At 39.9% G+C, this 246,970-nt stretch overlaps 2 protein-coding genes and 1 non-coding gene across 5 annotated transcripts; 1 reads left to right on the top strand and 2 right to left on the bottom strand.

The window, feature by feature from the left end:
* Positions 1-4,634: 4,634 nt before the first annotated feature.
* Positions 4,635-40,677, bottom strand: LOC126338664 (protein arginine N-methyltransferase 1). 3 transcript variants are annotated; one of them, XM_050001572.1, is made up of 5 exons: positions 40,406-40,677; positions 30,254-30,481; positions 26,383-26,553; positions 13,022-13,324; positions 4,635-5,518 (listed from the first exon to the last, which is right to left on the bottom strand). In XM_050001572.1, exons 1-5 carry the CDS (start codon positions 40,472-40,474, stop codon positions 5,135-5,137), a joined length of 1,155 nt encoding a protein of 384 aa, XP_049857529.1. In that variant the 5' UTR covers positions 40,475-40,677; the 3' UTR covers positions 4,635-5,134. The 3 variants fall into 3 exon arrangements, with proteins under 3 accessions (XP_049857529.1, XP_049857531.1, XP_049857530.1); XM_050001574.1 differs by lacking the exon at positions 40,406-40,677 and adding an exon at positions 40,053-40,354; XM_050001573.1 differs by lacking the exon at positions 40,406-40,677 and adding an exon at positions 40,057-40,354.
* Positions 40,678-40,716: 39 nt separating this feature from the next.
* LOC126338648 (AT-rich interactive domain-containing protein 4B-like) lies at positions 40,717-170,207 on the top strand. The gene is made up of 20 exons (XM_050001571.1): positions 40,717-40,850; positions 49,581-49,688; positions 60,717-60,782; positions 84,088-84,181; positions 89,840-90,008; positions 97,489-97,710; positions 98,828-98,907; positions 99,106-99,221; positions 99,336-99,473; positions 100,191-100,315; positions 100,406-100,805; positions 104,297-104,470; positions 107,758-108,207; positions 123,607-123,842; positions 128,501-128,606; positions 134,860-135,012; positions 138,816-139,053; positions 144,033-146,266; positions 158,603-159,649; positions 169,827-170,207. Exons 1-20 carry the CDS (start codon positions 40,845-40,847, stop codon positions 170,082-170,084), a joined length of 6,420 nt encoding a protein of 2,139 aa, XP_049857528.1. The 5' UTR covers positions 40,717-40,844; the 3' UTR covers positions 170,085-170,207.
* Positions 170,208-236,533: 66,326 nt separating this feature from the next.
* Trnas-cga (transfer RNA serine (anticodon CGA)) lies at positions 236,534-236,610 on the bottom strand. Its single transcript has one exon. It is a non-coding gene; the product is annotated as a tRNA-Ser (tRNA).
* Between the last annotated feature and the right edge of the window lie 10,360 nt (positions 236,611-246,970).

The raw sequence follows: 246,970 nt of genomic DNA, 5'->3' as shown, positions 1-246,970 counted from the left end.
AGATTTCCAAGAGACGAGGAAGGAAACTGGCCATAACAAACCAGTTGCAAGGCAAATAAGAAATCTTTTAATAACAGGGAATACGAGAACTGTTCATCTTAATTTTATAATTAAGCACTTGCAGGAGTGTAAATGTGTGTTAACATAGAAATGTTAGTTCAGTTTACGTCTTTAGTGAACATATTTCTGTTGTTTCAAGCCTTTGGTGACAACTGACAATTTCTAATGGTAAGAGAGGGTATGACAAAGAACCTGGTGCTGAAATTTTCAGTGACTTTCTTCATACTAGAAATCATAGAAAACACTGCCTTAAATGTATTACTTGAACAATGGAAAGTCCAGATTGGAATATCAACAATATTACCAATACATTAAAACCCTGCTGCCATCTAGTACTCGCACACTCTGCCAGACAGTATTATTCTATCCTCGCCCTTCCCAGCCCCTCTCTGGACTGCTGCTATCATTCAAGAGTTGCATTCTGGCTTCAGCACCCAGAGACAGCAGTCATGTGCACGAGATGTGCCTAATTGTGTGAATATATGTATTTTCTTTACTGGATAAGGCTCTGGCAGAAAGCTTACAGTGTAATGGTCTTTTTGCTTTGCCTATCTGTAACTGTAAGAAACTATTCTTTTTATAATACTAATAACTGCATTTGCCTACAATTAATTTATGAAAGCTGGCAGAATTTTTGAAAACATATTCAGCGATCTTAAAATTTGTTAAAATTAAAATTTAAAAACAGTCTTAATTGCAATTTTTACTTTATTTATTGGAGTGAGTGACCAGTTTCGACTCTTTCATAGAGTCATCTACAGACTCCAGAATGGTGGACGGACACTGGCCAGACGAGTTTCGTCGACCCTCGACGCTTGTGTAGAGTTGAAACCGGTCACTCACTCCAATAAAAAATAAATAAATAAAAAAAACAAAAAAGCGATCAAGACTGTTCTAAATTTTAATTTTAGCTGGCAGAATGTTCTGTGGTCCACATAAGATCAACAGAACAGAACACAGACCGAATCACGTGAAATTTGACTCTTAGCTGCTGTGATCCACGTTACATCTGATGCAAAACAGTGATATCGTTAAGTCCAAACATGTAGAAAAGTGTCCCAAGTATACTGGATAAACTTTTCAATTATTGTTCCAATAGTTAACTGGAGAATACTTTCTGTGTAAGACAGAGACTTAGGTTAACATCTTCACCCAGTACATTGTTTTCATTTAAATGATACATGTATGTTTTTTCTTCAGAAATGGAAACTAGAGGAGTGTTGCACAGATTGTAGTGTTTGCACAGATATTGCTGCACATGCAGTTTGACACCCCATTGACGATGAGCAATCGCGCAAAGCCAGCGGGGATTTTGTACAGGTCACTAGTGCATGTTCCACAGATTAACATGAACATGACTTGTGAACCAAGCTTCACCCGTACACAATGTATCGTGCAGAAAGTCAGGGTGGCCTAGCAATCGCTGAAATAGAAAGCAACAGAATTCCATGTGTGATCAAAGTCATTCCCACATAGTTCCTGGTGGAGGGAAATAATATATGAATGAAACGTTTGCCTGTGTAAATTTCTCCACACACTGCTACGGCTTAGTCAAGAACCACATATAATCTGTCTTACACCCACATCAGGATTGTGACACTATAGCAGCCTGAACAGCAATTTTGTCGTCACTGTTAGTTGCTGCGTTTGCACACTGACGTTTTCTGGGTGCCGAGCCACCTGCTTCTATGAACAATGTGCATATGCTGGAAATTGTACAATATGAAGTGTCCATCAATATGCACATCGTTCATTGTACACTGCTACAGCTGTGGTTGTGTTTCTGTGGCATTCACCGTAAATGATCATCACTCTTTTTTCTTCGTTACTGAAGGTGGGCTTAGCGATGAGAGGACTGCAAATGTCACAAGCTACAGTATATCTCCACTTTTACATTTTCGGTTAATGCTTTCTCGCAGTTTATGACATTTCTTTATTGCTCCTGTCCGATTACCTACGTTCAAAAATGTTAATTCGTACCCGATTTACGATTTATTGAAAAAATATTGTGGAGACAAAAACTGACAAAAGGATACTGGCACGACATTGGTCATCACGTAATGTTTACTAACATTAAGTGGTTCAGTTTCTCGATACCAGGGCACTCTACTCAGCAGATTTGAAATGGTAAATGTGAAGAAGTTGGAAAAATTTATGCAGTATCTCTTCCTGCCGCCATTTTCTGCTCAGCGTGGTGGCTGATGGGAGTAACTAGGTTTGTTCAAATAAAGATCAACCATTTAAAAACTGTCTCTATTGCACATGCACAATTTTGTGATTGTTGTGACCATCACGACACCTTTGTCGAACCACCAGGTTTAGCATGTTTCATTGTGTGGTCACTTGGCTAGCGCTAGTTGACACCTTCACTCACTTTGCACGCTCAAATGTTTTTTGCTTAACAACAGGGCCAATTATGTATTTTTTCATGCTGAACGAAACATGTATGAAAATCATCACATAGGAAAACACCACACAAAAATCCTTATGTAAATATTTGTACTTGATCGAGAAAAAATTCTCGTAACATGTCATGTTAAGCATGAAACAATATGTACCTGGTGCAGTCTTTCATTATTTAAATAATGAATGACAGCTGCAGGCTTTTCAAAAACAACGGTTATGATGTATGAAATTGAGCCAGACATTTCTATTTCCCAGACAGTTATCAATTCCAGTTATATCAGCAGTTTTTGTTACATGATAAACAAGTCCCTGAAAAGTATTTTTATGCCTCTTATGTACATCATACATAAAATGCAAAAATGCAAGGGGGACACTATAGTAACTTTTACAGCTTACAACATTACTTCCCACATATGTCACAGGATAGTTTCCTGTTTGACACTGACAGCAGGCCCAAGCAGGAGACACTAACAGACTGAACAGGGTAGGTAAAGCATACGTACTGATAGCGGTCTGTTTGTAGCAGGCTGCAGGACAGTGCAGGCAACCCTTGCACTGCACATTACAGTAGCAACTGCAGCACCTGCTATTTCACAATGTATGAGGTTTAGAACAGTGAAGCCACATCTGCCATCACCTATTACACCTGTAGCTATCATTTCTGTAGAAAAAACATACATGGTTTATGCATTCCTGCCAATTGTGTGATCAGACACACAGGTGCTTCCCTGACCTATTTCATTTTTTAGTTTTATTTTTGGAAATATGAGGCAGCAGTTAGGTCACACACACACACACACACACACACACACACACACACACACACACACACACACACACACACAAAAGCAGAATTAAAACAATCTAGAAGTGATAAGGTTAAAATAAAACAAAGCAGTCACACTAAAAGCTTGCAGGTATCTACTGCGATAATATGAATAAAACTAGCTAATTTACTGTTACCTATGCAAAAATGTCACTGTAATTTGATTTCTCCCTAGGTAACCAGGATTTAAAATCCTAAGGGTTTGGGGATTCAATCACAATGACTTATTGACATGAAAAATGCCACATTACACACATTAGTTCAGTGTTCATGTGAAATTGTAACCCCCTCACCCCATAAGGGACTGGGCAGGAAATGACATACCACCTCCTACAAGACCATGCTGTGCCTAGCATAACACTGACAGTAAATCTAAACTTACAATTGAGGAAAGATTTTTTTGTCACAATATTATAAGGATTCAGCTGCTTTCAAAAGTAGAAAAGTTCTGCAATACATTGAAGCCCAGAGGATGAAGAGAATTATAAATTCTGATTTCTATACCTCCATTTCAGCATAGCTACCAACCACCTTTAAACAAATATGCAAGGCATTGTCAGTTATCTTCCTATTAACAGCAATCAAGTGTTAACTTACTTTCACTACATTACCTCAACTGACAAAATTCATGTTCAAACAACACAAACCTAATTTTAAACACCTAAACAGCAATTGTTTGCACTGTTGCTGGGTGTAGTAACATGACATTTTGACAGCATACTTTGCAGCCATCTTCAGGCAATACCTGTAGAATATGTGTCTTTGCTACATCCCGTAGGAAATGGGATTAGCAAGGTGTCACATGAAGGTGATAGCATGGTACACTGTCAAAAAAACCTGTTATGTAAACAACAACCTGGTTCGACACCTGACAACAGTACAAACAGTTGATTCGCTGGGAAAGCCAATGATCTCACATAAAATAACAATTACTCCATAAATAAAACAAATATCAGATACTTAAAAAATGATTCTTCTCTGTGTGCCCTTTGATTGAGCCTACATGCTGCATTGCAATATAAAGCACCACAAGAACTGCAGGAGAAAGCGGGGTGGGGGTATAGGGGCCACAATGTATGTTGCTTACCAAATCCGTGATGCGGATTAAATATCGTGACTTTCAGAAGGCTGGTGTAGTTAATTTCAAAAGTCATTGTGGACTTCGACAACACAGTTAAACATAAAATTTTCTTTCATCACATTTACTTGCGAAGTTTGAAGCTTGCTTGTTATCAATCTTTGCATCCATGTATAAATACATACTACTGATAATATCTAGCATCATCATGTACTAAATTTCTTTGTGGAAAGAGAACACATTATTAATTCAATATGACAAAAATAAGTTTTTTACTTTATATTTCAAATTCAATTTAAAGTCTTTACACAGATCATGTAATCAATATGACATTCATCAGCCTTTATTGTAAGTTATTTGACATAATTTCAGTAAGATGTCTCTCAGCCTTTCTTTTCACATCAGCTTATAAAAACTGGAGTTTGTATTTTCTAAATTTAAGACAACTTGTAAAAAGTGTTTCTTCTGAATACTGTTAATAAGTCCATGATATTTATTTGTTGTATGGAAGATCAAACTTACATGTGCACAAAATCTGATCAAGAGTATTTGGCAGCATTTCACTTTTTGTCTCTCATAAATATTTACTTTTCAAAAAAGGGATACGTATCACGCTAGCTTCTATACTCTGATGAAGACCCCGTGGCACATGGATGTTTGTGTTTCAAAACACATACTGAAAGTTATTAACAACTTTCAATACTAAAATTGACAAGTCGGGCCACTGAGTCACTTAAATAACAATTCCAGTTAAATAGGACAACCTAGCGCATGCGATACACATTACTTTCATGCACTTCACCGAGCTCGCCTTTGAAGTCCAGCTCTATGGTAAAATCCAGATCCCTATTATTTCTAGCATTTGGCTTCATTGAGAACACACCATATATTTCCTCATTTTTCTTCACAGTAAGATAATCATCAAAGTAAAATACTGTCTGCTTCCAATGAGTGTACGGAGCCTCTGGAGCAGTGCTGAAACCAATACGTTTATGGCACTTTGTGAACTCTATGTTAAAAAATGTCACTAATGCTTGAATGTAGTCGTTCCGCCGCACCTGAAGATGAAATGGTGCCGTAAAATGTAAGTCCTCTTTCTGAACAGTGTACAAATCAACTTCTTTCAGAAGACATGCATTTGTAACCACCTGAAACAGAAACACATTTAATTAAACAACATTCCATACACTTGTGTCTCGTGCAAATTTTCTACTGCTTCTAAAAAATGTATGCAAAAAATAACAATAGTAATACTAAAAAATAAAAAATGGAGCATTACATTTAAATGTCTGAAATTATAATCATTCAAGACCAAATTAACATATCTAAAAAATAGTTACTTTTTTGTCAAGCAGTCTTGCTTCAATAAGGGTATAAGCCTTTCCAATCATGTTTAGATTGCTCCAAAAAACTCCCTCAGAAACAATACAATCCATAATAATGCTTCACTGTCCGATATTACAAAAACTAGCCAACCAACCTATGACCACGACTTTGCAACTGCGTAATATTGCTGGATACTTTGCTGCTACACCCTGAGATTCAGTTTTTTTCCTGGAGAGTTTCCTTCCACAAAAATATTGCAATAACTCATGAGAGATACTTTAATTTTGAGTATCAATGACCTGGCCTACTGACAAAAGTAATTTGTAAGCAGAAGCCTCTCGTCTGGTATCTTACATGCGACTGCAACGTAACACTGATTCCATTTTTAAAGTATGTTAACAGTAAAACAGCACATTAACAAACGGACTTTTGAGGCACATCTGTTCAACAAATATTTCTGTCAGGCCCACAGAAATTGTCGTCAGAACAATGATACCAAAATTTGGTTTTAATGCACCTCGTTTGACGAAACAGACTGCTTTTAAGGATTAAATGTTAAACAATTTGCAAACTGAAACCCAGTTATCACTAAAATCCTAACATTTTTGGATGAGATGCATTAAATATCTGATAGAGGAAGGATTCTTACTGTCAATAGGTAGATCATAAAATTTGGTTAGCAATTTGAAACTATTGCAGACTTCCGTAACCAAGTTAAGTGTATAACATTACAGAAAACATTTGTGTTATGTGTCCCACAGTGTTGATTGGCTGACTATATTGTCTTTAATTCTACACTGTAAGTCAAAGACAATTTGAACATTCAGCTCTTTGCCAAGGCAAAGAAATACGATTTGGTGTAATTTTCTTTGTATGGTATACCCCGAAAAACAAATGTATGCTGAAACTCAAGCCCCACCTGCATTAAAATGGGAGAACATATGTGCATCATTTAAAGGGCTCTTAAGGATACAGGATACTTTTTGGCTCAATAAAATGAAAAAAAATCAACACCTATTTCTTTCAGGCACCGCTTATAATGTATATGTTTTATAAATTTTTTGTTGATGTCAGGTAATGCAGCACACTTTCTAAACAAATTAGAAGTATTTGGAATATTTTTGAACCTGCTTAGGATTATTAAAAAATTATACAGCAATTGACGCATTTTTTTCCCAAAATGCTTCCTCAAATTGAGGAAGCATTAAATCCAATGTCATATTTGGAAGAGACCAAATTTTTACCAGGTATGCATGAAATGATGGCTGAGGTACTAGAACTATTTAATTCCACCTATTATGTTTATTAAAAGGATAAAAAAGCATATCTTACATTTTAATTTTTATTTTTTTCCTAATAAAAATGTTATTTTTTCTATAACTAATTGATTCTGCAATAAAGCTTAGGTCTACTATATGAGTGTGGACTATTGCAAGTCACAGGAAAAAAAATTGAGTAATGCTTTATAAACTTTAGAGAATATTTGTACTTGAATTCTGAAAAATACAACTTGCGGGAAGTTGCGAATGAAGATATGAGTCCAATTAAACTGTGCCTCAGAACATTCCTGAAGCATAGTCTTCATCCTTCAGCATTTCTTCATCTTCAAGCTTCCTCTTTGAATTCCTTTTAGCACTTCTTGATTCTTTGCTAACTTAATGGCCAAATCTTTCAGCTTCATGCACCCGTTGTGTGTTACTTACAAGCAATTGATCTTCCATATCAGAGCCACATTTTATCCCTAAATTTCTCAGAACTTCCAACCTTCCTATCACTCCATCATTGAAACATATCACTAGATCGAGTACACAAACTTTTAATGTATTTAGTTCTAAAAAAACATTCTTGGGGAATAATCTCGATATGCAACGGTTGAAACTTTCATTTGTATTCTGAGTGCCCCAATGAAGACATTTACTAAGCAAAACAGGGTCACTTAGATCTCTTAAAAATTGGTTTTATTTCATTCATAATAGGTTCAGGAAGAGAATGCTTATGATGGTTGCTTTTTGGTAACTGCACCGAACAGGGTGGTCACCTGTGGACAACTTATGAAAATAGGATGCCCATACAGCTTTTCTCATTGCTGTAACATCATTCAGAGGTGCAGTTTGCCTAATGGCCAGTCCTTAATAACTCTGAAGAAGGTCTATTTCGGTTTCTGTCAATCTGCCTAGGCCAGACAGAGATTTTCCATTAGATGGCAACTTTCCTTTCATTTCTCTTCAAGCTTCCTCAATCTAGCACCCACCCTCATTTGCACATGTCCACAACACTCCAGTTTTATTAACAAGGTATCACCATAAAAGTTGCCATGTCCCATCTAGTGGAACAACCATTTCCCTGGTCCCACTAATATTTACACTTTTTTCTACCATACATTTCGTAGATGCTTTAGACACAACCATCAAGGCACCTGAAAGTATTTTTATGTACTTGCTGAACCTACTGGGAGGAGGAGGAACGTCCATCAAACCACGAAACGTTTGGGCAGCCTTTTTTCCTTTTCCAATTGCACACATTACATACAGTAACTTCAAATTCACATCATATGAATTATGCACAATGTTCAAAGTCATTTTTGAGGTAGGTTTATTGCAGGATCTACACTGAACAACTAATTTTGACACTAAACCCTCTCTGCTACTTTGTTGTTCAGTTATTTCCAGACAGCCAACACCATCACACTGTTTACATTTTGCCACTTCCTTTATCAAAGAATATAAGATGCTCATATCAACAACAACAAATCCACAACAAACAGCGCCATTGTTAACACAAAAATTTGAATCACCAGGAGGTGTGCCATGTAGGAGTTTCTTCCCTGAAGAACTGACACATAAGTTGCTTTCAACAGTGTGGCTTGTTGTGTTTGTGAACTGGTTACCACAGAATTTCCTTTTGTCGAGTTTCTTGATGTGTGGGATAGTTCATATTTATTGCACACTAAAGGATATGTACTTCCACAAATATATGTAGCATTTGGGCAATGAACATTTAGTAACATGTGAACAAACCGCTTCATCGAAGCAAAAGCAAATACTAGCAAAGATAATCATTTACAGACATTACAAACCTGCACTGTTACCAACATATACAATGTATCACATGTATAATTGCTGGAAACAGAAAAGTTCACAGTTCTTTTCAACATAATACTGGTTTTTGTAACAGAAATAAAGTGGGAATGGTGGCACACATGACCAAAACTTTAAAATCTGGTATATATAGGTTATTTTTAATTTGAAACTCTATAATGTATATATATCAATGTAATCAGGAAATACCGCAGAATTTCCTCACAAGGCTGCAGTTGTCTATGGAATTCCACGCAGTTCTATAATTCTTAAAATGAAAGTGTTCTATAATTCTTAAAATGAAAGCTGTACGGGAAAACAAAGTGGCACCAACTGGATGAAGCTGTGTGTTTACTTCACAAGAGGAGGAATCATTTGTAAAGCACGCTATCAAACTGAGCGAGTTCAGATTTCCTATTTCCACAATTGACCTTCGCTGCATTGTAAAATGTATCTAGATTCACGTGGCCGTAAAGAAATAAGGTTCACCAACAATTTTCCTGGTAAACGTTGGGCTGAATCATTTGTTTAGAGACACTGTGATCAATTATCACAAAGATTTGCAGGTAATATTAAGAAGAGCAGAGCTGCTGTGACCAGAGACATCATAAATGTCTACTTCGATAACACTATAAGGAACAGGGAGGTATTGCCCCTGAAAATATTAACAATTGCGATGAGACAAACCTGGTTGATGACCCATGAAAGAAAAGGGCCTTAACTAAACGGGGTTGTCAATATCCCGAAGTCATAATTAATTCAAGCAAAGCGTTGGTCTCAATCATGATGTGCGGCAATGCGGCTGGCGAGATCTTACCACCATATATCAATTATAAGGCTGAGAAAATGTGGGATACTTTGACAGAGGGTGGACCTCTAGAAGCCAGATATAACCGCACAAAAAGTGGTTGGTTCGACAGAACCAGTTTTGAGGACTGGTTCATGACTTTACTCTTACCTGAGCTGAAGAAGAAAGAAGGAAAGGAGGTCATTATAGAGGGCAACCTAAGCAGCCACATTAGCACGAAGGTTATTAAGATGTGTGAAGACAATGATATTTCATTCATTGCCTTACCACCACACAACACACCCGGCCCAACCACTGGACTTGTCGTATTTTCGCTCTATGAAAATCTATTGGCGTCAGATACTAGATGAATACAAATGTACATCTTGCGGAAGAAAATACTCAACAATCCCGAAAGACAATTTTCCTTTGCTGTTAAAGAAGTTGGTGGATAGGTTGGAGGCCAATGGACCTTCTAATCTGAAATCTGGATTCAGAAAATCAGGCCTGTACCCTATCAACAGAAATTAAGTTTTAAATAGGTTACCAAATAATGAACTCGATTCCTCACTACCATTAGTGAGTGCTTCATTCATAGATCATCTTGAATCAGTGAGGGCACAAGAAGCTTGTATAAGCTCTGGTACCCGGAGAAGGAGAAGAAACTTCTATGTCGAACCAGGGAAGATTGTATGTGCTTCAGATCTTGCTGATAATTCAGCCAACTGTGGCCAAGAAGATATACCTGAACCTTCAGTAATTTCAACGAAGCAAAAGACATTTACAGTACGTGTATGTCACCTACCGGTACCTACATTATTCTCCTTTATTTTTATTATTTGCATCAAGGCTATGAGATTCATATTACAGTATGTTTTAATTTTCAGATTCCCGATAAGGCTGAGCACAAGTAGTGATGAGGATACATCATCATTTGTATCAGATGATGATAACTTTGACTTGAGCACATCAGAAGAAAGGGATGATGGTCTAATGAAGTCTGCTGATGGAACAGTAGCATATGTGCCTGAAGTGGGTGATAATGTCAGAGTTCAGTATGAGGGGGAACACTGGCCTGGTGTTGTACTGAATGTGCATAAATCAGACATCAGTCAGCTGTATGGCAAGAAGTGGGAATTTTTGGAAATGGACAACTGTAAAAGACATTTTAAAATACAAAATGTTAGATATTTTAAGTAAATGTTTGTGAGCCAGTGAAGGTCTCTTCAAAAAGGGATTCGTACAGTGTCCCAGAGCTAAAAGACAAGTTGGGTATAAAGGATTAGATTGTTGATTTCTTATAGCTGGGCTTACAAACATTTGAGAAGGTCTTTCCTTTGTATTGTGATCTGTATTAAAATATTTCTACATCCTCAGACGTGTAAAAAGGAGTAAAATAAATTGTTTAAAATAACGGCATCATTGATCCAGTGTATAAAATACACGGTGGTCTATAGTTGTGCACTTGATGTACACCAATGTACCACATTTTGGTATAATGTTTCACCAACACGTTGACAGTGTTGAGCCCAACTCTCACAGTAACTTAATGTCTTACAAACCTAGTATCTGTATAAAAAGTTTTGTGAATTTCAGGGATTATATAATAAAGTTACACATTAAAATATGTCAAAAGTGGTATATAGTTGTAGGAAATTAAGGTACCTCGTACCATTAACAATTTCAGTTTAATTGTGCAGTTATCCATTCGTGTCAAAATCATTACAGTAATCTGAACTAAAGATGTGTCCTTAATTAAGATTTTCCTATCAGTCTTCTCAATTCTGACGTTCCATGTAACATTTGTGACAACGAAGTGACAATGGAGAAGAAGAAAAGGTGGTGCAGATTGTTGTGAGGGTACAGATGTTTTACTTTCTTAGTTCTTTCCACAAAGATTGAAAGTATTTTCTTCACTACATCATCAAGAGTTCTGTCATGCAACAAAGTCTTAGTGTTTACGTTACAATATCATTCGTGGATACTTTTTCCTCAAAATTAAAATATAGAACACATTTTATATCCCAATGTTCAGATAGATTCCAGAAACCTTCAATCCAAAAGTGCATGTTTTTCATGGATACAATGAGAGCAGGTGGTTGAGTTCCAGGGACAGGTAATGATAAGAGTGTGAAACTGTCCAATTACCTGAGAGAACTGTTGCTGATGATTGTGCTATCCGGATGGCTTGCCTGAAATATGTAGTTACCCCAGGAAATTGTGTAATAACTTTACTATTGACAGATCACATTCAAAATTAGTGACATTCCTGAAGTCGTTTTTAGATATTTCTACTTATTAACTGCAAAAGTCCCTTGTAGCCTCTACACCAGGGCACAATTCATGCTACAAAAACTAAATAAAGAATGGCTGTTCTGCAGAGATCAAGTCCATTCCTCAAAGGAAAGGATGTTATAAGAATGAATATTTTACAATGTTTTAGCCCTAGAGATATTGTTTAACTCCTGTCGGTTATGGGTCAGTATCGGTTTCTTTTGATTTCATTGAATTCTGTCACAGATATGGCAGCAAATGTGGCATTTCAGGAATTCGTTGTGATCATGACATCCCGACTTGCATGTCAGATTCAAGTGACTGGATGATGCTTTAATAAAACTAAGGTAGAGGGTTATGTGGAGGGAGGGAAGGGGGTAGGGGAGAGAAGATTCTGATGAGGAGGATTTCACTGCACTAAGTTTTGTTGCAGCTGCTAGAAACTATTTTTTTTTTTTTCACTCTGTGTAGATGAATTTGTTCTACTCAATATCACTAGCTACATGAACAACTCTTTTCAAAATCTATAGAAAGGAAAAAGCAAACCATTCTTTATTTTTATTTAGAGAAATAAAGGTTAATATCCGTAGAACTTTTTCCTTTGGGAATTTTACAGGAAACTTCAAAATAATGCCCTACAGAGTTAGTGGAAGCTCTGCAGTGTTAATACAAATTTTAGGATTTGCTAGGGCCAAGTTGTGCATTTGTGGCTGTGGCCAAAAAACATCCAAATTATGATAATGGATTCATTAACAAGGATAAACACCACATACAAAAAAATATCACTATATTTGTTATTGTGTGTGACACCTAAACAATAAACAGCATTATTCTATGATCAGTATAGTGTGTCTTACACAACTGGCCAGATATGTTTTCTTGTTTTAAACTTATAGTACTATTTTATGTAACCTGACCCCTGCATTCATTTATTTACCATCATGTTACAAGTACATTCTAACAAGGAGGAGAGCCTTCAGGAATACGGAGTAAGATTTATGATAAAGCAACACATAATGCCAGATTTTTAGTAGCGCTAACATGGGGGATTTTTAAATAAGTCCCTGAAGTCTCCTTTCCTTTATCTGATGGTATGTACGTAACATGATGCATGAATGATTGCATGCAGTCAATAACCCCCCCCCCCCCCCACATACACACACATATGCAAACAAAGAAATAATTACCTGTTTGGGGTCAACAACATCCACTAGTGGTTCACTGATTGCAACTTTACGGATTGAGCTCATGTCAAAACCATAAACATCATCCCACCAATTGATTTTTTCATCCTTGTACTGGCGATCTTCAATTCCACAAATAAATAACGTTGCACGATCTGGAAACAGTAAACCATCAGGACGAAGCCACTTGTCTCGAGCAAAGAGAACTGTATCCAACATCGATTCATAAAAGAGACAGTATCCCATCCACTCTGAGATTATGATGTCCACATTTTCAATGCCATGGGGAAGTTCTACTTCTTCCACCTGAAAAATTAAACAGAGATTTTATTATTGGCAAATACAGTCGTATTACTAAATTTAATGCTAAAGTCAAAAAGTGGTGTCAAGTATGTAAGTGTTGTGAGAACATAATTATTAAGTTACAGACATCTTTGACATTGAAGGACTTCAAAGGGAAGTAGGACTATAGGAATATGTCATAGAAAAACTAGGAATTCATCCATATGTTACCAGGATCACAATATCTATATCACTTTTCTCTTTTCTTCTTGCCCCCCCCCCCCTCCACACACGCACACTCGCGCACGCACACGGAAAAAGAAATAAGACCTTAGCAGTGAATTATTGCTGTCTGCTGAGCAACAACAGCTAATAAAATAGAACGCGTGACTAAGGCGATTCTCTTGTTGGTTATTTCTATGGTAACTTTTGTAAACAGCTGTCAGTTATTTGGATATTCTTGATTCAGACTTTCCAGGTGCCCCAGGAGGAATGGTCAATATTCAGGGACATGGTAGGACTGATTATTTGAAGCAAAAAGCTTGTTATGGATATATGCACTATTTCAAATGGTTTACATTTAACATGCATTATTATTTATTTTCTGTATTATTCCACTATATGTCAAGCTTACACATGTAGAATAGTTAATAAACATTACGATAATTTACAAGAATGATTGCCTATCAAGTCGCGAGGTCCAAATGATACATATCTAACGTGTGATCGCAAATCTATCATGCGACTCTGGTGACGGGCGGTGAGATCAATTATTTGCAATCGTCATTTTTATCTGTTTTCCATCATTCCCTTAGTTGCTCTAAATTACATGCTGCCGCGAATTATTTGCGAATTGCTAGGGAATCCCAGACAATTTATGTCGTCATTGAGTGGGATATCGGGTGTTCTCGACGTTCCTTCGGCAGATTCTCTCTCTTGGAAAAAATCTAATCCTATGTTTATCTAGCGTAGAAGATTGTTCGACTTTTTGGCGCAAATATGCAGTACTACCGGATGAGGAAAGAAGGGACTGTGTAGAATGTGCAGTGTGTAAAACTTCGTACGAACAGTTTCAATGCTGAAATACCATTACAATTTCATTGCAGACAGTGCGGAAAATGAACGCATATCAGGAAGAATACATGGTTCAACTCTTCCGAATTATCCATCCAGACCGCTGTAATGGAGTTTCACATGATACCACCGACGACGAGCAAGGTTAAGTCATCTCCTTTTCAATCTTAAGTAATTTTGTTACTCTTCCTTTGTCGTTGCTGTAGCGAACATCGAAAATATACTCATAATGTCCACCACCAGTCGCATGATCGATTTACCATCGCATGTTCGATATGTACAGTTTGGACCCCGTGACTTCGATAGGCAATCATTCTTGGAATTTACCAACATTACAATATGCATTTTACATCATCTATCGAAAATATGTATTTTTAACACATTCATCTCTAATCATTATAGTCATATTACAGCTGTTGCATAGTTCTTAATAAATGTTCAAATATCCCCTCAGTCAACTTGAATGAGTTTGTGCAATATTGGAAGAACAGGTTGTGATGCCACAAAGTAGTTTACCACCTTTATCCACGTTTTGTTTGCACACCTTAGACTTCATGCAACCTCAAAAACAAATAACTAATGGCGTAGGGTCTGTCCATCTTTCTAGACAATTAATTGTATTGTAAAGGGGTTACAGCAAGTACAGTTCATCCCTCATACATCTCGTAAAATGTGAATGGGCTCCATTATGCTGGAAAAAAATGCAGACCGTGTGGCCCCCAAGGTGTGCAACACAAGAATATTCCTAATAGGTCATATAATCCAAACACTGATTAAAATCCACTGAGGCACGAGGATTTTCTTGTGACCATTGATGATTATTACATGTCACTGATTCCATTCAGTGAAGTGTTCAGTGAATAGTAATAATGGATGCAAATGACAATCATCATTTAACCAGTAACAAATCTCAAGTCATGTGGCACTGTTACCAATGTGAAGATTGTGGACATGCTGCATATGAAATAGGTGCAAGTTTTCTGCAAATACGTTTTCCCTATTTACCTGTTCGTTGGGCACTACCACTGAAAGGAGTCGCCATGTGTTGGTTGAAGGACTATGCTGCACCATTTTAACAATGTGTTGATCGTGCACAGGTTGTTGAACTACACACCCAGAAGAAATATAGGAACTTTCAAAAATATCTGTTTCACACAATATGCTGTAAAGTGTGGTAAAAGCTCTATTATCGAAAATTTAATGTGTTGGTTAATCCTGAGGGTATTCTTCGACATAAGATTAAGCACAACTATCACAGAAGGCCTAAACACACACCGTATCTGCATATTATTCAGTTGTTTGGATGTGTGAAATTTTAGCCAGCCTGAGTACGAAGAAAGTTAACCGATGCTTCTCTCTGGTACACTCTCGATCTCTCATACTACTTGACTCACAATACATCAGGGTCAACTGTGCTTTAATGGGCTAGTTTAAAGGCAGGAAGATAACCCGAGCAAAGAGGTTGGGCTTGAATAACATCAATCAGTCTTGACACAGTATGTATGTTGGAGAGCAATGGGGATAGCCTAATCTAAACTAGTAAAAGATCAAGAACTTTACAACTCTTCTTTGAACTTTTCTTAAATTAATCTGATCAAACATGAATCCTATGATTATCACCAGAATGCCTTCTCTTAATAGAATATACATCATTCCAGAATACTAATGAATTGAGATCAGACTTAAGTCTTTGCTACAATAAGATTCTCATGGCCATTCAGTCACTTGCAACAGTGGACAAAACATGTGGTTTACAATAAATGTAAGAATGCTGGCATATATCTGCAAACTTTTTGTTGAAGATGGAAATGGCTGTGGAAGCCTACAATTGCATAATCATGAGCTATGTAAACAATAGCTTAATCTTGAGTGACTTACAAGCCTTCCTTGCTTCACTCCTTTCAGAAACAATTTTCATATTGATCCCCCCCCCCCCCCCCCAACAATCTTAGGCACAATAACTCTTGATTATTCTGTAAAATTTAGCAAGTTTCTTTTATATCACGCTGGCAAATCTATGTGTACTCTGATAAGAAAATGTTTAACACAAGGCTGAAAGGCTGAGACATACTAGCCAATAAGCGGTAGCTTAAAGCCCATCTCACATGAAGCAAGCTTTGCCATAAGTTTGCTACATGGCACACTTAACTGCTGGCTAGTAGGTAGTGGTGATGGCTACTTCATGTGTTTAATCTCTCACACAGTGTATGATTCGGTGCGGAAGCTGGCTAGTTAAACTGATCAGTGGCAAGATTCACAAGCTGGCTGAATTGCAATCTTTCTCAAACAACTGTAAAAAACATATTCGAAGGGGGGGGGGGGGGTGAGATTCGTACACATCTCTTCACGTTTAAGTGCCGATCATTTTGTTAACGGTCAAATATTGTGAGATTTCAGGATTAAGTTAACTGCTGCAAGAATTTCTGATAGCTTGGGGGGGGGGGGGGTTGCTATCAATGTATGTAAAGCACTTCGTCCTGAACTTGCATGCCCGTGAAACTGCCAAAATCAAATATTCACCATATTCATTATATCCCAAACAGTTTCAGATATCTGAACAAGGTATCAGCAAATGATAATACGCAAAGAGGAGAGTATTTCACCATATGCTTAATATGCAAAACTTACTGTGGGTTTGGCATAAGATATGTGAAGAAGTAACAGTTGATTTTTACACCGAGAATGGGCATTCTCATAAACTATAGATTTGTCTTTCTATCAGTGGCTGTTTTGTGCTTCCATCGCAATTTCAGCAGCATTAGAATATTAGTGAGATGAATATTTATAAACCTCTTTGTGTTAACATGGCAACAAGGGAACTTGCATATTACTCAAAACTCATCATTAATAACGTCTCTCTGGATAAGAATTACGGGAAAAAGAAGTCTGGCAAAAATAAATCTCTATTTCTGTTGAAATTTCAATGGACTCGTACAATTCAATGTTTTTTAATAATGAATGATGTGGATTGAAACTGGTCAAATAATTTCATTTTTTTACCTCAATAATCAGAAAAATATGAAAATGTTTAAATTTGCAAAATCCTGTCAACAGCCCATCAAGGTGTAAACAGATTACCAATGTCTGAAGAACTAGAAGATGTTTGCGATGAAGAAGAATTCTTCATTCTGTATAAGTGTTGAAAACCCAAAACAGTGTACTACGTGCTGTTATTTGTTCTCAGAGTTACAGAAATGCAATTCATTGGCTAGTTTCAATTCATGTCATTTGTTATTAAAAACACTGCAAGGTACGCTCTGACATCAGACAGAACTCCCGATTGGCCAGCACTGTTAGCATTTAGGGAACCAACAAGGCCTCACAAGGAAAACTGCACTGGAGCTATCAGGGAAATCAAGCACAGCGCCCTGCTGGGCAGCCACTTAGCAGACAACACAACCTGCAAGGGAGCCAATGCACGAGCTGGCGCGTAAGGTCGCAGCAAATCTTATGCCACAAGAGATAATTTGTATAGAATAGGTCTAATATTCATGTAATTAACACACTTTAAATATTAAGTACCGTCAAACGGGGTGATTCCGGATGGTTTTGTCTTTATTTTGATTGTATCTTTCATTTATATTGTTAGATTAAATTGATTGCTATAGAAGTGGTAGGGTATACGTGTAACGAATAAAATATCCCAGAACCAGAAAGTGTATGTGTAGGCATATTTATCTGAGGCAGTTAAATAAAGTGACTGAAGTCACTTCAAGGATTGGGCGTTTTTTAAATCTGTGTCTGAAGTTACAGTATGTAGAGGGTGAATTCGGACAGTTGCTGCCTTTTAAAAAAAAAATTCTACATGATTTTTATGACATTTTACAAATTTTAAGGTAGTCCTTTGTTACGAATAAGTGATACGGAATGATGGTTTCATCATAGTTGATCATGTTGCTAGGTGTGAGGTTTTCCAGTTTTGCCTTGATACTGGAGAAAAACATCTTAACAGTCTCTTTGTTCACTTCTGCACACGCTCGTTTAATATTTTCACTTAAGCAGACGGAAAGGTCTTCTGAATAAATGCACCCATTCTTCTCCTGGCAAATTATTATGATATTTCTTCTGTTTTTGGCCAAATTTATCAAGGTAGCTAAATATCTAATACCCAACTTAGTGCAGGGAAATCCCCAATGTGCAGCCCTCAAGATACCTTGCTTCAACATTTTTTCCTTCTTTATTTAGCACTGTCTGTCCTATTTTTTTCGGATGTGCTTCCTGCACTTTCTTTTGTGGGGTTGATCTAGGTATACCACACAAATCATACGCTTTTCTGTACGATAATTTACCACTTTGAATATCACGAATAGCTTTATCTAAAAGTTCCGGGGCATAATTACATCATACTGTAGCACCTCTCCTGCTCTTATACGTTCTTGGCATTGTCCGAAATCACCCCGCATAGTACACAGTTTTACTAAAACTGCCGTTATTTTATAACCATGCACGAGAAACTTGACAAACTTGTACAGATACTGTCTCAATGCTATTAGCTACGGAGTGCGTCGACAATTACAGTTAAAATAACTTCCTGCTCAACGCAACAATGGAAAGTTTCCACTTTATGATAATGCATTGATTTTTAACACCGAGACTGTTCATCAATTATTCATCTAGGAAAACAAATGACGCAAAATAAGAAGTTGTGGAAAGCAATAAATGCAATCTTGTGCCTAATATTACTGGCACACAGATGATAAAATAAGTAACTCTTTCTTTCTATGCATTGGCAAAGAGCAAACACGCCACACTGTCCGAATTCGCCCAGGTGTCAGAAATCACCCCGTTTGACGGTATTTTAAAATTTGCAATTTATACGGCTCAATAAAATTAAACAACAATGCTAGGTTAAAAACACAAAATTCCTCAAGCTTTAGTAAATTCCAGAGATTTCCTCTATTTTTCTGTGTAAAATGTAATTCACTGAGAATTCCAGGTTTTCCACAGAAAGTACCACTTTGCGTTCAATGTTTAAAACCAACTACACTCTATTTACATTACAGCAAATAACTGCTAAGTAATGCAAGCAGCCTTTCTTTCGGTCATGGTAGGTTCTCGATATTCCGAATCTCCAAATCTACATGATGGTTTAACAAAACAATTTTAGTACAAATTCTCTCAGCAAGTTCGGTCTTCGTCTTACTGGCACCCACTCACTTCTACCTTTTTCAAGATGTTCTTTCAAGAAACATAATCACAAAGTACTTAAGAAATCAAGTTCCAGCACTGCTTCACCATGCACTTAGAGGGACAGAGAGCGAGTGACAGATGATGATGTTATAAGTAGTCTTCCAGATAGAGTGAACGTTGCAAGATTGACAGGTGCAATTCTGGTATTTTGAACTTATTAGGATATGTAAGGTTATCATTTTTTTCACATTTCAATTGTCAAATTCATGAACACAAAATCTGAAAACACTCAGCGACTCCTGTTAAGTACTCAAAAACTGCATCGTGTATAAATTAACATGATCTGTAACCAGGAATTAATTATACAAGATGGAATATTGCTGATCACACCTTTTTAAAGGAGGGAAAAATTTTGCAAAGTAGCTTACATGCACACTGCTGTCCTGAATTCTGGGTATTGGAGTTCAATCTACAAGTCATTTCTGTGCGAAAGTGAATAAGCACAGTACATGAAATCTTGGTACAGACTAAACCATATAATACACACATTTATAGGAGAAAGAAAACAATCCTGTTCATAACAACATACTTCAGGTGTACAGTAAAACTTCATTTATACGTTTTTCTCTCACTTATATGTCTTTCTTTTTTTCGTGTGCACGAGTTATGATGCAGCGTTTCAGCGTGGGTTGGTGGGAAGTGGATTGGTAAGGCTGATATTACACTAATAAAATTTGATAGTGTAATAAGGAACTTTGTCAAAGTTAGGCATTGGTCAAATTTTCTGTGGTCAAATCTAGTGTCTCAGCTTAGATTTGATCAAAGGAAGCATTCGTTTTATGTTTAGTATATGGAGAAATCAACAGCATGGAGCGCTATTCACTCCAGCTGTCCGACACACAATGTTTATCAATATGACTCAAATTTATAAGGTGCGTCGCATATATAATGAAATGATAGAAATATTTGAGCCGGATGAAGCACTGTGCAGCTTATGACATCCCAAATACAAAAACAGAATAAAAAGTGAGAGCTATAAAAAAAAAATGTGGATGCTATTAGCCATGAGGTACGGCCAGGATATACCCCTAAGAACAAAAAGGGGAAAATCTACAACTTCTGTGGAAATAATAAATTTTCATGACTGCAGTACACATTAAATTTATTTGCCTTCACATATTCCTCCACCAGTGCATTATAAGTAGCTTCAAATGTTTCTGGTATTATTTTCGTCAATGTGTACTGCAGCATTAGAGCGCTATACTGGTACTGTAAACTAGATTAGCTAGAAATCGCAGTATTATGGTAAGTCTGTCTTGTGGATGTAGCATTTCTGAGGAGTGTGTTCAGCTTCTGAGGAGTGTTCAGCTTCATAATATGAGGAGCCACTTTCTTGAGCACATTCCCAAAGGGATTTTCATGCGACTTTACGTCCTCTACTAGTAGCTCCCGTAGTACATTTTGTTGTATATCTTTAGCATCTCGCCGTGAAGTCCATGGTTCACCCAAGTATGTTTCCTTTTCTTCTGCTTCTCTTGAAAATGCAATGACATTGCAATTGCAGTGCTCGCAACTGCAGACCAGGTATAATTTTACTTACGGCACTGGTGCTGTAGTGTGTTGATGTTGCCAACTACCATTCATTGCTGGGAATTCATTTCATCACGAAGTAAATAATTAAATCCATTCTTGCTCTGTGGTTGACAGGTTCTTGTATGTACCGTAGCCTGCTCAGTATATTAGTTATACTCATAAAATGAACATTTCATAACAAAACATTTGCGTTATATGAAGGTGGTGTGTTGCCAACATCAGGACACTACACCGTCGATGCCGTTAAGTAAAACTGAACTGCAGAGATTACTATTAAGTCATCGTCTGCCATTATGAAGGAACTTTGACGAAATATTTGATTAGTGTCATACCTCCTTTTGCACCCCATCAAAGATCATTGTCAAAGAAAGTTGATAGTATAATACCGGCCTAAGCTCCCATCTATTAACACAGCACCATGGTTGCCAACTAGAAAATAACTTTGTTGTGGACATCCAAATCCAACTAACACTTAATTTTTAAATGTGACAGTCTGGAGATTGTTTTATAGGTTGACAGATACGCAATGACAGTATAAACTGCAATAACAGAGCCGTCACAGAAACCAGATGTTATACAGAGACTGTACAGTATTGGAAAGTACAGTATAACGTGTGAAGCTTACTATTATGGCATTGGTGATAGCCATAGGGAAGGTTGGTGGTGACATTCATTCGTTTTTCCGAAATTACATGACTTCTGCCGAACTAGTGCACAATTGGACAAGAATTGTTTCACGTCACTCAGGAATCCCAAAACACATAACACCTAATACTGTATAGGCTATAGTACTGTATTACTGTATTTCTAATTATTTTGAGAACTGGTAACATGAGTGGAAGAAAAATGAAAAGCATTACCATTGCTGAAAAGCTATGAATTTTGAGAGTTTGAAGATAAACAGTAATTGAAAGTGAGTGGATATTACCAAGGAATTAGGAATTTCCGCATCTACTTTAAATTCTATAGCAGCAAAGGCAAAGGAAGCTGCAGATGGTGCATGTGTGTGTTCAGAATTTCTACTACTAAGCAGACAAGCATTCAGGGTGGGAAAAATGAAGACATGGAAGATTGTTGCAGTGGTTCAGGCAACACAGAGACGAAGGCATTCCTATTAGTGGCCCAATGCTTTCCAGCAAATTCCACGAGTGAGCTCTACCCACTTGACCTTTGAGTAATACATAATTTCAATTTGCATTATCACAAAATGCTTGTGCAGCATACCATTAGGACTGTAAACACCGCAAAAAGGAAGAAATGAAAACAAAACCTTTTACAGGTAAGATTTTTAGTTGCCATTTATTTCATGTTGTGCTACCAGAGCCAAAGAACTCTGAGAAATTATTAATGAAATTGTTTCTTCTGATAGGTAACACATTACATTGCAGCTTCATGGCACAGAGTTTCAGATGATACCATCCAGAACTGTTTCCGAAAAGTTGGATTTCAAAATGAAGTCCACGATCAGGGGGGAAATGATAATACTGACGATATTTCACCTAATGATGAAGAATGGAACCGACTTGAAGAGCAGGCATCATTTGATGATTATGTGAACGTTGACGAAAACCTCGTCACTACAGAACCTGTGACTATAGCCGAGATATTTGTGGGACGAAACTGACGATTCCTCAGTGACATTTAACAATGCAGTAAATACATTGGAAATAATTGAACAATTTGTGATGCACCACAATCTTTCTGATGAAATAATGACAGAGTTATCTCATTTTGAAGGGTAAAGTGTGCGCTATTGCTGCATCAAAGAAAAAAAAGAAGCAAAAAATTACACTTTTTTTTTTACATTATGACATCTTCTGTTCAAAGGTTTACATTTTTCTTTGCATCTTTGTTAAGTATGGTATCTAGTAAGTCCATATAACTTTTTATTTACTGGATTTTCCCATTTGTGTGTACCAATTAATTTGGTAGTATGGTGTTATATTTCATGTACATGTTTTTCACACATATGCTTTTTTTCTGTAGTACGTTGAAAAACATATAAATCAAGTTTTACTGTATTATTTATAATGGTCCCCCGCACTTGTATATCGAAACATGTCAAAATGAGGTGAGCATCTTCAATATTGCTTCTCACACACTGCGATATGTAGCACTCGTAAGATCGTAGCCGTGGATCCTACTTCTTTTACGCAGGTCTTAAATAGTTTGAGCATGTGTTTCCTGTAGTAGATAGGTACTTGCTTTTAGCTCTGCTAATGCGTTCTATGTTTAAATGGCATACTCGTATTGAAGGGTCAAGTCTTTTAATCAGTTGGTCCTGAGAAGGTCCATTTTTTTAAGGGTTTTTATTTTGATTTGTCTGTATTTTTCTCACCAGGAAATCCAATACCTAGCCTGGATGCCGATTTATTCTACTTAGAAGCCACCAAATGTGCAGTGTCCACTGGATGTTCTGCCATTTACTGGCCAGCCATTGATTTATGCTGAAAATTTTAATAGTCTCCATGGTCATTGGAAGATTGACGTAACAACGAGAGAGATATTATGCTCAATGACTGGGCTGAAAATGAAAATCTACCTGGTTTATAATGCCAAGGATTAGGGAACTTTCAGAATGGCCAGTTGGCAAAGAGATTACAATCCAGGTCTCTGCTCTGTGTCCCGTGACTGCAGAAGGCACCCAGTGCATATACCCAGAGAAGTCACACGTAATTTCCCACACAGCCAGCACAGGTCAGTAACCCTTGATATGGGGCACTCTGTCCCAATAGCGAGGTCTGAACCACAACTCAGATGGAATTTTCGCAGGGCTGATTGGTAAGAGTTTTTCTCACAACCTAGGTAAATATATCAGTTTTATTCCACCAGAACCTAGAAACTATCCTCGATTTGTCGGGGCTGTTGTTTCTTCTGCTAAGAAGTTTATACCTTGTGGATACAGGAAGGATTATATACCAGGGTGGAATGAACATTGTAAACAACTTTATATGAACAATATAGTGAAACTGGCGACAGCAATATTGTAGATGACCTCCTCCCATTTCTTTGGACTGCTAGAGGAGTATGATGATGTGAGGGGGTAGAAAATGTAAACTTCAGACATTTCAAAAGCATGGAGTCTTCTGTGTACAATTGGCAGAGCCTCCAATAAACCCAGGCAGCAGTCTGGTATTTTAAGTAACCAAACTGATAACCAATTGAAACATCTAGATAATCCCGTGACAAACAACACACTTCCAAAATAAAATGAGAACTCTCCTATCTGAAATCTCAGTGCTCAAACAAATCAAATTTCTCTTCATCATTTACACAAATTGAATTGGATGAGGCCTTTAAACAAACTAAACATGGTAAATCACCGTGCATGGATAATATTTACAGAGAATTTCTGATAAACATGGGTAATGATGGAGAAAAGTCTGCTTCCTCTCTAACATCATACACAGTCAATCACTGCCCAACAAGCTAAAGAGGACAAAATTAGTGGCCATTTTGAAACCATGCAAACCAACTGACCACACTAAGTTCCGATACATTTTTCCTTTTGAGGTGTATTTATGAACTCTGAGTGGCTCATTTGTAATACAATTAGTGGATTCGTTCTGGAACATATTCTAGCTGAGCAAGTGGGTTTCAGGCCACACAGAAGTTGCTGTGGCAACGCACAGGCCATAAAAAACTTTCCTAGATGGCTCTAACATCTTTCATAGAGGCTGGTTTCCAAGTAAACGTGAAGACATCTGTCACATTCATAGACCTAACCTGGAGAGAAGGGATGACATCCAGATTACTAAAAACAATCGGATGCGAAAGAACTGCAACTCCCGTCAACACCATGATAAACAATAGATATTTCCATGTTTATTTGAAAGGAAATGTGAGCAAGGAGAGGAATGATACACCACAGCACTCCGTATTAGCCCCTATTATTCAACCTATTTATTTTCAATCTCCCCAATATCAGGTCATCAAATTTTGCTAAGAGAACCATCTTACTCTTGTTTGTAGAACCAAGGATCTCGGACAAGCAGAAAGAATTCTTGCAGAAGATCTAGACGTTCATGCTCCTATTTTAGAAAGTGGCGACTTAATCCAGTACAAGTAAAACTGAAGTATATACATTCCATCTGAACAACAAACAAGCTAACGCAGAGCTGAAAGTGAAAGTTAATGGAAACACACTTTGCGATAACAAGTACCCGAAGTACCTTGTGTCACCTTTGACCACACCATTTCATATAGAAAACGTTTTGTAAATTTTGCTGCTAAGATAAAAACTCTTAGCATTATTATTCAAAAATTGTGTGGAATGGCATGGGGGGCTTCAGCAGATATCTTGTGCATATCAACCATTACACTGGTCTTCTCAGCAGCCGAATATTGTGTCCCAGTGTGGCTAAACAGCTGCCACACCTACTTTATCGACTTCTAGTTGAACCACTCTATGTGATTAATAATTGGCACAATCTGACTAACACTGATTTATTGGCTTCCTCTGCTGAGCAGCACCTGTCCACCCGCAATCCGTAGAAATGGGGCCGTGCTTACGGAATACTGCTAGCTACACGAGTACCTGGAATTACCCGTACAGGAAGACATCCAAGTCTGCAGTGAAACAGACTCCGTTTAGGAAACCCACCATTATGGCAAGCAGAATAGCTAAATGCCAGTAATAATAGGGCGAGAGACCTGTGGGATCAGAACTGTCAACTTATTGAAAATCCTGAAGGGTGTGAGTGGTTTTGAGAGTATAACTGTGATACTGCTGAGGCAGAATTAGACAGAGAACTATGGGCCAAACTGAACAGAGCTCACACTGGACATGGACTATGCGCAGACACTTTACAAATGGGATGGTACAGAGTCTCCGGTTTGTGACTGTGGGGCTTCGAACCAGACAATCAAGCACATTAGCGAGAAATGCCTCTTGCATTCCTATCTGGGTATTTGGAGCAACCTCATGAAAGCTGATGATACAGTTCTGTTATGGATTAGGAACTTAGATATTGACATTTAGTGAGTTTTTTTAAGTAGTTCTGTATTTTTGTTACACACAAATACTAATATTATATACCTGTATTTTTAAACTGCATTTCAGCCACACAAACAAACTTCATGAATAAAACTTTGTATTTCAACAGCACTGTTACTGCAACTATAATACTATCATAAGCTATTAAACAGAAATTGTGTAGCCAAGGTTATGAAATAAAGCTACATTTCACAATAATAGGGTGAGCACTGTTAAAAATTTTGACAATGGCAACATGTCATCAGAGTTTATCAACTTAAATTCTAATAAAATTTACATTATCCCATACCTTTCCTTTCACTATTGTGATGATATCACTCAGCTGATTTGCTTCAACAATCTGTTTTGCATATTCAACAATATTAGAACAGTCAATACCAATAACACGCGCAGCACCTGCTTTTGCTGCAAACATTGACAGAATACCAGTCCCGCAGCCGATGTCCAGAACAGTCTTCCCCTGAAGCATAATCACAAAATTAGGATTGTGTGTGTACAGAAAGAATCAACTTGAATTTGGATATTAAACTGAACTAGTACTACAAAAAATGTTACAACTATATTTCATATCTTCTCTCTTTGAAACATTCAAGATGTGATATTTATTAATTACATTGTGAATTCTTTTATTCAAATCTTGATGTTTATATGAAAATTATTTAAATAATTATCATTTATACTGAGCTCTCAAGTGACCAACACTGATTTATTTGACAATGCAAAACACTCCAGATAGTTTTTAACTGGAATGACAGAGGCACGGAAACAGATAAGCACAATGTGTTGAATTTTAAATATTCCTTAAAAATAAAATAAAGAAGTGTTTGATAGTGTGACATCATCTAAAAGGCAGGAGCTAACAGCTAACACATTTTTACCACAAGAATCAGATATTTATTTATTTTTTTACTGTCACACTGAGAACTTCACAACCTGCCTTAACACTAATTGACTGCATTCCTATTCTATGAATGAAGAGGAGCTGAAACAGCCACTTTTGATTTAGAGCGCCACTGGTAGGTGAATGTGGGTACTTAATAAAAAAGCAGGCGACATGCTACATTATATAACTGTACAAACTTACAATTGGTTAGATCTCTGTTTGAAGAAGACAATTTACAGTTTTATTTTACTTTGATGTTTCTCTTGTGTACATACAATCAATTTCAGGACAATATTGTCTCATCTTCAGGTACCCGTTGGACATGTTTTTCTAATCTATTGCCTTAAGTACCATGATTGTTCTTCCATCAACAGGGATGCCTTTATCGTGTCCACCAAACCGTTTGATAATTTACGTCAAACATCCTCTACTATATGTGTCAAATTAACAGATATGGCATGTAATAATGAAACACATCTAACATGCAGTTGAAGATGAGGCAATATTTTACAAATATTACCTAAGCATCAAAATAAACTGAAAGCTGTAACAAAACAGACTTTCATTAGACTAAATAAATAATACATACATATTCTGTATGAAGCCACCGACTCCAGGAGGGGGAGGGGGGGTACGGGAGTTATGCAACTGGCTTTATGACTTAGCATATATGACCCTCCAATTCTGAAACGAGACTAAATTGCCAGATGTAAAAATAACTTTGGGAGTTCCTGCACAGAATGTTGTAGGATAGTTTCGGTGAGGCAGTTCTTGGATGGTGATTATATAGGGCAATCGCAAAGCAATGGCAGAAAATAGTGAAATACTGGAAGACTTAATAATGAACAATTGGTACAGGGACTGGCTACTGATACTTAATGTAAATTAAGTATACCGCATTGCACATAAATAGGCAGAAGGCGCAACCACTTTTCAACTGCGCTAGTGTCTACAAGTGGCAGAAGTACAGCTATTAAACTTATGGTGGAATCATGCATTTGTAGCTCGATGGCTTAATCGACAGTCTTTTAGGCAACTTCCCGATGACAAGGTTTGGTTCATATTTGGCTCTTAGGGCAATTCTTTTTGTGTTACTACTCCATTAATTTAACAGTAATATAATGAACAGTTCGCTCTCATTATTAAGGTATTTTCGACCTCTGAAAGTGCACAGTATGTGGCTTCTTTACCACTTACCACATCCAAAGGCCTTCAACACCAAAGACTGTCTGCAATCTGCAAGGAAAGGAATCTGCAAGGTGGAAAATGGCTTTCTCATTTTCTCCCCAACTACTAGGGTCACATTCAAACGGTAATCATGAGTTCTTGGCATGATGTGAGGTTTTTATTTCAGGGTAATCTCTGCCCATGCATTTTCAATAAGATTTAGGTCTGCTACAGGAGAAGGACAGTTGAGAAGAGAACTCTCATTCTGTTCTGCAAAGCAGTCTTGCAATATCACTGACATGTATAGAATACTGGTTCTGTTAGAAACAGATTACTCCCTCAGAATATGGTTGAGCACTGATGGGATCAAAATACGTGTCTACTGGACAACTTCAAGAGAACTATCTACCCCCCCCCCCCCCCACACACACACACACAGCCACTGTTTATGTCTTTGATGCAAAATGGGCACCTTGCTGTCTCTACTCGCACTGGACCATCATTTCTCGAAGACAATATCTTTTCGACAGAAAATATCCCACTCTACCAGTCACAACTAACACTGTCCTCGGCATATGCTAATGAAATAAGTAGCATTGAGGATCATCACGGAGAGACTCCTTGATAGCCACACGTTCAGTACGTGGTGTGGCACCAAACAATATCCACCAGCCCATGAATTGCAGTAGTGCTTCCAACTGCATCACATTTACAAAAGGATTCCAACGTGACATGTTGACAAGTTTACTATTCTGGACACACTTTGTTACATGCCAAAGTCTATTTCCCATCACTGCACTGAAGGCTCTGAAACACCATACCACACCACCATCTCCAATACTGTCAAATTAACTTCCTCCATGAGGGTAATGACATGGCCATGAATAGCCCACTGATGATGAGGAATGGTCTAACAAAAGTGCAAATTGACTAAAAGGGATACAATGCAACTATTTGACCTTGCTCCTGTAATGTCTGTCCCACAAGGAATGGTGCACTTGCGCACCCAACTCGCTGCAATGGACTGTTAGTCTGTTACCATGTAATATAAATGAAATTGTGTGAATAATTTTTCAGGTACTATGTCAAATATAAGCATTAAACTTAATTTCTCAATTGAAGGAAGATCATTCCCCACCAGAAGTGACTGTCATTGACTTATAGCCAAAATTCTGTTCCATCTTCTGTGAGACATTAGCTGCACTTAATCACAATGTGTTTCATTAACTATGACGAAGGGGTTCATACACGACAACTTCTTGAACCAGAAGAATTTGTCTTATGGTGGGCAGGTCAACAGAAGACGAAAGATTGCATGTGTATAAAAGCAGCACTTAAAAAGGTAGTTATGTGTCTGCTGGTGTGTAGTCACATTTCATTATAAATTAAGTAAACATGCTCTCATTTCCAAACATACTCTCTTCTTTGAGATTTGACAACCCTTTACACTTTAAAAAAAAGATTGAAAGTACCTATCATGGAAATTGAAGCCATCAGCCATTGGATAAGCAGTACAGCCTTAGACACTGCAAGGGCCATTGAGTATTGTGTGCACCTCATATTTATACCTCCCAAAATATTGCTAAACAAACCACCCATCCTACACTCCTTTTACATCAGATACATAAGATACCAGAAATTGAAAGAGCTACAAGATTTCTAAATCAACAGATTATAAAATCATGGGAATTATAAAACGCTTAAAGTAAAAATATATTAACATTAAAAATGACTAGAATATATAATATACTACCTGGATTGTCGTTTAGCTCAATTTCTTCATATCATAGGCATCTCTGTTTTTCAATACCACACTCTCCTTAATTTTTACATTTTAATATATTTTGGCAGATAAAATTTAACATTTCATAGAAGTAATCTCATTTATTTCTGATTTTTTTAAAGCTACATTTATTCTCGTGTTCAGCCTCAGTTTAATTGCAGCCTCAGAGAAAACAAAAACATATTACTTTTTGGCACAGCATTTTTGAAAAAGTAGTTACTACTAGAACTTATTAACACTGGCGTCAGTAGACTTATTGTATTGATGTCTCCAGAAATACTTGCAACATTATATGGAACTTTAAACTACATACTTAGAAATGATTACCTTGAACAAATGTTTGTTGTGAAACATTGAATTTCTGTAGGTCAGTGTTCTGACTTCATCCTTTAACATTTCTTCGTGTATTCCAAAATGTGCATAAGAGTCAAAATAATAATCTCTAGATGTCATGTCATCAACATGAACTTCCTTGGCACTCTTCTCATCATTTGCCATTTGTTTTAGGCTTTCTACTTTCTCAGCATTAACTTCCATGTTTTCCATGCTTGTACCCTAATTGTTGCAAAGAAAGAAAACAGTTCTAAGGAATATTTCAGTTCAACAGATCCCTCGCCAACAACATTTCTCTAAAATAGATAGAAAACTTTAAATAGTGTTAATTTGGAAAAACTATAAACTACAATAAACAAAACAGGACAGAGGAGTGGGGGAGGAGGTGAGAGAGAGACTACTACTACTACTACTACTACTACTACTACTACTATTATTATTATTATTATTATTATTATTATTATTATTATTATTATTATTATTATTAGTAGTAGTAGTAGTAGTAGTAGTAGTAGTAGTACACAAGCAGGCCAACAGACAGCACACGATGATAAATGTGGAAAAGCTAGGCCAACTTCCAAATGGGTGCAAAATGTGATAACTGTAATAGCATAGCAACAATCTGAAGGCAGGTAATTTAATGGTATCGATGAACACTGTCAATTACTTTTTAGAAGACACACAATACAGACAAAAGTATTTTAACAAGAAACATTAACGGTTTAAGGAAAGAAAATTAATTATTAAAATTGTATTTGCAATGAGCTCACCCAATACAAAACTACTTAAAAAAGATGGCATAGAGAACCTATCCCCATATTTTCTATTAAAATGAATAAATCTTGTTTTGCTTGACCTGATAGAAGGAAATCACAAAAAACTAAGTACGATGGTCAGATTTAAAACCCACTATCTTCACGATATCTCAGTTTTAGCCATGCCATCACTAAACCATTCTGAAGAATAAATAGCATCACAAACTACAGATCAACCAAAGTCTGCAGTATCACCTTCTTGCTTTCTTTGACCAGTGATGTAACTGTATCGCAGTGAGTGACATCACAGAGCAGTTTACTTGAAACAGGATCATGTTTGAGTATATGCAACGACACTGTGCAGTGTGGGATGTTTATGTTTTTAAATGGTTTGAGAGCACTGTTAATAATTCCATTGGACTTCTTAAGTGCTGCCTGCAAGAATAATGTTACAACAGTTTGTGGATATTTGTCAGTGAATTAGTTGATGTTGACTGTTATGGGCAACAGTTTTATTTACGAGTTTGGAATTGTTTGCCAGAGTTTTTTTTTATGGATGGACATTTAAATATGGCAGAATATTGTCAAGTGATCCTTCACAGAACCCAAAGAAATACTGGTCGTATGTAAGCGCTGTTAGTAGCACCGAAATGCTTAACTCTGTTTTCAAATGGTCCTTCACAAAGGGAAACCCAGGAAAATTGCCCCAGTTTAGTCCTTGTACCACTATAGAGTGGAACTAAATATGAATAAATGTCAGCTGTGTTGAGAAACAGCTAAAATCTTTAAAACTGAACAAAGCTCCAGACTCCGATGGAATCTCTTCAGGTCGTATATTGAATTTGTGGCTGAGTTAGCTCCTCTTCTAACTAATGTGCTGTAGATCCCTCGGGAAGGGGGCGAGGGGAATCTGTGCCCAGTTCTTCAAGAGGCACAGGTCACAACCTGCTACAAGGAGGTTAGTAGAAGTAATCCACAAAACTACCATCAATTATCCTTGACGTTGATTTGTTGTAGAATCTTACAACATATTCTGAGTTCAAATATAATGATGTATCTTGAAAAGAATGACCTCAGTGCCAACTAGCATGGATTCCGAAACACTGATCACGTGAAACACAACTCGCACTTTTCTCACAGGAGATACTGATAGCTTTGGTTCAAGGCTACCAGGTATATGTAGTATTTCTCGATTTCCTAAAAACCTTTGACTCGGTACTGCACCTATGCATATTGTCAAAAGTAAGATCATATGAGGTATCAAGAGAAATTTGTGACTGGATTGAGGACTTTTTGAGGGAGGACACAGCATGTTACCTTAGATGGGGAATCATCGTCAGATGTAAAAATAACTTCAGGTGTGTCCCAGGGAAGTATGTTGTGACCCCTGCTGTTCATATTGTACGTTAATGGGCTTGCAGACAATATTAACAGGAAGCTTTGTAGGGATATGAAGCGGAATGATCACATAGGTTCAATCATGACTGAAGCAGGTGGTAGACATCAGTTCATTGGTGTAGAATACTGCAATCAGTCTACAAAGGAGATTGCTTTACAAATCACTCCTGCAACTGGTTCTAGGATATTGCTCAAAGTGTCTGGGACCCATACCAAATAGGACTAACGGGGGATATTGAACAGAGAAGAGCAGCACGAATGGTCAGAGGTTTATTTAACTCGTGAGAGAGTGGCAGAGAGATATTGAAGGAAATCAAATGGAAGACTCTAGAAGATAGACGTAAGCTATCCCGAGAAAGTCTGTTTCAAGCACCAGATTTAAATGATTACTCTAGGAGTATACTACAACCCCGTATATATCACTCACATAGGGATTTTGAAGATAACCGAATAATTACTACACGCACAGATGCATTAAAATATTCCATAAAATATTCCATATGTCAATGGAACCGGAAGGAACCTTAATAACCTGTACAATGGGACGTACCCTCCGTCATACACGTTATAGTGATTTGCAGAGTATATATGTAGATGTAAGTTTCCTGTATCATTATCAAGGATATCTTCTTCCTCCTCTTTAGTCCAGAGGCTGGGTTAATGCAGCTCTCTATGCTATTCTACTCGGATCAAGCTTCATCTCCAAGTAACTACGGCAATCTTCATCCTTCTGAATCTGCTTAGTGTATTCATCTCTCTACAATTTTTACCCACAACACTCCCCTCCAATACTAAATTGGTGATATCTTGATGCCTGAGAACATGTCCTACCAACCAATCCCTTCCTCTAGTCAAGTTGTGGCACAAATTCCTCTTCTCCCCAATTCTATTCAATACCTCCTCATTAATTATGGATGTACCCATCTGATCTTCAACATTCTTCTGTAGCACCACATTTCGAAAGCTCCTACTCTCCTTTTCTAAACTATTTATTGTCCATGTTTCACTTCTATACATGGCTAAACTCCATACTAATACTTTCCGAAAAGACTTCCTGACACTTAAATCAATGCTCAATCTTAACAAATTTCTCTTCTTCAGAAACGCTTTCCTTGCTATTGTCAGTCTACTTTTTATACCCTCTCTACTCCGACCATCATAAGTTATTTTGCTCCCTAAATAGCAAAACTTGTCTACTACTTTAAGTGCTTCATTTCCTAATCGAATTCCCTCAGTATAACATGATTTAATTCAACTACATTCCATTACCCTAGTTTCGCTTTTGTTGATGTTCATCTTATATTTTCCTTTCAAGACACTGTCCATTCTGTTCACCTTCTCTTCCAGGTCCTTTGCTGTTTCCAACAGAATTACAATGTCATCGGTGAACCTCAAAGTTTTTATTTCTTCTACATTGATTTTAATTCCTACTCCGAATTTTCTATTTCTTTTACTGCTTGCTCAACATACAAATTGAATAACGTCTGGGATAGGCTACAAACCTATATCACTCCCTTCTCAACCACTGCTTCCCTTTCATGCCCCTCAACTCTTGCAATCTGGTTTCTGTACAAATTGTAAGTAGCCTTTTGCTCCCTGTGCTTCACCCCTGCCACCTTCAGAATTCGTATTCTAGTCAACATTGTCAAAAGCTTTCTCTAAGTCTACAAATGCTAGAAACATAGGTTTGCTGTAGCTCTAATGTAATGTTGTCTACTCCCGGGGCCTTGTCTTGACTTATGTCTTTCAGTGCTCCGTCAAATTCTTCATGCAGTATCATATCTTCTATCTATATCCTCTTCCATTTCCATAATACTGCCCTCAAGTACAGCGCCCTTGTACAGACCCTCTATATATTCCTTCCACCTTTCTACTTTTCCTGCTTTGCTTGGAACTGTTTTTCCACCTGAGCTCTTGCTATTCATACACATGATTCTTTTTTCTCCAAAGGTGTCTAATTTTCCTGTAGGCAGTATCTATATTACTCATAGTGACATATGCCTCTATATCCTTCTATCTGTCCTCTAGCCGTCCCTGCTTAGTCATTTTAAATTTCCTGTCGATCTCATTTTTGAGACATTTGTGTTCCTTCCCGCTTACTTCATTTTTATATTTTCTACTTTCATCAATTAAATACAATATATATTCTGTTACCTAAGAACTTCTACTAGTCCTCGCCTTTTTACTTACTTGATCCTCTTCTGCCTCCACTGTTTTACCTCTCAAAGCTACCCATCCTTTTTCTACTGTATTTCTTTCCCCTTTTCTTGTCAATCAGTCCCTAATGCTCTCTCTGAAACTCTGGTTCTTTCAGTTTATCCAGATTCTATCTCCTTAAATTTCCTCCTTTTTGCAGTTTCTTCAGTTTTAATCTACAGTTCATAACCAATAGATTGTGATCAGAGTCCACATCTGCTCCTGGAAATGTCTTACAATTTAAAACCTGGTTCATAAATCTCTGTCTTAGCATCACATAATCTATCTGAAACCTTCCAGTGTCTCCACACCTCTGTCACATAGACAAGCTTCTTTCACGATTTTTAAGCCAAGTGTTAGCTATGATTAAGTTATGTTCTGTGCAACATTCTACCAGGCAGCTTCCATTGTATTACCTTACCCTCATTCCATGTTACTCCCCTTCGTTTTCTTATTATCCAATTCCAGTCACCCATGACTATTAAATTTTCGTCTCCCTTCACTAGCTGAATAATTTCTTTTATCTTATTATACATTTTTCAATCTCTTCGTCATCTGCCAAGCTAGTTGGCATACAAACTTGTGCTACTGTGGTAGGTCGCAGCTTCATGTCCATCTCGGCTACAAAAGTGTGTTCACTATGCTGTTCACATAGTAGTAATTATTATTATTATTATTAAACCTACTGCTGCATTATCCCTATTTGATTTTGTATTTAGAACCCTGTATTCACCTGAGTGGAAGTCTTCTTTCCTCTTCACTAATTCCCACTAAATCTAATGTTAACCTATCCATTTGCATTCTAAAATTTTATAACCTACCAACCCGATTAAGAGATCAGACACTCTACACTCCAATCCGTAGAATTCCAGTTTTCTTTCTCCTGATAACAACATCCTCCTGAGTAGTGCCCACCTGGAGATCCAAATGGGGGACTGTTTTACCCCCGGAATATTTTACCCAAGAGGATGCCATCATCATTTAACCATACAGTACAGAAGCATGCTCTTGGGAAAAATTAAAGCTGCAAGTACCCGATTCCTTTCAGCTGTTCACTGTACCAGCAGATCAAAGCTGTTGTAACTGATCTTACAAGGCCAGATCAGTCAATCATCCAGACTGTTGCCCCTGCAACTACCGAAAAGGCTGCTGCCCCTCTTCAGGAACCACACGTTTGTCTGGCCTCTCAACACATACCCCTCCGTTGTGGTTGTACCTACGGTACGGACATCTGTATCGCTGAGGCACGCAAGCCTCCCCACCAACGGCAAGGTCTATGGTTCATGGGGGGGGGTTTAAGTATACAACAACAAATTTCACAAGTAGGTCTCTCAATAGCACAATGGAGGATGACATGTTGACCCCAACTAACTTCATACAGTTATTCAGTTTGACTGCCCAGTGAGTAAAACATAACATTTGTAGAAAAGGTATGACAAAGACCAATGGCGCTACATTTCAGACCGCATGTGTGATGTCACCAGAGCAATGTATGACATTTTATCCAGAGGGGTTTCTGGTTTGAGATGTCTATTTTGGACAAAGGAGAAATTGTGCTGAAGACTTTGCAACTGCTAGATTACTGGATTTGTGTACCAGTTGACTTTAGATGTTAAGTATCGTTTTATTGTTTCTTTCTGTACTATACTATGTATGTGTTTATGTGTATAGCGGAGTGTTCTGTACATCAATACTGGTTTCAACACAATATTTCTTAGGTCACCTTGGATCCAGAATTGTGTGTGTGTGTGTGTGTGTGTGTGTTTTTTAAGTGAGATGAGTGAGGGCAAGGTCACAACAGCGCAAGTTTGAAATACGGGTGTCAGGTATTTCAATGTGACATAATGGATCAAAGCGAATCTACGGTATTACAAAACTATAAATGCACTACTTTTCACCTAGATTCTATAAATTAATTGGACTCTTTTTTTGCTGAATATGCCAAAGCCAACTAGCTAACATGGCAGCTGGTGAGTTATTGCCGATACTATATACAAAGAGGACATTCCACTGTAATCACATCAGATTGGCGTGTTTCTTTTTACTGTATATTAAGGCTTCATCTCATTCAATTTACAGATTGTTTGTACACCTTTAAGAAAGTTGCTATTAGTCTAACTGAAACTCAGTTTCTAGAATACCTGAGGTGGTTTCTGAGACAGAGTTATCTTTCTTCCAGTGCCTGCCATTTACAACTTTTCAGCAATTTTTTTTTTTTTTTTTTTTTTTTTTTTTTTTTTTTTTTTTAGGGTTTTGATTCCTCTGCGCAAGCCTCTGATTATTTGCATTTATGCCCTTTACACACCCAATACCTCGTTTGAACTACCTTAATATGGACCTTGTAAACTTGAGAAATATTTCAGTTCAGCTCATCCAAGTACTTTCTAAATGACTCCTTTTATAAGGAAACTGCAGCTTTTCCATTAACTGAGTCCTGTTGTTTGGTTGTTTTTCCTACAACTGAAAACATTACTTTACCCTACATCATATTTCAACTTGACATCTAGGTATTTGTACGACATCTAGTTATGGGTCAGTTACCTTTTAGTCAGAGGCGCATTTATATTTTGCAAGGCGCATAACTTAACATTATTCTACATGAAAAGCAGGATGTGAACGTCTAAGTTGATTGACTCATTACATCATGACTCTACGCTGTGAAGGATGTAAGCGGCCTGTTAATAAATGTTATCTGTGGTTGTAACTGGTGTAAACTTTGCTAATTATTCTGAATACATCAATTTCTGAATGTGGTGTTAGGAAAGGCCCTACACACACAGCTTCAATTGCTGCAAGTGCACCTATGTGTCGTCTTGGATCTGATAGGACGTCACAGGTCACGGCTGATGGGTGGAATCTTATGATAGATTATTACACCATATATCACAATACAAATGTGTCAACAGATACACAACAACCTTCTTTTACTGTTACAAGTTTCCCAACCAATAAGTTCATGTCTCCTACCACACTCTTTCATATACAAGCACTGTTCTAAAAATGCTTGAAGAAAACACTGCATTTAGGAGATAAACACTTCCCCTCTCAACATGTTACACAGTTTCCGTACATTACATATACAAAGCATACCATCTCATTTTTGAAGTTCCTCAACTATGTTAGATGATGATTCTGAATTTACCATTTGATTTTATACAATTTAAGGGCTAAAGGTAACAAATAGTACACATAGCCTACAGTCACTGAAAGGCACACAAGTTCCCAGTCTTGTTTAACAGCATTTGAAAAACCCCGAGTCTCTAATATTCAATGAATTGTTACATTTACTTCTTTGATTACCCACCAGGACTTTGCATTAACTTCCACTTCAGTTAGCAATGAGATTCTGTTGAAAACCAGAATTGCCATTAGCCATCATCTTAAGTTACACCTCAGTCCACACTACAGATCAGAGCAAGATTTAAGTTGAGACGATCAGGGAGGGCACTGGATAAAGAGGTCTATTCAATACTGGCTGTCTGCTTTGACCAATATCACTGGCGATTTTTTTTGAACAAGCTACACTACAGATTAATCTTGCACCTCAAGGAGATTTTTTCCTTCTGTTTTTTCCCCACACACTTTGAGTTTGCCATTTACAAACCTAGACCTTGGGCTAAACTACCAACTGGTATCTCCAAAAAGCATGTATTTTTGCTTTCACATTTATTAGCTTCATAAACTCAGCCGTACTTTTTCAGTATCCACCAAAACGTGACATCAAAACATCCATTAACATTATTTAACTGGTCAAAGACGACAAACGTTATCCAATATTCCTCTTGTCTGGGTATTTCTATTAACAAATCAAGAGGGTAATCTTGTGAGTTTATCAGTTTCCTGAAATAACAAATGGTCTTAGAGGAGTGTCACACTATGGAAATTCATATCATGTCAAGACATAAACAGCCAATGATTTTTCACATTCATATGTGAACTCCATCACAGCATATAGCAGCAATGGAAGAGCTGCTAAAATGAGCTCTTCAATGACCAGCATTGAAACACAATGTTACTGCACTACTTGGCCTTCTGTGGCCGTCAAAGGAAACATGCGCTGACCTTACTGTAGACTAGTTCTATGGCAACGAAGGAACATGCATTGCACTGTGAATGCTTCCAGTGTGTTATTGTGAAACATCATGATAAAAAAACTCATGATAATATTGTGATCAACTAATACTTACTGGAGCAGTTGCATTAATACAAAATAATTATGCAAACAGAGAACTAAATTATTCAATTCCATTATAGATTACATAGGAGATGTGATATAGAGCAGTAAAACAGACAGTAAGACTACACAGCACCCCCTAAAGCAACTGCCTAAATGACTGACTATTATTTGACACTCTGCTGAAGTCAGAAAAGCACTACATAGCAAATCATGCCTATGGTAAATATATTGTATCACACAGTGGTCATTTGCTCGACTCCTGATGTGGCCCAGCCTACTTGCTGATAAAAGCAATGTTCTTCATTCCTGCCATTCACACTGTTGTCTTGTGCACTTATACCTGGGACTGAATGTATTGGAAACTTAATTCATCAAATCTCAAATAAAATCTTTTGCTAACTTTGCCTTGAGTGAATAGCATAAACTTAGGTTTCAGAAACAAATGTCACTCTTTGCAATAACCACCTACTGATCTGCAATTTTCAGCACAAAACAAAAAAACAATTACTGCAAAATTATGGACTATGACTGAACGTTAGATAGTATATTCTCTTCAGAGAAGCTTAAATACAAACAATCTTCACAGGTTCTAGGCAAATCTATACTACAAAGACTCCAAATTTCCACTCTATAGATACAAGCTGAAAGTTTCAGTTCAGAAACTATCCAAAACAGTTAATAAAATGTTACAGAAGGTGATGGTTAGAATCAACTGTTTTTTTTTTTTTTTTTTTTTTTTAAGAATTCCAAGTATTAATATGTAAGTTACATAGGCATGGCCTCCACGAGTGCGTGAACTTCGAAATGCAAGTCTACTACCTCCCTCCCCCGTTCCCCTCACCTCAAAAAACATTTGTTTCCTATAAAATTGTGGTAAGAAGGCCTTTTATTTTTGTTGCTGCCTACCGACGACAATGTTTCCTGAACACACAAAATTGATTTCACTGTTTGGAATTATTGTCCACCGCATGGGCTAAGCCAAACGACGGTACACTCTTAATAGAACATCGGAATTCATTAATCGTTTTATCATCACTGTTAAAACCGTGCTTATTTTAATGTCCACAACACATGTGCTAAGTGAACTAGAATAAGTAAGTCCCTTTCTTATTATACGCTTGTTAGCGAATACATTGCTGGATTACCTCTAATGATATATTTATTAAAAATTACGTAATTATCCTTTTAACCTTGTTAGTATAAATGTTCTAATAGTACTTCTTATTAACTTATTCTTCCACAAATTTCATCTCACCTAGTTACTTACTTACTGAACTTCCAGTTTCCCGCGCACCCACGTGCACCGCTATTCGAACGCCGGACAAATCAATAATCTGCACTAGGTAATTAATGTATAAACAGATGCAAAGCAAAATATTTCTAAACCCTCCCTATTACGGTGTCGAATCACTGCACAAATAACAGAAACACGATGAAAGTAATAGCAATTCCTCCAGCGTCGTTCTCAGTCATTACGCGTAAATGCAACCAAAGGTTTCTATCCCAATATAACATTAAACTTAAGACACTCTCCATACATTTGAACAACAAGAAGCTGGCAGTTCAAAAATTCGACTTTGTATGAGCTTCTGTTCCAAAATGCTTATCATTTGTACTCACCAGCAATTCAACTTTATTCGCATCCAATTCGTTATTTACTATGGGCGAACTTACTAGACTAGACGCCATATTCCCTTATACAGTAACTGCATATACTGAGTTTCATGCACCAATGTATTTTTTACGCACGTTTGTTGTTGTAAGCAACTAATATGATCCTGCCGGTATTAGCACCCAAGACATGTACAGCTTTTACAAGAAGTAAATTACATTCCTGCAAAAATGTACAGAACGATGGAAAACGCTTTCTTACATATCACGTGACTTTCGGCCAATCAGGATCGATTTTCAAGTGACAAGTTGTTTTTCAGTTTTCAGCTTGCAGATGGCTGGGAAGGAGGTCAAGATGTGTTGTTTATATGATTGACAATTTGTGTTTCGATGGATATAAAGTTTCAAGAGCGTTGTGAGGGTCGGTGAAGTACACAGGTGCCAAAAAATGCAGGTAATTTCAGTTTTATGATCTTAAAAACGTAGGGAAAATCGACAAGCTATTTTAAGGTAACATCAGTAGTTTCTGCAGACAGCCACTGCACCACTAGAAAACTACTGATACTAGAAAGCCAATAACTTAAGTATACTGATTATTTAATTTGAATATGCCATTCGTGATTATAATCCTGCCATTTAACACAAATTTTTTCCAATACTGTTGTTTCAAGAATGGTACGTCTGAACAAGTGTTATGGTTCGTAGAAAATTCAGTTTCGTAGCTTTCGTCGGGAGATTGTGCTCATTTTTATTGCGAGAGTATTCTATCCGAGAATTTACAGTAACATTTAATTTGAATATTTGGTGTTCGCTGCAGCTGCGGAATTTAAAGCTTATGGTCTTGGCCCTCGGTTGGCCACTGCCGACGCAAAACATAACCGAAAACATTTTGTCAAGAGAATGACATTCGATGGCCCGTCTGAAGAATATTGAATAAGAAAAAATTGTATGGAATGGAGGAAGATATTATCTTTCCCATTTGTATGGTGTGTTGCGAAAAATAAACGTTAGCTTATTTTTTATCCGCTTAAATGAGCGTTTATGTAGCAGTATTCGGCAAAAAAATATTGTAACATTAGAAGACAGCATATACTTATTTTTTTTTAACTCTGTTATGGAGTTGTGCAGTGTAATGCTTACACATACATTACGGCTCATAGATAAACTGATATTTGCATTTTGTTTACATACCTTTCTTAAGAAATTGTCTACCTACCACTGCATGAAAAAGTTGAAGGTTCTCCATTAGTTTATTTTCTCATCGGTGGCTTAATATAAGGCCTCTTCTGTTCTAACAACCCATTTGATTATTTCTACATTTCTGTAGCACCATGTTTATGACTTTTCTCATTCTTTATTTACTTCTCACTTTAACCACGTTTGGTTGTGAATAGATCACTGCCCACATTGAAAGGTTCAGTCAACTTCCTTGGCAGTAAATTGGCACTTGATGTCTTTATTGTAGTAGGAAGCTTATCTTAATTTTTGTCTTAAATTGTAGAATTAGCTGTTTTCATCCATTGTATAATATTCAGTGTGTTAAAGAGACTGTACCATCATCACATCTTTGCCAACATCCATTTTTTTAAAGTGAACATAAATGTCAGGTAGGTGAGTAATACAGCTTGTTTTTACTGAACTACACATGTTTTTGTTTCCTGCTGTTGGATTCTTCCATTTTCAAGCACTGTTTCAGTATAATTTGGTACCACTACACCATGCGGACAAAGGAGCCCTGTACCAGAAGAAACAGTGCTTATCCAATTGCACAATGATTTATTAAAAAATTAACAATATAGCTTTAACTATTGATGAGGGATAGGTTGTAAAGGTGGAAAAGAACCATTTGACTGCTCTTCTTGGTATTACATAAGTATATTGAACAATTTGTTTTTGTTTGTCCAGCCTATAATTTTTCTACAGTGTTTTTACACAAAGTGCACTGTCACTGGGTATGCATTAGATTTATAGTCAGTTGTTTTCCAAGTATGGCAGAGTATACCATTCTTGATTTTTCTGTCCTCCCCTTCATTGCTCTTCTTTCGGGAGCCGTGGCTCCAACTCCAAATTTAAGTAGCACTTACAGGTCTTAGTTTTCCTAGTGGATTATTGTAACATGGTAATTGAAAATATTTTACCTGGTTTCTTAAAGTTGCACATTGCATAAGATTTTGTATATATCATATCACCATACCACTTATGTGCTGGTAGAATTATATTGTTCAGCTCAGTACATCATCTCCAGTAGTAAGCTTTGTATTTAATCATCTTAGTTTCCTTTGATGTTTATGTTTAGGTAAAGTTACTAGCAGTATTTATTCGCCATGCTTTATTATTAAATCTCTGCTCTGAATGCTTTCCAGGATACCATTATCTTTGCATCACCATCACGTGGAACTGAAGAAGTTATTCAGTAGTTGACCTTTGGGAAAAATCAAAACTAATCTTAATTGATTACAGGACACTATTTCTGTATGTTATGTAATTTCCTAAAAAAGTTCTTTGCTCATTTTGCTTAGTCTACTGTTCATTTTATAAAATTAAATAATTGCAGTGTGTCCAGTCAATATGCCAATTAATTGAAATGTTATGCCATTTCTAAAAAACTTTTTATTGAGGAAACAATGCAATTAATATCATTTATATGCGTAGTTTCCACTAACTTCTGTGTACTTCTCAATATCTTCATAAGCTTCCTATTTTCTGTCTGGAAGCAGCTCCATACATTGGGCACATCCTGTTGTTAGATTAAAATTTGGATTCATGTAGGTGCTCTTGTGTTGGGCAAAAAGGTGAAAATTACATGGGCCTAGGGCAAAAGTTACATACACTATTGAACTGACCCCCCCCCCCCCCCCCCCCTTTTCTACACACACACACACACACACACACACACACAATTATTTTTCAGTATGGCGTGGATGTAAACATTAGACTTTATTATTGATCCATTTGTTACCACAACCGTATATTCTGCTTTCATGTTCATTGTCTTTGCCAACTGTCAAGTAAATTGTCACCATCCAACGTAACCTAGATATCAGGCTGCTCTATAGATCAGTCTGGCACCAGAGTCAAGGTTTCAGTGGGGAAGGATGGCGGCGCCAATACATATCTTAAGCCGGACTTAGGTTAAGACTATAAGGTGGATGCTCTAGCAGCTCAAAATCAAGATTTTAAATGCACTGGATTGATTTCCCAGCTGTATGGACATTATCCTGAAGTGAAATATCACCTCTTGAAAGATTCCTCTCCTCTGCTTTTTGATTTTGAGTTTCAAATCTTGTAGTAACTCACAATAACTGTTCAATTCACTATTAGATCTTTAGGATTGTAAAGAATCAGTAGGAGACCTTTCATGTCCAGAAACACCAACTTCACTTCCGAAATAGGTTTTTGAAATTTTTTGTTACAGGTACTGCTTGTTTTCATCTCCTGCACTACTGCATACTCTGTTGTTTGTAATGATGGACCCATATTTCAGCAGTGGTTACTGTGTGACAGAAAGTATTCCATTCCCCATTCAGAATACCATAAATGGGGCGTCAACATTTCGAAATATACCTGTTTGTCAGTTGATATCTTTTGACAATTTAGAGACTCGAGGGCAATTGCAAAATCTGAACCATAACTTTTTTCGACTTGTGTGAAACTGCACCAATTTTGTCCCTATGATCACTACAAGTGATTGTCTCAGCAGTAGTGTTCCTGACTGTTTTTGAAGGTGGCCTAATACCAGGACACTCTTTGCCACAGAGAGGCATTCACTTTTAAAGTGTTTTGTGCACTTATAAATGTACATTGTTCATTAAGAAAATTATCGCCATAACGCAGCTGCATCGTGCGAATAATTTCTGCATCTTTAGTCCCTTCAGAATACAGAGAATGGGTAGCTTCCCTCATTTCTTCCTTTGTACATAAGGGCAGCAGACTGTAGTAATAAAATTCAGCTATCGTCCATACCAAAACAGCAACAACAGTGATGTTAAGGCATGTAAGGCATGTCATTGTTGAGTCAGTGCTGTTAACTTATAAAGCAAAAACAATTTATGTTTACTTATTAACTTGCCTTGTACTTTATGGATGTGGCTTGACAATGCTAAGCTCAATTCAGTGCATTTTGCTCTTCAGTGTATCATATTCTGTTTAAAAAGATAAGTGTGTTGACCTTTTGGATATTTAAATTTGTTGTCTTTCAGCATTATCTTCTGAGGCAGTGCACTTATACTATAAAAGTATGTAATAAACAGAAGTGAACACTGTAAATACATAAAGTAGATTCATCCATTGATAGGTCCCTCATGTTATATAGATCCTCCTAAGAAGGATAACCTTCAGGAATGTGGAATGAATCAAGCTTCATAACACAAACAAACACCATAGAAACTTGATGTATATAGCTTACTATATTAACAGTAATCTGTCATTATACTGCTAATGTTATTCATTGTTATTCCATTTAAACTCAGTTGAGTGGATTTGTTGAAATATATGACTGTTCCCTCCTCAGTTTTAGTATATAACCCTTGCTCATCTACTATTACTATCTTAATATTTACTTGATTAACTCCTCATGGTTGGGGTTTACAGCTATGTACAATTTTGTAAATGTCATCATAGTCACTTTTGACTGGAAAAGGTTTAAAATTTCTGTCGTAAGGCTGTTACGAGGTGCTTCAGCACTTGTTAAAAAGTAAAAATCATCTGACATTTATACACATTGTCATTGTCATATCTGTTTGTTGGGCCTTTTAATATTTTTAACATATTTAACATGAATCACATCATTTAGTGTGATTCCTGTTAAATATGTTACCTATGGTGACAACAGCTGAGGTTGTCATGCAGACAGTGTAGACATGAAGTGCCTTAGTGTGATACATATTAACATAGGGATAGGGATACAACAATGCCATTTCTACAAGTCAGAAGATTCTTAGCTTTTGAAATGAGCTAAAGCTCAGTTGTACCGCTTGAAAAATGCCTCACCGCCATTGCTGTAGTGCAAATAAATCATTTTTACATTTTTAATATCATTTACAATATAATGTTTACTTGATTATAGTGTTTTTCCCTAGAAGTTTTGTACACGTATAAATACTAATATTTATACTGTAATATTACTAACAGTAACAAAATATATCTGTTTGCCATGTAACTAACAGGTCTTCCCAATTCCTAGATGTAGACATTCAGATAATTTGTAGAAAGAAGGCTACATTAGCCATGTATGTATGTTAGGAATGTTTTTTATTTCCAATTGAATTGCTAAGGATTCCCAATTCCTTACTTGATGTTAGACATGGGTTTATTAAATATCTTGTCATCGGAGTACATAACTCCATTCTGAGCCATGGTGAAAGAGGCAAAGTCTGCATGAAAGTTGGAATAACACATCTCTCAAAGAACAATGAAGATAATAGATTTTTGTCAATATAATGTAATTGGATAGACATAACAACAAAAATCCAATTACGTCTTTCATACACACACTTAAGGCTATCAGAATTACTACACTCACTTCCAGAAACAATTCAGAAGTTGGATCATGTAGCTTGGTGCAAGGACTCATGTCTAACATAAAGCAATTAATTGACACCTACCAATTTGAAAGAAAATTAAGAGTATACCGTATTAACCACTGTTACAAATTGTCTTATTGTCCACAGTCAAGAAGTGGAAGGGGGGGAGTGTTAACTTCATGTTGCTACATTAATTAGAAAGCTGTGTGACAAGTAGAAGTTGGTTACATGTTCTGTAGATCATATTCATTATAAGCATCATGAGACAGAATGTGTCAACTGGGTAAAGATAGAACACACTTTTTAAAGAAATATTTATATTGCTACTTGCTAGTCATGTAAAAGTTGTTTTTCCTCTGAATAAACAACTAACCTCTATCAAGAAAGTTTTTTTTCCTCAGAATAAACAACTAACCTCTATCCAAGAATTCCTCTGCATTACAGAGGAGTTTTTAAAAATACACACCTTTAATCTACATTTGAAAACACTTTTGATACCTGTCATACATTTTACGCCATGGCTTGGCTGTCAAAGTATTATTCATCATCTCTTTTTCTATGCCAAAATTAATTTCATTAAAAGGTAGTGTAGATCATATTTCTTTATAGTGTTGTGCTTGTAATTATCTCCATTACTCTCACTCACGTGAATTGTTGGTAGAAAATTTTAGAAGCGGATAAATGTACTGTCACACTTCGGTTAATACTCCTAACAATATAAAGAGGTACCTACTAGACATACGTGAACCCTCCACATAGACATAATTACAATTAGGCCCACTTTCTTTTGTGCAGTCAATATTTTCTGCTTAAGTAGTTATTGCCCTCTAAAATAACAACAAATGAAAATGTGCAAAATATGTTAAACTTCTGAGCTGTGTGTCCACTAAAAACTTAAACTCTTTGTGAATAGGCCTCTGAACACCAAACATTATCAGCACAGTAGAAGCAAAACATAACTTTCCCCAAGTCTGCTATATGGTTCTTCCACTTTTAAGATTTCAACAATGTCCACACCTAAGAACTTAGAATTTTCCATCCTGTTTATTATTTTTGTTGGTTTTCTAGAGTAATAGGATGTACATTTTTGACAGTACAAAACTGGATAATCCAAGCTTTTTTATGTTTAAAGCTCGCCCGTTACTTCAAAAAAAGTCAGTAGCTTTGACAAGAAAGTCAGTGGCTTTTTTGTTGATGCTTCTTTACTTGGCCTCACAACAGTGTTTGTGTCGTCTGTAAACAGGTGGTTGGGAATGGGGCATCTCCCATTGTATTGATAGGTCTGGGGATCCCAAAGCCTACCTCCTTGACCGGGCTCCTTTCATCCCGCTTTTATTTTGTTTTAATCACTTTTAAATTTGGTTTGCCTCCTTTCTGCTGCACCGAATTTTCTGTTTTGGGTATTGCACTTCGTTGGATAGTGAGCACTCTTGACTGTTACAGATCAGGTATGGGACAGCTGCAGGACCCTGGGGACACCTACCTAGTGCTATCTCCCTCATGTTGCTATTATTATTGTTGGTTCAAAGGATGTCCATTACTTTTTTAGCCTTCTTACCTTTGCTATTATGGATCTCTTGATTAGATTAGAAAATGTTGTCGGTAAACATATTTTCTTCCAGGTGCATCACTCTTGGATTGAAGGACTGTTGACCTCTTGTAAACTGTCATCTGCAAACAGGGCTAATTCTGCCTCCTGATTCAAGTGAAATGGTAGATCTTGAATGTAAAGCAAGAACATTTGTGGGCCAGTGATGAAAATATTTAGGGCCAACATTTTAATATCTGCCCATGTAGCCTACAATAACTTTTCACATCCTGTTTCTTAAATAAGAATTAAACCAAGCATGTGCTGAACCATGTGTTTGATAAAAACTTAACTTCTCTAATTCAAAATTATGATTAACAAAATCAAATGCTTTTAGTAAGCCACATAAAACTTCATCATCTCCCCGTACCTAGTGCAACCTACGTCCTTCTGAATCTGTTCAGTGTATTCATCTCTTGATCTCCCTCTATGATTTTTACCCTCCGCACCGCCCTCCACTAAATTAGTGATCCCTTGGTACCTCAGAATATGTCCTACCAACCAATCCCTTCTTCTAGTCAAGTTGTGCCACAAATTTCTCTTCTCCCCAATTCTATTCAGTACCTCCTCATTAGTTATGTGATCTACCCATCTAATCTTCAGCATTCTTCTGTAGCACCACATTTCGAAAACTTCCATTCTCTTTTTGTCTGAACTATTTATTGTCCACGCTTTGCTTTCATACATGCCTACACTCCATACAAACACTTCCAGAAAAAATCTTCCTGATGCTTAAATCTATACGCGATGTTAACAAAATTCTCTTCTTCAGAAATGCTTTCCTTGCCATTGGCAGTCTAAATTTTATATCCTCTCTACTCCGACCATCATCAGTTATTTTGCTCCCCAAATAGAAAAACGCCTTTACTACTTTAAACGTCTAATTTCCTAATCTAATTCCCTCAGCATCATCTGATTTAATTGACTACATTCCATTATCCTAGTTTTGCTTGTGTTGATGTCCATCTTATATCCTCCTTTCAAGACACTGTCCATTCCGTTCAACTGGTCTTCCATGTCCTTTGCTGTCTCTGGCAGAATTACAATGTCATCAGCAAACCTCAGAGTTTTTATTTTTTCTCCATGTCTTTTAATTTCTACTCTGAATTTTTCTTTTGTTTTCTTTACTGCTTGCTCAATATACAGATTAGATAGCATCGGGGATAGGCTACAACCCTGTCTCACTCCCTTCCCAACCACTGCTGCCCCTTCATGCCCCTCAACTCTTATAACTACCATCTGGTTTACAAATTGTAAATAGCCTTTTGCTCCCTGCCACCTTCAGAATTTGAAAGAGAGTGTTCCAGTCAACATTGTCAAAAGCTTTCCTTACATTATATATTATAAATTTAAGGCGGCCTAGTAATAATCATTTATACAGTCATTAAATGTTGCACATTGTGTTGTGTTCTTATCAGCCATGTAAAAAAAATTTGATAGCTGTGTAGGTAATGCCCAAAAGCTAGTTTCATCTTGAAGATGTTCAATTGTGAGACCTTATGCCTTTTCTGTGAGATCCATTCTTGTATGGTCTTCCTTGATGCTGCTCTTGTGGGTCTGGCATATGAATAAGTATAAATCTAGAAACAGCAGACAAAGAAAGGCTTGTTTTCTTTGTAATTACTAAGATAATAAGGTATATAAAGTGCAGCGAATTGGGGGTGCTACGTGCTTTGATAAAAGTCTGAACTATAATAAATATGGGGAAAATATTCTAACAGTACAAGTGTAGATGTTTTATTTTTGAATTCAGTTATGGTATTAATTTTCTGATAGAAATGAAGTTAACTGTTTCATAATACATTTCTTAGGTTTTTTAAGACTGGGAGTGAAGTGTTACTGATAAGTGAAATTAAATCAATGATTCTAAAGCTGCACCTTGTATCTACAGTTCTGTTTGCTGTGTACACCTGGCCATATCAGGCAAGATAAATTTTCTCTCATATCATAAATGTATAATTTCACAATCATTTAATGTAGAAAATTAATTTTTACACTTTTTGCTGTGCATATGCTTGCATATGTGTGTAAATGAAACATTTCAACTTTAATCTGTTGTAATCTGTTTGAACAGGGAGACGATCCTCCATATTTGGCTGTTGGCACGGAAGTCAGTGCCAAATACAAGGGTGCTTTCTGTGAAGCCAAAGTTCGCAAGGTTGTTCGCAGTGTTAAATGCAAGGTCAGTCATTGCTTTTTACAATATAAATCAGTTCACAGTTCCTGAAAATGTCAAATCTTTGTGAAATTCAAAATTTATACAAACATGCTTTGATGGTTTACATTGTGACACTTTTAGTTCTGGTCAGCAGTTGGATTCTTTATTTACTGATTTCACCTAATCATATATTTAGGTAGATATGCTTTTGAAGGGAATTAAGTATTCCATTTCACTTGGGTAACCATCTTTGACCGTAAGGTGTCCTGAGTGGTTTTAGACCCACGAAGTTGCAGGTTTTCCTTAAAAAAAAAACCACAGCTTTATCTCCTGTTTGCTTTGGTTGTAAAGTAGTTGTACTCCCTCTTCTTTTTGTACTGTGTGAGGCTAGAAGGGTTACAGGTACGAAGGATTTGTTGAAAGGATGACTTCCATCTATGTAATTACAAAAAAGTCGTGCCAGATGGGAGGATCCAGAGAAAACAGATTGTGAAGCTGCCATTGTACTCAAACATGTTGTTCTCAGCGGTGTGTTGGGCCACTAGGTGGTATACTTGCAATCCCAGCATTGTCTCTTCAGCTGTGTGTGTGTGTGTGTGTGTGTGTGTGTGTGTGTGTGTGTGTGTGTGTGTGTGTGTGTGTGTGTGTGTGTGTGTGTGTGTGTGTGTTGCGTGGGGTCAATGGAAGGGTCCAATTCCATGATTCCACATGTCTGCTTTGACATATGATGTAGCTGTGTTCTTTGTATGTCACTGAGACATGCTGTGTTAGAAATAGATAATGTTTGCATAGTACTTGTTGGAGTAAACAGTAGTAAACCCTAGTGATAGCTGTTTGTTTCTAAATTGTTAATGTGCTATTGATATTGTGCTGCATGTTACTCGATGTTGTGAGAGTTTGTTTTTTTCTGCCTTGGCAGTATGTAACTTTAGAGTTGTTAGGTATTGGCTTCCAATTTATTTTTGGTTTTGTAACTGTTGGTTTATTGTGTTGTTAATGGTTTGATAGTTCTTTTTATTATGTATTTGTTTGGTACTATCGGTGGATGTTACAATGAAGTTTACAAGTCATTGGTTGCTTGCTGCTCTGGTGACAATATGGTGAATACAATTAAAGTTCCCGACTTGGCGGAATGTGTGAACTGTCAGAGCAGTGTGTGGAAATTATGAAATTGAGCCAAGTATCTGATTTTCAGATGTGTATGCAACAATGTTTCCTGTATGTTTGAGTAATTGTTATTTTGGTTTTTTGGTGTGTGTGTGGGGGGGGGGGGGAAGCAGGGGGAGGTGGGGGGTGTCATTGTTTGCCTTTGAGCTAAACTGGCATACGGCTGGGAGAGCGATGTCTGACCACGTGCCCCTCCATATCCGCATCCAGTGACGCCTGTGGACTGAGGATGACACGGTGGCCGGTTGGTACTGTTGGGCCTTCATGGCCTGTTCAGAGTTTAATTTTTTATATGGATCAAATGAGCTATTTGATTTCAGATTTTTTAGAGTTATTTGTTTGGTTTATTCTTGAGGATTTCGTGTTTGTTTTAGAATGGTGCCATTCTTACTGTATATGTAGCTTGCCCCCACCCAAGACCCTGTAGATTCTGCCTCATTAGTTTCATTATATTTCTGAAATGAAATATTTCACATGGTTTATATCTTTGTTTGTGGTTTTATTAAATGACTCTAGGATTGCCGTATTGTATATACTGGGAAAGGTGTGCCCGCCATCTTGATGATGGCATGGGGCAAAGCAGATGGGCAGAATCGGACACTTCAATATTGCCCTAACTTGTTAAGAGATTCCTCTTGAAAGGTATCACAGTGTTAATTCTTTTTTGTGTGCCTTTTGGCAGCTCAGTGTTTCCACTATGAGGCGAGTAGTTCCTTTACTCCTAAGTTATTTACATTCTGCCAGAACTTTTTCACTGTACATGGTGGATTGAGTCCACTTACACGTTCAGAGATGGAAGTATGGAGCAAAACAAGAGAAATATGTAGTAAACATGACTAAAATACGCACATTAAGAACTATGAGCACTTTCAGCTTCAGTACTGTGAAACAACTCTGTTATGCTGCCAGCTCTATGCTTTCCACATTTTGAAACCAAAATAATAAAGAAATGTTCGCAGATATGGACTCTGAGGTGCATACCTTAAGAGCAATGAGCACTTGTTCATCTTCGCTACTGTGAAACAAGTTGCTTCTCCTAAGCAAACCTCACAGCTCTTGATGTATACATTTTGGAGCTCATGTTGACTAGACATTTTTTTCTTGGTCATACTATCACCTTTGAAGGTTTGGATGCTGGTTCACTCTCTATTTGTACCTTTGTACTGCAAGACATTCTTTATGTTTTGACAGCTGTGTTTCTGTGGTTACTATGTTAGTGGCAGTAATTTTTTTTTCTACCAGGAACATTTTTCATTACAGGCAGAGTAGGCTCCTTTACACAGCTGAATTACATTTTTTTCCAAATGCAGTCCTTTTACCATTGATCTCAATGACGAAAGAAATGAGGAAAGTATGGAAATGAAAACTGCAGTGAGAGGAAACTTTTGAATTTTGAGACATTATCTTATCTAGGAGGAGATAGCGTCACTAAATTCAAAGACAACGCCTGTAGCGAGGTATCTTGTGATGAATAGTGAAATACATCCAGGATCTGATCTGAGGAAGAGGCAAGAGGTGGAAGAAAGCACAATTTCTTTCAACATAAAATTCAAAACTAGTGAAAAACTGTGCATATTAATTACCAAACATATCAATGCTACTACTTTTCAGTTGGTAGGTATCAACTGACAAGTGACCACAAAGATACTGCATGCAAGAAACCAAAGTATGAAAAGTAAAGATATTAACAACTGCACAGAATCTTTGGTTACAATATTAGACAGGACAGTATTTGACATCATTTACGTTGTGTGTGAAGCATGTTAGAGTAGTTGGTAACTCTTAGATTAGTTAAATAGAAGTGTATTGATAAAAGAGTTGAGAGTAGATAAATTATAATGTAAATAGTCACCATAATAGGTGGGACACATTTCAGTACAAACATCACACGGATTCTTATTTTACAATACATCTTGACACAGGGAGACACAGTTGGTATACATTGTGATGCAGGATGGTGGTAACACAATGACATTGAATATATACAAGGGCATAAAATTAAAGTTTGCGAAATAAATAGTACACACACACACACACACACACACACACACACACACGTATACATATTGTATGAATACAATACAAAGTAAGCATAGGCACTGTAACACAGGAAAAGAACTCGGAAACCATAAACTATATTAAAAAGAATAAATAAATCTGAATGCAGAAATAAATGACTACAAACTAGTCGGCCTTGATAGAATATATGAACACTATATTGTAAAGGAAGTTAGACTATTCCGGTAGGAAGAAGTACATAGTAGAGGGAAAAAAAACTATTTGGCAGAGAACTACATGCAAAACAGAACAAGGCATAAATGGCATATTGCAGTCCAGGTTTATGATATGTGGAGTGGGTATTTACCAAAAGAGGTAAGGGGCAGGTTTCGTGAGCTGTAGACTAATGAATGCCACCAGTCCTCCGTCACCATACAATTTGGGCATGGTTTAGCAATCACTGTGCGATGCGGCAGTTGAACGTTGTGTTACGGGAACTGGCGATACAGACATAGCCGCGTGGTACGTGAGGATGGTACAACACTCTCTAAAAAGTCCCTGTCATAAGATGTGCTGCACACATGTTGTTTAGAAGAAATAGTCATCAGGGGGGACCTGCTGCACCTCAGTTGTATAAGGCTTGTTCAGGCAAGTGGGACTCTGTATAAGAGGACCTTTATTTCCCTAGCTGCTCTTGGTATCAAGATGGAAACCCCGAAATTAAGTTCTCCAACTTTCAGTGTGATTAAAGTACTGTCTGGGAGTACTTACACACACACACACTCACTCACTCAAAATGAGTGAGGAATGCTAGTCTTCCTGTTATTCTAATTGTATTTAGTTTCAGGGCTTAAGGAGTTGCAAAGCAGAATGTGTTTGTAGTGATGAAGAGGAAGGGGGGAAATTGGAAAAAAGTTTTCCTTCCATATTCATAAAGGTTTCTCATTGCTTCCTGGTACCTTAAAGTGTATGAAACAGTTACAAAATGGTTCGTTAATAGGGCAAAGCAGGTATAACTTCTTATGTTGTCAGAAAAATTGGGTGGCTGTGACATAATTGCTGAGTTGCGTAACTTCCTCAACTCAAGTAAGGGTGTGATCACATGCCATTATATGGGCGTAGACACCGGAGAACTTAAACGACGTCAGGCCACACACCCCCACTTTTTACCTTCTTCTTAAGATCCACAAACCCAATCGTCCTAGCCATCCTTTAGTTGCTGGCTTCAGAGCACCCATCAAACATATCTGCCTTAGTTGATAAACACCTCAAACCCTTAGTACAAAAACTCCCATCAGACATACCAACCGCTTCCTAGATCGTCTGAAATTTGTGCTTGTCCCACTCCCACCACAACCTTTGCTTGTCACCATTGATGCCACCTCCCTCTATACCAACATCCCCCATGTAATGGTCTGTCTGCTGCTGAACATTTCTTCAGTCAGAGCCCACCTGATTCCAAACCTACAACATCCTTCCTACTCACCTTAATCAGCTTTATACTTACCATCTACCATTTCATCTTTGAGGGGCAGACATACAAACAGATCAGGGGTACAGCTATGGGAATCAGGATGGCTCCTTCCTACGCCAACCTTTTCATGGCTCACTTGGGAGGGGCTTTCCTGGGATCCATATGTCTTCAGGGGTCTGGAATGTGTTATCAGCTACTTCGTCTGGGCCGTGACTGCCTAAAATCGTGCCCTGAAAGGAGATCCATTTTGTCTAAAATTTTGCCCATCACACCTACAATAGCTTTCTGTCGCCCTCCCAATCTCCACAGTATTCTTGTCAGGTCCTATGCTCCTTCAACATCCCATCTCCATACCATATGACTCCTACCCCTGTGACTGTACCTGCTGCAAGACTTTCCCTATACACTCCAAGACTTTCCCTATACACTCTCCTACACCACCCATAACAGCCTTGTAACTGGCAAAACATACATTACTAAAGGCACCTGTGAAATTACACATTGTATACCATTTGTTCTGCAAACACTGTTCAGCCTTCTACATCAGCATGACTACTGCCAAATTATCAGTGGATGAATGGACATAGGCAAAGGGTATATAATGGCAACTTGCAATATCCTGTTGCAGAGCATGCTCTACAACATGACATTCATGACCTCGGCACCTGTTTCACCATACGCACCATCGGGATTCTTCCCCCAGAAACCAGTTTCGTAGAACTCGGCATGTGGAAACTAGCTCTTCACAGTAACTACTCTTTGTTTCACTCTGTTTAAGTTTTCTACGTATGTCATTGTCTTTCCTGTCTGTTTTTTACCAACACTTCCCACCTTTGTACATACAATGCAGTTAGCTTCCCACTCTTATTAACTCATGCACGTTGTCTTAGTAGTAATCTCTGTCTTGCATATTACCCTGTTTTCTACCTTTAAGCTCTCAGGTTTTAAATCTTATCCGATGCAGTACCCAACAATCAGTCTTCCCTTCTCATCTCATGGTAAGTCTCCCCTGACACACGGTTCTGGGTGATGTTCCAAAAATCTACCCTTTCCTACATCTCTCCAGTCATTTTCCTTCACCCTTCTTCCTTCCCCTTCAACCATTCTGCCTGAAGAAGGAGCCACTGGCTCTGAAAGCTTGCCACTCACAACAGTCGTGTGTGTGTGTGTGTGTGTGTGTGTGTGTGTGTGTGTGTGTGTGTGTGTGTGTGTGTGTGTGTGTGCTGCTGGCACTTGGTGAGTAGATTTTTAAAATCTATCCAATTAAATAGTTTTATCAATAAATAATAGTTTTCATTGATATAAACAACAATGAGAATCACAGGTGATAGTGGATGTGGAGCAGAGAACAAAAGGAATAATGGAGAAATTGAGAACACAACCAGTTTCATTGTGACCTTCAGTTAACTGATGTGCTGCCTGAACACTGAGTTGCACTGGTGAAGTGACCTGTGGGAAGTGTGGAAAGGCAGCAGATGAAACAGGGACACACTGTTTGTTGCCAGAAATATGCATTAATTGCTCTGGGAACCAATCAGTCTGGAGCTGAGATTGCCCTGCTTTTGCTGAGGAACACGAAATTGAGGAAATAAGTGATGAACTGAATCCCCTACGCAGAAGCTGAAAAGGATGTAAGGTGACAAGACAGTTGTGTTTGCCACTTCATATGCTTGTTTGGTGCAGAAAGCTGTTCCCAGTATAGATGCTTTGATGCAGACAACATCCAGAGCACCATTATTTACCACCATCACCTGTACTTGCACCTATACATGCCAAAGTGACCTTAGTGATGCAGGCAGCTACCATAGTAGAGACCAGCAACATTTTGCAGTAGGTATCGAGAAGAAACCCCTAAAGCAGAGTACCTCTCAATGCCTCCTTTTCCATAATCCTTGATGTAAAAGCATCACTGTATTCTGTAAAAGCTGTCTCAGGTGCCATTGTACGCCATACTGACACTTCTGACTGATTAGGAAGACATCATTGATTTCGATGCCTCATCAGGGGATCCTGGCAGCCCCTCCACTCCCCCTAGCTCGACAAGTGCCTCACTATCCCTTCACAAGGACAGAGGTGAATCAAAACCACTCTGCTGAAATGGGTCCATTACTCAAGTGGAATATGAATGGCTACATGCCTCATCTGGAGGAATTGAGACTTCTCAGTACTATGCAGACCTTTTTGCCTCTGTCTCTAAGATACTCACTTTAAACAGACTAGAGGCTATCACAAGTACAGAAAAGATGACGTTACTGGTGACAGGGCAAAAGGTAGGCACATTTCACTCCTCACCTGTGTACTTCACCACAGCACTACATTCACTCTTCTGATAGTGGCTCATGTTGCTGTCACGGTGTGATCTGTGTAAGTGCCACCACATGAGCGCATTGACAGCGAGGTCCTCATACATCTTCTTGATGAACAACCCTGTCCCTTCCCACTTTTAGAGGAATTTAGTGCAAACATTGCTCTGAGTTTCTAACACCACTTTCCCAAGGGGTCAGATACTGTGGGATGTCTCATGAACTACAGACATCATATTAATCAACGTGGGTCAAGCTATGCAGTTTAGCACTGCTACGGGTTCGTCTACAGCCACAGACCTCTCCTCCTGCATGTGTACCCTCACAGACACTGCTCAATGGGGAGTGGATGACCAATACCCTGTTGAGACTCATCTGCCTGATAGACCAGATCCTGAAGTAAAGCTGAAATGGCTATTCAGAAAGGCCAAGTGAGTGCTTTACAGCACTAATAGCAGCTGTACGAGAGCAGAAGTGTCTCATAACATTGCCAAGAGACATGGCTCAGACAATGGCTCAATCCTATAAGACCATTATGGTCAGTTCTAGCCAAGATACAGCTTTGTGTTGTTATCTGGAGACACAGAAGATAAGTTTTGATTTATGTTCCATGAACACTGAGGAATACAGCCAGCCTTTCTCTCTGGAGTCTGCATAGTCAGTAGCTTGTGATACTATGCCCAGTCACAACTGGAGAATGTACAGCATGTTAAACAGATAGGCATGTGGTTAAAGGAAGTCCTCTTCCAGCTCTTTAATAAAATCTGGTTGACATAAGACTTTCCCAATCTGCGGAAATAATAATTTTTATTCCAATTTTAAAACCCGGGAAGAAACAGACTAATCCTGGTAGTTTTTATAGCATTAATCCAAGAGACTGTATAGGAAAAACACTAATGCATATGGTCTATCGCTGCCTAGTGTGGGGTCTTGAAGCCAGGCCCCTAATAAGTCACACCTGATGTGGGTTCAGGAATTATCACTCCACACTTGATAACCTGACCCTGCTTGAAGCAGCAATTGAACAAGCTTTCCTCTGTAAGCAACACCTTATTGGTATCTTCTCCGAATTAGAAAAAGACTATGACACTACCTGGAGGCATGGTATTTCATTGCAGCTCTATCAGTGAGGGTTCTGCAGGCATACTAAAGTCTTTTCTCTTCAACAGGTATTTTTGATACAAGGTTATGAATGTTCTGTCTGACCATTTTAAACTAAAACTGAAATGTGCCAAGCGGTTTAACATCCTTTAATGCATCAGTCATAGGTCTTGTGTATTCCAACTTTATTAAATATTTGTGTGACCCCAGCTTGAATGTGGATGGCTGGTTTAGGGATCGTCAAGGCATTTGTACCTCAAAATGCTGGTTGTAGTTCATCATGAGGGTATTAGGCTATCAATAGGGGCTTATTGTACAAGTTCTTTTGCTAACCTGTGTGCAGAGGCTGGTGAACCTCCTCTGTCTATTCAGCGTCTTCTCCTTTACGCGAGCCAAGCATACAGGGCTTTATCTGTTCCAAAATTGCTAGCATCCTCTTGTTATCCCCCTGCGGTTCCGAGGGTTAGAAGAGGCCCAAGGTATTCTTGCCTGTCGTAAGAGGCGACTAAAAGGAGTCTCTCACGTTTTGGCCTTTGTGTAATGGCCCCTGCCAGGTTTGACCTCAGTCTTTCTAAATTTTTCTGAAGAGCGAGCCAATTGGGGAAGGGCGCCTTACATGGTGCATCGTATCCATTGTGCATTGAGATCTTTAGCCCTCTTCCTCGTCGTCGCAGCACAGTCCCACTCATTCTCCATACCTTGGGCGAGGACACCTTCCTGGGAGCATTTTCTGATAACAATGGACTTGTTAGCGCCTCATATCCAGCACGGTAGCGTCCGTTGTGGTGGGGCCGCCATGTACCCTGTTGGTTGTAGCCCCCCGACAACACACCGAGCACTCTGCTGATGACTGCTGAGTTAACTCCCCACATATGCCATGGATTAGATGCCCATCTCTCTGAGGCATCGGGATTCCTGGCAATGGCCATCGTGCCAGGTGGCCCTTGCTGAGGCTGGGTGGTGCCCATGAGGAGGGCCCCTGGTCGGAGTGGGTAACATCAAGGCGGATTACACACCATGAAGTGTAGTGCGCCAACTCTTGGTGGTGGTCCGCCACCAGCAGTCTCTAAGTAGGCAAAGTCTATCTTCAGTGCTAAGAAATATGACCCCAAATCATTCCCCTCCCTGGCCACACCATGGGAGGACTGCCAGGCTCAGGATGGCAATGAAGCTTATTTGCCCCGGTACCTCGTATTATGTTCGAGAGTTGATGGGGTATCTTTCATGTCCATGAAGCCCGAGTTTATTGTGGAGCATTTGGAGGCCAAGTTTGGGGAGGTGGAGGGCTTGTCCAAAATGCGCTTTGGGTCAGTCTTGATAAAAAAAAAAAAAAATCCTCTGCCCAGTCACAGGCATTGCTCACTTGTGACAAGTTGGGGGATGTTTCTGTTACCATCATGCCCCATAAGAGCTTAAATATTGTCCAGGGTATTATATTCCACAGGGACCTTATTTTGCAGTCTGAGGACGAGCTACTCGCCAATTCAGAGCAGTGAGGTGTTCATTTCGTCTGGCCAGTCCCTTGGAGTCCAAGGAACAATCAGGTTGCCACCAGTGCCTTCATCTTGGCCTTCAAGGGTGACACATTGCCTAAGAGTGTCAAGGTGATGGTTGTCTACTGCTGTGATGTCAAGCCATATATTCCTCCCCCAGTGTGGTGCCTTAAGTGCTGGAACTTCGGCCATATGTCTTCCCGCTGTACTGCCAGCGTCACATGTCGAGATTGTGGACGTCCATCACATCCCAGTACTCCATCTGCCCCACCTCCCATCTGTTTCAACTGCAGAGAGCATCATTCACCTTGCTTGCCAGACTGCAGGATTTTACAGAAAGAGAGGAAAATCATGGAATATAAGACCCTGGCCCGACTGCCCTACACTGAGGCCAAGGTGAAATTTGAGCGTCTGCATCTTGTGGCCATGACCACCTCTTAGACTGCTGCTACGAGAACAGTTGTTGTCCCATCAGTTCCTTGCATTCCTGTCGCCTCTCAGAACCAGGAGACTACACCTGCCTCCTTGATGGAGGTTGGATGTACCCAGCACATGGGATGGTATGAGATGCACAAGATGCTGTCATTCTTTTGCAAAGGCAGGAGAAGGAAATAATTTTCTACTGGATTCCAGGGCATTTAGAGCTATGGGGAAATGAACTTGCCGCTGTGGTTGCCATGGGAGCGTACTCTCTTCCAGCTCCTGCTCACTGTTCAGTATCCTGCAGACTGTTCCTCATTTGTGACCAAGAAGACCATGGGTCGACAGGAGGGTCAGTGGCATGAAGTTAAGAATTGTAAACTCTGTTCTGTTAAGCCTTCAGTGTGACCTTGGCTTACCTTCTTGCAACTGCAACAAGCTCAAGTAGTAGTCCGTACAGGGTGTAGAGTACGACATTGCCCATTGATGCATGACTTTCTCTTACATCGTAAGGAGCCATCAATGTGTAACAAAAATGGGACACAGCTGTTGATACAACATACTTAGATTTGATTTATGCAACCTTAGGGCTGATCTGGGTCTCCCACAGGAACTATCCTCTCTGTTAGTCCTCTATTAGTTCTAGTAGTGAGGTGAGTGTGGTTCGTGTTTTAAGATTTTGTGTGATGTCTGGAATTCTTACCAAAATACTAGGTGTGAGATTTTAATGTGTCGTAGGCTGGCACGATCATCCATTATTTCTAAGTAGTCATCCAGACACAGTCACCTGTCCCATTTTTAACTGTCTGTACTGGTACTTGAGTTTTATCTAGTACTGGTATTTGATTTTTACTTAGTTATTCTGCTGTGTTTTATCTGGTCATCATTGTTGAGATTAGGGTGCATCTGACTGGTTGAGTGGATTATGTGAAGCTTAAGAATGTTGTATCCATTATTAAGTATATTAGAATATTATTAAGAACAGTTAAGAGTATTTTGTCCATTTCATATTCTAAGATTTTACAAAAAATGTATTGTAGACTATCTTGTAAATAAGGTATTACTCTACTGACAGCCAGTAATTTTCATGATACAGGTTACTTTCAAGCAAGGTTTGGGAACTGCGACAGTGACAGATGACCATATACGTGGGACACTTAGGGTAAGTATTTCACATGTACCGTTTTTTTCATTTGCCAAGATTCTAAATGATGTTTCTAGTTTCCTTTATACATGTACAAAAAAAAGTCAAACATTAATCACAAAATAAGCAATCAAGAACAGTAGCAGCATAAAGTAATTTTACTTTCAAGAAATCCATTGGTGAAATTTGATGTGATTGTACAAGATCTGACAAGGGCAAGTGCAAATGTTTAGTTTGGTATGCAGGTAGGAAAAAGAAAATGAGTGTGAAATGTAATGAGACTAAAGTTTCAAAAATTACTCTAGCTCCTTACTGACACCAATGGAGGAGCTGATTAGACTTGATAATACTCTTATTAAAACACAAAATTTGATCAAAAAATACGTAACATAGTGAAATTAGAGCTAAGATTTAAAATTTTACACGGTGTTTCTACTGTTTCTTTTGGGAAATGGAAAGACTTTCTCTCTGCCAATTACATGAGATGCACATATTCCAACTGTAATACACTAAAGAGCTAAAGAAACTGGTACACCTGTCTAATATCGTGTAGGGCCCCCACGAGGACACAGAAGTGCTGCAATACAACGTGGCATGGATTCAACTACTGTCTGAAGTACTGTTGGAGGGAATCGACACCATGAATCATGCGGGGCTGTCCATAAATCTGAAAGAGTACGAGGGGGTGGAAATCACTTCTGAACAGCACGTTGCAAAGCATCCCAGATAATGTTCATGTTTGGGGAGTTTGGTGTCCAGCAGAAGTGTTTAAACTCAGAAGTGTGTTCCTGGAGCCACTCTGCAGTAATCCCGCATGTTTGGAGTATCACATTGTCTCGCTGGAATTGCACAAAGTCATCAGAATGCACCATAGACATGAGTGGATGCAGGTAATCAAACAGGATGTTTAGGTATGTGTCACTTGTTACAGTTGTATCTAGACATATCAGGGGTCCCATATCACTCCAACTGCACACACCCCACACAGTTACAGAGCCTCCACCAGCGTGAACAGTTCACTGTTGACATACAGGGTACATGGATTCCTAAGGTTGTCTCCATATCCTTACACATCTATCTGCTTGATACAATTTGAAATGAGACTCGTCTGACCAGGCAACATGTTTCCAGTCATCAACAGTCCAACGTCAGTGTTGATGGGTCCAGAATAAGCATAAAGCTTTGTGTCATGCAGTCATCATGAGTGAGCCTTTGGCTCCAAAAGCCCATATTGATGATGATTCGTTGAATGGTTTGCATACTGACACTTGTTGATGGCCCAGCATTGAAATCTGCAGCAGTTCGCGAAAGGGTTGTACTTCTGTCACGTTGAATGATTCTTTTCAGTTGTTGGTCCTGTTCTTGCAGGATCTTTTTCCATCTGCAGCAATGTCAGATTTGATGTTTTACAGCATTCCTGATATTCATGGTACACTCATGAAGTGGTCATACGAGAAAATCCCCACTTCATCGCTACCCCGGAGATGGTGTGTCTCATCGCTTGTGCACCAACTAAAGCACCATGTTCAAATTCACTTAAATCTTGACAACATGCCACTATGGCAACAGTAACTGATCTAACAACTGTGGTGCAAGAGATTCATATAGTCTTGCATAGGCATTGCCGACCGCAGTGCTATGTTCTGCCTGTGTATTATCTCTGTATCTGAATATGCACAACTATACCAATTTCTTTCGAACTTCAGTGTATATCTATGTGGATACATAATGTGTGTAAGCCTTAAGAGACAGGAAATCATGGTCTGCACTTACAATAAAACTTTTGTCTTGACTAAAAATATTTATTATATTGATTCCTTACACATTTTGGCATTGCTCAAGGAACTGAATGTGAAAATGAAAAGCACACACTGAGAAACATATACATCACAAACAAAATACAGTAATACAGTCAGCAGAACTTGGACATACCAGAACACTGTTGATACAAAATATTGTGTCCAGCTTATTCTTTCTAAGTGTTAGTGCTGATTGCACATGTGTGTCCATAAAACAATAAAGAAAACATCTCTGCCTGATGGTTCTAATTTACAATAGATGGCATTATGATGAAAAGAAATAAATTTTTCCACATTTACAAAAAACGGTAAGTAAATGACATTGTAAAATTTACACTTGTCATGTTTGTTTTTATAGTGGAAAAACAAGCATTCCTTTCACCACAGTGCCTTCTGCTGATTTACTGTACATTAGAGCCATCTTGTTGTGATGTTTTCTTTGTTTCATTGGTGCATGTGAGCCACTTTGAACTAATTCTTAGACAGAATAAGCTGTATCCAATACTCTGTATCAACATTATTCAGTAGGTGCAAGTTCTGACATTTGTATTATTGCATTCAGTTTATAGTGTGGATGAGTTTCTCATTATGTGATTCTCCTTTTTCGTTCATTTATTTTGGCAGTAGTGAAATGCTAAAAAGTGTAGGAATAAATAAAGTAATTTCTCACTGTTGCATGCCAACCTGTCACTGTTGCGGACAAGTTACTTCCATATCTCGATGAATAAAAATGTTTCTAGTATTTATCCTACAATATATGTGTGTCTTTGCATGCTATAAAAAACTTGCTTTTATATCTTGGAACTGTTTATGAAATAGTAAGATTATTCTGCTTGTTGTGACCACAAAATTTCCAGTGAGAAGGTTCAGAAATCGGCACATCGCTTGTGTGTGATGGTCCTTCAAATGTAAAAATCAATAATTGAAGAATGAAATGAGATATGGCTCTGCTGAGAATTTTAAATCAAATTTCGGTGTCTTATCTACGTTTCATACCCTGCAATGTATGAGCTAAACTCAACCATATGCAAAGTTTACACAATATATATACACACTGCATATACTCACTAATGCCATCTGCAGCATATTGCAACACTTAAGGACTTAGCAAAAAAGTACTCATTGATGAAATGCCAGATGTTAGTAACTTGCTGCCATGATAATTTCACAGCAGCCTTTTGGCCATCTTCATGTGTATATAGTGTACACCTCAAGGTGGTGAGGAGGTTGCACACAGAAGTTAGTATAGGGAGGAAAAGGAGGTCTGGGAAGGAAAGGGGAGATAAAGAGGGAGATATGGAGGCAAAAAATGGAGATGGGTGGAAAAATAGGGGAGGGAATGGGGGGGGGGGGAGTGTGTGTGTGTGTGTGTGTGTGTGTGTGTGTGTGTGTGTGTGTGTGTGTGTGTGCGTGTGTGTGTGTGTGTGTGCGTGTGCGCGCACTAGTTTTGCTTGAGAAAGAGAGATACCTCCAAAGCTAGGGTAAATGCTGTTTTCTTTTGTGTGTTTCTATGCACCACACATCAGTTAGCTATAAGTGAGTGGTTGCTTTGCTTTTATTTTATGTATTATTCCATCTAGGAATTTCCATTGTAGATAAGAGTTTTAAGTATCACAATGTTTGCATTGTTGGTCACTGTCTTAAAACAGAAAAGAATCTCACAGGTGTGTACTGCAGCATTTCTATCTAAGGTATGGAGAACAAAATCCTTGGAAAGATTGTCAGCTGTTAAACCACACGTCAAAGTATTAGTCTTAAGTCACTTACAATGTAGATCCCACTCTAATGTAGTGTGACAGACAGCTGTACAACAGTTATTCTAGCATTAGTGACATGTGAATGTGATGTATGAGGGTAGGAACCTAAATATTGGCAACTATTTATTCGCAACTGATACAAAAGTTACATATTTGCACCTGTTACTGTTCTTCAAAGTAGTCACCAGCATTGTGTAGAGCCCGTTGCCAGTGATGTGGAAGGCATAGCCTGTTGTGTTGATTTTGTGAATGGAGCGGTCTACTACCAGTTGGATCTGTGGAACAATTCGGAAGCAAATGCCATGAAGTGGTTCCTTAATCTTCGGAATCAAATCAAAGTCGCAAGGGCGTAAGTCCGGGGAGTATGGTGGATGGTACCGTACTTCCCAGTCCCGTCAACCGAACAGAGCAGCCGCAGCTTGCACTGTATGTGCCCATACATTGTCATACAAAATGATGGGTGGGTTGCGTAGAAAGCATTGCTGCTTCATTCGAAAAGCTGGTTGCAGGTGATGCTCCGAAAACGAACAGTAATATGATTTAAGTTCTTGTGACTTTGATTTGATTCCGAATATGAAGGAAACAGTTCACCAGTTCATGGCATTCGCTTCAGAACTGTTACAGAGATTCGAGAGGCAGTAGACTGCTCCATATGCATCATCAACAGAACAGACTCTGCTAACGGTATAGCACGCCTTCCACATTGCTGGCAATGGTTCTACACAACACTGGTGACTAATATGAAGGACAGTAACAGGTGCAACATGTAACTCTTTTGTATTGATTGTGAATAAATAGTTGCCACTATTGAAGTTACAACCCTCATATTTTGTTCTGGTAAATGCAGTGTATTGTTTCGTCTCTGAGTGTATGAATATGACTTTGTTAATTGCCTGGTGTCAGCTTAACATGTAGAGTGTGAAATTATTGTAGCATAGACCATACAGTTCCAAACTATGATATTGTTAAGTATGCTCTGCAGAATTTCCTTTCATCATCCCTAAGAATCAGATAACTTCACTGTATATGTCATGGAGCCTACAAGTCAGCAAGAGAGTTATATAACATTTGGATTTGTTAGTCTACTCAAATTTTCTTAGTGCTCTGAAATTGGGCAGCAAATTTGTTCCTGCAGAATGAACCACACACAACATCCAGCAATTTTAGACTCAAGGAAATGCACTTCCATTCTGCTGGATGGTAGTACTTGCAGAAACACAGGAAAACAACCTACCAAATTTCAAAGGAGAAAGTTCATTTCAGAATGAGTGGCCAAAAAGAGAGAATAATATATCCTGTTCACCGAAATTGGAATCCTTTTGAAACACTATTTATTTGAGTCTTAAAACAAGCAACACCTGGTTGTATGTTCCTTCTTTAGTTACGATCATTTATAAAAATCATACAAAGATAGGTACATTATGCACTACTGACTTCAACAGTAATATACAAAACTGTACATAATAATACAATGCACAAAATAACACTTAGTGATACCATTTTAAATTGATAAAATTATTTCCATTTAATGGGAGGTATGAAGTTTTTTTTTTAATTTTGCTTTTATTTTTTACCAACTAATTGCCAGACTTGATAGGAGAGTGTTGAAGACACAGGTCAGGTTCAGCATCCAATGTATTGAAGTATTTTGTCTTTGTTGCTGCATGTGCTGTGATCCCATTTCACACAAGTATGTTGTTGGGAAACAGAGATGAACATACAGCCTGTGGTGTAGTAAGATGTGGATATTCATCATGAAGTCTGCACCAAAAATCAAGTAATATAGTTTTGAAAAGTAATTCCATGCTTGTATCTGATGTCATTTCTAAAGAGAATTCACATGCTTCATTTGACTTGCTTTCTGCCGCCTGAAAATTTGGCACAAAATGATTCGGAAACCATGAATTCATTTCCAGTTTTGTGTTCTGCTCTTCACAAACACATATCTTGAAACATGCACACATGTCATTGAGTCATTGGACCAGTTCTTCAAATATTTCATTTTATAATTCTGCTTTCTAACTAACAAACACGCCCAGTGTTCAGTTCTCTCTTGCCAATGCAAACAGTCAAGAAATATAATTTTTCTCTCTTTTTCCTTGTGAAGTTAGATTGAGTGCATTATTTGTCTGAATATATCTACCAAAAGAGCTATTATGAATAACTGAGTCACATCACTCAGACTTTTAATTTAAGAAATGTCTGCCATAAAAATTTACAATTCAGTTCTTAGTTCGAATATCTTGTCAAGGTATTACCCCGAGATAACCATGTAACCTCACTGTGGAGTGGTAGTGGTTTGTGTCTGCTCCCATAGTCTTCACACAACATTTAAAACAATCAGCAGTGAAAAGAGTGTGATTTGACTTAATAGATTATTTTTACTGCTTCATAAAGAAAGAATTTTAGATTTTTGTGAGTGCTTGTTTATGTGGGATACAATGGCTGGAACTATAGTTGAAACTTTACTTATTTTAAAGTGATACCGCTCCTAAGATTTACCAGTCAGGCAGCAATGCACACATAAGCAAGGCTTTTTTGAGTGAATTTTTATTTCGATGTTGTACAGTTATCAGCAAGCTGGCCAGTCTAGCAATATTAGTCAATTTATCAGTTTGCAAGACGAATTTGTGTTGGGTTGAAATGGCACGGTAGAAAGATGCTTTGCAGATTGTTCCTCGAGAATACATTGTGTTATGTCGGCCACATATGGTTTTATTAAATTTTCAGTGATAGCTTGTGCTTCGCCCGCTTGTGCAAAGCAGTAATTTATCAAATAACGATGCGGCTCTTCGGTCTTTTCACTCACAGTTTGGGTCACAGACTTCATAGTTTTTGTTTTACTTCTTAATCATTGCTCTTTGTTACATATGCAAGTTCTTCATTTTTCTCTTTGCAGTCAGTGTGTAAAATTTCTAAATGTTGGAGCACCTTAGCAGGTGCCATGAAACTAAATAATTGGTAGTGAGATGAGCTGGTAGAATCAACAAATCTGAGATTGATGTAAGATTCATTCAACAAATCTGAGACTGATGTAAGCTTCATCATACTTTCTTTTTTCACATTTAGTGAGTCATTAGATATCTTACTTCTTGAAACCATGGAGCTTGATCTCCTTACATCACCTTCTTGAATCTCATAGTCTCTATCGGAAATCTTTGAGTTTGATGTTGCATGTTTTGGGTGAATCACCTGTGAATGTTCAGGTCCCACCTTTAAACCAATGCTCTCCTCCATCTCTTAAAATTGACAGTTTAATGTTACAATATGACAAACGTAGAATAATATAGCCACAAGATAATGAATTTTAAGCTGTAGTCAATAAACGAATTAAGTATACTGTGATTTGTAAGTGGTGTGCAGGTTTTCTTTGCCAAATTGAACTGTGCCTTGCAGTCACAAACTCGAGTAGGAACTGTACTCTGTTTTGTGCAGTGTCACTCTACTCTGTTCTGTGCAGTGTTGGTTTGTACATCCTTGAGTCATGAAGCATAGATAGCAAAGTTACAAAATCCTTGAAGGCAATTTGAGTTGTTTGTGGATGAGACAGAGACAGAGATGGAGAGAATTTAGCGGAATGACAGTGCATGGGACACACACACACACACACACACACACACACACACACACACACACACACACACACACACACAGAGAGAGAGAGAGAGAGAGAGAGAGAGAGAGAGAGAGAGAGAGAGAGAGAGAGAATACAAGCTGTGAAATCTTTTGTTTGTTGTTTTTATCATAGCATTATTGTAGATTTGTTATGCTATTGTCTCATTTTCTGCTGTTATGTACTGAGAGGAAAAATAACTTATAAAACCAACATTGATATGATATTTATAAGAGTTGTGTGCCTCAAGTGTGGCAAGACCTCATGTCATTTGTTCTTTAGGCTGATATTTTAGTGGAGCATCAGGGCTCTGTGCAGCACACTTAAGAGTATTGCTGATCTAAAGATACAAGACCATGTCTCCCAGTGAGAAGATTACTTACTATTTCACCATTCTCTTCCCTAATGCACACTCTACAGGCCCTTATGAACTATTTTGCACCACAAAATTATTATTGTTATTCTATTTATGTCATTAGTCAGCCATCTAAAAACCCCATTTAACTTACAACCATTGTTCTAGTCTGTTTATAAGCCAGACGTTTTTTCAGCAATGGACTGCTTGGCACCAGTTACTAATTTCTCATTGTGGAAAGTCTCAAACATCACTTCCACTGTTCTGAAGATGCATGAGTGTTGTGCATTTTCCTGTTGCAGGCCCATTTCAAGTCCTTCTTTGATGTTAATGTATTTGGTTTTGACAGATTCATTCATTTTTATACGGCCATGATTCCAAATCCTGTAATTTTTTATTTCAGACTGTTTTTCTTGTTTCAATTTTTAAATAAATTACAGTTTAGTTGTTTGGTCGCAGTATATTGTGTAAAATGTTCCTTCTTTCTCATTCCACTAGTAAATATCAGTCAGTCATCCGGTTGAAATACATACATTGGTTATTTGACATAGCTGTGATGGTGAATTTTGGTATTTATAGAAAAGTTTCATTTTATATGTTTGAAGCAATTTGGAAAGCTATTTACATTTTTCTAGCACTTATTTACACTGCTTCTATCAGATACTGTTCATATGTCATATTTGTTCTATGTATAGTGTTTCAGTGTGTTATATTGCCCCTGATATTTGACATTATTTCTTGTTTTCCTGAGGATATTTGCAAGTCATTTTGTTTTGCTACCTCTTTGAGTACATTTATTTGTTCTGTTGCAATTTCAAAATCTTCTGGGGTCATAGCTATATCATCTGCAAAAGCTAACCATTCTGTTTCTACACAATTCTTCTTAGTCACAATCCTTAAAGAATAAAATGTCCATGAAGTTTCAGTTTCTGGTGGGGTTCTTATGTATAGCTGAAAAAGAGTGCCAGGGGCCCATCTCCCTGTCAAACTCTTTTTGTGATTTCAAATGGTTTAGAAAAACATAGTGCTTTGTCTGGGCTTAGGACCAGCAATATTACTACCGAGGTACTCAACTGAGCCAAGGATACTGCAGGCACAGTTCAAAGTAACACTTGCCTCACATTCTGCATACCAGACAGTTTGATCACTGTAAACATAGAGACCTCAGTTTAACTTTGTTGCTTATTTATAACACTCCCTCATTTTCATGCAGTTAATTGTACTGATTCAAATAACTTTATTATTTAAATTGCAAACATTTGTGCTGAATATATTACATTATTTGAAATTTGGTTCAAGCAACCTGTACTGGAAGCAAATTTTGAAATTTGTCTTGTTAATGGGTTTATGGTCAGTGTAGGCTTGCCCCTACATTTGTCATAAATATTGTAACTTATCTGCTATAAAATTTACAGCTACTATGTTTAACTACAAATTACAATCCACTTTCGCCCCCCCCCCCCCCCCCCACACACACACACACAATATGAAAATATTAACTTCCTTTGAATAACATCTTCACAACTTCCAGATGACACAAGTATTGAAACATCTGGTGTGATGAACAGTACCAAAAATGTCGCACCAATATTACAAACTGTGGTTGGCTGAATTTAATGTCAAGGTTGTAGTGACATACGAGCACCTGCAAAAAAATATAAGATTTTCGTGCCATTCGTTGAAGACATTTCTGACTGCATAGGAAAGATCTTGATGAAACAGAATGTCACTTTCGTCTACAAAACTGTTTTGTAGGAGGAGAAAAACAAATTTTGTTGTGGCAAGTGTTTTGCACCCAGGATACCACCAGATTCAGTTTGATAAGACTCAAGTACTCACAGCTATGAGCAGATACTGTGAAAGGCTGTACAGAGGCCATAGAGATTGCCAAACACCCCAATAATTTAATTGGAAGGCAGAGGCTGTGAAATTACGTGGTATTTGGATGACAATGGCAACAGACAATGACAAATGCACTCTAGTTTTCAAAAAGTGATGTCATGTCTCACTGTGGGAGCACATGGAAATGGAATTTTATTTAAGTCTGTAGCAAGCCAGACCTTTAAAAAAGCCCACAACCCCCCTTGAAGATGTCCTCCACATATGGGGACAAAACATTGGGTTTTAACAAGAAAAACTTCGAACCACGGCATAATAGTCTTGCATCCATACAAATTCTAAAACTATATGTATGTTCCATATCTCCTCCTAAACTGCTGGACCAATTTCAGTCATACTTGGCACACATGTAATTTACAGTCTAGAAAGAATCACTGAAGGGTTAAGAACATCACACCTGTCAAATGTGTGGGGGTGGGCATGGAGGTGAAGAAGCAGTGTAGCTCACGACATGAGAATGTAAAATCTTTAGTCATCCAGTAGTTGAAGGGGAGCACTTAGAGACTTGCAGCAACTTAATGCATAATTTCAAACCCTTACAAAACTTTCTCACTGTTGACCCCATGAAGTGGTGAAAGAAAAAAGTTCATTGCTCACTATTCATGCTGTAAAACTGCCACATAAAGCAACGCTTCTAATTTATTACTCCTTTATCACTAACTGTATTTGTGACACGTGTTGCAGAGAGTATTCACGTACACTACTCAATGTACCAGAAAAATTACATCTTGTACAACATTTATTTGAAGAGATATGACGTCATAAACACTGTGATTCGCAAAAACTACTGCGCCATGCAAGACTTTTAAATTTATTCTTTGTTGTTGCTAACCATATTTGCAACAGTTTCCTGTAACAATATTGACATCTGCCGCTGAATGGACATAAAAAAGTATATTATTGTACGACACGTAGTTCAGGAGATATACTGTCACAAACACTGGGATGCCTGTCACAAACACTGAGATGCGGGAGAAACGGCTGCATCATGCATGACATTTTGAATTTATTACTACTTTATTACTAACTCTATTCACTATACATTTCAAGGCCACTAAATATGTCTGAAAAATTATATCAGGGTAAGCCAATTATTATCTGCAATTTAGTTATGTTTTTGTTTATTTTGTGAGTACTGTTGTTTTATGTTGATGACACATGCTTTGTTTATTTCTTGTTGTATATTTAAAATTTTCAACCTGCTAGGTTGGTTTTGTTATCAGTGCTGTGCTGTTAATCAAGGCTGCTCCGCTAACTATTTGCACCAAAGAAGAGTAATGTTCAGTGACACATTTTTTGTGATCTGAAGGTGTATCAGGGACCGAATTTCATCGGAGACTTTCAGTACACTACGGGAACTATGTTTTGCCACAACAGAGTGTCTGTAAATGGATTTGAAAAATTCCAAAATGGTCACACAAGTGTTACACATGATGAAGGGGCTGGACGACTGTTTAGCGCCACAAATGAAGAAACCATTGAGCGTTCACGTGAAATGATTCTTTTAGACAGACGATTAACTGTTGACGAAGTGGCACGTCGTCTGCAATTTAGTCACGATTCTGCCTACATAATCATCCACAACAGACTTGAGTCTCATAAAGTTTGTGCAAGATGGGTCCCAAAACAACTCGCACAATTGCATAAACAAATGCGCTTGGACATCTGCAAAAAACATTTGGATCGCTGTGGTAACAAAGGGGACAACTTCTTAGACAGGATCATTAGTGGTGACAAAACATGATCCATCATTACAAGCCGGAGAGTAAATGGCCAAGTGTGGAATCGAAACATTCAAATTCGTCGTGCAAGAAAAAGTTCAAGACCCAACTGTCTGCAGGAATTCTTATCGGTTTTTTGGGATGCACAAGGCCCAGTACTGGAACAATATGGGGAAAGGGGCACAAGAATAAACAGTGTACATTACAGTGAGATGCTTTCTGCCAGGCTTCCCGGGCTAAAGCCTGCAATTCAAAGCAAACACAGAGGATTTCTGTCAAAAGGTGTTGCATTGTTGCACGACGGTGCCCAATGGTCCGTCTGCATACTGCTGCCCACACTGTTGAAACTCCAGGAACTGGAATTTGAAGTATTGAAGTACTGGATCATCCTCCATATAGTCCCGATCTTGCCCTTCTGACTATCACTTGTTTGGTCCACTCAGACAGAAATTAAGGGGCCATCAATTTGCCTTGACGAAGCAGTGCATTCCTGGCTCACATCTCAAAACCGAGAACCTTCTTTTATGAGGGCATCAGGAAGCTTGTACAACGATGGACCAAGTGCATTGAAACACAAGGAGACTGTCGAAAAATGATGTTTTTGTATGTTTCCTATTTTATTACAATAAAATTTTATAGTTATTTTGCAGATAATAATTGACTTACCCTCGTATCATTGTACCGCTCCTAACAGCTCAGAAGATATGATGTCATAAACACTGAGCTACATGAAAACTGCTGGAAAAATTCACTAGAAATACAGGTGAAATGTGTGTACACTGTACACATATGTGTGAATGTTGTTAAATACGTGTATGTTTGAAATGCATTTGACATGTGGTGAAGTTGTGAGTAAAAAGTCCACCCTAAATCCCTGGAACAGTTTCAGTCAAATTTGGAAACACGCACATTAGTTACAAATTGGAAAGAAATACTGTTGTAGGGGTAAGAACTAAAAGCCTCAGACTGGTGTGTGTGGTAACGTTATGAGGAGGAGGAGGAGGAGGGGGGGGGGGAGAGAGAGAGGGGGGGGGGGAGGGGTGCAGATGGACAGAGATATGGGGAAGGAGGAGATGGACTTACAGAATATTAGAATAAATACATGCCCAGGCAATGCTGAGATCAGAATAAATACATGCCCAGGCAGTGCTGGGCACTCAGCAAGTATTTTAATAAATTTTTGAATCACTGTTAGGCAGTGATAATACACATGAGGAAGGTTGCACAGTAGTTGTGGTAAAACTGGTAGATAAAGTGGCTCCTCTCCTTTGAAGTCCTTCTTTTAATCAGTCAGTAAAGACCTATGAATGGTCTTAAATAGGTGGTATTGTGTGGTCTTAATCATAGGTTATCCTCACAGTAATTCATGCGTGGGGTACAGAACTGGGAGCAATAGTGGTGTATCGGTAAACTCGGTTGGGTGGGCAACGAGTACCACTTAAGATGGTATTCTTCATTTCAAGGTAGAAGAGGAGGCCTTCATTAAGGATTTGGATTAATTTCATTGTCTAGATTGTTGTAGTTGTTGATTGTTACACATTTTGTTTAGTTATGTGTGCTTCTACAGACAAGAAAAAATTTAACACTAATCCCCACCATCGAGTTTGGACGTTACTGGAAAGAGAGCAGACCCCCTCCTTTTCCTCCAATTATTGGACACAAAAGTGGATGCATCATAGAAATCATTTTTGGGCATCAAACTTGCTAAATTTTTGAATGAAGGAAACAAATGTGCATTCGGGAGGACGACGGTTCAATCCCGCATCCGGCCATCCTGATTTAGGTTTTCCGTGATTTCCTTAAATCACTCCATGCAAATGCCGGGATGGTTCCTCTGAAAGTGCACGGCCGACTTCCTTCCCCATCCTTCCCTAATCCAATGAGACCGATGACCTCACTGTCTGGTCTCCTTCCCCAAAAACCAACACAACCAACCTCTTCCTCTGTACAAAAGATGGATAAGCATATGCGAGACTTCGTGCCAGCTCCCATTAATTTACAAATGCTACCTGGCAACTGGAGACACTGTTACTACCAGTTCAGTACCGATGTGTGTGATGTGTTTCTAAAAGTTACAGTTTCTAAAATTTCAAGTGAAACAGTGACTACTATTTACAATATACTGAAAGTAACCCTTATCTCAATAGTTCTACTTTGTTCTCATTCCTAGACAAAATTCTAAGAGGTCAGTGGTGCTGTAAATGCACTACGTGGCAAAAAAAAGTGAAGTACTCAAAAAGGGACAAGGAAACAAACTTAAACTTCATGGATTGAGAAATATTTGAGGTAATTTCAGTGATTACAAGATGATGACAAATTTACAAAGAACTTGGCAGTTTGAGCTCATGTATCAGTATGACATTTCTGCCCCTCTAGCATCGATGGGTGCCCTTATTCGGTTGAGAAGGATATCTCAAAGCTGCTTATGAGGCAAGCTGGCTGACAACACTAGAACTTTTATAGAGATACAGCTTTTCTAAAAAAAATTCCAAGATCCACAACTTCATTGCTTTTCTCTAGGGGCAGGAATTTGTTTGGAGAAAACAAAAAATACGTTTCTTACTTCTAAATTTTAACATATGCTAAATTCAATAACATCACAGACTGTGAAGGTAACCCCCTTGCCTGTAGTGATATGGATATGCCATTTTTGCATTTCATCTGTCGTGCTTTCTGGATGCCATCATTCCCTGTGGAATTTTTTTGTTTCTTTCTCGCTTCAGTTATATTGGATATAAAAAGTGCTGTACAAGGATATATACTAGGGCTTGTCATATTGCCTATTTGATGTTGTTCTGCCTTCACTTTTTTCAGTATGGTTAACACACTGCCTGATGCTTTCTCTTGAAATTTCCAGAAGTCTCTGATTCTTTCAATTTAAGCAGGTCCCACACCTGTAATTTCTTACTTTTCTTCAGTTTTGGTCTGCAGTTCATTGTTAATTAATTATGGTCAGAGATCATACCTGCACATGAAAATGTTTTGCAGTTTCATTTTGATATCTGATTGTATATAATCTATCAGAAACCTTTTGGTGCCGTCTCCACATATGCAATCTTTTCATGATGACAATGATTAAATTGCCGCTCCCTCGCCGTTGACTTCCTCCCACCGTGTTTCCTTCTTTTCCTCTTAAAGAATTGTATTCTTCCAACACAATTAAATCTTCATCCTCCTCAACTACCTGAATAAAAAGTTCTCAATGGTATTGAGCCACAGTCATACAAAATATGTTGAAAGAGTAAACTGCCATTTGACTGTGTACCACCACTATATTCTGTACTATCTAGATTTCGGATTTTATGTCATTATCAAGTACAATGAATAATACTGGTATAATAACTTTTAGCATTGCACTTGATAACGGTATAAAAGCCGAAAACAGGATACCGACAGTGCAGAAGATCAACTAATACAGTACACAATCAAATGGCAGTTAACTCTTTCAAAAACTTGAATAAATTTTCTGCTTCTTCTTTCTTCCCCGAATTCGTCTCTTCAACTGCGGAGTTGTTCGGTATAGGAACTTGTCATATTGTGGTTGGCTCTCGAAGCTATTAGAATGCGTTCACTGTACTAGCTCCCCGCATTCCGTGTTCTCATTCATTATTAGGGTTGCTACTGCATTCCCCCACCTGATTTGTGTACTCACCTGCGTAATAGTAACAACAGAAAAAAGTTCATTAGAAGTGCTTCTTTTCTCGTATGTATTAGCCAGCAACAGTTAAATGGAAATAACGTTTTGTTACTAGCTTGTTCGCAGCAACATTGAAGTGATTACATTGGCTGCATGACTTCTGCAAAGAACAAGTAACCACCTTCACATGACTAATCCTAAATTAGTTTATCACAACAGCTGTCGGAGAACCGTATCGATTGCAGTGAAACATGCCGTAATGTGTTTGGAAGCGCCATCTTGAGTCCGCACGTAATGACACTACGCATTATACGCTCCGTTTGTTGGCTACTGTTCGGCAATTCGTTGCCATTTCAATAATGTCGTAAACACCCTCTGTAGCACACGTACATATCAGAATGCTTTTTTAAACATTCCTTTTCGCTGTCCACATGCTTCAACAATGATGGATATTTTTGCACACGTCATTTTCGAAGTATTTTAGGACTATATAAGACAGTCTATCTAATGTTGTTGCAGCTGTTTCGTCTTGAGTTAAAAACCAAAACTTTTTCTTTGCATTCTTACGCCACGTGCTATTTGCTTTAATTGATTGTAGTTTTGAAGGTATGTCTCATTGTATTGTTGACGTAGTGCCCAATCGATGATTGCTAATTTCCCGTATTAATAACTATTTTCTCTTCGTGACATTGCGGCTGAATACGAGAAATTACCGTAACTACTTCTCTATATTTTAGACACTTAACGGTACCACCCCCCCCCCCCCCCCTCCTTACCCCGTTGACGTTCGTGTCCGTTTTTTTACATCTTTTTCGAATTCGTGTCGCGGATGCGGCAAATAAGCCGCCACTTTTCGATGAAATAGTATACATAAGTTATATTTTTTAACTGGCACAATTACTATGGAGTCGCTCATTTTGAAGAAGATTTTTTTGGTCAACGCATTTTCATTTTGCGTTGTTTAATTCGTACAACATAAATCTGCGAACTTCATTTATTTTTACGGTCCGATTCCGTTCTTATTTTGTTGGAAGAACATCTAGAGAAACCTTTAATCTCTAGTTCATATATCAGACGTCTATTTTCTATTCTCCACACGATCACATGTAAAGACGTGACGGCAACTGAGTTGTGTTTTTATGTTTGATTGCTATCCCCAGCCTTCAATTGAGCGCCGCTGTTTGGTTGTGGCTTCAGCGTAAACATTATTTAAATTTCTCAAAAATTCGCATAAGCACAACATTTTGGTTGTCATACGTATAGGCCTAATACGAAATTACGGATTTCGTTACTTGAGAGCAAGTTACTGTGCACCGTTTTGTGTCGATTGTTTCTAGAAAATACAAATTATGTAGAGACAAAGTGAAGCTTTACCTGTGAGCTAATGATAGCTTAAATTTATGTCATAGAAGTATTACTTATCGGTTAAAAATATGAACACACACAAGCACTTAATTTTAATCACATTGATAGAGATTTCACCCTTGAAATCAATTCACTTATGCTTTTTGCAACACATTAATTTCCCGTATTCTTCTCTGTAGTTGCAGTGAGGCTGCTTTTTAATTTCATCTATCAGAAATCAGTATTGTGTGCAGTGGTGTAGTACAAGTATTTCAAAAAAATAAATCGATGCTGAATTGTTTTCTCCAGAGCCTGTGGCTATAGAATTCATCATCTTTGAAAAATACTAATTTTCTCCATATCCAATCAAAATTGTACAAGTAGCAACTTTGATGGGACATGAGGAGATGCTGTTTTGCACATGCCGGTTGTTAGGGAGTACAGTCTATTCTTTAGTGTGGATATTCAGAAGGCTGTTAAAATGCATGTTATCTTTACTCTGGGGTAAAATATTCAGAAAATTCAAAAATGTTGATGCAAAATATAATAGGTTGCCAAAAATTTCTATTTGGTGGTAGGAGTTCTACGTTATGTCTGTTTTGAAGTACTGTTGAGTGTCTCGTGACAGTAAGTTTATCATTTATGGGGTACTTTGATCTGTGGCATTTATACTGTTGACCCTTAAAATTAAAACAATACCATGAAGCAGGCAGCTAACAAATATTAATTAGGTGTATGCCTAATGTGTACTACATGCTTGGCTATGCAAATGTTAAGTATTTCAGCAGAGCCACACAAAGCAGGTAGGAGTAACACCACTTACGTTGTGTGTACAAGGAATTAAATGACAGAATTCTCATTTAGAAATCACATTTGAACGGAGGTTATTTATGAGAAGATGCTATTATGACAGCTAGAGGAGGAGGAGAGTGTTGGTATTTGAGAGCAGCAGAGCTGTGACATATTGAGGCTGTGGCTTATCAGTGTATGATATTGCTGTCCTCTTTGGTTGGGATTCCATGTCAGTCATATGAATATGGAGTGAATGCCCTCAGGAAAGCAAACTCAATGACATGCACAATCTTGGCAGCCCTTTGCCCAACTGTGCAGATTGTACAGTCGTGTCACATACTTAGGGTCAGGTGATGGGCTTGTATACAGCAAGAGAACCTACCACACAGAATTAGAGATGACGCCTGGAATACCAATTAATGTTCAGCACAGTGACTATAGTTACAGTGAATAAGCCATAAGAGATGTGTCCAATGTGAGTACTGGACACAAGAATGACACTACATTGTCTGTTTAGATGGTTCTGACTTCTCCATTCGTCACAATGGATGTAATCCACAAGAAGGAATTAATGTTGCCAGATTCATCCAACCCCCCCCCCCCCCAAACCACCACCACCACCACCACCACCACCACCACCTCCTCCTCCTCCTCCTCCTCCTCCTCCTCCTCCTCCTCCTCCTCCTCCTCCTCCCAGACCCAGCACCTTTCATGTGACTGTATTTAATGGCATTGATTGCACATCACCACCGCTTCTGGTTCCCAAACCTAGTAATGTGGACAGCAGGCATTACCTTCTGACATTTTAAGGCCAGTGGCTGTGCCTTATCTTCAACATATCTTTTAACGAGATAATACAAGACTACATGTTGCCCCTGCTGTCGTATCCTACCTTGATGCAGAGGGTGTTCAGTTGTGCTGCTGGCCAAAACACTGCTAAGATATCTCACCCATTAGACAGATGTGATTATGGGTCCAGCACATTGTTCAGGTCTCACCCATTAGAGAGATTGAAACGTGGATTGCCAAGAGGCTGCAGCTTGCCAGGCACAGCAATTGATGAACTCTTGTCATATAGCTGAAGCAGCATGGAGTGAGGTATCTGTACCTGTCATCCATACTCAGTTCGACTCATGCCTAGCTGGGTTAGAGCCTTTGTTGTGAAGGTGATGGCAGCTCTGTCTACTAAATTTCATACTCTGTAAATACCCAAACCATCCATAAATTTACTGTATACACACAATAAGTAAAGTTTTTAAAAGGAAAGTTACTAATTGCCATATAAAGGAGATGCTGACTTGCAGATAGGCACCACAAAAAGACACAATTGAAGCTTTCAACCATTGGCCTTTGTCAACAGTAGACGGATTTTTCATTGTTTAATAAGTAAAATTTACTTATTTGCTATCCATTCTGGTGTTGCAGTTTTAATGGGCAGCAGTGTACCTTTTCTTTGTTCAACTTGTATTCCACTTAATTTTTTTGCACTGATTATTTATCTGTTTTTCTGTCATAAGGCAGTTCTTAGAAATATTTAATTACATCATGAAGTGAAAAGAATTCTGAGTTGTGGACATGGCATATTTACCATAGCAAAGGTTAATCATTGTACATCTACATCAATACTACGAAATCCACTATACAGCTTGTGTTGGATGGTACCCTGTACCGGTATTATCATTTCCTTTCGTTTTCCTCTCGTAAATGGAGAGAGGGGGGAAAACAACTTTCTATATGCCTCTGTATGAGCCCTAATTTCTCATATGTTATCTTTGTGGTCCTTAAGTGCAGTGTATGTCGGAGGCAGTAGAATTGTTCTGAAGTCAGCATCAAATGTTGGTTCTATAAATTTTCTCACTAGTGTTCCTCGAAAAGAATGTCACTTCTCCTCCAGGACTCCTCATTCAAATTCCTGAAGCATGTCCGTAACACTTGCATGTTGTCGAACCTACCAGTAACAAACCTAGCAGCCTCTTCTGAATTGCTTTGATGGCTTCTTTTAATTTAATATGGTACGGTTCCCAAACACTTGAACAGTACTCAGGAATAGGTAGCACTAGCATACTAGATGCAGTCTCCTGCACAGATGTACCACCCTTTCAGAGAATTCGCCTACTAAACCAAAGTAGACAATTTGTCTTGCCTGCCACAACCTTACATGTTTGTTTGACTTCATATCGCCCAGATATTTAAATGATGTGACTGTGTCAAGCAGGACACTAGTAATGCTGTGTCCTAACATTACGGGTTTATTTTTCCTACTCATCCACATAGAAATTTTGTCTAAGTCATCTTGTATCCTCCTACAGTCACTCAACTTCGACACCATACCATACACCACATCATCATTAGTAAACAACCGCAGATTGCTGCCCGCCCACTTCCCCAAATCATTTACGTATAGAGAACAGCAGTGGTCCTATCACACTTCCCTGGGGCACTTCTTGTCTTGAATGAACACTCGTCGAGGTCAACATCCTGGGCTCTGTGTCAGACTTTCCCGAAATCTAGAAATACAGTATTTGTCTGTTGCCTTTCTTCCATAGTTCGCTGGTCATAATGAAAAAATGGAAAACTGAGTTTTGGGCAAGCAGTGCTTTCTGAGACCATGATTATATGTGTACATAAGATTCTCTGCCTCAAAAAAATTTATTACATTCAAACTGAGAATGTGTTCAAGGATTCTCCAGCAAACCGATGGTAAGGATATTCGTCTGTAATTTTATGAGTCTGTTAGTGTGCACTTCTTATACACGGGAGTCACCTGCGCTTTTTTCCAGTCACTTGGGACTTTGCGCCAGGCGAGAGATTTGCAATAAATGTAAGCTAGGTAAGGTGGCAGTGCTGTATACTACTCTGTAGATACCTGAATTTGGATTCCATCTGGACCTGGTGACTTATTTGTTTTCAACTCTTTCAGTTGTTTCTCCACACCAGGGATGCTGATTATGATGTTGTCTGTACCAGAGTCTGTTTGATGGTCAAATGACAGTATATTCGTACAATTCTCTTACATGAATGATTCCTTAAATGTGAAATTTAAAACTTCGGCTTTTGTTTTGCTATTGTCAGTTGCCACACCAGACTGGTCGACAAGTGACTGGATGGAACTGTGAGACATTCTTAATAAACCGTGAGACATGCTTAATAATTTTATTTTGACTGTCATCACAGGCAAAAGCATGGAATTATATGTACATCCTTTCTGTACACTGAGAGATCGTTTCCACACCACCTGCTTCCTGTGAACTGCAGACCTTTCCGAGGTGGGGTGGCTCATGTGCCTTAATGATGAAGGTAATCGTATCATAGATGCAATCACAATGGAGAGGTATCTCTGGAAAGGCCAGATTAACACACAGCTCCTCAAAAGGGGCAGTGTTTTCAGTAGTTGTGGGGGCAACAGTCAAGATGATTAACTGATCCGGCCTTGTCACATTAACTAACATAGCTTTGCTATGCTGCTATAGCGAACAGCTGAAAGCAAATATGGAAATGGCAGCTATAACTCCCCCCCCCCCCCCCCTCCCCCGTCTCTCACCGCCCCCAAGGGAGGGCATGTAGTGTTTCCTGATGTTGGTGGCATCCTGGAGTAAAGTAGTCCCCTATTCAGATCTTGGTGCAGGGACTACTTAGGAGAATGTCATGAGGAAAGCCAAAACTGGCAATTTATGGGTCAGCGTGTGGAATGTTAGATCCTTCAGTTAGGTAGTAAAAAAAAAAAAAAAAAAAAAAAATTGAAGTTGTGGTTGGAATTTGTGAATTGTAGTGGGAGAAGGAACAGGACTTGGGTTCAGGTCAGTAAAGGGTTATAAACACACAATCAAATGGGGATAATACGTGAGTAGTCCTAATAATGAGTAAGAAAGTAGGCGTATTGGTAGCTACGATGAATAGCATAGTGAATTCATTATCGTAGCAAGTAGCAAAGATATACACGAAACCAACACCCACAACAATAGTCCAAGCTTGTATGCTAACTCTGCACATGGTCAAGTGATTGAAAGAATGTATGATGGGATAAAGTGAATTATTCGGATAGTTAAAGGCAATGAAAATTTGTTATAGATGACTGGAATTCAGTATTAGAAAAAGAAAGAAAAGGGGAAAAACTGTAGAAAACGTGGACTGGGAAGAGGAATAAACAAGGAAACTGACTGGTGGGATTTTGCACAGCCTGATTTAGTCTTTGCTAACACTTGGTTTAAGAATCATGAAAATAGATTATATACATGGAAGAGTCCTGGATACACTGGCACATTTCAGATTGATTAAATAGTAAATCAGTATTTCAAAACCCAATTTTAAACAGTACGACATATCCACGGACGAATGTGGACTCTGACCATAATTTATTAGTTATGAACTACGGACTGAAACAAATGAAATGGCAGGAAAGTTGGAAATTAAGGAAATGGGATATGGGCAAATTCAAGGAATTTGTTGAGAGTTTGAGGGAGAATGTGGAGATATTGGAATGAAACAGGATTAAGGAACACAATAGATTATGGAACGGTGGCCGTGAGATACAAAATGATGAATGCAGCAAAGAATCAAATATGGAAAAATTTAAAGTTCAGTAGAAATCCTGGGATAATGATAGAGATATTGAATTAACGTATGAAAGCAGAAATCATAAAATTGCAGCTAATGATGCACATGAAAGGGAATACAGACATCTAAAAAAGATGATGGACAAGAAGTGCAAAAATGGCTAAACAGTAATGGCTAGAGGAAACAATTCAAGACTGTAGAGTAATGCATATATATAAGGGAAAGATAGATGCTGTCTGTAGGAAAACAGAGACCTGTTGAGAAAAAGAGAAGAAGCTGTACGAATACCAAGCCAGCACTAAGTAAAGAAGGTAAAGCTGAATGGTGGAACGAATATAAAGAGTGACCTAAGGCAAACAAACCGGAGGACAAGGTTATAGAGATAGAAGAGGAAGTAGGTGAAGACAAGATGGGGAATGTTGCTGCAAGAATAATTTGACAGAGCACTGAAAGACTTAAGTAGGAAAAGGCTCATGTAATAGACGACATTCCCTCAGAATTATTAAGATTCTTGGTAGAGCCAGCTATGATAAAACTATTCCACGTTGCTGTGCAAGATGTATGAGACAGAAAAATACTCCCAGACTTACGAATGGGTAGATTAGTTTGGGTTCCAGAGAAATGTAGGAACATGTGAGCTAATACTGACCTTAAGACTTAGCCTAAAAGATAGGCTGAAAAAAGCCAAACCTAGGTTTCTAGCGTTTGTAGATTTAGGGTAATCTTTTGACAAAGTGGCCTGTATTACATTTTTGAAGTTCTGCCTGTAGTATTGTAGATTTAGGGAAAGCTTTCGACAACGTTGACCGGATTACACACTTTGAAATTCTAAGGATAGCAGGGATGCGTGAAAGGTAAGCGGTTATTGAGAAGGGAGTGAAACATTATTGTTAAGTCTCCCTGATGATGATCAATGTATACCTTGAGGTAGATAAGCAAAGGAGAATTGTGGGAATTCAGTTGAAGTTCATGGAGAAGAAATAAAAACCTGGCAGTTTGCTGATGACGTTGTAATTCTGTCAGATGTGGCAAAGGATTTGGAAAAACAATTTAACGGGGTAGCTAGTGTTTTGAAAGGAGATTATGTGATGAATATCAACAAAAGTAAAACAAGTGTAATGGAATGTTATCAATTTAAATCAAGTGACACTGATGGAATTAGGTTAGAAAAAGAGAAACTAAAAGCAGTTGTTGAGTTTTGTTATTTGGATAGTAAAATAATTGATTAGTGATAAAGTGGAGAGGATATAACATACAGATTCACAATAGCAACAAAAGCTTTTATGAAAAAGAGGATCTAATATCAATTTATGTGTTAGGAAGTCTTTTTCTGAAAGTGTGTGTGTTGGGTGTAGCACTGTTTGGAAGCAAAACATGAATGATAAGCAATTCAGACAGGAATAGAACAGAAGGTTTTTGAAATAATTTTCTGTGGAAAAATGCTGAAGATTAGACGGGTAGAATGAATAACAAATGAAGTTATACTGAATCGGATTGGGAAAAATGAATTTGTGGCACAACATCCCTAAAAAAGGGGATTTGTTGATAGGACACATCCTGAGGCAGCAAGTATTGTTGGTAGGGTGTTGGATGGTAAGTGCATGAGGTAAAATTGCCAGAGGGAGATAAAGGGGTGAATACAGTAAGCAGGTTCAAATGGATGCAGGCTGCTATAGTCATGCAGAGATAAAGAGCCTTGCAGAGGACAGCTACATTGGACCTGTCGTTGGAAATTGTTGAGATATTGAACCCAAGTGAATTGTTAATTCTTAGTTAACTTTACATAGCAGTTAATCATTGTATTTCTTTTGATTCTAAATAATATATTTTATTTTGTCCAATATTGCTGCAGGTGGGAGCTGTATGTGAAGTAAAGCATCCTGAAAGAAAAGAACAACTAGAAGCTACAATTACTAAGATTCAGGATTGCAGTCAGTACACAGTCGGTAAGTTCTGTACTCCTAATTATGATGCCATAGGATATAATATTTAATGTAAAGTTACCCTGCAACGAGTGAGATCACTTTTGAATTTTTTTATTATGGCTTTATCTTTACCATTGTATACTATACAGTGAAGCAGCAGCATGCTCTGATATCAGTTAAATCAAAAGTTACGATTTACTAGTTTCGTATGTAGTTAACAAAAAAACAAGAATTCTAGACACTACTGCTGGTTGCTGCTTCGTGAAATTTGTTGTTGTATTGTTTTTGTGGTTTAGTGTATGTTTGTTACTTCCCACTGCCGTTTTTGTGTTGATATTTTATGATCACATGAATCATTTTTGGCAATATTTTGGAAAAGACACATTGCTACTACTGTCAAATGACATGTTGAGCTGCAGAAAGGCACAACAGAAAGACTATTCCACATGTAGCTTTCGACCAAAATGTTCTTCACACTAGAAAAGAAATCACACAAACATTCACACAAGAAAGCACACATGACCGTTGTCTCTGGCCACTCTATTCAGAAGCAATCTGGGGAGGGGGGTTTGCAAAGAGCACTGTCAGACACTGTGCAGGAACTAGATGGTAGCAGGGCAAGGCTGCCAGGTGCAGCATCAAGAGGCTGTGGACCGGGGGGGGGGGGGGGGGGGCATGGCAGGAATGGGATGTGGAAGAGGGAAAGAAGGGGAAAAGATTGATGGGTGTGTTGGCAGAGCGGTGCATAGTGAGGGTGAGGGAACATGAGTTGGGTAGACGGAAGATATGGGAACAGTAGGTTACCAAATGTTGAGTCTGGGATAATTTCACAAGGATAACTCTCATATGCACAGTTCAGAAACGCTAGTGGTGGATGGGAGGATTCAGATGGCCCGGGTTGTGAACCAGCCATTGAAATCAAGCGTGTTATGTTCAGCTGCATGTTGTGCCACAGGGATGGGTCCATTTTACATTCTTTGCCATAGTATGGCCGTGGTCATTCACCCATGTGGACAGCTTGCTGCTAGTCGTACTAATAGAGAAAACTGTGCAATGATTGTAGCAAAGCTGGTATATGACATGGCTACTTTCACAGGTGACCCTCTAATAGGGTAGGGTAAGCCTGTGATAGGACTGGAAGTGGTGGGTGGATTAGGGATGGGGGTCTGTGGTGATGTGGCATGGGAAATCTGTCTGTGGACTGGGTCTGGGGGATATTGCCTGCCTGTAACAGCCTTTGTGAGAGGTTCAGCATACTGGGCAAGGGAGTTGACGCCCATCCCACGGTGGCCAGGCTGCATAGAAGGATTTGCTATATGTTGGCCACCTCCTCCATGATCACACCTCTATCCACATTGGGCAAGGGAGTTGTTGTCCATCTCTGGGCCACCAAGCTACATGGGAGAGATGTGCTGTATGGCTCCGTCCACACCTGACCGTTCCTTCCACAATGAAAAATGCCTCTCATACAGCCTGGCTCCAGAGGAAGGCATATCTACAGTGACAAGAACTTTCTTTCCCAGTATGCTGAAAGTTTCACCAGTGTCTTCAATGGCAGCACTACCCTCCAGACCTTGTTGCAAACGATTTCCTGTGATTTTTCACCATGCATCATCAATACAGACCACCGCAAGGACAGCTACAAAGATGTGTGTCCTTCGTCATCCAATACCAACCCAGACTGGAACTGGACCCCCTCTTTCACCAGGGCTTTGGTTACATATCATCATGCTCTGAAATGAGAGACATCCTACGTGAGTTCCTTCCCAATCCTCCTAAAGTGGTTTCCTTTTGCCCACCCAATCTCCACAACTTCGTATTCCATCCTTATGCCCCCAATCCCAGCCCTCTTGCCAGAATGGATGGACTCAGATGCAAAATCTATCCAATCCACTCATCTATCAGTTCTTACTCCAGTCTTGTTACATGCTTATCTTACCCCATCAGAGACCAGGCCACCTGTGAAAGCAGCCATGTCATATACCAGCTCTATTGCAATCATTACACAGCTTTTTATATTGGTGTGACAACCAACCAGTTGTCCACCAGGATGAAAGGCCACTGCCAAACTTTTGGCCAAGAGCAAAGTGGACCCACAACATGCACCTGAACATAAAATATTGATTTCATTCGCTGCTTCACAGTCCGAGCCATTTGGATCCTCCCTTCCCCCTTCTGCTTTTCTGAGCTGCACCCAAAATTATCCTGGCCATAACCTATGGTAATCTACTGTTCCCACACCCTCTAATCGACAGTGTCCACACCCTCTGTCCTATTACTCTTCCCTCAGTCCACATTCGCTCACACTCATTGTGTGCAGTTCTCTGCCAACTCGCACACAAGTCTTTCTCCCCTTCTCTCCTTTTCCACTTCCAGTTCCATAGCTGCCAACAACACCCCTCCAAAGTTTCCTGATGCTACATCTGACAGCCTTGTCCTGCTGCCATTTTAGTGCTGCACACTCCGCCAGACAGTGCATCTTTGCACCCTCTCCCATATTCTGATATCCCTCCCCCTTCCCTTGTCCCCCTCCCAGATTGCTGCTTTTGTTCAAAGTGACAGTTGTATCCTGGCCAGAGCAGCTGAAGATAGTGATTGTTTGTGCATGAGGTGTGTTTTCTTGTGTGAACATGTGCTTGTTTTCTTTTCTGAAGTAGACTTTGACTGAAAGCTAAATGTCTTTACATTGATCCAGTCTGCTACTCAATATGTCATCCTCATGAAGGGTAGCAATTTATCTACTTTTTAACAGTGTTGATATTCCAATTTGGACTTTCCATTGTTACACTATTATTGTCTTCTTTCATTTCATGAAGCCACTGTTTCCTGTAAGGGGACCCAGAAAATATAAAGTTACTTGAAACTTTCAGCATCCTCATTTTCCTGGAAATGCATACCTTCAGCATAAATATGATGGATAGGAAAGTTGCTACTCACCGTACAGCAGAGATGCAGATTCACAGATAGGCACAACAAAATGACTGTCAAAAATAAATGTGACAGTCTCTTTTGTTGTGCCTAACTGTGACTCAGCATCTCTGCTAGATGGTGAGTAGCAACTTTCCTTTTCATAATACTGTTACATTCCATCCTGGATTTTTCATTGTTTGATACTTCCATCATCCTTATTTTGCTGGAAATTCATAATTTTAGTCAGCTGTAGTTTGTCATTGCTTTCTGCTTTTATTGCATGCCTTGTAAATGTGTGCTATAGTGTACTCTCCGATAGGCATGGCTTTTCTGTTTTACATCTGACAGTTTCACCGTGTTTCCTTCCTTCTTGGTTTAGATTTTGCTCTTGTTAGGACAACCTGTAGTTTCCAGGGCTCAGACATTTACTATAACATTTTTGGGTGTACTGTATGATTGTGGTGATTAGTAAGTTATGGAAACTACAGTTTATGAGAAAGAGTGAGAGCTGGTGAACCATATGCCTTTCAAAATGGTTTTCTCAGCATGGCATATACAATTTGTATAAAATCCAAAAGGTATTATGACAGGGTATATATGCCCCAGGACAACCGGGAAATCAGGAAAAACCTGGAAAATTTTTCATCCAAGAGAAAATCGGGAAATGTTTCGTTGTTTTACTTTTCAGTTAATTTTTTGTAACTTTGGCTGGTAAGAACTGATACTCTAACAAAGAATTTTACTCCAGCCCGCAACTGCAGAATAATACTGCAGCAATCAAACATAAGAGGGAAAACACTAAAATAAAACTTAGAGACAACAAAAATGTGCCATTTACAACAACAAAACAAAGTGCGCACACACTCTCATGCTGGCAGCAAAATATTTCAGATACATTAGGATGAAGACAGTACAATACTTTGTAACAACAAACTGCTTTGTGTGAGGCTGATGTTGCAACTGTTTACATTTCTAACAAGTTGTGGAAAAATATTATGCATGGTGGTTTGAGAAGCGTTACCTCAAAGTAAATTTACTTTTATGCAAGATGAATTAGGATATATGTGAGAATGTGCAATGAATTTCTTAAGTCGTGGAGCATAGACTCTGTTTCAAAACTTAACACTTTGATGATCAACTACTAGGAAAAATTTTGGGTCCAGAAGAGTGGGTATCTATGTTATTGTTTAAAATTTTAGTGGCACATTACTGTTTGATATATCTTAAAGAAAAACGCGCAAAAAAGGACCAGTACTATATGTGCAGGCTTAGTTTTTCTGGTACCTATCTTCTTATGTGTATTAATTTAAACCATTAACTTTTCCTATTTTTGAGTTCGTACTACTTGATCGTGATGTTGCTATTGGCTGTCATCACGTGTCCTATGCTCTGAATATCTGCCATCATTGACTGGCGATATCATGTGATGTGAGCTGTGATTGGCTGACAAGGGTGCATTGCAGTCTCAGTTTCAAAGCTTCAGGAAATGATGTACTGTGTTTGCTGGAATTCACATTTATACTTTAGACCATATAAATGTAATTTTATAGATAAAAAAATCTACTCACCTAGTGGTGGCAGAAGAACACGGGTATAAAAAAGGTTTTGCTGATTCAAGTTTTTGGAGATAGTGGCTCGTTCTTCCAGCAGAAGAATTGAAGCGGAAGGAAGAAGGGTGCAGAAAAAGGGATAGAGAGGTGTAGGGAAAGGGGCAGAGTTTGGAAAAGTCACCTAGAAATCCCTTTCGGGAGAGACTTACTGGATGAGATGAGAAGGAAAAATTGATTGTTGGGGACTGCACTTAATGAGATTTGAAAACCCGATAGTTTAAAGATGGAAGGCAGGATAATATGCAAGAGAGAGATTGCTGCAAAAACATCTTGAATGAGTTAATAAGAGTGAAAAAAGTTAATGTATGTAACAGAGGTAGGATGGGGGTGGTGAAAAATTGACAGGTCAAAAAAGAAAGATGTAGAAAACTGAATGAAGAAAGGAATAGTTAATGTGAAGAAATGCTGAGATGGAAGAAATGCACTGCTACTGTTGCTCGTAATGTGACTTCAGCTGCCAGAGGATGCAGTTTGTGTGTGTGTGTGTGTGTGTGTGTGTGTGTGTGTGTGTGTGTGTGTAGTCTAATCTGTTTTCGACGTAGGCTGTGATAGCTGAAAGCTTATATTGTGACAGCCTTTTTATTGTGCCTATCTGTGACTCAGCATCTCCCGCTATATTGTGAGTAGCAACTATCCTTTTCATAATTTTTTTGGTTTTGTTTATTTATTAACACACACGCGCACACACACACACACGCACACACACACACACACACTTTAAAGTGCCAGGAAGTTCTTTGCTAGTACATAAAACCTTTACCGTTCAAAGGATGGGCAAGTTTTACAGTTACGATGGAAAGTACACTTTACACTTAATGCGGAGAAAGTGTATTTTCACCTCGGAAATTTTTATTTTCACCCAGGGAAAATTGTATTTTTAACTGGGAAATCAGGAATTTTTTTCTTTGTCTGTGTATACACCCTGTGTAATAAAGGCTATACAGTTTCCTCTGCTCCAGTTACTAATGTTCATATAGTTACTCAGGTAACAAGTTTGTTTGTTTGAGTTAATGTGAGTATAAGCTGTTTGATGCAGTTGAATAGTGTTCATATTATTGAGACAGTCTGTACGTCATAATCTTTTTTCCCATTACTTTTTATGTTTAGAGATCTTACATAAGTACACCCCACTTGACTAAGAAATGTACTTGTTTTACAGTATTTGATGATGGGGATATCACCACATTGAGGCGAAGTGCATTATGTTTAAAGAGTGGTAGACACTTTGCGGAAAGTGAAACTCTGGATCAGTTGCCTCTTACGCATCCTGAGCATTTTGGTAATCCTGTCATTGGAGGCCGCAAGGGTCGAAGAAGTCGCCAGGCACAGTGAGTTTACAGTTACTTGTTTAATTACATTTAGTAGGCTTCTGCTGCCATTGAGCTATTATCATAGTATTCAGTTCTGTGACAAATAAGTATGTTCTGCAGTAAATTACCATAATAAATTTTGGTTACTGTGTGGGTAAAAGATTTCAGCAACAGCCCATATTGTGTTGGATATTTATGTTACTTAGAGGGAGCTAACAAATAAAATAATGACTCACCTATCACACTTTTATGGAATGAAACGAAATCGGACAGCACCATTTCCTTATGTGTTCACATTAGAAAGAATTTTAACATACTGTTATAACACTCAGCATAGTATGGAATAATTAAAGGCAGGTCATGAGGGATCATGTGTCTTACAAAAAGTCACAGTATATTTACAGCATTAAGGGACTATCATGATAGTAAAATTTAATAATGGCTGCAGCAAAATCATTGACAAAGGAAAATCTTTCAACATTTATTTGTTCAACATTTTGTGTGTGTGTGTGTGTGTGTGTGTGTGTGTGTGTGTGTGTGTGTGTGTGTGTGTGTGTGTACGTAGCACCTTTTTGTTTTATCTTTTGTGGCTTCTGTTCTTTCTGATTGCCAGATGTTGGGAAAGAAACAGTTTTTCTCCCATTTTCACTGTTCAAAAAAGTGTGTATGTTCATATAACGTAGGCATTTTCACTTTAAGATAATGAATCTCTCTTATGAGGCAAAACTCATAGGAAAAAATCAACTCTTTTTCAAATCCTTTCAGTGTAATGAAAATAAAATAATACAATATAGACTGAGGACACACTCATGCACAAATTACATTACAATAATATGAATGAATGTCTCAAGAATAGCTTCCCTTCCAGTGCTAGCAAATGTTGTCACCATACTGTCAGTGATAAAACTTTCTTCTTGAGATTTGTTGACGATATTGAACTGTGTCCATTGCTGTTAACAGACTTGTGAATATGAATGTTTAAAAGCCACTGTGTAATGTTTTGATATTCCGTTCCATAATGTCCATTGTGAATTGACCTGAAAACCTGTCATTTTGAGATGATGAGCATTACTTTATTTGAATGGATGTCTGAACTGTCAGTATTGCTGTTAAGTATGTTACAGACATTACCAAACAAGGAAGAAAGTAGAAGGGGCAGTAACTCGTGCAGCTAGAAATAACATATTGTACCATTTCTCCTGTTATTGTTTGGAATGTACAATCACATCTTGAGTACTGGTCCTCTTCAGAAAGTTGACAGTTCTGAGATTCATTGTTTCTTGTTTTAGGGACTGGTTAGTTGCACTCTTCTGTCTCAAATTTTGTTAATTATTTTATCTCTCTTCTATACCTAAGCAAAAATCGTAATTCTTGACTGATTTATTCAAATTTTTACACAGCACACTAATAAACATGCAGTCAAACATAGGCTGTATAATTTTTAATGGGAGTGTAGCCGAAAATGTAAACATTTTAAAAATTGTTAGTCATTTTAATTAATGTACAAATCTAAAATTTGCACGTGTAAAGCAAAAGAGCTGTGTTGCAATGGAAAAATATTATAAAATATGCAGGATTAATATTTTGTGAGAAATTGGAATTTTTAATTTTTTAGTCTTTTTTATAGAAAGCAAAATTCAAATTCTAATCGTGCAATTCATCTAAAAATTTTATTGTAATGTCTTGAGAGGGTTATAAGACCACTGAAGTACAGTTATTAATTTCTGGTACAAATTGTATCATTAACAGAATGTTTGAATTTGCACATCCAAAATTATCCTTTTTTCAATATACAATCATCTGAAAATCAGGATGCTATTGCAGGGTCTCATATTTTTTAGTTCCAGGGAGACAGCAACACGTTGCGAACATTTCCTGAAAATTTCATAGCATTATCACGTATTCTTTTTGAGAAAAAGTTTCTAATAATGTAAAAAATGAAAAACAGAGAAAATGAGATTCAAAGATTTTCTTCTCATACTTCTACATGTAATAAACTTACCTCAATTTTAAAATCCTCCATACTGATACTCTAAATCCTCCAAGTTTCTCTTCTCTCCTCTTTGAATCGGCCTTGCTTGTATTTGCAGGCAAGACACTGATCTGTTAGTTTTCTTAACACTGCTCTCATCAATGGTGTAAGAGTTTTGTTGTAAACGCACCACAATCAATACTAACTCTCTTCAGCACTTCATTTTTGTCATTATTTCCATTATTGTAGCTTAAAACTGCATCATAGACACCTATTTTGAGTACTTAAAGTCCACAGAATGTCCTTTTTGAGCATCTAATTCAAATTAAATTATTGAGGCTTTCATTTGCTTTTTGTCTCTTTCCGTGAAGACACTTCAACAAATCAGTGTTTGCAAGAAACCTGAATGTGGGCTTAATTGCATTCATAACAGGTTCTGGTAATGAGTGTTTACGTGAATACTTCTCATTTCTGTTGTTTAACTTACATCGATCGTCTTTCAGACACAGACTGTGCATTGGTGTTTGGTCAGTGGATAGTTTGTGGAAAAAAAATTGCCCACACAGCATTCCTCATTGCCTCTAAATTACATGTGTTTTTCCTGGTAGCTCTCCCATAAAAGAAATGAAGAGAATCAGTTTCTTTCACAGTAAGGCTGCCTTTTCTTCCTGTTGGTTTTCCATCCTTAAGTACTACACCTTTCTTCTCTTTCAGCAAGTGACGAAGCCTACCACCAAGCGTCTTTTGAACGTGGCCAACACATTCCAACTTTCCTATTGTTGTATTGTACAGATTTTTATCTGTTCCAGCTTTGAATGAAGAAGAGTCCCCATCACTAAGGTATTTAGTATTTCTAACACCTTACTTGTCCTCAGATATTGAAAACATCTTCACAACTGCGGCAGCCTCAGTGTCCCCACTTGAGCCACTATAATTTTTAAAGCATTCTGCTGCATGCTTATCTTGCACACAGTTTCTCACTATCTTCATTGTTGGACATTTTCCTTGTTGCACACTAGTGGCAGTATTGGGACATAATTTCTACATTTAAAACTTTACCTGAGTCAATACCAATAACAGATGCAACTCCGTACTGAGATGTGCGACCCCTTTTCATCCAGGTCCTATCGACAGACACACGCAGGTTAACAACATTTGTAGGAGATTCACTGTCATAAATATCTACCCAAGGATCTGTTACTTTTTGGTTTATTTCCACCAATTCCTCCTTTTCTTTCTTCGTAGAAACTTTGGCAGTATCACATACAGCATCAGACATCTCTTTATTTTTTTAAACCTTGCACAAGGTGGAGGCATGTTCAGAAAACCACACAATAAATTACCTCCTTCCTTGCCCTGTCCAAGGCATCTCAGAGCATATGCTAACCTAAAATTGCTTTCATAGGTACCAGTGCTCAGTGTCCGCTTTTTAGGAGGAAAATGAAAATTCGTAGCCACGTGAATTACAGATTAATTCAAAGTCACAAGCTATTCCCACTCTTCTTTCCTCAACAACAATCATGCATTCCGTATTATTACAGCTAACACATGAACATGAAAACTTTATAGCCTGGTAGAGAAGCACAAAATCAATAAGTCTGAGTCCAATGGAATCCATAGCAACATCATTCATGCACCTGTACAATTCTCCTGTCCTAAGTTTCGATGCTGAAGCTACTTCCTCCTTTTTGTTGGTAAACCTATTTCCATGAAACCTCCATTTCCTAAATACAGTTTATCCAACACCCATTATGCAGAAATCACGACTTCCACTTAAAGGTTTGCGAATTCAACCTATTAATATGTGTTAGTATTGTCAAAATGTAAATAAACCACATGTAAGAAAGTTTTCAGTCAAAGATATAGTTGTCAGCCAGAGATATAGATGTCAGCCAAAGGTATCAAAAGAAAATAGCCTTCACATTGACAAAAATTCTGCTGAAGCAAGCAGTTTACCAAATACCGGAAGATGGGGGAGTGGCTGCCGGTGCAGAGTTACAGTTTAACAATTTAAAGGCCTTTCTTAATCTGATATCATGATAAAATTCACACACTACATAGATTAGACTGTAGGTCAAGAAAATGCGATTTTGAAAAATAATTTTTTTTTACCAAATTTATTACATCCTCCCTTAAACAAAAATTTACTGTTTTTCTGTTATACCCTAATGGAAGAAGGAAAATGATCTGCTGTGTTGTGATAATTTGCTATTCGCGTTTCTTCTTGCAATCAATTGTGACAGAAAATCTCTGTATTAGGACAGTTGTGTTTATGGCTTATAAACTTGTGTTTGGAATACTACAATCCACCCTGAATAATTCAAAACTTTGTAATGCTACCATTCCACACATTAAAACTATGTGAAATAATGTCATTGAAACTACTATTTTCACAGACACAGCAGGTGGAGAAATTTCTGTCACACCTCCCATTCCGATGAGCCCAACCGATTGACCCATGCTGTGGTCAATTGTATGTCCTCTATTACCAACTTTTAGCACACAATATCCCAAAAACTAAAACTGTACTCTATACTATTAGGACATTTAAACAACTATTGTAAACACAATATTATTGAAGCTATCGATTGTACTCTTAAGAGATCATAGACGGTATGATAATTGATAAGTGGCTTAACTTTCGTATTTACGGTGATCTTCAGCAAACTTAGACATTTATACCTAAAAGACAAGACCTGAAGGCACATTTTAAATCATGACCTGTATGGAACAAACATGAGTACACCTTGAATATGGTGATATTCAATTTACATTACAATTATTCAGTACTGGAAATAAAACAATATCATATGAGTGTAGTTATATGTGTGCCAGTGAGGAACTTGGTAACGTTGTGCCATCTAGTGTTGCCCCAGTTTGAAATATCGTAAATCCATGTGATCTGTGTTTACATTTAATGACTTCGCTGTTTCCTCTTCATTTACTGCTCTCACGTCAAATGGAAAGAAAAGTGATTTCTGTGGCTGGGAGCTATCAAGTGAATTAAAATACATCTACATAATTATCGAAGGCTACAGTATGTTGTTAGTTCCAGGTTTTATTTTATTTCCACCTTTCTGATAGTGAAGCAATAATCGCCTTGCAGAACAATGAAGTTATTTTTGTCTCTTTGCTAAAGAAATTCGGCTTTTATCTATCTTTCCCACTGAGGCAGCCAGTTTGTTTCAAACGAAGTGTTTAATTCCACACTATTGGCTAATTTCAACTGTTCACCGCATTTCAAGCGCACGTTTTCATCTTCTACCACGTATGGCATTATGCCATAATAAAGAAACAAACATGAGGCAATACAGTACTGGTACTCCAAGGAAATTTACATCCCGAAAACAACACTGAAAAGGCTAATATTAAATAGAGGCCTACTTCGCTGGGAATCTGGACATACGAATGTGCACTTTAACGCGAATTTTTCATTTAAGTATGGTTCAAGAAATTGTGACTCTCGTGGAGTATCCTCTGATGTCTTAAGATCTTTTAATGTTTTACTCATATGAACATACGGGCTCTCTGCGTCATCGTAGCTGCGCAAGTGTGGGGATGCCTTGTATGTGGCACTCTGGCAACTGCTGGAACAAATCTATTTGTAACAGATCTATGGAAAATATTGCGAATTGTGGTTTGTAAAGCGTTATTTTCAAAGTAAATTTCCTTTTGCACAAGATGAATTACGTGCAAGAATGTGTGATGAATTTATTAAATCACAGAGCGTTTGACTCCCATTTAAAAATCAACTCTTTGATGACAAGCCATTTAGAAGAATTTTAAGCCCAGATCAGAGATATATGTTGGTATTAAACATTTTACTGGCACATTTATGTGACATTGTAAAGTGTAAAATGCGCAGAAAAGATCAACATTATATGTGAAAGCTTAGTTTCTCTTGGAGCTTATCAATCTTTGCGACAAATATTAAAAATGAAAACTTTGCTTTTCCTGTCGAAACAGTGTATATTAATTTAAACCATTAACTTTTCCTGTTTGTGTGTTTGTGCTACTGTGATGCTGTTGGCTGACTATATCACTTGACCTATGCTATGAATATCCGCTGTCATCAGCTAGTGAGATCACATGACATGAGCTATGACTGACTTACGAAAGCGCATTGCAATCTCGATTTCAATGTTTCGGAAAGTAACATATGGTTTTTGGTGCAATTCGAATTTATACTTTCATAATACAAAAATATGCAGCATATATGTTGCTGCACATTAAAGAACTTTGCAAAACGTGGTTTTCCTCCCCGAGTTTAGTTTTATAAAGTGCCGGGAAATTCTAAGCTGCTGTATAAAACCATAACCATTCAAATGATTGATAAATTTTACTGCTCTGAGGGAACGTATACTGTCACTTAACACGGAAAAAGTGTATTTTCGCCCGGGAGAAAGTGTTTCCCACCTGGGAGAAATTGTATTTTTAACTGGGAGATCCGTGAATAATCTGGGGAATTTTTTTTCCTTGTCCACATTTACACCCTGGATTGGCTAATTTCTTAAGTTGATCCTAATGTCAATCTGGTACAGAATCCATACCATTGGCTTTGTGAAAGAGCAGTTGTTACACCCGGAAACATTTCAGCACCTGAAATATAATATTTTGGAAAAAGTAATAGGTGAAGATAAAGAAAGAAAACCAGTTAATTGATACTGTAATCACCACTGAACATGCAACTCTGTTTCCACCCAAATTTTTAAATACAGTGAATCCAGCTGGCTTTCCACCACACAGTATGAGGATTAAAGTCAGCATTCCTGTAATACTACTGCACAGCCCTCCAAAACTTTATAATGGTATCTGTTCCCAGATTAAAACTTTGAGAAAGCTACTATCCCCTCTCTCTCTCTCTCTCTCTCTCTCTCTCTCTCTCTCTCTCTCTCTCTCTCTCTCTGTGTGTGTGTGTGTGTGTGTGTGTGTGTGTGTGTGTGTGTGTGTAGCCGAGTTGTATGTTGCCCTTTCATGAGCTGGTAGTTCAGAGAGCCAGCTCCTACTCTTCCCACACAGTATCAGAAAATGGATGGAAAATGTTGTATATTCTGAAGTTTTGTAATTGGGTGGTATACAAACAATTTAAAAAACTAAAAACAATAATAGAAACAGAAAATACTTGTTAATTTATATTCTATGAATTATTATACTTGTAATTTAGATTCCAAGTTGTTAAAGTCACTGTAAGAAGCTGAAATTTGCATTCCGACCCAGATTAGGACTCCAATCCATTTACCATGTAAAATAATTGTCATGTGAGACAGTAGGTGTGTGTGTGTGTGGGGGGGGGTGTTTACTTACTTTGATTATGATGTATTTTTGTTAATTGACCCTTGGATGTCTCACATTCTCTTTTTACTATTACTTGTTACTGTCACAAGAGTACGAGTTTACCAACAAAGTTTTACTTGCAGGTGAAACTGTAATGGTGATATGTACATTTGATTGCAAATAATTTCTTATGTTGTGTGGCTTCTACTGCAGTTGCAAGAAAATATGGCAGTCCTTACAATTGTTTTGCAGGGATGACAGCAGTGATGAAGATGAAGAGAGTCAGCGCAAGGGAAAGAAGAAGGAGGAGAAAGAAGCTGATATTGGAAAAGTTGTTTGTGTAGAGCTTGGAGACAAAAAGAAACAGAAAGATAATTGGTTTCCAGGTCTTGTAGTGGCACCAACTGCCCAAGATACAGTACGCATCCGTGTCCGTGATGAATATTTAGTGCGATCATTCAAGGATGGCAGATAGTGAGTAGTCTTCCTGAAATTTTAATTCTCTAGTAATATTTATAGATTTTCAAAAATCAGTTTCAAAATTATGTTGTGCTTTCAAACTACTGAAATATGGAAGGTAGTGAATTTGAAGTGTGCGAACTCGGTTGGTGTAGTAGGGCTGTCCTAATGGAGGAATGACTGTTGAGTTCTAAATACCTGAAAAAAATCCTAATTTTACCTCTCTGAAATTATGAAATTTTGCAAGATCTATATGTTACTTATAGACTATTTCTCAAGTACCTTAACTGCAAGAGAAATTAAATTCCACATTAATATGTAAAATCCATTTGTGTTTGTTTTTATTTCTTAATTGTCACAGTGTAAAGCTTTTTACTTTCATTATTTTGGAATGAGTGGTGCTTCAATTTTTTATTCATTTACTACATAAGTGCTAATTGCCATCAGAAATGTTACATGCAGGTCTGTGCTTCATTTGTTATATCAGATATAATCTAGTTTCTTGAGATCCCTGTAGTACGATGTAGAACTATGATACGCATAACTAGCTGAAGCATTCCATGTAAATGACTGTCAGCATTCCTTTCTGCTGCGGTCAGTTCAGCTCCTCTTACATATCAGGATGTCACTGACACATGCAATAATTTTTATTAATGCACAAGATATTTGTGGCTTTTGTCGTAATATAGAATTTATACGTATTGGTTTCTTCAAAATGTTGTCCTCCATTGTATGGTGTCAGTGGTTTTGTTTACTTCAGATTTGTGTTTAGTGTTAACAGATAATGGTACTTCACATATATTGTGTAATCTGTACAATGCTTGTGATATATTGAAGATTGTACAATCAGATTTGTGGTCTTACTAAAATAAATATTACCTCAGTAACTACATTAACATCTTACACTTAAATTAGAAATTGTCCACTTCGAGGTACTGTGAGAACAGTTCATAAAATAAATTTTAGTAAACATCTAAAGGTAGTTAACACAGTAACTGTTCGTATGCTGTAATTTTTTGTGTATAAAGCAGTTACACCAAATTGCTGTGTTCCACTTTCTTATCAGTCTTATTTTTGTTGTCTGTTGTATCCTCTTTCATGGTTGGAAATGTTGATTTGGAAATTTATTTAGTTTTACAGTTCCAAAAAAGGAGGCCACTGAATTCACCAGGGAGATAGGAGGGAAGGTTGATAATAATACCCTAAAGACTGGTATGTAAACAGCAGTATTAGAGAATATGCCATAATATGTTGATTTGTTGTACATGAAATTATTAACTGTACTTCCTATGGTAATATTGTTTGTTTGTTCTGCTCTGCCAAAAGTGGAGCCTGCTTTTGCATTGCATAATAATATAGAAAATATAGTCATGCTAAACTGTTAATATTTTGTGGCATGTTTCCTTTCAGCGGTTGAAAAGGCTTTACAGTTTCTTGACAAAGAGGAATTGCCACCTCACTGGGACCGTGACCTGTTGTTTGGTCTGGATGAAAGCAGTGCAAATAGTGACGGAATTGACAGTGACGTGAGTAACCTTCAAGAAGTAATGTTAATTAATGGTTATGATATTGCCTCTACAATATTGTCATAGTAATAATAATCAGCTTCATCATTTTCCGTAATAAATATATCGTTTTAGGGCTCGGATGATGAACCACGGGAAGAAAAGGACCATTTTGTGGCCCAGCTGTACAAATTTATGGATGATCGTGGCACTCCCATTAATAAAGGGCCTGTTATTTCTGGAAGAGATGTTGACCTTTATAAACTTTTCAAGGTATTTTACATGTGCTAAAATATGAAGTAAGTGGGGACACCCAAATAACTAAATTTGTGAAGATTAGTGGCAGTGTAAAGTCAGACTAACAACATTCCGCATGTTTCTGAAAATTTCAGTTAAATATGTTTGTTGTACAAATTATGCTGATATTTACTTTATAATTCATGTTTTTGTCCCATCTCTTTTTCAATAAAAGATTTGCGTGCAGTATTTTCATTTCTCAACACCTGTCATCGCTGTTTGTTCCAGGGGGGTGGGGAACTACTTCTGCTATCACCACCACCGCTACCACTACCCTACTTTCATCCTGGTACTAAGTACCTTAATCTGCTTCAGTTCTTTACTCGGCCAGCAGAATGCTTATAATTTGTTGTTGTGTTTCTCTAACTTTATTGTAAATTAAGATATCCTGTTTTTCGCAACTGCTATCTTACTGCAGTTAGTTTTTACCGCAATTTTTTTGCCTCAATTATTAGTTTTTATGATTTTGCTTAAGCAGATTTAGATTTATTGCAAAATATGAGTTTCTGGGGCCGTGAATCACTTCACAGACCAGCATTTATATAACGGTACTGTAACTGTATTTAAAATGACTTGATAATAAGGACTTGCAATGTGCTAGGAGATATTTTTGTGAAGCTTCTTTGTTTTGTGCAGACCAAAGTGAGTAGGAACAGAGGCACTTACATCATTTTTTTATGCTGCTCATTGCAGGTTGTTGACAAACTTGGTGGATATAATCGTGTCACAAATCATAATCAGTGGAAGACAATCACTCACAAGTTGGGGTTTGGTGATGTTAGTGGTAATACGAACCTGGTTAAAGTTGCATATAAAAGGTAAACATTAGAACTAAATGTATTCTCTGTTTTTTATGAATGCAGAAGATCATTTCTATGTAAGCTGATCATCACCATTTTTGCCAACAGATTCTTACATAGCTTTGAAGATTTCTATCGAAAGTTAGGTTGCACTATGGTTAATCACCCGAGGGGGAACAGGGCTCGCCATCGTGGAGGTCGTAGCCTCATAAGGGATAGAGATCGTGCAACTCCGGTCAACACTTTGAAAGAAAAGGACAAAGAAAAAGATAAGGAAAAGGAAAAAGAAAAAGAGAAGGACAAAGAGAAGGAGAAAGAGAAGGAAAAGGAAAAAGAGAAAGAGAAAGAGAAAGAGAAAGAGAAGGAAAAAGATAAAGAAAAGGAAAAGGAAAAGGAAAAAGAGAAGGAAAAGGATAAAGTAAAGGAAAAGGGGAAAGATAAGGAAAAAACAAAAGAAAAGGACAAATCAAAAGAGAAGGGAAAGGAAAAGGAGAAAGATAAAGAAAAGGTGAGTTATCTTCGTTGCTTTGGAATTAGGTTGACTTGAGCCTGATTAGTAAATTTTGATTAATGGCTAATATAAGAATTTCCTAATCTCTCTGAATTACGTCACTTCATTATTACTGTCAACAACAAGCAGATTTTTCGGTTCCCGTGGTTACCTGTGAACTTTACGGCACATAAATACCTCGTAACTTCAAGCAAGTAACAGCTTCACTTTCTTTTGATTACATATTGTCTAATTATGTTGCTTAATTTCATAAAGTCAGTTGATTCGAGGAAGAGTTCCATCACCAACATTAAGTATTGTATTCTTAGTGTCACCTCTTGCCATACAACCTTTTTGTAATACAAAGTATGAGAAGCAGTAGCTCATGTTTTGATAACACTATAGTTTGGTTGTTCTTCCTGATATTTTTCCATTATTAATCACCTTTTGGCAGGTACGTTGGTCATTTTTTGATAAATGTTTGTAGTGTGTCTAAAAATCTAATTAGAACATTATCTAGAATATGTAGAGTAATTTATGAGGCTATTGCTGACATTAGCATCTTGCCCGTGTCAAGGCATTTAAGTAATTACTTTCATGCATTTTTTAAATTGCTGTTTGAGTTACCAAATTGCATTTCAGCCCTTTCCATTGATATTATACTCAGTGAAAATAATTCTTGTCTGGGCAGTTCCTTTTAAATGATGACAGGTTTTTCGTAGACCGACATTGTAGTTAAGAAGAGAACAATGAAAAGCAACCACATCTATCCATCCCTGTAAATCGAAAATACCACTTTATCTCTGTTCTGTACTAGTTGGTGTCCTTAGTACAAATTATATCTGATGGAAATGCTGCCTTCACTATTACTTAGATCATCTCCATTCTGTCCTATCACCTGAAGCCAAGAAATGCTGTAAATGTTTTCCTTTTTGCAATTGTTGCCATCATTTATACAAATGGGTAATTCCGTGTACGAGTGCTCAGTTAGCACAACCTCTGCAAATGGTTACTGGAAAAAGTGCTCCTGCCTGCTAACGGAACAGATCCATCTCTCAGGGAAGCCTCCAAGTACAACCCATTGTGTCAGGGACTATATACTATGTGATCAAAAGTATTTGGACAGTTGTCTGAAAATGACTTAAAAGTTCATGGCGCTCTCCATCAGTAATGCTGGAATTCAATATGGTGTTGGCCCACACTTAGCCGTGATGACAGCTTCCACTCTCGCAGGCATACATTCAGTCAGGTGATGGAAGGTTTCTTGGGGAATGGCAGCATATTCTTCAAGGAGTGCTGCACTGAGGAGAGGTATCGATGTCAGTCGGTGAGGCCTGGCACAAAGTCGACATTCCAGAACATCCCAAAAGTTTTCTGTAGGATTCAGGTCAGGACTCTGTGCAGGCCAGTCCATTACAGGGATGGTATTGTCGTGTAACCATTCTGCCACAGCCCGTGCATTATGAACAAGTGCTCGATCATGTTGAAAGGTGCAATCACCATCCCCAAATTGCTCTTCAACAGTGGGAAGCAAAAATGTGCTTAAAACATCAGTTTTGGCCTGTGCTGTGATATTACCTTGCAAAACAACAAGGGGTTGGCACTACACACACTGGCAGCTGACGTTCACCAGGCATTCACAATACTCACACCCTGCCATCGGATCATCACATTGTATTCTGTGATTCGTCACTCCACTGTTCAGTCAACCAATGTTTACACTCCTTACACCAAGTGACGCATCGTTTGGCATTTATCAGCATGATGCGTGGCTTATGAGCAGCCGCTCGACCATAAATCCAAGTTTTCTCACTTCTCTCCTAACTGTCATAGTAATTGCAGTGGATCGTGATGCAGTTTGGAATTCCTTTGTGATGGTCTGGATAGCTGTCTGTCTCTTACACATTATGAGCCTCTTCAACTGTCAGCGGTCTGTCAGTCAACAGATGAGGTCGACCTGTACTCTTTTGTGCTGTACATGTTCCTTCGTTTCCACTTCACTAACAAATCGGAAATAGTCGACCTAGCGATGTTTAGGAGTGTGCATATCTCGCCTACCGATGTATGACACAAGTGACACCAAAAATCACTTGACCATGTTTGAAGTCCCCGAGTTCTACTGAGCGCCCCATTCTGCTCTCTTGCAATGTCTTATGACTACTGAGGTCATTGATATGGAGTATCTGACAGTAGGTGGCAGCACAATCCACCTAATATGAAAAACATGTTTTTGGGGGTGTCCAGATACTTTTGATCACATAGTGTATATGTACCCACACTACAGCAGTTTCGCTTGCTACTCTTAATATGAGTTAAGTCACTTTTTGTTTCCAAATCTGAATCAGATAGCATCTGATAATTCAGTACTGTGGAAGCTCCGTCATGGATGGACTGGAAATACATTACAGTGGTAGAACATTGCTCACAGACAAAAGATGTCCAAGTTATCTAGAATGTGCAGTTAAAGTTATGTTCCCATACTTCTGTCATGTTATATAATTCTTTATGTAACAAAGTTGGTGATGTTTCCATTACTAAAGCTGTAGCTTTTTTTCAACATACAGTAATATTCATATTTTGCACTTTGTCACATGAAACAGAGGACGCTTTCTTTTGTTTAGCATTCATCACAAAAAAGTAGCACTGTTAGTCCCTTGTGCTTCAGAATATTTTTTATCTGTTTTCTAATGTGTGAGTAGCAGTTCATCACTTTCATATTGTTGTTGCCATCTGGATTCTACACACCTACACTATATTTCCTAAATTTTGCATGTGGAAACTCTCCCTATAACATATCTTCCGTTCTAGTAATCTCTCTGGGCTCAACTTTCACCAGTCCCTGTAACCCACCTGCCTGTCACCTTCCTCTTATCTTGCAGTGCACCTGCATAGTACTCTTGCCAGTGCACCTGGATAGTTCTTTCCCATTCTCTACTCCTCTACTCTACCCTTTGCTCCCCCTCCAACAGCACAGCTTCTTGATGCTGCACCTTGCAGCTCACTGTCTCGTCCCCACCATGTCCCTGCATACTTCGACAGGTGACACCCCGGCAGATTACCATATGACCATTTTCAAGAACAAGTTATTAATTTACATTACTCATTAATAAATTCAGCTACCGTTATTGGTACTTCTTTAGTGCTTATGCTATGTTCAAACCAGCTTCATTTTGATGATTTATGTAGTGTGAACACACCACCATGTGAAGGTATGATTTGCTGTTCTATTGACATCCTCTTTGAATCTGCTGTAATTATGACTTTCATTATAGTAATGCACATGATTCCTATGGAGTATTTGAAGTTCATTTGCTATGTAATTAAGAAATGAGAAGTATTTTTTGTATAATACTACAGTTTTGAAAATCTCAAAACTAGTCATATCTTTACATTTATCCTCCTACGTCCATAACAGTTTCAAAATTGTCACAGAATTGTTGATTCCCTAATTGTATAGCTAAATGGCAAGGGAAGCTTCAGATCCAATTTTTGAAGGATAATTTTTACAGGAAAAGCCACCTGCAGTTAGTGAGAAATCCATAGAAGTCACATCAAAGCAGCTGGCTGTGACTACAGTGAGTGAAAAGGAGCAACCAAAACCATCTTCAGTGGATGAGAAGAAACCACCAGAACAGCAGTCTACCAGGACAAAAGAAATAAAAAAAGAAAAAGTCAAAGAAAAGGTGAAATGTTCAAACTTCCCTACTTCATCAGTTTTAATTTCTCTTTGGTCTGAAAGTTAATACTTCCTGTAGTTACAATACACAGACATTGTTTAACCATAAATATATGTACAGTTATTTTTCAAATGAAACTCGTCTTTGATATTTTACGTGGATTGCTTATTTATATTCCTTAAAGTAGTTGATAACATTGTTGCTAAATAGTAAGTGGGGGAGGGGCAGGAGCAAACATTTTATCAAAAAGTTACTGAAGTTCTTGTAATTTGTGCTCAAGATCCACAATGCTTAGTACGGTAAGAATCGTTTTCTCTTGTTTCTTCGAATTGTCAACTTGCTTCAGGTGATCGCAATACAGATCATTGTTTAAACTGCATACGGATACTCGTGCCATTGTACGAGTTTCTCCCAATTTGAGATTTGAAGGGGTGGGGTATTTAACATTTACGTGCTTACAATAGTAGAGACACGTTCAGATAGGTTTTTTAGAAAAAGTGTATTTGAAAAAAAAAAATCAAGGTATTGCTGATGCACTTGTTGCCTATTTTTCCACGTAATTGCTATCCCATTCATTGCATGTGGTGAGCCTTGGCATGAACTTCTTTATGCCCTCCTCGATGAACTCTGCTGCCAGCTCCTTCCCCCCCTCCCCCCTTCAGAATATCTTTGTGCTTCTGCTCGTTGATTGAAAATTTAAATTCTTGTGTGCCGTCAGGGAGGTGAGAAGAAGGGGAATACCAAAGGGGAGTGGGGGTTCAAAACTTAGCAACCAAATGTGTCCAATAGTGCATTGGTGGCTAAGACTCTGTGAGGATGGGCTTTGTTGTACAACAAACACATTCCTCTTGTCAGCATTCCCTTCCTTTCGTTTTGAATGCTCCGGGAGAGTTTCTTAGGGTCTCACAGTATTGTTCAGGCATAAATTTGACAAAAATTATGCCATTTCAGTCCTAGAACATTGAGGCCATGATTTTTGCCCGAAATGGTGGTTTTGAATTTTTTGGCAGGTAAGGAATAGGTGTGACCCCACTGTGACGAATGTCTTTTTGTCTTAGACATGTAATGAGCGGGTGTTTCATCTCCAGTCATAGTAGAGCTCAGATAATCCTGACCTTCCAGTTCAAGTTGCCCAAGAAACTCACAGGTCTGTTGACCCCAATTTTTCTTGTGCTCATCTGTCACCTGTTTGAGGTCTTGCGCACAGTTGGTGGTATCCCAGTGTTTCTGTTAGTGCTATGTATAAGGGAGTTCTGGAGAGTTGTGGAAATATTGCAAAACTTTCATCGACTGCTAGTTCAGTCTTCCTCAATGTTTTGCACCCCACTGATCAGTAAAAATGGGAGGTCTTCCACTCCTTTGTTCGTCATGATCATTTGTGCTGCACCACTAAACTCCCTACATCACTTAAACACATTTCTTCCTTTCAGGAATAGGAAATGGATCACAGCACGTGGCCTACATTTGGCGGAATTTCATACGACATCTTTCATGCAACTTGATACTGCAACATGAGTTTATGTACCACCATGTTACTGTGATGCTCACTCTGGTCAGGTGATCCCCCCCCCCCTCTACCTGTCAAGTGTTGCCAACTACAAAAAAAAAAAAAAAAAAAAAAAAACAATTGGGGTCACAGTACACTTATTTTTCCACCATGCCTTGTGTTTTTGACTATTTCTGTAACTTTCTAATTTGGATTTGGGTGGGTGGGGGGGGGGGGGGGAGAATTTTGCTGTCACAGATATATAAACCATGTAAAGGTCGTGATAGTAATTGTGCTGTTAACCATTGCACCTTTTTCATCAGTTATCATTTTAATTCTAAATTTGCTATATGAAACCTGTCCAAATAATTATTTCCAAAGATATACTTTCCAGTTGTCATGCACAATGATTTCAAAATGTGGCCTTGTTTACTTCTGGACCTTGTTCCAGCAGCAAGTGAAGGAAAGGCATTTCATGTACCAATGCCTATCATTTTGAGATATATGTAAAATAAGGGGAAGGCAACCACTTACCTGTACAGAACTTGCACTTGACGTACTAAGACATGTAATAGAAAATGGTTAACATTAGCTTCAGAGTTTTTTCTCTAGTCAGTGCACACACACACACACACACACACACACACACACACACACACACACACACACACACACACACACACGTGGTGTGTTCGTGCGTGCGTATACATGCATGAATGTCTGTGTGGTTATGAATACTCTTACTATAAAAGAGCGAGAGTTTGAAAGCTAGTATTGACTCTTCTCTGTTGCATGTGTACTGTGCACCAGTCCTCTATAGGTGAGTGGTTGCCTTTCACTTATTTTGTTTTTCTCCATCCAGGAAATTCCATTATTTTTTATATATTCACATATAAAATGTGACAGTATTATGCCTTTATAACCCAGTTTCTCTAGAAGTTGGCAACTGATTTAAGAAGAAATAAGATTATCTGTGATGTAGAATAACCCAAAATAGATTCTGAAGATTCTGAAATCCATAAGTTTTGATTTTGATCATCCCTTCATTAGCCCATGCAGTAACTAAATGAGCTAATGCATATGTTGAGAAGTTGTAAAATTTTCTTGCAGTATATCTGAAATAAGTGCTAGATAGTGAATGCGTGGGACAAGTCTTACAGGAGAAACAGTTGCAGGGAAAGGAACTGTTGGATAAGGATGGTAATACAAAAATTTGACAACAGAGTTGCATATATTAGGAGGCAGACAAAAACTGGAAGTAGGTAGTGTGGGGAGAATTTCAGGATGAGATGATGACATTTCTGGACTTACCTTGAGAAACATAGCTCTGGTGTAGGTCCCTTCTGAGACACTGTAGGTCATGGTAATACTGGGTGATCAGTGTAGGGGTTAGGGTCAGCTTATATTTTTTGATGTTGGAGCTTTGTAGGGCAGAACAACAGAGGAGCAAGCCATCCAGAAAAAACCCTTGAGGAGGTTGGCATAGGATGCTGTCAGTTTGATTTCCAAAGCTTTCTGGTTTGTTTGTAGGTCTGACCCTAAGGTAAGGAAGTTGTGGGTGAGGATTAACTTGATAGTTTGATGGTGAGTGAGGTTTTTTGGAAACTTCAAGATGGGTGTAGCGTTAAAGTGCTGGGAGACCATATGTATGTGGGCTGCTAACAGGAAGTTTTCAGATGGAATAAGTGTTCACTCAGTGTTCGATTTGTGTTTGCTGTACATTGGAGGTTAATGTTCAGTATGTGCTTTTATGTTGTTCTAGGGTCAAAGATTTTCTTAAACTTGGTTTTTTATTTTAATTATGCAGATTGACTTGACTAAAGAAGAGAAGAAGACTGAGAAATCAAAGGTGAAGAATGAAGAGAAAGTAAAAGTCGAAGATAAAACAAAGCAGGAAGAGAAGAAACAACAAGTAAAGCAATATGAAAAGGATAAGCAAATAAAACTGGAAGAGAAAAGACTGGAAGAAAAGATAAAAACAGAAGAAAAAGTTAAAATTGAAGATAGAGATAGTTCTAGAGCACTGGTTCGTAAGGAGGAACATACCAAAGAGAAGGAATTACGAGGTAGAATAGATCGTGGGCGATCTCGTAAAGAAGAGCCAGCTACTGGCCCAGAGAAACAGTCTGAAAACATTCAGGTTGTGAAACAGGTAGAGGAAAAAAATAAAGGAAACACTTCCAATGAAGAGGATATTTGCAAGAAGACTGTCAAAGTTGAAAAAATACCAGATAAAAAACAGGATGAAGATGACAAGGTAGGTTACACAGAGAGTTGTTTTGTATGATGTAAATGAACAGGGGATTGTCCTCACTGACAACTTAGTAAGGTTACTAACCTTTCTTGATGTTTCATAATTCTTCTTTTACTTCGTCTAGCTAATGACTATTAGGTGCTTTAAGCAATTTTTAAATAATTCATATCAACACCATTAAAGTTTCTTTTCATTTTATACTTATCACTGTCCTTAATGATGATGATGATGATGATGATCAACTTTTGGGTAATAAACTCCTTAACTATCACAAAAAGGTGATTAAGCTACAGACACCAAGGAGTCTAAACAAACAAGTGGCGATTTATAGTAATATGATGAATAATTTCAGAGACCCTTGCTAAAACAAGCTGCCTGTATGAACATTATGTAATCAGTGTTTAGCTATGTACAGTTGACTGTGCTCAAATGTAACTTCATGTGGGTTGACTGACACGTACATGACTGAAACTTGGTTGTGACTGAGTGAAGCAGTGTTCATGGTGCATATTTAAAAACTAGGAGAAGACTGATTTTACAAATTATCAAATTAGATAGCAATTACGTATTTGTTTACAATATGGTATTTAAGAGTGATAGTTAACACATGTACCCATATGTCTATCAAATTATTTTGTTTAACTGTTGTTTATATATTCTTCAAATTGTGTGAATACTGGGTTCTACTCTCGTGAACGGAATTTCGGACATGCTCTTTTATCCCCAGGATTTAGCAAAGCCCACCAAGTATTTTTCAGAAAATCCGTTTCTGTTTTTAGAATATTTCGTTTACTAATGTTAGTATGAATTGGGTACACAGCTACTAACCACACAGAGGTGGTATTGAGCAGCAGACAAGTGCATTTGAAAGAAAACTGTTGAATATTGTCAAGCTGTTGGATAACGTCCACTGTTGGCTTCATGTGCTGAGACCCGGCTGGGGTTGATAGTTTGGGAACAGTAGTGACATGGGCCAGGGAGGGCAAGGGTAGTGGGTGGGGGTGGCAGAAAGTCTGTTGAGACATGGGGTTAGAAGAATGAAGAATGTATTTTAGTGTTCCTAACTGAGAACCACTTGTATGAACATCAAGAGCTCAGATGGAAACCCAGTTCTAAGCAAAGAAGGGAAAGCAGAAAGTTGGAAGGAGTATATAGAGGGTCTATACAAGGGCGATGTATTTGAGGACAATATTATGGAAATGGAAGAGGATATAGATGCAGATGAAATGGGAGATAAGATCCTGCGTGAAGAGTTTGGCAGAGCACTGAAAGACCTGAGTCGAAACAAGGCCCCCGGAGTAGACAACATTCCATTGGAACTACTGATGGCCTTGGGAGAGCCAGTCCTGACAAAACTCTACCATCTGGTGAGCAAGATGTATGAAACAGGCGAAATACCCCCGGACTTCTAGAAGAATATAATAATTCCAATCCCAAAGAAAGCAGGTGTTGACAGATGTGAAAATTTCCGAATTATCAGTTTAATACGTCACAGCTGCAAAATACTAACACGAATTCTTTACAGACGAATGGAAAAACTAGTAGAAGCCAACCTCGGAGAAGATCAGTTTGGATTCCGTAGAAATACTGGAACATGTGAGGCAATACTGACCGTAAGACTTATCTTAGAAGAAAAATTAAGGCAAGGCAAACCAACATTTCTAGCCTTTGTAGACTTACAGAAAGCTTTTGACAATGTTGATTGGAATACTCTCTTTCAAATTCTAAAGGTGGCAGGGGTAAAATACAGGGAGCAAAAGGCTATTTACAATTTGTACAGAAACCACATGGCAGTTATAAGAGTTGAGGGACATGAAAGGGAAGCAGTGGCTGGGAAGGGAGTGAGACAGGGTTGTAGCCTCTCCCCGATGTTATTCAATCTGTATATTGAGCAAGCAACAAAGGAAACAAAAGAAAAGTTCGGAGTAGGTATTAAAATCCATGGAGGAGAAATAAAAACTTTGAGGTTCGCCGATGACATTGTAATTCTGTCAAAGATAGCAATGGACTTGGAAGAGCAGTTGAATGGAATGGATAGCATCTTGAAAGAAGGATATAAGATCAACATCAACAAAAGCAAAACGAGGATAATGGAATATAGTCAAATTAAGTCGGGTGATGCTGAGGGAATTAGATTAGGAAATGAGACACTTAGTAGTAAATGAGTTTTGCTATTTGGGGAGCAAAATAACTGATGATGGTCGAAGTAGAGAGGATATAAAATGTAGACTGCAATGGCAAGGAAAGTGTTTCTGAAGAAGAGAAATTTGTTAACATCAAGTATAGATTTAAGTGTCAGGAAGTCATTTCTGAAAGTATTTGTATGGAGTGTAGCCATGTATGGAAGTGAAACATGGACGATAAATAGTTTGGACAAGAAGAGAATAGAAGCTTTCGAAATGTGGTGCTACAGAAGAATGCTGAAGATTAAATGGGTAGATCGCATAACTAATGAGGAAGTATTGAATAGGATTGGGGAGTAGAGAAGTTTGTGGCACAACTTGACCAGAAGAAGGGATCAGTTGGTAGGACATGTTCTGAGGCATCAAGGGATCACCAGTTTAGTATTGGAGGGCAGTGAGGAGGGTGAAAACTGTAGGGGGAGACCAAGAGATGACTACACTAAGCAGATTCAGAAGGATGTAGGCTGCAGTAGGTACTGGGAGATGAAGAAGCTTGCACAGGATAGAGTAGCATGGAGAGCTGCATCAAACCAGTCTCAGGACTGAAGACCACCACAACAACAACAACACCTGTGCAATTCACAGAAACCGGTGTTGGTGGGAAGAATCTCGATGGCACAGTCTTTGATGTAAAGCACACCATATTGCATGGCCTTATTGACAACTAGGGGTCCAGCAGTGTCTTGGACACAATTTAGCAGTGGCCAATCATGCAGACAGCTGGTAAATGGTCATGTACACATTGAAAGCCACATTGTGATTGTAGCTAAATTGGTAGACCTCATGGATGCCTTCAGCAGTGTTCCTGCATCCCATTGGGTAAGGAATGGCTAAGACAGGACTAGAGTTTTATGTAGTGTGAGCATGTATGGGACAAATCCACACCTCACTCTATATCTGGATATGAGCTATGGAGAAAGAGGTTGGGAAGAGGAATTGAATGGGTATGGTCAAGGATACTGTAGATTGGGCAGGCAGCAGAGTAATAAAACTGCAGGAGGGATGATTAGAATATTTCTCATTTCAGGGCACTAGGAGATGTAGTCAAAACCTCAGCAGAGGATGTGATTGAGTGGTTCCATTCCAGGTTTATAGTAAGTTTTGTGGGGGTCATTCCTCTGTGGTTGGACGGTGGGTGTATGGGGCATGGTATGTGACTGGCAAGAGAAGGCCCAGCAGAACTGTTTCTGTAAAATTTGGTGAGGATAATTTCTGTTTGTGAAAGCCTTGATGATATCTTGGTCATAATTGTCTTTGTCTAGTAAAATTATACATTTTTGGAAACAGAATTTTCAAGTGCATGTGGTTTAAATGAGTCACAGTTATTGACTAATTACTGAAAACTTTCCACGCGAACTGTTAATGCTGTTGCAATCAGTACCCTGGATATTATATGCTGAATTAAGAGGGTTAGAAAAATAAGGGTGCACATGCCATGGGACCGCTGGGGAATCCGGGAAAAACTTGGGAAATTTTTTTGTCCGTGAGAAAATCAGAAAAAAGTCAGGAATTTTTTAGTATTTCAGCTTTCGGTTAAATTTTTGTAATTTTGACTGGCAAGAACTGATGATCTAATGAAGAGTATTGCTGTTTCTCACTACTGCAGAATAAAATTGCAGCAATAAAACATATACAAGAGACAAAAAACAAAGTAAAACTTAAATTTCAAGGGAAATGCGCCATTTGTAACAACAAAACACAGTGCGTACATAAGAGTCTACCAACAGCAAAGTATATCAAAGGTTTTAGGAGGAAGACTGTGCAATACTTCATAACAACAAACTGCTTCCGATGAGCATGATGCCACAATTGTTTACATTAGGTTCATTTTAGCTGTTGCCAATGGGCTTGTGTGCATGCACAGTTGAGTTGCGTATGAGCAGTACCTTCTGCTTCCGGCTCCAAGAAGTGTTGCCGTTAGCTGTATTGCCAGTAGCAACAAGCGGAAAAATCACGCATGTGCAGTTTCAGTTTTCTGATTTCATTTTTCAGTTTATTTGAAACAAAGTGTTTCATTCCACACTGTTGGTTACATCAACTGTTCGCTGAATTTCAAGTGCACATTTTCATATTCTGGCACATATGGCATTATGCCATTATAAAGACCCAAACATGGAAATTATACAGTACTGGTAAACCAAGAAAATTTACACCCCAAAAGCTTAATGTCAGACTGGAGCCAACTTCATTATGCACTTCAAGCTAAATTATGTACTTTACCATGGGTATGAAATCCTGACGCTCTTGTAGTAACCCCTTATGACCTGTTTCTTTTATGATGTAATGTAAGATCTCTTAATGCTATAGATGTACGAACATATGGGTTTCCTATGTCATTCTAGCTGCACACAGGCAGTAACACCTGTTTCTTGGCACACTCGGGCAACTGCTGAAACAAACCTGTTTCTAACAGGTCACAGGAAAGTATTGTGAATGATGGTGGTTTGAGAAGTGTTACTTTGAAAGTAAATTTCCTTTTATGCATAACGAATTATGTTACGTGTGAGAATTTTAGATGAATTTCTTAAATCACAGTGTGTTTGACTGTCATTTAACACTTAAACACTTAGAGGACCAGCCACTTAAAAGAATTTTGTGCCTGTAACACCAGACACTTACATCATTATATAAAATTCTATAGGCACTTTTGTGTGATGTATCTTTAGAGTGTAACCCACGCAAAAAACAAGCAGTATTATATGTGAATGCTCAGTTTTTCTTGTAGCTGCACTATGTATGTTAATTGAAACCAGTAACTTTTCCTGTTTGAGTCTTCACACTACTTAACAGTGATGTTACTATTGGCAGACCACATCACGTGTTCTATGATTTGCTGGTGAGATCATGTACCATGAGCTATGATTGACTTAAAAGTACATCGCAATCTCTCTTTCAATGCTTCGGAAATTAGAAATTAAGGTGCTGTGTTTTATAGAATTCAAATTTATACTTTTGTAACACACACACACACACACACACACACACACACACAGCTTTCTAAAGGACCAGATAGCTCTACTCTGGTATATAACACCTTAACCATTCAAAGGATTGACAAGTTTTACATTCTCCCTCTTAACACAGAAAAGTGTATTTTTAACTGAGAAATCCAGGAAAAATCCAGCAATTTTTTTTAGCTTGTCCATGTATACATCCTGAAAATGTAACTCAGAAAAAATTAAGCAGTTACTTGCATACTGCGTTCCACGATTAAAGTTCCAGTTTGAAAACACTAGAAAGACAACCACTGTTCAGAAAGACATCACATTTGAACTACGTATTACTCATGTAGGGGGAAACCTCATTGGAGGGTAGGGGCCAGGGAGCCAAAGTTTACAAATAGATGGCATTGTAAATGTCTTACCATAAATGGGATCTGCTACAAATGAAGGATGAATTACAGTATGATGGCTATGGTTCGATTTACACTATATGTACTGTTTGATGTGAACGACTGCACGAATTCGAGTCAACAGTTGTGGTAGTGTTAGCTAGGTAAGCGTATCCACCATGGCAAGTTCTTACCACATCAGATGGGGAAAATTTGTTTTTAATTGTCCTGAGCCAGAAACCACTTCAAAAGCAAAATGACATTGGTGTTTAATTGTCATGGGGCCAAAAGCTGCATAAAGGCAAAGTGACACTGGTTTGTAATTGTCCTGTAACTGGTGCAAGACATGTTCAGCGTGCTGTTCCCAGTTTTCTATCATAAGTTGAAATGCCTCTACAGCAGCCGCTTCACTGGCTGCACAATTTGTGGAGTAGTGCCATATACAGAAAAATTAACATACCCACACATCCATGCTATTGAAGAGTTATAATTACAGTGGTGTACAAAAGGCTCTCATTTCATTTACAGTGACAATACAGTTAACAGGACCCACAGGACTGATATCCTCGAGCAAATATGCGATACAAATAAGTGGTGCCATCAACTCCCACCACACAGTCACCTCTACAGAATGAATTGATACTTATTGCTGAGCGTGCAGATTTTCTGTTCCCCTTACTCTGCAATTCTGCATATTGACATGCCTTTGGGTGTGGTAACTGGCTTCGTCTGTCCACAGAACGTTCCACAGCCATTTCGTGTCTCCTTCCTTGCAAGCAATAAATTCCAGATCAGACGTTTGTCTTGCTGGCAGGTCAGCAGGGAGCACCTCTTGAATGTGGGTGATTTTGTATGTAAATAGCAATGCAGGATGGTTCATATGATTTAATGCACCATGCTCACAGGCATTTCCTTGTTTGGAATTTCCCATTCACTGCATGTTCACACATCACTGCTCAGTCCCTCCTGCAGTGCTGTGGCAGCATCTTTAACAGATGTTGGATCAACTGCTTTCCTCTCTCTGCCACATTGCACTTAACAGGAACTTGTTGTTTCAAATTTTGTAATCATTTCCTCCAGGCCTTTAGCAGACATTAGACGAATGCCTTTTTTCATATCCTTCAATGTCAGAAACTTCTGCTGGGCTACTGGCACACACTCACCGTTTTTGTAAAAGAGCTTTACCAGCAGCATGTGATCCTTCATGGAGACAGTTATGTTGGGTGTCTCGGGCACAAACTGTGGATCATCTGTGGTCCTATGTATCTGATTTTTCCTCTCCCTCGCCCCTGCCTCTCTCCCTCGCCCCTGCCTCTCTCCCTCGCCCCTGCCTCTCTCCCTCGCCCCTGCCTCTCTCCCTCGCCCCTGCCTCTCTCCCTCGCCCCTGCCTCTCTCCCTCGCCCCTGCCTCTCTCCCTCGCCCCTGCCTCTCTCCCTCGCCCCTGCCTCTCTCCCTCGCCCCTGCCTCTCTCCCTCGCCCCTGCCTCTCTCCCTCGCCCCTGCCTCTCTCCCTCGCCCCTGCCTCTCTCCCTCGCCCCTGCCTCTCTCCCTCGCCCCTGCCTCTCTCCCTCGCCCCTGCCTCTCTCCCTCGCCCCTGCCTCTCTCCCTCGCCCCTGCCTCTCTCCCTCGCCCCTGCCTCTCTCCCTCGCCCCTGCCTCTCTCCCTCGCCCCTGCCCCTCTCCCTCGCCCCTGCCCCTCTCCCTCGCCCCTGCCCCTCTCCCTCGCCCCTGCCCCTCTCCCTCGCCCCTGCCCCTCTCCCTCGCCCCTGCCCCTCTCCCTCGCCCCTGCCCCTCTCCCTCGCCCCTGCCCCTCTCCCTCGCCCCTGCCCCTCTCCCTCGCCCCTGCCCCTCTCCCTCGCCCCTGCCCCTCTCCCTCGCCCCTGCCCCTCTCCCTCGCCCCTGCCCCTCTCCCTCGCCCCTGCCCCTCTCCCTCGCCCCTGCCCCTCTCCCTCGCCCCTGCCCCTCTCCCTCTCCCTCGCCCCTGCCCCTCTCCCTCTCCCTCGCCCCTGCCCCTCTCCCTCTCCCTCGCCCCTGCCCCTCTCCCTCTCCCTCGCCCCTGCCCCTCTCCCTCTCCCTCGCCCCTGCCCCTCTCCCTCTCCCTCGCCCCTGCCCCTCTCCCTCTCCCTCGCCCCTGCCCCTCTCCCTCTCCCTCGCCCCTGCCCCTCTCCCTCTCCCTCGCCCCTGCCCCTCTCCCTCTCCCTCGCCCCTGCCCCTCTCCCTCTCCCTCGCCCCTGCCCCTCTCCCTCTCCCTCGCCCCTGCCCCTCTCCCTCTCCCTCGCCCCTGCCCCTCTCCCTCTCCCTCGCCCCTGCCCCTCTCCCTCTCCCTCGCCCCTGCCCCTCTCCCTCTCCCTCGCCCCTGCCCCTCTCCCTCTCCCTCGCCCCTGCCCCTCTCCCTCTCCCTCGCCCCTGCCCCTCTCCCTCTCCCTCGCCCCTGCCCCTCTCCCTCTCCCTCGCCCCTGCCCCTCTCCCTCTCCCTCGCCCCTGCCCCTCTCCCTCTCCCTCGCCCCTGCCCCTCTCCCTCTCCCTCGCCCCTGCCCCTCTCCCTCTCCCTCGCCCCTGCCCCTCTCCCTCTCCCTCGCCCCTGCCCCTCTCCCTCTCCCTCGCCCCTGCCCCTCTCCCTCTCCCTCGCCCCTGCCCCTCTCCCTCTCCCTCGCCCCTGCCCCTCTCCCTCTCCCTCGCCCCTGCCCCTCTCCCTCTCCCTCGCCCCTGCCCCTCTCCCTCTCCCTCGCCCCTGCCCCTCTCCCTCTCCCTCGCCCCTGCCCCTCTCCCTCTCCCTCGCCCCTGCCCCTCTCCCTCTCCCTCGCCCCTGCCCCTCTCCCTCGCCCCTGCCCCTCTCCCTCGCCCCACTCACCATGATGTAATATGATGATTATATTTGATGTCATTCTGGGCACTGGTTCTGAAATCCCTGGGTTAATAGGACAGAGCGGATGAGGTTTTATTTGTGGAATGAAACCAAAATAAGTTACTGCCAGTTGCACTTAACATATAACACAGCGTTATTTGGTAAGTGTGATAGTGTTACGGAGACGTTTAGCAAACTCAAGTGGCAGACTCCACAAGAGGGGCACTCTGCATCGCGGTGTAGCTTGCTGTCCCGGTTTTGAGAGGGTGCGTTTCTGGATGAGGTGTCGAATATATTGCTTCCCCCTACTTATACCTCCCGAGGAGATGACGAATGTGAAATTAGAGATATTCGAGCGCGCATGGAGGCTTTCCGACAGTCATTATTCCCGCGAACTATACACAAGTGGAACAGAAAGGGAGGTAATGACAGTGGCACGTAAAGTGCCCTCCGCCACACACCATTGGGTGGCTTGTGGAGTATAAATGTAGATGTAGATGTAGATTAACTTTATTCGTTACAACACACAATCACACAAGCAAGAATCACATACTCTCAAGGTTTTAACGAAAGACCTCTTTGGATTTAATTTAAATTGGCTGAAGGCTACGTCGAAAATCCAAAACACAAGGCCTAAGCAAGGAATTGAAGTACAGAATTTCTTCTGGAGGTTTCACTTCTTTAGGGTGAAGGCCATACACCATGCAGAAAACAATTTTACAACTTAAGGCCTAAAGGAAAGAGCTGCTATATTTCCATCAAAATATGCTAAAGGCTTTATATTAAAATGCTTCGTATAAAACTCGGCTGAAGGCCACATACGAAACCCAAACAATCTCACGGCTTAAAGCCCAGACAAAGAAATTTCAAACTTCTAATTTAAGCTCCATCCAATCCGCAAAATGACAAGACGTCAATAGCACAACGTAGTGGATACTGGTGCCCAATCCAGCCAAGACAGAATAAACGCCCAAAACTACAAACACCACCTCAGCTGTCGAAATACATGCTGTGCTAGACAACATCAACATGAGGAAAATACACTGCCGAGAACTATGTCAATGCCCAGGGCAGGTAACCGGAATGTCAACGGCCACAAGGCAGGAGATACTGCTGGTACACTTCATGAATGAAGGCATGAATTAAATTAAGTTAAAAAGCACACAACAAGACTGCTGCAATTCTAGCCAACTTCAATGCGCATACGTTGTTGGCCGCGGGAATCTCCCATAAAGTGACAACCAGGATCGAATGAAGAGTTGAGGCTTGATAGTAGGTTAAATGAGCACTCAATGTTAGTGTCAAGGATCAGTGGGCGACGTACTTCGTAACACTCGCAACTCCATCAGTGCGTGCACGCCGCCAGCGGCTCCAGCCTCACTACGTGCCATGGAGACTTCCTCACTGCTCTGCCCCAACTCACACACAACACACCCGGAAAATATATCCTCCACACCAAAGATAGTACAGCAGTACTAGTATCGAGAGACACTGCTGCTGCCACTCACAGAGGGAAGACAGCAACATTATGGCGGTAACCGAAGAAGAAATAAGACACCACTGGACGGTAACCAATGATAAAACAAGGGATGATATGAGCCAGCCACACCTCAGGTTCTTTCTCTCTCTCTCCAGTATTTTGAAACTGGAACTTTGTGTACACCCTGTACATGGCATTTATATTAAATATGTAAAACAAGGCAGAAAGAGGGAGGAAGTTATTTACATTACAAGTAGTATTATAGCAAAGGGAATTATTTCATCGTACTGTGTTTCAACTCCTATGACAGATTATACACTCCTGGAAATGGAAAAAAGAACACATTGACACCGGTGTGTCAGACCCACCATACTTGCTCCGGACACTGCGAGAGGGCTGTACAAGCAATGATCACACGCACGGCACAGCGGACACACCAGGAACCGCGGTGTTGGCCGTCGAATGGCGCTAGCTGCGCACCATTTGTGCACCGCCGCCGTCAGTGTCAGCCAGTTTGCCGTGGCATACGGAGCTCCATCGCAGTCTTTAACACTGGTAGCATGCCGCGACAGTGTGCACGTGAACCGTATGTGCAGTTGACGGACTTTGAGCGAGGGCGTATAGTGGGCATGCGGGAGGCCGGGTGGACGTACCGCCGAATTGCTCAACACGTGGGGCGTGAGGTCTCCACGGTACATCGATGTTGTCGTCAGTGGTCGGCGGAAGGTGCACGTGCCCGTCGACCTGGGACCGGACCACAGCGACGCACGGATGCACGCCAAGACCGTAGGATCCTACGCAGTGCCGTAGGGGACCGCACCGCCACTTCCCAGCAAATTAGGGACACTGTTGCTCCTGGGGTATCGGCGAGGACCATTCGCAACCGTCTCCATGAAGCTGGGCTACGGTCCCGCACACCGTTAGGCCGTCTTCCGCTCACGCCCACACATCGTGCAGCCCGCCTCCAGTGGTGTCGCGACAGGCGTGAATGGAGGGACGAATGGAGACATGTCGTCTTCAGCGATGAGAGTCGCTTCTGCCTTGGTGCCAATGATGGTCGTATGCGTGTTTGGCGCCGTGCAGGTGAGCGCCACAATCAGGACTGCATATGACCGAGGCACACAGGGCCAACATCCGGCATCATGGTGTGGGGAGCGATCTCCTACACTGGCCGTACACCTCTGGTGATCGTTGAGGGGGCACTGAATAGTGCACGGTACATCCAAACCGTCATCGAACCCATCGTTCTACCATTCCTAGACCGGCAAGGGAACTTGCTGTTCCAACAGGACAATGCACGTCCGCATGTATCCCGATCCACCCAACGTACTCTAGAAGGTGATAGTCAACTACCCTGGCCACCAAGATCTCCGGATCTGTCCCTCATTGAGCATGTTTGGGACTGGATGAAGCGTCGTATCACGCGGTCTGCACGTCCAGCACGAACGCTGGTCCAACTGAGGCGCCAGGTAGAAATGCCATGGCAAGCCGTTCCACAGGACTACATCCAGCATCTCTACGATCGTCTCCATGGGAGAATAGCAGCCTGCATTGCTGCGAAAGGTGGATATACACTGTACTAGTGCCGACATTGTGCATGCTCTGTTGCCTGAGTCGATGTGCCTGTGGTTCTGTCAGTGTGATCATGTGATGTATCTGACCCCAGGAATGTGTCAATAAAGTTTCCCCTTCCTGGGACAATGAATTCACGGTGTTCTTATTTCAATTTCCAGGAGTGTATTTTGTTGAGTAGTTTTCTTACTACGTGTATGATACAAAATCTGCAAAAATGGGCATATATAATTGTAGTTGTGTACGTTTCCTTCAGCATGTTGAACATGCAAATTTCTTGTCTCACAGATTTTGAAATTTAATTTTGAGACTCAATATATACAGTCCATGATTACATGGCTCTCTCTCTCTCTCTCTCTCTCTCTCTCTCTCTCTCTCTCTCTCTCTCTCTGTGTGTGTGTGTGTGTGTGTGTGTGTGTGTGTGTGTGTGTGTGTGTGTGTGTGTGGGTGGGGGGGGGGGGGCAACTTTCCTTTTCATTATGTTGTTACATTCCATCCCAGATTTTCCATTGTTTGATTAATAAAAATATTTAATTTGTATGGTAAACTTAGGGTACTTGCAGCATTAATTTATGGAGAAGAGCCAAAATACCATAGATTTCGTTTGGAAGCTGTCTCAAGCACTCGAGAATTCCAGTCTGTAGTTTGGAGTAATACATTCAACCTGCCTTGCAGTATCTAATGCACAATGTTGTATAAATTGATTTACTTACATTATTTAAAGTATCCCCAAAGAATACAAGTGTAAGATATCTGGAGACACCAACTAGTTATGTTGTAAAGTTTTAAGATAATATACCCAGGAAAATTTTCTCTTCCAGGTCACACTTTATTCCTTTGGTGAACTTATAACTTCTATCTGTTTCTAGAAAAGCTGACAGTTTATAATACATTACAGGTACACTGCAAGTCTGTGCCCTGGCCCTTGCCCCCCTTATTCCCCACCCGGAACTAGTAAACTAATGTGTGTAGGCTGGGTGGATTTTAGTAATTACGCACTCACTGTCACATCTCTTGCTCTCAGATCAGTAACTGGAGTTGGGTCTGTTGACAGACTTAGAGGTGGAAATGTTCATCACTTGTAGTGTCACATTATCGTCTTGTGAATTGTTTTTGGGGCAAAATAATAATACAGTCTTCCGCAGTTACAATAACCTGAATGCTTGACAGTTGTCATTTCTTATAAATGAGAATTAAACTGTAAAATTGTCATTGCTAACTTACCTGGTACAAATCGTCACAAACATATCCATTAACTGAGATGGTGGGTTGGCTTGTAGTTTGCTTATCATCTTAGCAGCATTTGGGTAGTTTTTGATGCTCCTGTTGAAGTATGTTTAAATTTTAGCTCGACTGTTTTGCATAAAAACCATCAAAATTTTATTAATAAGACAGAGTTATAACATAGGTTCATTGCATTCAGTTACTCAGTCAGAAAGCAACCATCAACTTGAAGGTTAAACAACTAAAATGTTTGTCATAAGTACTGGAATAGCTCCATTGAATCAAAATATTGGCCAGCCAATCTGTCTGTATGTATATTCACTCTTTTCTGAACTGAACTCCCTCTTTGATACAATTAAGACTGTAGTTATCATATTCAAAAGGAATATTAACAGATTTTGGACAGAAGATGTGACAGCCGATAAATCAAGGAAGCCTGAAGTAAGATGTGCCCTCGGAGTCTTTCTCGATGTCATGCTTCAATAAAATATTATCGGTTTACAAGCTGCGTCATATCGAATAAAACACCTGAGCTTTCTATAACTGTCACTGCCATTGTCATCAGGAGTTAAAATGACTGACTGCCGGGGCTGGCACAGTGTTCTGCTTATGTAGATCTGGAACCTTCAAGAGAGGGCCGGAGTGGTGCATGAGTGGAAGGCAAGCTACAAGCTGCCAAATTTGTCTTCCACACATGCACCACTCTGGCCCTCTCTTGAAGGTTCCAGATGCTACGATTACATCTGTATAAGCAGAACACTGTGCCAGTCTTGACAGTCAGCGATTTTAACTTCTGATGACGATTGCGGAGACAGCTATTGAAAGCTTGCGTGTTTTATTTGAAATAATGAGGCTTGTAAACTGAGAAGATTGTACTAAAGTAGGCTGGTCGCACAGTTTTAAAAACCATTTTAATCTCAAGAATTCAAAATTTTTAGAAAGAGTCATTGCCTTGATTATGGAAATTCCAAACACTTTTGTAAGGTTAATGAAAAATACAGAATAACAGTGTGCTGATAGTGGGCTGTTAGTATTTTTAGGAGAAATATTGAAAGATGGAACTAAAAAAAAAGTCGTTGGTCACAGATTTAAATGAAAAAAAAAAAATAATGGGAGACCCTGTCTCATAATATTTGTAATGTACCTGCTAGATGCTGTGCCCTTGGTTGCACATTGGCCGCTTTATTTAATCACATGCTCAGTTGAGCATGTATCTGCTGACATTCTTGTTACTTAAATAATATGCTAATAGTTCAGAGGGCCACTTAACGTGAGAGACTGTACTGTTACTGTCCTCCTTATATCTACAAATTGATGCTGTTGTAGCAAATGGAGAACTCTTGTTATAATTTGTCCACCAAAATTCATCGTAATTAAACTAGTCGCGAGGAAAATAAATAATATAATCTCACTTAGTAATTCATATTAATACTCATATGAACACAGAAACGGTATCGTTTGTAGACGCTTTGCACATATGATGAATATGCACATACATTGGTTTGTCAGTGAAAAAATTACCCTAAATATAAGTTCATGTTGCAAAATCTGGTTGTGTGACAATAATTGTCCTATACACCAGTACATCAAGAAGGAGAAAGTTCTCCAACCTAGTAGCTAATTAATGTAAACCAGTCCATACAAACAGTGGCAGTAGTAAGCTATGTTTGACCAGCAGTGACTTCTACACGGTCAAGGCTGAGTCAGTATGACCAGACTGGAACACAGTTTACCCTTGAACATTAATTAATTTAGATATACTAACATTCATATTAGTCACTTTCAACGTCACTAATAGTCATGTGTCATGTGTATAGCGTGATGCCAGTAGTAAACATAATGAACATATTGATGTGCAGGACATTTATGGTTACACAATCTGAAGTTGCCAGCACAAACTGATATTTCTGGTAACTTCTTCATTGATAAAGCAATGCGTATCTGTACTTGTCGTATGTGTAAGATGCCTAAAGACGATAGTTTTTGTGTTTGTTAGAGGGTGTGGTATCCATAAAATAAGGGAGGGTAAAATCTTTAAAAATATTACCAGGAAAAAGTGTAGATTGTGTTAAGATAAATGTAGCACAAGTAAACAGATTGCTAACATTGTAGATAGAAACAAATAGGGAACTGGAAGAATGAAAAGACAGTTTGGCTACAAGTGAAGTGCAAGATTTTGCGAAAGTGAGAAAGTGAATGGCAGTAGGATGAGGAAATTTGATGGAAAAGATGGATGGGTGTACATTTCCACTCTCTGGCATTCATATTTGTAAAGTTTCTTGTTTTCTGAGCCATTTCATGCTCTCCAAATAGCTGACATTAATTATCTTGTCAGACAAAACTTGAGCTTCAACTAAACTCTCAAGAACTCTGAAATGGAACCTTAAATGATGGAAAATTATAACTGTTCATTTCTCTTGGTTATTTAATTTTATATTTGTCTATTCCTATATGGAGATCGTTTATCATTTCCTCATTTGTCTATTCCTATATGGAGATAATTTATCATTTCCTCTTTTACAATATTCTAGTGGTATTATTCTCTTTTCATTAATATCTAATTTTCAGAATAATATCAAGGCATTTTGGAATATATGTAGTAAGGTTTATTTTAATGCATTTTGAATGCTTGCCTTTCATCTTTATGAGAAATGTCTTTAAAATAGAAATAAGTTTTTTTGAAATGAACTGTTTATGTACTTTTTGATTAATGTATTACACAAACACTTTTCTCTGGTAAGATGCGTCTTCTTTTCTCTTTCCTTGAAGGTACGCAATAAGATTAAAGAGGATACATCGCATCAAGCAAAGAAAGAGTCTCCAATTTCACCACAAGGGAGAGAAAGTCGTACACCATCAAGAGAAAAAGCGCCAATGTCACATTCACCTCGTGCACCTGTGAAGAAAGAGGACAATTCTCCCTCTGTACTTGCCTCAGATTCACCATTGTCAGGTCCAAAAAAGCGAGGTCGTAAACGCAAGGACACAGAAACCAACCTTGAGGAGTAAGTAAATTCTTAACCTCTGACTTAGAGTGGTAGTCTAGAAACTCTCCAAAGCCTGATTAATGTAATTGGTTTGATCTTGATCCCATGTTCCATTACACAACTAGACAAGAGATACGTGTCTTGTGAATCTTCCATCTTAGTTAGTTTTGTGTTCCATATATAATAGGAGTTGTCAATGAGAACCTTTTTTGGTTTATTTTCAAATTTAACTTTGCTGTCTGTCAGTTATTTTATGTCTATAGAAAGTAAAGTTCTGGTGAGATGTAAATAATTTAGGAGTAAAGGAGTCCACTCACTAAATAGCAGAAGGGTTGAGTTATAGACAGGCATACACGAAACAGAAAGAAAACTCGCTAGCTTTCATAAGAAACTCTTTATCCTTTGATGATCTAGAGTACCCCCCCCTCTTCCCCCTTCCCACACACAAAAACCTGTGCCTCTACATTGTACCAGCTGATACTCAACTCAATGGACTGGGTTGAAGGTTTTTGTCAGTTGGGGTGGGGGACAGAGAGAGAGAGAGAGAGAGAGAGAGAGAGAGAGAGAGAGAGAGAGAAAGAGAGAGAGCTGCAAGTGGGATCTGCAGTTTGGGATGGATATCTAGCGGCTCAGAGGGAGGCACCAAGCGCATAGGATAGGAATGCAGGAGAGAAGAGTGGCTGGCACAACAGATAGGTATGTGGCACACAATTGCTGAAGCTGGTGAGGTGTGATGAGCAATGAAAATTATGTGGAGACATGGATTGGTTAGGGGATGACAGGTGGAGGGTGGGGGGGTTATGAGTGAGTGGAAGGTGTGGGAACAGTAAATTAGTGGAGGTTGAAGCCAAGACAATTATGGGAGTAAAAAATGTTTTGCAAGGACAATGCCCACCTTTGTAGTTCAGAAAAGCTGTTGCTGGATGGAAGGATCCACATGGCATGTGAAGCAGCCATTAAATTTCAACATGTTGACTTGGCAGCATTTTGTGCTATTGGCTGGTGAACTTTGTTCTTGGCCACAGTCTGAGAGTGGCCATTTATCCTCAAGGACAGCTGGTTGCTTGTCATAAACAAATAATATACTGTCCAGTGATTGTAGCACAGCTTGTATATGACATGACTGCCTTTACATGTTGCCCAGCTTCTGATGGGATTGGATTTGCGTATTACAAGAATTGGGGCAGGACTTATTGGGTGGATTAAGTTGGGTTGTCAATAGGGATATGACCCCGTGGCAAGGGGTTGGAAGTGGAAGTGGCATAGGTTGGGTAGGTGACATAGTGGCAAGGAGGACCCTCCTGTGCATGTGATTCTTGGAGATGGTGGGAGGATTAGGGATTTGTGAGGATATGACATCAGAAATCTGTTTGCATACTATGTTGGGAATGAATTAGTACCTCTCTGTGTACGTTATTGTGATACTTCAGAACACTGGTCAAGGGAATTCCCATCGCTACAAGATACCCTTTCCATTGGTGTCTGGGCTGGATGGGATCAATTTTTGGTGTGGGTGGGGTGTCTGCTGTCAAAATACAGGTACTGTTGGTAGGTGGTGGGCTTAATATGGACAGAGATATGGATCAATGCCCAGAAAGGTGGTATGTTGGTATGAGGAGGACTTCGTGAAGCAGATGAGAGAGATGCTCAGGTTGTGGAGGAATGAGGAGAGTGTCTCAGCCCTGGGTCCAGATCAGAAGAGATCATTAATGAACCTGAAATGACAACTGTAATGTGGTGTAATGAATGTAATTTTTTTCTTCTGTTGTAAATGTGTATGAGGGGCATTCAATAAGTTATGCATTTTTTGTCTTGGCCAATTTCACTTGAAATTGATTTTGTCCTTAAAGTTTCATGAAATTCTGATAGATGGCTGTGCTATGTGTGGCCTTGAAAATGGTGGCTGTATCCCAAGTGCGTTCCAAGCAGAGAGCTGTCATTGAGGGTAGTTTTTTAAGAAACAAAGTGTCACATATGCTTATAGGCACTTCAGAAGGTCTACAGAGACCCAGCAATGAAAAAAAGCATGGTGAGTCAATGGGCGAGGCAGCTGTCGTCATCGCAAGCAAGGTAGCGCAGACCTGTCAGATCTCGCACATGCCGGTCGGTGACGCATAGTTGCAGTGTTGGAGTGTGCAGACACTGTCATTCAAGGTGATTGTCAGATAACAATCAGAACCCTTCCTGCTCAACTAGATGTTTTATGGTAGTGCTGACACTCCCACCCATCACTTGGGCACTCAAAGGTGTGTGCCCACTGGGTGGGTTTCATGCTGCATAACAGAAGACTGTAAAGAACAGAAGACTATAAAGAGCAACGAAGCATCTTTGTGGAACTGCTTGTGCATTATAAAGCTGGTCATGACAGTTTTTTGCCGATCATCATCACAGCAATGGAGTGTGGGTTTATTACTTTAAACTGAAAACAAAACAGTAATCTACAGTCTGACATCACACCACCTCACCTCCAAATTAAAAGTTTAAAGCCAGTAAAGCCATGGTTATGGCCCTCTGGGACTCTGAAGGGGTTATTCTGTTTGGTGTCCTTCCTCACTGTGCAACAGTCAACTCTGAACTTCTTGCGCTACCCTCAGGTAATTGAAGAAATGACTTCAGTGTATTCATCTCCACAAAAATACAAATGAACATCTCCTTTTTCATGACAACACAAGGGCTCACACAGGTCTTTGCACCTGATAGGAGCTCACAGAACATAATTTGACTGTTCTTCCTCATCTACCCTACAGCCTGGATTTCATGTATTCTGTTTCCATCCTTTTATGTGAATGAAGGATGCATTCTGCAGGAAGCAGTATGTGGATGATAGGGAGGTTATTGCTGGAGCAAGACTTTGGCTCTGATGTCAACCAGTTAGAGTGGTACTAAGTACTCTCCCTGTGAGGTAGCCTAAGGCCATTGCCTTGGATGGATATTATGTTGAAAAATAGGGTTTTGTAGCCAAAAGATTGGGGAATAGTATGGTGTATTGTAGACCTGAATAAAAGGAACTGCTTTCAAAGAAAAAACTTGTATTGTAGTACTTAATGAACCCAACTCATACATTGTTGTTCATTTCATACTGCAGTGGATTATTTATGACAAATCACATGGTGCAATAAATATACTGTGAAGCAATAGTAAAAATGTCTTAACTTGTTGAACAGATGTTTACAAGGTGAGTGTGGGTTTCCATCACACATTATTCTTACAGCTCATTTTTGAGCAGTGGAGATCTTATTTCTTTAAGATCAGTTACCCCTGGACATTATTATATATGACATTGAATGAAGATACACAAAATACGTCAACTTACAGATTTCTCTCTCTGGGTTTTCAATGATTCAAAGTGTAAATGTGGCTGAATTACGTTGTTTTATGAGTTACAAAAGGTGCTTCTTCTTGTTTACATTCATATCAATATGGGTGCCTAAGAATTTGTTTTCACCCTTTTCATTAGTTCCTCACTGTGTTACATTTACCATTGGTTTAGTACCCCTAGACATGCAGAATAGAATATGTTGTGTCTTTTTAAAATTGAGGATGAGACCATTTGGAGAAATCACTTGGTAATACTTTTAAGAAAATAATTTACCATTTCTTCTATTGCTGTATGTATGTTTAGATTGATGACAATACTAATGTTATCAGCAAAAGGAAATAATTCTGTTTGTTTTATGTCAGATGGAAGGTCATGTGTTTATATGGAAAACAATAGTTGATCTTAGACTGATCATAGTGGATCCCCATAAATGGTTTCCCCAAAAGAAGAATCTCTTGTGCTTACATTGTTTGAATTTTTATGCAAATCTTTCTGTATTCTTTTGTTTTGAAATAACATTATCTTTTGCTTGGCCATGCCGACAGTTCGACAAAACCTCGGTTTATACTGGAGAGTACTGATTGACTCAGTCTGATCGTCTTAAGTAGGTTACAGGAAATACCAACTGGTGGTGTTTTGTTGTTTGATGCTTGTAAAATCTGTTGAGTGAATATGCAGGCAGCACTACCCCCAGAGCACTCTTCTGAAATCCAAACTGTGATTCACTGAGGATATTACTGTTGCTCAGATGTGATACTATTCTAGAATACATCATTTCGAAAATTCTGGAAAATGTCAGTAGTGAAACAGGTCAGTAGTTACCAATGTCTGCTCAATCATCTTTCTTATAGTGCAATTTAACAGTTGCATATTTCAATGTCTCTGGAAAGAGGCCTTGAGTTGGTGATGCATAACAGATTTCAAAAAAGACTTCTCTTACTACATGGGGAAAAGTCTTTAGTACTCTGTTGGAAATGCCATCAAATCCAAATGAGCTTTTATTTTTCTTAATTTCCAGAGGAGAAGTCGGTGAGACATTCATATAGATGCATTTCTTGAGTGTTGCATTTAAACATTCTGCTTTGATCTTTCTCCTGAACTGTTTGTCCGTATCCTCTATTTTTCTACTTCAATTAAGGAATGCCTTGTCATGTCAATATGTGACCAAACTAAGGTATACATATGGCTTATTCAAGTAGACCATTCTCAAGATATGGGCATGTGTACACACACACACACACACACACACACACACACACACACACAGTATTTTCTTTCTTGACTGTCTTGAACCTCCATCAGTATTGAACATTTTTCTGTCATGTTATTGTTTTTAATTATGCCTGTTTTATTTCAGTGCACTGTGCCATATTGGAAATAGTGTGACTATTAATGTTGGAGACAAGCTGAAAGTGTATTATGGACCAACTCAAGATTCAAACAAAGTTACATATGAAGCAAAGGTAAGATGCTTATTCATGCCAGCCTTCAAAAAATTCAATATTCACTATATATAGTGAGTGTGTGTGTGTGTACGTGCGCGTGCGGGGGGAGAGAGAGAGAGAGAGAGAGAGAGAGAGAGAGTGAGTGTGAGTGTGTGTTTGCCAGTCACTATATGTGTGAATACTGTGTAACAGTTGTTTCCATTAGGAAATGCTAATAAGTACTTAATGTAATGCATTTTTTTAAAATTATGTGGGCACAAGTCAGAGTAAGATTCCATCACTGATCTGTATAGTGGTGTTAGTCAATAGTACAGCCTGATTAAAGTAAGTGTGTGCCAGTCATATGTTTCTGTGTCATATAAATTGAATTCAGCATTCGGAGCTAATGGAAAATTAAACCCTAAGTATGGTATAACTGTCTACACTTACTGCTGTTCTCCTCACAATATATAAAAAGTGAGACAGTAAGGAACAGAGTCATCCTAAATATAGGAAATATTTTTTACAGCGAGGAGGAGGACTATCTAGGACCACCAATCAGTATAAAAGCATACTGTTGTTGACTTTGTCGACTGTTTCTTTAGAACTGATAATATCACTTCCAGAGTCGCTAAGTTTCATCACTAGCTAGGACACTTTCTGCTCCTTAGGACACCTTTTCAACGTTTTCAAAGTCAGAACCAGTGTTATTCTGATGGATGCGCATTACTGTGAATGTACAATGTAAGTGGATGACTTGCTGTAGTGCCATCCCACAGTGTGATAATACATTAAATGTACACTTCACTTGATGAGGCTTCAACTTAAATATGAGAAGTTGTAAGCAAGATATCTGGTTATGGTGCGTTTGTAAAAAACATAATCGTATTTCATAAAGAAAATAACAAGAGCTGCATTATTTGTGGACTTCTGGTATTCCCCTCCCCCACCTTCACCCATTTTTTCATTGCTGGTCGTACATTGTCAGACAAGGTAATAAATCACTGCAACACAACAGTGGTAGTTCAGAATACTTAGTTCTTAAAGTACTGTAGGGGAGTAAAAAACTAATATCACCCCTTATTTTGTCCAAATTTCACTTATGACAAAAGTGATGGTATAAGAACTCGGTTCCTGTTGGTTATGAAATGTTTTTTAGTCATTTACTTATGATTTTGAATATTGTGCAGATCAGCATTTGTGATGTATTCGACACAAATAAAATAAAAAACATAGCTTAAAACTCTGTGGTTGTCGTACTACCTAATGATGAATTGTATGCTATTGTAAGCCAGCAATGAATAACTGATAAATCATTTTAAAAGCAGTTCTTCAAACCATAATGCTAATGCATTAAAGGTCAGTCAGGAGCTAATGCATTAAAGGTCAGTCAGGAAACAACCATTGGCAATGAATTATCTACACTAGGGTGTTTGTATTATATTGTCTAACAGCACCATTCCATTGTTTAGGAAAACTATGAGCGTATGAAAGGTGAGATAAACATTCTTGTTCATACATGACCTGTACACTTGTTCTTAAAATCTGTAGAAATGTTTTAGGATTAAAGACGACGACTCACTGAAAAGCAGAAACAAAAACAAAACTTGCTAGCGTTTGGGTTTATCATCTGATAAGCTAGAGTAAAAACACATGTGCACACCTACTTACGCTCCTACATGCCAGCTAGACTGACATTGCCAAATGCACTTCTGTGGCAGTTGGACTGGTTGTGGTGGGGCTACTGTCGGGTCGGATGGGGTGAGCAGATGGCAGGGAGTCAGGAGGCAAGGGAGAGGACTAGGGGTGGGCGGCAGGTGACTCATAGGGAAGAAGCTGGTTTGCTAACAAGGAATGCGGGAGGGAGAGGTGGCAGGTATATGGGCTGGCTTGATTGGAGCAGTTAGTGAGAAGCAGCACACGCTGAAGGCAACATGGGGATGTGAACTGGGAGGAAGTGACAGGATGGACTAAGGGGAAACTGTTGAGTGAGTGGAAGGTGTGGGGACACTGGCTTATGTGAGGTTGAGACCAGGAGGATTACAGGATCAGAGGGTGTGTTGTAACAAGAACCCCTGTCTTCATAGTTCAGAGAAGCTGGTGTGCGCAATATCAATGGCTGCTTCGCAACCAGAACTGGCCGGATCCTTCCCTCCACTATCAGCTTCTCTGAAGTATGCCTCTGATCCCATAATCATCTTGGCCTCAATCTCAGGTAACCGACTGTGCCCGCATGCTCCGCCCAACAGTTTTCCTTTCCTCTGTCCTGATATCCCTTCCTAATTAATGTGTCTACATTGCCTTGAGCGTGTGCTGCTTCCCACTGGCTGCTACAATCTCGCCAGCCCTACACCTGCCACACTTCCCTTTCACATTCCTAGCTAGCATATTGGCCGCCTCTCTTCAAACAACTAGCCACCTACCTCCATTCCCCTCTCTGCTTCCCACCTACTCTCCTTTCAACCACCCATCTGGTGCTAACCCCACCAGAACCAGTCTACCTGCTGCAAAAGGCCATTGGCACTATCAGTCTAGCTGGAACCATATATGGGCATAGTCTCTCTCTCTCTCTCTCTCTCTCTCTCTCTCTCTCTCTCTCTCTCTCTCTCTCTCTCTCTCTGTGTGTGTGTGTGTGTGTGTGTGTGTGTGTGTGTGTGTGTGTGTTGATAACTCAACGCTTTTGCTTTTCAGTGAGTGGTCTCCTTTAATCAACTTTCCAACAACATTTAAATTTTCAGAAAAGGAATTCTTCTTTCTAATTTAAAAGTTAACTACATGAAATCCAGGATGAAATAATGACAGTATTATAAGAAGGATAGATTGCTACTCGCCATATAGTGGAAATGTCACAGACAGGAACAACAAAAAGACTGTTAACAAGTAAGCTTCTTTTGACCAAAAGGTCTTGTTCCAAATTAGACCATACACACACATAAATTCAAAAACATGACCACTGTCTCTGGATGGCCATAGCAGTCTGAGACTGGTCAGTTGTGTGTGTGTGTGTGTGTGTGTGTGTGTGTGTGTGTGTGTGTGTGTGTGTATCACAATCTCATCTATATGGTGAGTTCCAGTTTCAATTTTGTACTTGATAAAGTATTGCTAGTATTGTTATTTGAGCAATCAAGCACACCCATAAAAAGTAATGAACCATTAAATGTTTATGCTAAGATTATAATTTTGTTGCCATTGTCTTCTGTTTTGTTAATATCTAATGGAGCTATGAGGGTGGTTTGAAAAGTTCTCAGAATGGAATAGAGAAAAAAGTACTTACATCACTGAAACCTTTTTTATTTTTTTTATTTGTCGATGTAGTCTCCTTGTAGATTAATGCATTTGGTCCAACGATTTCCCAGTGCCTTGATCCCATATCGAAAATGAGTTTCCACCAAGCCTGCAAAATAGTTGTCAACTCAGCTATAAATTCTTTGTTTGAAGTGAATCTTCAAAAAAAAAAAAAAAAAAAAAAAAAAAAAAAAAAAAAAAAAAAAAAAAAAAAAAAAATATTCAGTTTTGAGAAGCGATAGAAGTCTGACAGCTATATCAGGTGAATAAGGCGGGTGTAGCAACAATTCATACCTTGGTTCGTGTAATTTTGCCGTGACTTACTTTGTTGCTGGCCTTTTTTCGCGTATCTTTAGTTGCAATTTGTCCAGGAGGTTAGCATAGTATTTTCCAGTAATTGTTTGCCCAGTGGAGAGATAATCTACAAACAGAATTCCCTTCACAGCCCAGAACACTGATGCCATGATCTCTCCTGCCGAAGGAATTTTCTTTGCTTTTTTTGGTGGTGGAGAATGAGCATGTTTCCAATGCTTTGACTGTTCTTTTGTCCTTGGCGTACAGTAGTGCACCCAAGTTTCATCTGTGGTCAGAAGCCAGCACAAAAAATCTTGTTTGTTTCTTCTAAAATATGCCAAACATTGTTCCAATATGTCCATTTTCATGCGTTTGATCCAGCAACACGAGTTGCGGCACCCATCTTGCAGATAATTTTTGCATTTTTAATTCTTCAGTTAAAGTGTGATACACTCTTTCAGATGACATCTGGAAAACTTGATTTCACACACTTTCAATCAGCAATCCTCCATGACCATTTTGTGCACTTTGCAGTGATTTCTGGAATAGTGACACATCTTGGCCAACCACTGCACAGATCACCATCTAAGCTCTTCCTACCAAATTTAAATTTATTTTTCCATTTGGCAAAAGTCGAATATGGAGCAGTCCCCTGTCCTTTGCTTTCATACTTTTCTTCACAAAGTACTTAATCACTGCTTGAATCTAGATTCTCCCCCCTCCCCCCCTCCATCTTTGCAAATCACTATGCAGGAACAACAGGACCATGTCACCGCCACAGCTCTCTTCCTAGAGCACTGACGTGGCACATGTTTACAGGCAACAGTCCAATGAATATCATGTGCACAACTCGTTGTGCTAGCACTGACCTGACCTCTCGTGGTGGTTCTGAACTTTTCAAACCAGCCTTGTACATTATTTAAAAACTTATTTATTATTAACACCTTAAGTCATCTGTCAGATTGATGTTTAATAGTGGTATTGAAAAAGTTATTTTGTTGGTTGTATGTAGTAAAATGTGTTTAATATATTAGAGGTAATATATTTGTTTTCCGAGCTATTCAGAATGCTCATAATTTTAGAAATTTTATAGAATCTTCAGTGGACTCATTTGATAGGAATGGTGTGAAACAAATATTCCATATTCTGGTTTGCTGTCCATAATGTTAATTTTTCAAAGGTAATTGTGAAAGTATTAACTGAGACTTCAGGTGGTTACGCTTTTTTGATTGCATCAGCATTTTCTTCACATTTTTATCACAAGCTTCTCACAGGTCTGTAGTGAAAAACCATGACATTTTATCATTGTCTTTTTGAAATAGACTGAATTGCATTATCCTGTCCTCTTGCTTTCTCCTCTGCCCTTATCTTCTTTACCTTTGTATTGTTACTATTAATCATCAGTTGTTTATACTCTTCTGTGGCTATATCTTCCTTATAAATCCATAGTGGTGATCTAACATGTTCCTAGATTCACAAAGGTTTTCATTTGTAAATGAAATGAAGATAGTTGACACAATAACATGGTGGTAATGATCTAGCTTATTCAGAGTGGAAGAGCCTGCTTAAATGGCAGATTTTAAAATTTCTATTAAGTAATTATTCTTTGTTAAGCATTGCATACTCAAATTGCACTATAAGTGAGCAGTGCACAGTTCTATAAAGGTAGATGAAAGATAACAACTATATTTCGCATTTGTAGTGATTGTATCACACAGTGATTTGGTGACTATAATCATATAATGCCTCCTTTGAAATCCCTATTTTATATTTCTCGTGCTTGCTTTCTTCTGGTAGTCCATATTTACATATATTTATATAAAACTACAATGTTCCTTTCATTCTACAGTGTCTTCTGTGCTTCGCTTCCACAGCACGGGCAAAATATTTTCTAGCACATTCATGTTCATCAGCATTTTCCTCATGTGGTGAAGTTAGGTTAACTCATACAATGCCTATACATCTACAGGCATATTGTATGTGTTTGAGTTCCTATACCAGTACATTAGGAGAGTAATCCTGAAAAATGCACTTGTAGATTTTGGGTAATGATTCACATGTGTGTTGTCTTGTTGAAATTAGTATAGAGACATGAAGATAACACTAGTTGTGTCCAGAATTTTGCATTGCATGTTGGGGAAGTCTGTGCAAAAAGAAATAAAAAATCAGGTAAGACTACACCTGCTTTATGTCACTCACGTTATGCGCTGTTTGTTGATGTTGGGTGGTGTGTTTAGCTGGCACTGGGGATAATGGTTAGTACTCTCTGTGTATATGTCCCTCTGTCTTCTGGTGTTAGGTACAAGCTGTTACTAAAGTGGTAGTTTCTTACATAGCCATCTTCTCTTTGTACTTACTGTTCTATATAACACTCCAAACTGACCTAGAAATGATCTGTATTTGGTTGAGATTTACCGTTTGAATCAGTTAGTTGTGTCTGTGTTTCATTCAGAAAAAGTCATCAGTTTTTTTGTACATGAAGTTCCCAGTTCTACTAAATTTTGCTGTAGGTTTTGCAAGTTTTTTCACATTCCCAAATAACCCAGTTGCAAGAATTCAGTTTGAAATGAAGGATAGTAGGTTAATGTACTAATCCACACTTGCTAGTATGCATAGGAAATGAAGGTACAGCAAATCATTTCAGCATGAGGTGAGATTCATGCAGTTTTGCCTCTGCTTTTGAGGTTTGGCTAAAGAGCCATTGTTGTTGTAGGTGCTAGAAATTGAGGACGACGATCTGTTTCTGGTCCATTATACTGGCTGGAACACTCGTTACGATGAGTGGATCAAGCGTAGCAGAATTGCTGACAATCTGAGCTGGAGTCCAACTAGAGCGAAACGTGTGAAGCAGCAATCACAGGTTCAGGTAAATTGAAGGCACCCTTTCAGCGCCTGCTTGCCAGTACTCCCACCCTTAACCACTCAGTTGACACAACTACTTAGGGCAGTTTCCATTGAGCAGAGTGTTTGTTCACTTGATAGTCTGAATGTGAAAAATTACAGAAGACACCTCAGGAACACAATGAGTAGCACATTTGTTTTTCATATTCATTATTCATTCATGGATTTACCATACCATGTAAATTTTGCTAAAGAAAGGCTTCTGCTCTTCATGATTTCTGTTCTTTAGTGCAAAGTAGAAAGCTGCCTTCACTAAGTAAATCCTATCTGTGCCTGCTGAGTGGTTAATGCTATGTGTGTGTAGTGTGTGTGCGCCAAGGATGTCAGAACGCTTAGCATGGAGCTTTCATTTGGTTATAGTCACTGCTTCCCTTTGCAGTACTTCATAAAGTGCATGTATATGATTGTAACATAGTATGGGAGAAACTAAAGCACAGCCTTCACTTTTAGACTAAAATATCTGCTGTAGATTAGAATTTTTTGTTTTTATCATCGTTTTCCTTCTATATCAACATATTTCAATAGACTTTTTGCTGTAATAATAAACTGTACCCTCTTAAACGCAGTTTTCCTGTGTTTAGAGCCCACTCCGTATTTTCATCATCTCCTTGTGTCTGAATAATTTTTGGTTAATATTTTGTAGTCGTTTCAATTGCATGAATGTTTTGCCGTAGACAAAGTTACATGTAACTAATAAAAGTCTGATGGTATAATCATAAGTAATATTTTACTTAGTGGTTTTTCTTCTTCTTTTTGTCTGTTGTATTGCATACTTAGGAAATATAGATACAAGTAAATGTTAAACAGCAAAAATAACCCATTGCTTCAGCAAATGATAACCATGGACTACAATTGACAGGAAGCAAAGGACAGTGTTTTAAAAATCGTAAAACATGAATCATCATCATGGATATTCTCAGAAACTAACTCTTGAAACAAAAACCGATTTTGCAAAGAGGATGATAAAACACATTAGCAAATTCTGTTGCTATAGTACACAAATCTCGAGCATAAGGATTTCTCCTGGAATGCTACACGTGGTTATAAAGACAGCATTGTCACTGCTTACGAACAACCACCAACTATATAGTAGACATTGAGACAAGCTGCCTGTAGGTTTGTGATTGACATTTAAGTTCTGTATGTTGCCAAAGAAAATTAGAATTTGATGCTCTCATAAATAAATAAAAAAACACTGTTATTACAGATTAAGAGTTAATATTAATTCAGTACTTTCGTGACAATAAATGCATTCTTCAAATTGTTTCGAGGAAAATAAACTTACTTTCAGAATGGTAGGTATGGTGTGCGATAAACCAGATAAAGAGAAATGGTGTTGTAAGTTGACATCAGACACAGATGAAAAGTTGTAGAAGCGTAATTATTCCATTATTTGAGTGATTTTCATGAACCTGTGTTACGTGACTAATTACAAGAAAAAAATTTATTAAATTTCATAGTTAAGGTGGTAGCAGAAGTCTGACTCAATCTCCAACATAGTTATGTATGAGATAAAAATGGATTAAAATAATGTTTCCAGGGAAATGAAATTATACTGCAGACACAATGTTGCCTGCAAACAAGAGTGTTATGACGATAATTGTGATGAACAAATATGCTTTATACACGGTGATTTTTTTCCACCGTGTTCAAACTCTACTGATAGATCAGTGGGAGGATACGGAACAAAAAAGATCTAATGAACTTGTGTCCGGAAGTGCATAGTTTCTGTGTATTTCATCATTCAATCATACTTTGTTACAGAGACTGCGGCCTAACAGATGTTTGTTGTCACAAAGAGTCACATTTGTAGTATGCGTGGTTTTCTCCTAGAGGATGGCACTGTTCCTCATACGTCATGACCTCTCCTGCCATAACAATTGGTAAGCTTGTGTCCAATTCATTTCCCTTGCTGACTCACCCTGAGTGAATGTGATACAGCATACAGCTGTATTCAAATCGAGAGGTTGTTGACATGGTGTTCACTTATGGAAAGGCAAAAGGGCGTGGGCAACGTGCAGCAAGGTTTTATCAGGAGACCTATCCCCACCAACCACTACCACCACCACCACCACCACCACCACCACCACAGCAGTCAATGTTCACAACAGTGTTTCACCGTTTGCCTGACAGGGTCATTTCAGGAAGCTGGAAACAATGAGACATACACTAAATGTTCAGACACGAGACTCGGAGGAAAACATGATTGACACATGGAAGGTGACCGCCATGTCAGTACCAGATAGTTGGCCTCCCAGTACAGAGTAAGCCAGATGACCATTTGGAACATTCTTGATGACAGATGTTACTACTCTTATCACTTAGAGCATGTACAGGGCTTATCAGTGACAGACTTTCCACATCAGGAGCAGTTTTGTCACTGATTTCTTAACTAGGCAACCTCAATTTTGGGATTTGTGTCATCCATCTTTTTCACAGATGAGGGCACCTTTACATGGAGTAGTATCTTAAAGTTCCATAACAATCATCTGTGGGATAGTATGCAGAACCCTCTGGTATGGTGACAGCGAATCATCAGCATCGGTGCAACCAAAATGTGTGGGCCAGGATAATTGGCGACCACATTTCGTGACTAGTCTTCCTTCCATGTTGTGTAATAGGCTGGAACTATTGGCATTTCTTGCAGGTGACTTTGCCTCCCCTGCTGGAAATAGTTCTGTTGATGATTTGGGTTAGTGGCTACTATATGATGGTGCTCCAGCCCACTTCGCCATTAACGGCTGGATGCATCGCAGTTATGTCTTCCTTAGTCAAAGGCTCAGATAAGGGGGAGTCCAGTTGTGTGGCTCGCCCATTCACCAGCTCTCAACCCATGCCATTTCTGGTTATGGATCCATCTCAGAAGTATCATTTATGCAGAGCCTACTCCAAATGTGGAGACACTGGAGCAGCATATTCATGCTGCCTTTGACACTGTTTGGATGCAGCCTGATCGATGTGAACTTGTGAGACACAACATGCTACGGTGCGTAGATACATGCTTTGAGACACATGGAAACCATTTTCATCACATACTGTAACTGTGTTTGTGTGGTACAGCACACATTAAAGTGCAGTCTCTGTAACAATGTATGACTGAATAAATTCTCTCTGACATGGAAACCTTGCATTTTCAGACATAAGTTCATTAGACCTCTCCTGTTCCATATCCTTTCATCGATTAATCCCTGCTGGAAAAAAAATCACTCTGTACAATACATCAATAATACATTTAATGACATGGCAAAACAGGAGAAAACGGAAAAGAAGAAGAAAACTTGTTTGCAACACTAGTAGTAATTGTGGTGAAAGCTTATACACAACAGAATTTGTATCATCCAGAAAATACTGAAGACCGCTTTTAATAAAATTAGTTGTTTGGCTGATTTTGGGGAGGAGACCAAACAGTGAGGTCATTGATCCCATTGGATTAGGGAAGGATGGGGAAGGAAGTCAGCTGTGACCTTTCAAAGGAACCATCTCGACATTTGCCTGAAGTGATTTATGGAAATTGTGGGAAGCCTAAATCAGGATGACCGGGCGCAGGCTTAAACCATCGTCCTCCCTAATGTGAGTCCATTGTGCTAACCACTGAGTCACATTGCTCAGTAATAAAATTGTTTTACTGTTAATTTTGATCTATGATTTATGTAAAAGTACTGAAGAGGAAGTAATGTAGTGAATATCCTGTTGCCTTGCCTCTTATAGAAGTATGAGGTACTTTTGAAACAGTATGTATTAAAATTTAAATCCTTTAATTTCTTGCAGGGTGCTCGTCAAACTCCTAGCCGCCGTGGGAGACCTTCACGTGATTCTGTTTCGTCAACAACAGCTCCTCCACGACCTCGCTCTACTACTCCATCTTCGGTCACGTCATCTTCTAGTCGGAATAAATCCCCAGGGAGTGGTGGACGCAGTGCTTGTGCACAGAGTGGAAATAGCTCCACCAGAGGTCGTGGGCGACCTCCCTGTCGACGAAGGACTAGAAGATCTTCTGCACATACTGGTAATTAATTCATACAGAGAGAGAGAGAGAGAGAGAGAGAGAGAGAGAGAGAGAGAGAGAGAGAGAGAGTGTAAGCCCCTGCTACCCATGTATTCTAGATCTAGGAAAACTGTACCACCATTTTCCTGTCACAGTTACTAGTTTTCGCCTGTTTAGTGTAGAGACTACCTTTCATGTCCCATGTTCAGTTTGTGACTTCCTAACATATGTATTGATTACCATAACTATGTATTCATAGTTGTGTTGTTCTCACATACTACTGGCTAGATTAGTTTTTCCTGCAAGTTGTCACAGAAAACGTATGATTTTCATCCCTCTAAGTTAATATAAATATTGTCTTTTAACATTTTACTGAAATGCAGGCGGATCTGCAGCGAATTGACGCATGGTGCACAGAATGGCAATTGAATCTCAATGTAGCGAAGTGTAATGTGATGCGAATACATAGAAAGATAGGTCCCTTATCATTTAGCTACAAAATAGCAGGTCAGCAACTGGAAGCAGTTAATTCCATAAATTATCTGGGAGTACGCATTAGGAGTGATTTAAAATGGAATGATCATATAAAGTTGATCGTCGGTAAAGCAGATGCCAGACTGAGATTCATTGGAAGAATCCTAAGGAAATGCAATCCGACAACAAAGGAAGTAGGTTACAGTACGCTTGTTCGCCCACTGCTTGAATACTGCTCAGCAGTGTGGGATCGGTACCAGATAGGGTTGATAGAAGAGATAGAGAAGATCCAACGGAGAGCAGCTCGCTCCGTTACAGGATAATTTAGTAATCGCGAAAGCGTTACGGAGATGATAGATAAACTCCAGTGGAAGACTCTGCAGGAGAGACGCTCAGTAGCTCGTTACGGGCTTTTGTTGAAGTTTCGAGAACATACCTTCACCGAAGAGTCAAGCAGTATATTGCTCCCTCCTACGTATATCTCGCGAAGAGACCATGAGGATAAAATCAGAGAGATTAGAGCCCACACAGAAGCATACCGACAATCCTTCTTTCCACGTACAATACGAGACTGGAATAGAAGGGAGAACCGATAGAGGTACTCAGGGTACCCTCCGCCACACACCGTCAGGTGGCTTGCGGAGTACGGATGTAGATGTAGATGTAGAAGTTTACTGCAACTTGTGCCTTTGGTGTACTATGAGAATCAAAAGAGTGTTAGCATGAATTCTGTTTTGATTGCAGCTGAAATACTTAATGTCATTTGATAGTATATGACATTGCTTTCAGCCTCATGGAGTCTTTCAAAGATGATTTTTAAAATGTTACTTTTGATGGAACATTTTGAAATTTCTTAGTTTCCTGTACAAAGAATGCTATAAATCTGAGGGCGTCAGTTAATCAATGTTCAAAAATGATAGTTACAGAATATTGGAACAGCATTTTTGCCCCCCCCCCCCCCCCCTCAAGCTTGCAATTCATGTATAATCTTAAACTTACGGTTCATTTCTCATGTAACAAACTAACATATGACATCAACAAAGTAACGAAATTGACAGGGAAAAAACCTTCGAAATTGACAAAAAGTAACAATGACATTGGCATAAAACACCTGATTTCTTGAAAAAAGTGGTGCCGAATCTGGCAAAACAAACATCAAATTTGACTGTAAAATAAAAATATATTTTCCTTTCTTTACTCATAAGGTATATTCTTTATTCATAGCCAATGGCCATGTTATATATATAATGAGTTCAAACTGTAGTTAGCAGAGCACATTATAAATTGCGTACTTGTGCACAAAATTTACTTGTGGAGACATTCGTAAGTATATTTCCATTTTATGATTGTGTAGAAGGATATTGGTAACACTACTTTATTTGAAAACTTTCGTATTTCTTATGTGGACTTGCAAGACTACTACAAAATTAAGTTGAGTCTCACAATGTTTCCAGCAAAGTAGATCTTTTATTCATTTCTCATTGTTTTTTCTTAATTTCCTCAAATACTGCAACAGCAAGTTATGTCTAGTTAAGACGAAAAGTCTATTTGTTACTAGTTCTGTAGCCTTGGAGAGGTAAATTTGTTTTTATGTCTGTATTTTGCTGTTGCAGAATTCGATAGTAGATTCGTCTTACCAAGAATCTGATTGTGAGGCATTCAGTATTTATCTTTCCATACATTTTAGTAATGAAAACCAGTAAGTGTTCTCTTTTTTTTCTCCACAAACTTACTTTTAACCCATTTTGCTGCAGTTGCAGTACAGGTGAAAATGTTGTTGAATGATTCCATAAGGTTGCATTTTCAACAACACTCGATCTGTCCAAGACCAAAGAAAGGGAAGTTTCAAATATCCAAACTGCCTCGTGTGTGTGCGGAGGGGAGGGGGGGGGGGGGGGGAGCATAAGCAAAATTGAAAATTTGTGTTAACACAATTGTCAAGATTACATCAGACCTGCATCTAGCAGGAAAGTGTTGTTGGATAAGATAACATTGTTGACTGATCATAACTGGCGTGTAATTGAATACACATTAAGCAGCTGCTGTTCCATGCCAGTTTAGAAATCTAATTTGACTGTCATTTTTTCTTCATCACCAATATGAAGAGTGGTCAGTTTAATTTCAAAGAAGGCATCTGTGACAATAAAAAGTGAAGATCGGTATGCCAAGTATAAATGAAAATATAGTTGTCCAGTGTTTGAAAGTTGCATATTGAACCTTCTGTAGACAGTCAAATAAATGTCTGTAGTTGCTATTACTACCTTCAACAGCATAAATGATCAGAGGAATCACATTCAGATTGCTTCTGATATTCCAACTGCAGCCATGTTTTCCATAAAAAGAGGTGTTTCATAAGATTTCCGTAACTTTCAAACAACTTGATGGTTTCCTGAAACAAATCATCATAAACAACGAACTGAAATTTTGTCATAAAAATTCAATCAATTCATTTTTCTTCATAGAGAGAATTTGCACAGGTCATACATATCTGAAATAGTTGCAATAGACTGGCCATATAATGGCCTCAGATAAAACTTCTGCACAGCCAAATTGCTTGCCAGTTTTCTGTAGGCATTCAAGTGCAGAATTTACATCAAATATAAAGAGTACCATGCCTCCATTTCTAGTGGCATTGACAGAATTGAAAATTTGCATGAATATAGTTGTCAAGATAACAACAGACTTGCGTCAGAGGGTAGGCAAGAATAGGGGAACTGTCTGGATGTTTGTTTTGCTGCCTGTGCATTTAAGATAGGTGTCAAACATTCAAACTTTTGACTTTGAGATAGTGGTAAAATCAATTAATGTTTGTTGCTAAATAAATAAATGATTGTGAAATCAATTAATAAGTTATATTCTTTATTTATTCGCTCTTACAGGGAGGAGGATAGTTAATTATGAAGATCATTCTTAGTGAATTAAGCACTTTGATTATGTTAAACAGACCATCATTCACAATACACAAAGCCATTGTGTGACGGAAAGGCACTTTGAAATTAGTAGAAGGATGTGCTGAAAAGTGCCTCTGAATTTTGTATTCTGTTCTCAATATCGATTGAGGTATTACATATCATGCATGTTACTCGATTGGTTTAGCTACTTTGCTGATGCAAGCTGCAACCCTCTGCCATTAGAGGGCTTCCAATTGTAGTATGTAACATGGCAGTGTGTGAGAAAGTGGCAGTGTGCGAGAAAGTGTTCCGTAATCGAGTTTCTAGCCGCAGAAAACTTTGTGTGCATGTGGAGCACCCTTTCCTTCGGTATGACAATGCCAGACCACACACGAACAGTGCGACGTCTGCAGTAATCCGGCGCCTTGGTTTTGCTGTCATCAGTCATCTTCCATACAATCCTGGCTTTGCCTTATGAGATTTTCATCCATTTCAAAAACTTAAAGAACTTCTTTGAGTACTTCACATTAACTGTCGCCGAAGTCAGACAACCTACTGTGATGCTGCCAACAAGCTGGTCTCTTGTTAAGGGAAATGTGTTCGTCACCAGGATGACTATGTTGAGAAATATATATGTAGAAATGAGGAATAAAGATGTAAGTTGTTAATAAAGTTCATTTTATGTAAATAGTTCTAAGGGTTCAAAGGGCTCTGAGCACTATGGGACTCAACATCTGAGGTCATCACTCCCCTAGAACTTAGAACTACTTAAATCTAAGGACATCACACACATCCATGCCCGGGGCAGGATTCGAACCTGTGACTGTAGCAGTAACGCGGTTCTGGACTGAAGTGCATAGAACCGCACAGCCACCGCGGGCAGCGTTCTAAGGGTTTTCACATAAACTCTGAGGCATTGTTTTCAGTACACCCTCATAATTATTGTGCTTAACTCAATTGAATGTTTGTCCCTTGTCTTATGTGACTTTCTGTTATGCAGTTAGCCAAGGTCTGTGACAAAAAATAAAAGTTTTGTAGCTAAGTGGTAATCATCTATTTTTTTTGTGTACTTGTCTGTGACTAACATTATCTTTCTCATGCCAGTTTTTAATATTTGGTTCAAAAGTTTGTGCTACATTAATTTACTAATTTAATTGAGGATGAGAAAGCACAAAATATGAAAAGCAGGACATTAACAGACATATGCACAGTTTGCAACAGATGTCAGTTGTGAGAGAGCCTTTCCAGACATTGTATAGGTCTGTATTTTGAACTGTTAGTTTAAATCATACTTGATTGATTGTAGCCTGGATGAACCCAATATTCTAGCATCATATTTCATATCTCTCAGAAAAATTGCCAGACTTTTAAATTTAAATTCATTTGAATTTGTTGTGCAATAATAAAAATTCCTTGGTTGTGTACCAACAATGAAATGAGGAATAACAACCACTCACCATTTAGAGGAGGCATTGAGCAGTGGATTTTTTTGTGTACCCATCCACTGTCTTGGACCACCATAAGATGGCTGATTGTGTTTATTTATTCCACCAGTTACCAATTTGTTTATAGTTGATAATAAAACACACAAACTTGTCATTGCACTCCTAATAGTTTGCTTATGTTTCATTTCAGATATATCTCTCGCATCTGAAACAGAGAGTGACGGATTTGATTCTGAACAGGAAATAGAGCTTGCAAGGCTTCGTAGTGGTAATGAAAAAGTAATATCTTCCATAGCAAGTGTGGAAAATGATGAAATGAAGCAAGAAACTATATCGTTTAAAGAGCAATATGCAATTAGTAAGGCTGAAGTATCATTTTCCAAAGACGATGATGAAAGTATAGGTGGTAACTATGTCCTCAGAAGTAAAGGCATTGCAGAGCCCTCGTCCTCACTTGAGGAGGAGGAGGCTGACGATAGTAGTATTCCTGCTACTCCTGAGCCTGAAAATCAGAACTTGTGTAAACGACGTACAAGACGTGCATTTCATTGTTTGGATATCAAAACGGAAACGGACAGCGATGAAAATGAACCAAGAGGTCGTGATTTTGATCTGAATGAGATACGCTCTGAACTGAAGGGCATAGAGAAAACCGTCAAGGTCTTACCTGATGTTGAAGAATGTATTATTCCTCTTGAGATTAAAACAGAAGTTCCCATACACATACCAGAACAAGAAAAGAGCCTTGCATCTTTAAAAGCTGATAATTCCTCTCTCAGAAAGCTTCCTGAAAAAATATGTGAGACTGTTGCAGATGATATTTACGAATTCAAAGAACCAGAACCATTCGAATTGGAAGTTCGACCAAAGAGAGAATCGTCACTTTTTGATGATAGATCTTGCAAGGGCAGTCGACGATCGGTAATCCCTCGAATATTTGAAGATGTTGGATCATCATCTCCTCCAAAATCTGATAGATCACCTCAAAGGAAAAAGTCAACACACACAAAAAATGGTGAGTCTTCAGACTCTGAAACAAAAAAGAAGTTATCTCACATTGTTCAAAAATCGGATGATGATTCTATTTCAGCTCTTGATAACACATTACTATCTTCTTCCAAGAGTCATGGAGTTTGTGAAGATGCTTTTGATAAATTGTGTGTGTCACCTTCTTTCAGACTAGTGAACAGCAGACCAGCTTCAAGGAGCAGTGTCAGTGGAATTGGCAGTATTAGCCTCTTTGATGGTGACGATTGTGGTCACGATGCTGACGATGACGATGATGATGACGATGATGATGATAATGATGCTGATGCTGATATTGATGATGACGATGATGACAATGAAAATGATGATGAACAGCTTGGTACAATTAGATCTGAACCATTATTTTCATACCCACAACGTAATCATGAGGATCTTCTGCCTCCTCCTTCTGAAGATGAATTTACTTTTGGAGGGCAGATACGTCCACCTTCTAGCAACATGGGCGGCAGGTCATCTGATAGTCATCCGGCATCAGCAAACGAGTCTCCAGAGGAAGTCATGAATATGATTCTCAAAGAGGCAGAATATGAAGATGACACAATTAGTGCAGCCATTCAGCGCGTTATTGATCAGTCAATTATGGATGACGATGATCAAGAAATAGATCTGTTCGGAAAGAGTGGACCTCCAACACCACCACCCCCTGCACCACCACCACCTGCTCCTCCTCCACTTGACGTGAGAGAGGCAAGGAGCAGATTTGCTGCTGCTGTGGATTCATCTGATACTGATAGCAGTGATGAAGAATCCAGGCTTGTAATAGCACCATTGGATGAGGAGGAGGAAGAAGAGGAGGAGGAAGAAGAGGATGATAATCAAGAGGAGGAGGAAGATGATGGTGATGACGAAGAGGAAGAAGGTGAAGAAGAAGAGGAGGAGGAGGAAGAAGAAGAAAATGGTAGTGAAAGGGGATCACCACAGGCTACTACAGAAGTGGGATCTTCGACTGATGGTTCTTCTGACATACCAAGTCTGACAGCAGGTGCAGGAAAGTCAATTCCAGAAACTGCAGTAACACTTCCAGATTCTGTGGAAGTTGAAATGCCTGTCCTTTCAGAAGATACACCTGTCATTATAGAAACGTTACCAACACAAATCATAGCAGAAGAGAATGTGCAACCAGCAACAATTGAACACCAGAGAGAAGGTCTGACTGCTTCTGTAAGCTCAGTATCAAATGACTCCGAAAGCGATTCAGTAAGTGCTATAGAAAATCCTATTAGGGAAAGTATGCCACAATTATTTTCAGCATACGACAAAGCAGTTCTCAATCCTGCTTCTGTCAGAAAGGATTCCAGTACCTGTGAAATGCAAGATGGTGGCTCCAGAGATGAAGAGATGAAAATGTTGGAGAGGGGGGAGATAGTGCAACAGGAGGTATGTAATATTCATAGTTACTGCACAGTGTAGGTACTACTAATGTAAAATTGGAATGAAATACAAAGCATTAAAACTGAACAGAATAAAGAAAAGTGTAATGTTCGGTTGTTACATATAAACCTTCTGTGTCTTAGGGAACATATCTGCACTACATGCTGGATTGTCTGCCTTTCTGCTTCACAGTTACCCTTTGGAGATATTTTTAGTTTCCATTTATACTATGAGTTCATACATTTGTGGTGGTTGGTTTCAGTTCAGTTTAGAATTACCCATGATTTTCTTGGGTGATCAGAGCCAGTTGCTTTTTCAGAGATATGTCAAAATTTATTGAGATCTGTAGTTGTACTATCTTCCCAAATTTACTTCCAGTGTTGCACAATATCAACGGTGTTATTTCGTAAGTGCACAGCCTCTGTAGCGTATGCTATTTCTGGAGCAGAGTTGTTCAGTATTTATGGATCAGCAAACAAATGAAAGGGTGACCTTGGGTTTTTCTTAATTCACTGAGAAGTGCTTGTTTTTCTACTCACAGTGGAGGTATATGACTTACGACTGATAGCCAGAAGATAGCTAATCAGATAATCTGCTGATCTGACCAGCACATATCACAGTAATAACATTTTATGAAACACATGACTGCAGCTGTCTTTACGTCCTTTATCATCACTTCCAGTTTCAGTTAACAACCATTATCTTGGGCTTTAAAGTTCATGTGTTACTTATGTATCGTTTCATAGCCAGTGGCAGTATTATTAATACAGCCTCAACAGAATTACTGAACATCATAAGAATAAACAGGTAGCTGTACTCGAGAGGCAGTGTGTCAGGTGTGAAAAACACTAGACACACCAGCTCTTGAGTATGGATACATGCTTGTTCTTTGTACATGTGAGAACCTAGTTATTCACAGCAACATTCTTGGACACGTATTTCTCAGATTTTTTGCCGAGTCAAATTTGTTGGCAAACTCAAGCTTTCAACAACTTCCCCTGTCATCATTTTCAGGATTTCACTTCAGCTAATAGCCCATGTGCTACCTCCATATTTAGTTGGCCAAATTACGCCATTGTGGGTGGGAACGTCATATTAAAAATACCCAACTGCTTGCAGACATAATTCAATGAATTATGAGTTTGGATATGGCCAGACAAAATTATGATGAATTTGGAAGTGGTCTCTTTGTGCACGAAAGATCTCTGTGGAATATGTATTTAAGCTTTTAAAAAATCACTGTAGTGTGGGATTTGAGTGGAGTGTGGGAGTGTGGGAGTGTGGAGTTCGGGTTGGGGGTAGTGCAGATGTGGAGCTCAGTTTAACAATTATTTTATCAGACATCCAAACTTCAACTAACAAAATAGTAAACTACTTACAATAAAACAAAATATATATATTTCTGTAGCCTGAAAGAACTTTGAGTAAGGTCAAAATAAAAATACCACAATTATTCCCATAACAATAATGGAACACATTCAAATACAGAACAAATTCAATCTTGTCCTATGATGGATGACAGGACACAACATAACAGTTTACAGTGTTTTGCATTTAGCCATAACCATAAACAACAACAAAAATTTACAATGACAAACAATACTTAACCTTACCTAGGGTCAGTAAAGATAACCTCTATCTAAATCTTGATCTACTATTGCACCTACCACAAGACGACTAAAACATCAGTTACCCACACCACTGCCAAACTACTCACACTTACGATTGAATAATTTCTTATACAATAACATTTATAGCTCATTCGCATAAGAACAATAACAGAAGAATCCTAACGCAACTACAGTGAGCCATTGCCATTCACATAAACTCAGTAACACAGTGAACTGTAAAAACTACTGGAGTAACAAATGGATTTACATTTGCAGTGATAAACAATAAATTTTGTGCTTGACGCTTTTGCAGTCAGCCATTCTAAGCAGTAGATGCTAAAAAGTTATTATTTTTTATATTGTCAGCCAGTATTGTTTAAATTTCCACATATCAAGCTGCAATCAATTTAAAAATGTGAAAAAATTACCACTTACCCAGGAAAGTATTTAGTTTATTGCAGTATACACAGATTGTCGCACTACTTCACTTTAAATGGTTTAGAAGTGCCAAAATAAAAAATATTTAAAAAAAATAATATAAATTTGATTGATTTTCCATATAATTAAAACTACACTCAATTTAAAGAATGCTAACTAATGTCCATAAAACTTATACAATTTTTTTAGGAAAATGATATAAGAAAATAAATTTTTTACCATTATGTACAGAGATAATTATCATAATAATTGGACACTACATTAGTCTGCCAAATGTATGCAGTTCTGTACCACCTGACACTTGTGTTTTAGAACAGAATACATTTTACCAAATCATGGATATGCCTTAGATCGTATTATGCTCCAGAACGAAAATGATGTAGGTCTATTGTTAAGTAAAATATTCAGTAAGTTTGCGATGAAATGTACTTCAGGTATTGTGACATTTATCAATTTTTTACATGGACTGGACAAAGCAGCAGCATGTTTTCAGATATAAATTGCTTAGCTGAGCAATTCATTTAGGTAACAGTTAACTGAAGTAAGGGTGCAGTGAAAAATAAATTGAAATATTCAATTGTAGAAGATACCACTGGTGGCATACGTTTGGGCCCAGGCACATTGTAAAGCAGATGAGGTAGCAACTGTAGTGTTTTGTGTGCAATCACTTCAATTTTCCATTCTGCCTTCTCTTTTAATCAATATACCAGCAAGAAAATCATTTTCACAACTCGCAAATTTCATTCTTCAAAAAAAAATCACAAAAGTGAATGAAATAAACAAACTGGAAACATCAACTCAAAGAAAAATAGCACAAAACAATATTAAGTAACGATACTGCACAAAAACAAAAACTTCCAATGGAATAACAAAATGTAAACAAGTATTTCGAAACACGATGTTAACAAACAAGCAACAGAACAGCAGAATTACCAATTGTTGACATTTCACTGCAACAACACCCGGAAAACAATAACTATCAGTGTACATGTAAATCAACACTTCAGAACACCAACAATATCTAGTGTTGAATTTTATAAGCTAAGGGAAAGTAAACAGAGTACCAATGAATTGACACTATGCCAGTAATTGCATTGATAGAGTGTAACAATAGATCGTTGCCTTGGCATTCAAAGGATTAATACAGTAAATCGCTCCCTCAGCTCATAACTACACAATGATGCCTATTTTGCCTCTCAGCATACATAGTCGCCTACCCTGCATAAACAAACAACTAGTTACACAGAACCTGCTGACTTCCATGTGGGAAGTTGTAAACAAGTAGCTACACTCTATGCACAGCTCACATGTAACACTTTGTACTGCCTCAATCGTAATGCCACCAGGATGTCACCATAATTGTGAAAGCATTCAGGTAGTGTTCCTTATAACTTGCCAAAGATTTTCCTTCACCTCCACTGGAATTGCTGTGCATCTGCCCCAGAAAAACAGCAATCGCTCTACTAGGCTGTTGTCTGCATGGCAGTCATACCTGTGCCGAATGTTGTCTCTTCTGGTAACTGTCCTGCAAACTAGTTTCTTGAGGCACTTGGTGGAACTGCCTCTGTCCAGAAATGTATTCTTCATGTCACTCCAGCATCTGACTAGCTCTTGTCAGCATCATGCCCAGCCTGCTGTTAAAAACACAACGGCCGCCATGCCAAACCAGCACCATGTGACACACTGCAAACTTGTCCCCACTCTCACTGTGGTAATTCTGCCACCCTCAGATGATGTTGCTAGTTCCAGTCACTCCAGCTATCTATCTCCCTCCAGCTGAAGCTGTCCCCAGCGCGACAGTGGTGGCACTCGTGACCATCAAGTGCCTACACTATGTGCACTCCAGCAGCATGAGCACGGCATTTCACTTGGAAATAATCCCCACTGTTGAGAAAATCGACTGTCAACTGTCCCGTTCAATACAGTACAATCCTGCCCTCACTCCTGAAGTTGGGCCTCCTCCCCAGCCCGCATACAAACAACATACATCAGGTCTGGAAATAGTAAAAAGAGTCACAATACCACATGGCTGGAGTATTACAGGCAATAATACAGACATATGACATTATCGTGTCAAGCACCTTGAAATTAGATTCATTCACAGTTAGGCACATTTAAAACATAACGAAACGTGTCAAGGAGGTAGTTATATACATAACACATACTAAAATCTTAGTCATTGCTCTTGTTTTCACTGTCTAGGCTTGACTGTACAACAACATGTGCTGCATCAATAGAAGTACACCAGACTGAACCCTGACAAACTTGTCCCGACTATTGTACATTGCCAGGTGGAACAACACAGTTCAGACTGACAGGAGACTACCTCATTTTGAAACTGCAATACATCCTCACAAATAAATTCACTGTGCCAAACAGTTAAATAAACTAGTCTTTACTGACAGTGAAACAATAACATTACATATCACCTTCCACCATTTTATTCAAGACGGTTTGGCTTCCTTGCACTGAATATACTACTAATAATTCAGCAATTATTACCTCTAACGTGGTCGGGTTCTCATACAACCCATTTAACACACATCTATTTTCTTCCCCAACAATTCCTAACAGATTATTAATTGTATTCTTATAATGCATTGCTCTTGCTTGTAACCATTGCACCTGGTCCCATGAATGTGATCCACATTGCAAGAAGTGCAAATTATGAGAGAGCCAAACTAACAACAGTGATAGTTCTACACAAGTCTTTGTGCTGTTAACTGCACCAGCTTACGTATGACCTGCCAAAGCTACTGGGACAGCACCACCACCGTATTGCCCCGAACTCCCCACCTCCCCTTCCATTGCCACTTCATACAAGAGCCCATTCTCTCTAAGCCAGGCCATGTCCGGCACATCCCTCACCGCCATGGCTGAAACAACACACAAGAAAACAAAACACTGTCCATTATCTGTAATTTAATGCTATCAGAGTGCGCCCTCACTGGCACAGTGCAAACCACACTCTGCTAACAAAATGTTTTGTGGAGTTTAGATGGTGTCTGGTTCAGGCTGGGGGGGGGGGGGGGGGGGGTTGTGCAGATGTGGAGTTCAGTTTATGTTATTAAGAATTTCAATTAACAAAATGGTTAACCACTTACAGTAGAACAAAATGTATCTTTCTGTAGCCTGAAAGAGCTTTAAGTAGATCCAAAATGAAAAAAAAAAAAATGAAAAAAAACACACAGTTAAAAATAATGGAACAAATACAAGTACAGAACAAATTCAGTCTTGTGCCATCATAACAATTTACAATATCTGGCATTCAGCCATAACAAGAAAAAAACTGTAAAACTTATTATATACAAGAATACTTAGCTTTGCGTAAAAGTAACCTCTAACTACACCTACTGTCACCAGACAATTGAATTGCCAGTTACCCAAACAATGCCAAACTACCCTCACTTACGACTGAATAACTTCTTACTCAATAAATATTCACATAAAAACAATAACAAAACCTTAATGCAATGAAAGTGAGCCAAAGGTTCAGTCACAAAAATGAGTAACATAATAAACTCTTAAAACCACTGGAGCAACCAGTTGATTTACATTCACAGTGGTAGGCCTAAACAACCAATTTCTGATTTATACACAAAATCATGCCTGCAGCATATGGTGACACAATGATACCTACTCAGCGTCACAGTAAACATTGTTGCATGCCCTGCATGCCATAAACAACAAACAGATAATAACACAACACCCACTGACTTTCATGCAGGGAATTTTCACTTGGTGCACTGTTTGTGCATAATTCAGTGTATCACCTCACTCACAATACTATCAGGATGCCACCGTTAGTTGTGAAAGCACACGGGTAGTGCTCCTTATGACTTGTCAAAGCTGTTCGTTCATGTCCACTAGAATTGTTATGCATCCACCCAGGAAGTACAATCCACAAGGTCATCCTCCACACAGAAGCTCCACGTATGCTGACTATTGTCGTATCCAGTAACTGTCCCATGCACCAGTTTATTGAGGCCCATGGGAGTTGCTCCAACCAGAACCATGTTCTTCAGGTTACTCCTCCAACTGACTAGCTCCAACAGCTTCAGTCCCAGCCCGCTGTTACAAACACCTTAGCCATCACCCCAAACTGGTGCAAGGCGATAAGCCACATTCTTGTCCCCACTCCCATCATGGTGATGGTACCAGCCCCAAGGCGTAGCATGTTGCTAGTTCCACCAATCTCTGGTGGTGGGGAAATCAACTGTGATGTTTGACATGGCAAACTGCTGCCTGTATGAGATTATCAGACTGTTTCTACATACACTGATGACCACTAATTTTTTTATCGTGGTAAATTTTTTGAAATGACTAACAGAATTGCCATGTATTTTCCATTGTCTCTGGCAGCGTGTAACTTCATTGTGAAACATTTTGAAGAACACATTTCAAATTAAAGTACCTTTCCTTCATCTCTCTTATTTTGTTATGTCAACAACACTGTATGATCTGGTCACATGGGATTAAAGCTCTTCAACTGTAGATTGGTCATATGAATAGTACGCACACTAATATTAAGTACACCAATGAGATGGGGACAGAAGGAAAATGGCCTGTATATAAAATTCTTGGGAATGTGGTGGTCAGTCAGTACTCAAGGTTTTAGAATGGTACACAGAAAACTACATTAAATATCTCTATTTTAACAAATGTACTGTTGCTAAACACAGTAATATAAAAAAGTGGATCATCATGTTTAATGAAACAAAACTATTTCCCCATGTGTCTAGCTACTGGGTTTCTGTTGCCAAAGAAGCCGTTGAGATAAAGATATACAGGTACTACCTTCACCAAAACAGTCACTAAGTTCTTTAGTGATGTATAGAAATGGACACACAATGTTGGAACACTACAAAGAAACAAGCAGTGTTACCCACCCACTAACAAAATCAGCATCACTGCTAATTTACCTCCATTGTAGACATCAACATAACCTCTTGTAGCATATGAAAGTTCTGTGACTTGATGATGTCTCCATGAGATAAATCAGCCAACTAAATATGAAAGTGCCCTGTGGCCTATTATTAGAAGAGAACTCCTGACTATGGTAATAGAGGAAATCATTGGAAAATTGAATTCACTAACAAGTCTGACTTGGTGCAATACTTAGCTTTCCTATTTCTGTTCATTGTTTAATTTTTAAATTCTTTATTAGTTTTTGTGTGCTTGCAAAGTTTAGTTCTTAAATTCATTGCTTGTGGTTTTTTTTTTTTAATAGAGGTATGGTGTTGTGTTTTAATAATGGTATAGTGTACATTCGTGCAGTCTATAGCGCAGTTTGTTTGAATGGACAATAACTGTTGACCATAGTTCAGTCAGCTGATGGTCTCTGTTGGTGAAGCATCTGGGGACCAGTGAGAGAGACATTTAGCTTTTTCTGTTTGTTTTCATAGTTTAATTCTGCTACTTTGTGGTGTGGCAGCAGTGGGGAATCTGGCTTGTTGCAGGGAACACTTCAGGTGTCCCTTGTTTCACTTACAGGCTCTGCTGTCAAAGCCCATTCCAGCGTATACAATGTGGGGATCCACACTCACTGCAGGGTTAGTGGTGGATTGTTACACGGGCACATCACTTGAGACAGGGTGTTAGTGTAGACGCTGATCATCTGGTCTTGCCCATTTACTCTGTGAGTGGACAGGTGTCTGCTCATTCAGCAGGGTCTGAACAGGCATGCAGGGGGAGCTGTTAAATGATTATTGGGAGCTCCAGTGTTAGGCACATTGTGGAGCCCTTTGCGAAACATCGTCCAGGGCCAGAAAAAAATTCCATTGTGCCCTCGGTGTACCTGCTGGGGCTTCACCAGAGATGTGCAGGAGGCCCTGCCTGCAACTGTCATGGCTGCAGGGTGCAATAGTCTGGACCTTCCTGCTCGTGTCAGTACCAATGATGCCTGTTCCTTGATTACTAAGGACATCTTCAGTTCCTACAGGCAGATGGCTGAAGTGGTGAAGACATCTGGCTGACTAACAAGTGAAATCAGATCGTACATGAAGTAGACACGCTTTGACCGTCAAAATTCTAACAGTAAATTGTTGAAGTGTTCAACTTAATGCCCTCCAGGAAAATTGTTGCACTCAAATTATCCTCAGAACAGAGAGCTGGCTGAAACACGAAGTAAAAAGCTTCATAATATTAAGTGAGGACAGGAACATGCATCAAAAAGACAGATTAGAAATATAGGACGGGGAGTTTTCATTGCTGTCAACAGAAATATGTCTATCGAGTTCAAATTTGAATATGACTGTGAAGTTATCTTAACACAAGTATTAGGCCTAGGTAAATTCAAGTTTAATTATTGGAGATATTTAAGGAACAGTCGTGAGTCACGCAATATTCTTTATTAACTTAAGACTTGTGCAGTCTATGACAGTTTCTAAAGTAGAAGCAATAGAAGGTTGCTATGCCATCACATCAAGACAGAATGGAATAATTTTTAATTATGGGATGGTTTTATTGGCCACATGATTCCACCATAACAGAAGCTTCAGTAATGTGGGAATACCCAAATCATACAGTATCTAGAGGCAATATTAATCTACCAAGGATACAATGGGAAGGCTATGTATTCACTGCAGGTGGTGTAGATACACAATCCCGTGAAGTAGTCTTGAATGGTTTCTGTAAATGCCTTTGACAATTTGCTAGATAACCCACACATTGGAAATAATTTAGATGTTATAACTGTAAACAGGCCTGACCTTTTCGATAATGTCAGTATAGAGGTCCAGGGATTAGTGATCATGGTCCCATCACAGCAACGATGGTTACTAAAACTAATAAATCCGTCAAGAAGGCCAGAAGACTATTTACACAAGAAAAGGATGATACAGTTTTATAGCAACCCACTTAGATAATGCAGAATGGTCATAATTTAGTCCCACTGTGACAGACGTAGAAGAATTAGAGGCAAAGTTCAAATTGATTGTGAATCAGACTCTGGAGACATATGATCCAAGTAAAGGATTAAACAGAACGAAATTTGCACTCTGCAGTGGAGTGCACTGAAATGAAACTTCCTGGCAGATTAAAATTGTGTGCTGGACCAAGACTCTTTTCGGAACCTCCTGTCCTCACAACTTTACTTTGGCCAGCAAGGTAGGAGAAAGAGGTACTGGTTGAAGTAAAGCTGTGGGGATGGGTTGTGAGGTGTGCTTAGGTAGCTAAGTCAATAGAGCAAATGCCCACAAAAGGCAGAGGTCCCGAGCTCAAGTCTTGGCCCTGCACACAGTTTTGATCTGCCAGGAAGTTTCAAGTGGATTAACCCTCAAGCAGGCCCACTGAAGTAAGCAGGTACGCGGTGTACTTTGTACAGATGTAAAGAATAGCAGTCTTTGTTACCAAGGTAAACATGTATTAGCAAAATCACTATTTAACACTTTCGAGACGAGCGACATAGCTCCTACGTCGGTCCTACAGTACTCCAGAAAGATGATCGACGACGTAGCTCCTACATTGGCCGATTATCACCGATGTTAACGACTCCCAGCGCATGACTTTCATATTCTGTAAGTTTAAAAGTACTTTCTGGTTATCCTAGCACCAAGAAAAAATTATAGATGGCAGCATATGTCACTGTTGGAGGTGGTACAGGAGTATATTTTGAGTCATTTGCTTTGCCGCACTCACGCTCGACTTAACAACAGGCTCGCGGCAGTTCGAAACCTTAGATTGTTGCCGGCTGATAACTTTGCGTTTTATTTTCGTCACGGCCTTTGAGATGAAGAAATATAGTTTTTATTGAACAATAGTGGTTCAGAATTAGATGAAGAAATTGCAGATTTTGACATTAATGATGGTAAGCTATTTATTGTCCAAATTTTCCATAATTCGGTGGTTCCGTCAGGAAGACCTGAAGATGAGGCTGTTGACATCGTTGTCACAACAAACACAACTGGTCATTGCAATTTGCCATATTCTTCTGGCCAGTGGACAGATGATGACACAATCACTCGCCAGCTGCCTGTTTTTTCTGAATACTGTGGAATTCAAGATGGGATTGACCAACATTCTTCAGTGTTTGATTGTTTCACGTACTTTTTCGTTGAAGAACTGGTGAGACTGATCAAACAAGAGATAAACCGCTACACTAGAATGACAATAGAGACACTAAGTGCTACAGGAAAACTGGAGCCTCAGTCAGTGTGGCGTAAGTGGACAACAGTGAAACTCAGTGAACTGTATAAATTTTTTGGTATTATTTTCAAAAGTTAGTAGAAATTCATGCATCTATAAAATGATCAATTATATTGTAGCAAAAGATCTTGCCGAGAACACAAGAAAATTATGGTCATACATAAAATCTCTAAGGGAAGGCTTCTACCTAGTCATTTATCGAGCAGTCTGGGATGGATATAGAAGACAGCAGAAAGAAAACTGAAATTTCGCTTTTAATAAATCTTTCACACACAAGAGTCATACAGTCCATCCTTTGACTGTTGCACACACTGTCACATGGAGGACATAGAAATAAGCATCTGTGGTCTAGAGAAGTAACTGAAAGACCAGGAAACAAGTAAGTTGCCAGGATCAGATGGAATACCAATTTGGTTTTACAGAGAATACTCTGTGACATTTTCCCCCTACTTGGATTTATTGTGAATCTTTCACAAAGTGCAAAGTCCAAAGCAGCTGGAAAAAAGCACAGATTATCCTCTATATTTAAAGAATGGACCTGCATAATTGCAGACCAATATCCGTAACATGGGATTGCTGTAGAATTCTCGAACACATTCAGAGTTTGAGTATAATAAATTTCCTTGAGACAGAACAGCTTCTGTCCACAAATTAGCGCAGTTATAGAAAGCAGCGCTCTTGCAAAACTCGGCTTGCCCTTATCTCACGTGATAGCCTATAAGGGTAACAGGTAGATACCATATTTCTAAATTACTGGAAAAGTGTTTGGCATGGTGCACCACTGCAAACTGTTGATAGAAGTCCAAGTGTACAATTTAGGTTCCCAGATATGCAAGTTAATTCAAGACTTTTTACCTAATAGAAACTGATATCTTCCCCTTGGTGGTGAATGTTCATCAGAGATGAGGCTGTTATCTGGAATGCCCCAGGGAAGTGTGATAGGACCACTCTTGCTGTATATATACATATATTATCTGATGGACAGGTTGAGCAGCAATTTATGTTCATCTGTTGACAATGCTGTGGTGTATGGGAAGGTGTCGTCGTCGTGTGGCATGTGTATACAAGCTGACTTAGCGAGAGTGTTGGGAACTGTGTCACATCAACTGGCTGTAAATAAATATAAGTAATAAATACAGCTGCAGGTATTACTGCTGCACACTTTTGTATTGTCTCTCATTGTTGTTCATTTAGCATTTCCAAGATGCTCTTGTACTGAATAAACAAACCTCTTCTCTTTATCTTCAATCCTACCTAATATAGGTCCCACTCTAAGGAACAATAATAAAAAATCAGTAAAACGTGGATTTTGTATGTTTCAATCTTTGTCGTTGAATCAATTTCCTTCTGGTCCTTCCCATGTATACCAGTCTTGTATCACTATTCTTACATTTAGATTCTGAATGGGTCTTGTTCATTAAAACACTATACTTACTCCTGTCCATTCAAATACATTACATTACACATGTTGCTGTTTAAAGGGCCAGCCAGCAGTCCGAGCACCTAGTGTAAAGCTTGCGTAAATCTTCCTGCATTTGTTAATGGAATTATTAATAATTAGTTGTTTGGCAGAAGCTGCTTGTTTAGAGGATTGTTCTGTACTATGAAAAATTTGTGAACATAATGTTCTGTACAACAGCATCAACTATTTTCACATTTCTCAGTTTTGAGAATGATGTGTTAACTTCTATTAGCTAGGAACTGTTCAGTTCAGTCTTAAAGCTGGTCCAGTATTCCATTAACTCATATTGTATTCATTAGGTAATAGTGTGGAACTGTATCAGATACTGTGTGAAAGTCAAACACACCAACAACTTAGTTACTGCTATGTATTCCAGTCAAGATCATGTGGGTAGACAGAGGAAGCTGACTTTCACATAAACACAGTTTGTTGAAGCCATTTTGATTCCTGCAAAAGGGGTCGTGTCATCCTCAGGAAGGTCTCTGTACATCAAAAGCTCAAACTGTGTCTATTTTGATGGATATTTTGTGTTCGTAATGTGTATCCCATTGTACTAGATTGTTTTTTTTTTTTTTTTTTTTTTCTTGTATTGGTAAATATAGTGATTGTGATGCATAATTTTTAGATTTGAAACTTAAGTGTTGAGTGACTTCTTCCAGTAATTTTTTTCTTTCTGTTTGGAAACAGATTGAAGTTGGTGAAGCAGATCTTCTGGACACTGCAGTAATGCCAGAGAGCCCAAAAAGGCGTCGACTTGACACAGATCTTGCTGAGTGTGAAGACTGCAGTGAAGTTCCTTCCTTTGACCACTGCAGTAATAAAGCTGCTTATGCTGAACAGCAAGCATCGGTGAAATCAGATGATACCAAGATATTGCAGGATGATATCATATTGTTATCACAAAAGGAGGGAGAGCTGGAAGATGAAGATGAACTAGTGCAACAGCAAGTGCAGGAGGAAGAAGAGGAGGATGAGGAGGAGGAACAAGAGCAACAGCAGCAGCACTCTCAAGAAGAGGAAGAAGAAGATGAAGAAGAAGAGGAAGAAGAAGAAAATGAAAACGAACAGCAACAGCAACAACAACAACAACAACAACAACGAGAGGAGGAGAACAGTGAAGTAAGCAAGGTGGAAGGAAATGACGAGCAGGTTGACCAGCAAGACCAGCAGAAGCAATTGCATTCGCCACAGAAACAGCAAGATAATAAACACGAACAAAAATGTGGGTGGGAAGAAAATGAAAGGAAAGATGAGGATGGAGAGGAGGCAGAAAAAGAGGTTGAAGAGGAAGAAATAATGGAGGAGGAGGAGGAAGAAGAAGAAGGGGAGGAAGAAGAAGAGGAAGAGGAGGAGGAAGATGGCGATGATGAGGATGATTGTGATGAAAATGAAAAGAGTGATCAACAGAAACACCAAAAGCAACAGTTACATCACCAGAATGATACAGAAGACGAAGAGTTACGAAAAAATAGGACCAGAGAACAAGACGTGGTAGTTTGTGGTGAAAGTAATAGTGATTCCAGAGATGTTATTCTTTTAAAACCGAGGACAGAAGAAGTGTTAGATACAAGTTTTTCGTCACCTGTGGCTATGTCGGACAATGCTGTGACTACTGCAGTGTCAGAAGCATCAGACCTGGTGCACAAACAAGATAAACAGATGGCTCCCAGTATTGTCACAGATCCTGCTACATGTTTACTCCCAGAAAATGCTGCGCCATTAGTTGCAGAGGAGGTCAGTCACTTTCATACCCTTTCTTTCTGTTATTCCAGTAGAAGTATATATTTTGTGTGTTGGTACATGGCTGCTGAACTTTGCTAACTGTAGAAATTTGATGAACCTTCATCAACACTTACAAATACGTGCAAGACATAAGTGGAGACCCTTTTGTGCCCCCAACAACCTGTGCTCAGGCACACTGATTGCACATTATTCAAGCTGTTGCCTATTGTATCAGATTTAATTTCAACTATCCTAAATGGAGTGTGATACTTTTAATTCAAACGAAAATGAAGTTTTAAGTGAAGACAACAAAACTTCTTGTGTAAGAAATTGTTCCCCACTCCCTCTAACCTCATATGCACCTTGCAATCATCTCTCCTTATTTCTGGGATCCTCCCTTACTGTGTTGAGAAGTACATTAGTGTTGGTGAAGAAAATTTCAGAGCTTTGTTCCATGTTGGTGATTCTGAAAATGTTTGACCTAACACATGATGTTACTGATGAGTGATGATATTCTGTCGCTCTATCACTCGTATGGCCAATTATGTCCTCACCTCAGCATTAGGTTTACCAATACTCTCGTTGCTATGCCCACTAGTAAAACCCTCTCTGAGTGCAAAACACTTATTTTAAATTTATTTCATTCCTTGCTGAATGATGCTAATATCACACAATTCTCACTCAGAAAATTCAAAGTAAAATAGTTGTGAATATCAGACAAATAATTATATCCTTGTGGAGGATAATGTACTTTATCTTCCAACTTTTATCGACTATAAGAGAATGTGCCGATCTTACTGTCTGTCTCTAGTGGCAACTCTTCAGTTATAGGGATCAGGTTTGACTCCTCTACTAGCTGTCATAGGCCCTTCACAATTTTGTCCATCACTTTCTCTCTGGGTGTACCTGGCATACTGCTCCGCCACCATAGTGTGTATGGTAAAGTTACACTAATGATATATGTACCTGTTAAACTACACATTTAATTAAACTTGCCAAGTTTTAGAATTTCCAAAATGTAAATGTGTGTGCACCGGGTTTCTTGGGTATTTTTTACAGTATATCCATTATTCATGTAGCTTATAGATTCTTTCAGTCTTTTAACTGAGCACATTTATGTTCTGCGCATGGCGCAAAAAAATAAACTGTACCTCCATGAGTACCCCCCAGTGAAAGCAAATTAATGTCAGCAACCTCTTCATCAAGCAGTTTACATCACACTTTAGAACAACCCGCAGTCCAAAGATTGTTCAGCTGTGAATAAGGGTGACATGTAAGTTTTGTGTAGTTATAAATTTTTAATTCTAGCAAGTAAAACTTGTTGTTCATTCTAGCTTTGTTCCACTGCTACACAAGATGGAAGACTGACTTAAGTTAAGACTCAGTAAGATATCAAAACGAACCTCATTTCAAAAATTAATTTTTAAATTGAAAATCTCATGTAAAGACATAAAATCTGTGAAGTATACACACACACACACACACACACACACTTCCTGTGGATACCACCACCATCATGATCATCATCATCTGATTCAAATAAATATTTGATCAGCTCGTACAATCCAGATAACCATGCTTTTTTCCATGCTAGTGGACTAGTACTCATTTGCTGCAGTGTCTTCAGTGCTAGAGGCTAAAGAAAGCTAGAATACTGCTCAATTTTTATGTATTGACCAATAATATTTCTTCTTTCAACACCAATTTATTTAAGCTTCTTTGTGCACTGAGTTACTTATTCTGAGAGATATATATATTATAGTTGTATCATCACTGTTAGGATACAGATATCTTCCACAACAAGATTACATTTTGACATGCAAAATGACTGAGAGTGAGAGATAGAATGACTGTGTTACTACTTCATTTATTCTCCTTCTACAATGACACTACTATTATTGTGAGTGCCATTCTTCCATGGCTGGAACATACCTCCAAAGCACATTGTCTAAAAACAAGCAGCAAGTGGACATCATTCTGTCTTGGAGATAGGCTGTGCTCAAGCACCTTGCATTATTTGGCACTCAGTTAAAAGATGTTGAGAAGTTACTTTCTTTAAATAACGAATAACTATATTATTTAATTTTTTATGCTTTTGTTGCTGTATAGTTTAATTCATTTTTAAATAAAAAAGCGGTTGTATTGTGTTCTCCTACTTGTCGATCTTATTCACCTTGAAATAATTCGCATGCTATCCCGTACTTCGATGCATCAGTTGCAGACTTGAATGGTTAATGCATTACTGGGTGTTTCAGTATGGGTGCTTCTATCAAAGCTTGCTTGGTATTCTGAAACACTTCTGATGTCCTCTCATCCCATATCCACATTGATCTTTGTTTTAAAAGGGATAATCATCATGGATCATTAATGGGTTGACACCTGGTGAAACATCTGTAATTATTGTAATTAAAAAAATCATACAATTCCTGTGTTTGTTCAATTGTTAGAACATTTGACTCCCAAGATTTTACCTGTATTTGTTTTCAGAGTTCCTCATAGTTCTCCAGGTTACAATTAGTATTCATTACTTTAGCTGTTGCTAGTAAATGAACCTTATCTGCTGATAAATTCTGCTTGATTGTTTATTACTCTCTACTCTATACACGGAATCTCCCCATGCCCAGTACAGCTCATTAGTTTTGATACTTAAAATATTTTAAGTAACCAGTCTATCCGTAGTAGTATATTCAAATTTATATTAGGAACCACTAATTTAAAATTATTAGTTATTATCAGTAAATTCATTTCTTTCTTTATTAATTTTTCTTTACTTCCAGTAATCCCCACTGTATATATACCAGTTAATAGTAGTATTGACCTCTCATTCCTCTGTCACATTTTTGCTAGGAAATCTTGGGGTATCAGTACAACTTACTGCAATATCTGTATAGTTACATTACTATCAAATGCATTCTCGACTATCATTGGTTTAATATGGTCTTCACATTTTATTCTTACTTCCTTCCAACAACCACATGTGCTTTGGTATGATGTGGGTGGAAGCAATTAGCCTCACCCTGTACAGGCCTATGGCTGCATCCTGAATCCTAGCCCTTACATCAGGATGTTTCTCGTTTCCTGACATTGGAATTGGGTGAGATCCATTTGAAGACAGCTGGTCCAGAAAAAAACATGTTAGAGGATATATGGTTGTCTAAATTATTTGTGGTATTATATTAAAACAAAGATTCCAAGACTTACCAAGCGGGAAAGCGCTGGCAGACAGGCACATGAACAAAACACACAAACACACACACAGAATTACGAGCTTTCGCAACTGGCAGTTGCTTCGTCAGGAAAGAGGGAAGGAGAGGGAAAAATGAAAGGATGTGGGTTTTAAGGGAGAGGGTAAGGAGTCATTCCAATCCCGGGAGCGGAAAGACTTCCCTTAGGGGAAAAAAAGGACAGGTGTACACTCGCACACACACACACACACACACACACACACACACATATCCATCCGCACATACACAGACACAAGCAGACATATTTAAAGGCAAAGAGTAAGGGCAGAGATGTCAGTCGAGGCGGAAGTACAGAGGCAAAGAAGTTGTTGAAAGACAGGTGAGGTATGAGCGGCGGCAACTTGAAATTAGCGGAGGTTGAGGCCTGGCGGATATCGAGAAGAGAGGATATACTGAAGGGCGAGTTCCCATCTCCGGAGTTCGGATAGGTTGGTGTTGGTGGGAAGTATCCAGATAACTCGGACGGTGTAACACTGTGCCAAGATGTGCTGGCCGTGCATCAAGGCATGTTTAGCCACAGGGTGATCCTCATTACCAACAAACACTGTCTGCCTGTGTCCATTCATGCGAATGGACAGTTTGTTGCTGGTCATTCCCACATAGAAAGCATCACAGTGCAGGCAGGTCAGTTGGTAAATCACGTGGGTGCTTTCACATGTGGCTCTCCCTTTGATCATGTACACCTTCCGGGTTACAGGACTGGAGTAGGTGGTGGTGGGAGGGTGCATAGGACAGGTTTTACACCGGGGGCGGTTGCAAGGGTAGGAGCCAGAGGGTAGGGGAGGTGGTTTGGGGATTTCATAGGGATGAACCAAGAGGTTACGAAGGTTAGGTGGACGGCGGAAAGACGCTCTTGGTGGAGTGGGGAGGATTTCATGAAGGATGGATCTCATTTCGGGGCAGGATTTTAGGAAGTCGTATCCCTGCTGGAGAGCCACATTCAAGGTCTGATCCAGTCCCGGGAAGTATTCTGTTACAAGTGGGGCACTTTTGGGGTTCTTCTGTGAGAGGTTCTGGGTTTGAGGGGATGAGGAAGTGGCTCTGGTTATCTGCTTCTGTACCAGGTTGGGAGGGTAGTTGCGGGATGCGAAAGCTGTTTTCAGGTTGTTGGTGTAATGGTCGAGGGATTCAGGACTGGAGCAGATTCGTTTGCCATGAAGGCCTAGGCTGTAGGGAAGGGACCGTTTGATATGGAATGGGTGGCAGCTGTTATACATCATCATTTATTTGTGGTATTGTTTGATTTGCCATATCAAGTGTTGTTTCTCTGATTGGTGGTCCTTTTATTTACATGACAGAAGTTACATTATTCTTTTGTTTTGAAAATTTGATGGGTAACAATAATCTTAACTGCTTTCGCTGGGATTTTTTGACTGTGTGTAATTCCCCCATTCTTTATTACATGTATCCAGGCCTTATATAAAGGTTAGATCATTTATAGTGGTCCTGATATCATATTTCTTTCCTCACATAGTAAGGTAGTCTCCTAATAAAAATCTTTACCAATTGTGTCCCCTAATGGCTTGCCTAAATATTTAGATCTAGTTAAATGCCCTCAGAATATTTCTTGTAACTATACCATGTTCTGTTATATTATTTGGGATCAAGCAATTCTAGTGTCCTGTGTACTGGGTGATCAATACTTTATTTTGATTTTTTCTTGGAAATTGTCCCAATATTTAACTCTTCTGAATGAGTGGTTCCCTATTCCGCCATGTCACCTACTGAGTAATTAAGTTCAAAATATATTTTCTTGGAATCTTTTTACCTCTTTGGTAAAGATGCAGAAAACACACTTACAAAGTAGATTGGACGTATATCACCATCTGGTTCAAATGCAGAAAACTGTTTGGACAAATTTGTCCTATTTGTTAGTTGAAATCTCCTGATACTCTGTTGCTATCTTTAACTAGCCTTTTGTTCAGTTATCAAATTTTTTCTCTAGTTCCTGCTCTTCAATTTTTTATCAAATCTCCTTTAGAATTAGGTGTACTGACAGTTGAGTCAATTTGCTCTTGTACCTTCTGCTCAACTATGTCATTTATTCAGTACTCCAACGTAGTAAAAGTAGTTTGGGAACCAATAGTCACATTCGCATCCTTAGTCTGCTGTAATACATTTAGCCTTGCCTGGGTATCTGAGATTTGCTCATTAATACTGTTAAACTCCTGCTCCGTAAATTATTTCTTTGTGTCAAGTCATTAATATAAGAAATTGCTCATTAACCTTATTTCATACTAGATCACATTGTTCACCTCTGTATATAATTCCCTTTTTAAAGTATTGCAATTACAAAATCTTAGTATCACTACTACCTGTCTTACTGCTTCCTTTGAAAGGGCTTGACCGCTTTCCTTCTCCATCCTTCCCTAATCTGAGTTTCTGCTCTGCCACTGATGACCACATTGTCGAGGGGATGTTAAACGCTGATTTCCAATAAGAACTAGCTTAGTCTCACAGCATTACCAAAACACTAGCTTGTACTACTAAGATCAAACAGCCACACTCAATAGAAAAATAAATCATTTATCACAGGTACAGCTCAACCAAGCTGTGTAGGCGCATATGATGATGTGGTGAACTGCTGGTGTGAAGGTAATGGGGAACTATAGTTTTAACATGAAATCAGGAAAGTCATTCAGAGGTGAAGGCCAGATTAAAATGAAGACTGAAAAACCCATAGTCTAACAGATTCAGTATCATGACTTTCCATTTCCAGGCATGTGCTTTTCCACTAGATCACCTGGCCCAACATGTACATACATAGTTCATCTATAAGTTTTGATGAGCGAGTTTGCAAGTGTCAGAATGACATATGACTGTATTTTTTGATTATGGAACATAGACTCTAGTATTTGACAGAAAGTTCATCTTGGAACATGTACCCATTCATGGTGAAAAAGGGGTCTTTAACAGCCAGACAAGAAATGGCAAGAAATATTTTTTGTATGATATAATTACAAATTAACAAATTTGGGATTTTTTCCCTTTACTTGTACTGTGAAACCTTGCTTTTTGCCAAATTTTATGATTGTAATTCAACCTGAATAACCCTGTGAGTTTTGGTGGGTGAGTTTGCGAGTATCAAAATATGACATAAATAGTCATATCTTTTGAAGTCATTGCCTTAGGGGCTTAAATTTTTTACACTGCCAAGGGACCATAAACATTAGTATCTGACATAAATTTCAAACAATGAAAATCAGGATGGAATCTAACAATATTATGAACATGACAGTTTCTATTCCAAAAATAGCAGAGATGAGAGTTGCAGATAGGCACAACAAAAAGACTGTTACAGAGTAAGCTTTCGGCCAACAAGGGCTTTGTCAGATACAGATATCACACCTATCCCCCCCCCCCCCCCCTCTCTCTCTCTCTCTCTCTCTCTCTCTCTCTCTCTCTCTCTCTCTCTCTCTCTCTCTCTCTCTGTGTGTGTGTGTGTGTGTGTGTGTGTGTGTGTGTGTGTGTGTGACATAAATTTCAACTTGATACCTATACCCATTTCTCCATTTCTTAGAGAAAGGGTTCTTGACAGTAGGATGACAGACGGACAACAAAGCAATCCTCTAAGGATTCCATTTCTACTTATTGAGATACAGAACCCAAAATGCTACCAGTTTTCAGTTACTGTTATTGCACATAATCGGGTGAAGCTTGATTTTTAAAGAGAATGTTTGTAAGAACACATTTGCGAGATAAAGATTGCAGCTATGCATAAATGCCATGACATGTCAGTATAGTCATAAGATATGTTCTGGCACTGCATCAACTATGGGCCATTGAATGTTCTAGAAGATACATCCTGCATAAGCCTATGGCCACAGAGGACTCAGCTATGCGACCTAGCATTTTAGAACAAAACAAACACGTATCTTTGTTTGCTGTTGTGCGGAAAAACATTGCAGGTTTAGATTAGGAAGTGAATGTTTTTGAACTATGGCTCCATAAGATACTGGTAGAGGTTGGGCATAGACGATGTCATTTATGACTGCCAGGATTGGCAAGCGATAGTGTGGAATCTGTTACCAGATGCTTTGTGCACTCCATTTTGCTGTGGGTTATGCATAGCTTGTTGTTTTCTTTCCTAATTTGTAGTATGACTCTCACAACACCAGAAGGTATTGGCGAACTCTATGACCATGTATCAGTTCTGCTTTCGCACAAGCAAGGAACACGGGTGTAGACCCATTGCCTGCAAGAGCAATTCTGGGTTCATTCCTCTGCATCGCTCCTCTCCCTCTAATGGTAAAAATTCTCATTTGTTTATGCTCATGTCTAACAGCCACATTATAGTGGCCACATGTAGAGCAATTGGAAGACAAAAACAATCAAAATATTTTGACCAGGCCATGGAGCCAAGGTTGCATTTCAAAAGGAACAGTCAGTTGACGAAAGTATAAAAAGAGCCAGAAGAAGAAGAAGAAGAAGAAGAAGAAGAAGAAAAGCAAAGACCATTGTCAAAACTGTTGGAGTTTGTGCATAAAAAGAGGGATGCGAAGTTTGTGAAAAACAGTTGCAGTTTTTTCTCACAATAGATGCTACATTTTCAGGCCTCTTACCTTGGCCTATCCTCAGGTTTTGTACTTTTTGCACATTTAGCAATAATGTGTCACTTTTGTAAGTTAGTACTGGCAGTTCATGTTGGTTATAAATGTACTGGAAGTTTACTTCCAGGTGTGGTATTACATTTTCGTAGGTAACTCAGTTTTCATGTGTCTACATCTACATCCATACTCCACAAGCCACCTAACAGTGTGTGGCGGAGGGTACCTTGAGTACCTCTATCGGTTCTCCCTTCTATTCCAGTGTTGTATTGTTCATGGAAAGGAGGATTGCCGGTATGCTTCTGTGTGGGCTCTAATCTCTCTGATTTTATCCTCATGGTCTCTTCGCGAGATATACGTAGGAGGGAGCAATATACTGCTTGACTCTTCGGTGAAGGTATGTTCTCGAAACTTGAACAAAAGCCCATACCGAGCTACTGAGCGTCTCTCCTGCAGAGTCTTCCACTGGAGTTTATCTATGATTTTCGTAATGCTTTCGCGATTACTAAATGATCCTGTAACAAAGCACGCTGCTCTCCGTTGGATCTTCTCTCTCTCTCTTCTATCAACCCTATCTGGTACGGATCCCATACTGCCGAGCAGTATTCAAGCAGTGGGAGAACAAGCATACTGTAACCTACTTCCTTTGTTTTCGGATTGAATTTCTTAGGATTCTTCCAATGAATCTCAGACTGGCATCTGCTTTACCGACGATCAACTTTATATGATCATTCCATTTTAAATCACTCCTAATGCGTACTCCCAGATAATTTATGGAATTAACTGCTTCCAGTTGCTGACCTGCTATATTGTAGCTAAATGATAAGGGATCTTTCTTTCTATGTATTCGCAGCACATTACACTTGTCTACATTGAGATTCAATTGCCATTTCATGCACCGTGCGTCAATTCACTGCAGATCCTCCTGCATTTCAGTACAATTTTCCATTGTTACAACTTCTCGATACACCACAACATCATCTGCAAAAAGCCTCAGTGAACTTCTGATGCCATCCATAAGGTCATTTATGTATATTGTGAATAGCAACGGTCCTATGACAGTCCTCTGCGGCACACCTTAAATCACTCTTATTTCGGAAGACTTCTCTCCACTGAGAATGACATGCTGCGTTCTGTTATCTAGGAACTCTTCAATCCAATCACACAATTGGTCTGATAGTCCGTATAGTCTTACTTCGTTCATTAAGCGACTGTGGGGAACTGTGTCATACGCCTTGCGGAAGTCAAGAAACACGACATCTACCTGGGAACCCGTGTCTGTGGCCCTCCGAGTCTCGTGGACGAATAGCACGAGGTGGGTTTCACACGACCGTCTTTTTCGAAACCCATGCTGATTCCTACAGAGTAGATTTCTAGTCTCCGGAAAAGTCTTCATAGTCAAACATAATACGTGTTCCAAAATTCTACAACTGATCGACATTCGAGATATAGGTCTATAGTTCTGCACATCTGTTCAATGTCCATTCTTGAAAACGGGGATGACCTATGTCCTTTTCCAGTCCTTTGGAACGCTACGTTCTTCTAGAGACCTACAGTACACTGCTGCAAGAAGGGGACAAGTTCCTTTGCGTACTCTGTGTAAAATCGAACTGGTATCCCATCAGGTTCAGTGGCCTTTCCTCTTTTGAGCGATTTTAATTGTTTTTCTATCCTTCTATCGTCGATTTCGATATCTACCATTTTGTCATCCGTGCGACAATCTAGAGAAGGAACTACAGTGCAGTCTTTCTCTGTGAAACAGCTTGGGAAAAAGACGTTAGTATTTCGGCCTTTAGTCTGTCATCCTCTGTTTCAGTACCATTTTGGTCACAGAGTGTCTGGACATTTTGCTTTGATCCACCTACCGCTTTGACATAAGACCAAAATTTCTTAGAATTTTCTGCCCTAAGTAACCTACACAATTTATCAGCTGTTATTGTCTGACTTGCCGTTCACATACTGATTGTACATTATTATGGTCTTACTGTAATAAACCTTCAGGCCTTCTGTCATGTATATGGTGCTCATAAATGAAAATAGTATGCTGTCAGAGTAATAGAGAAAAATCTTCAGGTTAATGATGAATAAGTCAGATGCATACTACTTGCTGATGTATTCGATAACTGTCAACTGATTTGTCCGAGAAATAAGATTTGAATGCAGCTATCCTATTTCATTATAACATCAGTAGAAATCTTCACCTTGAGGCACAAACTACTATTGTAGTGTTCTGTACCACCAGCAAAAGAGGATCGGTTAAAGTTCTCCATACAGTGTAACGGGTCTGTTCTTCTGTTGTTCAATAAACAGGCTCATGTCGCTTCACATGTTAATACAGTAGAGTAGCATTTTGCAGTCATTGATTGACTTATACAAATCTATGAAATTTTCCTCCAGGTAGAGGCACTGGAAGAGGCCGCAGAAGACTGTGAGGTTGAAGGTGATTGTCAGGTCCTGGGCTCTTTGTTGTGCCAGGAAACTATACCAGGATCTCCTGCAGCAGTTCAGCCAACACAAGATGAGGAGACAGACTCCCAGATAGCTGCAGTGGATGAGATGCCATTTGCTAGTGTTCCTGGCTCCAGTCCTGGGCCAGCACGCACCAGCAGCCCGTCGAGGTGTCATTCGCGACCGTCACCCGCCCCCATCAGCTGAAGTATCTCTGCCGGTTCACCCAGCACCAGTTGCCGGTGTTTCTGGAAATAAGAGGGATGCTGCTCCTGTCATGGATAATACACCTCCAACCACACCTGACAGCAGCCTATCCACAATATCTGAGTAAGTTTTGAAAATAAATTGCCAAAGGTTTGATTTAATGAACTGAAAAGTGCTGGTGTTTTATTTTGTTGTTCAACACATGCCTCATTCCAGGTTTACACTAGAAGCTACTCTGTAGAATATGGCTGTTTAATTTCAGTATCCAAGCATAATTTAATTTCATCAAGTGTTTTCCTCTCCTAAAGTAAATGTTTATTGTGATTGTGTTGACACATGTGATGAAGTATATGTATTCCTTTCTCCATTCATGGGTGTTACTGTAAATTGCCGAAAGTATCTGTTTACCTCACTTTCTAATAATTTATTCTCATGGTCTATTTAAACTATTTTTCCCACTATGAATGTTTGAGGCTTAGCAAAGCATTTAAGTATTTGGTAAATTTCTTCTTTTTCATCAGTGTAGTTAAAGAAATATCTAGCTCAATGCCTAAGTCAAAAACAGATAAAATTGCAAAACTTAATTTTATACAACAATAATTTATAAATCTTAATGTTCAGTGACTGTACTGAACATCTATTCCTGGCTAATCAACACTGAAGTGAGAACTTCATCAGACAACATAAGACGCACATTTCTTAATATGCTTTCTCAGCTTAATCTTCATTGTCCACAGCACTTTTGTTTAGCAGGGTTCTGTTTTGTTATTGCCACATAAAATGAATTTGTTCTAAAGCCTAATATGCTACAATTGCCACCTATTCATCAGATATAAATTTCTTTCGTCAGCTTATTTTGTGAGGGTAGGAAACAGGAAAGCCAAAATTTTCAAAAAAGTGTAGGTATTTTTTTGAAACCCCTCTAGTGTCCTGTTAGCACATCTGCTGATGTGAGAGTTGCCTTATTCTTGTGTAATTACAAAGATATTTTTGTGCCGATCTGTTGTACAATAAGAGCTTGTCATTAATTTATCCTTTTCCAAATAATTCTGATTATACCCTTCGTATCCTTTGGAAATCTCTCTCTCTCTCTCTCTCTCTCTCTCTCTCTCTCTCTCTCTCTCTCTCTCTCTCTCTCTCTCTCTCCATCGCCCCCCCCCTCCCCCTCCTCTTCTCCCCCCCCCCCCCCAAAAAAAAAAAATTCAATATTTCCACAGATCGAATTATTCTCCCTTTTTACGTATTTTCACCTTTCACCAGGCCCTCAGTTTTGACTAGAGTTTAGTCTCCAGAGTGAACTGGCATGTTAAATACGTTCACACAATAATACAAAACAACCTTTTTAGTAATTGACACAGCACATTACTTTAAATGCATGAAGAGAGTTTAAAGCTCCTGATTTGGGTTCTAGATGGTTGTCTTTGTCATCTTACTTGACTACTGCTATGGTAATTACATTTATTGGTTTTCATGTATTAATTTATTCTGTGACAGGAGTCATTAAGGTTAAACAGTTTGTTGCCCTCTGAACCTATAATTGTTGTCTACTCACCAGACAGCTGGAGGAGAAACGTATATGAAGGTTAAAGAAATATGCAAACTTTTGGAACCAATGGCTGCTTCTTCTGATAGAAGGGATGAAGGGGAAGGAAGAGGGACAAAGGAAATTGGCCTGGCAAATTATAGGAGATGGAGAGTATTTGGAGAAATTGATGAGGCCTGAGTGTCAAAGCACTCAGCCTCAAATTAACATTTTCCTCACTGCCACGCCACACTGTCAGTGCGAGGAGCGGGAAGAGAGGAAAACATGCTGCATTCAAATGGCAGTATAGTTGTACTGCCTACGACTCGGTTTTATATTTCATATTTCTCAACATAGTTCATAAACAGAAAAAGTTTCCAGTATTATTTATTTATTTTCGGTATGCAGAAGAAATAATGTAATTCTTATCTGGTACAAACTATTGGCATACGGACAATTTCACAGATTTTTGCATTCAAGTTGCCACATAATCATGACTTATTTAGTTTCATAATAAAAAAAGGGTTTTTCACACAAATATATTGATCGAAATAATGTAACCCTTTCGCAGCCTCATTATGGAGACACTATCTGAGGAAAGCAATGTAGACGGGCTGACAGTTTTAATGTAAAAAGATTTGTAATTAAAACTGGAATTACCTTGCAGGTCAGTCAGTTACATCTGCACATGCTCAGGAGTGCTTTCAACTGAAACAGCAAACGGTTTTGAAAACAGGTGTAAAACTGACAGTATCCCCAAAAACTTTGTAAAACTATTGTTGTAATCTTTTCAAGGCCACAGTGAATTCTTCAAAGCTCGCACTTTTTTCAATGCCAGTGAGTTAAGGGAACTGGATTGTCGTTGTCAGAATGTGTCCCTTCTCCAATGTGTGTGGTCTTTGTTTTTCTTTTTAACACATCGCTATCACATCAGAAAGAAGTGAACCCTGCAATGTCTTACTGTGGGCAGTGTACAGTCAAGTCAGCTTAATATGCGTAGTCTGCAGCCCATTCCATATGTTCTAATTTTTGTTCATGCATGCTTTTTTCCTTCTTAAATTCAACAATAGCGAGATTTAAATCTGAAGAATCATTCCAACCCTGCCCCTTGACTTAACAAAAGCACTTTGCAGTAGTATATGAAGTCCCCATACACTCTGTTCATTTCCATTGAAAACCTTTGCAACTGAAAATGGCATAGTGTGTATGACTTCGAAAGTTTTACTATTCATACCACCAATTTCTTCCTAGTGCCCCATGCCTGCAAATTTAGCACAAAGTGCTTCTTGGTGTACAGAACAATCAGTCCCGTGTGTTGATTGTTTTGCTCTTTCATTGTCATCTAAAAATTTAAATTATTTCTACGTGGTATTATAATGTTGTTTTGTAGCAAATAAACAGTACATGTCCCTTATGCAAATAGAGGATTCTCATCCCTCTTTTCTGTCGTTCCCATACATTTTAAAGGTCTGTGACAGTAGATCGCTAGACTGCCTCTTTCTGTGAACATCCATCCCACCATGAACAAATTGTGAAGGGTTAACAGCACTGACATCACAGTTCTGCCAAACTCGGAGCGTTATGCTGACTGCAGAATACCACAGTGCAATGCTAAATGAAATGTCACACTGTTCCCGGATACTTCCGAAAAGTACTGAGCAAAGCCAAGTGACAGGCTGGGCCTTGGCCTGCATGCAGTCTGCACACACTGCATGCATGAAGTTTGGCACGCCATGGCCAGCCCTGATCTAAACCAAACAAGGAGCTGAAGGCTTATGGATCCCAGGAAAGACCGCTTCAAGTGACCCGTGAGAGATGTTTGTTTGTCTGCCTCTCAAAAGTAAATTAGTTGCCTGTAAGTATGATGTTGATTAAGGTGAACAGGAAGGAAATCTTAGATTTGGAATCAGGTGGGCCCTGATCTAGATAATGTCCAGCAACAAACAGACCATTTATGTGGGGGGAGGTTGTTGGTATAGAGGGAGGTGGCATCAGTGGTGACAAGTACGGTGAGTGATGGGAGTGAGGTGGGCACAGATTTCAGATGATCTAGGGAATGGATCATTTCTTTAATATAGGAATGATGTCTTTGTGCTATAAGTTGCCAGTGTTGATCTGTGTTATAAGTTGCAGGTATTGATCAAGTAAGGTAGATATTTGTTTGGTGAGTGCCTTGAAGCCAGCACTGAGGGACAGCCAGGGTGATTGGGTTTGTGGATCATAGGAAGAAGATAAAAGGTATGGGTGTGTGGTTCTTGTGAGATAAGAAGTTATAGGGACTGAGGTTTTAGTCCTTGCGAGGGAGCAGAGGCTTTAAGGAGGGACAGTAGGTCACAGGGATGGGATCTTGATGACAGATGCTGTACGTAGTTGTGTCAGACAGCTGGGTAGATCCTCTCTTGCATACTCCTGTTGGTCAAGTACTACAATGGTAGACACTTGTCTGTTGGTCAGCTGGGAGGATAATGGAGTCACCAGTTTCAGGGAACAAAGAGCCTAGATTGCTGCAGAGGAAAGTTTAGGGTCATGTTGTAGGGACCTGAGAAAGGGTTGTTACGCAATGCTGGATGTTAGGAATTCTTGGAAGGTTGTAAAGTGTGATTTTGAGGTAATGATAGTGGATCGAGTTAGAATCATGATCAGAACTGTTCAAGACTGGGTTCAATGTCAGGTTTGCTGTTGGAAAGGTTTCGGGGTTGGACTGCAAAGTGATGTTCCCAGTTGATGTTAACATGTGAAGCAAAGCAGGTCTTTCACCAAAGGAGCATGGTTAAGTGAAGGATTGTTGCTGAAAGTGAGACCTTTGGATAATACATATAATACAGGAGGTTGAGAACATTGCACTGTTGTGACTGGTTCTTGTAACAATGAGTTTTAATTGCTGTGGGAGGCAATGGTGAAGGCCGGGGCATGTTAAGAAGGTAGGCCAAGCTCGTTCATAGGTGGGGAGTGGTGGTTGACAGCTGGAGAGGGACAGAAACAGAAACAGTTTTGTGACCTGTCGTAGTCAGTCTTACATGATGTTTTGTCAGTAATCTATGTCTTGCCTATCTTCCACTATTAAGCCGTCAGTTTTTCAAGTCTCATTTGGTGCAGTCCTTGACAACCATCCAGTAAGTACCCCCTTGACCCAGGCTTCTGGTCAACTTTCCTGAACTTTCCCATATCCTAAACCTCTCCAATTCAGTTGCCTTCATCCCTCTTCCTTCCCATTCCTCCCTTTTGTCAGAAGGAGCAGCCACTGAATCCTAAAAGGTTGCACATTTCTTTAACCTTCATATATGTTTTCTTGTGCTGTCACTTGGTGACAGAAGTCTGTAGCTAAGGTAGAATTTTCAAAATTTTTTAGGTGTGTCCATTGATGAGAGGTTAAACTGGAAGCAACACATTGATGGTCTGCTGAAACGTCTGAGTTCAGCTACGTATGCTATTAGGGTTATTGCAAATTTTGGTGATAAGAATCTCAGTAAATTAGCTTACTATGCCTACTTTCATTCACTGCTTTCGTATGGCATCATATTTTGGGGTAATTCATCGTTGAGTAGAAAAGTATTCATTGCACAAAAACGTGTAATCAGAATAATTGCTGGAGCCCACCCACGGTCATCCTGCAGACATCTATTTAAGGATCTAGGGATCCTCACAGTAACCTCACAGTATATATATTCCCTTATGAAATTTGTTGATAATAATCCAACCCAATTCAAAAGTAATAGCAGTGTGCATACCTATAACACCAGGAGAAAGGATGATCTTCACTATGCAGGGTTAAATCTGACTTTGGCACAGAAAGGGGCAAATTGTGCTGCCACAAAAGTCTTTGGGCACCTACCAAACAGCATCAAAAGCCTGACAGATAGCCAACTAACATTTAAAAATAAATTAAAAGAATTTCTAGATGACAACTCCTTCTACTCATTGGCTGAATTTTTAGATATAAACTAAGTAAAAAAAAAAAAACCTTAATCATTAGTGTCATGCAATATTTTGTGTAATGTAATTTCTTGTACAGACATCTTTTATTAACCTGACACGTTCCACATAATTACGAAGTGTCGTATTCATGATCTATGGAACAAGTATTAATCTAATCTAATCTGAATAGATTTTGTCTATCCAATTACACAATATTTTCAAAAATACCGTAGATTATTTTGGCTTGTATGTTGTTGTTGCCTGTGTTGTTTCCCAACTTTAAATTTTTTCCTAACCAAGATAAATACAATAGAGAATCATTTTGTGTTGCATTTTTGTTCACAAGTTCTCGTCAAACAGTAAGTGCATTGTATTGTGGCTGCTAATGTTACTAATTGCTCAAACAGTTGCCCCAGGGATGTATGTGTGGTTGACAACCATGCCTCCATCCTTGCTACCTTCCCTGTTTTCCTTTCCCTGTTGCTTCATAACCTGGGTTGTGAGTAACTAAATCCACTTTCCCTTCTTCCCTTTCTTTCCCCTCTCTCCTCCCTGATGAAGGAACATTTATTCCGAAAGCTAGGAGCTTAAATTTTCGGTTGTTTTTTGTGTCTCTATCGGCTGTACGGAGCTGAGGTAAGTACTGGCCAGCCCCTCTATCTCTTTGTTAGAAATAATAACTTTCATAAATTTATCATTTACAGTTTTCTTTCTTGTGATTTACATCAGTTGGTGTACTCTCTACTTTTAGATAATGTGTAAAATTATTCTTCCTACACCTTTAATGTAAGTGATTGCTTTAAATAAAAATTAAAGAGGTAATGATTAACCTCATTTCTTACACCAGTTTGTTCTCTGTTTCAGTGAAAGAGGAGGGCTGTCACCAAACCTGGATAATGACAGCTCTAAGTCTCATAGAGACTCTTTTGAAATTGATTTGGATAGTTGTGCTGATGGAACAAAAGGAGAGCATTTCAGTGAGGATGGTAGGTTTATTTCTCATTTTTTCCCTTTGCCATTTGTCTGTAAATAAATAGTTTCTCATCATCTACATCTGTACTTTACCAGCCATCCTTCCCTACTCAACACATGGGAAGAATGATTGTCAGTAAATCTCCATATGAGCTCTAATTTCCCATTGTGGCAATTACATGAGACATTTTTGGGAGGAAGTAATATGTTGCACAATTCCAGAGGGTGCGTGTTCATTGCACATACTGAATATTTGTACTGAGGAAGAATGTGGTTCAATCTGCCATGTATTATAAAAAGAAAATTGTTCTTTTTGCAGATGATAATGAACAAAATCCCCCCCCTTTCTCTCTCTCTCTCTCTCTCTCTCTCTCTCTCTCTCTCTCTCTGCCTGCTGCTGCTGCTGTAAAAGGGGAACAATAAGGTGCAGAATGTGATAGTGACTGCTTATGGGATACGAATTTCCAGTTACAAGCAAGGGATGAAGTTGCACTAACCTGTGTATTTAATTGTTCATAATCTAATGTCAAATCCAACTACATGGGTGACAAATTAATTACTACAGTAATTTCATTATGCATAAATTCACATGTGCATGTGTTGTTTGAATGGATTGTGCAATTTTGTAAAGGAAAACATATTAAACTCTTTTTCCTTTGGAGTCATATTATTAATACACACAGCTCAAATTGTAAGGTATTGATTAGAAACAGTTTTTCTTGTCTTCCTGTTCACTCTATTTTTAGCAAGTGGGAAGTAAAAATATTGTTTCATGGTTCCATTTTCAGATTCGCTATTAAACATAGAAGTTCCAAGTGAATGCCAGCAGCAGTTACCACGTACGCCAGCTGGTACTTCTCCCCTGGCTGAATCTACCACAACAAGTGGCAAAAAGCGCCGGAGAAGCAGAAAGCGTTCAGAATGTGGCGAGACAAGCGCAAAGAGGCCAAGGGCAGGCCGAAGTCCTCGTCACAGCATTTCAGTTGCAGTCTCTTCGGATTGGATAGGTGGTAATAGCAGTGCAAGTGATCGTGAAAGAGACAGACGGAACAACATTAATGGTGGCAGTGATAGTGATGAGCTTTCAGAGAGTTCAGCAAGTGGTATTGCTCCTGACAGCACTGCAGCTACTCGTTCCCCCCGCCCTTCAAAGTACAACTTTTATGTGGAACTTGGTAAGTAATGTTTGCAGTGCTTATTTAGGTCATTGTTTGTTTGGTTAATTAATTCAGCCACTCATGATCTAAATCACATAATTGTGTTGACTTTTTGCGTCCTTTTTCCTTTAGTCAATACTTCATCATTTGCAGACTCAGTTTTGTTTTCTCTCTCGAGAATATAAGTTGTGTTCCTTGTGGTCTCTCGTTGGATAGGGGCACCATTAACTGATCCATAATTGTTCATTATTTGCTGAATGAGATCGTTCAATTTTCAGCAAGTACTAAAAGTGTGAAGCCTTTCATGTTTAGTTTTCAACTAAATGTGTAAAGAGTCACCTCTTTTTTTATTTCTGTGAGCTTAATGAAGTTCATGATATTTCCATTCAGATGTTACAGTGAAGTTACTGTTGATCCTCTTTTTATGTAGGTTGGGGTAACAGTGATCTGTAACATGTAAAGTAGCTGAAGGTCTGTTTGGTTGTGAATTGTCAAAGTGTGTGGTATGACAAGCTTGTGCGCTCATTTTGCACTCCATAGTTATCTTTACATTCTGATGAAACTCCTTTCTTCCCTGCTTTGTTTTGTATTTTCAAGTTTTTAATATGTGTGAAGTTGATATTAACAAGAATGTCCCTGCCCAAAAACTATTGTGGTAATGATAATAATATTGTTGTAAACGTGATTGTATATTGCCCTTGTCACCATTCTGGCTATACAGTGCTTGTGGATAGGTCCTTTCGTAACAGCATCACTGGTCAAAGCTGAAAAGTTGTATAGTAATGTTCACTATTTCCATAAATATTCGTAACACTGCCCTGTCCTTTGTCCAGCTAAAAGTAGAATGTTGCATGTGATGTATTCAGTTTTTGAGGAAATTTAAAAGGTAAAATTTCATTTATGCTTTTCTGATAGCTCCAGAATTGGATGGTTCCCAGCGGATTGCTCTGCTTCAGCAAAAACTTCAGGAGCTGCGGAAGACCTATATGAATGTAAAGGCAGAATTGGCATGTATTGATAGGCGGCGGAAGAAGCTGAGGCGAAGAGAACGGGAAGGTATGTATTGGCTGAGATACAGGTTGATACAAAAGATACCAATATGAACAGTTTGCTTTTGATCAGATATTTTTAGGTCATTTGAGAAAGTTTGTTGTAGGATTTGCTTTTGTAAAACGTTTAAACAAAAAACTCTAATGTTGTAAATACAATTTTGTGTTAATAATGTAATAAATGCAAAACTTAGTTGCTGTTTGCAACAATGTTTCTTAATTACTGCCAATAAATTTCTTCAACTGTTAATAAATCAGTAAGTAAAATTTCACAGAGACAGAATGGCTGGCCAGTACTTATCTCCAACAATTACAATTATGTCATTCTGTTTCCTTGAAATTTTACATGTTGTCTCAACTGACTTTTTCTTTGGGATAATAAATAACTCTGTACTTAACATGTTTCAGCAGAGAACAGCCTTTTATTTTTTTACATTTTCGGATCTAAACACTTCACACACAAAAAAATTACATCAGTGTAAACTGGAGCAACATTTGTCAAAGAAATTTGATGGATAATTAATTCAAACATTTGAGTGCAATACCTGTAATATAATTCGTCAAAAAGAAATAAAATCCACAAGATGTGAAGCAGATTTATTTTCACTTAGATTTTGATCCTTCCACCTGTACCTTCTAGAGATTGTCCAGTTGGTGGTTTGAAAGCTGAAACACTTCAATTTTTTATTTTCTAACTCCTCGTGTTACTGAAATTGTATCAACGTCTTTTTAACTTCATTTATCTTAAACTATTCTCCTTTCCCATGATTGATCTACAGGAAATATAAAATCATACTTTAGACATTTTGAGACTTGAGTAACTGCCCTGTTCGTCTCTACATTGCTGCTGCTTTGAATCAGTTATTGAAAAAGTGTCTGCAGCATAATTCAGATCCTACAAAAATGTCAAAATGAGCTCTCATCAAACTATTGAAGATGGGTTCAGCATTGGTTGAAGACAGAAGGGATGTTTTTATAATAATAAAAAAACTATTTCTTGTTAACAGTAATTGGTTACATGCGATGGAGTTTCATGTAATGCATATTGATGGAGCAGTGAGAACCTGCATTAATAGTAATTCCATTGTTTATTTTGGTGGGTACATTGTCATGTAGATATTAATGTATTTCACATTATGTGAATCATTTGAGAGTTTGTATTGTTCACCCGAGTAACTCTATTCTGACCTTTGATAGTTTCGCAATATAGTGATCACAGAGTCTGTAAATCATTCTGGCAAGAGAGAACACCTGCAGACAGTTCTTGTTTTTATTTTTCCTTGAAATGGGAAAAAATCTGTTTCATTGTGTGATCATGTGTGTGGGTTGATGTTGTGGAGGAACGTTTGCATGCAACTTAAATGCTGCTCAGACAGTGGGAAAACTGTATTAAAGTATAACGTTGGTAGAATAATAGCAGAAAGTGGAGTAAAAATGTTTGTCACAATAGCAATGTTATTTTTGTAGTAAATAAGACATCATCTTAAAATAAATATTAACACCATGCTGCTAATGGATTAAGTTGTTGCTGCATTACTGAATAGGAATTGTGTACATCACTCAACAACTGGACACTTTACATTCTTTGCTTATCAACTCAGATTAACAGTTTATTGAATTACTGGAAATTTTCTTTCCAGAAAAAGCTGCAAAACAGGAAGTCACTTGCTCATGACGACAGCAGGAATGCTCTTCAAGTCTGAACTGCCCGAGTGAAATGAAATAGTTTTCTATTTTGTGTATGTATATATTATACATAGACATTATACAAAGTAAAAACATATTTTCTTGGCAAATGTACAAAGTTAGTTTCTCAAACATTTACTAATGTTTTGATGTCTCTAACCATTAATGATTCTTTTTTTAAACTGTTGAGATGTGGAGTTCCATTACAGCAATATTTTACTCATATTGCTGCAGTTGTGAATGTATGTTGTATTATATGATGATATTTTTAACTGAAAGAAAACCATTTCCAACAAGCTCTTTGTTAGAGAAAATAGATTGTAAAGTTTACACTCAGATTTAGTTTTATATGCTGAATTCATTACTGTCTGTAATTTTAAATTAAGTGCAAAATCATCGGGCACCGATAAGAGTGAATGGGAAAAAGTTGAAAGTTAGAGAGTTTTTATATGAAAAAGAAAATATATGTATACATATATTTATATTTTTATGTAATGCTGACAATTCTCCATTGTGAATGGCACAAAACTGATTGTATTTATTTGCAGTTCCTTTAAATGTTCTTTCGTATCTCACGTTCATTATTTTACAGTGTACAGTTTGAATCGTGACCTATGTACAATATCATGTAATTATAACAGTATATTTTATTTTTAAAATAATTAACAATTAAGCAAATATTTTGTGAAAATTTATTCTTGTTTGTATCAGTTTTGTCTTTGTTGCTTCCTTCCAATCTTTCTTTCTGTCTTTCTTTTATCTTTTTGAATGTACTGACAGTATTGCAGCAATTCATGTACTGTAGTTTTATTGACATTATAATTTGAAATAGAACAACTTTTACATTTCATGTGTGTAAACTTTTACTTTATTGTAAGCAGCTGATTATTTCCATTGAGATCAGTCATAGTTCACTCCATATTGGAAAAAAAAGCTAATACAACTACCATGTAAAGAACCTTTTTTTCATATAGTCGTATAAACAATAAAACCAATAAGTTACATTCACCAGCTCTGTACAGTTTTGCTCCCACTGTTTTGCAGATTACAGTCCACTTGTTGGGTCATCCTGCTACCTTCTACATCTGGTGCTTTGATGTGATTATTAGATCATGCTACATAGTTAATTCCAAATAAGCTAATGAAAGAACAGTTCCTGAAATATAAACACTTTAAGGAGTGAAAGTAGCAGGCATGTTCATGTGCACACTCTAGCTTTGAAGAGTTCTTTGTATAAAATTCTAGCAATATTTTCAGCCTTATTTATGTTCCTGTTAAAAGATTTCAGCCTTGTTCATGTGCTCATTAAAAGATTTTCCCATGTCACATTTATGTCTCCACATATACATCCTCTGCTGCTGTCTCATGTTCGACATCTTTTCTCCCTATTATTGTCCATCCATCCCCCTCCCTATATGTTCTTTCTCACTTAGCCTCTTTTTAACTCAGAATATCAACTATTCAATGAGTTATCATTACTCAATCCAATATTTACGTAATTGCTTCTGGTTTATATGTTGGCTGCTTCGATTGAATGTGGTCCTCAGTTTGGTGTTGTGCAGTACAGATGTACTTTGAACTGATACTCTAACAAACAATTTTACTTTAGCCCCATACTGCAGAACAATACTGCACCAATAAAACATAAATGAGTAGGGAGAAAACCAAAATAAAATTTAAGTTGCAAAGGAAATGCACCATTTATGATAACAAAACACCATGCACACACCTGCCAACAGAAAAATATGCCAAAGGCTTTAGAACGAGGACTATGCAAGACTTCTAACAACAAACTGCTTCCAATGAGCACGACGTCACAGCATTTCACATTAGGTTCGTTTGAGCAGTTGCCAGCAGGTTCAGCCACATTCGCAGCTGATTCGCATATGTCAGTACCTAGTCCCATTTCTGCCTACTTGAAGTGTGTTGGTTACCTGTACCAGCAGTATCAACAAGCAGCCAGATGCTACCCAGAAAAATTTTCCTGGTGTGCCTAAGCTGCCAGATTCGCGTATGTGCAGAGCAGACTGAGTTATAGTGGGGAGAAGAGTAGTCTCCACATGCCCCGTGTTTACATTTAGTGGGTTTGCTAGTTTCCTCTTCATTTACAGCTCTCACGTCAAATGAAAACAAAATGGATTTCTGTGGCCAGGAGCTATAAAGTGAATTACAATAGTCAAATAATTATGGAAGGCTAAAATATATTATTAGTTTTGGTTTTATGATTTTTATTTTGTTTCAAAGTTTTTGGCAGTCAGGTATTGCCTTGCAGAACAGTGAAGTTATTTTTGTTAATTTTCTAAAGAAAGTAGGCTTTCATTCATATTTTCTGCAGATACTGTCAGTTTATTTGAAACACTGTTGGCTAGAATCAACTGTTTGCTGAATTTCAAGTGCACAATTTTATTTTCTGACACGTATGGCATTATGCCATAATAAGGAACCAAACACGAGATGCTACATTGGTGGTACTCCAAGAAAATTTGCATCCCAAAAACCACACTGAAAAGCGTAATATCATGTTGAGGCCCACTACGTCATGAACCTGGACATACGAATGTGTACTTTGAGCTCAGTTATGCATTTTAGTATGGTTTACAAAGTTCTGATGCTCTTGGAGTATCCTCTGATGTCATGTTGTTGTTTTGTGACGTAATTGAAGATCTTATGGCATACACATGCGAACACATGGGCTTCCGAACTCATCACAGCAGCGCATGCACAGTAATGTTTTCTGGTGCGCTCTGACAACTGCTGAAATGAATTCTAACAGGTTGTGGGAAAATATTGGGAATGTTGGTATGAAAAGGGTTACTTTCAAAGTAAATTTCATTTTACACAAGATGAATTATGTTACGTGTGTGAATGTACTTTAAATTTCTTAAATCACAGAGCATTTGATTTTCATTTAAAACTTAACACTGAGAACCAGACAACTGGAAGAAGACCAGACATGTATGTCATCATTTAAAATTTTAGTGGCACAAAAAAAGAAAGAAAGACAAATATTATATGCGAAAGCCGAGCTTTTCTTGTATATTAATTTTAACCATTAACTTTACTTTTCCTACTTGTGTGTGCACGCCGCTTAACAGCATTTCACCCCAACCTCCACCTCCCGGTTTGTTTTCTAAAGTGCCAGAACGTTCTACACCTGTGTATAAAACCTTAACCACTCAAAGGATTGATAAGTTTTGCAGTTCCAAGGGAATATGTACTGTCACTTCACGGAAATCCAGGATATATAAAGACTTGGTAAGTCTTTGTTCTTAATATATTTTTCCCATGTGGAAGTTTATATATATATATATATATATATATATATATATATATATATATATATATATATATATATATATATATATATATATTAAAAACAAAAATTCCAAGACTTACCAAGTGGGAAAGTGCCGGTAGAAGGCACAATAAATAAATAAAACACACACACACACACACACACACACACACACACACAGAGAGAGAGAGAGAGAGAGAGAGAGAGAGAGAGAGAGAGAGAGAGAGAGAGAGAGAGAGAGAGAATTTCTAGCTTTCGCAACTGACGGTTGCTTCTTCAGGAAAGAGGGAAGGAGAGGGAAAGACGAAAGGATGTGGGTTTTAAGGGAGAGGGTAAGGAGTCATTCCAATCCCGGGAGCGGAAAGACTTACCTCAGGGGGAAAAAGGACAGGTGTACACTCGCACGCACACACACATATCCACCCGCACATACATAGACATAAGCAGACATTAGTAAAGGCAAAGAGTTCGGGCAGAGATGTCAGTTGAGGCGGAAGTACAGAGGCAAAGAAGTTGTTGAAAGACAGTTGAGGTATGAGCAGCGGCAACTTGAAATTAGCGGAGGTTGAGGCCTGGCGGATATCGAGAAGAGAGGATATACTGAAGGGCAAGTTCCCATCTCTGGAGTTCAGATAGGTTGGTGTTGGTGGGAAGTATCCAGATAACCCGGGCGGTGTAACACTGTGCCAAGATGTGCTGGCCGTGCACCAAGGCATGTTTAGCCACAGGGTGATCCTCATTACCAACAAACACTGTCTGCCTGTGTCCATTCATGCAAAGTGATATTTCCAGCAGAGACTAAAAGTGTAGGACAGTAGTGACCCACAACTTCTTCACTTTTGAAGGCCAGACATACCAACAATTAAAGGGAACAGCCATGGGTACCAGGATGGCCCCCTCGTATGCCAACCTATTTATGGGTCGCTTTGAGGAAGCCTTCTTGGTTACCCAAGCCTGCCAACCCAAAGTTTGGTACAGATTTATTGATGACATCTTCATGATCTGGACTCACAGTGAAGAACAACTCCAGAATTTCCTCTCCAACCTCAACTCCTTTGGTTCCATCAGATTCATGTGGTCCTACTCCAAATCCCATGCCACTTTCCTAGACATTGACCTCCATCTGTCCAATGGCCAGCTTCATACATCCGTCCACATCAAACCCACTAGCAAGCAACAGTACCTCCATTATGACAGCTGCCACCCATTCCATATCAAACGGTCCCTTCCCTACAGCCTAGGCCTTCGTGGCAAACGAATCTGCTCCAGTCCTGAATCCCTGGACCATTACACCAACAACCTGAAAACAGCTTTCACATCCCCCAACTACCCTCCCGATCTGGTACAGAAGCAAATAACCAGAGCCACTTCCTCATCCCCTCAAACCCAGAACCTCTCACAGAAGAACCCCAAAAGTGCCCCACTTGTGACAGGGTACTTCCCGGGACTGGATCAGACTCTGAATGTGGCTCTCCAGCAGGGATACGACTTCCTAAAATCCTGCCCCGAAATGAGATCCATCCTTCATGAAATCCTCCCCACTCCACCAAGAGTGTCTTTCCGCCGTCCACCTGACCTTCGTAACCTCTTGGTTCATCCCTATGAAATCCCCAAACCACTTTACCTACCCTCTGGCTCCTACCCTTGTAACCGCCCCCGGTGTAAAACCTGTCCTATGCACCCTCCCACCACCACCTACTCCAGTCCTGTAACCCGGAAGGTGTACACGATCAAAGGCAGAGCCACATGTGAAAGCACCCACATGATTTACCTACTGACCTGCCTACCCTGTGATGCTTTCTATGTGGGAATGACCAGCAACAAACTGTCCATTCGCATGAATGGACACAGGCAGACAGTGTTTGTTGGTAATGAGGATCACCCTGTGGCTAAACATGCCTTGGTGCAGGCCAGCACATCTTGGCACAGTGTTACACCGTCCGGGTTATCTGGATACTTCCCACCAACACCAACCTATCCGAACTTCGGAGATGGGAACTTGCCCTTCAATATATCCTCTCTTCTCATTATCCACCAGGCCTCAATCTCCGCTAATTTCAAGTTGCCGCCACTCATACCTCACCTGTCATTCATTCAACATCATCTTTGCCTCCACACTTCCGCCTTGACTGACATCTCTGCCCAAACTATTTGCCTTTAAATATGTCTGCTTTTGTGTGTGTGTGTGTGTGTGTGTGTGTGTGTGTGTGTGTGTGTGTGTGCGCTAAGTCTTTCCGCTCCTGGGATTGGAATGACTCCTTACCCTCTCCCTTAAAACCCACATCCTTTCGTCTTTCCCTCTTTCCTGAAGAAGCAACTGTTAGTTGCGAAAGCTAGAAATTTTGTGTGTGTGTGTGTTATTTTATTGTGCCTGTCTAGCGGCACTTTCCCGCTTGGGATAGGCGCAATTGACTAAAACACACACACACACACAGAATTTCGAGCTTTCGCAACCGGGGGCTGCTTCGTCAGGAAAGAGGGAAGGAAAAGGAAAGATGAAGGGATGTGGGTTTTAAGGGAGAGGGTAAGGAGCCGGGATTTGTGTGTTTTATTCATTGTGCCTATCTACCGGCACTTTCCCGCTTGGTAGGTCTTGGAATCTTTTTTTTTTTAATATATATATATATATATATATATATATATAACTTAGAAACAAGTTGTCTAGATTTTAATTTTAAGAGGAGCTTGAGGTAAGGAAAATCATCACAGAAATCTAAAGGTGTTGGAGGTAACAGTGACGAGTAGGAAAACCTCAAATTCCTTAGCATTAATGTGTAGTTGCTGCTAATCACTGGCCAAAGAAGAGATAATCAAAAGAAATGCCAGTGCAAATGGAAATGAAAGGAAAATGAGAGAGAGCCGCTGTTAGAATGCATAAAATAAATATAAAAGGTGGTGAAGGAAGGCTGTGGGAGAGAATGCTGATACAACAGTGGAGGAAACTGGTGCAAATTAATAACAGATGGGCTGCAAGTGCCAAGTGTATGTTGATGGGCCATTTATTTTCTCCATTGTTTGGAAACTCTTTAGTTTGCAGCAGTGATGAGGTGAACAGTAAAACAAATTGTGGTGTTTGTTAGGCCCATAGCACCCCTTCAAATGGACAACAGTTGTTGCTGGCATAGGCAGTTTGTTCAGTCAGCCTTTGATACTTCCAAAATGTTTAGGCATTGTTGACACTAGCTTTAACACTGTTTTGATAATTAGAGGCTGTGAACATTTTCTTGTTGGACCTGCTCATTTACTGTGTGATGTGCATAAGATAAAACCAGTACCAGTTAGAAATAATTCTTCAAAGTGTTTTCTGCAATGGTAAAGCTAGATTCATGACTATTAAATACACAGTAAACAAAGAAGGAAACTCCATAAACTACTTTTTTTTTCATTGTCTGTTATGTTCTCCTCCAGAATGGTTCATGTATTGACACGTGACTTGACACCTTGTGTTTGTACTTACTATACTGTTGCAGGAAGCCTTCATAATTTTGAGCTCATTTGTGTTTTAAACATCTCTGTATAAATAATTTGTTGTGAATATAAGACCACTCAAAGACAATGAAATAAGGGAGGGAAGGTTGGTGTAGATGTTATTCTCAGAACAACATGTGATTGTCAGGTATGTATCCCTCAAAATCTCAAGGAAATGCAGAAATTTGTTCATTTATGTCAATTCAAAAAATAAAACAAATTAGCTAACGCTTTTATCATTCGTGCACCAACAGTCTAACATTCCAGTTTACAACATAGAAGAAGGCTTTGTCCTTCTCACATTCAAGGAATGCTAAATGAAGAGAATCTGAGAGGTATATGATCTACAGGAAATCACCACAAAAGTAAAACAGTTAATAAATATAATGGTTTTACATATATTGCTACCTCTTTTAAGCCACATTGGCAAGAAAAATCCTAGTTATCTACAGCTAACATGTTGCTACCTTTGTGAAAGAAGTCTGTAACAAGTTGTTTTTAGTAGTTAATAGGATGTGACTTCTGCCAAGAGCAACATTATTTATGTGAGCACTGTGTAAGGAATAGACTTACTTGATTTTTACAAAATTAGTGATTGCCAAGCAGCATGTCAATTGTAGATTAAAATAATCTTCATTACATTGGGTATGATCTCAGTGAGTGATGGAAAGTTACCGTCAAGTACATGGTGCACATTTTAGCATCAATCACTTTGAAAAATTGAATTTGATTAAGCAAATCAGAAATGTCAGTGGTATGAAATCATAAAGCTGCTGAAACCTTGCCACAGTTAATGTGATTGTCCATAAAGAGAAAGTTGCCATCACCTAAAAAAGAAAACAGAGCTAAGTACAGTTATATCTCAGGAAGAAAGAGAAGAGTAGAGCAAATTAAGATTTGGTGCAATTGTATAGTGTGAAGAGAGGAAAGGGTAGCTATAACTTAATAACTACTTCTTCAAAGTAATGGGCAACAATTTCTTGAATTGTCTGATAAATCAGATGTTTTGTATTTTATGATCACAGTGCTAAGCAGGTATTAAATATTCAAAAATTAGGTAGAAAAAGGAGTCAGTTTAACATAATGCTTCAGAGTGAACCACTACTGACCATGCTTTCATGAACTTCCAAGCACACTTACAGTTGTGCGATGATTAAATGAAAAGTATACAAAAAGATTTTGGAATTACTCTTCAGTCCAGGTAAAGAGTCTTTTCATTCACCACAAAAGAATGTGAGCAAGGTAGAAGTAATCATTTAACTCTGTTAAGAGAAAAGCAAAGTGAAGGCAGCAATGAAACTGGCTGTATTTGTGCAGCAGAAAGATGACGTGCGAAGGAATTTACCACTGAAGTTTTGTAGGATTCGGTTGCTGGGGTTCTGCCAAAGAGCAATTGTAATTGTTTATGTGTGAGTTTTTCATGTATTAGAACCAACTGAGTGGTAATCTGTATCAATTAATTCAGATGTTTTTGGAGTCTCAAGAGCTCACTTTGAGAATAGTTCTGGACAATTACAATATCATTAGTCTATGTAATTAGAGGTCAGCGCATGAGCTCTGGGTAATCACTTCATAAACTCAGCTAGAGATGGAGCATCCATTGTTGCCATGGCCATATTCTTACTCTGTTTATACATCTGATGTTCAAAGGTCAAATGGTTTTTTGCCATAGATGGAATTTTTCAATGCAAGAGTTAAGGTTTTCAAATGTTTGGTTTTAGTGTGCACTATTTGGGAAATGTTTATTAGATTATAGCAGCAGGCAGACAGTACATGGCAAATAATGATGCAAAGGCAATATGAATGGTGTGAGCTAATGTTTCATACTGTCTAAGATAGGCCTGGCAAAGCATGGCTCACAAGACATTCCCTCCCAGCACGTGCTTCCCTCTCCAGCTGCACGACACTGGGCAGAAGGAGGTCCGACACGATATTGGAAGGTATTCCATGACTTCAGCTGTCTGTAGCTTGTGGTCTAGTGGCTAGCATTGCTGCCTCTAGGTCACAGGGTCCTGGGTTCGATTCTGTGCCGGGCTGGGTATTTTCTCTGCCTGGGGACTGGGTGTTTGTGTTGTCCTCATCATTTGTGTACTGGGATAGCAACAGTAAGGCCATCCGGACGCCCCTTAAACTAACCATGCCAAATCCAACTGTAACCATGCCAACCATGCGAAAATGTTGGACGAAGGTACAAGACAAAGAAGAAGATCCCATAATTTTAAGTTAATTTTTTAAATTAATTTTATTATTGTTTGTTTATTCAGTTAAGTCCCATTCTTCGGTAACAACAAGTAGTTTACATTTATGTCAGTCATTCTGGCAACCATTTTTACTGTGGGTTTCTACAATAAATATTACTCTAAGTTTAATATATTTAAAATATCACTTTTCTTTGTTTCTGTTAATGTAAGTTTACTATATTTTAAATAATACTTTTCTTTGCTTCTATTTCTTACTCCTATTAATGCAACGTTTTGATGCCTACCTACATGCCACTGTCAATGCACCATTCATGTGGTATTTTCTTCCATTCTTAGTTGGTTGTCCTTCTGTACCTGAAAAAGAGCCACAGTTTTTTGTACAATCTGTTTTAATTAATTTTACTGTTACCTTTGTCACCAAGCTGCTAATAGTTCAGTTACAACAACAACAACTACTACTACTACTACTACTAATACTACCACCACCACCACCATTATTACAATTACGGTGTGTTAACTTTTAGTTGGCAGACCATACTCTAGTCCTCAACCAGTAGAAATTGGTAGACGTTTGAGTGCTTCGGTCGACTGTGATTTGTCTTTTGCAGCAGCCAACATTGGGTAGCAGACCATATTGTGTGAGGTAGCTATTGCCGCCTGCTTTGTTATTTTTTTGCACTTCACTGTTCTGAGTGTTTCTTATTGTGCAGTATCAACATGAGTGATGAGACAATTCCTGGCCCATCTCATGAAGAAATCCGTGGTGGGTAGCAATGCTCGCGAAAATTATATTGTGAACGATTGAATGCTGCAAAGGGAAAGGTATTGGGAAGAATTACTCTACCCCATCTAAAAATCTTCCATGAGGGCTGCTACATACTTCCCATGCATAGCATTGGTATGTTCAAACAGTTTCCAAGAAACATCCTGGCAAATCACTGAAAATGCCTGGAAAGAAAACATGAGTCTTCATTTGAGATATTTTGAGATTGCTTTAAGGGAGCCCTCTATCTTTAAGGGAGCCCTCTATTTCATCTGAATTACTTTACATTGTACCTTTCATTACTACCATATTGCTTTGCATGGGGCCACTGCTGGTTATTGTATTACTGTATTTTGAAACATTCATATTACAGTACACCCCACTGCCGATGAAATTATCATTAACCCAGCTATGGAGATGTAATAGAGGAAAAATCAGACACATAAATGGAAGATCATGGCAGTGAAAGTGAATTACCAAATAGATTTTTTTAAAAAAGTATGACAGCTTCAATAAATGCGAAAAATAGTATGCCATTCATTGTGTCATAAATTTTATTTCTATTTCATGCAGCGATTCCCAGCCGGGTTGGAGATTTTCTCCATTTGTGGACTGGGTGTTGTGTTGTCCTCATCATCATTTCATCCTCATCACTAACACGCAAAAGTTGCCCAATGTGGCGACAACTGAAACAAGACTTGTACTCGGCGGCCGAACTTCCCCAGATGGGACCTCCCGGCCAACAATGCCTTCACACTCCTTTAATTTTTTCTTTTGCTCGCAATAAGTGTACTTAACTGCTGCAGCTAGAATATTTATTAGCCCTCTTCATATATAAGATGAGTTCAGGTTCAGTTACAAACAACATTTAAAGTGAGTTTTACTTCCGTTCTTGACTTCTTTGAGGGTGGTTTAAAAAGTTATCAGAACAGAATAGAAAAAAAGTACTTACATCATTGAAACTTTTTTTATTTTTCAGTGCAGTCTCCTTATAGATTAGTGCACTTGGTCCAACGATGTTCCAGTGCCTTGACCCCATCTCGAAAATGCGTTTCCTCCAGGACTGCAAAATAGTTGTCAACTCCAGCTATCACTTCTTCATTTGAAGTGAATCTTCGTCCACCAGGAAAAGTTTGCAGTTTTGGGAAGAGATGGTAGTGTGGCAAAGCCATATCAGGTGAATAAGGTGGCTGTGGCAACAATTCATAACTTAGTTCGTGTAATTCTGCCATGGCAATGGCACGTGTGTGGGCACGCATTATGTTGATTGGAAGATTACTTCTTTCCTTGCTAAACCTGGCCTTTCTTCACGTATCTTTTGTTGCAATTTGTGCAGGAGTTTAGCATGGTATTCTTAAGTAATTGTTTGCCCAGTGGGGAAGACTTGATTCCATGACCTTTCCCACCAAAGGAATTGTATTTGCTTTCATTGGTGGCAGAGAATCAGTATATTTCCACTGCTTTGACATGTTTTGTCTTTGGGGTACAGTATTGCACCAAAGTTACATCTGTGGTCACAAACTGGTGCAAAAACTCTAGTTCATTTCTCCTAAAATGGGCCAAACATTGTTCTGATATGTTCTTTCTCATGCATTTTTGATCCAGCGTCAAGAGTCGTGGCACCCATCTTGCAGATAATTGTTTCATTTCTAATTCTTCAGATGACATCTGGCAAGCATGAGAAATTTCACACTCTTTCAATCAGCAATCCTCCATGACATTTTATGCACTTTTGCAATGATTTCTGGAGTATTGACACATCTTGGCCGACCACTGCGCGGATCACCATCTAAGCTCTTCTGATCAAATTTAAATTCATTTGTCCACTTGGCGACAGTTGAATATGAAGTAGCAGAGTTCTGCAGTGTATTCTGGAAATTGGCATCAATGTCCTTTGCTTTCATACCTTTCTTTACTAAGTGCTTAATCATTGCTCGAATCTCAATTTTTTCCATCTTCGTAAATCACTATGGGAGAACAACAACAGAGCCACATCATTGCCACAGCTCTCTTCCTAGAGCACTGATGTGGCAAGTGATTACAGCAACAGTCCAGTAAATGTCATGTGAACAACTCATTGTGTTAGCACTGACCTCTCGTGGTGGTTCCGAGAACTCTTCAAACCACCGTCGTACTTTTGCAGATGCACAACCTGCTGTTTGTAGTGCCAGCACTGCAGAGGGTAGGCATGCCTTGCCCCCCCCCCCCCCCCCCCGCCCACACACACACACACACACACACACACACACACACACACACACACACACACACACACACACCCACACAGCTTCTCATCCTGAATGTGCCTCTGTGGGAACTGGTATTAATAGGTCCTACTACTATTACTACCATGACTAAAGCTTGCTGCATTCACGAGATTCTCTATACCATATCTTCCTTCTGGGTTGTGCAAAATGATGAGTACTGCAAAGAGCTCAGTCTTCATTGGCTGAGTATGGGTTTTGTGAACCCAGAGCCCCTGAACTGTGAGCTGGGAACTGGTAAATACCACCAGTGCTCAGTAACTATAAGCTCTGGGCACGCTTCATTGACCACCTTGTGACTTCATGTTGTGAATCACAGGTAGTGGGGATCTTCATTTAACCAACATGATAATGAGCGCAGTATGTACCTTGAAAATGTACTGCACACTAATGAGGCCGATTACTGTTGAGACGAAACAGTGATTAGTGGACAACCTTCAAGGAAACTGCCGCAGTTGTATAAGACTTCCTCAAGCAAGCAGAGCTCTGTCTGGGTGCTCGTGGTACAGCCAAGAAAGTTACTATATCTTACTGTCCCACTGGTTTGGGTGGCCTGTTGGGCAGTAATTAGTACTCAAACCCCAAAGGGACCTGGTCTAGGTAGTCCACCTGAGAAGATCAACACGAGTTGAGAAAGTACTGTTCATAACAGTGGAAAACAATGTATTAATTATGTTTAAACATGTGGAAGGTACATTAGGCAAACAATCACTCTTCTTTGTACATAATGCGTTGGGGAAACCTGAAGAGTCCCTGAAATCAATTAAGAAATTGCAAAATGGTACATCCTGACCGAAACCTCAAAGGCTGTCCCTCAAATAAGCCACTACATTCCAGTTGCTAGAATGTGTCATAACTAAGAGCTAGACTTCACTCTAAATTATGGTGAGGGGGTAATTTTGGTGTAGGGATATCATGCACTTCAACACCAAGAAATATCAACAGAAAATTCATAAAGTCACTTGCCTGACCATTGAAGCAACCTATCCAAAGGCCAGTGTTGTTGTATGTGGACCATTTTCACTCCTTACCAGCAACCCCTCCCACACCAGTATCATGTGAGTGGCCTACACAGCGAAGCCATAGGGGCCACACCTGCAGATGATAGACAGAAGATCTCAAGCTGTCACCAGGTTGAAAGGCAGAAGAGTGAGCACCACCAAAGATCACTAGCCCAACAGACCTACTTTGTTTCGCAGGGCCATGAGGCCACAAATAGATCCAGCTGATACCCTGGGGCCACCATGGTATCTAGGCCAGCGCCAAGCTGTGCCAGATCAGTTCTTTCCTTCGAGTCCTTTGTGCCAGGTCCAGAGAATGCCGCATCTCAGCTCCAAAGAAAGCTCAGACTTTGATTTTGTGATTTATTGGAGCTACATGCCCAATTAAAAATCTGTGTCAAGTCAGTGATAACCACAATCTTCCACAAACAATTCCTGTAAATAACTCACTCCAAGAAGAGGTTTTCGTTTACAAGTTGTTTAGTTAACATGTTCTGCATTATTCACCTGGACACTGTCGATGTGTATCTGGTATGGGACAGTTCAAGTGCCATCAAGTTGTTTCCCTGTGAACTTTTGAGAGGCATACAATAGTTAATGCAACACTTTTTTTTCTCAGTGTATTTCAGTCAAAAAAATGTGGCATTTGATGCGGGGTATCACAAAATATTCCTGCTTCAGCCCCTATAGTTTCATGAAGTTCTGGTGGGTGGTAGCGCAATATGTAGCCTTAAAAATAGCATCTGTAATGGAGTTACATTTCAAATAGAGAGCCGTCATTGAGTTTCTTTTGGCAGAAAACCAGAGCATTGCAGACATTCATAGGCACTTGCAAGAATGTGTTGGAAATCAGACAGTGAACGAAAGCACGAGACACTGGGCGAGGTGTCTGTCATCATTGCAACAATGTAGTGCAAACCTGTCCGATCTCCTGCATGTTGGCTGGCCACACACGGCTGTAAATTCTGCATTGTTGGAATATGTGAACACACTCATTTGAGGTGATCGACAGGTCGCAAACATCTCACTTCTCAACTGGCCCCCTCCATTGGTAGTGCTCCCACCCACCTGTTGGTGTACTCAAAGGTGTATGCCTGCTGCGTTCCTCATTACCTAACAGAAGACTATAAAGAGCAATCAAGGGCCATCTTTGCAGAATTGCTTGCACGTTATGACACTGATGGTGACAAACTTTTGTTGAACATCGTCCCAGGCGATGAAACATGGGATCGTCATTTCAAACCAGAAATAAAAGTCAAATCCGTGTAGTGGCACCACACCGCCTCTCCTCCACAGAAAAAGTTCAAAGCCACATCTTCAGCTGGTAAAGACATAGTGACGATCTTCTAGGACTCTGAAGGGGTTATTCTGTTAGATGTCCTTCCTCATGGTGCAACAATCTACTTTAAAGTACATTCAAGAAATAGAAGAAATGACTTCAACAAGTTTATCACCATGAAAACACAAATGAGCTTCTCCTTCTCCATGACAATGCCTGGCCTCACACAAGTCTGCACACATGAGAAGAGCTCAGAAAACTTAATTGGACTGTTCTTCCTTGTCCACCTCACAGCCTGTATCTCGCACCTTCCAACTTCCATCTGTAAGGCCCAATTAAGGATGCACTCCGTGGAAAGCAGTATGTGGATGATGGGGAGGTTATTGATGCAGCAAGACATTGTCTCTGACTTCGTTCAGTAGAGTGGTACCATGTGGGCTACCAGAAAAAAATATGTTGCACTACTTATTGAATGCCCCTCATGGCTTTTCATACATATGCTACACCCCAGGTAGACAGTGCATGAGACTTCTACTCTACAGGTGCGCTGAAGTAGTTGGAGTAGTTTAATGTCATCAGAGGCCTGAAGTTTCTGGACAGGTTGAATGTATTATAGTATGGGCCATTTCCCCGATGTACTTGAAACATGGCCTAAATATTCAACATTTGGTACAAAAACACAGAATTTGTCCTCGTTGCACTTGTGACTGGTCCGCTGGAGTAGGCTGGTCGCTAAATCTTGAACACTTTTACACGTAACAATAATGTTGTCTTGATAGTTGACTGTTCTGGACACACCTTGTTTCAGATTTTCTGAGTATCACTGAAAAATAGCTGAGGTGCTGGGATGTCAAAAGTAAGTCTGTTACAGCAGAAAAGACAAAATGGGGTTTTGGTCACTAAAATGTTTTTTGATGCCTCATCTAATGAGCGCTGAAGATACACGTGCGGAAAACAATCTTTGTGAAGATAATGTCCCTAGCAAGGTGTGCCATGATGTCTTCAACTAGGAGGATAGCATAGGCATCGATGACAGACTTGGCATTAACTGTGGACAGAGTGATCCATTTGGTTTTTTTCACAATGACTGACTTTTATAGACTATGCCCTCATCTCCAGACCTTCGAGCTCTTTCTGAAGCTTATCCCTAAGTCCAAAGGAAAGGGATGTTGTGTGCCTTGAAGAAGTGTTGTGTAGCTGATGGGAGTAGGGTGACATGAGCCTCAAATCCAATGACACGGTAGAAGCCCATGAAAAGAAAACAAGACTCAGATTTGTTGCAGAAGTTTCAAACATACAAGCTGTCCATGGATGGCTGGATACTGTTTGCAGAGTCAGGAACTTCCGAACCTAAGGCATTGAAAATGTCTAAACCAGAAACGTTCGTGGCCTCCATTGCAGTAACTACAAGGATGCTTGCAATGAGATTGGCTGCTTGGTACTGGACACCAGCATTAAACTGGACTTTAATTTCAATGGCATCAGTGCTGTAATTTCAAAATTGTTTGGAAAATGCCCGAAGCAGAGGAGGACCCAACTGACGATAATTCTCCCATTGAACAATAGTTGTAGAAGAACCTGTATCAATATGGAAAACCATGGAATGATAATGGTGTCCCTGTTAAGTGTTTGAGTCTGTTGGAAATTGGAAGCATGCCCTGGATCTGCAAGACATCTCACCTCATCTAATCCTGGATCTGGAGGGTCCAGACAGAGACTATCTAAGTTTCTCTTGAGGGAAGACTGACAGATCTCTCTTTTGTGTCTCATTTTGCTGCAGGTCGAGCATTTGGCTCAACAGAAATAGCAACATTGACACTAACGGGTTATGAAACAATAGCTGCAAGAGGGCAGCCATTGTGGGTGCTGCACTTCTATAGGAGATTTTCCCATGACAGGTAACTTGGATTGACGTAAGTGCCGTGATTGGGGTTGAGCGAGTAGAGTTGGTCAGGCAGCACTTTGGAGGGGTCCTGCAACACCACTGAGGATCAAAGAGGTTGTTTGAAGGCCCTAATAATGGACAGGCATGTATTTAACATTGGATCTTTGAGCTGCAGGAGGTCATTCCAGAGAAGAGGTCGTTAGAAGGTCCTAACAATGGACAGGCATGTATCCAACATTGGATCTTTGAGCTGCAGGAGGTCATTCCAGAGAAGAGGTCGTTAGAAGGCCCTAACAATGGACAGGCATGTATCCAGCATTGGATCTTTGAGATGCAGGAGGTCATTTCAGAGTCCTTCATCTGTCGAATGGATGAGGATCATTTCCCAGACTAGGTATGCCGTGTACAATAGTATACATTGAGGGTTGGTGCTTTGGATCCAACATTATCTGGACAGACCCTGCCACCTGGCTATCTGCTTCCATTAAGATTGTCCACTGAGACTGTACTTGTGGCAACCGAAAATCTTGTAATGGGCAGCTGCAACATGCACCTGACAACTGAAATATTCTAGGAGCCAAGCTTTCAAATGTTCATAAGAAAATGTATGGAACTATACCTCGGGGTAGTGCAATACTTCAGGGCCTGCATACTCCAAAAAGAACTCACTCTGCCGAGAGTCACATGTGATACCATGGGCCAGAAAATGTAGCTCCATTCTGGCCATGTAGTTTGCCCTTGCTTGATCTTTATGTTACACAATTGGTATGGTGGAGGTGTCGCCTGTAATCCTTTCAACAGGGAATCAATGCTTGACAGGCAGCTGTAAATTTCCAGAGGCATCATGCTGATGTCAGCCACCTTCTCGACCATCATTAGCATGGCCTGCTGCATGTTCTGGAACAACAGCATTACATGGACAGTAATGTCTGACAGGTTAGTCATACTAGAATGGAAAGTCAATATCAGTGCACCTGAAGAGTAGAAGTCACATGCACTGTGTACCTGGGGTGCAGCATATGTATGAAAAGCGATGAGGGGCATTCAATAAGTAGTGCAACATATTTTTTTCTGGTAGCCCACATGGTACTACTCTACTGGGCGAAGTCGGAGCCAATGTCTTGCTGCATCAATAACCTCCCCATCATCCACATACTGCTTTCCATGGAGTGCATCCTTAATTGGGCCAAATAGATGGAAGTTGGAAGGTGCGAGATACAGGCTGTGAGGTGGACAAGGAAGAACAGTCCAATTAAGTTTTTTGAGCTCCTCTCAGGTGTGCAGACTTGTGTGAGGCCTGGCATTGTCATGGAGAAGGAGAAGCTCATTTGTGTTTTCGTGGTGACAAACATGTTGAAGTCATTTCTTCAATTTCTTGAAGGTATTACAATGTACTTCAAAGTTGATGGTGGCACCATGAGGAAGGGCATCTAACAGAATAACCCCTTCAGAGTCCCAGGAGACTGTCACCATGTCTTTACCAGCTGAAGATGTGGCTTTGAACTTTTTCTGTGGAGAAGAGGCCACTCCATGGATCTGACTTTTGTTTCTGGTTTTAAATGATGAACCCACATTTCATCGCCTGTGACACTTGAGGAGTCGAGATCACTGGCATACTCAGAAGATGAGAGCACATTTGGTCACCAGTGGGAAGGATTGGGATCACCTCATCACCTGCTATAAAACCTCTATTCTCCTCAAGCTCATTCTCAGAATGAGGCCATTCCATCTGCACCATGGATACTGATGGAAGACAAGCTCTGTTAAGTTGCAGGGTGCTCTGTGGAATTCAACAGATCCCTACAATCACAACTGTGACTGACTGAGGATGGCAGTTGGGCCAATTTTCTGTGAATGATGAAACAATCTGCTCATCTGCAAGGTGTTCAATTTGAGTGCTGGGAACCTGCATCACCACTACTGGAGCAGTACTACCTTAAGGACTGTATCCAGGGACCACATCTCAGGTTGTGCTTAATATTGCTGTAGAGTCTTTCACCTTCACACCATTTCAACAACAAAGTGGAGGAGTATGCAGTATTCTGGGAACGAGCCTAAGTGCAGCTTTACTCACCAAGAGCCCTGAGGTCCTGGCAGATGTCCATAGCCACATTGGGCTGCAGAGATGCATGACCACAGCATCATCCTATGGACCACAACACTGACCACAGAGAATGTCAGGACCTGTGATGAGCAAGTTCCTCATTGGGCACAGACATACCACCTCGTGCTTTCAAGCAGCACAGTCTCAGGGTGGTTGCTGCTAGTTAGTGCCAGGAAGAAGAAGGAATGATTGAAAAGCTCGCAATAAATAAGTGTTAATTGAATGATGTTTCATTAGTGCCTCAGCACTCCACATGATACTGCTGCTCTTTGCTTGACCTCCTGATAACAACATGACCCTGGCTCAGGTCATAATACTGGTGTCAAGAAGTGGAGCTGAGATGTAACATTGGTGTCAGCAGTGGTTCTAGCACACTATATTCACATCAGTAAGTGGTTCTGATATGCAGTGAGGTCCCAGAAGAACTTTCAGTCCTACACATTGAGCACCTGAGGTACTGACATCAGCTATCGCTGCAGTTGAGAAGCCACACCTATACATTAACAACCATCCATCATCATCTGGTAGCTTGAAAGTGACAATGTACAGGCCAAAAGAGACTGCAAACCTTACACTATTCTGGCGTAGCTGTAGGGCAGGATATTTATGTCTGACTAGGTGCCAGTTTTATAATGTAATTTATCAGGGCATGAATTACTGTATACTAAGGAAGTGCCTGGGACTTGTGAAACCTGTAGATGATTTGGCCATGAACCATGGCAGAGGATTGAGTCTCACTGGACTACGTATGATGCGAAGAATAGGTCAGTCTAGTTATTTTTGCTTATTGATATTGTGGTGATATAAAGAGATCTCACTTGTTCTGAAGTGTAGTTCAAAATGGAGGTTGCACAATGGCCAGAAACACGATTCCTAACTTTGAATGAAACCATTGAAGTGGTGAAAAATCAGGTAGCTTCATTACTTCAGGATAAAATAGAATGGAGCTGGGCTAGCAAAGAAATGCAAAGGGTACTGTAAGCATTACATGCAGCAACTGGGATAACACAAGCACAAGGAGGGATACCAAGACCATAGTTGTGTACATATTCCATCTATTGATCCTATGGCAGCTAGTCTCATTACACCTTTTTCTGAGAAAACATCTGAGGAGTTGTCAGCTTTTCTGGATGACATCAAGTAAGCAGCTCAGATGCAGGGAATTGGCGAGATGCAACATGTCTTTCTATGGCTAAGTTATGGTTAACAGATGATGCATGGCATATACCATGAAACCCACGCTGAAGCACAAACGTTTAATCAGCTGGCCAAAGGACTAAACTGATACTATAACAGGCAAAATAGGCCTGGATTTTTCAGAGAAAAACTCATGAGATTAATGCAGAAAGATAATGAATCAGCAGAGGTGTAGAGGCACTTTCTGACAGGATTTGTAAGCTGAACTCATAGACTTGACTTATGAATTAACATATAAGCAGAGAATTCTGCGGGAAGCAAAGAATAGCACCTTGTCCACATTTGTGAGGGATATTGTGTGGATATGCCCCAAAAAGGGTAGAATGGAGAATCCTAGTGATTTATCCTCTGCTTTCAGAATTGCCACATAGAAGACATAGATCTTGCAACTCAGAGAATGAATGACTGGGGTGTTTGCTCCTCTGATTTTAAATGCTACAGATATGGAAAAATAATCCACATGAAGAGGTGATGTCACCAATGACAGTCCTTTGAATGTGGTAAGGTTGGACATGTTGTTGTTGTGATCTTCAGTCCTGAGACTGGTTTGATGCAGCTCTCCATGCTACTCTATCCTGTGCAAGCTTCTTCATCTCCCAGTACCTACTGCAGCCTACATCCTTCTGAATCTGCCTAGTGTATTCATCTCTTGGTCTCCCTCTACGATTTTTACCCTCCAATACTAAATTGGTGATCCCTCGATGTCTCAGAACATGTCCTACCAACCGATCCCTTCTGCTAGACAAGTTGTGCCACAAGCTCCTCTTCTCCCCAATTCTATTCAATACTTCCTCATTAGTTATGTGACCTACCCATCTAATCTTCAGCATTCTTCTGTAGAACCACATTTCAAAAGCTTCTATTCTCTTCTTATCCAAACTATTTATCGTCCATGTTTCACTTCCATACATGGCTACACTCCATACAAACACTTTAAGAAAAGACTTCCTCACATTTAAATCTATACTTGATGTTAACAAATTTCTCTCCTTCAAAAACACTTTCCTTGCCATTGCCGGTCTACATTTTATATCCTCTCTACTTCGACCATCATCAGTTATTTTGCACCCCAAATAGCAAAACTTCTTTACTACTTTAAGTGTCTCATTTCCTAATCTAATTCCCTCAGCATCACCCGACTTAATTCGACTACATTCCATTATCTTTGTTTTGCTTTTGTTGATGTTCATCTTCTACCCTCCTTTCAAGACACTGTCCATTCCGTTCAACTGCTCTTCCAAGTCCTTTGCTGTCTCTGACAGAATTACATCGGCGAACCTCAAAGTTTTTATTTCTTCTCCATGGATTTTAATACCTACTCCGAACTTTTCTTTTGTTTCCTTTATTGCTTGCTCAATATACAGATTGAATAACATCGGGGATAGGCTACAACCCTGTCTCACTCCCTTCCCAACCAGTGCTTCCCTTTCATACCCCTCGACTCTTAAAACTGCCATCTGATTTCGGTACAAATTGTATATAGCCTTTCGCTCCCTGTATTTTACCCCTGCCACCTTCAGAATTTGAAAGAGAGTATTCCAATCAACATTGTCAAGTCTACAAATGCTAGAAATGTAGGTTTGCCTTTTCTCGATCAAGGTTGGACATAAGGTACATGATTGTGGAAACAGTAAGCAGGAGAAGCACAATAAGAAAAAGCATTCTTTAAATGCAAATAGGAGTGCTTTGACTGTCAGAGATCATTCCCAAAAAACAGTACTCTGCAAGGATGACTGAAGAGACAGATTGTTGCTTGATTGGTGTAATAGGGAATAATGATCATAAATTCTTGATAGAGATGGGTGCAAATGTGTCAGTTGTTAGTCTGGACATTTTGGGTAGGAAGAGACTTCAGTTATCGGAATACAGGTTACACTGACTGGGGAACAATGAAGTAGAATAATTTTTAGCAATGCAGCCGAAAAGTTTAGGGAGTATACAGGGTGTTACAAAAAGGTGCGGCCAAACTTACAGGAAACATTCCTCACACACAAATAAAGAAAAGCTGTTATGTGGGCATGTGTCCAGAAATGCTTAATTTCCATGTTAGAGCTCATTTTAGTTTCTTCCACCTACGCTCAGTGGAGCACATTATCATGATTTCATACGGAATACTCTACCTGTGCTGCTAGAACATGTGCCTTTACAAGTACACAACATGTGGTTCATGCACTATGGAGCTCCTACACATTTCAGTCGAAGTGCTCGTACGCTTCTCAACAACAGATTCGGTGACCGATGGATTGGTAGAGGCGGACCAATTCCATGGCCTCCACGCTCTCATGACCTCACCCCTCTTGACTTTAATTCATGGGTGCATTTGAAAGCTGTTGTCTTTGCAACCCCGGTACCAAATGTAGAGACTCTTCGTGCTCGTATTGTGGATGGCTGTGATACAATATGCCATTCTCCAGGGCTGCATCAGCGCATCAGGGATTCCATGCGACGGAGGGTGGATGCATGTATCCTCGCTGACGGAGGACATTTTGAACATTCTAACGGAGGACATTTTGAACATTTTCTTTAACAAAGTGTTTGAAGTCACGCTGGTACGTTCTGTTGCTGTGTGTTTCTATTCCATGATTAATGTGATTTGAAGAGAAGTAATAAAATGAGCTCTAACATGGAAAGTAAGCATTTCCAGACACATATCTACATAACATATTTTCTTTCTTTGTGTGTGAGGAATGTTTCCTGAAAGTTTGGCTGTACCTTTTTGTAACACCCTGTATAGAGGTGTTCCCATACATTGGTAAGAGGTACTGTGCAATTCTTTGACTCGGTTTTCTGATTAAAAATCGCACAATAAGTGAATAAGTGATCTTTTATGATGTATGATCGGACCTGTTGGAACTTTATGTCTGTTAGGGAAGAAAGCTGCTAGTGAAACAATATCGCAAGGTGCACCTGTCATGCAGGTAGTGCCAGCTAAACTGCATACACATACACTAAAAGTTAATTTGTGAGATAATGTACCAGCAGGTACAGGAAAATTGACTTGGGTTAGTGTAGATGTGGACTTACTGAAGGAATTTTTGTGTGTGGATGAACCGTAGCGTGCAACAAAGAGTTGGATAAGTACAGTCTGCAGGAGTGTAGTACGATTACAGATATAGATGCAGAATTTATGGTTCCTGTGAGTTTAGACAATTTTGGCATGGATGAGGTGTATCTACCAAAGGGTCCAGCTTGATTGTCTTGTAAGAGGATGATATTGCTAGGTCAGGTGATGACCACAGCCACAAGCATACCATTAATAAATCTGCACTATGTTACAAAATTAAACACATGCAATGGAAAGATAGCGAAGACACGGAAGCTTTCCTGCTAAGATTCATGGATTTGTTTAATACAATGAGCCCATTACTGGTGACACCAATTACACAACACAGGCTACCAACAAGGAACAAGAAATAATAGAGAGTCCAAATGCAAGTACAACTGCTAATAGAGGAATTCATTGATCAGAAGTTATCTGATGGAATCATTGAGGATACTGATATTCCCTGGAGTGCAAACATTGGCATTATAGTCAATAAGTCATTGGATGGCACTAAAAAATATAGATTCCATTGTGGTTATCACTTCTTAAACACAAAACATCACAGAGACATTTGACAAATTGTGTCAGTGTAGATGCTTTTTGGCTGTGTGCGAGGGTTGCCCAGAAAGTAATTCACTGCATTTTTCTTCTTCAGCAAGTCTTTATTCAACTTATTGAGAATTACACATGCAAAAGAATGGTGTTTTATCTACACACCCTATTTTTCCCCGTAATCTCCATCCCATTCTACGGCCGTCCTCCACTGCAAAACAAGGGCATGTATGCCCCTTTGGTACCAATCCTTGTCCTGGTGGCGGAGTCAGTACTTCACTGTGTGAATCATGTCCTCATCATCCTCAAAATATCTTCCATGAATGGCACCCTTTAATGGCCCAAACAAGTGGAAGACTGCTGCAGCATGTCAGATGTGACAGCCATGAATGGCCTCCTGACTACTACAAATTGTGAAGCTCCGCCAAACTGCCTTCTGATGACCTCGCCCTCTGTGCACAGTGACTTCTGTCAACATCAGATGCTCCATAGGCTTTGCAAAAGTGTTTGTGAACATTTCCCACAGTTTCTTTCTCTGCAGTGAGAAATTCAATGACGGCACATTGCTTGACGACATTTTGAAACTGTCCTGCAACTACGCTATTGTCAGAAGTGATGGAAACTTGGTATTCTCACTTAGGGGACTTCAAATGATACATACATACTTTTTCACATTCATAGCATTGTTTTCAGCTGAGGAAAAAAAATAATAAATGGCGTGCATTACTTTCTGGGCAACCCTCATATCTGAAGAGTGGCTATCACCAGCTTGAAGTAGTTACAGATCAGCCAAAGACAGCTTTTTCCAAACTATGGAGACATTACCAGTATTGTAGGACGCTGTTTGGACTCAAAAATGCAGTGGCTACATTTTAGAGACTCTTAGATGGAGTGCTTTGCACATTGAAATGTAAGAAATGCACCGGTGTGTCTTGATGACATAGTATTATTCTCAAAGGATGTGGAAGAACACTTGAAACTATGGACAGCACACTTAACACTCATAGCCAATGAGTGCCATGTCCCTCAAACAGAAGTAAACTATCTAGGACATGTAATTAGCCAGAAAGGAGTAAAGACTGATCCATACTCAATATCAGCAGTTTGTGATTTTATATCACCCCAGATTATAAAACAGTTACAATCGGTTATAGGTCTCCGTAATTATTATAGGAAATTCAAGAGGTATTCTGTGAAAATTGCAAAGTGCTTGAATCATCTATTAAGAAAAGGAGTAAAATCTGTGTGGTCAGTATAGTGTCTTATTATGTTCAAGAAATCGAAGTATGCTTTAGTAAGCAGTCTTACGTTGGTATTTACTATTTTTGAACAACAGTTAACCCTATCCTGTTATGCAAGCAATATAGCAATTAGTTGTGTTTTGAACCAATCATGGATAATAAGGAACATACAGTAGCTTATGCATCGAGACAGTTGAATAAAGTGGAATGCAATTATTCAGCAGTAGAAAAAGAGATGTTAGCTGTTATTTAGATTGTTATCTACTTTCACTAGTATTTGTATGGACGAACATTTGATGTAATGACAGATCATGCTGCCCTTAAGCAGGTATGGGGATTGGAAGATACTTCCAGTTGATTAACATGGTGGGCATTGAAATTAGGCGAGTTTAATTGTGAGCTAGTGCATAAAATTGGGAAACTGCATACTAAAACAGACAGGCTAAGCAGAAAATATGGAGATTTGTAGGCAATAGGCAGAAGCTTCTCAGAATGGCAGAAAGCATAAGCAATAGACAGAGACAGTTGGGCTTTTAGGTTATAGCCACAGTTTGTGTTGCATGATAGTTTGCTGTGCAGAAGTATAAAGTGTGGACTGTGTGTGGTGATTCCTATATCTTTTACAAACCAGGTGTCTTTTACAAACCAGGTGTTGCAACAGGCTCAACATCACTTGTTGGTGGGCCATGGAGGATATGGAATGACAGATAGACATGTAACAGAAAAGTTTTGGTGGAGGACCAGAAAGCAGTACATGAAAGACTTGTGCACAAAGAGCAGATGTGAGTCACTGATGTATGCAATTGCAGAAATTTTTCAAATGCTTGGTTCAGATATTCTTGGACTTTTTAACAGGACAGGAGCTGGTAACAATCATATTCTAATGATAATAGATCATTTTCCTCAGTTCATAATAATGATAGCAATTCTAGACCACTGAACAAGCACAATTATGAATGCGATGGATAGTGACTGAATACTAACATTTGACTTTCTCGATACTGTAATTAAAGATCAGGTTACAAATTTTATGTCAGTTCTTTTGAAGCAGTTATGTTGCCTACTTCATATCCGAAAACGTCACATTAGCCCTTTCCATCGGCAAATGAATAGTTGTACTGAATGTGTTCACTGTGCAATTTTGATGTTAAGCCATTACGTGCATAGTTGACGTGATAGTTGGGACATGTGTTTCAATATGTCATCTCACAGTCAACAATTCAAAAATTCGTAGTAGTACAGGTATTTCACCACATGAGGTTGTATACGGTAGAAAGGTGCCATCTGCTTTCAAGGTTCTTGATCCTAATGTGAATCAGTGAGAAGTTCACGAAATGGATAAGAGAAGTTTAGCAGAATGTCAAAGCACTCTAAGGTAAAGACAAGATGGGGCAATGTATGGGGAAATTGCTGTAATATCAGGTAGGTCAGTTGATTTTGATAGCTAGACCATAAACATGAAAAGGAAAAACAAAAAAGTTTTAACTAAGTTCCAGATTCCATATTAAGGGGTAGAGATGACCTCACCAGTGAATGTGAAAGTACAATTTCAATTGGGTGGCAGATGCTTTGCCATAGGTTCTAACACCACAGCTGATACAGAATAAAAACTCTAGGAAGACGAAGAAGCCATTAGTTAAAACTATTCAGTATTCATGTAGAGTACCATATACATTAAGACCATGTGTTTAGTTTCTTTTTGTTAACTGCATACACTTTTTCTTTGTTTCAACAATTGGGGTTCATTTTATTTTGTTCTGGAGGTTTCGTTCATGTTTATGCTAGATAGATTAATGGGTTCATGCTGTGTAGCATTCAGTAGTAAATTGTTGTGCGCTGAAGCTGTTGGAAGGAGGGAGGGAAAATGATGAGAAATTTCTTTCTCTCAGGTGGCATACCATCATGGGCAGCCAAGAAGAATACAGTAATTTTGCTGCCCCAGCATCTCATACAGAGGGGAACAGGTGGTGAATCTTCAATTGTGTTCTCAGGACAACATGACGTCTTGTTAACCAGTCAACATTGATTGCTCAGTTTAATTCTGAAATGTGGAAGATGAGAAATGAACAGTGAAGTTTAGAAGGTATTTTTGGGTAATTTAAGAAAGAAGCAACGAAAGAGGGAATTCTAGCAGAAATGGAGGAATAATACTGCAGATTGCAGCTCTGTTAGAAGAAACTGAGGAAACAGTTGAAGCAAGTCACTGACCTGGTGCCAAAGACATTGATTAAGAGAAACACAGGATGGATAAATGCAGATGGAAAACTTCTGAAGGCAGTGTTTGGAACAGCAGAAGATGAAGATATTCGAAATTCAAATAATACATTAGGTCAGGTACAGGCAGTAGCAGACATTATAAGGAGCAAGATGGAATGGCATACATCCAGCCAATGAGCATGGAACAAGCTGTACTAAACAACACAAGAGTGGTACAGGAATTACCAACAGATTTTATGCAGTGCACTAGAAGCACAAAGCAGACTATAAATGAATATCTTGAAAGGGTAGAGAAACAATTACAGGAATTAGATGGTGAGATAGTTGTAGCCAGACTGTTTTCTTCAGAGAACCTGTTAGGAATATTGGCAGTCCAAAACCTAACATTTTTAAATGATACCCTGAACATGGATATCCTTCACACCCAGAGTTACCTATGCATGAGCTACCTATTGCTTGGTTTGGCAATATGACAGACAGTACTGTGGAGCAGTCAGACTGAATCATAGGCCTAAGACTAGGAAGAAGGTGTAACAAATTGATTAGCAATTAGTGCAATATTTTAAGGAGATTATGATTTGGAGACTGACTTCGATTTTGTATAGCAGGGATATTCCATGCAGGATGGATTAGTAAGGGATGTAGAATAGTAGAAAGGTATGAAAATTCTGGACAAATTTTATAAAGGACGGGGAAATGTTGCACAGTAAAACAGTAAGTAAGTGCAGGAATAAAATCCTATTAGAAACTGACTGAGATGTTGCTAAGTGAGGCATGTCTGCAGGCTATGCAATCATAATCAAATGTCAACATGGAAGGTCCGAAGTGCAAATAAGCTAGGAGCTCCATAAGACTATTCCAGAGGGAAACCTGATTCAGTGTTTTGACAACAGTGCGAAGCAGATGGAAAAGCCCTACTGTAATGATGCTAAATGTAGTAACCTCACCTAGAGATTGCCTTTCAGGATGAAAACTGCGCATAATGTAATGCTCTGAAACCCTAGAGCCGTCAAGAGTTCTGACAGGCTCAGAAAACGAGAGCTCATTAGGTCAACAGTGTAGGAGGGCAGGATCATGTCATTGCCTGCTATAGAACCTCCACTTCCTCAAGCTCATTCTCAGAGTGAGGCCATTCCATCTGCATTACGGATACTGATAGAAGGCCAGCTCTGTTTGTAGGATGCTTCTGATGAATCCAACAAGTGTCTACAAGCTGCCACTAACTTGGAGTCCACTGCTGCAAGTCCACAGCCATCTAGCCATGGATGGGCTTCTGATCTGCAAGCAGCAGTTCTACCAGCAACAGCAGTGACTGACAGAGGATGGGGGCCACGCCAATTTTCCCTGGACGAAAAACTGATATGCCCATTTTCAAGCTGTTCAACTTGGGCACTATTTGCCTGTGTCTCCATTATTGTGACAGTACAGGTACCACCTTACCATTTGTATGCTCAGTCTACCACTCAGGCTGTCCTTCGTGTTGCTGTAGAGTCTTCCACTTTCACATCCTCTTAACAACCGACTATAGAGCTAAGCAGTATTCTGGGATCAATCCTACGTGCAGCTTCACTCATCAAGAGCACTGAGGCTCTAACAGATGTCCACAGCCAGGCTGCACCATGGAGATGCACAGCTGCAGCACAATCCTACGAACCATGGCATTTACCATAGACAATGCCAGGACCTGCACCCGCCATGTTCTATGCTGGGCACTGACATACCAACTTGTGCTTTCGAGCAGCGTGAACTCAGCCAAGTCGCTGCTACTAGGCAGTGCCAGGAAGAAGATGGACTGATTATAAAACTCTCACCAATAAATAATTATTAATCTAATAATGTTTCATTAATGCGCTGGCACTCTGCATGATCACTCATCCCTGCTCTTTGCTTGACCTCCTAACAACAACATGACCCCGGCTCGGGTCATAACAAAATTAATCTGCAACAACAAAGCTGCATTTTGTCTTCCTGGAAAGGTCAGCTGACACAATAAACACATGCATGGTACAGAGAAACCACATTCAACTTTTTAACATGTCAGAAGTACCATGAAAGTTAAGATGTTGTGTACTGTGTCCAACAAGACAGTCTATGGACCCTTTTTCTCCAATGAGGAAACAGCCAATGGTATCACCTCTTTCGACAAACTACAGTAAGATAGCATGGATTTAATCTTCCAAGAACATGATGCACCTCCACGTTTCCAAATTGTGTAGGGGATTACAGGACTCAGATGTTGACAGTTAATGTGTAGGCTGTGTTGTGGCTGCTGACATGGTGGTGGCGGTACTTGAGTGGCCACCCCAGTCATCAGACTTGATGCATTATGACCATTACTTGTAGTGTTACATCAAGGATAATGTTTATGTTCCACTTCTACCACAGAACCTCAAAGACTTGTGACACCACAATGCAGCAGCTGTTCTTACCATCACCCCTGATATATTTGGACTACTGACTAGATGTGCACCACATGACGAAGACATATAGAACATATAGAACATTTATAAAGATTGTAAAAAAAAATTGAGTGTTTGTCTTTCACATACTGTATCATTTTTTATGTTGTTCTTGGCCATTTATCTGTACTGATTTCTTGATATGTTTCATGGACTGTATAATTATCCATACTTGCAAGTGGTAGCAGCTATTCTGAGTTTGACTGTTGTGTAATATCTATAAATTTTTAGGCTGAAGTTAAAACAGTGAAAATTGGATCCTTATAAAAATTAATAGGGGCTCCCCTCCACCAGTCTGCAGCTCTGGTTTCGTGGTAGCGTTCTCGCTTCCCGAGCGCGGCGTCCCGGGTTCAATTCCTGGTGGAATCAGGGATTTTCACCTGCCTCGAGATGACTGGGTGTTGTTGTGTCATCTTCATCATTCATCCCCATTATGAAGGCCATGGTAAACCACCTCCACTAGGACCTTGCCTAGTACGGCATGCAGGTCTCCCGTATCATTCCCCTACACTATGTCAAGGAGTATGGGACTTCATCATCATCCCCTCCACCCCAAAAAATTCAGATAATGCCCATAATGCCATACTTCTGAAAGCAAGAAATGATTAAGATTTTACAATACCTGGATAAAGAAGAAACCTCCATTATGAATAACGAAGAACATAAATTGGTAAAAAAAATTATTGTATTACCCTCTTTTTACAGTGAAAAAGTCACCTCTGTACACTTGTTTTTTACTTTATATGGTACTTCAAAAGAAAAAAAGCATTGCATATGGTAAAGAGGGTCTATGAGTAATGCTTCCTAAGTATTGTTTTGTTTGTATGATGTGTATGTATATGTTTTCTCTAGCAAATAAATGTCAAAGTTTTGAAATTTTTGAATGGCACTTCTTCTCAGCAATTTACAATTCAAATTTTGTCAAGAACATCTGTTATGAAGTTCGTTTTGGCCATTATCAAACTTTAGCATTGATAATTCCTCAAAATTGGTTCTATATTTTGATGTTTTGTACCACAGTGCATCACTTGGTGACCTAAACTAAGAAGGTTACCAGAAGTGCCACAACTGTTAGATTCTATTCAGTGTGTATCACAGTTAGTAGTTGCTGTTTGGGGAGATTTCTGTACATGAGATATCCCAATTAGAAGAGATCGCTTGTGGAGCCAGGCTGAGAGGGGAGTTGAAAGGGAGATTTCTGTACAGGAGATTTCTGTACAGGAGATATCCTAATTAGAAGAGATCACTTGTGGAGCCAGGCTGAGAGGGGCGTGAAGGGCACCACAACTGAAAGATTTATCTAAAAGATATATCAGAATTAGAAGAGGTTGCTTGGGGCGCCAAGCTGAGAGGGTACCCATTTACAGGTTTGCATACAGTGGGTATCACAATTAGTAGTGAAAACTCACAGAGGTGAAACAGTACAAGAGAAGAAGGAAAGAGCGCCAAATGATAAGTTGCTTGTTTAGAAAAATGTTCTTGGACTGACCCTGATCTGCAAGTAAATCTAAGAATCCTAGAGGATAATGGTGTACTGAAGAAAAGCACATATGTTGAAAAGGACAGACTTGCCAAATTTGCATTACCGACAATACTCAAGATCATGAAAAAATTCTTAATGTAACTGCATTTGGTTCTTTGAACAAGTGTAAACGACTTCACACCATGGAGATATTGAACTTTACTTCTAGGATGGTTCAAACATATGCACACTTCCAATGTAACTTTACGTGGTCCTGAAATTCAGTCAAAAGCAAATGAGATTACAAAAAATTTAAACATCCAATGTTTCAGTTGTTCTGCCGGTTGGCTGTACCAGCTCCAAAGGAAACATTCAGTTTCATCATTAGTGGTTTGTGGTGATATCAGATAATGGGTACCTACTATTTCATAATGTTCTGCAATATGTTGCCAGCCTATTGTTGGATTGAGAAGGAACATAACTTTGGATGACGCAGAACTTTCAGCATGACACCATGGTGTTGTGGATTGGCATCAGCCAAGTAAGAGGATGCCATTGGCGGTGCTAGTTAGCAATACATAGTGTCACACAAAATTTCAACTGCATGGTCTGGCCGAGATGCAAGGCAACAGATCCCTCCCTACCCTGTGTCATGGAGAGCAGGAGAGGTCACCTGAAGGGGAGGAGGCCACAATGAGCGTGAGAGTGTTGGGCATAGCTCCTGCTCATTACATTTAGCTCCTGCTCATTACATTAATAAAACAAGTTCTTATTAAGGATAGAATCATCATCAGTGGCCTCCTTAGTCAGCATATTGAAAGTGGTTTTCATGCATTATAATCTAGTTTATTACTCATATTGGATAATCATGGTCTGTGAGTGTTAGATGGTGTGTATGCATCATACAAGTGCATTCTGGATAGTCTGCCTGCAGCTGCAGACAGGACATAATTGTATATTGAAGTGTAAAGTGCAGTTTATGTGATGACACCACTGGATGAACGGACTTAGAAACTGGATTTCATTACAATCTTTTGCGAAGTAAATGAAATCACTAAGCCATGCCCTCGAAGTAACAGACGACAAGTACCATTGTGGAGCACACAGTAAGCAACATTTAAATCTTATCTGTGTAGTCTGTGGTTCAAACCCTTGACTGGGCTATTAGTCTAACTGTAGATTGAATATACCTTTTCTTCACCGTAGCAGTAGGAAGAGATAGACAGTGAGCCCACCACCTTGGTCGCCTTTAGCTCCCAGGAAAGATCCCCGATACTCATTTGATAGCAAGCTGAGTGGATCTGGATCTTGAAAGAATTGGAATGAGGAAAAATCCTCACTCCTGTTTGGGACCAGGATTGAACCTGGGTCATTTAGGGCTGAAGTCCAGTGCTGTACCCTCTGGACTACTATGCTTACTTGACTGTTGTATTTGTCTGTAATTCAAATGTTTGTGATAAAGACCATCCCTGGGTGATCAGTAAGTCCGAGAAACCACTTAGTTTTAGGATAATTAACATTGATACTTTACATGGCATGTTCCCTGACCATAAGTAAGCTTGGACTGACGACTCATCATTCTGGAAGTGGCTTCTAGTTCTAACCATCGAATGCTGGCTCAGAATATACATGTTCTTCCAACATTGAACAGGTGTACATCTCACAACACCCAATCTTAATTTAGTCAATGTAAAGATTTACTCCCCCTTCTCCCTGAATGCAACAATTTGTCTTCAACCTACAGATCAAGGCATCACATGAAGAGATCTTATAGCGAGTGACTTGTGAGAGCTACAAATTGCATTGCTGAAAATTAGATAGAAACAACAACTTGGAGTATGCCTGATGCAATAAAATGTCGTCGCATTCTGGGAATCTGTGTCACCAAGACACATACAGATCTATTTAAGCAAAGCCAGGAGACTTATACAGTACGCTAATCCTGTTGGCAGATTAAATGGTAACAATGATACCAATTGGCCTGAAAAATGGAATTTCCTTCAAGACGTTGTGAACCCTGACGTTACTTCTGAGGCAGTTCATGCAGATGACGATGTTGGCATGAGTGCTCGAGTGGAAATTGATGTACAAACAGTTGCGTCTGAGATGCAAGAAATTGCAACAGAAAAAAGTGAGAAGCATTCTGTCTTCCCGCCAGCATCTAAAATAACCATTAGTTTTATGGAAACCTTGAGTTCAATTGGCCATGATGTTACCAGGCGTTTTTGTTCTTGTCTGCGACAGCGCAATATAGAGGATTCTTTTCACCAGAAAATGATCTGTGCGCATCGACAATTTTTTTGTGTTGTTGCAAACTGATGTTATAAATAAGACTGATGCTCCTAGCAACACTGTAAACCACCTATTTACTCCACCAAGACAAAGAGAACAGCAGGTACTGTAGTGTTTTATATGATGACAAACTTAATATTGTTAATGTTGTGGCGCTCCAAAATGAATTCAGTGTGCATACCTACGAGTTCTTTTTTTCTAAGTTTTTACCTGATGAGTTCAGTGTCAATGAGTCCTGCTAAGAGCCGATGTGTCAATCGAAATACCAACATGGCGCACCGTCGATATAGCAGAAGGCAAGGAATTAGGTGAGCGTTGCCCCACATCTTTCGAGCGAGACATGAAAAAGAGCGAACACTGCAATACGTCATTACAGAGCAGTATGAAGTAATGCTCCGAAACTCCAAGCACCCGAGCGCCTCTGCAATAATAATCAAACTTTGCGGAAAGACCCGATCTTATCAATCCAGATTAACTATTGCGTCACCATAGCAAGGCAAGAAATGCTAACAAATCGAACAGCCCAAAGCAAATTCGCCCATCCATCCAGAAACAACGCGTCATAGGTATTCAAACTTAATATTATCGCAGTCTTGTCCCACCAAGCGACCCACTTAACCATGGCGATTTCTGGTATTAAGCTGTTTGCATGCATGGTAAGAAAACTATTTTGTGCAGCAGAGGAAGCATTTCATTTAACGATACCATGCAACAAATATAAATTAGATATCCTCTTGCTGCAGTAATATGATGCTGGTTGACTTTTCATACTTACAACTTTAAATCATTATGGTCAAGCTTCGAATTCGTTTAATTAAACTGAACAGGTATTTTTGCCAGCATTATACTATTGAGGCACTACAGCGAAACAAGGAACGCTGACAAGACCAATCCGCTCACCCACCTAGAGCCACTGTGTCATAGGTGCGGGCTCTGCTGCTTAAATAACAGAGCTTTCGGAGATTGTGGACACATTCAGTCATGTTGCTATTCTGTCCGGGTCACCATATCAAAGTCCGCCCCCGGTAGTTGAGTGGATGCGGGCACGGTAGCTCAGCTTGTTCGGTCAGAGGGTTAGCAGAACTCTAATAAAAAATTTAAAAAAAAACTGTGTTAACTGATCAAAGACGAACTTAAACCGATGTCTTACGACGTCCGCCCCGAGCACATAAAACGAACGAAACGAGAAGTAGTCAGCGCGATGGAATGTCAATCCCAAGCGCCCGGGTTCGATTCCCGGCTGGGTCGGAGATTTTCTCCACTCAGGGACTGGGTGTTGTGTTGTCCTAATCATCATCATTTCATCCCCACCGACGCGCAGTTCACCGAAGTGGCGTCAATTCGAAAGACCTGCACCAGGCGAACGCTCTACCTGACGGGAGCCCCTCGTCACACGACATTTTTATATACCATATCAAAGCCCCGAATGAGTTTCAGTGAAACCACAATAAGCTCATCGACATTGTTCTGCCTGCTGCTTACTTGCTAACTCGATGAAAGCCACAGCTCTTAGGGGCCGAAAGCGTGATAACCGCATGGTGAGAGATCAGGGCTACAGGGCGAGTGCTCAAGTGTCTCCCACTTGAGTAGCTATAACCTCCACTGGCTTTCCAGATCGACCGGCGACTTGTGTCGATTACCAATAGCAAGACAACTGGCACGCCATTCTACAACAATGGTTTGCGACAGACATGCTGCCCCATATGCATTCTTCATTCGCCAGTGGGTGTCTAGAGATGTTTGCGTTTCGACAGCAAAGAAAGGAATAACAGCACATTGTTCCTCTTTGGATACATTTGGTAAAAACGTCGCCACAGTTCACGTTTCCGTATTTACAGCACGCACGCCGGAAAGACAAGAATGCCCACTAAATATATTACCCAAATGTCGGTGCTTATACAGGGTGGATCACGTAAAACTTACACCTCAAATATTGTGGAAATGGAAAGTGCTATTGCTGTGCGCCAGACTTCTGTGACCGAGCGGTCCTAGGCGCTTCAGTCCGGAACCGCGCTGCTGCTACGGTCGCAGGTTGGAATCCTGCCTCGGGCAAGGATGTGTGTGATGGCCTTATTAGGTTAGTTACGTTTAAGTGGTTCTAAGTCTGGGGTACTGATGACCTGAGATGTTAAGTCCCATAGCGCTTAGAGCCATTTAAACCATATTGCTGTGCAGTTTTCACAGAATGGATTGGTAGCCCGAGGCTCGTATTGTTAGCCTGTCAACAGATTAAAATACTCAGAAAGTGTTTTTTTGTGCAAACATACACTTTTTTTAAATAAAAAATGGATATTGACATTAACAGACTAAAAGTACGTTAAATTAGTATATCACTGTGTTTGTTTCAGGCTTCTAGTGCGAAATGTTTACGAGATAATCGTATTTTAAAAAGTACTCACACTGACACTTCTATAGTACCCATAGTAACGCACACTAAAGAACAACACAAATGCATACACTATAATCCGTTCATCAGAAGAATAAACCTGATGTAAGCATTGCACTATGTATTCTTCCGCATTTGCTGGAACTTCATTGGATTTCTGTTTCACGTGAGACTGTAGCCAAGCTGTCTCGAATACTGTCAAGTACGATAATAAGGGTACGTTTTGTGCTGTGCGTTATGCGCATATCGACTTAGCGGTAATACGGGCAAAAACTTTACCAGTACTGACCGGTCACCTGGTACAGCTAGCCTGCGTGACGTGGCTAGCTGCAATTCACACCTAAAAGGAGACGAGCAGAGGAGCAATAGAGCTTAGAATGTAGGAAGGAGCTAAGAGATCACCAGACAACTGACTGTAATATCTTCAGTGGCTTCAATATTCAACTATATGGTGAAATCCTTCAAAACTGTCTTACGTTACACTCAGCCTATGCAGAAAAATTACCCTGTGGTTAAGCCAGGAGTTTTCATCATTCTTGTTATAAATTACAAAATATTGCAATTAACTAAAAACGATAACGTGTAATGCATTTCGTTTAGTCGTCTAAGGAGCGTATTGTGGGATATTTGCAGCGTATTATTTCATTCTGCTTAAAAATTAAATTACATTCGAAGCTCTATTGCTCCTCTGCTCGTCTCCTTTTAGGTGTGAACTGCAGCTGGCCACGTCGCTGCAGGCTAGCTGTACCAGCTGACCGGCCAGTGCTGGCAAAGCTGTTGCCCGTATGAGGAGAAGTCTGGCGTACTGCCAGTCTTTTACCGACTGAAGGTCGTACATGGATGATCCGCAAGCTGTCATCCCCACACCATCCAGGAGTAGCGTGCCAGTCCGTCCATCCTGTGAAAATCTGCTGCGTCTTGGCCGTCCCTTGGTGTGAGGCCAGGGTCTGTACTTCATGACAACTGTCGTCCTGGACCGCACAGTTGCCTACCCTCACGTAAGTGACGGACTGGCTATCTGTGAGAGTTCTGAGGTGTTGACCTACCCTGAGGTGCAGCACTTCTGTAATGGACAATACTTACACCTCTCCATGCTGCTACCCACACGACAGTACACTGGCCGCTGCTCACTGGCCTGTGCAACCAGCACCGTGACTCGCTGACGAGGCATGTCAGCAGTTCTCCACAGAGTGCAATGAGGCTCGCACGCTGCATGACTTTCTGAGGCAGTTACATTACTCTGTGTATTCATACCGGCAATAAAATGTCATTGCAGATACCATTGCGTTGCCAGTGTCCCTGGTGGTAGCACCAGACCACTCTCGCACAGCCACTTGGCTCCCTGACCCGTAGTGTCTCTGGCCAGCCCTGGTTGCTACAATGTGTGGAAAAAGCTGTATTCCAAAAATAGAAGTCTGATTCCCACAGCTAACGCGAATTTTTTACATGACCTCCTGGTTTTTCCCCATCCCTTGGGATACCTGTAAACAAGGGAGTACTGTAGTGTAATGACGGTATTGTTGACTGATGACTGGTTCTGTGCAATGCTTCAAATATTGTTTACAAAATTAAGTACAGAAATAGTTACAGCACTGGTGATATCTAAGAAACCTGATTAAAAACAAAAATAAAACAGGGCTGTTGAGATGAAAGACTTACTTTCAGATGTACATTCTGAGTGTTTGAGTAACCATGTTACTTAAGAACTTAGAAATTGTGCTTTCAGGAATAGAGTAGTAGGAAGAGAGGCTCCATTGGCCACGTACCTTAATGTTAATTGTAATTTAAAGCTGCAGCACTTCATCTTCAAAACAGGTACGAAAGAGCAGGTGCTTTCTTTTCTTTGGAAAGTTATAACTTAAATATCAAAATTAATCACCTTCTTAAATATATTAAATGTGAATTACCATTGCAGACAGTCGTCTCACTGAACTCTCCCGATTTCTATGAGGGTCACTCCAAAAGAAATGCACACTATTTTTTTCAAATCCATCTTTTATTCTACATGTTTGAAAGTTTTACAGTGTGTGAATACATCCTTTAGGAACAATATTTTCATTTCCCCACATAATTTCCACCCCTCTCAACTGCCTTATGCCATCTTGGAACCTGCGCCTGTATACTCGCACAGTAAAATTCTGGAACAACCTGTTGGAGCCACTGTTTGGCAGCGTGCACAAGGGAGTCATCATCTTCAAACCTTGTTCCACGAAGAGATTATAGTCACATAGAGTTTCCCAAAGAGATTATAGTCACACGAAACCAGGTCAGGACTGTAAGGCAGGTGTTTCAGTGTTGTCCATCCGAGTTTTGTGATCGCTTCCATGGTTTTTTGACTGACATGTGGCCGTGCATTATTGTGAAACAGCAAAACATCCTGCATTTGCCGATGTGGTCGAACACGACTCAGTCAAGCTTGAAGTTTCTGCAGTGTTGTCACACATGCATCAGAATTTATGGTGGTTCAACTTGGCATGATGTCCACGAGAAAGAGACCTTTGGAATCGAAAAACGCCGTAGCCATAACTTTTGCAGCAGAAGATGTGGTTTTGAATTTTTTTCTTGGCTGAATTTGCATGATGCCACTCCATTGATTGCCTCTTCGTCTCTGGTGAAAAATGATGGAGCCATGTCTCATCACCTGTCACAATTCTTCCAAGAAATTCATCTCCACCATTCTCGTACTGTTCCAAAAGTTTGCTGCATACCGTTTTTCTTGTTTCTTTGTGAGCTGCTGCCAACATCCTGGGAACCCAACTGGCACAAACCTTTTTTAACGCCAGCACTTTCAGTATTTTGCAAACTCTTTCTACCCCTATCCCAACATAGCGTGACAATTCGTTCACTGCGATGTGTCTGTCAGCAGTCACCAATTCGTTAACTCTCTGCACATTGTCTGGAGTGTGTGCAGTACGAGGCCTGCTGCTACGAGGACAATCCTCAATATTGCTGTGCCTGCTTTCATCACGTAACCCCCAACTAACTGTGCTGTGATCGACAGCAGCATCTCCATACACCTTTTTCAACCACTTGTGATGTTTCGCCACTGTCTCGTTTTCACAGCACAGGACTTCTATGACAGCACGTTGCTTCTGACGAACGTCAAGTGTAGCAGCCATCTTGAAGACATGCTGTGACAGCGCCACTCACGGGAACAGGTTAAACTAATTTTGAAAACAAGCGGGAAGGATGTATCATCTACACACTGTAAAACTTCCACACAGGCAGAATGAAAACTATATTTTTACGAAAATAGTGTGCATTTCTTTTGGAGTGACCCTCGTACTATTATTGCATGTAGTGTGGCACTGATTTATTTGAGTAAACAGCACATTTATTTGAGTAAGCATTAATGTTGCGAATATGGGTAGATAGCTGCTCCAGAAGCCTCAGACAAGTAACATAGGCGTCTCTTTGGTTATAGGGTGGAAGGATACACTACAGTCCTACCAGCCTGGCGCCAGGATCCCCTAGCACTATTCACTTCCGCAGCCTTCGGCGCTACTTGACCAACTTAATGGGATGCTTACCATTGGCCTAGGCTGCAAGGTCGGGGTCGCTTCTTTCAGCGCAGCCCCTCTTGTGTTGGCCCTGGAGCCAGATGCTGGGCGCCTGGATGAACAGAATATTCGAACTGTGAGTTTGTAAAACCTGCAGTGTCCCATTTTGTCGCAGTTCTTCGCATGGTTCAGTCGAGTTACGCGGCGTGTTGCCAGTTGATGCGGAACGTTACACTGAGCCATTGATACCTAGCTCTGCTGGCCAACATTCAGTGTGCATAGACGTGTCGTGTCCCCTGTTATAGCTAGCCACGGCTGCAACAAGCTGCCAACAGTGTACCAGTTCTTCAGCAACAAGCTGAGTAAAATATATTTATTTAAAGTGCACTTGTGTTGCCTGTCCATATTTCTATCGCAACAGATTCCTTTCATCACCCCCCCCCCCCCCCTTCCCATTTATCATTAGCAACATACCTTTGGCTCCTCAAAACATTCAATTGCCGATTTGCATAATAACAATTAGCATATCCAAGCACATAGTACACTTCATGTCATTTTGATATTTGCTGCATTCCGCCTTTTAGTGTTGCAATTTTTAATTACAAGCAATGTAGAATCTTTCATACGAGGGCGAGTTGAAAATTAATGCCTCCGAATTTTTATGTGAAAGGTCTTGAAGCTTTTTAAATAAAACATGCATTATTAATATTCTACATCTTTATTCTACATGTCTATACAGAGAGTTTAAGAAATGGTGGTCAGTATATAGGGATATAACAGGAATGATCATTCGAAACAAAAAAGTCAAGTAAACATGGAGTCTAAAACGCATACCTTAAGAGCTATGAGCAGTTCTTCATCTTCGATACTGTGAAACAGATCTCTTCTACTACAAGCTCTTTGCTTTCCATATTTTGTGAAGTGGTAGTATGAACCAAAACAAGAAAAAAAGTCCAGTAAACATGTGCTCGAAAATGCACACCTTAAGAGTTATGAGCACTTGTTCATTAGAAGAGTTGTGTTTCAAAATAGCAGAGATTAACAAGTGCTCATAGCTCGTAAGTTATGCGTTTTAGGGCACATGTTTACGGGACCTTCTTTTTTCTTGTTTTCGTCCATACTACCACTTCCAAAAATATGGGAAGCAAAGAGCTGGCAGGAGAAGAGATTTGTTTCACAGCATCGAAGATCAAGAATTGTTCACAGCTCTTAAGATATGCGTTTTAGACCCCATGTTTACTTGACTTCTTGTTTCGAACGATTATTCCTGTCATATCCTTGAATATTGACCATCACTTCTGAAACACCCTGTATATCGGAATGGTGCATAAGTTTGTGGTGTTTTTCACGAGGTTTAATTAACACAACAGATACACATAACAGGCGTTTCAGTCATCAGTAATACACTCCTGGCCATTAAAATTGCTACGCCAAGAAGAAATGCAGATGATAAACGGGTATTCATTGGACAAATATATTATACTAGAACTGACGTCTGATTACATATTCACGCAGTTTGGGTGCATAGATCCTGAGAAATCAGTACCCAGAACAACCACCTCTAGTCGTAATAACGCCCTTGATACGCCTGGGCATTGAGTCAAACAGAACTTGGATGGCGTGTACAGGTACAGCTGCCCATGCAGCTTCAACACGATACCACAGTTCATCAAGAGTAGTGACTGGCGTACTGTGACGAGCCAGTTGCTCGGCCACCATTGACCAGACGTTTTCAATTTGTGAGAGATATGGAGAATGTGCTGGCCAAAGCAGCAGTCGAACAATTTCTGTATCCAGAAAGGCCTGCACAGGACCTGCAACATGCGGTCGTGCATTATCTTGCTGAAATGTAAGGTTTCGCAGGGATCGAATGAAGGGTAGAGCCACGGGCCATAACACATCTGAAATTTCACGTCCACTATTCAAAGTGTCGTCAGTGCAAACAAGAGGTGACCGAGACGTGTAACCATTGGCACTCCGTACCATCACGCCGGGTGATACGCCAGTTTGGCGATGTCGAATACACGCTTCTAATGTGCGTTCGCTGCGATGTCGACAAACACGGATGCGACCATCATGATGCTGTAAACAGAGCCTGGATTCATCCGAAAAAATGACGTTTTGCCACTCGTGCACCCAGGTTCGTCTTTGAGTACACCATCGCAGGCGCTTCTGTCTGTGATGCAGCGTCAAGGGTAACTGCAGCCATGGTCTCCGAGCTGATAGTACATGATGCTGCAAACGTCGTCGAACTGTTCGTGCAGATAGTTATTGTCTTGCAAACGTCCCCATCTGTTGACTCAAGGATCGAGACGTGGCTGCACAATACGTTACCGCCATGCGGAAAAGATGCCTGTCATCTCGACTGCTAGTGATACGAGGCCGTTGGGATCCAGCACGGCGTTCCGTATTACCCTCCTGAACCCACCAATTCCATATTCTACTAACAGTCATTGGATATCGACGAACGCGAACAGCAATTTCACGATACGATAAACCGCAATCGCGATAGGCTACAATCCGACCTTTATCAAAGTCGGAAACATGATGGTACGCATTTCTCCTCCTTACACGAGGCATCACAACAACGTTTCACCAGGCAAGGCTGGTCAACTGCTGTTTGTGTATGAGAAATCCGTTGGAAACTTTCCTCATGTCAACAAGTTGTAGGTGTCGCCACCGGCGCCAACCTTATATGAATGCTCTGAAAAGCTAATCATTTGCATATCACAGCATCTTCTTCCTGCCGGTTAAATTTCGCGTCTATAGCACGTCATCTGCGTGGTGTAGCGATTTTAATGGCCAGTAATATATATTCTCCTTCACTAGTACAACAGGATGCCAATGCTGGCTTAAATTTTCGATTCCGTGACTACAGAAATCACGGGATTTTGAAGCCAAGAACTCGTCGAGCCATGTTCAGAGCCAATTTTCATCCGGGAAAGTTCCTTGAAGGTCGTTCGACACAGAGCGGAAAGGTGCAAAATCAGGTAAATAAGGTGTGTGCGGAATGGCTTCCCAACACAGGTCTTGTATAGTGGTTTTTGTCAGACGAGCAGAATGCAGGCGGACGTCATGGTGCAGTAGCATCACTTCACGCAATCTTCCTGTCTGTTGTTTGACTGCGTGTGCAAGACGTCACAGTTGCTGACAATAGATGGTAGCATTGATGGTTGCATCTCGGGGAGCAATTCGTAGTATACCACATCATCGTGGTTCTACCAGATGCATAACATTATCCTTTGTGGATGCGCGCAGGTCTCTTTATACAGGAAGTTGCTGCTTTGTTTGGGCTAAATCATTCCTTTCTCTTCCCTACGTTAGCACAAAGACACCATTTCTCGTCACCACTGACGACACAGGTCAGGAATGGTCGGTGTTGTTCGCAAGCCAACTGATGACGAACAAGCAGAGATGCGCAAATGACCGCCTAATGATTTTTGTGATTCAGGCTTAGAGTATGTGATATCCACACACCCAGTTTTTGGACGTTCCCTTTTGCTTGCAAATGTCGCACAATGTGGGAATGGTCACAGCTCATGACATCTGCCAGTTCTCGAGTACAATGACGTGGATCGTTGCGAATTAATGCGTTGAGACGAACTTCATCGAACCCCGAAAGTCTTCCTGAACGTGGAGAGTCACTAATGTCAAAACGGTCGTCTTGAAAACGAGGAAACCATTTTCTTGAGCCGCCCGGTCTAAGGCGCCTTGTCACGATCCGTGCGGCTGCCCCCGTCGGAGGTTCGAGTCCTCCCTCGGGCATAGGTGTGTGTGTTGTCCTTAGCGGGAGTGTGTAAGCTTAGGGACCAATGACCTCAGCAGTTTGGTTCCCTAAGAGCTTACCACAAATTTGCAAATTTTTCCATTTCTTGCATTGTTCTGTCCAGTGGCATTATCGCCATATACGGCGCATATGTTCCTGGTTGCTTCCGCTGCTGTCGCCCCTCAGTTGAGATCAAACAGAAGAATATGTCGGAAATGTTCCAATTTCTCCACTTGGGACTAAATTTTGTCCACAGTTTTACTCAGTACCTCCAGATAACAAAAGACAATATGCAAACTCAAATAGCAACAGTGAACTACTAATAAAAAATGCCAACCGATAACCAAAGTCATTGTTGTTGTTGTGGTCTTCAGTCTTGAGACTGGTTTGATGCAGCTCTCCATGCTACTCTATCCTGTGCAAGCTTCTTCATCTCCCAGTACCTACTGCAACCTACATCCTTTTGTATTCATCTCTTGGTCCCCCTCTACGATTTTTACCCTCCACGCTGCCCTCCAATACTAAATTGGTGATCCCTTGATGCCTCAGAGCATGTCCTACCAACCGATCCCTTCTTCTAGTCAAGTTGTGCCACAAACTTCTCTTCTCCCCAATCCTATTCAGTACCTTCTCATTAGTTATGTGATCTACCCATCTAATCTTCAGCATTCTTCTGTAGCACCACATTTCGAAAGCTTCTGTTCTCTTCTTGTCCAAACTATTTATCGTCCATGTTTCACTTCCATATATGGCTACACTCCATACAAATACTTTCAGAAATGACTTCCTGACACTTAAATCTATATTCGATTTACCAAATTTCTCTTCTTCAGAAATGCTTTCCTTGCCATTGCCAGTATACATTTTATATCCTCTCTACTTCGACCATCATCAGTTATTTTGCTCCCCAAATAGCAAAACTCCTTTACTACTTTAAGTGTCTGATTTCCTAATCTAATTCCCTGAGCATCACCCGACTTAATTCGACTAGTCCCATTATCCTCGTTTTACTTTTGTTGATGTTCATCTTATATCCTCCTTTCAAGAGACTGTCCATTCCATTCAACTGCTCTTCCAAGTCCTTTGTTGTCTATGACAGAATTACAATGTCATCGGCAAACCTCCAAGTTTTTATTACTTCTCCATGGGTTTTAATACCTACTCCGAATTTTTCTTTTGTTTCCTTCACTGCTTGCTCAATATACAGATTGAATAACATCGGGGAGAGGCTGCAACCCTGTCTTACTCCCTTCCCAACCACTGCTTGCCTTTCATGTCCCTCGAGTCTTATAACTGCCATCTGATTTCTGTACAAATTGTAAATAGCCTTTCGTTCCTTGTATTTTACCCCTGCTACCTTCAGAATTTGAAAGAGAGTATTCCAGTCAACATTGTCAAAAGCTTTCTCTAAGTCTACAAAGGCTAGAAATGTTGGTTTGCCTTTCCTTAATCTAGCTTCTAAGATAAGTCGTAGGGTAAGTATTGCCTCACGTGTTCCAATATTTCTACGGAATCCAAACTGGTCTTCCCCGAGGTCAGCTTCTACTAGTTTTTCCATTCGTCTGTAAAGAATTCGCGTTAGTATTTTGCAGCTGTGACTTATTAGACTGATAGTTCGGTAATTTTCACATCTGTCAACACCTGCTTTCTTTGGGATTGGAATCACTATATTCTTCTTGAAGTCTGAGGGTATTTTACGCCTGTCTCACACATCTTGCTCACCAAATGGTAGAGTTTTGTCAGGACTGGCTCTCCGAAGGCCGTCAGTAGTTCTAATGGAATGTTGTCTACTCCCAGATCCTTGTTTCGACTCGGATCTTTCAGTGCTCTGTCAAGCTCTTCACGCAGTACCGTATCTCCCATTTCATCTTAATCTACATCCTCTTCCATTCCCATAATATTGTCCTCAAGTACATCGCCCTTGTAGCAACCGGAATACCAACTACAAAGAAGAAACGCTACGAACTTACGCAACAGTCTTAGATTTATTTCCCAACATAATGACCCTCGCGGCAAACACATTTCTCCCAATGAGAGCTCAGTTTGTTGATGCCGGTAACGTCACCATAAAATGTCTGATTTTGTTGACAGAGCCACAATCTTACTTCTGCGTGCACAGCCGGCCGCGGTGGCCGAGCGATTCTAGGCGCTTCAGTCCGGAACCGCGCGGCTGCTACGGTCGCAGGTTCGAATCCTGCCTCGGGCGTAGATGTGTGTGATGTCCTTAGGTTAGTTAGGTTTAAGTAGTTCTAAGTTCTAGGGGACTGATGACCTCAGATGTTAAGTCCCATAGTGCTCAGAGCCATTTGATTTTCTGAGTGCATAACTTCATCATTATGAAAGTGACGTCCTCGTAGGTGTTCTTAAGTTATGGAAACAGCTCAGAATCGTAAGGGCCAACTTGGGACTGTATGGAGAATGATCGATGGCAGTGAACCCAAGGCGTCGGATTGTTGCAGATGTCTCAGCGCTCGTGTGTGGTCTGGCATTGTCATGCTGAAGGAGAAGCTGCTCCATCTGGTGACGAACTCATCGAATTCGAAATTCGATTACAATACGCTGATTCTCACGCGTCGACATAGTTCCATTACACGCCGTCATGTTACACGCTACAATTCAGAACCTTTTAGTGGCAGAGGGATGCAAATGTGTAAACATGGAGAATAAAGATGTAGAATTTTAATAATGTTTATTTTATTTAAAAGGCTTCGAGAGTTTTCACACAAAAATTTGAAGGTATTACTTCTCAGCATGCCGTCGTAGATATCCAGTCAGGTACTGTAGCCTTTACTTTGTTCGTATCCCACTGTCATTAATCTATCGTTCGAGTGCTCTTCTGCACAGCGCACGTGGAGAGAGCGCCACATATCAGTATTGCCTCTTGTAAAGCATACTCGCGCACGCATTGCAGACTGTAGATACGAGAAAGCATGCGTATTGAACAGAAGCTGGTAACTGCTTTAGGGTGGCGTGCTGTTTACTCGCCGTCTCGCGATCAATTTCTAGTCCCGCTTGCTCATGCAGCTCACACAAGGTCACTAGAGTGTTATTAAGTTACGTATAACTCGCTGCCGTCGCCGAGGTCACCAATGGACTGTCGTTCGGATTTCCTCGGCTCAGAAGTAACTAATTCGAATTCCGCTGGGAAAATAAATTTTAACTGCCACTGTGTGACGGGCTACTTTGGAGACGTAGTGGCGTGCAGATCCTTAATGCTAGACGTTGCACCAATGTCCTGGACTAAATTCTAAACCTATTTGACCTGACCTATCTGTAGATGTAACGTAGCGATCTTAACCTACATTTGCGTCTAGGCTTCTCAAGCCACTCTTTGCTGTGTGACGAAGGATAGTTTGTGAATCACTCGCATTTTCACCCTTTCCTGTTCCATTCACGAAAGGTGCTCGAAAAGAATGATGTTGGCAAGCTCCCTTTCTAATTTAACCTTCATGGTCTTCTCGCGAGGTACACATATCTACATCTACATCTACATCTACATGGATACTCTGCAAATCACATTTAAGTGCATGGCAGGGGGTTCATCGAACCACCTTCATAATACTCTGTTATTCCAGTCTCGTATAGCGCACGGAAAGAATGAACACCTATCTCTTTCCGTACGAGCTGATTTCCCTTATTTTATCGTTGTGATCGTTCTGCCCTATGTAGGTCGGTGTCAACAAAATATTTTCGCATTCGGAGGAGAAAGTTGGTGATTGGAATTTCGTGAGAAGATTCCGTCGCAACGAAAAACGCCTTTTTTTAAAATGATTTCCAGCCCAAATCTCGTGTTATTTCTGTGACACTCTCTCCCATATATCGCGATAATACAAAAGTGCTGCCTTTCTTTGAACTTTTTCGATGTACTCCGTCAGTCCTACCGGGTAAGGATCCCATACCGCGCAGCAGTATTCTAAAAGAGGACGGACAAGCGTAGTGTAGGCAGTCTCCTTAGTAGGGCTGTTACATTTTCTAAGTATCCTGCCAATAAAACGCAGCCTTTGGTTAGCCTTCCCCACAACATTTTCTACGTGTTCTTTCCAATTTAAGTTGTTCGTAATTGTAATACCTAGGTATTTAGATGAATTTACAGCTTTTAGATTAGACTTATTTATCGTGTAACCGAAGTTCAATAAGTTCCTTTTAGTACGCATGTGGATGACCCCACACTTTTCGTTATTTAAGGTCAACTGCCACTTTTCGCACCATTCAGATATTTTTTTCTAAATCGTTTTGCAGTTTGTTTTGATCTTCTAATGACTTTATTAGTCGATAAACGACAGCGTCATCTGAAAGCAACCGAAGACGGCTGCTCAGCTTGTCTCCCAAATCGTTTATATACACTCCTGGAAATGGAAAAAAGAACACATTGACACCGGTGTGTCAGACCCACCATACTTGCTCCGGACATTGCGAGAGGACTGTACAAGCAATGATCACACGCACGGCACAGCGGACGCACCAGGAACCCTCTGATCAAAAGAATCTGGACACCTATTAGTGGGCATTAATATGGGGTATATCTCCCCTTTGCCATTATGATGGACTAAACTCGTCTCCGGACTGTTTCAGTGAGGTGTCTGAATGTCTGTGGAGGAACGGCAAACCATTTTTCGTCAAGTTTAGAAACCAGAGAAGGTAGTGATATTGGAGGCTGGGGTCTGTAGCGAAGTCGACGTTATAACTCACCCCAAATGTGTTCCGCTGGTTTCAGGTCGGGACTCTAAGCAGGCCAGTTCATTTCGAGAATGCTGTTGACCACAAACCATTGCCTCACAGATGTCGCTTTACGCATTATTATGCTGATACAAGCATTTAACGTCTCCGAACTGTTCTACATAACAGGATGCTATAAAATGTGTTCATATCCTTCGGCCTTCAGTGCTTTTAAGCGAAATAACGGGACCGCATCCAAAAAAAGTCCCCATACTATAACATCATCTCCTGTAACTTCACTGGCAGATAAGGCTCTCCAGGCATTTGTCAACCCAAAGCCTACCATTGGATTACCTCAGGGCATGATGCGATTCGTAACTCAAGATAGCTCGTTTCCAGACATCTCCACTCCAGTGGTGTCGCACTTTACACCAGCTCGAGTATCGCTTAGCACTGAGTACAGCAATGTGGGGCGTATGAGGAGCAGTTAGATCTAGCCCTGTTGCTAGTAGTCGCAATCCAGCACCAATAAGAGGAGAAACTGAGAACACTTTTTAAAAAATAGTCTTCAAGAATTATGATTTATAATGTGAAGGAATGCAACGGTAACACTCTCTCTACATAGAAGTTCAAGTTCTGGGGAATTGCCATTGAGCACACAAGCGGCAGGTATTTGCCTAGATTACTATCTATACAGTTTTAAGTACCTTTTCGTTATGTGTTATTATTATGTTAAGGACAATAGCAATGACTTTTAATAGGTAGTTCTCCTGTACTGACGTCAACACACCAACGAACAAATGCAGTTGTGTATCTACACAGTCCAGTAATGCCAGAGATTAAAGATCACAAATTTATCGAAATTAAGCTTGCACAGGATAGAGTAGCATGGAGAGCTGCACCAAACTAGTCTCAGGACTGAAGACCACAACAGCAACAATCTGATATATTGTGTAAACGCGTATGTACGACGTAGCGCTCTAAAACTGTTCCTATAACAGAAATAATTTAATTTTCTTACTCGTAACCGCTTAGAGTAACCAAGAATCGACACTAGCAATACAAACGCAGCTCCTTAACCTACGTCACCAACTTGAAAGGCACTCACTTACGTTTTGAGGTTTCAGTAAAATCTCAGTAGGGGTTGACATGTTTTGTTACCTACTTACTTACGCGTAGTATCTTCACCAAAAACCCAAAATGTTTCAAATGTATGAATTTTGACAGATACAGTCAGCAACTTATTTTGTTGCTACGGCAACGCCCGTTAGTAATATAAACAATGTCTTTGTGTTACGAAACTACATTCGTAAACTTTAAACTTCAGAACAAAAATAAACCTTTTCTGCACTTTCAAATAGATAACTCACTGTTACATCCTTTTAAACACAAACTATAGATCTGATTATTTTATCGTGATTTTATCACTTAAACGGTCTTGAAGTGAAAATTCTTTAACTCGTAAATACTTTGGCAGCTCTCTTCTACGTGTTAATATTCCACAGTTTAAGATCTCTCTTGTTTCTGTCATAATGAATGAGTTCTCTCAAATAGAAATTATTTAGTAACTGCGGTCTGAAGAACTAGGGGACTAGGTCTTGACTTCCAAACAAAATAATAGTTTATTTCCTGCTCTTTCCTACCTACGTACGTACAGAGACAAACGCCCACAAGTGATTGAGAGACAAACAAAACTACATCCCCACTCTAAACGAAAAGAAGTAATAAAACAAATAAAAAAATCCTAGGTGCTACTATCACTTTTTAACTCAATTTAAAACACAAATTGCCAAAGTTTCAGCCACTTCAGGTGTTAGCGATCCGCGATCACACTAATATAACATCAATGAAAATGTCACTCGTCTGTTAACTACAGGAATAATGTTTGGAGTGGAATTACGCTTAAATATGATTCAGTTAGGGTCTGTATCAACACGAAACATTACTGTCGCAACTCTGTAAGTGTGGTAAACTTTATCAAAAACAAAAAAAACAAAAAATCGGTCTGAGTGTTTCTGTAACAATATTCAAATCTATTCAATAATCGAGAACCCTGCTCAACAACACTATAATTCAGTATCCACAAACTCCTACTCACGTATCACCTCAAATACCAAATCCATCTATGCCTCAGAGAAAGCCTTCAACTTTTATAATTAATCACGTACTCACTTTATAGGCGTGCTACAAATACACCATGACCGGAACTCCGACTCAAATAGCTTCTGTCCAATCGCTGAAATAAAAAAATACTTCTTCGATTCGCGTTTCACAATCCTCAGAAAACTCGTAACCGCGTTACAAATACAAAACTTAAACCGTCACTCACCTAATGTGAAGAATACGTCACTGCGATAATTCTTCAAAATAAATGGAGGACCGCAATAAAATTAAATCTTTTCCAGTCTTGGATATCCAGCCCTATACCCATTGCTGCAGTCCTTCACCGAAATACAGACGCTTTCCATCCTACTTTTAAAACTGCGAGAACTTCCTATCTGCACAATAAATCCGATTAACCGCATCAGCTCTAGTTAGCGAACGAACGACAATTGCATATACGGTCCAACCGATCCTATATACACAAACTTAGTTCCTCTTAAGTGTTTCTCACAGCTCCTCGATAGGAAATGCATTTCCTCGGGCTTAAAACCATAGCTGAACCATTTCGTTGACAAATGTACGACGCCACCATTATTCCTTAACAATTATCCATGAGCGACATACAGCCGTTGGTCGTTCTTCTAGCGGCCAGCTGGTGCACGCTGGTCTCTGGCTCTAGCGCATTGGGCTAACGAGTGATCTTCGCCGCCATCTCCCGAACATGCTGTACAAGGTACTTGACTATCTGCACAAATACACAAGACTTACGTTACATACAGAACGTTACAAATTTTTACATGTTCCTTTTCCCATCTTTTACTTGTCTCGTGCGGTTTTAATAGAGTGTAAGGAACCTCAAAGAAATTCTGTGACCAAAACTGGTGCAACTATTCTGTCCCTGCACACCCTCCGCAATGCTCGATGGTCCCTATCCTACAGTATATGAGATTTAGCAACTTTAGAAGGTTTGAAACGTCCCTGACGGATTTGTTGCTCAGATGACACCCAATGACTACTTAACATTCGAAGTCAGTGGGCTCTCCTCACCAACACACTCAGCTATTACTGCTTCTCTGCTGGCAACACAATTCTCCCTGCCTCCTTTTATGCTGGTGGATCCCGCTCTCGTAACATTCTGTGGTCAGTTCCACATTACAAAGAGGTTTCCGCATTCATTTGATCAGATAGTGTATTGGTTGTCATTTCAAGGAAAGTTCGTTCCATACCGTGATGCAGATCGAATCTCTTGGAGCTTCTGCAATTGGATGGGCATCTCCGCGACGGTTTCGCCCTTACTAATCGAACTTGAGAGGAAACACACTACCATTCTTTGTGTCTTCTCTATTCAATCTATCAGTCCTATCATGTACGGATCACACACTGACGAGTAACATTCAAGATTCGGCAGAGCGGGAAATTTATATCTACGTTCTTAGTGGGTGGACTACATTTCCGGATGTTTCTTTCATTGAATCAGTCTGGCATCGGTGTGTCCTAGTTTTTTGATGGTTCCATTTTAAATCACTTGGTACACATACTCCCAGATGTTTACAGAATGCGACTGCTTCCAGTGATTGGTCGGCAACTGTGTAATCTACAACTACATACATACTTCACAAGTCATCGTACGGTGCGTGGCGGATGGTTGCTTGTACCACTGCTAGCCATCTTCTTTTCCTGTTCCACTCGCAAATGGAACGAGGGAGATACGGCTGTCTACAAGCCTCTGTACGAGTCCTAATTTCTCTTATCTTACCTTCGTAGTCCTTACTCGAAATGTACGTTGGCGGCAGTAGAATCGTTCTGTAGTCAACTTCAAATGCCTGTTATCTAAAGTTTCTCAATGGAGAACGCGAAATGAACGTCCTCTTCCCTCCAGGGATTCCCAGTTAAGCTCACGAAGAATCTTCGTCGCGTGTTGCTCGAAACTACCAGTAAGAAGTCTAGTAGCCCACCTCTGAGTTGCTTCGATGTCTTCCTTTAGTGCGACGGGGTGGGGATCCCAAACGCTCGAGCATACCCAAGAATGAATGCACTAGCGTTCTTTATGAATGAGCTATACTTTCCCAAAATTCTCCCAACAAAAAGAACTCATTCCATTTCATATCGTTCTACGGTGTTTACGTCTCGATATTTAATCGATATGGTTGTGTCAAGCAGCATCCTGCTAACGCTTTATTCGAACGTTACAGAATTGTTTCTCCTTCTCACTTCATTAACTTACATTTTTCTACATTTAGAGTAAGCTGTCAATCATCAAACCAACTAGAAATCCTGTGTGAGACATCCTGTATACTCCTACAATCACTCAAAGACGACATCTACATTTACATATATACTCCGCTGGCCACCAAGCAGTGTGTGGCGGAGGGCACATTTCACGCCAAAGTCATATTCGTCCTCCCCCCCCCCCCCCCGGCCTCCCACCCCTCTGTTCCACTCGCGGATCGCGCGAGAAAAAGACGACTGCCTGAACCTCACTACGAGCTCTAATTTCCCTTATCTTTGAAAGGTGATCATTGCGCGATTTGAAAGTTGGTGGTAATAATATATGCTCTACATCCTCGGTGAAGATCGGATTTCGGAATTTAGTGAGCAGCTCCTTCCGTTTAGCGCGCCGTCTATCTGCAAGTATGTCCCACTTCAAACTTTCTATGAGATTTTGAACGCTCTCGCGATGGCTAACCGCACCAGTTACGAATCTTGCCGCTCTTCTTTGGACCTCCTCAATCTCTTCAAAAATGGTTCAAATGGCTCTGAGCACTATGGGACTTAACATCTGAGGACTTCAGTCCCCTAGAACTAACCTAAGGACATCACACACATCCATGTCCGAAGCAGGATTCGAACCTGCGACCGTAGCGGTCACGCGGTTCCAGACTGAAGCGCCTAGAACCGCACGGCCACACCGGCCGGCTTTGATGTATTACACCCCAGGAAATGGAAAAAAGAACACATTGACGCCGGTGTGTCAGACCCACCATACTTGCTCCGGACACTGCGAGAGGGCTGTACAAGCAATGATCACACGCACGGCACAGCGGACACACCAGGAACCGCGGTGTTGGCCGTCGAATGGCGCTAGCTGCGCAGCATTTGTGCACCGCCGCCGTCAGTGTCAGCCAGTTTGCCGTGGCATACGGAGCTCCATCGCAGTCTTTAACACTGGTAGCATGCCGCGACAGCGTGGACGTGAACCGTATGTGCAGTTGACGGACTTTGAGCGAGGGCGTATAGTGGGCATGCGGGAGGCCGGGTGGACGTACCGCCGAATTGCTCAACACGAGGGGCGTGAGGTCTCCACAGTACATCGATGTTGTCGCCAGTGGTCGGCGGAAGGTGCACGTGCCCGTCGACCTGGGACCGGACCGCAGCGACGCACGGATGCACGCCAAGACCGTAGGATCCTACGCAGTGCCGTAGGGGACCGCACCGCCACTTCCCAGCAAAATTAGGGACACTGTTGCTTCTGGGGTATCGGCGAGGACTATTCGCAACCGTCTCCATGAAGCTGGGCTATGGTCCCGCACACCGTTAGGCCTTCTTCCGCTCACGCCCCAACATCGTGCAGCCCGCCTCCAGTGGTGTCGCGACAGGCGTGAATGGAGGGACGAATGGAGACGTGTCGTCTTCAGCGATGAGAGTCGCTTCTGCCTTGGTGCCAATGATGGTCGTATGCGTGTTTGGGGCCGTGCAGGTGAGCGCCACAATCAGGATTGCATACCACCGAGGCACACAGGGCCAACACCCGGCATCATGGTGTGGGGAGCGATCTCCTACACTGGCCGTACACCTCTGGTGATCGTCGAGGGGACACTGAATAGTGCACGGTACATCCAAACCGTCATCGAACCCATCGTTCTACCATTCCTAGACCGGCAAGGGAACTTGCTGTTCCAACAGGACAATGCACGTCTGCATGTATCCCGTGCCACCCAATGTGCTCTAGAAGGTGTAAGTCAACTACCCTGGGCAGCAAGATCTCCGGATCTGTCTCCCATTGAGCATGTTTGGGAGTGGATGAAGCGTCGTCTCATGCGGTCTGCACGTCCAGCTCGAACGCTGGTCCAACTGAGGCGCCAGGTGCAAATGGCATGGCAAGCCATTCCACAGGACTACATCCAGCATCTCTACGATCGTCTCCATGGGAGAATAGCAGCCTGCATTGCTGCGAAAGGTGGATATACACTGTACTAGTGCCGACATTGTGTATGCTCTGTTGCCTGTGTCTATGTGCCTGTGGTTCTTTCAGTGTGATCATGTGATGTATCTGACCCCAGGAATGTGTCAATAAAGTTTCCCCTTCCTGGGACAATGAATTCACGGTGTTCTTATTTCAATTTCCAGGAGTGTATATTGCTACACCATCAAATAATAACTAGATAGAAGCCTTCGACACACTTAGCAATTTCATGTAAGACCACAGTTTGCTCAATGTCTCGGCAAGCTTTTCCACTAAGGTATACTTCGCACATCAATCTTTTTACAGACGCACGAATTTCTACCAGAGACTATTGACCAAAGAGGAACAGTCTGTTCTTCAAAAAGGAGGGAATTTCACTATCATCCCGAAAAATGTACCTATGGAAGGTATAATTGCTAATACCGAAGGGGTCGTTCAAACCATTCCTTGTAAAAGAGCTCAGGAAATACGCACTGAAACCACCAGGATACGGCACCAGCTTGCAACCTGAAGAAAGAATTACAAACTATTAAGAGTCTTAATGCCGACAAGAATAGATTCGTTCTGCCTGCCGATAAGGGAAATGTGACCGTCGTAATGAAGACCGAAGATTATGTGCAGAAGATCCGGGCGGATCCGACACAGCAGAACATGCGAAATACGAATCGGTTAACCAGGGTGTCTTCTCTCTCGGCGGACATACAGAGCATCCTGTGCAACACAGAGACCCTAACACCTCGGCTGCGTAGATTACCAAAGATCCATAAAAATTATGTTTCAGTAAGACCGATTGTAAGAGCTTCTGGCGAATCACTTGGCCTCTCTGTTCCAGCCGCACGTCGGATAGACTGACACACACACAAATGACTCAGAACGTTTCTTTGAAAAGCTGAAGAAGCTAAAACTTGGACCAAACGACATCCTGATCAGCTTTGATGTTGCTTCTTTGTTTACCAAAGTGTCACTCAGTGACTCTCTGAAGCACGTCGGTTCCATTTTCCCGCGAGACACCACAAAGCTCTTTCATGCACGTCTCGCCACGGGCTATTTCATGAGGAATGGCACCTTCTACGAACAGCTGGAAGGCGTCGCCATGGATAGTCCACTCAGTTTAGTGGTGACCAACTTCGTAATGGAACATTCTGAAGCACAGGCACTGGACTTGGCAGATTGTAAACCTATGGTGTGGTACAGATACGTCGATGACACCTTCGTTGTGCAGAACCGTGGTGAGGAACAGCTCGATGACTTCCTAAGCCACTTGAACAGCCTCCATGTAAATATAAAATTTATCATCGAGGAGGTAGAAAAGGACAAACAGCTACCCCTTCTAGATATGCTGTTCTCAAGGGATGGTGAACACCTCGGACACAGCGTGTATCGAAAATCGTCACACACGGACCAACACCTGCACAGAATTTCAAATCACCACCTGACCCACAACAGAAATATGATTAATACGCTCGTAACGCGAGCAAGACAAATCTATGAGCCGCAGCACCTCAGACGCGAGATGCAACACCTGAAAAGCGATCTGAGAAGCAATGGGTACAAGTGTCACAGAATCAAACACTCAGCGAAGCGGTTCTTTGGAAAAAGAAATGTGTGGTACAGTCTTCCTGCCATACATCCCCATTATAACCGACAGAATCGGCGGTATATTGCGCAAACACGGAGTAAGACCGTTTATAAACCGACAAAAGATATCAAAGAGTGTGTCAGATCGGCAAAGGAGAAAAATAAAATGGGCTCACTTGCAGTGTCCGGAATATACCGCATACCATGTACATGCAGAAAAGTCAATGTTGGAATGACTGGACGATCAATCAACAACAGGATCACCGAACATAAATGGCATTGCAGGTTGGGTCGGGCAGAGAAATCGGCCGTGACAGAGCACGCGCTGTGTGAGACAGACCACATAGTTAAATTCGCCGACAAGGAAGTTCTTGCTGTAGAGAAGAACTATCACACCCGATTGTTCAAAGAAGGTATAGAAATACACAAGCATGACAATACCTTCAAAAAGAAAAAAGAAAGCCTCAAGGTGAACAGACAATGGCTTCCCGTGCCGCAGTCGAGCTCATTGTAAAGATCTGTTCAGAACACTACGGATTTTAACTGATCCATGTGAATACATTTACCAGTCAGTTGTACGCATCAAAAATAACATTGGTAATTACTGCGCAAACAGCTCTGTCCATGGCCATGCAACAACTGATAGACTCAACTTACATTTACCAAGAAAAAATAAACATAAAACTCAAAACAGCATTTTCTACCAAGGGATAAAACTGTACAATAAATTACCAAAAGAGATTAAAGAAATTGCAAAAATACTCTTATTTAAAAAGGCAGCTAAAAAGTACCTGTTATGCAATACATTTTATACATTGAAGGATTACTTGGCTAAAATAGAGTAGTGGTTTGATAAAAATGTTACACAAATAAATAACAATAATAATCCAGAAAGAGATTTTCACTCTGCAGCGGAGTGTGCGCTGATATGAAACTTCCTGGCAGATTAAAACTGCGTGCCCGACCGAGACTCGAACTCGGGACCTTTGCCTTTCGCGGGCAAGTGCTCTACCATCTGAGCTACCGAAGCACGACTCACGCCCGGTACTCACAGCTTTACTTCTGCCAGTATCCGTCTCCTACCTTCCAAACTTTACAGAAGCTCTCCTGCGAACCAAGCAGAACTAGCACTCCTGAAAGAAAGGATATTGCGGAGACATGGCTTAGCCACAGCCTGGGGGATTTTTCCAGAATGAGATTTTCACTCTGCAGCGGAGTGTGCGCTGATATGAAACTTCCAGGCAGATTAAAACTGCGTGCCCGACCGAGACTCGAACTCGGGACCTTTGCCTTTCGCGGGCAAGTGCTCTACCAACTGAGCTACCGAAGCACGACTCACGCACGGTACTCACAGCTTTACTTCTGCCAGTATCCGTCTCCTACCTTCCAAACTTTACAGAAGCTCTCCTGCGAACCACCTGTGTGTGTGTGTGTGTGTGTGTGTGTGTGTGTGTGTGTGTGTTTGTGTGTATAGTGAGTGAAGTGTTACGAAACAATGTGTTTATAGTGTGTGCAGTGACTGATAGTGAGATAGGAGTGAATAATGTGGCATTACATTATTTAATAAGTTATTTGTAAAAAAAATATTTTATGACGGAAGGAAATATAATGATTGTCTCTAACTAGAAGTCTGTAAATATATGTGCATACGAATTAGCTTGTTATAAATTGATCTAAATTTGTGAATACTTTGACATGTCCTATATCCTTGTAAAAAGAGCTCTACATATGAACAAAGCTGCTACTACTACTAGAGAATGATCATTGCAGGTAGGAAGGGGAGAACCGCACTGCAAATGAGCACAGGAGAGCCCTTGGACTTGGGTGCGCCAGGTGCATATACTCTGCGGCCGCGAGCTCGGCTCCAGTCAACCACCAACAATGGAGGGTGAAATTTTGACAATGCCTGCCACTGGTACTGGTGAAAGGTCAGGAAAATCATCAAACAAACGTTGGTCGAAGGACCTCGAGACAAAAACCAACAGGCAGTTTGTCAGTTTCTACTAAATTTTGGCTGTCGACATTTCCGCTCTTTTTTTTTCGCGTCAATTGCTTGGCCAAGCACTCCTTGGCCATTGTCAAGTGTTAGACTGCCAGTGGGCTGTTGGTGTGCCCTTATAAACGCTAGCTGCCGGCTGTGACGTCACTGGTGCCCGTGACATTGCCAGGTTAAATAAATAAATATATGGGCATGTTTTGAGTCGGCGTTCGATGTGCCCTCTTCAACCGCGCGATCGCTGGATCCCACGCAGCGCTGAGCTGCAAGCCACCGTCTCTATTCAGGGTGTTTGTGGTAATTTTTATTTCAACAGCTTCCTTTATTATTAAACTGTCCCAGAAGCCGTTAGTGTGAGCCACGACAGAGCCATCGCCAAATTTCATGTGGTGACCGTTTTCTAACGCATGCTCAGCTAACGCACATTTATCTGGATAGCGTAAGCGATAATACCTCTCATGTTCTTTCCTGCGTTGTTCCACAGTGCGCACTCTTTGTCCGATGTACTTCTGGCTACACTCACAAGGTATTTCGTAGACTCCAGGTGTTCTGAGACCTACAGCGTCTTTAACTGGTCTCAGTAATTGACGGATTTTCGTTGGAGGCCTGAAGATCGATTTGATCTTGTGTCTTTTCAACAGGTGGCTTATCTTGCCCGATACAGAGCCACAGAATGGCACCAAAGCAAGTTTCTTTTCCTGCTCTTCGTCGGTGATCTTATTATGATATTTCGTAGAAATCACTTCTTTCTCTTGATGGGTGCTGTAGACGTTATTCCTGAAAACTTTGCGTAGGTGGCTCAGTTCGTGGGGCAGGTTGTCGTCGTCCGAGTAATATCGGCCAAGGAGTGCTAGGCCGAAAGCTCGTGTAGTTTTAAGCAATTGACGCGGTTGAAACTCGAGAACATTTTATTCAGCCTCTTTTCCGAATTTTGATATTAAACTATAGTGGGTCTTTTCCAACCTTAACTCATTTATTCGGGTAATATATCTGGAGCACGATTTGCAATCCGAATAATCTTGCCCCATAATACCTCTACTTCCATCGCATTGAAATTAAATAACGTCCATCAATTATCTAAGAAGGATGCTATCACCTGCTTATCTGCTCTTTCCAGAAAAAATACTCTGCTAGCCTTCTTGATGGATTTTGTTGCAAATCCAGGGACTGGAGGTCACGTTGTGTACAGAATGCTAGGCACGGGACGTGGGAGAGTGATCCAGTTTGTATGTAGAGGCGTTAGTGATCTGTAATGAGATTTATTTTACGAATTATAAAGTGTATCATTGCGGCTAGACATAAGTGAGAGCTGTGAAGAAATACTGATACATCCCATCGGTGAGTCATGACCTGCAAGGTCAGAGAGCTGCAGGCACATGGCGTGGCGGCGGCAACTTGGAGACAAGTAGGCATCGCCTGTCCAGACGTTCTGCAGTATAGTGTGTCTCACACCTCACCTTCTTGTAGACGCCCATCGCGTACTCAAGTGTAGGCAGCAGACTATTGGATCCATGATTTCGGTTGCCATTAAAACTAAGCTCTGGTTATCCAACCCTGATCGACCAAGACTGCAGCAGACATTCTCGAGTCAACTGAGGGGCTGCATGAACGTTCCATGCCTGGATGCTATGATAATGGCAGCTTGCAGATCATCCACAATTGACCCTCAGTAGAGGAGCGCTGGCCACACGCCACTTTTCTCCTCATCTACAACATTCCAGTTAGCGGCAGCGGCAGACAACAGCTGTGGTTTGTATCACATTGGCTGCCTCTCAGTGTTGAAGTCAGTAAGTGGTTAGCAGACAGACCATTTGAAGCATTTTTCAGTGCGTTGACATAGTGATCACTAATCCCTGTCTCTGCGTCGACACCAGTAAGTTAGACCTATTTGTAGTTACAAGCTTTAAAATGTTTCCATTGCGTGTGGTTGGAGAACTAGTTGCTCCAGAGAGTTCAGAAGTATCTTAAAAAGGCTGTCTGCATGCACCACCACCTGCAATGAATTCATAGACGTCCAAGCCTATATCTGGTAGGTTAAAATCGCTGATTATTTTCGTGCCTATTGTGCGCAGGCGTTTTTAGCATGATTCAGCAACTGTTACAGCGGACCTGGGTGCCCAGTAAAACCTTCCGATGATTAACTTCAGTTTACTTACATCGGTTACTCACGTCCAGATAACTTCACAGCCAGTCTCAGTTTCGACCTCTATAGACACGATATTTTTGTCGATTGCTACGATCACTTCACAGCCGTGTCTAATATGTCTTTTCGATATGCGTTCAGTGCCTCGTTATACAGGGTGAGTCACCTATCATTACCGCTGGATATATTTCGTAAAACACATCAAATACTGACGAATCGATTCCACAGACCGAACGTGAGGAGAGGGACTAGTGTAATTGGTTAATACAAACCATACAAAAATGCACGGAAGTATGATTTTTAACACAAACCTACGTTTTTTTTAAATGGAACCCCTTTAGTTTTGTTAGCACATCTGAACATATAATCAAATACGTAATCAGTGCCGTTTGTTGCACTGTAAAATGTTAATTACATCCGGAGATATTGTAACCTAAAGTTGACGTTTGAGTACCACTCCTCCGCTGTTCGATCGTGTGTATCGGAGAGCACCGAATTACGTAGGGATCCAAAGGGAACGGTGATGGACCTTAGGTACAGAAGAGACTGGAACAGCACATTACGTCCACATGCTAACACCTTTTTATTGGTCTTTTTCACTGACGTACATGTACATTACCATGAGGGGTGAGGTACACGTACACACGTGGTTTCCGTTTTCAATTACACAGTGGAATAGGGTGTGTCCCGACATGTCAGGCCAATAGACGTTCAATGTGGTGCCCATCATTTGCTGCACACAATTGCAATCTCTGGCGTAATGAACGTCGTACACGCTGCTGTACATTTGGTGTAACGTCGCCGCAGGCTGCCACAATACGTTGTTTCATATCCTCTGGGGTTGTAGGCACATCGCCGGCCGGTGTGGTCGTGCGGTTAAAGGCGCTTCAGTCTGGAACCGCGTGACCGCTACGGTCGCAGGTTCAAATCCTGCCTCGGGCATGTATGTGTGTGATGTCCTTAGGTTAGTTAGGTTTAAGTAGTTCTAAGTTCTAGGGGACTGATGACCACAGATATTAAGTCCCATAGTGCTCAGAGCCATTTGAACCATTGTAGGCACATCACGGTACACATTCTCCTTTAACGTACCCCACAGAAAGAAGTCCAGAGGTGTAAGATCAGGAGAACGGGCTGGCCAATTTATGCGTCCTCCACGTCCTATGAAACGCCCGTCGAACATCCTGTCAAGGGTCAGCCTAGTGTTAATTGTGGAATGTTCAGGTGCATCATCAAGCTGATACCACATACGTCGACGCGTTTCCAGTGGGACATTTTCGAGCAACGCTGGCAGATCATTCTGTAGAAACGCGATGTATGTTGCAGCTGTTTGGGCCCCTGCAATGAAGTGAGGACCAACGAGGTGGTCGCCAATGATTCCGCATCATACATTTACAGTCCACGGTCGCTTTCGCTCTACCTGTCTGAGCCAGCGAGGATTGTCCACGGACCATTAATGCATCTTCCGTAGATTCACTGCCCCGTGGTTTGTGAAACCCGCTTCATCGGTAAACAGGTAGAACTGCAACGCATTCTCTGTTAATGCCCATTGACAGAATTGCACTCGATGATTAAAATCATCACCATGTAATTGCTGATGTAGCGACACATGAAACGGGTGAAAGCGGTGACGATGCAGTATGCGCATGACACTACTTTGACTCAGTCCACCGGCTCTCGCAATGTCCCGTGTACTCATGTGTGGGTTCATGGCAACAGCAGCTGACACACTAACTGCACCCGCTTCTCCTGTGACGGGCCTGTTGCGGACCCGTTGCGTGCTACGACCATACCTGTTGCATACAGTTAGCGGTAGATGTTTTGCAATGTGCGACACGTTGGATGCTCTCTGTCCGGGTACCGTTCTGCATACACCTTGCAGGCTTCAGCTGTATTTCGTCGACACTCGCCATAGATGAGTATCATCTCCGCCTTTTCAGAGTTCGAATACACCGTGGTCACAGTTCCTACAACACTACACAATCACAGACGTCTGGTAACACGGTGTACTACAGTTGGTCTGCGTGCGGAGACGAATACAGAATAACAATAGCAGCAAGCGCTACATGAGGACACTGTGACAGCTAGACCAAACCACAACAGTGCACTACAGCCATACTCGTAAACACGGTCGTCATCGTAAACATGTCCCTGCAGATGCTGCTCGCCGACCGTAGCCCGTGTTTGTTACAACACGCAACTGAACGTCGGAGGTTTCAAGCGTCAACTTTAGGTTACAATATCTCCGGATGTAATTAACATTTTACAATGCAACAAACGGCACTGATTACGTATTTGATTATATGCTCAAATGTGCTAACAAAACTAACGTGGTTCTATTTTTTAAAAAACGTAGGTTTGTGTTAAAAACATACTTCCGTGCATTTTTGTATGGTTTGTATTAAACAATTACACTAGCCCCTCTCCTCCCGTTCGGTCTGTGGAATCGGTTCGTCAGTATTTGATGTGGTTTACGAAACATATCCAGCGGTAACGTTAGGTGACTCACCCTGTATATTTCGGAGCTTCCTATTTTGGGTTTCATTCAGCACTTGGTTCAGAGAATAATTTGACGGCGACGCCTTTCCTGGCGAGCAGTAAATTCAGGAATTTTATTACAAATGCTTCGCCAGTTTACTGTTAAAATTTTGACAGTCGTAATGTCTTTACTTCGTACGTGATCTGATTTCGCTTATATAAAAAGTTTTCCGCTAATTCAAGTGCATTACGTACGTTTGTTTTCTTTAGGGTCAACTGCCAATCGCCGGCGCCAAATGTCGGTCCTCTGCAGGTCTTCCTCCACTTCTATACCATTTTCCAGCGTTTCTGTTTCTCTTTACATAACAGAACCATACGCTAACAGCTCCATGGAGTTTCTGAAGTTGTCCACTAGGTCATTTATATGTAGTGCGAACAGTAACGGTCTTATAACACTGTCTTGTGGCATGTCCGAAGCTACTTTTACGCCTCAAGATTGTTCTCCGTTAAAAATGGCTTACTATGTTCTGTTTGCGAGGGTCTCTTCAAAACAATCACAGGGTACTGTGATATTCTGTAAGCATGATCTTGTTCATCAGGTGAGAGTGCAAAACTGTATCTAACCTCTTTTGGAATGAAAGAACATGGCGTCATTCTGGTCGCCGGCTGTTACTGTTTTCTGAGTCTCGTGGACGAAAAGAGCGACTTGGGTTTCACACAGTCGTTGTTTGCGGAATGCATATGATTTCTAGAGGAGTTTTCCGGTCCCCTTGTTGCTACAAGCACTTATTAAAGTCACTTGCAATGGATATATGTCGACATACATACGAGGGTTGGAACTTTAATAGTGGCTACTACTTATTTACAGTTCGTACAAAATAGGTATGTGTTTCAAAGTTTTACTGACCTTAAAAGTAGTCACCAGCATTGTGTATAACCAGTTGCCAGTGATGTGGAAGTCGTAGGATAATCTTAGCAGTGCCAGTTGTGTTGACAGGTCGAACGGCGTGGTCTATTGCCCGACGAATTTGTAGCAATTCTGAAGCGAATGCCGTGAAGTGTGTCCCTTAGTTTAGAAATCGAGTTGAACTTAATGGGGATTAAGTCAGGGGAGTGCAGTAGGTGGTATAGCACTTAGCAGCCCCACCAGTCAAACAAATCAGTAACAGCTTGCACTGTACGTGCTTGAGCACTTTCCTGCAAAATGATGGTCAGGTCCTGCAGAAAGTGTCAACACTTCTGTCTCTGTGCTGTTCATTTTTGAACACAACCTACGACCAGCTTAGAAGTGATGACACTTGCAGCAGGACCTCACCATCATTTTGAAGGACAATGCTCAAGCACGTACAGTACAAGCTGTTACTGATTTGTTTGACTGATGGGGCTGCTAAGTGCTATACTACCTGCCGCATTCCCCTGACTTAAGCCTTCGTGAGTTCAACTCGATTTCTAAACTAAGGGACACACTTCACGGCATTCCCTTCATAACTGCTACAGAATCGTCGGGCAATAGACCGCGCCGCTCGAACTGTCAACACAACTGGCACTGCTAAGAGTATCCTACGACTTCCACATCGCTGGCAACGGGTTACACACAATGCTGGTGACTACTTTGAAGATCAGTAAAACTTTGAAACAGTGATAGTGAGATATGAGTGAACAGTGTGGCATTACATTATTTAATAAGTTATTCTTAAAAAAAGTGTTGTATACCAGGTGTAAATCTGATGATTGTCTCTAACTAGAAGTCTGTAAATGTATATGTATACGAATTAGCTTATTTTAAATTGGTCTAAACTTGTAAATACTTTGACATGTCCCATATCCTTGTAACAAGAGATCTACGGATGAATAAAGGTACTACTATCACTACTACTACTACTACTCGCGTCTCGACATCCTGATAAGACCCAATTTCGTCCCAAACTTTACAAAATACTGTTACGAGCTTGGCTCAGGTACTGAAGTACCGCCATCTGTTAGCGCAAAAAGTAACTGCAGCCTCAGTTAGTTATATGTATGTCAAGTTTATGTTGACAAGGTCGTTTTAAACGTGGCGTTTCATGTTGCGTAACGACGATGCAAGTACCTTCTAGATGTAGCGCCATCAGTCGAGAAAATACCAGGCTTCTTCAGTAGAACGGGACTGGAACTATTTAAGCAGCGCCATGCGGAAGAATCGGGCAGTTCCCATTTGAATAGCGATCCGATAACACAATTATTTCTAAACGTAATACAAACAACGAGTGCAAGTTCGTCTGTAGCGTTCACTGCGAGTATTACAGGGTGTGGAGTGTATAGAAACATGTACTCCGATGACTAAAGTGGTAAAGTGTTTACCATCTAATAAACTTATGTTATCAAAAAATGGTTCAAATGGCTCTAAGTTGGTTCAAATGGCTCTGAGCACTATGGGACTCAACTGCTGTGGTCATTAGTCCCCTAGAACTTAGAACTACTTAAACCTAACTAACCTAAGGACATCACACACATCCATGCCCGAGGCAGGATTCGAACCTGCGACCGTAGCAGTCGCACGGTTCCGGACTGCGCGCCTAGAACCGCGAGACCACCGCGGCCGGCTGGCTCTAAGTACTATGGGACGTAACACCTAAGGTCATCAGTCCCCTAGACTTAGAACTACTTAAACCTAACTAACCTAAGGACATCAAACACATCCATGCCCGAGGCAGGATTCCTTAACGCCTGCAGAAAGCGTATATCCTGCAGAATAAGTCTCTCGTTTGCTTACGCATAATTCATCACTTACCGTCACAATCAGTGGTGACAACTCGTAACAAATGGAATCGAAATTCACTAAGCAACTCGCTACGGTCATTCATGAAGAATTAATGCTCGCATTAACTACAGTATTAACAGCAGAGCGCTCAGAATACTGCTGAACGCTCATTGGCTGTCGAAGAACACGTGACGTAGGTGCGCAGAACAAGTCCAAACTCGACCGCCATTGTTCGTGACTCCAACTATAACAACAAAGTATAAAATTTTCAAGCATCACCATTCCTTCATTTCTCTTGACTGTGCCGTTAAACAGAATGCCGTATTGTACTCGACTCCAAATTCGTCGCAAAGCAATCTATAGGCAGGATCAAAGCTACAGCGGATGTTAAAAATATTCTCGCACCACCCTCCGTGTCCGAATATATTACAATTGCAAGAAGTTTCTCATTTTACGGCATAGGCACCGATGCATCGAATCCCAAGGCTGAAAAGATTTCTTCTAGCTTACCAGGCCCACAGTGGAAGAAAAAAAAGTGTGTGAAATCTTGTGAGACTTAACTGCTAAGATCATCAGTCCCTAAACTTACACACTACTTAATCTAAATTATCCTTAGGACAAACACACACACCCATGTCCGCGGGAGGACTCAAACCTCCGCCGGGACCAGCCGTACAGTCCATGATGCAGCGCTCCTGACCGCTCGGCTAATCCCGTGCGGCCACAGTGGAAAAAGACTAGCACTTTAGGCCACACATAATCCCTAACAATAAACGCTGAAAAAAAAAATGTTTGGACAAATGAGAGAGTAGCACCGTGTGGCGGGAGCTTCAGTTTAAAAATATCCCATTTATCGCAAGTTTACAAGAACGGATTTTACGGGTTTCTTTTTTTAGCGATCGTTTCATAGGTGCTCACTTCTTGGATCGCATTGATATTTGCTTTCAGCCGCAAGCCGCTCATGGGCCTCGGGTTGGACACCCCAGCACTACAGTGTTAGTATTTTCTCACGTCCTTCTATGAGACTGTTGATTATCTTTGGTTCCGCCTCAGGTAAGCTTTCGTTCATCAGAAAAAAGAATCTGTGGAATGAGTTCGTCATCATGTACAGCAGCCAGCCGCCTGGCATTATCTGTTTTTTGATAGCGCTGCACACACGCTGGTGGTGATAGGGATAAAAGGCGTACGCGCGCGTCGCTCGCTACACTGATGCTCCTGCAACACCTTGTCCTGCAAAAAGTCTGCTACAGCAATGTGTTGGACTGCGTTCAATTGCTCGACAGAAGTTATTTGCTTCATTTGCATGTCGTTTGCCTTGTCGGCGTGCTACAACACATGCTCCGGGAGAAGACATTCCTTATCCACAGTTGTAGAAAACTTTTTGAAAATTAATACCGTCTGCCCAACTTCGTTTAATTTAAAAAATATAAACGTTTGTTTTTCCAGCATTCACTTTTGCACAACAGCTGACTTCGGCGTGTCGTCATTACCATATACAGTGAAAAATGTTTAATACAAAAAAAATCATTTAATACGAAATAATAACGCTGGACCGAAAAAATACTATAAAACTTCATACACCAGACAAAAACCACTTAACATGAAAAAATTTTGCTTCTCGGACGACCAGATTACCTGCTTACTACAATCACAACGAAACCTAAAATTTTTGTTTATTTTTTGGAGACGAAATAAGGTAAACAAAACTTGCTACACTGCTGATGCTATGTTGTCGCTTGTCTTTCGGTATTGCAATTGTCGAAATACTTCAGCCATATTTCGAGTCCATTTATGGGCATGACAAAGTATGTTAATTTTGTGTATAATTAATTGAACGTTGCCTTGAGATCTTCTAGTGATTTAAAAAGATTATACCTACCGCATATTTTCTACGACTAATACAAATTGAAGAAAGAGCTGCCTGAGATGTTGATGAAAAACAAGAGGTCGAAAACGAAAATCGGTAAAGATTTAAACATTGTATTCTACACTGTCTACCATTATTAAAAATAGACGTCAAATTAAGGTAACATTTTTACGCTACAGCGAAAACGTATGAGAACGGCTAAACATGATGTGGAGACTGAGTTGCTAACTCGGTTCAAACGTTCCATGTTTCAGAATACTACCACGTCAGGGCCTATGTGGCTGGAGAGAGCTGATGAACTTGCAAAATAAATGGACATTGTGCTTTCTGCAAATCCAGACTGGTTGAATCATTTCGAGAAGAGAAATGGCGTGGTGTTAAAATGTCTGCCGTGAGGCTAACCAAGTTTTACCGACTATAATTGAAATGTCGAGTGGCTAGGGCCTCCCGTCGGGTAGACCATTCGCCT

The sequence above is a fragment of the Schistocerca gregaria genome, chromosome 1, assembly GCF_023897955.1.
Source record: "Schistocerca gregaria isolate iqSchGreg1 chromosome 1, iqSchGreg1.2, whole genome shotgun sequence".
Taxonomy (NCBI): Eukaryota; Metazoa; Arthropoda; class Insecta; order Orthoptera; family Acrididae; genus Schistocerca; species Schistocerca gregaria.
Note: the sequence above shows the minus strand (reverse complement) of the source record. Positions and strands in the feature narration are given on the sequence as shown.

Excerpts from the sequence above, each read along its gene's own strand:
- LOC126338664 (XM_050001572.1), bottom strand. The coding sequence starts at position 40,474 with ATGGCGTCTAGTCTAGTAAGTTCGCCCATAGTAAATAACGAATTGGAT. Across the intron at positions 26,554-30,253 it reads ACAACAAACATTTGTTCAAG|GGGAAGACTGTTCTGGACAT; the intron begins GTAATCATTTCT and ends ATTATGCTTCAG. Across the intron at positions 13,325-26,382 it reads TCACAATAGTGAAAGGAAAG|GTGGAAGAAGTAGAACTTCC; the intron begins GTATGGGATAAT and ends TTAATTTTTCAG.
- LOC126338648 (XM_050001571.1), top strand. Across the intron at positions 97,711-98,827 it reads TCATTCAAGGATGGCAGATA|TTTTACAGTTCCAAAAAAGG; the intron begins GTGAGTAGTCTT and ends AAATTTATTTAG. Across the intron at positions 100,316-100,405 it reads GTTAAAGTTGCATATAAAAG|ATTCTTACATAGCTTTGAAG; the intron begins GTAAACATTAGA and ends TTTTGCCAACAG.